The sequence below is a fragment of the Capricornis sumatraensis genome, chromosome 17 (assembly GCF_032405125.1).
Source record: "Capricornis sumatraensis isolate serow.1 chromosome 17, serow.2, whole genome shotgun sequence".
Taxonomy (NCBI): Eukaryota; Metazoa; Chordata; class Mammalia; order Artiodactyla; family Bovidae; genus Capricornis; species Capricornis sumatraensis.
This window is the reverse complement of record NC_091085.1, coordinates 13,359,438-13,635,000: the sequence shown is the minus strand read 5'-3', so window position 1 is coordinate 13,635,000 and position 275,563 is coordinate 13,359,438. Positions and strand designations below refer to the sequence as shown.

General features: G+C 45.9%; 2 protein-coding genes across 3 annotated transcripts; one reads left to right on the top strand and one right to left on the bottom strand.

Moving 5' to 3' along the window:
- Nucleotides 1-52,716: 52,716 nt before the first annotated feature.
- FHIP1A (FHF complex subunit HOOK interacting protein 1A) lies at nt 52,717-166,237 on the top strand. The gene is made up of 11 exons (XM_068990141.1): nt 52,717-52,821; nt 72,777-73,403; nt 89,012-89,170; nt 91,268-91,354; nt 128,428-128,595; nt 132,002-132,081; nt 146,510-146,700; nt 148,443-149,573; nt 159,023-159,201; nt 159,945-160,083; nt 165,244-166,237. The coding sequence occupies exons 1-11, from the start codon at nt 52,717-52,719 to the stop codon at nt 165,495-165,497; spliced, it is 3,120 nt and encodes a 1,039-aa protein (XP_068846242.1). The 3' UTR covers nt 165,498-166,237.
- Nucleotides 166,238-173,159: 6,922 nt separating this feature from the next.
- On the bottom strand, nt 173,160-269,472 carry GATB (glutamyl-tRNA amidotransferase subunit B). 2 transcript variants are annotated; one of them, XM_068990054.1, is made up of 13 exons: nt 269,297-269,472; nt 266,986-267,136; nt 233,843-233,956; nt 231,028-231,226; nt 230,174-230,296; nt 217,739-217,852; nt 214,284-214,368; nt 213,387-213,431; nt 210,932-211,121; nt 192,899-193,032; nt 186,551-186,629; nt 175,006-175,140; nt 173,160-173,742 (listed from the first exon to the last, which is right to left on the bottom strand). In XM_068990054.1, exons 1-13 carry the CDS (start codon nt 269,470-269,472, stop codon nt 173,614-173,616), a joined length of 1,674 nt encoding a protein of 557 aa, XP_068846155.1. In that variant the 3' UTR covers nt 173,160-173,613. The 2 variants fall into 2 exon arrangements, with proteins under 2 accessions (XP_068846155.1, XP_068846156.1); XM_068990055.1 differs by lacking the exon at nt 175,006-175,140.
- Between the last annotated feature and the right edge of the window lie 6,091 nt (nt 269,473-275,563).

Genomic DNA, 275,563 nt, shown 5'->3' with positions numbered 1-275,563 from the left:
GGAAAAAGAAAGCTGTTTGTAGTTGCCAGCTCCTTCTCTTTCCTGCCCCTGTCCTTTCCTTCAACATTACTCTTTAGTGGCAGTGTAGTGATGAATGGTATGAATTTTGGAGCCAGGAAGACTGGGGTTTGGTCCCATACTCTGACACATCCTGTCTGGGTGACTTTTGGCAAGTTATGCATTCTCTCTGAGCTCGGGTCATGTAAAAAAGCACTTAGTACAGAAATGGCAACCCACTCCAGTACTCTTGCCTGGAAAATTTCATGGACAGAGGAGCCTGGTAGTCCATGGGGTCTCGAAGAGTCGGACACGACTGAGCGACTTCACTTCACTTCACAGGCATGGCACATAGTAATGACTCAAAAAAAATTAGGTGTCCCTGCAGATGGTGACTGCAGCCATGAAATTAAAAGATGCTTACTGCTTGGAAGGAAAGTTATGACCAACCTAGATAGCATATTGAAAAGCAGAGTCATTACTTTGCCGACTAAGGTCCGTCTAGTCAAGGCTATGGTTTTTCCTGTGGTCATGTATGGATGTGAGAGTTGGACTGTGAAGAAGGCTAAGTGCCGAAGAATTGATGCTTTTGAACTGTGGTGTTGGAGAAGACTCTTGAGAGTCCCTTGGACTGCAAGGAGATCCAACCAGTCCATTCTAAAGGAGATCAGCCCTGAGTGTTCTTTGGAAGGAATGATGCTAAAGCTGAAACTCCAGTACTTTGGCCACCTGATGCGAAGAGTTGACTCATTGGAAAAGACTCTGATGCTGGGAGGGATTGGGGGCAGGAGGAGAAGGGGACGACCCAGGATGAGATGGCTGGATGGCATCACGGACTCGATGGACGTGAGTCTGAGTGAACTCCGGGAGTTGGTGATGGACAGGGAGGCCTGGCGTGCTGCGATTCATGGGGTCACAAAGAGTCGGACACGACTGAGCGACTGAACTGACTGAACTGAATATTATTGTAATGATAACCATGGGTTTTCTTCTGGGGACTGTTAATGCTCCCTGTTCCCAAAGGGGGGAGCTCTTAACTCTGAGCTGCATCAGCAGAGCCACGGACAGAGAAGCCTTATTATTAATCTCTGGTCTTTTTGTTTATATTCTGTTGTCATCCTAGGATTTGAAGCATTTCAAGTGTTATGAAGCACATTTCGCATGGGGGTAATTACCCTGTTTCTAATGTGGGTGGGAGCTGAGGTGTTTTAATTAGTGGTGTGCCAGGAACCCTTTCAGTGAGGTGAAGTGTGATTTTTTTTTAAGGCCTTCATCTGCTTGGTCATAATTAGGGACATTTGTAATGCTCAGGCATAATATCTGCTGATGTGTACACTTTCATTAAGCAATCAGGATCGAATGACCAGACTTTCAGGGGTCGGGTTCCGTCTGTGAGGGGCAGGAACTTCTCACTGCGTCTCTGCTGTTTGTCCCCGCCCCCCAGCCCGCCTGTAACCTCTACTCAGATCCTGGGTTCATCTAAGACAGAGCTAGAGGCGCTACCATCTTTTTGAGGCCCTGATTTTTATAGAATCCCTCCGCTGCATTTTCCTCCTCCTTGCCTTGTGAGCCCATCTGGCTAAATCTCTCTGTCAGAAAATGAATTTTTCATGTGGCAATGACTGTTGTGGGGGCCATTAAAGGTCATGAATAATGGAAATGAAAAAGTGGGAGTTAGTGCCTTGGGAATCAGAAGAAAGAGTCAAAAGTGTGTGAGAACTTAAAGGGATCGTTGGTTTCATGTCTAAGCCTCATCTTTAAAGACTCCACACAGCTTAGGAACAGGGCCCATGCTTGACTTGTTCAGTGTTGTGTGCCTTGTACTTAGCATTGAACCTGGTGCAGAGTAGAACTTGTTGAGTATGTTGAATTGATGCTTTCAAACTGTGGTGCTGGAGAAGACTCTTGAGAGTCACTTGGACTGTAAGGAGATCAAACCAATCAGTCCTAAAGGAATCAATCCTGAATATTCATTGGAAGGACTGATGCTGAAGCTGAAGCTCCAGTACTTTGGCCACCTGATGCGAAGAGCTGAGTCATTGGAAAAGACCCTGATGCTGGGAAAGATTCAAGGCAGGAGGAGAAGGGGACAACAGAGGATGAGATGGTTGGATGACATCACCGGCTCAATGGACATGAGTTTGGGCAAGCTTCGGGAGATGGTGAAGGACGGGGAAGCCTGGCATGCTGCAGTCCAGGGGGTCACAAAGAATCAGACATGACTTAGCGACTAAAAACAACAGTGGGAAGACAGAGGCCTGCTGATGCTTACATAAATTACACTGATATCTACAGGGACCGAGCTTGGGACTGATCTGGATCGCCAGGGACCAGTGAGAGATGTGTAAAGAAGCGAATGACGTAAAACAGGCAGGAATTAAAAAACAAAAAAAATCAACATAGGAATATATTTAGGGATGTGTGAGGAAGTTACAGAATAGAAAATGTGAGTCTCACTTGCTGGCGTTTCACGTGGAAGGAGCACAGAGTACATGGATGTGTGTGTGCCATTGGGTTCTTCAGTGCTGACTTCTGTTTGTTTTTCAAGAAGCAGAGGTTGAGCAGCTGCATAATAATCTTGGTACAGCTTGGTCTGTATCTCTTCTTGGTTTTGTTCTTTTATTGCTTAACCTAGGATGACTTTGCAAGCTCAGAGTCTCATTATTTATTCCCTTTTCCACCCTAGGTTTATGGTTGCTGTGTTGAATTACCATTAATTTCAAAAGTCTTTTCCTTGCTATTAATGCAGATTATATAATTTTAAACCCATTTTCCTTTTTCCGGTTCGTTGTACATCAAGCAGATCAAAAGCTACTCTGACAAATATCTTCATCCAACTGGATTTTGGATTTTAAGCCAGTTCTCCGCACATGCTCTCCTTTGTGCAGGTTCCATGGACCAGGTACCGTTTCTTCTTGTACTCCCCTGGCTGCCCCGACTGCAGACATGCAGAGGTGACCAGGGGCCTCTTGGAGGAAGATGGGTGAATGCTCCTTAAGTGCTTGGGTGTGTTTAGGTAGCATAATGGGTAGATTCTTGTACCCTCACATCCTGGCGCTTGCTAAGGATTCTAGCTCCTGAATCAGTTCAGAGAGGCAACTGGTGGTAGTGGCTTTCCTAGACAGAGTGGGGGGAGAGAGAGAGAGAGAGAGTGTGTGTGTGAGTGTGTGTGTGTGTCTGCGCTTGTGTGCAGTGGTGTAGGGGATGCTTGCTGAGCAGGCGGAGAGGGCAGGTTGGCCATCAACCTCCTCCCTTCCTTCCTTTTTCAGCTCAGGGGCGTGATTGGCACGTGTGATGTGTCATGAGTGGAGGTTTCCTTCTAGGACAGAACCACCCACCTTGCCTTGGTATTAGATGTTAGTGCTCCACCTCGGTGACGTTTCTCTGGGTGACTGCAACGCTGCCGACTGTCAGATGATAATTGTGGCCCTGACGGGCTGGGGAGAGACCAGTCCAAGCCCCTCACTGTAGGGCTGGAGAGCATATAAGAGGGGACCAGGGTCTGGAGTGCACAGAAAGGCTGTTTTTCGGGGCATATAGGATGCATTTCCTTTAGCTCACTGCAGCACACACTGTGACTTCCAATTATGTAGGTGTCTAGAAAAATTAGTTTTGAAAAATCCCTAAAGTATGCCCATAGACCTGTTTACCAATCTATCTGTAATTATTTATTGATCGTGTGCCTTGTGATTAGACCTGTCCAGCCCCTGCTTAGATAGAATAGTAAAATTTGGTCCAGGGATTTCAGACTCATTCTGTTTGTGATTTAGGTTTTCAGGGAAAGCCCATTTACCCTGAAATCGAGACAGATAGCCTCTGGGAGTTCTGAGTGGAAATTCATCTGTTTCTGCTGTCATCTTAGAGAAGGCAGCACGCTCGTACATCCAGCCGTGGATTATGAGTAATCAGCGGTGATGAATGCAGGAGCATTTTTAATTAGTCTTCATACCCTCTGTCTAATGCAATCAGAAACCCTCGATCAGACTAGAGATTTATAATCAATAATTCAGCATTTTCCGAGGTGGGTATAAACCTATTTGCTTTTAGCCTGTAACTTAAAATACCTGCTTTAGAGAATTATTATTTAACCGGGCAGATATCTATAAGCTGAGTATATTTTGAGCATGTAAACTTAAATCTCAAATTGCTGATTGCTCTGATTAAGGGTAACTGTGTGAATTAAGGTGTCTCTAACCTTCACTGGAGAAAACCTGCCAACAGACAAAATAGTTTCAGAGAAAAATATCAGATTGGCATCCAGGAGGCCTGAGTTCTAAGTCTAGCTTTGCGAGCCCCAGTTTCTTATTTATAAAAATAAGGATAAAAATAGTTGGAATCTAAATCTTCATTATGTTGAGTTGAGTTGAGTTCAGTAGCTCAGTCGTGTCCGACTCTTTGTGACCCCATGAATTGCAGCACACCAGGCCTTCCTGTCCATCACCAACTCCCGGAGTTCACTCAAACTCATGTCCATTGAGTTGATGATGCCATCCAGCCATCTCATCCTCTGTCGTCCCCTTCTCCTCCTGCCCCCAATCGCTCCCAGCATCAGAGTTGAGTTACTTATGATAGAATCCTAATAGTGAACATATTTGGACCATTTAATATGTCATGGGCACTGGGCTACAGCATTGTGCCTTAAGCAGGTGCATGAACTCCGCATGATCTCGTTTATTCCCACGTTATCCCTTGAGGTAGTTAGTAGGAAATGACCACCTCTGTCTTAGTCTGTGAATTCCTGGTAGGGAGGCTGATCTCTGTAGGGAATAGATTTGGGAATGTCAGATAAGAATTCACAATGGTAAATAAAGATCATTGAATTGAATACAGAGCCCTACAAAAATAATCTTACATTTGCCTTAGTGGGTCTAACAAAATTCTGCAATTAACGTGAAATTGACAAAGTAAAATTTCTAATTTAACTGACAGGTAATTCCTCTGTTTTGATCTTCTGTTAAAATGATATTCTTTCCCCAAAATGAAAGTCTAGAGGAGTCCAAAAACGAGTGGATCTTCCTTGTTGGGCCACAGCATTAGAGAGCACGTGCATGCGTGCTCTGTCACGGTGACTCCTCGTGTCTCCTTGGCTGTACTGCCCCGGACTCCCATGTCCATGCGATTTTTCAGGCAAGAATACTGGGACGGGTTGCCATTTCCTCCTCCAGGGGATCTTCCGGAACCAGGAATCGGATCTGTGTCTCTTCCGTCTCCTGCATTGGCCACTGCCCCACCTGGGAAGCCCCATTAGTGAACACGTGGACTAGCAAGTATGCATATAAATATATTAGTTTAAAGTAGTATATCTAGGGCTTAAAGTGGTTATTTTTGTCTGGTTGAGCGATACTACCTTTTTTACACATCTGTATTTAAAATATTTTTCTGAAGTTATCTGTATTATTTTATTATAAGAAAAATAAATGAGCAAAAGGAAACCGTACAAACTTCCTGAAATAGAAACAAAGGGCTCAAAACTGCTTACAAATGTGAATGTATGAGGAAATGTAATTGTTACAAAGAAACACAATTTTTATCCTGAGGTGATCAAGTTTGGTTAACTTGCCTTCATTCATACTGATAATTGAAGAGGTCTTTGAGTTCTTTGGATCAGGATTTAGAAAACTTTCACTCTGATTATACCTTATTAGAAATCAAAAGAAAACAAGCAGACAAAAAAAAAGCACTCTGGGAACCAGCCTTTTTCCTCCTAGTAGTTAAAATTAATACCAGTGAAACTTGTTAATTGTAGAATTTTAGAATACATAGAGGTTCAGTTCAGTCACTCACTCGTGTCTGACTCTTTGCGACCCCATGAACTGCAGCACGCCAGGCCTCCCTGTCCATCACCAACTCCCGGAGTTCACCCAAACTCACATTCGTCGAGTCGGTGACGCCATCCAGCCATCTCATCCTCTGTTGTCCCCTTGTCCTGCTGCCTTCAATCTTTCCCAGCATCAGGGTCTTTTCAAATGAGTCAGCTCTTTGCATCAGGTGGCCAAAATATTGGAGTTTCAGTTTCAGCATCAGTCCTTCCAATGAACACCCAGGACTGATCTCCTTTAGGATGGACTGGTTGGATCTCCTTACAGTCCAAGGGACTCTCAAGAGTCTTCTCCAATACCACAGTTCAAAAGCATCAATTCTTCAGCGCTCAGCTTTCTTTATAGTCCAACTCTCACATCCATATGTGACTACTGGAAAACCATAACCTTGACTAGACGGACCTTTGTTGGCAACAGTAATGTCTCTGCTTTTTAATATGCTGTCTAGGCTGGTCATAACTTTACTTCCAAGGAGTAGGTGTCTTAATTTCATGGCTGCAATCACCATCTGCAGCAATCTTGGAGCACAGAAAAATAAAGTCAGCCACTGTTTCCACTGTTTCCCCATCTATTTGCCATGAAGTGATGGGACCGGATGCCATGATCTTGGTTTTCTGAATGTTGAGCTTTAAGCCAACTTTTTCACTCTCCTCTTTCACTTTCATTACGAGGCTCTTTAGTTCTTCATTTTCTGCCATAAGCGTGGTGTCATCAGCATATCTGAGGTTACTGATATTTCTCCTGGCAATCTTGATTCCAGCTTGTGCTTCTTCCAGCCCAGCGTTTCTCATGATGTACTCTGCATAGAAGTTAAATAAGCAGGGTGACAATATACAGCCTTGACGTACTCCTTTTCCTATTTGAAACCAGTCTGTTGTTCCATGCCCAGTTCTAACTGTTGCTTCCTGACCTGAATACAGGTTTCTCAAGAGGCAGGTCAGGTGGTCTGGTATTCCCATCTCTTTCAGAATTTTCCACAGTTTATTGTGATCCACACAGTCAAAGGCTTTGGCATAGTCAATAAAGCAAAAGTAGATGTTTTTCATGAACTCTCTTGCTTTTTCCATGATCCAGCGGATGTTGGCAATTTGATCTCTGGTTCCTCTGCCTTTTCTAAAACCAGCTTGAACATCTGGAAGTTCACGGTTCACGTATTGCTGAAGCCTGGCTTGGAGAATTTTGAGCATTACTTTACTAGCGTGTGAGATGAGTGCAATTGTGTGGTAGTTTGAGCATTCTTTGGCATTGCCTTTCTTAAACGAATAAAATTAAATAAGACATACACAATCCCACTTGCCAGAAATAACCACTATTGACATTTTAGGTTGTATCCTGCAGAATTTATATTATAGATACACGTATGTGCATCCATATGTTCGTGTGTGTGTGTATTTGTAATCACCCAGAGAGATATATGTATCGGGCTTTGTCACCTGCTTCCTTGCAGTAGAGGGCAGGCCTTCAGACCGTACAGTTTAATGAATACAGGGACCGTGCCACTGGGCATGACTGCTTTCCCAGTACAACAGCAGTGCCTGACGCAGAGCAGGAGTTGAATAAATATTCACAGGGCATCAACATCTATCTTGCCTGTCTTTCCAGGTCAGCCGTTTTACTCCCAAGGATTATTTTGTTGACTTGATAGAATTTCATGGTGTGGACATACCACATTGACTTGTTCCTAGTCTTTAACTATTAAAAATGCACTGCTGAAATGAAGTGTTCTTGTAGCCAAATGTTGACATGTCATAAATTATTTATTACAGTTAATAACCTAAAAACTTAATTATTGGGTCAAAGGATATGTATGCGTTTCTCACTTTTGATAGCATTTCTCAATGTCCCCCAGAGAGGTGGTGCCATTTTGTATTCTTAGTGGAAGAAGTCAGTGCCTGATTTCACCTAACACTTGGGAGCATGGCATGGACCCTTTCTTTGTTTAATTGAAAATTTTATTGAGAGCATTGTAAATTCTTATGCTGTTGGAAGAAATAATAGTCCTTCCTTGTACACTTTATCCGCTTTCCCCTATTGGAAATATTCTTGCAAAAGTGTACTATAGCATCATAACCAGAGTGTTGACACTGACACAATCCTCAGATCCTCCCAGGTTTGCTTGTGCTCATTTGTGTGTCCCCGTATGACTGTATTGAGTTTTGTGCCACCAGTATGGGTTTGTGGGTCCACCACCACAGTCAAGACACTGAGCAGTTCCAACACCACAAGCGTTCCTCCTAGTGCCCTTTTATAACCATGCCACCTCCTGTTGCCCTCCCAGACCCCGTCTTCCCATACCTAACTGCTGGCAACTCATTAATCTTCCAGTCATAAATATTGTAATTTTATTGTCACCATCAAGGGCTTAATTTCAAAATACACAAACAGTTCATAAAACTCAATAACAGAAAAACAACCCAATCAAAAAATGGGCAGAAGACCTAAATAGATATTTCTCTGAAGAAGATATACAGATGCCCAGCAGGCACATGAAAAGATGTTCAGTGTCTCTAATTATTAGAGAAATGCAAATCAAAAGTACAGTGGGGTACCACCTCACTCTAGTCAAAATGGCCATCTTCAAAAAGTCTACAAATAACAAATGCTGAAGAGGGTGTGGAGAAAAGGGTGTGGCACACTGTTGTGGGAATGTAAGTTGGTGTGGTCACTATGGGAAACAGTATGGAGGTTTCTCAAAAAACTAAAACCAAAGTTGCCATATGATCCAGCAGTCCTACTGGGCGTATATCTGGAGTAAAATATAATTCAGAAAGTTACACGGGCCCCAGTGTTCACTGCAGTGCTGTTCACAATAGCCAAGACAGGGAAGCAGCCTCAGTGTCCATCAGCAGTTGAATGGATAAAGAAGATGTGGTTCGTATCTTAATGGAATGCTACTTGCCATAAAAAGAATGAAATAATGCCGTGTGCAGTGACATGGAAATGCAGTGAAAATTCTGAGAGATGGGAATACCAGACCACCTCACCTGCCTCCTGAGAAATTTGTATGTAGGTCAAGAAGCAACAGTTAGAACCAGACATGAAACAACGGACTGGTTCATATTTGGAAAAGGAGTACATCAAGGCTGAATATCATCACCCTGCTAATTTAACTTATATGCAGAGTACGTCTTGGCAAATGCTGGGCTGGATGAAGCACAAGCTGGAATCAAGATTGGTGGGAGAAATATCAATAACCTCAGATATGCAGATGACACCACCCTTATGGCAGAAAGTGAAGAGGAACTAAAGAGTCTCTTGATGAAAGTGAAAGAGGAGAGAGAAAAAGTTGGCCTAAAGCTCAAGATTCAGAAAACGAAGATCATGGCATCCGGTCCCATCACTTCATGGGAAATAGATGGGGAAACAGTGGAAACAGTGAGAGACTTTATTTTCTTTGGCTCCAAAATCAGTGCAGATGGTGACTGCAGCCATGAAATTAAAAGACGCTTGCTCTTTGAAAGAAAAACTATGACAAACCTTGACAGTGTATTAAAAAGCAGAGACATTACTTAGTCAACAAAGGTCCACCAAGCCAAAGCTATGGTTTTTCCAGTAGTCATTTATGGATGTGAGAGTTGGACTGTGAAGAAGGCTGAACACCAATGAATTGATGCTTTTGAACTGTGGTGTTGGAGAAGACTCATGAGAGTCCCTTGGACTGCAAGGAGATCCAACCAGTCCATTCTGAAGGAGATAAGCCCTGGGATTTTTTTTGGAGGGAATGATGCTAAAGCTGAAGCTCCAGTACTTTGGCCACCTCATGCGAAGAGTTGACTCATTGGAAAAGACTTTGATTCTGGGAGGGATTGGGGGCAGGAGGAGAAGGGGACGACCGAGGATGAGATGGCTGGATGGCATCACCAACTCGAAGGACATGAGTCTGAATGAACTCCAGGAGCTGGTAATGGACAGGGAGGCCTGGCATGCTGCGATTCATGGGGTTGCAAAGAGTCGGACGTGACTGAGCGACTGAACTGAACTGAATTCTCTGTGGTTTCAGAAAACTACGATCATGGCATCTGGTCCCATCACTTCATGGGAAATCGATGGGGAAACAGTGGAAACAGTGTCAGACTTTATTTTTTGGGGCTCCCAAATCACTGCAGATGGTGATTGCAGCCATGAAATTAAAAGACACTTACTCCTTGGAAGGAAAGTTATGACCAACATAGATAGCATATTCAAAAGCAGAGACATGACTTTGCCAACAAAGGTCCGTCTAGTCAAGGCTATGGTTTTTCCAGTAGTCATGTATGGATGTGAGAGTTGGACTGTGAAGAAAGCTGAGCACCAAAGAATTGATTCTGTTGAACTGTGTTGTTGGAGAAGACTCTTGAGAGTCCCTTGGACTGCAAGGAGATCCAACCAGTCCATTCTGACGGAGATCAGTCCTGGGTGTTCTTTGGAAGGACTGATGCTAAAGCTGAAACTCCAATACTTTGGCCACCTCATGTGAAGAGTTGACTCATTGGAAAAGACTCTGATGCTGGGAGGGATTGGGGGCAGGAGGAGAAGGGGACGACAGAGGATGAAATGGCTGGATGGCATCACCGACTCAATGGACATGAGTTTGGGTGAACTCTGGGAGTTGGTGATGGACAGGGAGGCCTGGTGTGCTACAATTCATGGGGTCGCAAAGATTCGGACACGACTGAGCGACTGAACTGAACTGAACTGAATACTCTATGGTGTGGATGGACCACAGCTTGTTTAACCATTTGCCTATTAAAGGAAATATGGGCTGATTCCAGTTTTTGGCTTTTACAGATAAAGCTGCTATGAGCATTTGTGTATGAGTTTTTGTGTGAGAGTAAGTTTCATTTGCCTGAGACCAGTCCCTAATAGGTCACTTGCTGGATTGTGTGGCAATTCAGTGTGTAGTCTTTAAAGAACCTGCCAAACTGTTCTCCATAGAGGCAGTACCATTTCACATTCTCACAGCAGTGGATGGATGAGCCAGTTTCTCTCTGCATTCCATCATCATTTAGCCTTGTTACTGTTTTAGTTTAGTTTCTTCTGATAGGTGTGTGGTAATGTGTCATTGTGGTTTTCATTTATATTTCCCTGATAACTAATGACGCTGAACATCTTTCCATGTGCTTGTTTGCCTTTTGTATTTCCTTTTTGGTGAAATCTCGGCTTGTGTCTTTTACCATTTTCTAATTGAATTATTTGATTTTGTTACTGTTGAGTTTCTGAGTGTTAGGGATTCCAATGTGGCTCAGCTGGTAAAGAATCTGCCTGCAACGTGGGAGACCTGGGTTCAATCCCTGGGTTGGGAAGATCCCCTGGAGAAGGCAGAGGCTACCCACTCCAGTATTCTTGGGCTTCCATTGTGGCTCAGCTGGTTAAGAATCTGCCTGCAACGTGGGAGACCTGGGTTCGATCCCTGGGTTGGGAAGATCCCCTGGAGAAGGCAAAGGCTGCCCACTCCAGTATTCTTGCGCTTCCATTGTGACTCAGCTGGTAAAGAATCTGCCTGCAACGTGGGAGACCTGGGTTCGATCCCTGAGTTGGGAGGATCCCCTGGAGAAGGGAAAGGCTACCCACTCCAGTATTCTGGCCTGGAGAATTCCATGGACTGTGTAGTCCATGCGATTGCAAAGAGTCAGACACGACTGAGCAACTTTCACTTTCACTTTAATAGCCTAGATCAGATACGTAGTTTGCAGGTACTATGGAAGCGGTCTTCAATTTGTCTTTTCATCTTCTCCATGTAGTCCTCTATAGAGCAAAAGGTTTTAAAATTTTGATGAGGTTCAGTTTGTCCGTTTTTCCTTGTATGGAGTGTTCCTTTGGCATGAAGTCTCCGGTCCCTTTTGCCTCGCTGCCAGGGACGTGTTCCTCAGAGACCCTCTCATCCTGATTCTTCCCCGTACTAGCTGAGTAAGCAGACACATGTTTCTTAATCCCTCTCTTCTTCAGTTTTCTCATTCATGAACTGGAGGTGAGAAGAGTGTGTACCTCACATGGCTGTTTCCAGGATTAAGCTGTCATATGTGAGGTGCTCGGAGTAGGCCTGGTTGGTGTGAACGTTTTTATTATCACACCCCTTGCAGCGAATCACCTTGGGTGCTTGCTGGGGTTAGAGGTCTCTGAGTCTGCAGGTCAGCACCAGTCCCACCTGGTTCTTAAGGACATTTCTGTTTCCTGTGGGAAGTGAACTCGCTGGTCTTGCTTTGGTAGTGTGGTTGGGTACTTCTGCCAATGCCTTTTCTCTAAGATGCCTTTTCTAAGAAAACGTCTTTCTCTAAGAGCACGCCGAGTGTTGCCAGATACTAACCAGTAGTTTCTGTAGAGTCGGGTTTTGGTGGAACTCTATAGCCAGCTTAACTCCGTGGCACCACCAGGGTGAGGCAGGTGTGAGACCACAGGGAGGGTGGGGGTCTGTGGTAAACTGGAAACCTAAAGGCCGCTGAATGAAGACAGTAGGAGTAATAAGGGTCAGTCTGTGGCCGGGATTCAGCATTCTGCAGCTTGGTCTCTTACAGGAACAATGTCTCCTGTGGTGGTGGGGGCGGTGTGAGAGGCTTTGTTTGCTAATATGTGTGTCTGTTTTCTTGTAAATGGGCTGCTCAAGGCCAGCAGTTTTTCTACCAGCTTGTCTATTACGGATTATCATCCAGTGTAAATACTGGAAATTAAACTTGGGAGATAACCTCAGGCTATAGAGACAGCTGTATGTACTTCTTACTCACAAAGGATGACTCTATAGGATTTTTCCCATAAGGGCTGTCACAGGAAGCACAGAAGTTCTTCCCGGGGAGACTTCACTGACATTTCCTCTAAACAAGACATAATGTTGCCTGGAGCTACTGTGTTAAGGTAGAAGCCAGCTCTTGACAACGCAACTGGCTTCTTACTGTAATTCAACGGGGATTCTCTCCAGCAGTCAGAGGGGTGCTGTGGATTGTCGGTTCTTTCCCCTCTCTCTGATTTCTGCCTGCACCCTGCTGAGTGCTCTGTCTGGCTGGCTAATTCCAGAATGTTTGGAGGGCCAGACTTCTCCACCCACTGCTTAGTGTGTGCACTGTTACAGTAATTACATACTTTCATCAAGTAACATATAGTCTGATGAAAATGTACCTGTGAAAAGAAAGCTGTTTGTTTCCACCAAGTTGAATTCTTTGCAAAGACTAAATAAAGGCAAGTTGTTATCAGACATTTCTGTCAAATTACACGTGGAAGAGGTAACTAGAAGATTGGGAAGATGTTTAAAATAGGGAATGATTCTACACGGAGATTGATTCACACTGAGATGCTTCTCAGCTTCAAGTAGACAAACTGGAAATTATATATTATACATCATAAGTAGTTTGAGCAGGAAAGGCAGCTCTGAGCTTCAGTCAGGAGACTTGTACTTGAAGAAGTAGCTTTGGCCTGTGTGAAAATGTTGGCAAATGAATTTGCTTTTTTATGGTTCATGATGAAATAAGGTATTTAAAATGTGTGTAGCTGTCGTTTTTAGTGATTCCCTGCCTTCAGTGACATTTTCTATTAATCTACCAACCACTGCCTCGTTGCAACCAGGATTTCTGCAGTCATTGGTCCCACAGGACTATATTCTGACTACTGAGTAGCTGAAAATGACTGGGACTAGTCTATAGTCAAGGGGTGGAGGAGGTTCTCTTTTCAGAGAAAACAGTGCTCCAAAAGCAACGTATTTATAAAATACTTAAAAAAAAATTCTTACTGAAATTTAAAGTTTGACTCTCTTTTATTTTATACTGTAGCTCTGTCTAGCTTTTGTTTTTAGAATACTAATCAGTAACTATACATTTGGTAAAAATCAACATTTTGTTTTCTTTTCCTGTGAAAAATTTCTCACATAAAGGATGCTCATGATTTAATACAAGGTGATACAAAGTGATTCATTTGTCAAGTTCAGGGGTGTTTGAGATACTTTATGGCAGTGAAACTGAGTATAATAAATTATCTTTACTTCAGGCATGAGCTGATTCATTGTTTTCTATAAGATCTTAGTGATAAAAATAAGAAGTCCACGAAGTAAAGGGTATCCCTCACCTGCCTATGCAGTGACTCAGCTCTGCTCCCCAGTCCCCTCTGGGTGTGTCCTCCTGTCCCATGCCAGGCCGGCCGCTCAGCTACTCGAGTCAGGTCGCCTGACCCACAGCTCTAGGAGCGTCCCCTGTGGTGGCTTTCTGGGTCAGGGATCCTTCTAAGCAGTGCTTTTGAGGGAAAAGAGGCAACACAAGTTGGATAAACAACTACTTAAATTTTTCCTCATGCAGACTGACTTTGGTCTGAGTCCATGAGAGAGAGAGAGACTATTGAACATCACCCTTCTTGAAGAAGAAGGTTTGCTCTTTGGATATCTACGTAGCCCCTGATGGGAACCAGTGAGGCAGCTGCCCTGGTGATCTGCAGACCATTCGACGAAGCGAGTGTTGTCATCTTTTTTTTCCCTAGGCTGTTCCTCTCCAACCTCTAAGGGTTTTTTAGGGCACCAAGACTCTTGAGAGTCCCTTGGACTGCAAGGAGATCCAACCAGTCCATTCTGAAGGAGATCAGCCCTGGGATTTCTTTGGAAGGAATGATGCTGAAGCTGAAACTCCAGTACTTTGGCCACCTTATGCGAAGAGTTGACTCATTGGAAAAGACTCTGATGCTGGGAGGGATTGGGGGCAGGAGGAGAAGGGGACGACAGAGGATGAGATGGCTGGATGGCATCACGGACTCAATGGACGTGAGTCTGAGTGAACTCCGGGAGTTGGTGATGGACAGGGAGGCCTGGCGTGCTGTGATTCATGGGGTCGCAAAGAGTTGGACACAACTGAGCAACTGAACTGAACTGAACTGAACTGAAAATGGTATTTAGACTCTTACTTGCCTTAGCAGCAAAAGACTGAACAGGGATAATCACATACTAACCTGCACATGGTGCGGGCTCAAGAATATTTGTTGAATGGATGGGTGACTATGCTGGTCTCAACAAACATGACTTGTACTTGCTAATCACCCCGAGTGAAGACGGGCATTGTCAGTCCAGCTGTTACAGCATTAAGCTGAGAGTGGGACTGTTAATGCAGGCATAATGTGGTCCAGTTGCCCAGCCTGAGCTGGTAATTGGACTTTCGCCACAGCGCATACATTTTCGCAGTCCTTTATGATCCTTCCTCTTTTCCACCACGAGAGCTCATTCTTTTGCGGCTCGTGTCTGTGTCATCACCATCTAATAACATTCATTAAGCTCCTCCACGCTGAGTACTGCTGGGTTCGTCCCTGTTAATGAGCATGAGTGTTTAAGTTGAAGGATAGGATTTTATGCGACATGGCTTTGTTCTGGGAGGGCTAATCTGCGAGTACATGATTTTGGCATGCCGTTTCCTCAGTTCAGCAAGCTAATTAGATTAATCACATATTTTTGTTGACACACTGTGGCTGCCACTTTAAAACAAGGGGGTAAATCAGCTTGTCTTCGTGCCGGGAGATGTTATCAGTCCTGGGCTCCTTGTCAGTATTAGGCGTTAGCGGGCTCTTTATCTTGAGTTTCTAAACAGCCACTTTCGTTACACAAAAGATGTTCACGCTCTGTGATTTCTTGCTAAGCACTTCTGTCATTTGCTGCAGTAGACCTTTCCAGTCAGCGTTGCTTGTAGAGAGTATAGTGTTGTCTGGTGCTTTATTTTGTGCTACTGTTCGTTAGCCTTTTTTAAAAAAATGCGTTATGAATATGAAATTGCCGTAAACATTTTGCAATCAAAATAAAAGGAAACCTTTCTGGTCTGGCCCTCAACAGGTTGTGAGATCATCATTTCTCCCTTTGTTTGCTCCCAGTATTCAGTGTTTCTGAGTCCTCTCTTGATTCTCACTTCAGACCATTCCTTCGGCTTCCAGCCCTCCTGTGTCTGCATGCTGTCCCCTGGCCCAGCCCTTCAGCACCGCCTGCTCTGTCTGTAGCTTCACTTTCTCCCTGTGTTTGTCACCAGCCTCCTTGTGCCCCATTCTCTGTTTAGCTGCTGCACAAAATTCCTCGCATCCCTCTTCTGTGCTCTAACCAGTTTGCTCTTTTCGCAGTTGCCCAGGGCACTGGAGCTTGACTCCTTGCCTGGCTTCATTATGGGGTTTCACACCCGCTTTCCAGGGCTGTTCTTGTGCTTCTGGGGGACTTCCCTGGTCGCTCAGCTGGTAAAGAATCCACCTGCAATGCAGGAGACCTCGGTTTGATTCCTGGGTAGGGAAGATCTGCTGGAGAAGGGAACGGCTACCCACTCCAGTATTCTGGCCTAGTCCATGGTGTTGCAAAGAGTCAGATGCAAAACTTTCCTGTGCCTTTTGGAAGTAGTCATCTGTCCATCCAGGGTAAGCTTGTTTTCCTGCAGGATGGTGCCATGGTGAAGAGCCTGAGCACTGGGGTCAGATTTAGTCTGGGGTTAGAGGCTGGTTCCACCACTTGCCTTGCGCTATCAACCTCTCTGCCCCAGATTCCTCATCTATAAACTGAGCGTGACGATGTTGCTTTCTTCATAGAGGTGTGAAGTGTGACTTGTGTGTGTGTGGTATGTAATAAGGATTCAGCAAAAGGGTGGACTATTGGGACTTCTGTGGTGGTTCAGTGGTTAGGACTTCGAGCTTCCGAAGGAGAGGGAGTCCCTGTATCGGATTCTTCGTCAAGGAACTGAGATCTCCCATGCCGCAAAGTATGGCCAGAATAAAAAAGGAAGAAAAGATAAAGCGTGAACTATTAACGGATTATGCTCAGGTAGTCTAAAGTGCCCTTCTAATAATTAGGCTAGTTCTTGTATAGTGCTTGCTATGTGTCAGCCACTGTCCTGAAGCGCTTGCTTACATGAATTTGTTTAATCCTCACTAGAAGTCTGTGAGGAAAGAGCTGGTACCAATCCCATCTTATAGATGAGAAAACTGAGGCTGACAGTTTTGAGTGACTTTCCTAAACTCACACAGTTGGCTAGGATTTGAACTCGAGACAACCAGCTCTAGAATCAGTGCTATTAAGCACTATTCTGTAAATTTAAATTCTCCTTGTCTGTCCCCTCCAGGGATCTCTTCAGCCTTGCAGCCTATAGTGATGCCTCTCTGCTGAATTCCTAATGCATGTATTCAGCAGAATAAGTTTGTAATTGCTTGAGTCCTCATTGTTTTATATTTTTCAGTCCTGTATATATTCTAGAAATTCCTTTGACTGCAAAGTTACTACATGTTAAAATGGGGAATCTCGAATATGGAAGCATCAGAGAAGAAAATAAATCTGGAGATAACTACTAGTCACATGTTATCTATCCTCCTAATGTTATTTATAAATATTATATACATGACAATGTAGGACATAAATACACATTATATATTATAATAGCCATGTCATATATATAATTTTATGTCCTGCTTTTCTTGCTTAACATTATAGTGTGACCATTTGCCTGTATCATTAAATATTCTAAGTCACCAGAGTGCAAACAGCTTAATTGTGTAGTTAGTTTTTGTCTGTGGTGGACAAATTGTTTACTCTCTGTTTTTCAATGACTAATAAACATTTCTACTATTAGATGGGTCAGAGCTCATGGCTTTAAAAAAGATTTCTGGTCTGTATGCAGAATTGCCTGTCAGAGATTGCCCCAGTTTATTACACCCACTGTAATAAAACAGTTTTATTAAAACTCCAGGTGTTTCACAGTCCTTGTTGACTACGTGTTCACGGTTCTTATTGACCAATAATGTTTTGACTCATCATTGCTGATGTGATAGCTGATTAGGGTGAGGGTTATGATTCAGGTTTCACTGAACACAAAGCACTTTTAGTAACAAGCACTCGGTGTTCCGTGAATACTGACTTGATTGACTTTTCAGGAGAGATGTGATAGGCTTTGTCGAATTCTAGGATTTAGGAACTGGAGGAGATGGTACAAACCATTTAATATAGCCCTGTGTTTTGAAGATAAAGAAAGTAAGACACAGGTTAAGTAACCTGTCCAAGTTCTTAAAACTGGTTAGAAACAGAATGAGTATTAGCTTTCTGGTTTTCAAGCTCACTGATTTTTCGCTGTTTCACGCTGGTTTCATTGACCTCACTTATTCATCTTACATCTCGCCATCTGGCTTCCCTGATGTGCTTGACCAGATGTGAGAGTGCTGTGTGTGACCGTAGAACAAGGGAATCAATGCTTGCCCCTCTGGGGTGAGGGAAAGGATTCCGATTAGCCTCCTCAGACTCTCCAGCTTTGCCACCATCTAATTCCTCCTTCCCCACTTAGAATGCGCTTCCCTGGTGGCTCAGATGATACGGAATCTGTCTGCAGCATAGGAGACCCAGGTTCGATCCCTGGTTGGGGAAGGTCCCCTGTAGAAGGAAATGGCAACCCACTCCAGTACTCTCGCCTGGAGAATTCCATGGACAGAGGAGCCTGGCGGGTTACAGTCCATGGGGTCGCAAAGAGTCGGGCACGACTGAGTGACTAACACTTTCACTTTTCTTTTCCCCACTTAGAGCTTCTCAGGTGCCAATGTTTAACTCAGATTAAAGTGAAAGGGTGTGAAGAAGATCGGGACTAGAACTGTGGCCTGACTGACAGACCGAGGCCTCAGAGTCTGTGAGGTCATTCAGACTGCTTGGTGCTTGGAAACAGCTTTCCTTAGGGCTTATGGACTCTGATGGCGGCTGCAGTGTTTGGCTGTGTGGCCCTTCTCACCTTTTCCCATGGTGTTGAGAAAAGCTGGGTGTGCAGCCGACCCACGGAAGCTGGCTCAGCCGGACTGGCCCTTGCCTTGGAAACTGGTCCTGGGAGCCTTCATCTTTATGCAGTTTGGAAGCGTGGCAGTCTCTCTTGCCCTCAATCTTTTTGCATTTCTCGTAAGAGCACTTGGTTCCCCAGGAGGATCTGGGTAGCATGGATTACTCTCTGTATATCGATGCTGTGGGATGAAAAATAAATGCAACAAATTTTTACAGTTCACATCTTTTTTCTTTTTTAAATTGTGATAATGACGCTGTAAAAAGGGTAGGAAATTCAAGGCTGGAAACACATGTTAAATTCTTATCTCACCTTTATTGCTGATCGTATTGACTAAAATTACCAAGGCAAAATGTTTTCTTACTTTCTTAGTCTCCGAACAACCTACCTTTATCACCTTGTTCTTAACAAAGAACAAAAGACGTTATCGACATAGTATAAGAATTTATCTTGATAGGTTAAAATTTTCATATAAAAACAATAAAAAAAGAACCCTGCTTTGAAAGCCTCCAGCCTTTGGCGGAAGGTGAATGTCTTAACTCTGTTTAATATGCTTGTGGATGAGAAGCACAGAAAAGGAACTTTGGAAAGATGATTCTGTCCCATTTATCTTTTGGGAATGTATTTTAATTTTTTAAACATCATTGAAATGGTAGTAAATGTGGGCTTAAATTTTTGACACAAGAACCCACTTTCCCTTTCTTTTGCTTGCTCATTCACTCATTCATTATTTCATCCGACAAATATTTCTCACAGGCCTGCTATGTGACAGGCAGTGTGCAAGGCGCTGGGGATAAAGCCGTGAACAAAATGCAGAGTTTGTTTTCACGGAGTTTATAAAGTCTAGTGGGCAAAAAGTCAGGTCTTTCTGGGAAGACTTCCTGGTAGTGGAGCCGTGTAAGTCGAGACCCGACGAGTGAGAAGAAGTCTAAAGACAGCGCCTACTATGAATAGATCTGGAGGTGCTAGCGGAAGGGGGGCTGCACAGACACTGTGTTGAAGAAGGCGGGCTGTGGACGTATTCAGGTTTAATTACAGTCTTCATCTCAGAAACAAAAACCGTTTGCTATTACTGGGTTAATCAAAAAGTTCATTCGGGTTTTTTTCGGTAGATGTTATGGAAAAACCCAAACAACCTTTTTTGCCAACCCAATATTTTAAAACTGAAGCATTGTTTAAAGCTTAAGTTGTGGCCAGACTTCACTGGCCTGGGGGAGTAGATTCCAAGGCTTGGCTTACGGTCACAAAAATATTCTTTTTGGTGCCCTCTTCATCAGCTCTGGCGGCTCCAGCCGCCCTGTGCCTTGCCAGTTGTTCCTATAGTTTGAAAACTGCACGGCGATTCTTTCTCTAGGTTGGCAGTTCTGACTAGAGTGGATTATTTCGACTCAAAAGCCAGGAGGAAATAACCGAGAGCTGCTTTGTGGCACAGTGCCGTAGACTGGCTGTGTCTTGTCCCCTGGAGCGCCGTCGTGAGCGACTGCAGGCCGCCGATTGCACCCTACGTGGTGTGAGAAGTGGCAGAACTGCCTGCAGATGTGCTGGGAAGAAGGGCTTCTGAAACAGGATGCTCTTCTTTGCTGTCCTGTGAAAGTAGCTCTCAGAGAAAAGCCGCCCGCTGGAGCACGGTGTGGACTCACAGAAAGAAAAGGTAAAGTTCAAGGTCATCCAGTCAGTGTTCTCTGAACTTTCTTAGACAGTTTTTTTTTTCCCCTCCCAACAAAATCTTCTTTGGAAATCTAGGCTGTAAATCTGATAAAAGCAATGAATTGACACCTTAGAGAGTTTTAATATTCATTATTTTCAAATGCCTGAAGCAGTGCTTTTCCCTAGAGCTCTTGGGTTCTGGACAAGCAGAGCCTGCAGAAGAACTGATAGTAACAGCTTGCTGTTATTAGTGTTTGCAGCAAGAGCCGCTGTGCAGTAGGTACCAGGTCTCATCTCCCTTGTATCCCTGTGAGGTAGGCATGGTGTTGGTCATCTCTGTCTTACAGATGAGGCATTAGGCTTAATCTCCTGCTCAAGATCACATAGCTAGTAAGTGACGGGAGCTGGACTTGAGCCCAGGTCTTCCTGATCTCCTTCAACCAGGTCTTCGTAAACCAGGCAGGTTTAAGCTGGCTTAAAACTCAACATTCAGAAAACTAAGATCATGGCATGAGATCTCATCACTTCAAAGTGACAAACTTTGTTTTCTTGGGCTGCAGAATCACTCAGATGGTGACAGCAGCTGTGAAACTAAAAGACGCTTGCTCCTTGGAAGAAAAGCTATGACAGTGTATGAAAAAGCAGAGACATCACTTTGCCAACAAAGTTTGATATAGTCAAGGCTATGGTGTTTCCAGTAGTCATGTATGGATGTGAGAGTTGGGCCATAAAGAAGGCTGAGTGCCGAAAAACTGATGCTTTTGAACTGTGGTGTTGGAGAAGACTCTTGCGAGTCCCTGAGACAGCAAGGAGATCCAATCAGTCAATCCTAAAAGAAATCAATCCTCAATATTCATTGGAAGGACTGGTTCTGAAGCTGAAGCTCCAATATTTTGGCCACCTGATGGACTCGTTGGAAAAGACCCTGATGCTGGGAAGGATTGAGGCAGGTGGAGAAGGGAGTGACAGATGGTTGGGTAGCATCATCGACTCAATGGAGATGAGTTTGAGCAAACTCTGGGAGATAGTAAAGGACAGGAAGCCCAGCGTACTGCAGTCCATGGAGTCACAAAGAGTTGGACATGACTGAGCGACTGAACAACAACTCCGTGACTAACCAGCCAAGGCCCTTAGTCACAAATCTAATGGGATTTCAGCACTCGCTGCTACGACATGTAGTCTTAACCTTACTGAGATCACATTTGTGGTCAGTGCCCGTACTGGGCTTGGGACCAGGAATTCTGACTCCTGGCCTGGCGTTCTTGGTGTGTACCGTCATGACAGCTGCTCTGGAAATACCAGAGTGATGGTTGATGGATGAGCTAGTTTCCTGGAAACACAGTTCCTTTAAACAAAAGGCAGTAGTTCTAGGACACTTGTCCTTCTTTTCACGTGGCTTAGTAACAGTGTTTTTGAAAGGGAGATGAGCCTGCATTAAAGCAGAGGGGGGAAGTCTCTATTTCTCCTTCCTTACTCTTTTGCTGTAATCAGACAACTCAAAAACTCTTTGAAGAGGGTTTATTTTTAAAGTGAAGAAGTTAGTAGCTAGGTTAATTTGTTTTATTCTGCAGGCTCTTGGTATGTGTGTATGTATATGTATATTTAAAATTACCCAAATTTATTTTTATGTAATATTTTTATATATTAATTTTATGTAATATTTTATATAATTTTAAATATATAATAATATATAATATTTTAGATAATTAATTACCTAAATTTATTAAGTAGTGTCAGGCTAAACACATTGATTCACTGGTGGCGCAGTGGTAAAAAAATCCACCTGCCAACACAGGAGACATAAGTTTGATCCCTGGGTTGGGAAGATCCCCCGGAGGAGGGCATGGCAACCCACTCCAGAATTCTTGCCGGAGAATCCCATGGACAGAACAGCCTGGTGGGCTACAGTACATGGGATTGCTGAAGGGTCAGATGCGACTTAGGGCCAAAACAACAACAATCTAAGCACATAAAGTAAAAGCCAGTTTTGTAATTCTTTTTTTAAAGATTTCTTTTTTTGACATGGACCATTTTTAAAGTCTTTACTGAGTCTGTTACAGTATTACTTCTGCTTTATGTTTTGCTTTTTTGGCAGTGAGGCATGAGGCATCTTAGCTTCCCCACCCAGGGATCGAAACTATGCCCCCTGCTGCATTAGAACATGAAGTCTTAACCACCAGATCACCAGGGATGTCCCTGACTTAATTACCAACATTCATTTGGGAGTCATTTAGAACTATAAGACTGAATATTGGAAAACGTTGCTTTAAATGATTGAATATTTTTTGTTAGTTTGCCTAGCTTACAAAAGTGATGTTCATTCTCTGTTCGAAGGCTTGTAAAATCTTAAAATTTTTTTATTTTATAAAAATCTTTTTTTCTAAGTGTCTTTAGTGGCTCAGAGGTTAAAAGCATCTGCCTGCAATACGGGTGACTTGGGTTCGATCCCTGGGTTGGGAAGATCCCCTGGAGAAGGAAATGGTAACCCACTCCAGCATTCTTGCCTTGAGAATCCCATGGACGGAGGAGCCTGGTGGGCTACAGTCCACAGGGTCGCAAAGGGTCGGGGACGACTGAGCGACTTCACTCACTAATTTAGTAACCTTAGATAGGTAGTTAGTAACCCTAGGTAGGTAGGTAGGAACCCTAGGTAGGTAGGTAGGAACCCTAGGTAGGTAGGTAGTAACGCTAGGTAGGTAGGTAGGTAGTAACGCTAGGTAGGTAGGTAGTAACCCTAGGTAGGTAGGTAGTAATGCTAGGTAGGTAGATAGTAATCCTAGGTAGGTAGGTAGGAACCCTAGGTAGGTAGGTAGTAACGCTAGGTAGGTAGGTAGGTAGTAACGCTAGGTAGGTAGGTAGGAACCCTAGGTAGGTAGGTAGTAATGCTAGGTAGGTAGATAGTAATCCTAGGTAGGTAGGTAGTAACGCTAGGTAGGTAGGTAGTAACCCTAGGTAGGTAGTTAGTAACCCTAGGTAGGTAGGTAGTAACGCTAGGTAGGTAGGTAGTAACCCTAGGTAGGTAGTTAGTAACCCTAGGTAGGTAGGTAGTAACCCTAGGTAGATAGTTAGTAACCCTAGGTAGGTAGGTAGTAACGCTACGTAGGTAGGTAGTAACCCTAGGTAGGTAGTTAGTAACCCTAGGTAGGTAGGAATCCTAGGTAGGTAGGTAGGAACCCTATGTAGGTAGGTAGGAACCCTAGGTAGGTAGGTAGTAACGCTAGGTAGGTAGGTAGGTAGGAACGCTAGGTAGGTAGGTAGGAACCCTAGGTAGGTAGGTAGTAATGCTAGGTAGGTAGATAGTAATCCTAGGTAGGTAGGTAGTAACGCTAGGTAGGTAGGTAGTAACCCTAGGTAGGTAGGTAGTAACCCTAGGTAGGTAGTAACCCTAGGTAGGTAGGTAGTAATGCTAGGTAGGTAGGTAGTAACCCTAGGTAGGTAGGTAGTAACCCTGGGTAGGTAGCTTGCTGTAGTTGACCGACAGCGGTGGTGTTTGCCGCAAGTCATCCTGGGGTGCATGCTCTGACATGGAGCAGTTTGTCGGGCCGTGCTCTGCACCCTGGGCGAGGGGAGGAGGCGGCGCCGGCAGAGGGAGATGGCAGGAGGAAGGCTGCCATGACATCTGCACAAAGGCCTGGGCTGACCCTGCAGAGGCCTCGAGCTGTCCTGATCTGGGGGCAAAGGGGTCACACCCTCTCTAAGTCCAGGCATGAATGTGGGCTGCCTTCAAGGGGAGGGCATAACCTTGGGCAACGTGGCTGTCTTCAGCAGAGAATGATTTCTGGAGAGGGCTGACAGCCAGCAGCACTCCTAGCAGATGAAAGAACGAATCTTTCAGGCCTGGAGAGACTGGGTGGGCTTCACGGCATCTAGCACCGTGCTGTTAACTGTTCAAATTCACTAAAAGGGTAGGGGAGGCAGAGCAAAGCTCATCACAAGCTCTGTGTGACGAATATGGATTTAAGGTGGATGGGGAGTTGTATGAGATGTAAACTGTTAGCAAATCCAGTTTTCCCCTCTGTGTTTGTGTGTGTGAAGAAAGTTTGATACTTAAGCCTGTAAAAATAGAACCGCTTTAAAAATACAATTTACCTAATTCATGGTGTGATTTATTCTAGTATTAAATTCTAAATCTGGCTAAGTCACAGATCCTTAAGCTGCTCACAGAGGAATGTGCTTTGTATTATAATTATCTGAGGAAAAGTCTGGGAGCACGCTGCATGGGGAAGATGAGCACGGTCTACAAAAATTTTATAAAACCAGGAGCCAAATTGCAGAGTCTAGTCCATAGGGGAATTTCATATAAAGATTAATGACCTGAGTTTTTCATTTAAAATATTGCATGGTTTTATATTTCATAAACAGTTACAGAAAAAAATATGGAGTTACATTTTAATTTGCTAATTTAAATTGTGTACAGAAAGTTACTGTAGACATCCAACTGAATTTATGACCTATTCCTTGCAATATTGATCGGTATACACTGTATGAGAAAGAAAATACAAAAAGTATTTGGAGTCAGCATTCTTGGTAATGCTTCTTTCATTAGATAACATAGCCCCTCTCTTAGAACTAGTGATGAATTGGGATATTTTGAATGGCTTGTGTTTAGTGGGGTTTTCTTTCTTTTTAAGGGATTCCCTAGTGGCTCAGATGGTAAAAGCATCTGCCCGCAATGCGATAGACCTGGGTTCGATCCCTGGATTGGGAAGATGCCCTGGAGAAGGAAATGGCAACCCACTCCAGTATTCTTGCCTAGGAAATTCCATGGATGGAGGAGCCTGGTGGGCTACAGTCCATGGGGTCGCAAAGAGACATGACTTCACTTTCACTTTTCTTTCTTTTTACAGGTAGGATAATCAGTATTGTTAATCTTTCTAGTATATGTTGGAATTACTAACCAGTTGAACTTCACTTGCATAAGCTAGACCTCGTGTCAGCAGGGACGTGACATAGCGTCTCCAGCGACTGAAACCCCAGGTTTTCTAGGCCCTTGGATGCACTGCAGTAGAGTTAGTGGTAAAGATTCTACCTGCCAGTGGAGGAGACGTAAGAGACCTGGGCTTGATCCCTGGGTCGGGAAGATCCCCTGGAGGAGGGCATGGCGACCCACTCCAGTATTCTTGCCTGGAGAATCCCCATGGACAGAGGAGCCTGGCGGGCTACAGTCCATAGGGTTGCATAGAGTTGGACATGACCGAAGCGACTTAGCATGCATGCACGCAGCCGTGACTTGTGGTTTCAGCTTCTTCAAGCCATCATTTTGCCTAGTCCCAAACTTTAACCACCCTTAAAGTGAGATTTGTGTTTGGTACAAGTTCCACGACACTGTTCTGTGGACCTTATGGTAAAACAAGCAAATGGAGATGTTTCATTAGGGGCTGGAATGCAGGGAATCACATCCTATTTTTAATCCACACACACTTCTCGTTTGCTCAGGTGACTTGTTTCCCCATGTGACCCTCAGATACATTCCTGTATAACTGTGATATTAGTGAAGGAGCCTGTCCTTGGTGCAGCCCTTCCTGACCATGGTTCCCTCTCTGGACCACAGCTGCAAGTTGACTCCTCCTCTCTTCCATCCAGTATTTCCAGTCCTGCCACAGTCCTCCACACTCTGCCTCTTGTTAATGCCACTATTGACTTTTCTTTAAGCATCAGTTTCTTCATCAGTAAACTGAGTGTGGCAGTCACTATCTCATTGGGTGGTTGTGAGAATTACACAGTCTAATGTGGTGCCAGCCCAGATAGGTGCCCAACAGATGACAGCCTTCTGTGGGATCACAGGGTCTGACACAGCTGAGCACGCTGCAGACCTACTGGTGGCTGGTACTGTTCGTTGCCAGCACACACATGGCCCTTCACAGTAAGCTGCTCATCCCCCAAGGCTTGGGGCTGGATCTTATCAGATGCTGTACCCTGCACATCTTGGGCAGTGGATAAATGCTTCTTGAATAACCATGAATAACATCAGATGCCATCCCTACCCTCAAGGAGACCAGAGTCTGGTTCTGAAATAACTACGCCACAAGGCAGAAACTGTATCATCACAGGGAGATATAATGAAACGAAGAGGTTCGGAACAGAAAGATACGAATCAGAGGGGTTGGAGGCAGGTGCTTAGTAGGCATTCAGCATAATGCTTTTGATCCTGGCAACCAAAGGTTTTGGGGATGCTGAAAGTTTTTGCTTGATTCTTCTGGGCATGTTATATTTCTACTGTGAATTCTACCCTTCGATTTTTAATGACAGCTTGTTCTTTGAACCGTGCGTGGAATTGGGATGGACAGAGTGCTCTTTTTTTAGCCCAAGCAGATGGAATTAGATCTGAGGGCATCTGTTTGAGCCATCCAAGTTCTTCTGACACTTTTGCAACCATTTACTACGTGTATCTGTAGTTTACATTGGGTGTGTGGTTATGCTGAGCATATGCTAATTTTGTGTGCTTGGTTGTGGTTAGTGGGTAGATAATTTGAACATTTTTGCTTTTTAAAATTTTTCATTATGTAGCTATTCTCCTTAGTGGCTTTGAAAAGATTCTTTCTCCTGGGAGAGAGCCAAATGAGAGTTACTTATTTTTAATCACATTTTGGGGGCTGGCATGTTCCGTGTGGCGGTCCCCCCTCGTCCGTCCTATCAGTGGGATTTGGGAGAGGAGTCAGAGGGGCTGTGCTCAGACCGTGGCTTGTTTGATTCCCCCAGAGGCACCGGTTCTTTGATCTTCTCCTGGTAGCTCCTCTGATCTCTTATCCTGTGAAGTGTTTGTGTCTCTGTATGATGGATGTTTCACTGACCCAGGTAAATGGAAGAAGATTTTCTCCAGCCTTTAATTGCTTTCCTTGTTCTTTCAAAACACACACACACACACACACACACACACACACACGCACGCATGCACATGGTAAGAACATTCCAGAGGCATTTGACCTTTAATGCAATCTGAAGCACTGGCAGGTGGTTTCCCTGGTGAGAATCCATCTTTGTTTCTCTTGACTCTACTCCTGTCTCACAAGAGGGGAGCAGTCGGCCTCCTCTTTGTTTTTTTTGAAACGAGTATCTGATTTCACTGAATTTTGCACTCTGGTTCTTATTGTCACTTTCCTTTCTTTCTGTTGAAGGAGAAGAAAAACTCTCAACTGTGTACAGAGTAAATTAAATTATGAGGAGAATAAGTCTGTGGAGTTAAACAAGGTGAACCGAGCCTTTGGCCCAGAATCTAAGCATTGCCCTGAGGTGGTCGGTAGTCTTAACTGCTGCTGCTGCTGCTAAGTCGCTTCAGTCGTGTCTCACTCTGTGCGACCCCAGAGACAGCAGCCCACCAGGCTCCCCCATCCCTGGGATTCTCCAGGCAAGAACACTGGAGTGGGTTGCCATTTCCTTCTCCAGTGCATGAAAGTGAAAAGTGAAAGGGAAGTCTCTCAGTCGTGTCCGACTCTTAGTGACCCCATGGACTGCAGCCCACCAGGGTCCATGGGATTTGCCAGGCGGGAGCACTGGAGTGGGTGCCGTTGCCTTCTCCGGGTGGTCTAACGGTGACTCACAAACACTAGTCACTTTGATACACTGTTACTTTGACTCGTTCGTTGCCCCAGGGCTGGCTGGTAGACTGAGTTGCTCAAGTCAGCTAGTCATTTTGACCAAATCAGTGAATAATTATAGTTTTGTGCAGGCAGCAAATACAGAATACTGATTCTGTTAGACCAAAGGAGAGGTTATTGTGACACAATCACGTAAAAGATTTAATGCTAGCATTAGAGCAGTCCTTTACTTTGATCTTACTTTAGGGCTTCAGTTCTCAGAAGGCATGATAGAAAAAGATGGTGGCAACATTTCTTGTTTTGTTTTTGTTGGTTTGTTTTGGCCTCATGGCGTGTGGAATCCTAGTTCCCTGACCAGGGATCGAACCTGCACCTCTTGCTTTGGAGGCTCGAAATCTTAACCAACTGGGCCACCGGGGAAGTCCTGTAGCAACTTTGTATTCTCTCGGTAATCAATATATGAACATGTGAAAGACTCTCTGGTGCTAAAGTAAATACATATATTTCAAATGCATTTTAATAATAATAATAAGGAGCATATCTTCATAAGCCCCCAGAACTAAATATGATCAGATTTAAAGCTTCAACTTTTCACAGAAAGATTTCTCACAGAAAGAACCTGGGCATGAACAGTTCCTATGGCAGAGCCAGAAGTTAGTGCTACTGATTCTTCTATCAGTTTATTAGAGACATACTTGTATTAGTAAGACCAGGTCTACCTGAAACGTAAATATTTACATTTGTTTGGTTCCTATTTGTTCATCCTCTTTTTCCTCACATTTAAGGCATCTTTTTCCAGAGTATGTTTATTACCAAATTGCTAATTGACAGTGTTTGCATGCTATATTTGTGGGTATAAATTTCAAATATTTTAGAAACAGAGCATGTCTCTGAACATGTTTACTTAATTGGGAAAAAAATCTGTTCTTAATTTTACTTGAGTTGTCTCCTGGATGCTTCACCTGCTAGGTTCTTTTTCTGTGAAAGCAGGAAGTATAATTTACTTGGAACTTAGGGCAGATTTGCTGTGTGGTTGATAATTGTGAAGCTCCTCCCGGGTCATTACTCTGAAGAAGGCTCCAGTATTGTGTGGTAACGTCAGCCACTGTATGTATCCTTGACCAAAAAAATGAAATAAAATCAGAAAGAGAAAGAGAGGACAGTAGTTCGGAAGGTATGGCTGCTTTCTGAGTTTATTGTTGGGGAGCCATAGAGTTGTATACGTGCACACCTGCTGGTTCCTTGCTGGGCCGTTTCCCCCTGCCTCTCATGGTATGAGGCTCACAGTGTACTGAAAGCAATTCTTCCAATTGAGGATACGTGTTACTGTTTATACAGCCTGAGCCCAAATGCCTACCGCTTGTTGGATACTCAGCTATGTCTCCAACTTAATGAGGAAAGTAGGTTGACTTCTAATGAGTGCCTTGCTAAAAGGGTGTTCAAGAGGAATTTTGAGTCTTTGTATGTCTTGCTTTATATACTGACATTAGAGCTTAATCAACAGATAAGTTCTATTCCTGTAGTACAGAATCAGTTTATCAATTTTTGATAACCCTGCAGGGCATAGAATGGGAATGAATTATTATGCATATATGTTAATAGTATATATAACATTATTCTTGCCAAAAAAAAAAAAATGCCCAAATTCTTCTTTTGCTTCCATACCCTCTTCTCAACGTCTTTGGTTTTAAGTGGTTAATTAGCTCGTAAGTGCAGGATGCTTCTCAGGGGAAAGTGGGAACTCTGTCCACTACTCTTCTTGCCCCTAGGTTTCTACTGGAAGCGCCAACTCTAGGGAGAAGTAGTGCCAAATGCAAAGCTGACTCAACGTAAAACACTGTCTTCAGTTTCTCTCCTCTTGCTTTTGCTTTCTCCTTCTTTCCCCTCTGTACACAAGTCATGGATATGCACATATTAATTGAGCAGAGAAACTTTTAATTAAAGAAGTATGGATATCCTGAAACCATTCAAATCTGTGCCAGTCACTCCAGAGGCAAGTGGAGATAAATTGAAGCAGAATATGGGAGAGTTGTGATCTACCCAGTGGAGGCTTATAGGTGAATCGGTGCCCTTCCTCCCCATGAAGACCGCCTCTCTGCAAGTCTGCTCGGGGGGCTGGCAGCCATCCAGTCACTATAAGCCACCCTCGTTGTGACAGAGGAACTGCTTAATATTAGTTGTTCCCATTTTTACTTTTATTTCTTGGAAGGGCGTTGCAATAAGATGAAATGCTGTACCCCAAGCAGAAATTAGAGCCTTCATTACCCTTTGTTAATTGCAAATGACTCATGGCTCTTCTATTGTGAAGTCTCTGAAAAAACAGTAACTAACGATTAGCGTTCACATCTTTGTGCAGAGCTAGACGTCTATGTGCGCGCGTGTGTAGACGTGTACCTCTCGGTCCATGAGCGGGAGAGAGAATAGATACCTATCACGGAGGTGGAGCGGTGCATCACTCAGGGGTAACCAGTCTCTTACCAGGTTCTGTTTCAGCACTCCACAGAATGATGCTTGTGGCAAAACGAGGCTTCAGAGCAGTGAGATCTGCTGTCAGTGAGTTGCTGTTATTGCTTAGTGGCGAAGTCATGTCCAGTTCTTTGCGATTCCCTGGACCATAGCCTGCCGGGTGCCTCTGTCCATGGGATTTCCCAGGTGAGACTGTTGAAGTGGATGGATTGCCATTTTCTTCTCCAGGGGATCTTCCAGATCCAGGAACTGAACTGGCATCTCCTGCATTGGCGGGTGGATTATTTACCAGTGAGACCCCGTGGAAGCCATGCTGTCAATGAGTATCATACTTTAAAAAGAGGAAGTTTAAGAAGCTTGCTTATAGGTGTATAATAATCTTTGGTTTTCAGGGAAAATGATAGTTTGAAAGGTTTCGTACAAGTAGAAAAAAATGCGATAAAAAGGCCAACTAATTTTAAAAAGTTGTTGGGAATGGTCGTGGCACTGGTTCAGTATAACTATAGCAAATTGCAGGCTGGAGGATTTTTTGAATAAGAGAAACCTTGATAGTGAGCTGTATTTACTTTGACTGATTTAGTTTTTTCTCAGAAAGAGGTTCTCAAAAATTACTGAAAACCTTATTTATGCTTCTCTAACATGTCATTTTCATCCATATTTGTCCCATTGGAGTTAACAACTTACGTGCTATGAATCAAGTTCGTTTTCCTTTGTATGCTTTCTAATACTTTGCAGACATTTTGTGGTCCCTGTAATTGATTCAAATGGCATTCGCATTAATGTACTCTTTTATCCCTACTCATACCCACCAGGCCGTATATAGCCATTGTGCAGGCTTTTCCCTTTCCCAGAGAGACGGAGGCTTCAAGGCCACGGTAATTGCTACACTCCAGCTGAGCTTACGTACTTCCCTCTTTGTTTTCCATGTTCTTTCGCTTTTGTTAATTAAAAATGTTTTCGCCAAAGTAGTCCACAATCATGGTACCAAATTCCAAAAGTAAAGAAGGGCGCACAGTGAAAGCAAGTCTCCCTGCCTCTCTGTCCCCAGCCACCCAGTGCCCCTCTGCTGAGGAAGCCACCTCAGGGTGTTTCTGTGTCTCCGCAGAGATGGGCTATGTCTTGGCGAGCATTTAGAGCAACACATGCCTTTACTTCTTACACAAATGGTGCCATAGCATACCTGCTGCTCTGTATATATCCTGGCAGCCTTTCCATATCAGTTCATTCAGAACTGCAATCTTTTTAAAAATTTTAAAACAATTTTTAACTGAATTATATATGTTATAGGTATACAGCATAGTGATTCACGGTTTTAAAGGTTACGTTCCATTTACAGTTGTTATAAAATACTGGCTGTATTCCCCGTGCTGTACACTATGTCCTTGTGGCTTATTTCAGATGTAATAGTTTGCACCTCTTAATCCTTTACCCCATATTGCCTCTCCCCCTTCCATCTCCTCACTGACGACCGCAGGTTTGTTCTCTGTATCTGTGAGTGTGCTTCTTTATTTGTCATATGCGTTAGTTTGACTCCACATACAAGTGATATGTTTAATACAGTGTTAGTATTTCATACAAGTGATATGTTTAATACAGTGTTAGTATTTCAGATTCCACACAAGTGACTCCACATACAAGTGATATGTTTAATACAGTGTTAGTATTTCAGATTCCACACAAGTGACTCCACATACAAGTGATATGTTTAATACAGTGTTAGTATTTCAGATTCCACACAAGTGACTCCACATACCAGTGATATGTTTAATACAGTGTTAGTATTTCAGATTCCACACACAAGTGACTCCACATACAAGTGATACGTTTAATACAGTATTAGTATTTCAGATTCTACATACAAGTGATTCCACATACAAGTGATACGTTTAATACAGTGTTAGTATTTCAGATTCCACATACAAGTGACTCCACATACAAGTGATATATTTAATACAGTGTTAGCATTTCAGATTCCACATACAAGTGACTCCACATACAAGTGACATGTTTAATACAGTGTTAGTATTTCAGATTCCACATACAAGTGACTCCACATACAAGTGATATGTTTAATACAGTATTAGTATTTCAGATTCCACATATAAGTGATTCCACATACAAGTGATATGTTTAATACAGTATTAGTATTTCAGATTCCACATACAAGTGACTCCACATACAAGTGATATGTTTAATACAGTATTAGTATTTCAGATTCCCCCTACAAGTGATTCCACATACACATTTAATACAGTATTAGTATTTCAGATTCCACATACAAGTGATACATTTAATACAGTATTAGCCTTTCTCTTTCTGACTTCACTGAGCATGATACCCTTCAAGTCCGTGCATGTTGCTGCAGATGGCAAAATTTCATTCTTTTTAATGGCTGAGTAGTATTCCATTGTGTATAGATACCCATCTTCTTTATCCATTCATCTGTTGATGGACTCTTAGGTTGCTTCCATTCTTGGGCTATTTTTTGATGTTGAGTTGTATGAGCTGCTTATATATTTTGAATATTAACCCCTTTTCATGTCATTTGCAAATGTTTTCTCCCATTCAGTAGGTGGTCTTTTCATTTTGTTGCTGGTTTTCTTTGCTCTGTGAAAGCTTTTAGCCTTTATTAGGTCCCATTTGTTTATTTTTGCTTCTGTTTCCTTTGCCTTAGGAGCCAGATCCAAAATAATATTGCTGTGATTTATGTCAAAGAGTGTTCTGCCTGTGTTTTCCTCTAGGAGTTTTGTGGTTTCTGGTCTTACATTTAGGTCTATAATCCATTTTTAGTTTATTTTTGTATATGGTGTTGTAGAATGTTCTAATTTTGTTCTTTTATGTGCAGCTGTCTAGTTTTCCCAGCACCACTTATTGACGAGACTGTCCTATCTCCACTATATATTCTTGGTCCTTAATCACAGATTAATTGACCATAGTGCCTAGGTTTATTTCTGAAGTTTCCATCTTGTTCCATTGAGCAGTGTTTCTGTTTTTGTGCTGTCACACATACTATTTTGATTACTATAGTTTTGTGGTATAGTCTAAAGTCAAGGAGTGACTTTTCCTCCAGCTCTATTCTTTGTAAAGATTGTTTTGGCTATTCAGGGCCTTTTGTTTCCACAAAAAAATTAAGCTTATTTGTTTTAGTTCTGTGAAAAATGCCACTGGTATTTTTGATAGATATTGCATTGAATCTGTAGATTGTCTTGAGTAATATGGTCATTTAAATTATTAATTTACTTAAATATATTAAATTAATCTAATATGTTAATTAATTGTAATTATATTAATTCTTCTAATCCAAGAAGAATGCCCACCTTTCCATCTATTAGTGTTGTCAGTTTCCTTCATCAGTGTCTTATAGTTTTCTGAGTATTGGTCTCATACCTCCTTAGGGAGATTCATTCTTAGATATTTTATTCTTTTTGACACAATGGTAAATGAGATTGTTCCCTTAACTTTTCTCTCTTTATATTTCATTGTTTTTGTGTATAACTGCAACAGATATCTGTATATTAATTTTGTATTCTGCAGCTTTACCAGATGAGCTCTAATGGTTTTCTGGTGGCATCTTTTGAATCTTCTGTGTGTAGTATCATGTCATATGAAAACAATGACACTTTTCCTTCTTCCTTTCCAATTTGAATTTCTTTTATTTCTTGTCTGATTGCTGTGGCTAAGATTGCTAAAACTATGTTAAATAAAACTGGTGAGGTTGGGCAATTCTGTCTTATTCCTGACTTAGAGAAAATGCTTTCAGTTTTTCACCTCTGAGTTTGGTATATTACCTGTGGGTTTGTCATATATGACCTTTCTTATGTTGAGGAATGTTCCCTCTATGCCCACTTTCTGGGGAGTTTTTTTTTTAAACATAGTTCAGTTCAGTTCAGTCGCTCAGTCGTGGCTGACTCTTTGCGACCCCATGAATCGCAGCACGCCAGGCCTCCCTGTCCATCACCATCTCCCGGAGTTCACTCAGACTCACGTCCATCGAGTCCGTGATGCCATCCAGCCATCTCATCCTGGGTCGTCCCCTTCTCCTCCTGCCCCCAATCCCTCCCAGCATCAGAGTCTTTTCCAATGAGTCAACTCTTCGCATCAGGTGGCCAAAGTACTGGAGCTTCAGCTTTAGCATCATTCCTTCCAAAGAAATCCCAGGGTTGATCTCCTTCAGAATGGACTGGTTGGATCTCCTTGCAGTCCAAGGGACTCTCATGAGTCTTCTCCAACACCACAGTTCAAAAGCATCAATTCTTTGGCGCTCAGCCTTCTTCACAGTCCAACTCTCACATCCATACATGACCACAGGAAAAACCATAGCCTTGACTAGACAGACCTTAGTTGGCAAAGTAACATCTCTGCTTTTGAATATACTATCTAGGTTGGTTATAACTTTTCTTCCAAGGAGTAAGCGTCTTTTAATTTCATGGCTGCAGTCACCATTTGCAGTGATTTTGGAGCCCCCCAAAATAAAGTCTGACACTGTTTCCACTGTTTCCCCATGTATTTCCCATGAAGTGATGGGACCAGATACCATGATCTTCGTTTTCTGAATGTTGAGCTTTAAGCCAACTTTTTCGCTCTCCTCTTTCACTTTCATCAAGAGGCTTTTTAGTTCCTCTTCACTTTCTGCAATAAGGGTGGTGTCATCTGTATATCTGAGGTTATTGAGATTTCTCCTGGCAGTCTTGATTCCAGCTTGTGTTTCTTCCAGTCCAGCATTTCTCATGATGTACTCTGCATAGAAGTTAAATAAGCAGGGTGACAATATACAGCCTTGATGTACTTCTTTTCCTATTTGGAACCAATCTGTTGTTCCATGTCCAGTTCTAACTGTTGCTTCCTGACCTGCATACAGATTTCTCGAGGCAGGTTAGGTGGTCTGGAATTCCTATCTCTTTCAGAATTTTCCACAGTTTATTGTGATCCACACAGTCAAAGGCTTTGGCATAGTCAATAATGCAGAAATAGATGTTTTTCTGGAACTCTCTTGCTTTTTCCATGATCCAGCGGATGGTGGCAATTTGATCTCTGGTTCCTCTGCCTTTTCTAATACCAGCTTGAACATCAGGGAGTTCATGGTTCACGTATTGCTGAAGCCTGGCTTGGAGAATTTTGAGCATTACTTTACTAGCATGTGAGATGAGTGCAATTGTGCGGTAATTTGAACATTCTTTGGCATTGCCTTTCTTTGGGATTGGAATGAAAACTGACCTTTTGCAGTCCTGTGGCCACTGCTGAGTTTTCCAAATTTGCTGGCATATTGAGTGCAGCACTTTCACAGCATCGTCTTTCAGGATTTGAAATAGCTCAACTAGAATTCCATCACCGCCACTAGCTTTGTTCGTAGTGATGCTTTCTAAGGCCCACTTGACTTCACATTCCAAGATGTCTGGCTCTAGATTAGTGATCACATCATCATGATTATGTGGGTTGTGAAGATCTTTTTTGTACAGTTCTTCAGTGTATTCTTGCCACCTCTTCTTAATATCTTCCGCTTCTGTTAGGTCCATACCATTTCTGTCCTTTATCGAGCCCATCTTTGCATGAAATGTTCCCTTGGTATCTCTAATTTTCTTGAAGAGATCTCTAGTCTTTCCCAATCTGTTGTTTTCCTCTGTTTCTTTGCACTGATTGCTGAAGAAGGCTTTCTTATCTCTTTTTGCTATTCTTTGGAACTCTGCATTCAGATGCTTATATCTTTCCTTTTCTCCTTTGCTTTTCACTTCTCTTCTTTTCACAGCTATTTGTTAGGCCTCCCCAGACAGCCATTTTGCTTTTTTGCATTTCTTTTCCGTGGGGATGGTCTTGATCCCTGTCTCCTGTACAATGTCACGAACCTCGTTCCATAGTTCTTCAGGCACTCTATCTATCAGATCTAGGCCCTTAAATCTCTTTCTCACTTCCACTGTATAATCATAAGGGATTTGATTGAGGTCATACCTGAATGGTCTAGCTGTTTTCCCTACTTTCTTCGATTTAAGTCTGAATTTGGCAATAAGGAGTTCATGATCTGAGGCACAGTCAGCTCCTGGTCTTGTTTTTGTTGACTGTATAGAGCTTCTCCATCTTTGGCTGCGAAGAATATAGTCAATCTGATTTCAGTGTTGACCATCTGGTGATGGCCATGTGTAGAGTCTTCTCTTGTGTTGTTGGAAGAGGGTGTTTGCTATAACCAGTGCATTTTCTTGGCAAAACTCTATTAGTCTTTGCCCTGCTTCATTCTGCATTCCAAGGCCAAATTTGCCTGTTACTCACAGGTGTTTCTTGACTTCCTACTTTTGCATTCCAGTCCCCTGTAATGAAAAGGACATCTTTTTTGGGTGTTAGTTCTAAAAGGTCTTGTAGGTCTTCATAAAACCGTTCAACTTCAGCTTCTTCAGCGTTACTGGTTGGGGCACAGACTTGGATTACCGTGATATTGATTTTAAACATAAACGGTTTTTAAATTTTGTTGAAGCCTTTTTCTGCATCTATTGATATGATCATATGGTTTTTATTCTTCACTTCATTAATATGGTGTATCCCATTGATTGTTTTGCAGGTACTGAAAAGTCACTGCCTCCTGATTGATTAAGTCACTGCCTCCTCAATGATTAAGATGAATCCCACTTAATCATTGCTATGATCCTCTTAATGAATTGTTGAACTCAGTTTGCTGATATTTTGCTGAGGGTTTTTGCACCTATGGTCATCAGTGATATTGACCTATAATTTGTATGTGTGTGTTATCTTTGTTTTCGGTATGAGGGTGTTATCTCATAGAAAAAGTGTGAAAATGTTCCTCTGCAATTTTTCAGAAGAGTTTCAAAAGAATATGTGTTATCTCTTCTCTGAATGTTTAGTAGAATTCCCCTGTGAAGCCATCTGGTCCTGGATTTTTTGTTTGTTGGGGGTTGTCCCTTATTCAGTTTCCTTACTGGAAATTGGTTTGTTCAAATTTTTCTTTCTTCCTTGTTCAGTCTCAGGAGATGGTACCTTTCTAATAATTTGTCCATGTCCTCTAAGTTATCTATTTCATTGGCTTACAGCTGTTTGTAGTATTCTGTTATGATCCTTTATATTTCTGTGGTGTTGGCTCTAACTTCGTCTTTTTTCATTTCTGATTTTATTCACTTGGGCCCTCTCCCGTTGTTTCTTCATGAGTCTGGCTAAAAGTGTATTAATTTTGTTTATCTTTTCAAAGAACCAGCTTTTCGTTTCATTGATCTTTTATATTTTGGTCTTTATCTCACTTATTTTGCCTCTGATCTTTATGCTTTCTTTCCCTTTACTAACTTTGGAATTCGTTTGTTCTTTTTTACCAAGTCCAGTTAGGTGTAAGGTGAGGTTGTTTGTTTGAGATTTTTCTTGTTTCCTGACGTAAAGTTGTATCACTGTAAACGTCCCTCTTAGAGCTGCTGTTGCTGCATCTCAAAGGTTTTGGATTGTAATGTTTTCATTTTATTGAAATGAAATGCCTCTAGATATTTTTTTATTTCTTCTTTGATTTTTTCATTGATTTATTGATTGTTTAGTAGCATACTGTTTAGCCAACATATGTTTGTGGTTTTTGCAGTATTTTTTTTTTTTTTTGTAGTTTATTTCTACCCTTGTGGTCGGAAGAGATGCTTAGTATGATTTCAGTTTTCTTAAATGTATTGAGACTGTTTTGTTCCTAATATGTGATGGATCCTGGAGAGTTTTTCATGTAGTTGAAAAGAATGTGTATTCTGCTGCTGTGGGGTGAAATGCCCTCTGTTTATCAGCTGATGTGCCGTTGAAGGCCAGAGTTTCCGACTGACTTTCTGTCTGGATGATCTGTCCATTGATGTAAGGGGGCTGTTAAAGCAGCAGCCCCCGTCTCCTATTACTGTGTTACCGTCAAGCTCCCCTTTTATGTCTGTTATTTCCCTTACATATTGAGGTTGGTTGTGTGTATATTTAGTTTCTATATCTTCCTCGTGGATTGACCCCTAAACATTATGCAGTGTCTTTCTCTGTCTCTTGTTACGGTCTTTATTTTAAAGTCTGTTTTACCTGCGCATTGCTGCTCTGGCTTTCTGTTGAGTTCCATTTGCGTGGAGGAGTTTTTCTACCCTCTCACTCTCAGTGTGTGTTTTTAGATCTAGTGAGTCTCTTGTAGGCGGCAGAGCTGTGGGTCTTGTTTTGTTTTATCCATTCAGCCACTCTCTCTGTTCTGATTGGAGCATGTAGTCCATTTACATTTATGGTAATGATTGATAATGTGTCTTCTTATTGCCATTTTGTTGATTGTTTTGGTGTTGTTTTGTATATCTCGCCCCTTTTGTTTTTGTTCTCTTATCTTGTGATTTGATGACTCTCTTTAGTGTTACGTTGGATTCCTTTTTCTTTTTTGAGTGTATATCTATTATAGGTCTCTGGTTTGTTGTTGCCATGTGTTGTTTTATATAGAAATCTCTCTATATACATGATAGCTTTAAATTGCAATTAAATTAAAATCAAAATTTCAATTGCATTAAAAAAACCCCTGCATTTGTATTCCCTTCCCCTTGTGGTTACTGTTTCTGACACCATGCTTTGCAGCTAACTGTTTTGAGTGTCTCTTAACTGCTGGTTGTGGTCATAGATTATTTTACCACTTTTGTCCCTTTACCTGCCTACTAGCTTTGTATGGGGATGATTACCTACCTCTACTGTATGTTAATTTTACTGTTTCTAGTTGTAGCTGCCCTTTTCTTTTTTTTGCCTAGAGAAGTTTCTTTAGCATTTGTTGTAAAGCTGTTTTGGTGGTCCTGAATTGTTAGCTTTTGCTTGTCTCTAAAGCTTGATTTTTCCATCAAATCTGAATGAGAGCCTTGCTGGGTACAGTATTCTTGGTTGTAGATTTTTTTCCTCAAATGTATCATGCCATCCCTTCTGGCCTGCAGAGTTTCTACTGAAAAATCAGCTATAGCTATAAAAGAGTTCCCGTATATGTTACTTTTTGCTTTTTGCTTTGCTGCTTTTACTGCTCTCTATCTTTTTCTCATTTTGATTGCTGTGTGTCTTGATGTGTTCCTCTTTGGCTAATCCTGTGTGGGACTCTGTGCTTCTTAGATTTAGGTGACTACTTCCTTTCCAGTGTTAGGTCTTCACGTATGTCCTCAACCCTGTTCTCTCTCTCTTCTCTTTATGGAACCCCTATAATGTGACTATTATTGCACTTGACCTTACCCCAGAGATCTTTTATACTGTGCTCATTTCTTTTAATTCTTTTCTCTTTTTTTTTTCTGTTCTGCAGCAGTGATTTCCACTACTGTCTTCCAACTCACTGATTCATTCCTTTGTATCATTTATTCTGCTGTTGAATCCTTCTAGTATATTTTTTCATTTCAGTTATTTTATTTTTAATCTGTTTGTTTTTTCTCTGTATTTTCTAACTCCGTTAAAAACTTCTAGTTTCTCATTCTGTGCATCCATTCTTCTCCTGAGTCGTTTGACCATCTTTGTGACCGTTCCCCTGAACTATTTCTAGGGCAGATTGCCTGTTTCAGGTTTACTTAGTTCTTCCTCTGGGGTTTTATTTAGCTTCTTCATTTGGAACATATTTCTCTGCCACTTTATTTTGGCTAAGTTACTATTTGTATCTTTATGCATGTAGTAGGTTGGGTACATTTTTCAGCCTTGGAGAAGTGGCCCTCTATGGGAGACATTCTATGCGTCCCAGCAGTGCATGCCCCAAACTCTACGCTCTAGGGGTTCCCCCCTCGCGAGGGCTGCATGGGATCTTTCTCTTGGGGCAGGTTGATTGTGTGGGCAGTCTGCTAGGCTTGCTTGACTCCTGGCCCAGTTGGTTGCCAAGCCCTGCCTTTTGTGGAGGCTGTTGACTATAGTTGGTAGGACCTGGTTAAGATGCAACTTTCTGCAGAATGCCAGGGTGCCCCAGGGCCAGTGCTGGCCCCACGGGGCTGGACTGAGGGCTCGGAAGACTTCGGGTTTGTTTCCTCCCCACTGTTGGGTGACACCAGGCCCTGGGGTTAGTGCTGGGTTTCTGGCAGGCAGAGCCAGGTCCTAGAGTCTGGTAGCAATGCCTGGGCATCCCAGAGCTGGTGTCAAGTTGCTGGTGATGAGGGAATGGTTCCTGACAACATTGGTGTAGGGCCCGGAGTGGCTCAAAGCTTTTGTTGGCTTGCTGGTAGGCAGAAGCAGGACTCAGATGGTCCCAGAGTGCACGGCCTGCGGTGGGCTGTTGGGGTCTGCAGGCTGCAGGTCTGTGGTTTCCTAATGTCTGCGGTCTGCCCCCTGGTATGTGGAATTGAGTGTTCGGCCTTTAGTGGCCAGGGCTGTTTCTAGAGGCATGTCTAGAGGGGGCTGTGGGCTCAGGAAGTCTTTAGGCAGTCTGGCTGCTGATGGCTGGGGCTGTGTCTGCCCAGTTAGTCACTTGGCCTGAGGCCTCTCTCCCAGCACTTGTACCTATAGGCTGAGTGGTGCCAGGTCTTGGCACTAATAAGCTAAAGGAAGGACCCCACACTGATGCCATCCATGCGGTAGAAGGGGCTCCCAGGAGTGACTGTCACCAATATCAGTGCCCATGGGTGAGCTGCAGTTGCCCCTTGGCACTCTTGGGAGACCTTTAACACATATATCTGGCTCTGCCTCTTAAGAAATTGCTGCTTTTACTCTGGGTCTCAGTGCCTGTGAGATTGTGTGTCCTCCCTTTACAAGTGAAATGTCTATTTCCACTAGTCCTTTGGGACTCCTGAAGTTAAGCCCTGCTGGCCTTCAAAGCTGAATGCTCGGGGGGCCGTGTTCCTGGTACCGGACTCCTGGGCGGGGGAGCCCAGCGTGTGTGGGCCTGTGACTCTCACGCACGTGGCGGAACTTCTGTAATGCAGTCATTCTCCAGTCTGTGTGTTGCCCACCCCGACTGACTGTGTCCTGAGTTTGCCTCTTCTGCCCGTCTCTCTGCGCTTCCCCCTTTGTGTCTTTAATGGTGAAAGATCTTCTCTGCTTGGTTTAGGTCTTTATCATCAATGGCTGTTCTGCACATAGTTGTGATTTTGGTGTGCTGGGAGAGCAGGTGAGCTCAGGGTCTTTCTAGTCCACTGTCTTGGCCGGTCTGCATCCTTTTTAAAATTGTGATGTAGTATTTCACTATATTTATTTATATAACCCAACTGTTGCTGATGGATACTTGGGGTCTTTCCAGTTGTCTACTATCTAACTCAGAGGGTATCTCTATAGTTTGAGAGGTACTAATGGTTAGACCCCAGGATATCTGTGTGATCTTGATTAGACCAGCACCTTTACTTCTCTGTGCCTGTGTCTGTATCTTGTAGAAGAGGGAAGTGTAGTTCACAGGATTGCTGAGAAGATTTAATGCGTTAATGGTATAATGTCTTCAGAATAGTGCCTGGCACAGTAAGTGTCAACTCTTTGCTGTTATTCAATATGTCATTTTGTAATGTGGAAATATATTTATAGGATGTAAATGTACTTCAAAAAAATTTTTTTAAGCCACTTTAAAGATGCATTCATGGTAAAACTATGAAGAGTCCCCAAACAGAGGCTAATAGCCAACTCAGATTCTAAAGTTATTACTGAAGAGACAATCATGGGACTCTTGTGACTTCAGTGATACGAGAAGTTCCATTTCAGCAGCTCAGGGGTTGTTCTAGCCTGTGAGTAACTGTGATCTTGTGTAATAATCAGGGCAAGACTCTGTGTTAAAAATTTCATGGCTGGTTAGATACTTACACTCTGACTCAAAACACTGCAAGGTGTGGCGTCTGAGGTACAAGGTGATTAGCGTTTATTCTAATGTTAGAATAGAACAGAAGTGATTTTGCTGTTCAAATTCAGTTTTAAAGGCTGTTGCCAAATTGCTCTTTGCAGGTAGAACAGCAGTATAATTTCTCACCTGAGGTATATGAGATGGACCCATTTTTATGTTTCCTAAGTCTCTTGAAATACGTAAATCTGGACATTTATAACATACGACTGAGGCCCATGCAGTTGTTACTGAGCAAGGAGAACTTTCAAGTTAAATTTTTTTGCCTCTGAAATTTTTCGGTGATCCTAAATCTTGCTTTTTATTTTTTATTAGTATGAAATCTTGATGATAAACTGATCATAGCAATAATATATATGTGAGTGGTTAACTACTTTACACCATAGATTTTTATTATGAACTTCTGGAATCTTTTGCCTACTCTTGGATGAAAAAATAGTCTTTTAAATTTTGGTTCAGCAGTGATACCATTTTTTAGTTTATTATATTTGCATGTAAGGAAGTCTTTCATTAATTTTATGATCATAAAAAGTCAAGAAATGGGGAATTTATTAGGTTACCATATAAGTGCTATGCGCAGATGCTCAGTCGTGTCTGACTGTTTGCAACCCCATAGACTATAGCCCGCCAGCCTCCTCTGTCCATGGGATTTTTGGGGCAAAAATACTGGAGTGGGTTGCCATTTCCTCCTCCAGGGTACACGTGCTCATTATCCCACCTATGTGAAGTCAGGATAGCTGTATTGGATGTTTTAAGTACTGGTGACTTACTCCACGTCTGTGATGTTTACATGTACAGAAGGCACCCACACTCTTCATGGCTCGTTTCGTAAACTGGTGAAGAAAGGTACTTTGTCCTAATTGACATAGGACCAAGCTCTTTGAGCCTGTTGCTAGTATTAGAAAGATGTTAATCACTTTGTGCCTCTGAAGCCACACCTTGCAGTGCTTTGGAGTTGGAGTGTAAGTATCTAACCAGCCACGAAATTTGTGAGGCTCTGGGGCTGGCCCTGATTGTTACTCAAGATCATAGTTACTCACAGGCTGAAACAACCCCTAAGCTGCTGAAATGGAACTTTTTGTGTTTCCAAAGTCACAAAAGTTCCATGACTCTCTTCAGTAATACCTTTAGAATTTGAACTGGCTGTTAGCCTCTGTTTTGGGACTCTATATGAATGCAATTGAAAGTGGCTTATAAACGTTTCTGAAGGCGGGCAATTCATGGACCCTTGTTAGAATTGGCTGAAAACTGTAGCCACCTCTCTCCAGGGAAATATGCCCGCAATTTGTGAGATTTGTGAATATATATAGAATTTTATTGTTAGTACACTCATTGCACTTAGTACATCTTAAACCACGCATGGATGAAGGACATTTTTGAAAAGGAGATTTTTTTTTCCTGTTGCTGTTCCAAAAGGTAATCAGCACATCAGCTTAATTATGCTGCAGGTTGCATATTTGAAATTTTTCGCATATAGGCATTTGAAAGACTGGTGGTACGGAACTAATTCTGATTGATAGAGCTGCAAAGACAGGTATTAAACTAAGCAACATAACTTCCCAAAGCTACCTCCTTTTCCAGGGAAAATGGCCAAGACATGTTGGTCAAAAACTTAAGGTTTTTTTTTTTTTCCCAGCAGATACTGTAACTGAGTTACCCCTTAATGGGTTTCAACAAAATAGTTATGTGACTGGATGGTGCACACTACCAAAATTATAGTGATTGATTGGGTTGTTGGGGAGACTTTGCCCAAGAATGGTCTGGTTTTCACATTCTGACAAATCATTCCACGTGTGGAAGAGACTTTCCTGTTCAGTCACCAATGAGCTGATGTCTCAACATTTGCTATACTTTTCAAAAGCTATACTTTTTACTGTCCAAATCTTTGCCACTAGGGGTTTAGTTTCTTAAGCAGCCTTAAAAATTAAGTCCCATAACAAATTTTTGGTATGTTTTAGATAATAACTTTCATTTTTCTTCCTCATTCAATCTGCTTATCAGTCACTTGCATGGTGCTTGGGTTTGACCTAGTTGGCTGGCAACTTGTTCTAGTGAAATTAAGATGTAAAACATGGTGGAATTATTTCCTGGCATTATTAACAGTTTTCTGAAATCTGGTTACTGTTTTGAGGCACACATTTATCAAAGCCTGAAACCATTTGGAATGCACGCATTGCAAGCATTTTCTCTGTTTTCACCCTATGTGTTAACAGGTTACCTACAACTTAGGGGAACAAAACAATGTGTGCTTTGCTGGAATGATGGATAGCAAACTGAACGAGCCAACAAGTTGAGGGAGTCTTAGGACAAGGTCCAGGAGTCAGGGGCTGTTGGATGCTGGCTTTATTTTCCACAGCCCAGCATGCCGATGTGATACAGTAGCAAGAGAGAAAAGGAAACTGGGCCAGAGATTAGAGTGCAGGGAGGATGTCCTCTTAATAGATTTTTATAAGGCTCTACGGAGAGGTTGTCTGAGGCAGTTTGACCCAAAATGAATCCTCCACCATCACTATTAGTTATAATTGAGGGCACACACTTCCCCTCTCTTCAGACTTCCCCAATATTTGAGGAGTCTTCACCCTTAGATGGAATTTTGTTTGATTAGTACATTTATATTAATAGACTATGTATTTAATAGCAGCCAATTCCGAGCCTTCTAAAGTACATTCTAAAACAATGAGTTTTTTTTTTTTTTCCTGCTGGCAGTTGCTCAGGAAAAAAATCCAACCAACCAACTACAGGTTATATTTTGAGATGGCTGATTTCTGTGCTCTGGATTCCTTAAGTGAAATATGCTTTACTCAAAAGAAATATTACAGATAGAACCCCATTTACAACTGGAACTCTTACAGAGATTTGTGCACCATGGCTGTCACCCTCTTTTAATAATTATCGCATTGTGTACTGCCCTCAGTCATGTCTGACTCTGTGCAGCCCCAAGGACTGTAGCCCACCAGGCTCCTCTGTCCATGGGATTTCCCAGGCAAGAATACTGGAGTGAGTTGCCATTTCCTTTTCCAGCTTATCTGATTACTCCTCCACAATTAGTATAATGGTTGCAATAAAAGATAGAAAATAATGACTTTTGAGCTGGGAGAGACCTGAGAAATAATCACTTAATCCTAATTACTCCCCCAAGCAAGGTTTCAAACTAAGAGCCTCCTCCTGTCTTAGACCCCATCTCCCAGTCAAAGCTTAAGTCTCTGAGTAGGACCTTATGTTTTCTGCCTTCCATGCTTGGAGAACTGAGCTCAAAACTCTCAGCACTGATACTCTGTTGCCTGCTTTGCTGCTGCTGAGTCGCTTCAGTCGTGTCCGACTCTGTGCGACCCCATAGACGGCAGCCCACCAGGCTCCCCCGTCCCTGGGATTCTCCAGGCAAGAACACTGGAGTGGGTTGCCATTTCCTTCTCCAATGCATGAAAGTGAAAAATCAAAGTGAAGTCGCTCAGTCGTGTCCGACTCTTAGCGACCCCATGGACTGCAGCCTACCGGGCTCCTCTGTCCAAGGGATTTTCCAGGCAAGAGTTGCCCGCTTTAAATCCACCTAAACTCTGAGCATCTCCAGAAACCAGCCAGAGTTATATCAGGAGGGAAGGAGAAGGGAAGATGGAGAGGGAACCTGCCATGTTTGTCCATCAAGTTCAAGATTTGGTGACTTGCTGTGAAAAGAGCCTGGCGTGCTGCAGTCCATGGGGTCGCAAAGAGTCGGACATGACTGAGCGACTGCACTGAACTGAACTGTGGAGAGTCAGCCTTGCTTCTCTTATCTCTAGGTCTCTCCTACCTGTGCTCTTGACCTCACCTTTCTCCTGATCCTCTTGCTCCATCAGAATCTTTTGGTGTGTGGGTGGTGGGAGTGGGGGGCGGTCGGGTGGCAGGTATCTTCAGATTCTCCCTGATAGTTGATTCCTTCTCGTTAGATCTGCAAACAGGATCAGTTTTCCCTTAACAAAAATGTTCCCTAGGCTATGTCTCTCCTTAAGGTCACCATCCATTTCTTTCTCTTTAGGATTTTTAAAAATACCGTTATTAGAAGATATTATATTTAAATACTGTATGATACCACATTTATACAATTTAAAAGCAATATGAATGAATGCACGTGCAAAATAGAAACAAACAGATTTAGGGGCTTCACTGGTGGCTCACTGATGAAGAGCCTGCCTGCCAGTGCAGGAGATGTAGGTTCAATCCTTGGGTCAGCATGGTCCCCTGGAGGAGGAACTGGCAACCCACTCCACTATTCTTGCCTGGAGAATTGCATGGATGGGGGAGCCTGGCAAGCTACAGTCCAAGGGGTCACGAAGAAGCAGACACAGCTTAGCAACTACACAGATATTTAAATATGGAAAAGGATATTTAAATATCTTAAATTGAAGGACAGTATGAGCTCAGTTCAGTTCAGTCGCTCAGTCGTGTCCCACTCTTTGTGACCCCATGGACTGCAGCACACCAGGGTTCCCTGTTCATCAAACTCTCAGAGCTTGCTCAAACTCATGTCCATTGAGTCGGTGATACCATTCAACCATCTCATCCTCTGTCGTCCCCTTCTCCTCCCCGCTTCGATCTTTCCCGGCACCAGGGTCTTTTCCAGTGAGTCAGTTCTTCACATCAAGTAGCCAAAGTATCAGAGCTTCAGCTTCAGTATCAGTCCTTCCAATAAATATTCAGAACTGATTTCCTTTAGGATTGACTCGTTGCATCTCTTTGCAGTCCAAGGGACTCTCAAAAGTCTTCAACACCACAGTTTGAAAGCATCAATTCTCCGGTGCTCAGTTTTCTTTATAGTCAAACTCTAACATCCATACATGACTACCGGAAAAACCATAGCTTTGACTAGGCAGACCTTTGTTGGCAAAGTAATGTCCCTGCTTTTTAACACGCTGCCTAGGTTGATCATAGCTTTTCTTCCAAGGAGCAAGTGTCTTTTAATTCCATGGCTGCAGTCACCATTTGCAGTGATTTTGGAGCCCCCCAAAATAAAGTCTGTCACTGTTTCCCACTATTTCCCCATCTATTTGCCATGAAGTAATGGGACTGGATGCCATGATCTTCGTTTTCTGAATGTTGAGTTTTAAGCCAGCCTTTTCACTCTCCTCTTTCACTTTCATCAAGGAGGTTCTTTAGTTCTTTGCTTTCTGCCATAAGGGTGGTGTCATCTGAGTGTCTGAGGTTATTGATATTTCTCCTGGCAATCTTGATTTCAGCCCAGCATTTTGCATGGTATACTCTGCATATAAGTTAAATAAGCAGGGTGACAATATATAGCCTTAATGTACCCCTTTCCCTTTGCAACCAGGCTGTTGTTCCATGTCCAGTTCTAACTGTTGCTTCCTGACCTGCATATAGATTTCTCAGAAGGCAGATCAGGTGGTCTGGTATTCCTGTTTCTTTTAGAATTTTCCACAGTTTGTTGTGATCCACAAAGTCAAAGGCTCTGGCACAGTCAATAAAACAAAAGTAGATGTTTTTTTGGAACTCTCTTGCTTTCTTGATGACAGTATGAGATAATGTTTTATTAAATACCAAAATGTGTACATTGTAAATTCAGCCTGATAGTGAAAAATATTAAAATATAGTCACTGTGAAAAAATGTGATTTTGACACATTTATAGCTCTCGTAAGTATTATAGTTTTTGAGAGAGACTGAAATTAGAGGTCTGTTTGGGAGTGACATTGAAGGAATTTTTACATTGGAAAGAAGTATGATCTACATGACTAGAATCTAGGCTTTTATGATTATGTGGTATATTTTATAATTCTGTGATATGGAAACATTTTTCTGCTTTTTTCAAAATCAAGTAAAAATACGTACTTTCAAAAAAGGGCAAATAAAGACACAGGTAATTCTTACGTCAGTTATTCTGTCTTCAACAACGTTTAATAGAATTTCCTCCTCATTATTGATGGAAAATATTTCTGTGTGTAATATTAATGATATCTATAAATGTGACTACTCAGTAGTGTCTTTGGAAATAATATAATCAGTTCCGTCTTTGCAGTATAGAACCTGTGTTGATATCTCAGCATACATACATACAGACAGACAGGCAGACATGTATTTTGACAGCTCATTTCTCCACTCCAAGACCAAAAGTCTCAACTACCACACCACAATACCACTTGCAACCGCTGTGGGAAAAAAAGAGTCATTTGGGTATTTTTTATTGGTGATGGTTTGTCTGAGGAATGGAAAAAAATCGGTCCTTTAAGAGCTGAATGATTTCTAGAGCTTTTTCTTGGGCATGAAATTCGAGTTGATGTGCACGTTTGCATTTATGGGGAGAACGGGTGGCGTGTGGGCCAGGAGCAGCGAGCTGGGCCCTGAGCTTGGCTCTGACCGGTCCCAGCTCCAGATGCCTGCGGCTGAAGAGAGCAGAGGGCCAGAGGGGGTGACATGCAGTGACGGCACGCGGCACGCAGGCATGATCTAACTCCTGCAGCCTCTCCTGTCTGCTCACAGCCTTTTGCTTAGTTTTGCTGTCCTCTGTCTTCACTTGGGATTTTTAGCTGTTATCTGAGAGTTAAAGAAAAAGCTTGGAATTGGAAAAAGGAAAGGCTGATAATGGGAAAATGCAGAAATAGGTTGAAAACCGTGATCCTTGAGGAAATGTGTCCTTACACATCACTCACAAATATGGAACCGTTGCTTTTGGTTCTGCACTGTCCTGGGGCCACACCAGCGCTTTGCCACTCTGGCCTGTGAATGAGAGAGTGTGGAAAGAACCACCTGGCCTCTGGGTGCTTGGGTGGTGTTTGCATTGGCAGGGTCTCCTGATACAGCCTTTCCTTCCCAAACATGGCTTTCTGGACTTGCCTCCCCTTCTCTTTTGTCCCAAGTTCTCTCGATGTTGTGGTTTCTATAATCATGGCATATTGATTGATTTCTATAATCATGGCATCTGCCTCAAGAGTATGATTGGATAAGCATCAACCAAGTGAAATGTGTTTTTGTCAGAGAAGATACAGTTTCCTTAAGGGACTAGGGTCAGGGATTACAAGCGTTACAAAGGAGAATATAGTTTCTAGAAAGCACACTGGACTGGGAGTCAAGAGACATGTCTATCTCTCTCAGAGCAAACCTGCAGGACTTCCCTGCTGGTCCAGGGGCTGAGACCCTGTGCAGGGGCCTCAGATTCAATCCAGGGCCAGGGAGCTAGGTCCCATATGCTGCATCTAGGACTTGGCACAAATTAATAAATACTTTAAAAAAAAAAAAAAAGAAGCAGTTGTAATAGTCTGATTAGAGATGAGGGATGTTTGGGCTAAGGTGGTAGCAGTGGAGATGAAGAAATATTTTTTTAAAAAGAATTAACTAGTAAGATTGTGGCCTTGGTTAAGATATTTGTCCTGTCTGTACTATGGCCTCCTATCTGAAGAAATGGCATGTGTCCCTTTGAGAACTAATGTAAAGCATCGTAGAAAGCACATTTCTATTTTTGGTTTAGAGGCAGTTGGCATGATTTATGTTCCCTTAATGCCTTCGAAGAAGAATCTGAGATCCTGGAGCTGGAAGGCATCTAAGAGAGTCTTGTACTTTTTCAGCCTCTGGAATAAACCCAGGCACTCTGATTTTCCCTGTTGTTATCATCTAAATAAGAGACCTGGACATTTCCAAAGAGATACAGTGTTTAGGACAACAAGGAAGTTGAATCGGAATTTCTTTTCCCTCTTATCACTTGAAACAAGGTTGCACAGTGAGATGTTGTCTAGAAGGGCTATCCTGCTAATCAGAGTGAGGCGGGAGGATCATAGGGAGTGCGCGAGCAAGCATGCATGTGTGTGTGTGAGTTTGCACATGTACCTGTGTGTGTGTGGACAGCCACTCCTGATTTTTAAACACCAGTTGGGCCCATTGAAGTATGCCTCTCAGTGGCAGAGAGCCATGGTTGTCATTGGACAGTGTCTCATTGAAAGCACGTTTGTGTTATTAAGAATTCGCCAATTTACAGAATAAAACATAGTCACGGAAGATAGAATTGAACTGTTCCTTTCAGGTTTATCAGGTATACAGTCCTCCTTCCAACAGGCCTCCCTCTTTCTGCATACCTGTTCCTCGGACATTCTCCTTAAAAAGCATTTCTTTCCTCAGATGACGAATTCTTAGAAGTTTTCTATTCTTATGTACTAAAGTTTATTTTAAAGCTCTTTTAATGTTGGCTGGTGCGTCTTCTACACCCCCCAGCAGAAACATTGTGTTAACCAAAACATGCATTTGGTTCCATAAGAGCTTATGGAAAAACCTGAATGAACATTTTGATCAACCCAATACTTGTTTGGCATATTCCTTTAACTGTCTTCCAGTGTTTTGCTCTATTTCCCACAAAGAACTTGACCCATAAGTCTATAATCTTAAGGCACACACCTTAAGTCCGCCTCTCACATTTCATTGTTTATAGGAGGAATGGTTGATCAGTTTGATCACTGTTCTTCTTGTAATACCTTTCATATTACTCAGGTGAAAATAGTGTCTTGGGACTTCACTGGCGGTCCAGTGGCAAATACTCTGAGCTCCCAGTGCAGGGGAACTGGGTTCCATCCCTGGTCAGGAGACTAGATCCCACATGCTGCAATTAAGAGTTTGCATGCCACAACTAAAAATCCCACATGCCGCAACTAAGGCGCAGTGCAGCCACAGAAATAAATGTTGAAAAAAGAAAGAACATAGTCTTTTTAAAAAACAAAAACTCTTTTGTCACTGTACCTCTGGAAGTTTTATCATGGACTTTGTTTTTCAGTGCTCTGATAATTATAGCTCCTTTCCCCTGTACTCTCTCTAGCCTGTACACTTAATAATAATAATAATAATAACATTTTCTACTGTTGTTGTTGTTCAGTTGCTCTGTCATGTCCAACTCTTTGCAACCCCATGGACTGCAGCACACCAGGCTTTCCTGTCCTTCACTATCTCCTGGAGTTGGCTCAAATTCATGTGCATTGAGTTGGTGATGCCATCCAACCATCTCATCCTCTGCTGCCCCCTTCTCCTTTTTCCTTCAGTCTTTCTCAGCATCAGAGGTTTTTCCAGAGAGTTGGCTCTTTGCATCAGGTGGCCAAAGTATTGGCGTTTCAGCTTCAGCATCAGTGAATATTCAGGGTTGATTTCCGTTAGGATTGACTGGTTTAATCTCCTTGCAGTCCAGAGGACTGTCAAGAGTCTTCTCCAGCACCACAGTTCAAAAGCATCAGTTCTTCGGTGCTCAGCCTTCTTTATAATCCAACTCTCACATCCATACATGACTACTGGAAAAACCCTAGCTTTGACTATTCAGACCTTTGTTGTCAAAATAATATGTCTACTTTTTTAGTACACTGTCTTGGTTTGTCATAGCTTTCCTTCCAAGGAATATCTTTTAATTTCATGACTGCAGTGATTTTGGAACCCAAGAAAATAAAATCTGTCACCGTTTCTACTTTTCTCCCTTACATGTGCCATGCAGTGATGGGACCAGATGCCATGATCATAATTTTTTGAGTGTTGAGTTTCAAGCCAGCTTTTTCACACACTCCTCTTTCACCCTCATCAAGAGACTTTTTAGTTCCTCTTCACTTCTACCTTTATAGTGGTCTCATCTGCATATCTGAAGTTATTGATATTTCTCCCAGCAATCTTGATTCCAGTTTGTGCTTCATCCAGCCTGGTATTTTGCATGGTGTATTCAGCATATAAGTCAAATAAGCAGGGTGACCATATATAGCCTTGATGTATACTCCTTTCCCAGTTTTGAACCAGTCAGTGGTTCCGTGTCCAGTTCCAACTGTTACTTCTTGACTCACAAGGTTTTCAGGAGACAGGTAAGGTGGTGGTCTGGCACTCCCATCTCTGTACTCAGTCCTCTTTTGGGCTGATGAAACTGAGGAGATAATACTAATATCTTACTGCTTTTCTCAGAGTTAGCTCCACACAACTGGATACTATTCTCTGTATGTTCTATGACCTCAGTATCTTTTTTCTCCTCACCGACTCTGTTGGAATCTGACTTTCTTTGTATTTTATCTACATAATTCATTTTTCACTGATAAATAATACTGCTACTTTTCATTGATAAGTGTGCTGTGCTTTACTTACACTAAGTAAATGCTGTCTTGTTTTTGATGGATCATTTCTATCTGATTTGTTAAGGTTACTTGGAATTCTATTTTTATATTTATTTTTCAGGGAAGTTAGAAACCTTAACTTAGTTTGTAGCCATGAAATGACTGAGAATGTTTTAAATTCCATTATGAGAGTCAGTGATTTAAAAAAGTTGTTATTATTGGACCCGGCAGTCGGGGTACTGTGCTATAACTCCTCTGAGTTATGTCAGGCTATTTATTTTAGTCACTGTTAACTAAAGATTTTTCTGTTTCTTGGTGTTTTTAAGCACCACCACCATTGATAATCGTAGTTGATTGCTTGAGACTAGATTTGGATGGTTTAGAAGAATAATCTAGGGGGTTGTGGTTGGTGGTAGTAGAATAAACTCAGTAATTTTTGAATTTATTCATGTAGCTTTGGTAGCATCGTTTTATATTTTTAGTAGCAAAATGAGAGAAAAATATAAGAATGGCTTTGGATTGAGCTTAAATGTCTATTTTGTAGATATTTTGCTCAGTGCTGGACTTTGAGAATGTCTATGCTTTGATTTTAATTTAATCATATCCTATTTAATATGTATTTTTTTGTTATTGTCATTACAGATTTCAGAAGGTGACAATGAAATGTGAAGAAGTTACATTTCTACTGTGATACTTGAAAATTAGTGGCTGCCTACCAAATTTTCATGAAAATTAAATATGACTTAGGAGCATTTGATTTATGAAGGCTTATGATGTCATCCGTTGCGACAGAGAGCAAAATCCAGAGGGCGGTGAGCCTGCAGGGAGTTGACCCAGAAACATGCATGATTGTATTTAAAAACCACTGGGCGCAGGTAATGTTGGCGTTTCACCCTCTCCCGTGGGTCCCTACCTGTGTGACAAGTAACTAGGCTTCCAGAAACATAGGGAGGAAACCTTTTTAGGTAGGAAGAAAAGCAAATTTCTCTTCTTGCTTTCCTAGAATAGGTAGCTATTTAAAAACCTTGCTTTTCATGAAAGCAATTACAGGACATGAATGTTCCCCAGATATTTTTAGAGGAGCAGCAGTTGGGCTTCAAGTGACTTGTGTATCACTTTGCAATACACTCGACCGTGAGTACATCCTCTTTCTTTCCCTTCAGTCCTTAAACTCTAACAATACTGAAAGACATATTTATTAAGTATTTGCCAAGTGCTGTCCTGAATACCGCAAATGCCTTGTATCATTTAATCTTCTCCACAAACTGGTAAGGCAGTTAGTTTTAGCTTCCTCATTTTACAGATGAGGGGATGGAAACTCGTTAGCTTGTTTGAGGTTATATGACTAGTGACTCTCCATTCAAGTACTTAGACCTTGGTCCCATGACTCCAAGACTAGTATATTTGACCTCTGTGCGCTACCATTTTTCAGGCTTGTGGTCCCTCTGTCATTTAAAGAAGGAAGGTAGCTAGAAGTATCTGAATTCATTACAAAGCTATTTATAAAAGATTTTTTAAAAATTATTATTATTCATTTGGACTTCTCTGTGACTCTTCTTGGATCTACTTGTATGAATAATTAAGGGTTGAATGGTCAGGAAATTTACCAGCTTGCCCCTTCCCTCAGAGAGTTTACAAGGAGAAAAATAAATAAAATTGGCATTCTTTACTACTTGTCCACCATTACACTCCCCAGGTGAGCTGGTAAGTGGCTATTTATGTGACAGTTTTTTAATGACTACCCAATTCCTTCCTGTGGCTGGAGATAGCACATAAGTTAAAGCACTGAGCCTATAGATTATAGCAGTTACAGGGACACAGTTAAGATCAAAAACAAAATCAGTTCTGCTTCTGGGTCATTAACACTTTGTAGCTTCTTGTCACTGTTCAGTGTAAAGCTTCTAAAATTCTTTTTATGCATTTCCCTTTCTCTGACTTTTAACTGTTAAAATCTTAATGGGTTTGCCCTGGATATTAAGGGCACATCTGCTTTAGCAATGGGAAGAAAGTAATCCAGGAGTTTTCCAGATAATTTGAGTAATTACCTTTGGCTTTGCACTTGAATGCTGACGCATAGCACCTTTTGTTTGGCGGTGCCAGTTCAGTCGCTAAGTTGTGTGCGACTCTTGGAACCCCTCTGTCCATGGGATTCTCCAGGTAAGAATACTGAAGTGGATTGCCGTTTCCTTCTCCAGGGGATCTTCCTGACCCAGCAATTGAACCCTGGTCTCCTGCATTGCAGGCAGATTGTTAACTGACTAAGCTACAGGGGAACTCCCTTTCATTTAGTGCAGAGAAGTACTGAGTTGAGGGTAAGGGCAAGTTTGTCAGAGGGACTGGAGTCTAGTTCTTAAACATTTTCTTTTGTAAAGTGAGTGCACTCTTGGTCCAACTGTGTTTCAGCCATTTTTTTAACTTTGGCCAAATTTCTTACCCATTAGTCTTGACTTTCCTTTTAAATAAATCTGGAAAATGCCCTCAGTCTCTCTCTATTTCCCAAGGCTCTTGAGGGCCCAACTGTTACCTTTATAAATAAAAATACTGGTTAAATCAATTAATGTAGACATCAATGTAATTACAGTCATTGCTTGGTATCTATGGGGTATTGGTTCCAAGATACCAGCAGATAACAAAATATGGGATGCTCAAGTCCCTTATACAAAATGATGTTTCCATATCACCTAGGCACATCTGCACGTCCTCCAGATCATCTCTAGATTACTTATGATAACTAATACAATATAAATACTATTTGAATAATTGTAAATGCAATGTAAATAGTTGCCGGTGTGCCGCAAATTCAAGTTATGCATTTTGGAACTTTCTGAAATTTTTTTCCAAATATGTTCCATCTGTGATTGGTTGAATTTGCAGAGGTGGAACCCACAGATACAGAGGACTGACTGTATTGTTAAATGGAGATTTAGTGAGCCCAAACTTCAGCTCCCTCACTGTGGGCATCACAGGTGGGACACAGAGAAGTATAAGCCTTGGTCTGGGCTTTTCTGTTAAATTTCTTTTTATCTGGAGGATAACCGCTTTATGATGCTGTATTGCTTTCGGCTGTACAACAGCGTGAATCAGCCATAAGTTTACGTATGTCCCCTTCCTCTTGCACCTCCCTGCCACCACTCACCCCGTCCCACCCATTTAGATCGTCGCAGAGCGCTGGGTCACGCTCCCTGTGTTACACAGGAGCTTCCTGCTAGCTACCTGTTTCACACATGGTGACAGATATGCTTCAGTGCTATCTCTCAGTTCATCCCACCCTTTCCTTCCCCTTTGCCGTGTCTACAAGTCTCTTCTCTATGACTGCATCTCTATTCCTGCCCTGCAAACAGGTCCATTACTACAATCTTTCTAGATTCCATATGTATGCGTTAATATATGCTATCTGTTTTTCTCTTTCTGACTTACTTCATTCTGTGCAACAGGCTTCAGGTTCATCCACCTCACTGGAACTGACTCAGATTAGTTCCTTTTTATGACTGAGTAATACTCCAGTGTGTGTGTGTGTGTGTGTGTGTGTGTGTGTGTGTGTGTGTGTATGTATAGCACTACTTCTTTATCCATTCATCTGCTGATGATCATCTTGGTTGCTTCGTGTGTGTGTGTGTGTGTATGAGTGTGTGTGTGTGTGTATAGCACTACTTCTTTATCCATTCATTTGCTGATGGACATCTTGGTTGCTTCGTGTGTGTGTGTATGAGTGTGTGTGTGTGTGTGTGTGTGTGTATGTGTGTGTGTAGCACTACTTCTTTATCCATTCATCTGCTGATGATCATCTTGGTTGCTTCGTGTGTGTGTGTGTGTATGAGTGTGTGTGTGTGTGTGTGTGTGTATAGCACTACTTCTTTATCCATTCATCTGTTGATGGACATCTTGGTTGCTTCGTGTGTGTGTGTGTATGAGTGTGTGTGTGTGTGTGTGTGTGTGTGTATAGCACTACTTTATCCATTCATCTGTTGATGGACATCTTGGTTGCTGTGTGTGTGTGTGTGTGTGTGTGTTTAGCACTACTTCTTTATCCATTCCTCTGTTGATGGACATCTAGGTTGCTTCCATGCCCTGGCTATTGTAAATAGAGCTGAAATGACTATTTGGGGTACATGTGTCTTTTTGAATTATGGTTTTCTCAGGGTATATGCCCAGTAGTGGGACCCTTGGATCATATACTGGTTGCATTGCTAGTTTTCTTTTTAAAGTGACTTCCCCACTATTCTCCATAGGGATCAGTCCGCACTCCGGTGCAGTAGGACCCCTCTCCCCACACCCTCTCCAGCATCTATGGTTTGTAGATTCTTTGGTGCTAGTCGTTCAGATTGGTGTGAGGTGATAGCTCATTGTGGTTTCGATTTGCATTTCTCTCATAATGAGCCGTGTCGAGCATTGTGTGTGTGTGTGTGTGCTGGCCGTCTGTATGTCTTCTTTGGATGTCTTTTTAGGCCTTCTGCCCATTTTTTGATTGGGTTCTTTGTTTTTCTGATATTAAGCTGCATGAGTTGCTTGCAGAGATTAATCCTTTGTCAGTTGCTTCGTTTACAATTATTTTCTCCCATTCTGAAGGTTGTCTTTTCATCTTGTTTATGGCTTTCTTTGCTATGCAAAAGCTTCCAAGTTTAATTAGGTCCCATTTGTTTATTTTTGTTTTTATTTCCATTACTCTAGGAGATGGGTCACAGAGAATCTTGCTGCAACTTCTGTCAACGAGTGTACTGCGCATTTTCCTCTGAGAGTTTTATACTTCCTGGTCTTACAGTTAGGTCTTTAATCCATTTTGAGTTTATTTTAGTGTATGGTGTTAGGAAGTGTTCTAATTTTGTTCTTGTACATGTAAGTCTCCAGTTTTCCCAGCACCACTTATTGAAGAGATTGTCTTTTCTCCATTATATTTTCTTGCCATCTTTGTCAAAGATAAGGCACCCGTAGGTGCCTGGGTTGATCCCTGGGCTTTCTGTCTTGTTCCGTTGGTCTGTATTTCTCTTTTGTGCCAGTACCATACTGTCTTGATGATTGTAGCTTTGTAGTATAGTGTGAAGTCAGAAAGGTTGATTCCTCCAGCTCTAGTTTTCTTTCTCAAGATTGCTTTTGCTTTTCAGGATCTTTTGTGTTTCCACAAACATTGTGAACTTTTTTGTTTTGGTTCTGTGAAAAATGCCATTGGTAACTTGATAGGGGTTGTATTGAACCTATAGATTGTTTGGGGTAGTTTAATCATTTTCACAATATTGATTCTTTCAATCCAGCGAACACGGTATCTTTCCCCATCTGTTTCTGACATCTTTGATTTCTTTCAAGAATGTCTTACAGCTTTCTGTATACAGGTCTTTTGTCTCCGTAATTAGGTTTATTCCTAGGTATTTTATTCTTTTTGTTGCAGTGGTGAATGGGATTGATTCCTTAATCTCTCTTTCTGATTTCTTGTTGTTAGTGTAGAGGAATACAAAGGTTTTCTGTGTATTGATTTTGTATCCTGTGACTTTACTAAATTCACTGATGGGCTCTAGTAATTTTCTGATAGTATCTTTAGGATTTTCTATGTCTATTGTTGGTTCATCTGCAAACAGTGAGAGTTTTACTTCTTTTCCAATCTGGATTCCTTTTATTTCTTTTTCTTCTCTGATCATGGCTGCTGCTGCTGCTGCTAAGTCGCTTCAGTTGTGTCTGACTCTGTGCGACCCCATAGACGGCCTCCCACCAGGCTCCCCCGTCCCTGCGATTCTCCAGGCAAGAACACTGGAGTGGGTTGCCATTTTCTTCTCCAGTGCATGAAAGTGAAAAGTGAAAGTGAAGTCGCTCAGTCGTGTCCAACTCTTAGCAGCCTACCAGGCTCCTCCATCCATGGGATTTTTCCAGGCAAGAGTACTGGAGTGGGGTGCCATTGCTTTCTCTATCAACATGGCTAGGACTTCAAAAGCTGTGTTGAATAATAGTTGGGAGAGTGGGCATCCTTGTTCTGTTCACAATCTTAGAGAAAATGCTTTCATTTTTTCACCCCAGGTGGCACTAGTGATAAAGAACCTGCTTTCCAATGCAGGAGATGTAAGAGAGAGATGCAGGTTTGATTTCTGGGTTGGGAAGATCCCCTAGAGGAGGGCATGGCAGCTGCTCGAGTATTCTTGCCTGGAGAATACCATGGGTAGAGGAGCCTGGTGAGCTACGGTTCATTGGGTTGCAAAGAGTCAGACATGACTGAAGCGACTTAGCATGCACATACAGGAAAAATGATTATTGTGGGTTGTCCTGTATAGCCTTTCTTATGTTGAGGAAGGTTTCTTCTGTGCCCATTTTCTGAAGAGGATTTTTTTTTTCAATCATAAATTGGTGTTGGATTTTGTCAGAAGTTTTTTTTGCATCTTTTGAGATTATCATATGATTTTTATGTTTCAGTTTCTTAATATGGTGTATCACATTGATTTGCATACATTGAGGAATACTTGCATCCCTGGGATAAACCGTGCTTGATCATGGTGTATGTGTTGCTGGCTTCTGTTTGCTAGTATTTTTTTTTGAGGCTTTTTTGCATTTGTGTTCATCAGTGATACTGGCTGATAATTTTCCTTTTCTGTGATATCCTTGTCTGGTTTTGGTATCAGGGTGCCAGTGACTTCATGGAATGAATTTGGAAGTGTTCCTCCCTCTACAATTTTTTGGAAGAGTTTGAGAAGGACAGGTGTTAGCTCTTTGGTAAACATTTGATAGAATTCACCTGTGAAGCCATTTGACCCTGGGATTTTTTTTAGGGGGGCAGATTTTTGATCACAGTTTTGAATTCAGTGCTTGTGATTGGTTTGCTCATGATTTTTGTTTTCCTTTTTCAACCTTGGAAGATGGTACTTTTCTAAGCATTTGTGCCTTTCTTCCGGGTTGTTCATTTTATTGGCATGTAGTTGCTTGCAGTAGTCTCTTGTAAGCCTTTATATTCCTGCATTGTCTGTTGTAACCTTTCTTTTTTTCATTTATAATTTTGTTGATTTGAGTCCCCTTATTTTTTTACTTGATGAGTTTGGCTAATGGTTTGTCAAGTTTTTTTTTTTTCTTCTCAAAGAACCAGTTTGTAATTTTATTGATTTTTTATATTGTTTCTTTCATTTCTTTCTACTCTGACATTTATAATTTCTTTCCTTCTGCTAACTTTGGGGTTTTTTGGTTGTTCTTCTTTTTCTAGTTGCTTCAGGTATAATGTTGGATTGTCTATTTGATTTTTTTCTTGTTTCTTGAGGTAGGACTGTGTTGCTATAGACTTCCCTCTTAGAACTGCTTCTGCTGCATTCTGTAGGTTTTGGGTCATTGTGTTTTCATTGTCATTTGTTTCCAGGTATTTTTTTTATTTCCTCTTTGATTTCTTCAGTGACCTCTTGGTTATCCAGAAGCATATTGTTACCCTCCATGTGTTTGTGTTTTTTACAGATTTTCCCCTGTAATTGATATCTAATCTCTTAGTGTTGTGGCCAGAAAAGATGACTGATGATTTCAGTTTTCTTAAATTTGCCAGGTCTTGATCTGTGACCCAAGTTGTGGTCTATCCTGGAGAATGTTCTATATGCATTTGAGAAAAAAGTATATTCTTTTTAATATTTGTTTATAAAAACTTTTATTAAAAAGTTTTATATTCTTTTATAAAAAACTTTTATAAAAGTTTATTCTTTTATGTATACAGAAGATCTGTATTTGGTGCAATGTGCTAGAGATATGTTAGGTCCATCTATCCTGATATGTCATTTTAGACTTGTGTTTCCTTATTAATTTTCTGTCCATTAGTGTAAGTGGGGTATTGAAATCCCCTAGTATTGTTGTGTAAAATCCCCTACTATTTTTGATTTCCTCTTTTATGTCTGTTAGTGTTTGTCTTATGTATTGAGGTGCTTCTATGTTGGATGCATAAATATTTGCAGTTGTTATGTCTTCTTGGATTGATTCTTTGATCATTAGGTAGTGTCCTTTATTGCCTCTTGTAATATTCTTTATTTTAAAGTCTGTTTTGTCTGATATGAGCATTGATACTCTGGCACTCTTTGGATTTCCAGTTGCTTGGAATATCCTTTCCCATCTCCTCACTCTTAGTCTGTGTGTATCTCTCCATCTGAAGTGGGTCTCTTGTAGAGAGCATATATGTGCGTCTTGTTTTTGTGTCCGTTCAACCATTCTGTCTTTTGGTTGGCACATTTAATCTGTTTAAATTTAAAGTAATTATTGATATATATGTTCCTGTTGACATTTTCTTAATGTTTGGGGTTTGTTTTTGGAAGTCTTCATTCTCTTGTGTTTCCTGCCTAGTGAAGTCCCTTTAGCATTTGCTGTAAAGCTGGTTTAGTGGTGCTGAATTCTCTTAACTTAGCTTTTCTGTAAAGTGTTTGATTTCTTCATCAATTTTGAATGAGATCCTTGCTGGACAGAGTAATCTTGGTTGAGTTTTTTCCCTTTCATTATTTCAGATATATCCTGTCACTCTCTACTGGCCTGCAGACTTTCTTCTGAAACATCAACTGTTAATTTTATGGGGTTTCCCTTGTATGTTACTTGTTGCTTTTCCCTGGCTGCTTTTAAAATTTTTTCTTTGTGTTTAATTTTGTTAGTTTGATTTATATGTGTCTTAGCATGTTTCTCCTTGGGTTTATTCTGTATGGGATTCTCTGTGCTTCTTGGGCTTATTTCCTTTTCCACGATAGGAAGTTTTTGACTATAATTTCTTGAAAAATTTTCTCAGACCCTTTACTTTTCTCTCTTTCTCTGGAACTCCTATAATTCAAATGTTGCTGCAGTTAATATTACCCCAGAGGTCTCTGCAATTATCCTCAAGTTTTTTTCATTCTTTTTTCTTTATTCTGCTCTTCAGCAGTTATTTCCACTATTCTCTCTTCCAGCTCACTTATCCATTCTTCAGCCTTAATTATTCTGCTATTGATTTATTCTAGAATGTTTGTAAATTCAGTAATTGTGTTGTTTGTCACTATTTGTTTAGTCTCTGTTTCTTTTAGGTCCTTTTTAAATGTATTATATGATTCTTACATTTTCTCCCGTGTAGTATTGAGATTTTGTATCTCTACTCTCATTGCTCTGAATTCTTTTTCAGGTAGTTTGCCTATTTTCTCTTTGTATATTTTGTCTTGTGAGTTTTTGTTCTTCATCTGCATAGTATTTCTCTGTCTTTTCATTTTGTCTAACTGACTGTTTGGGGTTTCCTTTCCCCAGGCCATGGGGTCATAGTTCTTGTTTTTGGTCTCTTTCCCTGGTGGATGAGGTTGGTGCAGGGGCTTTTGTAGGCTTCATGTTGGAAGGGACTTGTCCTTGTGCTCTAGTGGGAGGGGGTGAGTTTTTCCCTCAGATGGACAGGGTTGTTTGAGGTGGTGTGTTTTGGGATGTCTGTGGGCAGCCCCTCTGCTTATGTTCTTGTCTTGCTTGTTATTTGGGTGAGGCGTCCAGGACTGGGTGCTGCAGGCAGTTCGGCAGTGCTGGGTCTTGGATTCAGCTGGAGGCCATTTTGAGAGTGCTCACTGATTAATATTCCCTGGGGTCAAGAGTTCTCTGGTGGTCTAGCGTCCTGGACTCGGACATCCCCTCCAGAGACTCAGGCCCAACCTTTGGAACCGAGATCCCACAAACTGTTTTGGCAATAAAGGGTAGTAAAACAGACAAGCAAACAAGCAAACAAACAAAACCCTGAGAAGACCAAAAAAAAACCCCAAACCCCAAAAAGAACACCCCCAAACCAACTAAACACCAAAAACCCTTCCCCAAGAAACAGAAAAATGAAGCTGAAACAAACGATAAAAGCAAATTCAGACAAATAGAAACAAAAACAAATGAACGTGCTCAGACACACACACACACAGACAGACACACACACACGAAAGCACAACTGTCTAAAGAAAACAAAGTCCAAGAGGGTGATCAGGTGAGTGAAGGGAACCAAAAACGATATCAACCAATTGAAAATAAAATGGACAACAACAAAACAAAACGAACGAGAACACAGAACAGAAAACGAGGCCAAAGCAGAGTGCCAGCTGAGGCACAGAGCAAAGCAAGCAGGCGAGCAAACGTGGCGGGAAGAAAAGAAAGGAAAAAAGTAGGGAAGCAAAGGTGAATAGAGATGTGTAAGAGAAGGTCTACGTATGTTAAAGAAAAACTACATCAGAAAGCGCTTCCCCGGTGGCTCAGTGGTAGAGAATCCGTCTGCCAAGCAGGAGATGGAGGTTCAATCTCTGGGTCAGAAAGATCCCCTGAAGAAGGAAATGGCAACCCACTCGAGTATTCCTGCCTGGGAAATCCCATAGACAGAGGAGCCTGGCTGGGCTACAGTCCATGGGGTCACAAAGAATTGGATACAACTTAGCAATTGAACAACAAGCAACAATAAGAAAAGAACCCCCCCCCCCCCAAAAAAAAAAAAACCCCACACAAATCCATAGAAAGCCAAAGTAGAAATATACAAAAGAAATTTTAAAAAGTTTCCAACAGCCTAAATAGAGATAATAATAATAAAAAGAACAACTGCAGAGGAAAAAGAAAGTGAAGAACTTCTAGAATCAACTGGGGAGTGAATCAAAAGAAGAGTAATGTTTTTCTCGGATCTCAGCGGCCAGTGTTCTTTCCTCTGCTGTGAGTCACAGTCCACCTCCGCCTCCCTAGGAAGCCTTCCGGTACCGGGGAGGGCTAATCTCTGGACCTTCTGTGGGGTCAGCTCAGGCTCTAATCTGACCCTGCTCTGGCCCTGCTGCTGGATGTGCTTGCCTCCATTATCCACAGCTGCCAGAGCTAGAGTCTTTTCTTTTGTGGGAACCGTCACTGTCCTTCTGTATATTCCATCGACACAGAGTCTACCCAGTTGATCACGTGGACTTAATCTGTAACTTGCGCAGCTAGTGGAAAGATTTTGATCCTCTTCCTTAGGCAGTCCACCCCTGGAGCTCAGTTGTGGTTTTATCCCTTCCTTACATGTGGGTCATCCACAGAAGTCTGCTCCTGAGGCTGCCCTAGAGGGCTTGGGTCTGCCCAGTGAGGACCAGGCATAGAGGTGGTGTGGCAGCTTGGATCGCGGGGACCCTGGCTGTGCCAGGCCCACAGGGAAGCCAGTGGCCACAGATGCAGGAGGTATGGTTCTATTAGGATTCTTCCTAGCTCCTGGCAGCTGCTGCTCAAAGGACCTCCCTGGCTGGTCCTTCTATGTTGCTCAGCCCAGCAGGCACTCAAAGGGCAGCCTGGCTGGGGTCCTTCTCTGTCGCTGAGCCCAGCAGGCTCTCAAAGGACTGCCCTCTCTGGAGTCTTTCTCCATTGGTCAGCTGCGCGCTGACCACTGCCTGTCAGGCGTGTGGGGAGAGAGAGGCGTCCGTGATGGCTCCTCCCCCTGCGTGTGACTCAGCAGTAGCGCCTTATCTTCATGGCTGCCCGGCGTTCCTCCGAAGGCCCTCCCCGCCATGGATTTCTTTTCTCCCGTCCCTTCCGGCCGTCTCCCCGCAGTCAGCAGCAGCCCTCGCCCCCGGATTGCCCTCCAGCCCCCCCTCTCCAGCTCCCACCCGCTGCGCCTTCTGGTGGAGTCCCATCCCTGTCCGGGGTATGTAGGGCCGCGGCACGGATGAGCTGTGTGGTTCTCACTCCACTGAGACTATCACAGATTGGCTGCCTTACTCTCTGATAGCTTCAGATGCTTCCCTTCTGTTCCAGCCGAACGTCCTGGGTTCAGGGATCTCCCCCCTGCTTCAGCTGCCCCACCCCTGGCTGCAGATTGGTCCTGCTCTCTCTCATCCTCCTCCTTCCTTTGTCCTACCGAGTTTTCATGGATCAGTATATTACTTTAGGGTGGTCAGGGACTTCTGCTCGGTGAGAAATTCTGCATCTGAAGATGTATTCCCAGTACATCAATGGGGAGAGATGTATTCTACCATCTTGTCGACCTACTCCCCCACTGTGTTGTCGACCACCAGTCTAGGCTTTTAAAGAACAGTTAAGCTAGTTTGGATGACAACATGAGATACGTTATTATAAAATGAATCATATTGATCATAGGAATTAAGGGAAGGGACTATTATGGATGGAAATGGCCTGTGGAATCCAGGAAGCAAGATTTTGTTAGCTTGACTGTGGGAAAAGGAGGTTTTGATGACAGAAAGGATAAGGATATATATTTTTTACCTTTCTGAAGGGAGGGGTATTAGGAGCAAATGATCAGCTTTGGCTTTTTTCAGTGGTTTAAAAAAGTGGTGAGGAAATGAGGGCAAGGCAGAGCTGTGGTGCTAAGTTTGAGATAAGGAATGAGACCTTCAGTAGATAAAAATACATGCTGTCTATTTATTGTTTTTGGAGTTTCATGCTAACGCTTTGCTATGAGTTGTTCAGGCTGGAGACTAATTCAAATGAGCAGTTGCAGAGGACTGGGAAATGAGCTACTATCTGACATAAACTCCTGTGACTAGTGTGATGTAGCCCCCAGGTTCCCCTGAGGCAACCCAAGGAAACCTGTAAGGCTGGTAGGAAATGTGATATAGATAGAATGGTGTGACTACATTCTGTTTACTGGAGTGTTCCATTAGCCAGCAAGTACCATGCTTTTGCAGATGTTCGATTAGGGAAGATGAGGGCAACAAAAGTCAGTGGTGTCCAAAGTTCTGTCCTAACAAAGTATCATAAGAAAGGATACTTGAGTACAAATTCAGCATAACTAACATATATTTGACAGATTCTCTTCTCCTGTTTGCTAGGAGCTTCTGCTTCAGGGGTATCCACTTAGCCACCAACACTGTACAATCTGTCAGGGACTGCTAGTTACACAACCACCCGTCATCCAAGGCTGTCCGTGACCACAGGGGTCACCAAAGGAGGGACCTTGAGTGCCACTGATGCACTTGAGTTTCCTAACTGGTTCCAGGGTCCAGTGACCTCAGGGCATCCTCAGGATAGTTCTAGAGTGGACATCCCAGAGTAATGGACACTGGAGAATCCAGGCTATAGGAAGTAGCCTCTGGCCTGTACATCCTGTCATCTTCTGAAATGTCGTTTTCGGCCATGGTAGCCAGGGCAACGAATCTAAGACCCGGGTCTGCCCAGGGCATCCCTGTAATTGGACGCTTCATTGGGTTCTGGCCACCTACATGCCGGGCTGGGAGATAGGGTTCTTTATGTCATGGCCTCTTTCTCTGCTCATCTCTCATTTAATCTCCAAAAACGCAAAATTACTTGGAGCTCCTAGCCATCCCTTCTCCTGGCATCACACCTTTCCATGCCTCTCTGCCCCAGGCACTTCCTCTTCTTTCTGCCTGGAATATACCTCCCTCTGGTTAGTGCCTTCCACAAGCCCCGTTTAGAACATCATTTCAGGAAACCTTCTCTGCCCTCTTTTGTGTTCCCACTCTGTGCTCCGACAGCATCTTGAGTGTTCTTTCACAGGTAAACCCACCACCTTTTATGAAAAGTATTTACATAACATCTTCTTCCCAGTCTCATTACAAGCTCCTCATGATCGGAAACCATTTATTTGTAGTTGACAAAATCTCCAGTGCCAAGAATACTGTAGGCATATGTAGATGTTTAATAAATTATTGAACTGAAAGACAGGAAATATGAAATATAACTTTAGAAGAGTTAAGAGACTTGGAAAATGAGTACCAGTAAAACATTTGCTGTAATTTGCTACTGGTAAGATCTTTAGACTTGAGAGAGAAAGAGTCAGAATATGTTTAGTTTACAGTCATCTAGAAGAACAGGTTATAGGCTAGCAGAGTATTGTTTTTATCTCTTGCCTTTGCTTCTTCTGAATGGAAGAGAGAGCAGGACCTAAGAAGCATTGGTCCATCAGATAATGAACTATCCAACTGTATTGCCATATGAACTAAAGCCCTCCCCTCTCAGTTATTCTTAAGGGCACATTTTTATTTGTAAAGCTTTATGGCCTTTGCTCTATTCTTTCTCTGTCCTTTCCTTTCACGTGTTGAATCATTATTAGTTATATACTAAATGATGTCTGCTCTTAAAACCAAGAGACCAGAGGTTAAACAAACTCAATTAGAAATGAGAAATGCACATTTCTGTGTGCCTCTTAATAGTGCAGAGCTTCTCCTTACTACTCTCAGCCTCCAGAAGATAAGCTGTTATATAATTTTTTAAGCTAAGAGTGTATCAGAGCTCAGATCGTGTAATGGTAATGATAAAGAAACGCTAGTGGATTTAGTAGCCATTTTCTTCTTGGAGGGGATGCGGCTGAGAAGAAAACTGAATCTGGCTTGATTAAGTGAAATGTCTTCCTATAATAATGAAGGATAGATAATATGTTCTAAATAGGGTGACCTGTGCAGAGCCCCAAGTGGCCTGACTCCATTGAAGAAGCACAGAGATCACAGTGAAGATGGCTTTGAGATCAGCATTCCCTGATTTCACAGTCAGGGAATTTCAGTCTGTTCCCTGTGAAATTCATTCTCTTGCTCTGTTCATCTTTACTCTTGTGGTCTGGGCCTTGTCACAGACTAAATAACAGAGGGAAATGACATGAAGTCTTTAAGCGATGAAAGACTGGAAGATGTTAGAGAACTCTGTGATCAGTCTTCTCAGTACCTTTCCTAGTAAAGTGATGTTTGTTAGTATTTAAAAATTATATGTCTCTCTCCGCAGCTTTTGACAGTAGAAAGTAAAGCAGATCAAAAGCTGCGCTTCCGCAGAGGGCCAAGGCATTGAATTGAGCCTCTGTTAGACTCTAGCGTTGTTGGGCATGTTGAAATCTCAGAAGCTCGCCTACTGTATGCTTGGTGATAAGTCTGTTTTTGCTGTGCTTGGAATTACAGGGGTCTCTGGAGTATTATTACACAGATCATTACTCTTAAGTCTCTCCTCTAATAATGAAACTTTAGAAAAAAAAATTATGTATACCTAACTTAAGGGTTATTGGAGAAGGAAATGGCGACCCACTCCAGTGTTCTTGCCTGGAGAATCCCAGGGACAGGGGAGCCTGGTGGGCTGCTGTCTATAGGGTCGCACAGAGACGGACACGGCTGAAGCGACTTAGCAGCAGCAGCAACTTAAGGGTTAGTTTGAATATTATCTTATTGGTTGATGCTCCTACTGTGTTTCTGTGTTATAGTGATTACTTCTCTGGTCCCAAGGAGGTATGGCATGTAGATAGAGTTTCTGCTTTATCCTGTTTAATTCTAGATTTAGACACATCTCTATAGTTCGGAATTGAAGCCGACGTTAACCAAGTTCTGCAAATACACATATATTATTAGGCCGTTCCCTTAATATAAGAAGAAATGATTGTGTAAAGGTCTCCCATGGGAATAGGTGTGTACAAAATACCCTAAATTACAGGACACAGCTGCTAAGTAATAAACAAGGACTGAATGGAAATTTGCTTTTGTTGTAGTTGATTTGGTACATTAAATGGAATTTGGCGTTAAGATCACTAAATCCTGTCCTCCTTCTCTGTGATGGAAAATGTTGCTTAGTAACTTGTTTTTTTTCCACAATGCCACTTTAAATTAGCATTCCAAAGGGTTTGGAAGTATGGATTGTATTCATATGACTTTCTTGAAATAACTAGGCTCTAACCAAAGTAGCATAAATAGTCATCTATTGTTACCTGAGTGTATATAAGACATAGAATGATAGTAAGGTGGAGTCAAAGCTAATCTTCTGTCAGAGAAACGTTCATTTTTATCATGAAGAATTTGTTGTCATGTGGTGAGATTATGTGATTTATGTATATCTTTCATTCTGAAAGCATTTGAGCTTCCTATTTAGAATTTGTGCATGTTTGAAATTCAGACCCATTTTCGCTGAGTCGTAGGAGCCATCATTAAAGCTAAGGATAGGAGTAGCTGATATTCCTTAATGGAAGAAATATGCTATTTGTTTATCTTACTGAGCTCTAATGATCCTCATAGTTACAGGTCAGATAACTTTGAAGTTAGGTTAAAAATTTAGCTGTGTTGGTCAGATGATAATTTGTATACCATTGCTCACACTGTTGATTTTTTGTGTATTTGTTTCTTTTTAGAATCATGATACATGATTTGGGCTTTTGATCCTTTTGTATTTATATCCTTATGGATATAAATTTACACATATATTTTTATTATATTTACATTAGACATATAATGTAATATATATAACATATATTAATTTTATATGTGTAAATTTATAGATATGTAAATTTAATATATGTGAATTTGCACATAAATGTAAAATTTATGCAAATCTATAAATGACTCCATATTTATATGTATGCATGTGTATCTATATAGTGTATATACAAAAGCTTGTATATGTTACAGTTGGTAGATCAACAAATGCCTGGCTGTAATTGGAAGACCATTTACAGTCCCATATTTGATCTTAAGAAAAGAAAGAAAGTGAAGTCGCTCAGTCGTGTCTGACTTTTTGCAACCCTATAGACTGTGGCCTACCAGGCTCCTCCGTCCATGGGATTTTCCAGGCAAGAGAACTGGAGTGGGTTGCCATTTCCTTCTCCAGAGGATCTTCCTGACCCAGGGATTGAACCAGGGTCTTCTACATTGTAGGCAGATGCTTTACCATCTGAGCCACCAGGGAAGCCTTTGATCTTAGCTGGCTTATATAGTGAGCATGGGCTTTATCGGGGGTTGATTCGATTTGTTCAGTGGTATTTGGCCTAACAAAAGTGAAAGTGAAGTGAAAGTTGCTCAGTCGTGTCTAACTCTTTGCAACCCCATGGACTATACAGTCCATGGAATTCTCCAGGCCAGAATACTGGAGTGGGTAGCCATTCCCTTCTCCAGGGGATGTTCCCAACCCAGAGATCGAACCTAGGTCTCCCACATTGCAGGCAGATTCTTTACCAGCTGATTCTACAAGGGAAGCTGCCTAACAAAGTGAACTTGTTTAGTAAAGGAAATACTTGTAAAGTATATTTTCCTACTTGGATCTCTCCGCCCCCATAATTGTGTTTTCTTGCCGTAACTGAATCGTTGAGACGAAGCACATATGGCTGAGAAAGAGCCAGGGCTGGGGAGTTGGAGGCAAGGTTGAGAGTGTAGGAGGGTAAGCAGGGGAGTGGGTCAGGCCACTGTGAGCAGCAGGGATCCGCAGCAGGTGAGTGAAACTGGGCAGCAAGCAGAAACGGGGGCCCGGGAATGTTGGAGTTTGGTGGGAGTGATGTGAGAAGAGGGCACATAAGGAAAAGATTGAAAAGTCAAGGTCACATCAGGAATCAGCCGACAGAACCCGAAAGGGCTCAGAGCCCACCTGGACGGCTGACGTGGGACATCGGAACAGAGGCTCCTGGCTGTTTCCGTGCCAGTTGTACTCTGGCTGGGAAGCTTCCTGGGCATTCCCTGTCAGGGTGGGAACCAGGCGCAGGCGTGGCCCGCAGAGCCCACTTGTAAAAGCAGGTCAAGGGTGTGTCTGCCTGAAAGGGAGAGGGAGGTGGCCCGGGAGCGTCCTGACACCTCGAAGAGGGAGGCTAAGGACCAGTGGCAGCACAGGCAGGATCAGCACTTTGCGGAGCTTGTGACTCACGGCCCGGCCTGTAACACACCAGTCTTTCGGGCAGTAAAGCCTCCAGGCCAGACTGGGGAATGAGGCGAGGGCCCTGTTCCAGACGACCAGCAAACCTTTTCTTTCTTTGTGGGGCTGTCACAGCTCTGTTCTTATGTTCCTCTGCCCATGAACCCAGAAGGTGGTGTAGAAGAGCTTCTGTAAAGGGGATACAGAGAGAGCTTTCCATGTAGAAGCTGCTGTGTGGTTTACATTCTGTATAAAAATCTCAGTTCTCTTTTGTGGGTTTTTCGTGGCCCCCTCCCCACCAAAAGTAGGTCTGTTTGCAGAGGAGTGTCTTGAAATAAGTAATATAAATGAAGATTAACCCATGAGAAAAGTGTGGCTTGTGATCGTGTAAATAGTTTTGCTTTATATTTACATATATACATTTAGATACTTTATAAATATTTAAAGGCATGCATATAGAATAAACACATGCATGTATGAAAATTTATACTGGTTAGGAGTTTCTGTTCATTACTGCTTTAACTCAGCATTTGGTCCTTCTTTTAGACATAAGAACAAAATTACTTTGTTTTTATTTTTACTTATATTATGAAATTAGATCAATTTATAGAAAAGAAGAACTAATTAACCTTACAATCTCATTATATCTTCAAACTCACTTCTAACTATGGGTCTATTTGTCAATATATTTAGTTTTTAACAAGTTATTTTTCCTTATATATTGGATATAATGATATGAGTCACTTCGTATTTATTTTTAATAGCATTAGTATATGGTGATGTAACATTGTGATTATAACTCTCTTATTCTTGACCATTTGGGTCAATAATGTTTTTAGTTTTCTTTATTGAAAATAGAGCTTGGGTAAACATTTTAAAATAAATTATCTTTGTGTTGTTCCCTTGAGGCTTTTTCCCCAAAGTGAGATTAACAAGTGAAAGGGCAGGAACAACATTATAGCTTCTGTTACATGTTGCCAGATTGCTTTCTAGAAAGACGGCACTCATTTGCAGCGCCACTGTCAATGTATAATGCACAGTGCCAGTTTAAGATAGTTTAGACAGTCTAAGCACACATGAGAAGTATAATTACATTTATACCCCGAGGCCTTGCTGTATAGATAGCTCTCATAAGTAAACTCAATATGTGAACTTTGAAATTATCAAATTAATTTAAGTATGGAGCTAATTTGCTCTTTAGAATGTGGAGCGTTGGAGGGGGCTTTGGGGCTGGAGAGCGTCCTGTATCGAGGTGGTGCCCCCTTTTGGACGAGTGTGGTATTGCGATCCCACACTGTGAGACTGTCAAGGCCAGAACCAAAGGGGGACCACAGACCCCAGTGTTTCTCACAGTGAGGTCCTCAGGCTTGTGAGGAGTCCTGGAGGGCTTCGTGGAGGCTGGAGGAGAGGGGCACTCTGCAGTCCAGGCAGCCAAGAAGAGGGGATGGCCATTGGGAAGGCCTAGGCCACAAGTCCCTGAGCTGTGCATGTCCCAGGTAACTGCTAACCACAGCCTTCTTCATTGAAACTGTCAACTCAAGGGTGTTGGGGGCGATGTTTTTGGCATCACCCTGGCAGTATTTTTAATTTTATAAGGGAAGCCGATGGAGATTACAGATTCTGTAGAAATTTATTCATCCACAAGGATAACTAGCCTAGTCTATAAATGTTCTTTTACTCTGCTTCAGAAAGGGGAAAATCTTAGACTTTTCCCTGAGAAATAAATTTCCCTCATTGCTCACGCCTGCTGACATAGCCTTGTGCTTCTGCCAGTTTCCGCAGTGACTTGCAGAAATTCTATAACCTAAATACCAGAACACGTAACGGCATGTCCTAGAACTGGGCCGGGAGGGTGAGACCAAAGTGAAACATATTCCACAGAGTGTGTGGTTCAGAAAGGCAAAAAGGAACAACTTAAAGTCATTGATAAAATGCTTGAGAATTAACATGTGTATACATTTTAAAGGAAGTGAATTGAATGGATATTTATCTTAGAAATTCCAAGTCATAAAATTGTTTTAATTTTCAGGTACCAAAATAGAAGTTAAGTATTGATGGGTGGAGAGAGGTGGTAAGCGTTAAAAGGCCACATACCTAGACTGTCACATGAGATGGTTTATTTTTTAATTTTCAATAATTTTTTTCGGTACATGTAAATATATAAAACAAACTCTGCCATCTTTTTCTTTTTTAGTTGGTAGCATTAACTACATTCACAATGTTGTGTACCCATTACCATTATTTTCAAACCTTTTTCACTACCCCAAACAGAAGCCCTGTGCTTTAGGGATTTATTTTGTAATTGATTATCTCAAAAATTGTTTTCTGGCTTAAAAAAAATACACAATTCAAACTCTTCACGCTTAAAATTTCAACATATGCCATATGTTAGGGGATTCTTCTAGGTATGTGTCTCAGGGTCATCAGTTTCCTCTCCTCCTTCCTGCTGACGCCTGCTTTGCTGAAGACGGTGCCAATCAAGGAGGGCAGGGAGGGCTGCTGTTCTGTTGGGGACATGTGAGGAGCTGCATTCTGCTGCTGAAAGCTTCAAATCAATGCTATTTGTAGGAGAACAACGGTAGTTCTGCTTATTTAATGTATTTTAAAATTTAAAGGCCCTATTATGTTCTTGACAGCTTAAAAAAAAGAACTTGTCATTACTTTGAACACAACAGCTATTACTATTTTTATGTATTATTTTTAGTCTTTTTTAAATTTCATGTTTTTGACGTAGTTGATCATGATGAGTCTCATTGTATACAATTAACTTATTTTTTCATTTAACATATCACTTAACAGTTTTTTTTAAAATGTTGCTCAATAGTCTTCATAATAATAGGCCTAGGAATGTATGTAGCTTAATTTACACAACCATATTACTTTCTTTGACATTTCGGTTGCCAACATGTGTAACTATGATAAACGAACAACTTCAAACATCTTCCTTCTGTAGTTTTTAACCCCTTCATTTCATTCTCATGAGACGGAGATGCAGAAGGCTCACATATCTTTTCTCCCCAAACTTTAAACTTTTTATTTTGTATTGGGATGCAGCCGATTAACAATGTTGTTGTAGTTTCAGGTGAACAGTGAAGGGACTCAGTGGTACATATACATGTATCCATTCTCCCCTAAACCTCCCTCCCCTCCAGGCTGCCACATGACACTGAGCAGAGTTCCACGTGCTATACAGTAGGTCCTTGTTGGTTATCCCTTTTGAATATAGCAGTTGCTCACATATATCTTGTTAGGGGTCATGGCTCTTGCATTTTCCGTGAAGATTTGGTACAGTCAGCAGTGGTACGTTTTTGTAAGCTAAGATAAACATCAGATGGATGACACGTACTTGATTTGGTTACAGGTTGTGAAAATCTTAGAGAAGCATGACCCCTTGAAGAACACCCAGGCAAAGTACGGGTCCATCCCTCCAGATGAGGCCAGCGCCGTCCAGAACTATGTAGAGCACATGCTCTTTTTGCTGATTGAGGAGCAAGCCAGGGATGCTGCCATGGGGCCAATCCTGGAATTTGTGGTCTCTGAGAACATCATGGAGAAACTCTTCCTTTGGAGCTTGAGGCGGGAGTTCACCGATGAGACGAAAATGGAGCAGCTCAAGATGTATGAGATGCTGATCACACAGTCCCACCAGCCTCTGCTGCACCACAAGCCCATCCTCAAGCCCCTGATGATGTTGCTGAGCTCTTGTTCGGGAACAACCACCCCCACCGTGGAGGGGAAGCTGGTGGTCCTGCTCAATCAGCTCTGTTCCATTCTTGCCAAAGATCCATCCATCCTGGAACTCTTCTTCCACACCAGTGAGGACCAGGGGGCCGCGAACTTCCTCATCTTCTCCCTTCTGATCCCCTTCATTCACCGGGAGGGGACCGTGGGCCAGCAGGCCCGGGACGCCTTGCTCTTCATCATGTCTCTCTCTGCCGAGAACACCGTGGTGGCTCATCACATCGTGGAGAACACCTACTTTTGTCCCGTAAGTCCTTCCTGTTGGCCCACCTTCCTCCTGCTCTTCTCCTCTCGTGGGCTGATGATAAATACTTTTTTTTTTAAGCTTCTTTAGATTGTTATTTGCGTCTCTTTTGTGCTGAAAGTCTTGTTTCTTTTTTTTTGTTGCTGTTATTGTCATTTGTTCATTTTTGGCTGTGCTGTGTGGCATGTGGGATCACAGTACTCCAACCAGGGATCAAACCCTTGCATTGGAAGTGCAGAGGCTTAATGGATATTTTCCCTTTTTTTTCCAGCAAACTGTTCTTGGGACCTTCTATGGAAGGATGTTTAGAGGAAATATTTTGGAGGGAGGAGAGGAATTTAAGTTGAGATGCTCTATGGCTGAGCAATGTCAGCTTGAAATAAGCCGATAGAGGAAATTATATGTGTTACTGTTTCTTGGTTCATTTCCGTTGGGTTAGGAGCTGTTTTGTTTTTTCTAAGAGCATCTCCTGAGCAGTTGGTAAAACCTGCTCATCTTATATTCTTAGCTTTTCAGGTTGGTTTTGAGCCAATGAATCATGGCATATGGTCAGACCCCTCACAGCGGGCTTCACAAATTAATTTGTTTCCCAGCAAGATAATGACCAAAATTATAAATCCAAAGCACTGATTCTATTTTAAAAGGAGAAATACATATTTACAGTTTGAAGTAGCAAGAAATCCTCTACTGTGTATTGTTTCTTAAGCGTAGGTTGCTGAGCAATAGAGAGTAAGGCCTCATGTGGATGCCTGAGGAGTCAGGCCCAGTCATAGGCCGGAAAATAATAGGGACTGTCTCAGGCTCTCGCAAAGCTGTGCGCCTCTGATTGCTTTCTGCTGTTAGGGACACCTTGGGAGGGGGTATTTAAACAGATATATAGGTTTGCAGAGTTCCATAGACTAGCAAGGAGAAATACAAAAGCCTTCTTAAGTAAACAATGCAAAGAAATAGAGGAAAACAATAGAATGGGAAAGACTAGAGACCTCTTCAAGAAAATTAGAGGTATCAAGGGAACATTTCTTGCAAGGATGGGCTCAGTAAAGGACAGAAATTGTAGGGACCTAACAGAAGCAGAAGATATTAAGAAGAGGTGGCAGGAATACACAGAAGAACTGTACAAAAAAGATCTTCATGACCCGGATAACCACGATGATGTGGTCACTTACCTAGAGCTGGACATCCTGGAATGTGAAGTCAAGTGGGCCTTCAGAAGCATCACTATGAACAAAGCTAGTGGAGGCGGTGAAATTCCAGCTGAGCTATTTCATATCCTACAAGATGATGCTGTGAAAGTGCTGCACTCAATATGCCAGCAAATTTGGAAAACTCGACAATGGTCACAGGCCTGGAAAAGTTCAGTTTTCATTCCAGTTCCAAAGAAGGGCAATTCCAAAGAATGTTCAAACTACCATACAGTTGCACTTATTTCACATGTTAGTAAGGTTACACTCAAAATCCTTCAAGCTAGGCTTCAGCAGAATGCAAACTGAGAACTTCCAGATGTACAAGCTGGATTTAGAAAAGGCAGTGGAACCAGAGATTAAGTGGCCCAAATCCACTGGAATATTGAAAAAGCAAAGGAATTCCAAAAAAACATCTACTTCTGCTTCATTGACTGTGCTAAAGCCTTTGACCTTGTGGATCACAACAAACTATGGAAAATTCTTAAAGAGATGGAAATAGCAGACCACCTTACTTGCCTCCTACAAAACCTGTGTGCAGGTCAAGAAGCAACAGTTAGAACCAGACATGGAACAACGGACTGGTTCAAAATTGAGAAAGGAGTACGTCAAGGCTGTATATTGTCACACTGCTTATTTAACTTATATGCAGGGTACATTATGTGAAATACCAGGCTGGATGAATCGCAGGCTGGAATCAAGATTTCCGGGAGATATTTCAACAGCCTCAGGTATACAGATGACACTACCCTTATGGCAGAAAGAGAAAACGAACTAAAGAGCCTCTTGATGAAGGTGAAAGAGGAGAGTGAAAAAGCTGGCTTAAAACTCAACATTCAAAAAAAACTAAGATCACGGCATCTGGTTCCATTATTTCCTGGCAAATAGATGGGGAAACAATGGATACAGTGGCAGATTTTCTCTTCTTGGGCTCCAAAATCCCTGCAGATGATGACCACAGCCACGAAATTAAAAGACACTTGTTCCTCGGAAGAAAAGCTATGATCAACCTAGACAGCATATTAAAAAGCAGAAACGTCACTTTGTAGACAAAGGTCCATATTGTCAAAGCTATGGTTTTTCCAGTAGTCACGTACAGATGTGAGAGTTGGACCATAAAGAAGGCTGAGTGCCAAAGAATTGATGCTTTTGAACTGTGGTGTTGGAGAAGACTCTTGAGAGTCCCTAGGATAGCAAGGAGATCCAACCAGTCAACCCTAAAGGAAATCAGTCCTGAATATTCATTGGAAGGACTGATGCTGAAGCTGAAGCTCCAGTACTTTGGCCACCTGATGTGAAGAGCCGACTCATTGGAAAAGACCCTGATGTTGGGAAAGATTGAGGACAAGAGGAGAAGGGGGCTACTGAGGATGAGAAGGTTGGATGGCATCACCGATTCAACGGACATGAGTTTGGGTAAACTCTGGGAGATGGTGAAGGATAGGTAAGCCTGGTGTGCTGCAGTCCATGGGGGTCACAAAGAGTAGAATACGACTTAGAGACTGAACAGCAGATCTCCTGTTTTGTAAAATGTTGAGCAATGGCTATTTTTATTTTCCTAACCCAGTGAACATCTCCAGTTTATTTCCATTATGTGTTCTTTTTACTGGTCATCTCATTGTGCTTCTTTATAAACTGTATTGCCTTGAACATGCCTGATTTTGCCAGAATAGTGTGTAAGACCATTAGTGAGTTTTATAGGAACAGGCTAGCTAGGCAAATTGCCTTAAGTAGATTAGATTCATTGTTAATGAACACGATGTGGGTGGTTCTTGACCCAAAGCGAGGATATTTAGAAATGTATGTGGGGCGTGTTTGGTTGTCGGGCAACATGTGGGGCCTGGAAGGGAGGTCATCTGGCATTTAGTGTGCAGGGGCCAGGGACACTTAATGTCCAGTAGTTTGTGGAATGGTCACATACAGGAAAGAATTGCCTTGCCCCAGGTGCTGATAGCCATGCTAGTGATTGACATGCTGTATTTGGCTTTGAGGTTCAAGAGTAGTAATCTTCTTTATAATAGTAAATTCCTGTCTTTATTAATAAACCAAACAAACTGAGGTCACCGAAGTGTCTGGTGAATATTTATTTTAGGAGGATCAAATGAGTAAAAATTTTGAGAAATAGAGTTAAGTTCAGACACCATATGTCTCTTCTCTTTTGGCTTCTGACCAACAGAATCAGAAATTGCAGAAAGCGTGTGTGTGTGCTCAGTCACTCAGTCATATCCAACTCTTTGTGGCCCCGTGGACTGTAGCCCGCCAGGCTCCTCTGTCCATGAGATTTTCTAGGCAAGAATAGTGGAGTGGGTTGCCATTTCCCCCAAAGACTGAGAGTCAGATGGGAAATAAAGAACTGATTCCATTCATCGGTGCCAGCATATTAAATCTCCCTTCCTTATTTTCTTCAACAGAATTATAAGCTAGATTATAAATTCTTTTAAAAGAACATATCTTTAGGCAAAAGTTTTAACTTCTCACCCTGAATCTGAGTGTCTGTATTAGTTTTCTTTAAAAAACAACAACAACAAAGCTAACTGATTAGAGTATAATTGCTTCACAACGTTGTGTTAGTTTCTGCTGTTCAAGGAGGTGAGTCAGCTATATGTGTACACGTATCCCCTCCCTCTTGAGCCTCCCTTGCACCTCCACCCTCATCCCACCCCTCTAGGTCATCACAGAGCACTGAGCTGAGCTTCTTGTGCTATATACAGCAGCTTCCTAGTAGCTGTATTAGCTTTCTATTGCTGCTGTAACAAACTACCAAAACCATGGCTTTAAATAACACTGATGATTATCTTACAGTAGTATCGTCTTACTGTAGGTTAGAAGTCCAACAGGTCTTACTGGGCTAAACTTAGGATGTTGACAGGGCTTGCCCCTTTTAGGAGACTCTCACGGTGAGTCCTCTTCCTCGCCTTCTCCAGCTTCCAGAGGCCCCCCACATCCCTCACCCCATGGCTCGCTCCTTCCTTTCCACAGTCAGCAGTATTAATCACTCTCCATCCTTTTGAAGCCGTGGCTCCCTCTGACTCTGCTCCTCTGCCTCCCTCTTCCTCTTCCACAGGAACCCGTGTAATTATGTTGTGTTTACCTGGATCATCCAGAATTTAAAGATTTGTAAGATCATCCCTGCTTAAAGATTAGCTACTTAGCACCCCTAATTCCATCTGTATCCTTAATTTTCCTTTGCCATGGAACCTAATTTGTTCATGGACTCCAGAATTAGGATGTAGACAGCTTTGTGGGGGTTAGTCTGCTTCCCACAATTACCATATTCGTTCAGTTTGGAGAGATCTTGGAGAAGTTCGATGAAGAACGCAGCATAATCAGGATTCTTGTAGTTTAATCTGACCATGTAAGTTTGGGAGTTGTTGAGGAAGCAGGGACACACATTAGGGTCTAGAAACAAGAGTGATCGGAATGAGAATATGAGAGAGGCGCTGGGCCTGAGCAGGGGTGTGAAGGCAGGGGCTCACTGAACGATGGATTTTTTCACGAGGGGGCTGTGCGGAGGTTTGGAGTTCGGCTCACTTGAATTGTTTTGGGTAGTTCTGCTGTCCAAGAAGGAGTGCAGGTATTGAAACAAATCGCAGTATTCGGGCAGTTCACTCGGTCAGTATCTACAGGGCAGTTTCAAAAAGGTACTGTTTTCAAAAGCATCACAATTCTAGTGTGTCTTGAAGAAATCTAACAAATATGTAAAAGGATTTTATAAGGAAAATTAAGGACTTTATTAAAGGGCATAAAACAAGACAGAAATAGATGGAAAGCCCTGCGGTTTGTAGATATAGTGTAGATAATGCTTTTCTGCAAATCAGTCTGTGAAGTTAACATAACTTACGTTTTACAACTTTTTATTGTGGAAAAAAAGCAAACTACAGAAATGGAACAAATACAGAAATTTGAAAGAATACTAAAAGGAGCACCATATATATAGTGCTTAAATTCAAAGTTGTTAACATGTGTCATACTTTGGTATACTTTATTTGTATACCAAGTATATTTGTATATTTGTTTTGTATCTTTGTTTTTGCTGTTCCATTTGAAATTATAGATATCAATTATTTTAATATGTATCTCCTACAAATAAGGACATGCTCCTATGCAATCACAATACTGTTATTATACCTAAGAAAATTGTACAGTAGTTTTATAATGTGATCTAATAACCAGTTTCCCAGTTATGCTGCAGATGACTTTTACAGATTCCCCACCCCCACCCCAAACCAGAGTCCAGTACAAGGTGCATTTCTGACTGTCGTGTAGCTCTAGTCTCTGTTAATTCTCAACATGTTGCCGCTTTTATCCTCATGGTGGTGACTTTGTAAGAGTTCAGCCATTATCTTTAGAACACCCCACGTTCCAGGTTTGTTTCTTTGTGTAGTTTGACTGGCCCCTGTCACTGGTATTTCCTGAAAATCGGGAGTTGGGTCTAAACGCCCGGTTAAATGCAGGTTAAATACATTTCGTAAGAATGCTTTATAGGTGATGCCGTACACGACAAGAAGCACATGTTAGGTTGCACCACTGTTCGTGAGACCAGAGGTGGTCACTCGGTCGTTTAAGGCGGTGATCCTTCGATCCCTGTGTTGTAAAGATAAAACTTCCCCTTTGTAAATTGTAGGTACGATCGGTGAGGTGTTAACATGACTTGAAACCCCAGTAGAGTTTTCAAAGGAACATGGCAAATTGATGCTAAATGTCATGTGCACGCATGCTAAGTTGCTTCGGTCATGTCCGACTCTTTGCGACCCAGTGGATAGTAGCCCACCGGGCTCCTCTGTCCTTGGTTTTCTCCAGGCAAGAATAGTGGAGTGGGTGTCCATTCCCTCCTCCAGGGGGTCTTCCTGACCCAGGGATTGAACCCAAGTCCCATGTCTCCTGCACTGGCAGGCGGGTTCTTTACCACTTGTGCTACCTGGGAATAGCTGAAATAATTATTCGAATAATGATAACAGTAATATATTTGTTGAGAGCTAACTATATGCCAGCCGCTATTCTTAGTGCTTTATATGTATTAATTGATTGAATTCTCACAACTATTGGAACTAGTGTTATTCTCCTTTTATAGATGAAGAAATTCAGGTACAGTGACCTGAGGTAAATTCATACAAGACCACGTGGCTAGTAAGAGAGCGGGTTAGCATTTGAACTGGCGCAGTCTGACTCAGTGACCCGTATGCTTAACCCCTATCTTGTACATAAATGATAAAATATTAAGACTTTCTATAAAGCAGTAATCATAAAGAAAAGACTGAAGAACAGAAACAGCACCTGAAGATCAAACCTGCGTCTCTTGCGTCTCCCGCATTGGCAGGTGGGTCCTTTCCCACTGGTGCCACCTGGGAAGCCCACTTGTTACACACGCATTTGCAAGTATAAAAATATTTGTAATACTACACATTAGTAAGAAAGCAATGAAACGTGTGAAAGATATGAACCAACAGTTCCCAAAAGACCCCCAACATGATACATATGAAAATATGCTCATCTTCCTTCGCATCGGGCAAATACAAATGAACTTTAAGTGAGACAGTAGGTAACGGCATCAGAGTGGCTAACCGTTAGACATCCAATAACACCACGTTGGTACAGTAACTCAAGAAAGCAGTATGGCAGTGTTGCGCTGAGAACTCAGCTGGTAAAGAATCCGCCTTCAGCGCAGGAGACCTGGGTTCGATTCCTGGGTTGGGAAGATCCTCTGGAGAGGGGAAAGGCTACCCACTCCAGTATTCTGACCTAGAGAATTCCATGGACTGTATAGTCCGTGGGGTCACAAAGAGTCAGACACGACTGAGCAACTTTCACTTTCAGTGAAATTGAGTGTTTGTGTGCCATGTAGCCCTGCATCTTCACTTCTAGAAATCTCCCCTAGGGAAGCCTGGCATATGTTTACAAGGGTACATGCACAGAGGTATTCTGTGGAATAGTGATTTGAAGAAGAGAGAAAGAGAAATAAGAAAAACATAAATAAAATGGTACACACGATGTCGATGGAACACTCCTCAGCATTCAGAATGAATGAATCACTGAGCATTATTCCCCTGCATCTGTATTTATCTATCTACTGCATCTGTTTCACCTGTTCACCTCTTGAAGGACACTTAGGCTGCTTCCATAGCTTGGCTATTATAAATAGTGCTGCAGTGAACATTCGGTGTATGTATCTTTTTGAATTAGTGTTTTGTTTTCCTTGTATAAAAATGGAGTGAAATTTTGCCATTTGAAATAGCACGGAGGGACCTGGGTGGTATTAGGGTTAGGAAATAAATAAGAGACAGACACCTACTGTATGTAGTCACTTGTGTGTGGAACCTAAATATGACGAACGAGAAACAGACTCACAGATGTGGAGAACAAGCTAGTGTTCATCAGAAGGGAGAGGGGCTAGGACCAGGGCAAAGCAGGGCGAAAGGCGCAGACTACTCGGTGTAAAATAAGTTACACGGGTGTTATGCAAAGCATAGGAAATACAGTCAGTATTTTATAATAATTTTGAATGGAGTCTAATGTATAAAAATATCAAGTTACTATGTTGAGTTATGTTGAAACTAATAATAAGTCAAGTGTGCACGTGTGCTAAGTCACTTCGGTCGTGTCCGACTCTTTGCAACCCTGTGGACTGTAGCCTGCCAGGCTCCCCTGTCCTTGGAGTTCTCCAGGCAGGAATACTGGAGTGAGTTGCCATGCCCTCCTTGAGGGCATCTTCCCGACCAGAGACTGTGCCTGCGCCTCCCGTGGCTCCTGCCTTGCAGGCAGATTCTTTTACCCCTGAGCCCCTGCAGAAGGCAAGTCAGCTGTATTTCAATAAAAAGTAAATGAATTACACTTCACAGTTATTAGCACGTAGCTGCACCTACATGTGTGAGCACCAAGGAACCTAAAGACAAACAGCATAAACTCTAAAAACATGAAAAAGTAAGTAGCAAACAGTTCCATATAGTATGTTAACATTTACGTACAGTTTATGTACACTTTTAAGACAGCGTCTTAGTGTGTGCTCTTTTTTTGATACACGTGAATCCAGTAGAAGTGCAGAAGCACAGAAATAATACATATTAAGCTCAGGACTGTGGTTACTTTTGGGTGCAAAGGAAAGAGGAGAGATGATAATGAGATTGGAATAGCGTTCAGCTCTACTTGTAATGTTTTGTCTTTTGAAAAATAAAGAGCACTCTGAAGAAATCTTGGCAAAACAAAATCTGTTAAATCTTGGGGATGATTTTCTGTTTTGTTTTATGTGTTTGTAATATGTAATATTTAAAAAATTTAAGCATGTTAGGACTAGAATGGAGCATATTTTTAGTGTTTAAGTTTCCACTTACTAAGTTATAGGTAGATTTCACTGAGTAGTTGTTGCTTTTATAAAAACATGTTTTAAAACACTGTATACAGTTCATTAAAATTGGAGGAAAAGCATCTCCAGCTGACCTTGTTTGCTAGAATGGAACACAGAGCTTTGTTGTGTTAAGTTGCCCCTTAGGAGAGATCCCATAATCTCATTTGTTCCCAGTTTTCTATAATTACATCTGACAACATAATTTAAAAAAAAAAGACCTCTTTATGTTGAAGATAAAAGCATACTCTATTAACCATCTGGCTAAGGACCACAATTGACAAAAAGCTTTTTCTAATTAGTATGATTGTCAAAGTGTGTTAGCATCAGGCTTTGGGAAGAGTAATGGCTCTTTAAGGAAACTGGACCACTTTTGCAAACTTTTGTTCTGTGGTTTATAGGAAGAGCTTCTGGTTCTGCCTTTTGTCTTAGGATGTGTTTTCCCAAGAAAAGAAAAATAATAAGGATACTCTAGGGAAGAATTTAGTGCCCACAAATGGTTGGGGACCCTATGACCCTTGCTTCTTGTGATTTTTAAAAACCAAGTATTGATGATTAAGCCCTTGGCACTTGTTACATGTTGGCAGAAATGAGAAACAGCCTATACATACATTTGGAAATGCACATTGAAATAAGCAACCTTTAGGTACGCAGCCGCAGGTAGAAAGTTATTTGTCCCATATCTAAAATTTATGAGGCTTTTTATTTTGGCATGTTGTCGCAAATGGTCCCCACCAGGCGTCTTGCTGCTAGCTTCAGACTAAAGCCATCTGCCGACAGTCTTCTCTGCTTTTGCTGAAATTAGCTGGGTACTATTAGATGTTTAAAGTTAAAGGGGAACCTTTCCTGATGGCTCACGGCTCTGTGCTCGTCTTTTTTTTCCCCTCCATTGGAAACATTGCTGTGTGTAAACCATGATGTCCACTTCTTTATATGCATGATTTCTTCTAATTGTTGCAACAACTCAGTGGAGAAACTGAACTTGGGAGGGCTTTGATAACTGCCTGTAAGTGGCAAGGTCAGAGCCACGGTAGTCTGATACCGAAACCCAGGGTCTCGGCAGTTACCATGCTACACTGTACTGCTGTCAGGGAGGTAGTTTGCTTTTCTAATTGTTGGTCATCTTTAGGGTTTTACGTGGTCGTTCGTTTTTTTTTAAGACTTGAGAAAAGATAAATTAAAACTATTGGGTTATAGGACTTCCCTGGTGATCTAGTGCAGGGGATCGGGTTTGATCCCTGGGCAGGGAGCTAAGATCGTGCATACCACACGGCATAGCCAAAAAAAATGGGGGGCGGGGAGGGGTGGTGATGTTCATATGTTGGGGATAAGTATCATGTTTGACAGTTACTTTTTGGTGGTCAGGATTAATAAAAGGCTGAAAGAATGGGTGAGCATTTAAAAATATTAACTGTTGAATGTCAATATATATTTTGAATTTTGAAGTTAAAATTTTCTTAGATTGTACCATCAAACTCTTGGAAAAATTATCTGCAAACCTGTTGTTGCCTCTCCTTTCTCTTCTTCCTGTTCCCATAATATTCCCTGCATTGTTTTTTGAATAAGGGAGTGAATAAAGGTCAGCAGGAAGTAGTCACCAGTGGTAACAGTCTTTCTTGCATTTATGGTTGATCAGCTGTCTCCTCCATCGCACCCGGTCAGACTTGTTCAGTGCTTGTTCCCCAGTCCTGACACGGCGCCTGCCCTGTTGTTGGTGTTCTAGAAATGCGTGTGGGCTGCATGAAGGAATCTGAAATCTGAGCAGAGTCTTGGAAAGGATAAGGGTTTAGCAGAAAGGATTTGCAGTCTTGCTCTTAAGGCCGTAGTCCTCTTCATCCTGCACGCTCTTCCTCCTGTTTCTTTGCCGTGCTGGAGACAGTTGCAGGTTGGTTCACTGCAGGTGTCTGTGTCCAGGGGACACACCACACTGTCCTCCTGGGCAGGCGGGCTGAGTTCCCGTCTCGGCCATGCCCTTTGCAGGACAGTCTTTAAACAAAGTGAATATTAGGTATGTGTTATTTTTAATTACTGTCACTGATGTATGTAATTTGAAAATTAATGTTGCTGTAATTATATTGATATACTGAATAGTTATTCCCAGCTTCTTAGTCAGACAAATTAAGCCTGTCTTTATGAATTCATCTTCAAAGGCTCAAAGTGGTTAAGGAATCGGGAATATGCAGAATTAAAGCCTTTGTTCTGCGGTTAATTTAGCATGAGTTAGCAAATGTAATTGATTTTAAAAATGTGGCATCAAGATTAGATTTCCCTTCAAGGAGAACTTTTGGTCTCTGTTCTCTGTTTCCAGAGGTTTCTGATTTATAACAAGGAGCTCACTGGGGTCACATTCAAAACAGGAATTAAAGTGATTTGTTTGGGTTTGCTGACAAGGAGTTAAATGCTTTAAATAGGGGACATTCTTTCTTGGGACTGCAGATGCCGTGATTTTGAAAAAGAGATAACACTCTGTCTTGTTGACTGCTGTATATCCTATACTTAACATCGTGCCTGTCCTGAGGGTGCTCAGCGACTTTTTTTTTTAAATGAGAGACTGAATGAATGAGTGAATAAAGGTCACTAGGAAACAGCAGAGAAATGTATATGATCTTTTGATTTTTCCAGTGTTGAAACGGTTCATCTCTTTCCCTTGCTGCCCTCACGCACCCAGCCGAGGCTACTATTCCCCGCCCCGCCCCCTCCCAGCCCTGCACCGACTCCCTCCCATAGCGTCGGTCATCCGGTTTCTCTGCACCACGACCTCCAGGTGCCCTTACTGGCGGATGTATTTACTCAGGGAAAGTACTGCTAGGGTCTGACCAGACAGATCACCCCAGTCTGCAGTGTGGACGGGAGTGAACTAACTGGTGAGGCGGGGTGAGACAGAGAAGACAGACCTTAAACTAGCAAACGCAAGGAAGGCAGTTGCTGTACAGAGGGCTGCAGGGGGCGCTGTGGGAGCAAGCCAGGGGAAAGGGGGAGGCGACAGTTGGTAGATTCTTCTTCAAAGTATGGCATGCCTGGAGCCACACCTCCTGGCTTTCCATGGCTGATGGCAGGCACTATGGATTGTCACAGCTCATCATCTGAACCTCCCTTCCCTTCTCTCTCTGGTCTGTATAAAGCCTGAGGTCTCATCTTTTTGCCTTTTCATACTGTTCATGGGCTTCTCAAAGCAAGAGCACTGAAGTGGTTTGCCGTTCCCTTCTCCAGAGGACCACGTTTTGTCAGAACTCTCCACCGTGCCCTAAGTGCATGGTCATAATTTCACTGAGTTAGACAACGCTGTGGTCCATGTGATCAGTTTGATCAGTTTTTTGTGGCTGTGTTTTTCATTCTGTCTACTCTTTTACGATTATACAGTGGAAGTGACAAATAGATTCAAGGGATTAGATCTGATAGAGTGCCTGAAGAACTATGGACAGGGGTTCATGACATTGTACATGAGGCAGTGATCAAGACCATCCCCAAGAAAAAGAAATGCAAAAAGGCGAAATGGTTATCTGATGAGGCCTTACAAATGTCTGAGAAAAGAAGAGAAGCAAAAGGCAAAGGAGAAAAGGAAAGATATACCCGTTTGAATGCAAATTTCCAAAGAACAGCAAGGAGAGATAAGAAAGCCTTCCTTAATGATCAATGCAAAGAAATAGAGGAAAACAATAGAATGGGAAAGACTAGAGATCTCTTCAAGAAAATTAGAGATACCAAGGGAACATTTCATGCAAAGATGGGCTCGATAAAGGACAGAAATGGTATGCACCTTACAGAAGCGGAAGATATTAAGAAGAGGTGGCAAGAATACACGGAAGAACTATACAAAAAAGATCTTCACGACCCAGATAATCACGATGGTGTGATCACTAACCTAGAGCCAGACATCCTGGAATGTGAAGTCAACTGGTCCTTGGAAAGCATTGCTACGAACAAAGCTAGTGGAGGTGATGGAATTCCAGTGGAGCTGTTTGAAATCCTGAAAGATGATGCTGTGAAAGTGCTGCACTCAATATGCCAGCAAATTTGGAAAACTCAGCAGTGGTCACAGAACTGGAAAAGGTCAGTTTTCATTCCAATCCCAAAGAAAGGCAGTGCCAAAGAATGCTCAAGCTACCGGACAATTGCACTCATCTCACATGCTAGCAGAGTAATGTTCAAAATTCTCCAAGCCAGCCTTCAACAGTACGTGAACCGAGAACTTCCAGGTGTTCAAACTGGATTTAGAAAAGGCAGAGGAACCAGAGATCACATTGCCAACATCCGTTGGATCATCAAAAAAGCAAGAGAGTTCCAGAAAAACATCTGCTTTATTGACTATGCCAAAGCCTTTGACTGTGTGGATCACAACAAACTGTGGAAAATTCTTTAAGAGATAGGAATACCAGACCACCTGACCTGCCTCCTGAGAAATACCAGACCACCTGACCTGCCTCCTGAGAAATCTGTATGCAGTCAGAACCAGACATGAAACAACAGACTGGTTCCAAATGGGGCAAGGAGTATGTCAAGGCTGTGTGTATTGTATAAGTTAAATAAGTATTGCTTATTAACTTATATGCAGAGTAGATCATGCGAAATGCCATACTGGATGAAGTACAAGCTGGAATCAAGATTGCCAGGAGAAATATTAATAACCTCATATATGCAGATGACACCACCCCACCCTTATTGCAGAAAGCGAAGAAGAACTAAAGAGCCTCTTGATGAGGGTGAAAGAGGAGAGTGAGAAAGTTGGCTTAGAACTCAACATTCAAAAAACTAAGATCATGGCATCAGGTCCCATCACTTCATGGGAAATAGATGGGGAAAAAGTGGAATCATTGAAAGGTTTTCTTTTCTTGGGCTCCAAAATCACTGCAGATGGTGACTGCAGCCATGAAATTAAAAGATGCTTGCTCCTTGGAAGAAAAGCTATGACTAACCTAGACAGCATATTAAAAAGCAGAGACAGTACTTTTCTGACAAAGGTCCGTCTAGTCAAGGCTATGGTTTTTCCAGTGGTCATGTATGGATGTGAGAGTTGGACCATAAAGTTAAGTTCCGAAGAATTGATGCTTTTGAACTGTGGTGTTGGAGAAGACTCTTAAGAGTCACTTGGACTGCAAGGAGATCCAACCAGTCCATCCTAAAGGAGATCAGTCCACGGTGTTCATTGGAAGGTCTGATGTTGAAGCTGAAACTCCAGTACCTGATGCGAAGAACAGTCAGTTGGAAAAGACCCTGATGCTGGGAAAGATTGAAGGCAGGAGGAGAAGGGGATGACAGAGGAAGAGATGGTTGGATGACGTCATCACTTCAATAGACATGAATTTGAGCAAGCTCTGGGAGTTGGTGATGGACAGGGAGGCCTGGTGTGCTGCAGTCCAAGGGATTGCAAAGAGTCGGACACGACTGAGCGACTGAACTGTACTGAACTGAACTGAGGTCTCATCTCCATGCGATGGCTCCATAGGTCTGTCTACTGGACTCTCCATTGGTTTGTCCCTTCAGTTCTGCAGTCTGTCCTGCAGCACACTGCAGGGTCTGATTCAGGCATGCCTTGCCAGGCTCCTTCCACCTCTAACTCTACACTCCAGTAATATTGCACTTCTCTTTATTCCTGGAAGGTACCATCTTTTTTTGCTCCTTTATGCTTTTTACATCCTCTGCTCGAAATATTCTTGCTTCCAACAATATGAGAGCTTTTTTTTAAATAATGAAGCTCAGTAAGAACTTTTTCTGGCTCTTACTCATTCTTCAGCAGCTCTTGGATATCACTTCTTCTGAGAACATTTCATGCTCCTAACACTCCAAGTCTGGGTTTATCCATGGTGGCATATTTTCTATGATGCAGTCTGAGCATTTATGTACACTCCTATAATTGCCTGTTCATCTCTTATTAGTCTGTGGGATTGGTGAATACTTGCTATTTCTTCTCTGGGCCTAACTCAGAAGGGGCTGTTTTCTTCACTGCTTCTATCCCGTTTGAGCTCCTTATAACCTTAGGTTTACCTAGAGCAGCACCTTTCACAGGTCATGCCCTTGTTTCTGTTCTGGGCACTTCCTGTCCATCCTTTGCACATCTTCCAGGTCAGCATCCCTAAGGTGCTGGCTCGCATCACTTCCCTGTACCGTGAAATCCATTGTTTCCCTCGGTTCTGTTTCCCACAAGGTAAAACTAGCAGGCACTCATCATAAATGAGTGTCTGCTAGTTTTTTCTACATTTTCTACATTTCTGTCTTGGTTTAAGGCATCAGCATTTTCTTAACGACCAAGCTGGAAAACGCGACAGTGTGGAATTCTCCCTGATCCTCAGTGACTGAACCCGAGCGCAGTCAGTGTCACACAGGGGCAGAGCAGGGGGAGGAGGCGAACCTCGAGACTTTTGGTCAAGCCTGGGCTTGGGGGGTACTCCAGGCAGAGCACCCGCCCCTCCACCCGACCTGTGAGCCTGCCCTCCCTTCACCCTTTCTCCCTGCTGCCGATGCTTCAGTTTAGACCTCTTTAGCTCTGTTTGAAACGTCCTCATCTCATCTAGCTGACCCACGACCCCCCCAGTTGTTTCTCCTAGACTTTGTGGAGATGAGATGAAAGTGCCTTCTAAAGTGTCCACGTGAGCGTGTCAGCCATGACCTTGAACACGGCTGCCGGATCTTTCTCATCCAGCTGCTCACGGTTCTCCTGTGACGTCTTCTGGCCCGGCCGCCTGTCCCAGGCGCTCCCGGTGGACAGGGGTGTGGGCTGTGTTGGGTGTGCGCTCAGCGCTGTGTGACAGAACACGTTGTTGCTGAGTTCGCTCCTCTCCTGCACACACGTGAGGGCCGTAACCACGTTTCCTTCATCTTGCGTCTGTCTCCCTCCCTCCCCCCACCCCAGCCCAGCGTCGGCCCGACACGGAAGAGGTCAGCAACCCGTAGTATCCGCGGACCCGGTGCTTCTGTTCCCCCTCCCGCCTCCTTCCAGGAGCCTTCCGGGTTCCCTCCAGGCCGACAGCCTCTAATGCGGGAACCCCTCGCTACGTAAAGTGCAGTCTGGGCTCGCGGTCGAGGCGCCGCGTGGGAGCCACGGTTGCAGGTGAAGAGCTCAGGGAAGGTACTGATCGCACTTCTGTTTCTGAACCCAGGTGCTTGCGACGGGGCTCAGTGGCCTGTACTCCTCCCTGCCTACCAAGCTGGAGGAGAAAGGCGAGGGGTGGCACTGCCTGCTGAGGGACGACTGGCTCCTTCTCCCGCCGCTCGTCCAGTTCATGAACTCGCTGGAGTTCTGCAACGCCGTCATTCAGGTGAGAGCGGCCCATTCAGGATACGGGCGGTAGGCTGAGTCAGCTGATCACATCAGCAGTTCCTTCTCTTATTGCAGTCAATGTTTCTGGAACACTAATGCTTTACTTTAAGCCTATTGAATGTCCTGGAAGAGTAAAAATGTTGGTTTATAGGTTTGGGGGAAGTTTTAATTGAGAAAAAAAAATGAGTAGATTTTCTTTATCTTCCTTATAAAAAGTGTTAATTCTGTTTTGATTATCCATTTAACCATCAAAAATAAGTTCAGTGCCAGACTCATTAAATAGATATTTTTAGGCTTCTAAGTACTCCACATTATACCATTTTTACTTCAAGGTCTTCTTGGGAGTCTACAAAGCAAAGCACTTTATTTTGCTTAATTGTGCATAGTACATAAAGGACATTGTTATCTCAATTGAATTTAGAAGACGTTAAGCATCTTCTTAGCAACACAAATTAAATTTGCTTTGAAATTGGCCTGCTTCGGGGGAAAAACAGCCACTGAACTCAAGTATATTTGGCTTTTTGATTAGATTTTTGCCTTCAAATTTCTTGTTACTGTTTTCAATAAAAAATCAGATCATATATATACTTAAGGGTGTAGTAGGTTTTCATTGAAAAATGTTTTATTTCTATATAGGACAAATATTGCCTTAATACTAGATTTATTAAGAAATAAAATTTCTTTATGATGATTGTAAGGGGAAAAATGTTAGTTATAATTTGTTTATCTACCAAATGAAAAAATAGCTTCTGGGAGAAAATGCAAGTAAATTACTTCAGTCCCCGTCTCATTTTTATTGCTAAGTCAAAGGAGATTTTATTTATGTATAAGATAAATGGATTACATCTTAAGTTATTTTTTTCCTTTAATATTACAGTCTATCAACATTTTCTTGCAGAATTTTGTGAAAATAAAAAAGATGGAACTATTAGTTTCTCCCCAAATGTACACAGAGAGTGAGATTATCAGTAATTTAAAGATCCAGCCGCACTTCCCTAGAAGTTGCTTTTTACTTTATTATTTGACTCTTTTTATTTTTTTAAAGAAAGAGAAAGCTAACGGGCATGGTTGAGAACAGAGATATAGTTTATATCTTATTCTGAGACTGAAGCCGTATACTTTTAAGATTTTTTGTTTGGGGGTACTACTGACAAGATTACAGTTGCACCTACTTTGCACCTGCAGGTTTCACAGCTGTGATCTGAAACTATTTCCAGAAGAATCCAGAAAGTTCCAAAGGGCAAAACTTGAATTACTGAATGCCAGCAACTGTTTACATAGCATTTATATTGTAGTTACTATTTGTATTGTATTAGGCATTATAAAGTAATTTAGAGATGATTTATAGTATATGGGAAGACGTATGTAGATTATATGAAAACACTATGCCATTTTCATTTATAAGAGACTTAATCATCCACAGATTTTGGTATTGTGGCAGTGGGGGCTGGTCATCCCAGAACCAATTCCCCACAGATACCGGGGATGATTGTATTTATAAAAGACGTCAGTAAGGCTTATCCATACTAAATATATTTTGAAAGTTAAATATAGGAAACGTTGTACCTCTGATAATGTTTTCTGCTTTTTAGCATTATCTGTTTTTTATGAAAAGATTTTCTAAATGCCTTCCTCCCCAATATAAATGATTTTTATCAGAGAATGCATTTCAAAATGAGAATTTTTTTCTGCTGACAAAATGAATGGTTTTAATTGTCCGTTTTGACAGTTATTTTTTAAAAATTAGTCACAAGTTGAGATAGGACATAGATGAAGTTACGGAGCAAAAATTATCCATTCCAGTTTGTTGACTTTAATATATGAGCCCATGTACATATTCAGTCTATTTATTATATGTTTTTTATTTTTTTTTCCAAACAGAAATTTAAAATTACTGGTTTTAAACTTTGGAAGTCCAGGCTATTTATTTATACTGGGATAAACCATCTGGAAAAATTACCTGGTGGTTTGTAGTGTCAGTTATTCTTTAGCCATGAAATAAGTGGTGAACATTTGGACTTCCTTTCTGAATTCAGGTTTGATTTTAAGAAGATCTAAAGATTGTCTTTTTCATGACTGTTTGTTTCTCTCTTAGGTGGCTCACCCTTTGATTCGTAATCAGCTTGTCAATTATATTTACAACGGATTCTTGGTACCCGTCTTGGCTCCAGCTCTCCATAAGGTCAGTGACTGGCTGATGTCATCTTGTCTGTTTCTTGTACAACTGATAGAAGCCGAGGAAGGAAGACACAGGACCATTGACTTGGTGGTGACTTAGCTTTATTTTCTTCTCATTCTATCCATGTTCCTTACCAGTGTCAATTACAGATCTTAATGATGGTGACAGCTTAAGTCTGACAGGATCCATTTGATGTGTCGAGTAGAGCCCTGTGAATATCAAGCAAGCTGGTGTAAATGAACATTGGCACCTGGACTGACTCTTGTGTCTACTTGATTTCATAGGTAGTGGCGCTAAGAGTTGGACATGACTGAGTGACTTCCCTTTCACTTTTCACTTTCATGCACTGGAGAAGGAAATGGCACCCCACTCCAGTGTTCTTGCCTGGAGAATCCCAGGGACGGGGGAGCCTGGTGGGCTGCTGTCTGTGGGGTCACACAGAGTCGGACACGACTGAAGCGACTCAGGAGCAGCAGCAGCAGCCATGGCTCATAGTTTCAATGAGTTAGACAAGGCTGTGGTCCATGTGATCAGTTTGGTTAATTTTCTGTAATCGCGGTTTTCATTCTGTCTGCCCTCTGATGGATAAGGATAAGAGGCTTTTGGAAGCTTCCTGATGGGAGAGACTGACAGAGGGGGAAACTGGGTCTTGTTCTGATGGGTGGGGCCATGTTCAGTTTGGTTCAGTTGTTCAGTTCTGTCCGACTCTTTGCAACCCTGTGGACTGCAGCATGCCAGGCCTCCCTGTCCATCACCAACTCCCGGAGTTTACCCAAACTCACGTCCATTGAGTCGGTGATGCCATCCAACCATCTCATCCTCTGTCGTCCCCTTCTCCTCCTGCCTTCAATCTTTCCCAGCATCAGGGTCTTTTACAATTAGTCTGTTCTTCGCATCAGGTGGCCGAAGTATTGGAGTCTCAGCTTTAACATCTGTCCTTCCAATGAATATTCAGGGTTGATTTCCTTTAGGATGGACTGGTTGGATCTTCTTGCAGTCCAAGGGACTTTCAAGAGTCTTCTCCAACACCACAGTTCAAAAGCATCAATTCTTCAGCACTTGAATTTCTTTATGGTCCAACTCTCACATGCATACATGACCACTGGAAAAACCATAGCTTTGACTAGACGGACTTTTGTTGGCAAAGTAATGTCTCTGCTTTTTAATATGCTGTCTAGGTTGGTCATAGCTTTTCTTCCAAGGAGTAAGTGTCTTCTAATTTCATGGCTGCAGTCACCATCTGCAGTGATTTTGGAGCCCAAGAAAAGAAAAGTCTCTCACTGTTTCCACTGTTTCTCCATCTATTTGCCATGAAGTGATGGGACCAGATGCCATGATCTTTGTTTCCTGAATGTTGAGCTTTAAGCCAACTTTCTCACTCTCCTCTTTCACCCTCATCAAGAGGCTCTTTAGTTCTTCTTCACTTTCTGCCACAAGGGTGGTATCATCTGCATACCTGAGGTTATTGATATTTCTCCCAGCAATCTTGATTCCAGTTTGTGCTTCCTCCAGCCCAGCATTTATCATGATGTACTCTGCATATAAGTTCAATAAGCAGGGTGACAGTATACTTGATGTACTCCTTTTCCTATTTGGAACCAGTCTGCTGTTCCATGTCCAGTTCTAGTTGCTTCCTGACCTGCATACATGTTTTTCAAGAGGCAGGTCAGGTGGGCTGGTATTCCCATCTCTTTCACAATTTTCCAATTTGTTGTGATCCACACAGTCAAAGGCTTTGGCATAGTCAATAAAGCAGAAGTAGATGTTTTTCTGGAACTCTCTTGCTTTTTCCATGATCCAACAGATGTTGGCAGTTTGATCTCTGGTTCCTCTGCCTTTTCTAAATCCAGCTTGAACATCTGGAAGTTCATGGTACATGTATTGTTGAAGCCTGGCTTGGAGAATTTTGAGCATTACTTTGCTAATGTGTGAGATGAGTGCAGTTGTATGGTAGATTGAGCATTCTTTGGCATTGCCTTTCTTTGGGATTGGAATGAAAACTGACCTTTTCCTGTCCTGTGGCCACTGCTGACTTTTTCAAATTTGCTGGCATATTGAATACAACACTTTCACAGCATCATCTTTCAGGATTTGAAATAGCTCCACTGGGATTCCATCACCTCCACTGGCTTTGTTTGTAGTGATGCTTCCTAAGGCCCACATTCCAGGATGTCTGGCTCTAGGTGAGTGATCACACCATTGTGATTTTCTGGGTCGTGAAGATCTCTTTTGTATAGTTGTCCTGTGTATTCTTGCCACCTCTTCTTAATATCTTCTGCTTCTGTTCGGTCCATACCATTTCTGTCCTTTATCGAGCCCATCTTTGCATGAAATCTTCCCTTGGTATCTCTAATTTTCTTGAAGAGATCTCTAGTCTTTCCCATTCTATTGTTTTCCTCTATTTCTTTGCACTGATCACTGAGGAAGGCTTTCTTATCTCTCCTTGCTATTCTTTGGAACTCTGCATTCAGATGGGTATACCTTCCCTTTCGTCCTTTGCCTTTTGCTTCTCTTCTTTTCACAGCTATTTGTAAGGCCTCCCCAGACAGCCATTTTGCCTTTTTGCATTTCTTTTTCTTGGGGATGGTCTTGATCCCTGTCTTCTGTACAGTGTCACCAACATCCGTCCATAGCTCATCAGGCACTCTGTCTATCAGGTCTAGGCCCTTCAATGTGTTTCTCACTTCCACTGTTTAATTGTTAGGATTTGGGCATACCTGAATGGTCTAGTGGTTTTCCCCACTTTCTTCAATTTAAGTCTGAATTTGGCAATAAGGAGTTCATGATAAGTTCATAATAAGGGGCCATGTTCAGTAAATCTTTAGTCCATTTTCTATTGGTGGGCAGGGCTGTGTTCCCTCCCTGTTGCTTGACCTGAGGCCGCACTGTGTGGAGGTAATGAAGATAATGGCGGCCTCCTTCAAAAGTTCCCCTGCAGGCACACTGCACTCAGTGCCCCCGACCCTGGAGCAGGCCACCTCTGACCCGCGTCTCTGCCGGAGACACTCGTAGCCTTGTCTGGCTTAGTCTCTTGTGGAGTCACTGCTCCTTTCTCCTGGGTCCTGGTGTGCACAAGGTTATTTTTTGTGCCCTCCAAGAGTCTGTTTCCCCAGTCCTGTGTAAGTTCTGGCAGCTCCAAGAGGGCTTATGCCATACTCAGGTCTGCTGTATCCAGACCACTGCTGACCGGCACCTCCACAGGAGACACTCAGACAGAGTTCTGGCTCAGCCTCTGAGGGTTGGGCCTGTGTTCCGTGCCTTTCCCAGGTCTGAGCAGCTCAGGTGACCAGGTGCTTGGCGAGCACTGTCCCAGGTGGACCCTGTGTCTTACTCACCACCCGAGTCCTGCCGCTGGGTTTCCCGGGGGTGCCGCCAGAGCGCCGTCTCAGGCATGCCTGTCTCCTCTGGGGAGCTCATCTCAGGCTGCGACCCTCCTGGTGGATGTCAGCCATCCAGGATCCCAGGAAGACGTGTTTAGCAGCTGGAAGCCTGCTCACAGTTTGTTGGAAGATGCCGTCTTGAGGCTGAGATTGCAGCAGCCCCATGCCTCGGGCTCTGGCTGTCCTGAGCCTGCCTCTCTGCCTCCGGGTGGGGAGGGGCCTGTACACAGCCTGCTCGCTCTCCTTTGGTATTCACTCAGTCCTTGGTTCTGTGAGCGGGCCAGGCTGCTCGCTAGGTTGTTAGGTTAGAGACTTTGGCAGGAAAGCTCTCTTTTCCGCAGTTGCAGTTCAGTTCAGTTCAGTCGCTCAGTCGAGTCCGACTCTTTGCAACCCCATGAATCGCAGCACGCCAGGCCTTCCTGTCCATCACCAACTCCCAGAGTTCACTCAGACTCACGTCCATCGAATCAGCCATCCAGTCATGCCATCCAGCCATCTCATCCTCTGTCGTCCCCTTCTCCTCCTGCCCCCAATCCCTCCCAGCATCAGAGTCTTTTCCAATGAGTCAACTCTTCGCATGAGATGGCCAAAGTACTGAGTTTCAGCTTCAGCATCATTCCTTCCAAAGAAATTCCAGGGCTGGTCTCCTTCAGAATGGACTGGATGGATCTCCTTGCAGTCCAAGGGACTCTCAAGAGTCTTCTCCAACACCACAGTCCAAAAGCTTCAATTCTTAGGCACTCAGCCTTCTTTAGCATCACTCTGAATTTCTTATGATTCTCTTCTTTTATGTAATGAATCAATGGATATATTTTCTATTGTGAGATGTCAAGAGACATCCATGGACCTAGAATTCTAATTTTAAAGAGTTTTGCCTTACTAAGTAAAGAGACATATACAGTATTTAATTTGGAGGATCTTTGTCAAGTTATTTAATTACCAGCCCTGGCAGGGAGAGAAGCAAGAAGCAACCTACCACGTGCATTTTGATGGCATGCTCACTCTTGTGGGTCTGATGGTCCTCTTTGAAGAACACCTGAGCATGGCGACTTTGCAACTTGGCTGTGATGCTGGTGGCCGTTCCTGTTCAGAGCTTTAGGTCTCGATGGAAGATGTTCCCCTTTCTCACCGTTTAGTGCCTTTGAGCACAGGGAGGTGTTTTCCAAAGCAAACAGCGTACCTAGTTTGGCTACAGTTTTTGTGTTACTTCTGTGTTCAGGAAGTATTGTTATTATAGAAATGAACCTTGTATCTGCTTCCGTGTTATCTTTCTGTTAAATACCGTGCTCTTCTCATGGAGGGCTGGGTGTCCTGTGTTGAAGGTCTATAAGCCTCTTCATGGAAGAATTTTCCTTTATGGGAGAATAGAATGGTGCCCTGGAAATTCCTTGGCAGTAATTATCCCCAGTCTACTGGCCTGGTAATTCCCACGGACAGAGGAGCCTTACGGCCTCCAATCCATGACACCGCAGATTCGGACACGACTTAGCAACTAAACAACAATGGTTATTCACATACTGTCTTGCACATTTAGACTTTCTTCCTCATTTATTCTCATCTTCTTTCTCATTGGCTGATCCTAAATAAATTCCCCAGTCATTATTATGATACAGTAAATCCCCTGTGTGTGAAGCTTCAGTTGCAATCTCTGAAAGATGAGCATGCGCCCCTGTGTGTTGGCCTGTACTGCTATACTCTACTGTAAGATAAAACATGCTTACTTTTTGTGTTTGCGTTTTCTGTACTGTTGGTGCAAAAATATTATAAGGCTGTTACAGTACAGCATTATATAACTGTCGTGTTTGTTGGGTACCTAGGCTGACTCTGTTGGATTGGCAAACAAATTGAACTTAACGAACGTGCTCTCGGAACAGAACTTGTTCGTAGATAGGGGACTTAACTGTAGTTATAATCGTAATTGTTATCTGTTCAGGATATTTTATGTTATTTTAATTAGCATACCTTAAGTTACAAATATTAATGATAGCTCTTTATCCACAATCGAGGTTGAGATCCACCTCAGAGAGCTGTTGGGAAGCTCTGACTGGTCTCTGAGTGCCTTCCCTTCATAGCACTTAGCACAAGTGGAATTAAATTATTCAAAGTGCGGACCTTGGGTAATGTTTCCACAGTGCTCTGCCTGCTTCTTGAGGCAGATCTTCTGGGGGATCTCCGGTGCTGAGCGCAGAACCTTGGACCTGGGAGCCTGAGTAAACAGCACACGTATGGAATGATGTTTGTTAAAATGTTGAACACTTGGTACATTTCCAGACAGTGGTTCGTAGAGGAAAATTACAGCACCCACATATAGGAACTAATATTGTTCTCAATTATGCCCATAGTTAAACTGTGGGACGTAAAAGTCATCAAGTTATTAATACATGCTTATTGTGGAAAGAAACAGTCAGTACTGAATGTGTAAAATACAAAGTGAACATGACTATTTTAGGCTGCATTTCTGTCCCTAACAAATTCCTTAACATTTATCCATTGCAGACCGTTTCTCCCAGGGCTGTTTAGTGAAAGGAGAGTGTTTCCTTCTTAACTTACTTTCCTCCCTTCTCTCCATTTTTCATTGGTTGTGTTGTTATCGTGTAGAATGAGAAGTTTCAGGAAGAAGCAGGGTGCAGGGGGGAAGGTGAAGGGCCCCTCCGCTGGCTCTCAGCTCCCCGTGTGGTGGCTGATGCCTCTCAGGAGCGCAGGACAGGGGCTCAGAGTGGGGCGGGGAGGCCAGAGCTCGGTGTTTCTGAGGGAGTCCCGGTGGGAGCACACGCACCGTGTCCTTGCCTTTGACACAGCAAGGGACAGCTGGAGGCCTCAGCTCTCCTGGGCGGGCTCTGTCTGTGTCTTTCATATTCTGTGTCCCTCACTTTGCACCTTCTTTAATATCCTAAATAAATTTCCCCCGTGGATGATCTCAGCTCCCGACTTATGTCTAACATTTTGGTTTCCTCCCTCAATGGTGGCAGTTTGCAGGGGTGAACTTACTCTCACTGTCTCATAAATAGTATAAATACGTTTAGGCTTAAAAATTTTCCTGCCTCACAGTCCGTACTCACAGTGTTTCCACAGCATTTCTTAGCCAGAGATGAAGTCATTACAAAGGGTGAAGTGAGTGAAGTCGCTCAGTCGTGTCTGACTCTTTGTGACCCCATGGCCTGTAACCCACCAGGCTCCTCCATCCATGGAATTTTCTAGGCAAGAGCACTGGAGTGGGTTGCCATTTCCTTCTCCATGGGATCTTCCCGACCCAGGGATCGAGCCCAGGTCTCCTGCATTGCGAGCAGATGCTTTGTAGAGGGCAGTAAAAGGTGGCGGGGAGGTGGGCGGTTTGCCGGGAATCCTGACAAGTGAAGAGCATCTCCTCCTGCCTTCTCCCCACTCTGCACACGTGTAAAATGCCTTTGCATATGCTGTCTCTATCTTGTGCTGTGGGGTGGCAGCTTATTCTTCTGTGTTGGCGCAAAGGAGTATCTGCGTAGTTTTCTGTAGTGTTTGTGTGTGTGTGTGTGTGTGTGTGTGTGCGTATGTGTGTATAGGCCCATAATCCCTTATTCACTCTCCAAACTTCAAGAAGTTCCGAAAGCTTCATATGGTGTTAAAATAGATAGCTTATGGTGAACAGTGTCAGATTCAGGCTCTTCGAAGAAGAGGGTTTTGCTTGCTTTGGGACCAGAGACACAGCTTCAGGCACTCAGAGCTTCGGGTGACAAAAGTTTTATTGCAGTGGAAAAGGCATAGAGAAAGCTTCTGACACAGACTTCAGAAGTGGGCAGAGAGTGCCTCACTCAGTAGTTCCGGTCGGGCTTTATATGCTTTTTCAATTGGTTATTAACAATAGAAAGACCAGACCTACTCCCACAACATACATCTGAAGATGACAAGATTAGTCCGAAGGTTCTTGTTAAGGAGAAACATGTCCTCAAGCAGGATGCATTGTTGTTCTATAATCATTAGCACAGAACTTAAGGCAAAGCATACCCTTGAGCAAGATGAGTTATTTCGTTGAGTAATCATTAGCTCCAGGTTTAAAGAAAGTAAGTCTTAAAGATTGTTGTAGTAACAACTCAGAGTTTGAGAAAAAAAGCATCTTATGTGACTAAGGGGAAGGAATGTAGGAAAAAGAAGCTTGTCCCTTTCTCCTTGAGAGCCTTGAGCTCCTTATTAACCTACCTAAGATTAACTGTCAGAATCTGACCTTTGCTGAACTCATTTGGTGGCCAACCCATACCTGAACTGTCTCGAGGTTATTAATTTTTATACCACTTGTGTTATATACAAACATTAGCTTGTATGTTTAATGGAAGACATATTAACATATGATTATAGAGTTTTGCCCTGGACCTGCTGGTTTGTTATGTCAGATATGACAGATGTATGTATATATTACTTTTTGAAAAGTTTTGAATTACAAAATACACATGATTTCCAGGGTTTTGGATAAGGGATTCGAGCCTATTTTGGACATTTGGGAAAGGACTCATTTCTGGAGATGGGTGAAAATCATACTTTGTAAAAATTGTGTTATAGAAAATGACACCATGTTAATACGGTTCATTTAGGAATTAGATCCAGCCACAGATACCGACATCACATTGTCTAAAGCTGGTTATTTATGACCTTTGATTAATGGGACCGCCCTTATTCAGCAAGAGCAAGTTGTGTTGTTTCTGTCTGTATGTTTAATATATCAAAGCTCAGTTTTCAAGCCTAAACATTTATTGGGATGGTCATATTAGTCTGGGTCCTCAGAGAAGAGGATGCCACAATGGGATTATATGTGCAAGGGTTTTATTCGGGGAAATGCTTGTGAGAGAGAAGGCAGGAAGAGAGACGGGGAGGGCCGGGGGGTTGTCAGGCTGCAGATCTGAGCCTGGGTGAAGGGAGGAGGCAGAGGTTGGCTGGAGTGTCCGAGGCTTCTGTGCAATATGAGCACAGCCATCAGAGGAGGCCTGCACCCCCGGGATGCCTTAGCGTCCCTCAGTAGGAGCGGCCAGTCTGGACCCTGTAGCAGTGTCACTTCTGCCTAATGTATTGTTCATGGTAGTCGCCAAGTCTGCCCACTTTCAATGGGAGATGATAAGCGTGTCGAAGAATTTGTGGCCGTATTCTGGGCATTTCCATGGTTACCGCCCTGGGACTGAAGGTTTGGAGGATCGGAGGGCTGAATGGAGAGGGCCCCTTGATGAAAACCAGGATCCTGGGACGTGGGTTATGACGTTTATGACGGAGTCGGGAGATAAATAGTCAAACTTCATTCTCCTTCCTCCCTCTTTTCTCCTGGACTCCACTGGGTGAACCCAAGTGGAATCCAGGTGGCAAGGGAATCCTGGAGAAAAAAGTGGCGCATACAGAGCAGGGTGAAAAAGACGGAGAGTAGGTCCAGACAGGAACGTGGAGGTGGTCAGCACGCATCTATACCCGCCTCAGCATCGCTGCTCCCCGGTGCAGCCGCTGTGTGCCCCTTGCCAGATAATTGTGCTTAGTCACTCAGTCGTGTCTGACTCTTTGCGACTCCTGGGACTGTAGCCCACCAGGCTGCTCTGGCCATGAAATTTTCCAGGCCAGACTATTAGAGTGGGTTGCCATTTCCTCCTCCAGGGGATCTTCCCGACCCAGGGATCGAACCCACCTCCCCTGTGCCTCCTGCATTGCAGATTCTTTACCTGCTAAGCCTTCAGGGAAGCCAAGTCATTAAATGCATTCTAGACATTTGTTTAAAATGTTGGAATTTTAAAGAATCACTTTATTTACAAACCCACGGCTTCTGACTCCTAGACCGGAGCTGTCTGCTTTCCCTCTGACCTCCACCCTTCAGAGCCTCCTGTTCTCCCTTAGTCTCCTTTTCTGCCCAGATGGGGGCATGCCCAGGGCCTGGGCTCTGCTGATCAACCAGGACCAACTACCAGCGGAATCTCTGCCTGAGTGACCTGCTGTGCCCTCAGACTGTCAAAGCCACGCTCACATGATCTGTTTCTCCCTGGCCACCTTAGGACAGTCTCTGTGTACCTCCTTGGTGGGAGTGACGTCATTTCCCCCCAGTTGCCAGCCTTGTCCCGTAAGGTTCTTTTTGTTGTTGTTTTTTTATTGGAGGATAACTGCTTTACAGTACTGCCATACATCAACATGAGTCAGCCAAAGGTATGCATGTGACCCCTCCCTCCTGACCCTCCCTCCCGCCTCCCTCCCCGCCCCACCCTTCTGGGTTGTCCCAGAGGCCTGGGTTGAGCTCCCTGAGTCACACAGCAGATTCCCAGCTGCTGTCTGTTTCCCGTTGGTGCTGTGTTTGTTTCTGTCTCTCTCTCTGTCCATCCCGCCCGCTCCTTCCCCCGCTGCGCCCACACGTCTGCCCTCCGTGTCTGTTTCCTCTGCTGCCCTGCAGATGGGTACATCAGTGCCATCTTCCTAGATCCCATATGCTTGTGTTACCCTGCTCACTTCTGCTTCTTCTCCCGACAGTGTCCCTGCGGGTCACCCTCCGCACACACCTCGACGTGGGTCTCATCGAAGCCACCTCTTTCTGCGGGTTGTCGCGCATATCACTGCTAGATTAAGTTTACTGAAACGCATCTTTTTTAGAAAAAAAATTGTGTATTCGTTTGGCTGTTTATTTATTGCGTCATGCAGGCTCTTTCACTGTGGTGGCGCACAGGCTCTCGTCGTGGTGCTTGGCCTTAGTAGTTCTGCAGCGTGTGGGATTCTTGCTCCCCCAGCGGGGATCAGACCCGAATCTCCTGCATTGCATGGCAGATTCTTAATCACTGGACCACCAGGGAAGTCCCTGAAGACCGTGTAAACGTCCACTTTCCTCTCAGCCTTGAGTGACCGATCCCCTAGGCCTCATCAGTCTGCACGCAGCTCCAGGTCCCCGCTTCACACCCTCCTTGTTCTGGCGTTGGGGCCTCTCCTGTACTCACTCTTCTCTCGAGTCTCACTCTCTGCAAGGGGCAGCTTAGACCCCACCCCTTCCTCAGCTGTCCCTGACTTGGGGGCTCTGGGCTCTCCTAGCATCTGTGGCTCAGTGTCTGTGTGGTCACTGGACACTCCTGTCTCTGCTGGAGGATCTCATGATCCTGCTTCCCTGCTGCTAAGTCGCTTCAGTCGTGTCCGACTCTGTGCGACCCCATAGATGGCAGCCCACCAGACTCCCCTGTCCCTGGGATTCTCCAGGCAAGAACACTGGAGTGGGTTGCCATTTCCTTCTCCAATGCATGAAAGTGAAAAGTGAAAGTGAAGTCGCTCAGTCGTGTCTGACTCTTAGCAACTCCATGGACTGCAGCCCACCAGGCTCCTCGTCCATGGGATTTTCCAGGCAAGAGTACTGGAGTGGGGTGCCATTGCTTTCTCCATTGCCTGTTTCCCTACCTCTATCTAAAACCCCAGGACAGTCTCTATCTGCAGTTCTCCAACCGTGTTTCGAGGAACCCTGGGCCTTGGTGGAGGGGGAGCCCAGTGTAACTTGCCTACATTTATGATGGAAACATAGTGACGCCTGTCAGACACCATGTGGATTAACTAACTTGAAATAAGTCAGCTCCGGCATTAAATATACATACCTTTCAATCAGAGCCTACTTTTTCCAAACCGAGTTTCTGTCAGGTGCTGTGATTAAAAGCAAGTATCGTGTGGAAATCTTGGTGGAATTTCTGAGGTTGACAGTGTTGAGTCTGATTCTGAGGTTTGAGTACCCAACAGGAGTTAAGCTGTTAGGATTTAACAACATATTAAGTTGTTTGGATGTAAGTACTTAATAGATGGGATGGTTGGGTATTTCTTTTGGCTTTGGGGTGCTGTGAAAAAATGATGGATGTACTGAAGGTGCCAGAGACTAAGAAAATTTCAGAACCTCTGGGCTGTGTTGTAGGTTTTGGTGTCTCTACAGCAGGGTTTGGCAACTATGACCTGTGGGCCAGATCTGGGCTGTGGCCTGTTTTTATTTATCCTGAGAGTTAAGTATGGCTTTTACATTCCTCTACTGGTGGTTAATTAGCCAAAAGCATGGTATATGCACACAATGGAATATTACTTAGCTTTAAAGAGGAAGGAAATTCTAGCTCGTTGTTATACAGCATGGATGAACCCAGAGGACATTATGCTAGGTGCAAGAAGTCAGTCATAAAAAGACAAATACTATATGATTCTAGAACAGTTACATTCATAGAGACAGCAGAATGGTGGTTGCCAGGGCAGGGGGAGGGGAGAGTGGGCAATTGTTTATTGGATATGGAGTTTCAGTTTTGTAAGATGGAGAGAGTTCTGGAGATGGATGGAGATGTTGGTTGCATAGCAGTATGAATATACTTAATACTATTGGACTGTACACTTGGTATGGTGGGTTTTATGTGTACTTTACTACAATTTTAAAAAAGAACTTTTTATGCTTTTCAAAAAAATTTTTTAAGGAGTATATGACAGAGACTGTATATGACTATGAAACCTAAAATACTTACTTTCAGGCCCTTTGCAGAAAGTTTGCTAACCCCGCCTCGAGGGGTTAGCATGGTTCCCTGTATATTGTAGGTGATTCATAAACGTTTAAGGAGGATAATAATAGTGAAAGAATATCCGCAGGTATAGAGAAATTCCCGCCCCCCCCCCCATTTTTTTTGGAATGTGGTGATCAGGCTGAGGAGCCCCAGATGAGACCACAAGTGGAGCAGGCTGCTTGGCTTTGCCGCCAGCTTAGAGGAGTCTTTGCCCAGGTGTGTGGTCTGGGGGCCCAGGGCTGGCGAGAGAGAGGCCAGTGGACTGTTGGCAGTTGCAGCCAAAGGTGGGTTTAGCGCCACCCGGCAGGGTTAGAGGAGGGGAAGGGCTGCGCAAAGAGCCTGCTGGGCTCCGCGTTGTCATTTTCAAGTGTCTCGTGAACTTGGGTATTCTGTTCGGAGGGTTATTTTGGCTCTTGTATTTGGAGACTGTGAGGGAGTTTGGGCAGGAGTTTGGGCTCACTGCGATGGTTGGAGGCTGAGACCTTGAGAGGAGTGTGCTGAAGTAAAGGATGGGTGGAAGGGAGCATAATGACACATCACCCTTTTCCACAGGCAGCTCGCAGGAGCTGGCTGCAATAACCGTGGCCTCAAAGAGCGTCTGCACCTTTAGATTTTACAGAGAACAGCAGCAGTGTTTTTGTTCAGCAAATTATTCCATGCAAGTCCACTTGGAAAAACAGAAGCGAAAAACCCACGAGAAACACTGATTTTCCCACCATCTCTTGTGTGCTGAAACCCTGTCTGAGCAGTATACATGCAGAGACTGACTTCAGCCATCCCCTTAAGGACGTGTGCCGGTTTCTTGTAAACCGCTGCGGAGCCTATTTGTTTGAGAATCTCATCTTCCAAACACATGCATACATATTCATGATGCGTATTCCGTGAGCTCAGTAATTCATGGCTTATTGACTTGGGCTGATGGATGGAAGTTTTTTGGGGATTGGAGAAGATGGAGATTTTGAGAGTCTGAGAGCAGCCACACGTGAGTCACCCGTTTGCTCTTAGTGTGTCTGTGGTGAGCTGGGCCAGTGGGGCTCTTGCCAGCCAGGTATGCTTTGGACTTTCATGCCCAGTGAAACTAGTGACTGAAGGTTTTAAGCGCCATTACATGGCATCTTCAAATTATCATCATTAATAACCGTGAATGAGCTGTGATGGGGTGCCCAGTGGAGAGGAGGTTTATACCGGCCTCCTCTGCCGGCGTTTTCTCCAGTGAGGAGTAGGCCGAGCAGGCTGTCACTTAACGTCACTTGTGTGTCTTCCCTCATGCATCTCTAGTCTTGGCGACAGGGGAGGGGCTGGGGTGGTGAGGGTAGAGACAGTCCCATACTTGCTCATCTGGAGACTTCCTGTCGCGTCTGGAAGCCTGGTGAGGCAGTGCCCCGTGCTCTCGTCTCTCATCTACCCGCGTCACCTCCCGAAGACAGACCCCTGGACATTCTATGTCTGGTTTCCAATAATGCTGTAAAACCTCATTGATCAGGTCATTCCTTTCCGTGGGAAACTGATGAAAGGAGGAAATTAGGATACCATCTTGGCCTGAAATTTGAGATTTCCTTTTCCAAATGTGGTGGTTCTTTGTTAAATCTTGCAGTTTTCCCTTGAGTCGTGGAGCTCCACACTATTCTCCAGCTCTGGCGGTGGGGGGGTGGGGGGAGTGGGGGGGGTGGGGGGGGTGGGGGGGTGGGGGGGGTGGGGGGCGTGAGGGTGGGGGGGAGGGGGTGGGGAGGGGCGCCCATACCCAGAACTTCAGTGGGATCATATTTTTGTCTTTCCCTTGGGTATTTCTATTTGTGCATTTCAGCAGTTCCCTGCCTTCTGGACCCAGCCTCTGCAGTCACAGGCGGCCTGTCCTGCTCCTCTCTGCTGGCTCCTTACTCCCTTCCTGGAGTGGCGGTGGGCTCTGTCCGTGCATGTGGGACTCGGGTTCTCACCGTGCCTGGAGTAGAGCAGTTACTTGGGGCGGTTCTGTCCTCCGTAGCGCTGCAAGCATCGCTGCGCGCCAGCCGGGGCCTGCGAACGGCTGGTCTGTGTGAGGTGAAGGGCTCTTCGGATGGACTGGATGGATGAGGTCGTCCCTCTCGGAAGCTGCTGCCGAGGCCTCACAGACTCCGAGCAGGCTCGGAGGGCCCAGGGCAGGGGATGGGGTCCCTCCAGGGCCGGCTGGCAGCGGGCATGGCCGAGGGCTGGGAGGGGTGAGCTCCATAGAAGGCTTGGGGCGCCGGCTGCCACCTCAGACTTCTGCACAGCCTCGTGGTCCTGTGCAGTGCTGGGAGTCCATGGGTGACTGAGGATCCGGGACGCAGGGGCAGAGCCCCAGCAGTCATTCTGTCCTCGTTCACCCTGGGCCTCGCAGAAGACTTCTGCGGCAGCAGAGAGGCCAGATGTGACTGTCCCTGGCGTCCATCAGAATGAGGTAATTAAAAGGCCGGTTCTGTCGTGGGCCTGCAGCTATGGGACGTGGATTGACAGCACACTGTGAAACTTGGATTGAAAAGTTCATATTAAGTGGACCAGCTCCAGACAGCCTAAATTAAGAATTGCTGTAGCCAGTGAGAGCCAGCTATTAAATAGACCTAGAAGATCCCAGTGACAGTTATAAGAGGCTTTGATTTGGAAATACTTTATTTATTAATTGAAAACTGAAAGCGGGTGCCATCTAATACATTCTATTAATGCATTTGTATTTGATTAGTACAATTTAGGAAGCAATCTAGTTTAATGTTGCAAAAAAAATGGCTTTTGAAGTGAACCTTATTTGGACTTCTGACCCTTTGCTATTTAACTAGCAGCGTGACTGTGGCAAGTACCTTCATCTGTGTGTATATATTATCTGTGGATAATGATACCTACCTTATTGGGCTCTTGTAAAGAGCAAGTGAGATGCTGCACTGAACGAGTTTTTTGTCTCTGACAGTACTAAATACCTATATTACCTGTTAACCAGCTGAATCTCTAAATGAGATGTCCTTCCCATGACACTGTATGTTACTGGACAGTGAAATTTTTTTTTTAACCCATTTTTGTGGCTCAAACAATAAAGAATCTGCCTGCAATGCAGGAGACCTGGGTTTGATCCCTGGGTCGGGAAGATCCTCTGGAAGAGGGAACAGCTACCCACTCCAGTATTCTTGCTTGGAGAATTCCATGGACAGAAGAGCCTGGCAGACTACAGTCCATGAAGTTGCAAAGAGTTGGACGCGACTGAGACAGACAGACAGACACACACACACACACTCTCTCTCTCTCACTATTGGATTGGCCATGAAGTTCCTTCGGTCCGCTGTTACAGAAAAACCTAAACAAACTTTTTGCATACACACACATACACCACACACACACCACACACACCACACACACTATTGGATTGGCCATAAAGTTCCTTCGGTAGGCTGTTACAGAAAAACCTAAACAAACTTTTTGGCCAACCCAGTACTATAGTGTTTTGATTTTAGATAATCTGATTATTGTTCCTTACCTGCTTTTTTACTTTATTTCAGACAGCATGACTTTGGGTTTACTTTTTACTCATTCCCTCAGAACGTGGTATCTATTCAGTTGTCCATAGAGGTATTTCCCTAATCGTTCTAATTCTCAGTGTCAGACTTGAGCGTGTAGACGAGTCCCTGGGAGCATCCTGCCCGCAGCCTCCCAGGGCTGGGGTTTGGCTCTCACAGGCTGGGCTGCAGCCCTGGCGTCTGCACGTCTGCCAGCTCCCAGGTGCTCCAGGGGCCGCTCTCGGGAGACCCTGCAGCTCTGCGGCCTTCTGTGGGCACGCGGCTTGCCGTGCTCTTTCACTGAAGTAGGATCCGGAGACATGGGCCCTAGTGTGATGCATGCTTGTGAGGACCTTAACTTTCTGAAGGATTCAGGGTTTCATGTGTACTGTTCAGCATTGTCAGTTTCCCAAGGCTGTGGGACGCATCAGACAAGAAGGCAGGTAACACCTGGGGAAGCCATGAACGTCTTCCAAATGAGCAAGGTATTAACAGGCACATGAGGTCTGCTTTGCCCCATGCTCAGGCCATTTTAGCCAGCAAAGCAGATGACATAGGTGAGAATGTTTTGCATAATGTAAAGCCTTAGTAGGCACAGTGTCTAAAGGTGAGTAGTGCAAGAGGACTGTTGGGGGGTGAGGGTGTGTTTCTGCCCCTGATGTGCGCATGGTGTTTGACTGAGGGACGTACCCCCTCATAGTTCAGGATGCTGTACAAGCGCCATTACTCATCACCCTGAAATCACCTCTGCTCCTCTCCTATGTGATGCTGTTCGGGTGCACAGACAGTAATGTCAATACCATAAAAGCTTTCCAGTGCAAGTGCTGTCACCTTGGCAGTGGGAAAACTGGCCCCTCGCTGCCATCATGTATGCCCCAGAGTATTACAAAGGCACTGCCACTCATCTCCACTGGTCCTGCCAGCACCGTGGGGCTATGGCGGAAGGGAGAAGGAGATTGTAGCTGGGGACTGCACAGTGAAGGGGGGATAGGCTGGTTTTGCAGGGTTGACTTCCACAGTGATTACTTTTGCACTTCCCACATTCTTCATATGAAATGGAAAGATGATGCGTACAGATATTTACACCCATATACAAATGCACGTTTCTCTTTATCAGTACGTAGACACGCCTACGAGAGTCCATTGTGCATCCCAGAACTGTTACTTGTGGGCCAGCTGTGGAGCAAAATGAAATGTCTAGCACTTACTGTGGAAAGCATCTGAGAATGTGGAGGTAGATTATGTTAGAAGCTATTGGAACATTCACCTGTTTGTTTTTTTTTCTGAAAGAAAATCTTGTAGCGAATATCTAAGGTCTTGCCCTGGGTTTCCAGCTGCTTAAGCACTGTGTCTTTGGATGTTTTGTAGATATGGGGTTCCAGGTAAGGCATGTGGGGGGTGTGTGTGCAGCTAAGGCCTGGCCATATTGTTATATGAATGACAATCTAAACCTTTCCCCTCGTTTTGCGTATTCACAGAAGAGATAGTGAGCTAACTGGCCGTAGGATTCATGGTGGCATCACCTTGGTGTTGATAGCTTCATGGTGTCTTGGGGTCGTTCTGTCTCTACAAGGTCGTATCTAATGCTGTGCCAAAACAAACAAAACTGAAAACCGTAAAACGTTGCCTAGGGAAATAGAATAGAGAGCAGAGAGCAAGGCAGGTTTATTCGCTCACTGACATAAACCCAGGTGTAGTGGTGTTCAGTGAATAAGGTCTCTGAAGAGGATTCAGTCTGATGTGGACTTGAGAGTCAGGTGGCCAGGGTCAGGATCCAAGCTCTGCCGCTTGTCACTGGGTGCCCTTGGGCAGAACCTTTAACCTCTCTGAGCCCGTTTTCTCCTTTCCATTTGGAAAACGCGGGCACTAATAATAGTGCCTGCCATATACATTCATGAGGACTGCATGACTTTAAAGTGATGTCTGGCACAGTGTAAGCGCTACGTGTATGTTAGCTCTATTGTAACTGTTCGTGTGTTTACTACATACCTGTTGGAAAATCATAGTTGTAGGTGGCCCAGCAGTGCTTTCGCTGACTTGTGACGCTGTACTATAATACCATTGTTATTAACTGTACGAGTATGGCGTTTGCCACGTAGCTGGAGGAATTGGGTGGAGAGCTGTAGGCATCAAGGTACTAGAGAAATAACCCAGACATATACCTGATAGAGCCCAACTCTGACTCTTTCCCAGGCCAATCCCAAATGTCCTCTTCCTGCCTTCTCCATAGACTCTTCTCCAGTTCTCCCAGGCCACTGCTGTACACTGAGTGTGAATTAGCCTTCTGGTTAAAAGCCTGTGCCTCCCGCTCCGTGAGCTGCCCTTTCTCCTGCAACTGGACTTTTCCAGATCCTTCTCATCCTCCAGTGTCCAGACCATATGTCACCTCTTTCCGAAAGTCTTCATGATCAAGCCAGAAGTAGGCAATCACTCCTCACTTCTTTATTTAGATTTTTTTTTTAAATGTGGACCATTTTTAAAGTCTTTGTTGAATTTGTTACAGTATTGCTTCTGTTTTAAGTTTTGGTTTTTTGGCCACGAGGCATGTGGGATCTTAGCTCTCCAACCAGGGATCAAACCCATGTCCCCCTGCACTGAAGGGTGAAATAGTCTTAACCACTGGACTGCCAGGGAAGTCCCCACTCCTCACTTCTTTAGAGTTTGGCCGGCATCACTCATATGGCACTTACACATCTCCTTGTGTGATCATTATGGGATTAACTTATCTTAGCTGCCCAACCAGGGGGCAAACGGCATGAGTGTAGAGACCGTACCTGTGCGTGCAGGTATCCCTTTATTGAACATACATTATGACAGCATGTCTAGCACCCTGCCCTGTGTTTAGTAGTTGCTGTGCCCTGTTATGGCTTCCTGGAGAAGGCGATGGCACGCCACTCCAGTACTCTTGCCTGGAAATCCCACGGACGGAGGAGCCTGGTAGGCTGCAGTCCATGGGGTCGTGAAGAGTCGGGCACGACTGAGTGACTTTCACTTTCCTGCACTGGAGAAGGAAATGGCAACCCACTCCAGTGTCCTTGCCTGGAGAATCCCAGGGCAGGGGAGCCTGGTGGGAGGCCGTCTCTGGGGTCGCACAGGGCTGGGCACGACTGAGCGACTCAGCAGCATTGTGGCTTCCCAGGTGGCCAAGAATCCGCCTGCCAAGCTGGAGGCCCGGGTTCAATCCCTGGGTCAGGAAGATCGCCTGGAGAAGGAAATGACAACCCACTTGAGTACTCTTGCCTGGAAGATCCCATGGCCAGGGGAGCCTGGTGGGCTGCAGTCCATGGGGTTGCAGAGAGTCGGACACGACTGGGAGACTGAGCACGCACCAGCGATCGTGCTGTCTTATGAGTAAATGAGCGAGTGTGGGACCAGAGGTGTGGTGAGCAGGTCAGGGGGTGTGTGTGGAGCAAAGGCGAGGGAGTGAGCAGGGAAAGCGGAGGAGAGATTGAGCAGTTCAGAGCTGTTGTGCTCCGTCTGGTTGGTGAGCTGTTGTTTCCCTGACAGCTGTTGGAAAAGTGAGGAGCTTGAGGAAAAGGGGTGTTTCAGATTGGCTAGAGGTGTCTTTTGCTGAAAGCGAGACGACGCTTATTTGTTGTGGGGGTCCAGAAGGAAAATGACCACCTTCAAGATGGATGTTGCTGAAAAAGTATGAAGGAAGATATATTTTATAGAAGGAAGTGGAAGGAACCTGAACAAAAAATATTAGTGAAGAATTGGTGATGGATTCATGTCTAAAATATGCCCTCCACATCCAGAAGTGGAATTATATGAAGTGGGCAAGCTCTTCCTTGTCATTTTTGGCTTCAGTTGCCTACGAGATTATCAACTTTAAAATATTGACAGTATATCGTTGCCATGGTTATTTATCAAGACATCAGACTATCTGGGTAAGATGTATGATATTGATATTTGTGTTACATGCTTTAATAGAACTAGTAGATTTGGCTGGGCCGTTTTTTCTTAGCATTCTGAAGTTGAGAACTTCAAAGTCCGTTAGATTTTGGTTTCGTGGAGGAGCCATGTGGGGGCAGAGGTGAGGGGCTCTCTCATTTGTCTCCATGTCTTTATTCCCTGACACAGTGTAGACCCAATGCTTGGCATCCAATAGCTGCCCTAGGAATGTTTTCCAGTAAATGAATGAATAACACCTCAGCTTTTCAGTGAGCAAGGTAATATCTAGTTTAAACAAATTTCAGACTGGATAGATTTCATGAAACTTATGCTTTGTGTTTAAAGTCCTCACCATATCTAAAATGCAGAGACTGAACTGGAGATAGGAAGAAACGTAATGTGTTAACATGTACTCATGAGTTCAGTGCTGGACCTAGAGATGGTTTAGCCTCAGCGCCCCATTTTTCAGATAACAACACTGAGGACTAGAGAGGTTAGGTGACTTCTCAGGCTCACACAGCTGCTTGTGGCCGAGTTTGGACCCAACTGAGATCTCCAGAATATGAGGCTTCAGTATCATTTCTCCCCTTTACTCTCCTCAGAGTAAATCTTACTTACATGAGTCCTTCTATGACGTAACTTAATTCCTGTGCTCCTAATGCAGACTTTAGAAAAATTCTCCTTCTGCTTTTGTTAATTGCAAAATGGACAGATTTTTCAGGGAGCAGATTCCTTCCCATCCGGGCTCCTTTGCAGTGCCAGGGACTGCTTGGGTGTGCCCATAGTCATTTTTTGATGTCCTGCTTGAGTTTCTCCTCCTGGTAAGTCTGTTCCAAAAGGAGAGCTTGCACCATCTAGTGGATCTAAGAAGAGGCTCTTGGGTTTAATTTTTTGGTGGCCTGGTTCTAAAAAGAAGAAGGAAACAATTTTTTTACTTAATTAATCTGCAGAGTCTCACATGGCACTCTCTGTTTATATCATGAGAGCAAAGGTGACAGCCCAGGATGAGGGTAAGGTCACTTTGGACCACTGTGCTCAGAACAAGGCACCTCCATGACCAGGCTGTTGCTGCAGCTCCTTTAATGGTGGAAGGAGGATTAGGAGGTAGGTAGTACATCAGCCTATATTTTCTAGCAGTGCTTGGATTGTTTTACTCATTAATTCAAAACATTAACTCTTCTGTAATGGGTCTTCACACAATAGTTGGGAATTAGTCGAATCCTGCTATTATTACTGGGAAATCCGCTAGTACTAATTTGGCCAATTAACTTTTTCAGTAAATGTGCAGTATTTTTCTACCCAGTTGGATAAATGAAGTTTTGGGATGCTTCCAAATTATTCTTTTGTTTCCTTCAATAGACCTTTAAATCTTTTCTCAAGCTCTGCAAAATACTTATCTCACGTGATCAGTGGGAGAAGATGGAGTCTTTCAAGCAGGGTAACTTGATGACTGAGTGAGCAGCACGGTGCGGAGGTCTCTTCACTGACTGCCCTGAGATCTGAAATGCTCACTACCTTGTGCGTCTGAGTTTTCTTTTTAAAAGATGAGGCGATCCTCTTTCAGCTGAAATGTGATGTCTTACGTGCCTCCTTAGCTCCTGTGCAGTGGGAGCATCTTGTCTGATGGCGGTTCTCACCTTGGTGCATGTTGGGATCAACAAGGGAATCCTGCCCCCACCCCTGGAGAGTCCGATTTACCTGGGATGTGAGCCCGGGAATGTTTAAAATGCTCCCCAAGTGATTCTAACATGGAGCTGGGGTTCAGAACCACTGCTGTATGTTGTCTTTGAAAGTGTGTTGTGAACCATTGGATTCCAAATCCAGTTTGAACATTGGAGATCCATATTTGAAAACCAGTATTCTCTTTGGGACCAGCAGTGGTTTTGCTGTACTGTGATTGGAGCAAGGATGTCATCACGATGTCTAGTGACTCCATGCTCACCCCTCTCCCTGGTGCTGGTGGAGATGGTTATGGTATATGATCTGGGTCGCCAGGGGTAGTGAGGCCAGAAGGGAATGCTTTCTCCTCCCAGTTTTATTGACGCATAAGCAGTTTATTCTTGTAATTGTCCTCATCTGAGGCCGTTGGCTCTGTATTGTTGGCGTTTGTCCTGGTGGCAGTGGGAACGTTGGTGTCCAGGAGTAGGGTGCTCAGAGAGCTCTTTGGAGAAAGTGTTTTCTGGAGTCAGTCCTGCTCTGTCTCTGGAAGCAGGTCGCTTCTGAGAAGCAGAGCTGAATCGGAGGAAGGGTGAGGTGGGCAAAGGGGAGGGAGGGCCTGGGTCCTCCAAGATGCCATTGCTTGAACTCTTGCGATGGGAAACAGAGTCTTTCACCGTGATCGGTCCACATAGTTGATGTAGCTGTTCAGTTTCAAAGTATTTCTGCTATGTCTTCAGAGGGCAAAGGGATGAGAATGTCAAGGAATTGTTAGAATTCTTGTCTTGGTTTTTGCAAGACAGACCTGTTGTGTGAAGAACATAAAATTTGGTATCAAGCAGATCTGGTCTCTCATGAATCTGGTCTCTGCCACTTGCCGTGTACTTTGGGGGGCAAGTTTGTGAGGCTCAGTTTTTTTTTTTTTTTTAATCTGTAAGATGAGAACCCTAATTCCTATACCCTCAGGGCCAAGGTGAGTTAACTCCTGTGTGAAGTACCTAACACAATGTTTGCCACAGAGCGGGAACTCTAAGCATGGCAGCTGTTTCTGGAATTATTGATACTGTTAATAATGGTGATAATCAGTGATAATGACAGTAATAAATGACTTTTTCCCTCTGCTTTGGAAATGGTCCCTGAGATGCCAGTAGCCTCATGGTCCTTGTGTCCAGCTGTCGTTGCCTGTGGGCTGAGAATGGGGATGGGAAAGCAGTGTTAACAGGGGTCCCACCTGGGAAACGAAGAATTTCCATCCTCACATAACCAACGTGTCATGATGTAGTCTCCTCACACATTAATGCCTTCAAGTGTAGTTGCTCCCTAGAAGAGTAACTTTGAGTTCCATTGGTGACTCATCTTGTGAATATTCTGATTGTTTACTTCAAAGGCGCTAGAAGAGAGATTTTTATTTGCACAGTGTAGAATGGGGGTTAGCAGGGAAGAAGGGGAAATGTGACTTGTGGGGATTACTTTAATATAAGCCGTGACTGGTGCCATGGTGCTGGAGGAAGGGCCTCCTTCCAGGGCCCAAAAGTCAGCTCTTGTCTGACGCTCGGAACTGAATTGTCCAAGGAGACAGACATGCTAACAAAGCAAGAGACTACTGGGAAGGGGTGCCCGGGCTAGAGCAGCAGGGTGAGGGAGCCCCGAGGACCGCTCTGCCATGTGGCTCGCGGTCTCGGGTTTTATGGTGATGGGCGTAGTTTCCAAGTTGTCTCGGCCAATCATCTTGCTTGGCCCATGTTTGGTCTGACTCACGGGTCTTCCCTGTGGCCTGTGTGTCTGTCTGCCAGGATGGATTCCAGTGCAAAGGCTTCTGGAAGGTTGACAGGACATATTATGGGGTGGTGTCTCCTCCCTCTTTTTTGAAGTGTGAAGTAAAAGTATTAGTCGATTAGTGGTGTCTGGCTGTTTGGCACCCCATGGACTGTAGCCCGCCAGGCTTCTCTGTCCGTGGGACTCTCCAGGCAGAAAAACTGGAGTGGTAGCTGTTCCCTGACCAAAGGATCTTCCCGACCCAGGGATTGAACCTGGGTCTCCGATGTTGCCGGTGGATTCATTACCGTCTGAGCCACCAGGGTGGCCTGAATTCTTCTAGCTAGCTTTACGAGGCATGTTTGGGCCAGCATCTGCTTCCTCCTTTTTGGTTCCTTCTGAATTCTCCCGGTTAGTTTTCAGCAGCAGTACCACATTCCTTATCAGGACCTCCTGTTGTGAGGCAACTCCTGCAAGTGGTCATCATCTGCCTGGCCAAGGGGTACGGTTTCAGTCAGTGGTTCCCTAACAATGAGGTAGTCTGGACCGGAGAAGAGACGATGCCAGGATCAGGGACTGGTGGGGGCCTGAACGAGGCAGCTGTTCCGAATGGCTGTCCCAAGGTTGATGTTAGCACTGCCTGTGTGTCCCCATAGAGCTGTCTTGGTGCTACCTCGGTCCTTTGCCGTAAGTTGCCAGTGTCTGGAGGACAGCGCTGTTGCACTGAAGCTCTGAGCCTGGAGTTGAAGGCATTCACGTGAATCAGGGTGAGCTGGGTCTGTGCAGCTGAGGGCCCTGTAATGCAGCTTCAGAATAGTCAGTATATTCTAATGGGGTATAAAGGGATTTCTTCTCCATCTGGGTTCTGACAAGTTGAGAAAAAAATGAGTGAGGCAGATGGAGGAGCAAAAGAGCAGCTTTATCATCAGTAACGTGGGTGCTGGAGAATAGGGTTTACACCTGTACGTGAGAATTTCTAATACTGAGCTCAGAATTAGGCAGACTCTTCCAGATGCGGAGAAGAATGTGTCCTTCCTGCTGGCAGCCTGGCTCCTGGAAGGAGAGAGAGAGGACAGGCTCATCAAAATGACAATTATTACCCTCTAGCCAGGGAAGAGTTATTGAGGAAGGCAGAGAAAGCCCAGAAGTGCTTTCCTGTGTCAGAAAAGATGTCTTAGAATTGGAGACATTGGTTTTTCTATCAGGTCTACAAAAATCCAGCATTTTAAAATTCTAGCAAATTGGAAGTAGTAAATCATATTTTAAAAAAAGAAAACAGTAGTAGTTTTCCAGTGCTCAAGTACCCAAAATGGGTCCCTGTTGCCTGCAGAAGATAATTGAGACACTTGATTTTGAAACACCCCTGCCCCCCCCCCACCCCCAGTCTGACCCTTCCTACCTATGGCCCTAACTTCTCCTGTGATTTTCTTTTCTTTGAAGTTGATTGTATTTATTTGGCTGCACTGGGTCTTAGTGCAGCATGCAGGATCTAGTTCCCTGACTGGGACCCAACCCCCGCCCCCTACATTGGGAGCACCGAGTATTGGTCACCAGGGAAAGTCCTACCCCACACTTTTCAAATGTGAGCCTGAAGTCAGAGCCGTGCCCGCATGGTCCTCTCTTATCCCCACGTTCCTACTGGAGTATTCTTTCTCTTTGCTGTCTGTTAAGTCCCAGGACAGCCCTGATATTGGGGTAGCGCCTTGCACTTAAGCGCACACTGCTTTTTCTCCTCCCTGAATTGCTGCTTCCCTCTCTACCCGGGACCACACAGCTTAGCGCTTGTCTCATTATGTGAGTTTCACCAGCCAGCTGCTGTGAGTACCACGGGGGACAGGTTGTTTCTTATGCTTCTTTTATGTTGCCTCAGCTGCTACTATATTGTGCACATGAAAAGCCCTCAGTGAATATCCAGTTCGTTAAATAAATATATCAAAAAACAGTGGCTAGCACCCTTATCACCACACTGGAATAAAGTTAGGTGTTGGTTATGCTGGAAGGTAAAATTACCAAGACAAAGAACCAGAATTGGCTCATGTTTCATGCCACTGATACAGACTCAAAGAATCTCAGGTTTTGGAAACTGAGAACATGGATCAGCTAGTTCAACACCATCATTTTACAGCCGAGAACATGAGGAAGATTGGAAAAGAAATATTCAGAGTCCACGAGCCTCATATTTGTGAGAGGAACGGAGGATACGGAATTGATGATGTTTCAGTTCTTCAGCATTAGTTTATCCGCAGAGGGTTGATGTAGCAGCTTTATATTTACATTTTGGCATCCTCTAAGTGTTCCAAAGTGCTTTTTTATTATCTTGTAGAGCCTCCCTCCTTTATGTTCTTACCAAAATCTGTGGAGGAAGGCACTTTTCACAGAAGCTGTCACTGCATCTCATGGTTGACTTTCGTTGATAAATGTTAACTTCCTGCCCGAGCTGATACGGCAGGTCAGAGGCTCTGGGCTTAGTGTGCAGCCCCAGCAGCTGACACGCCCAGAGGTTGCTTGACTTGCCCAAGGCCCCCAGCTCCCAGCTACTAAGGGTCAACATGCAAGTGTTTCACATTCCACTGCAGTCCGTTTTCAACTACCCTCTGATGCCTTAAAAAAAAAAATTCTTAAATTATTATCTCTAGATTCTGAGAATTCCAGCTTAGAAGGAAATACATTTTTAATTTGCTGCTCAGCAAAGAGAAAGAACAGCTAACACAAGTACTTACCCACCCTGGGTAGAAGTTTAGGAACCAAACTTGGGGCAAAGACAGCCTGCTTTGCTGAATGCAGAGAGACAGTGCTGCCCGTTGCCAGGGAGGAGTTGCCAGGGAGAATGCAGGAGTCGAGACTGGAGAAGGATGGGTCACCAGCCCGCTCTCTGTTCCTCCAAAGTCCCAGGCAGGTCTTCCCAGTGCAGATTCAATATTTGTCTTACGTTGTAGGGGCCCCAAGACATCAGTGCTTGTATTTAACTATATAAAAATGTCAAACAAAAGAAGGACAATGTTTTGGTTCTTTCTAACTTTCCATTTAATTTTACATCAAAAATTATACTGCAGTGCTTATTCATTTATTAGTGGACAGAAGATTTAACAGGGAAGTAAATACATACATTTTAAACAGAGTTTTGAACGAGCCACAAAATGAGCCACAAAATCAGTCTGATAGGTCACAAATAGCACTTTGAAACAGAATCAAATAGAAAATATTGGCGTGTACTGTGTTTAGTAATGGTAAGTATCATATTATTGTAAATTCTTATAATGTGCCATGGCTTTACAAAGCTTCAGAAAAGACTGTGGTCGTGCTTTGGAGGATTACTTGGAGAATGGGCTGTGGAATTAGTCTTGACGCCACATTTCTGCCCTGTCATGGGCTGCAGTAGCTGCAGTCGGTCTTCTGGTATGAAAAGTCACTTCTGTTCTGAGTGCCTGGTATAGAGGAGGCACTGTTCTCAATGCTGTGGGTGAGATCTCTCTAGCAGTTGACTTACCAAGCAAGTCATCTTATCTCCAGAGAAGACACTGGATCAGTTTGCATAGGGTCTAACTGTAACTAACAGAAAATGCCCTTCTATAATCTTGTCTCATCCCATCCACCACTTCTGTTTATACATCACTGGCCAAGGCATATACTGAGGTACTTACATGCAAAGGAAGAAGGAAGATGTGGTTTTTAGCTATAAAGTTAGGATTTGTTCCCAGGAAGAAATGGAGACTGAGTATTGGGGCACATTTAGAAGTACCCGCTCTAAACCTCAAGATTTCTTCCATGTTCACATTGATGGGCAGTGGGAGGTTCCAGCTACTGTCATTCTTGTGAAAGTGCTGGCTGGGCAGGGATAGGCTTGTGTGGGTTGTTGGCTGCACCAGGGTTGCCCTGCTGAGCGGGCAGAGAGGAGGATGAAGGGCATCTCCTGCTTGACTCACGAGCACCTTGATCTCGTGGGCAGAAGGCACTTTTTGCTTTGGTAGAGCTGTCTGCTTTCTAAGCTATGGCCCTGAGGGCTATTCTGCCGGGTGACGCTGGGGGGTTGGAGGGTGATTTACTGCTTCACAGACTTGCACTGTACAGGCTGTTTTTTTGGTTTGTTTTTTAATTTTTAATTTTATATTGGATTGCAGCCTATTATCAGTGTTGTGATAGTTTCAGGTGGACAACAGAAGGACTCAGCCATAAGTATGCATGTATCCATTCTCCCCCAACCCTGCTCCATCCAGGCTGTCACGTAACACTCAGCAGAGTTCCCTGTGCTAGACAGTAGGCCCTTGGTTATCCATCTTATTTTTTGAAATAATTTTATTTATCTGTGGCTGTGCTGAGTCTTTGTAGCCATGTGGGTTTCTCCTCCTGCTGTGGCGAGCGGGCCTCCTCTTGGTTGCGGCATACAGGCTTCTCGTGGGGCGGCTGCTCTGGGTGTGGAGCGCAGGCTCTGGAATGCTCGGGCTTCAGTGTCTGTGGTGCATGGGCGCAGCAGTTGCCCCTCCTGGCTCTAGAGCACGGGCTCAGTGGTTGCAGTACGTGGGCTTGATTGCTCCACGGCATGTGGGATCCTGCCCCACCAGGGGCTGCACCCATGTCTCCTGCATTGGCAGGCGTATCTTTTGCCACCGAGACACCAAGGAAGCCCTGGGTATTCATTTTAAACATAGCAGTGTGCACGTGTTGGAGAAGGTGTGGCACCCCACTCCAGCACTCTTGCCTGGCAAATCCCATGGATGGAGGAGCCTGGTGGGCTGCAGTCCACCGGGTCGCTAAGAGTCGGACATGACTGAGCGACTTCACTTTCAGTTTTCACTTTCATGCATTGGAGAAGGAAGTGGCAACCCACTCCAGTGCTCTTGCCTGGAGAATCCCAAGGACGGGGGAGCCTGGTGGGCTGCCATCTATGGGGTCGCACAGAGTCAGACACGACTGGAGCCACTTAGCAGCAGCAGCAGCAGCAGCAGCGGCAGTGTACATGTTGATCCCAAACTCCCTGGTTCTGCCCCTTTTCCTGGGACAGCTCTTCTCCCCTGGATTTGCTGCTTTAAAAATTATAGACGTTAGTAAGCAGCAGGGGTATACTGCAGAGCACAGGGAATTATCCCCGTTATTTTGTAATAATCTGTATTGGACGATAATCTGCAAAAAAGTGAATCAGTATACTAAAATGAACACAATATTGTAAATCATCTATACTTCAAAAAAAAAACACACACACACACACAAAACTATAGAGGTTGGGAGACCAGCCTGTCTGTATTCACTGCCTTATACACACCCACCCACCCGATTTTGGAGTTTGAGCTGGTCCCAGGTACTGTGAAGCCTCCTCATCTCCGACCTCCCATAGTTCTTCATGTCACTTCTCTCCTATTGCAGGGGAAGAAAATTAGGGCTATAAATGAAGCTTTCGTTTAGTTTTTGATTTGAAAAGAAAAACTAGATTTCTTTCTTTTTCAACAAGTGCAGAAGGGAGATAATGCAGAATCACAGGATTCTGCTCTTAAGCGTCAGGATCACGGAAAGATAGGAAGGGTCCCACCCACTCTACACGGAGAAACACAAGAAACAGCTCACACAAACCCCACCTTATCTAAGGCAGCCAGGTGGTATTCATCTTGGAAACAAAAGTGGAGAAGGCAGGGAGAGTCTGGTCGGAAAGTTGGTGTTAATCTTTTATTCTTTCCCTGCATGCTCCTAAGAGATCATTAAACATTTATCAGCAACAAATGCCCTGCAAGCTTCTCTTCAGGTAGTCATAGGAAAACCAAAAAACAAAGAGAACGCGAAGGAAGCTTATAGCCTGCTTATTTCACGTTCTTGCTATACTTTTCTTTTGCCCCACACTAACTTTTTAAAGCATTATGTATTTTATTCAATTCCCTATTCTAAAAGTGATTTAGTTAACTGCTTGAGATATTTAGGGATGTTGACTCAATGAACTTTTCCAGTAAACGAGAAGATTATGTAATAGCATAGAAAATGGTAGGGGGCTTTCCCGGCGTCTCAGACGGTAAAGCATCCACCTGCAATGCAGGAGATTCGAGTTTGATCCCTGGGTCAGGAAGAACCCCTGGAGCAGGGCATGGCAACCTGCTCTGGTTTGTTGCCTGGAGAATTCCATGGACAGAAGAACCTGGCAGGCTACAGCCCATAGAGTCGCAAAGAGTCGGACACGACTGATCGACTAACACTTTCTAACATTTACATACTTAGAAGAAGTGAGCTTCTTTTAAGAGTCCCCCTCTCCGGTCACTTTTATGACTGACTTGCATTGTAGGTGAGACAGAAGGAATAACTGACAGGCTGCCCCTCTGTGCCTCACCCTGTGGTGAGTGAGTACCTGATGATGAACAAGTTTGGGATAACAAAGAAAACCACCAGGAAGACGAGAATTACTGAATTTGTTGGAGGAAACACCTGTGTATTTTCTCGGTCTTCCATTGTATTGAGGTCTTCTCCAGTGGATAAGAAGCCAGGAGTGAAACCTGCCCTTTATCATCAGAACTTGTCTTTGTTACAGTTTTGGTGTCTAGGAAAACTGTCCATGTATAAAATTCCACGCCCAAACAACACATGGAACCCAGCAAGCAGACTGAATGGGGATTGGGGTGACAGGCATTAGATGCCGCCACATTACAGTTGTTCTCACATAAAACTTCATTCTAAAGAAGCTGCCTGAAATGACCCTCTGAACCATTTCGCCTCCACCACTGGGTTTAATGTTTGCTCATCAGAATTCAGTAGTATTGTCTTGTTAATCAAGAAGAGAAATTAGAAGGAAGCCCAAGGAAGCATTTCCTTTTTCCCAACGGATCACTTTTCTCAGTTGCCATAATCAAGAGCATGGCATGAGTCAGGCTCTTTATTTCCTATGAAATGTTCACAAAGAGTCGGACATGACTGAGTGACTCAGCACACACAGAAAAGGAAGATTTCCTCTGCTGTTCACGTATTGTCAAATGAATCTACCTTGCTCATGAAGGCATCCCCAACATAGACTTTGAAAACCATATTTGTTTGTTTGTTTTATTAGTAAGAGGGCAGCTGATTTCCATCCTGACATGTTTATTGATTATTCTTTGAGTACCTGCTGGTGTACAAAATGTTTTGAGAATTCACACTGTAGGTCAGACATAGTCATTTCTGCAGTAACTTTGCAATCTTAAAAAATGGAAAAATGCATTAAGAAGATTGAAAAAGGGCATGGACTTAGTCTAGCAAAGAGGAGGCTGAGGGCTTCCATAAGAATTCCAGAACAGGAAGGGAAGTGGAGTTTTGGGGGACAGCATTTCCCCACCACCGCTTCTTAACGTGAGGGCAGTGAGTGTAAGGCGCACTTTACATTAAGCAGGTGGAATTTTACTTCACATTGAGGCATTGCTTTCTTGATTGCAGAGACCTCCTGAGCTGTGTTGCCAAAAGAAGCTGTGCAATCCCTGTTTGATTGCCTCTGGCTTCCTACCCTCAGACCTCCCTTCTCTAAGCTTGCTCTTCGGGCTTCTGGTGATCCTGTTAGCTGACCCCAGGCTTCTTCCAATAAGTATCTTTTCTGCGTAGGTCCACTCAGTTCTCCTGAGATGGTGTGGACTCAGAGAGCTGAAACAATATGCTGAGAATGGTCTTCAATTATGCACAGGTGCCCCAAAGCAGATTGGTGATGTTGTTTTTATAGTTCTTCATATTGCAACTAAGAAGAATCTTTCTGGAAGAATTAGTAAACAGAAAGGGATGGGTGAAATGATCTTCGGAATACTCTTCAGATCTTTGCTACTGAGATAAAACTTATTTTGCTCCAGAATTTCCTTGTTGTTTCTGACCACAGAGCCATACTGTGAAATAACTTTCTTAGTGATATTTGGAGTATTTCAGTAATGAAATTCTATACTGGATATAGTTCAAATATAGTGGATCATATATTGAATTATACTCTGATAAGTTATATTATAATAAAGTAGTATTGTAGACATTATATACACATAGTATAGGAAGAAAGGCTTTATAAATAATTTGCTGACTTCTCCAGGGAGAGGTTTATCATAGGCAAGGAGAGGTATCTTCTGTTTAGTCAGTCAATTAATATTTAATTGGTTTAATTAATTAATATGTTTAATGTATTATAGATACATCAAGAAAATACTGCGGGAAGAGGCAGAGACTGGTTTTACTTTTAACTTCTTTTCCTTAAAATATGTTGCAGAAATCATTGTAGCTGTCACTGTAATCTCTTTCCTCAGTTATTTTAGGAATGAATAGCCACACCTATTGACTTATGGCAGAGAGCAAAGAGGAACTAAAGAGCCTTTTGATGAAAGTGAAAGAGAAGAGTGAAAAGTTGGGGACTTCAGGATGGGGAATGCATGTATCCCCATGGCTGAGTCATGTCAATGTATGGCAAAACCCACTACAATATTGTAATTAGCCTCCAATTAAAATAAGTAAATTAATTTTTTTTAAAGTTGGCTTAAAACTCAACATTCAAAAAAATAAGATCATGGCATTCGGTCCCATCACTTCATGGCAAATAGATGGGGAAACAATGGAAACAGTGGAAGAATTTATTTTCTTTGGCTCCAAAATCACTGCAGATGGTGACTGCAGCCATGAAATTAAAAGACACTTGCTCCTTGGAAGAAGAGCTATGACCAGCCTAGACAGCTTATTAGAAAGCAGAGACATTACTTTACCAGCAAAGATCCGTCTAGTCAAAGCTATGGTTTTTCCAATTGTCATGTATGGATGTGAGAGTTGGACTATAAAGAAAGCTGAGTGCCAAAGAATTGATGTTTTTGAACTGTGGTGTTGGAGAAGACTCTTGAGTCCCTTGGACTGCAAGGAGATCCAACCAGTCCATCCTAAAGGAAATCAATCCTGAATATTCATTGGAGCTGAAGCTCCAATACTTTGGCCACCTGATGTGAAGAATTGACTAATTGGAAAAGACCCTGGTGCTGGGAAAGATTGAAGGCAGGAGGAGAAGCGGACGACAGAGGATGAGATGGCTGGATGGCATCACGAATGCGATGGACATGAGTTTGAGTAGGCTGCAGGAGTTGGTGAAGGACAGGGAAGGCTGGCGTGCTGCAGTCCATGGGGTCGCAAAGAGTGGGACACGACTGAGCAACTGAACTGAACTGAATTGACTTTGGATGTCACCTCCTCTCACGTCCCCGCCTGCCGGGTGGTGGGGTAGAGGCAGTGAGTGCCTGCAGGCCAAGGAGCAGGAGGGGCCAGGAGGGAAGGAGTGAATCGTCAGTGCAGCCTTTTTGCAGACTGGGAGTAATCGAATGTTTTCAGTCCTGAATTTTTGGCTGAAACAGTGGTGCCGCTCCCTGAGAACCGGGGTGTCTGTCTTTCCGCTTCTGTTCTTGAGTGTTGCTCGTGCTCCGTGTCCTGGCAGGGAAGGAGAAGGCTGGGAAGAGTCCAGCTGCAGCGGTGGCTGCCCTGGGGTGGACACGCCCCGCCTGTCCCTCAGCGGCTCTCCCTCTGGCAGCAGCAGGCGGGGTCTTAGCCTGTGTTCCCTGGGAAAACCCCTTCATGTCTGTTTCCCGAGATACAGCCTCATCTTTCCTTCCTCGTACTGATTTCAGTGGTCCAGGGGCCCCTGGTCTCCTTGTTTCCTGCCCTCTGGGTGGAGCCAGTGGGGCTGAGGCCTCACAGAGGACCCAGAAGAGCCCTTGCTGGGCTAGTTGTCTCCTCTACACCAAAGGGACACCAAAGAAGGGTGGCTTCTGACTTGGAGAGGGTGCAGCAGTCACCTGATCCTGCCGCCCGCCACCTGCCTGGGCGACAGAAGATAGTAACCATCTGTTTCTCCCAGTGTGACCAGATCTCACACAAAACACAGTTAGCAGGTGGGGATGTACCGTTCAGGACACACGTAAACCTGCCATTACGGGGAGGATGCTGGTGCTAATTTAGATGCAAATGGAATTGCCCCGCTAGAGCTGGTCACAGAAAGGTCGGGGTGTCTATATCTACATGCTCAGTGTCCTTCCTACGCTGTGTGTGAAGCGGCTGCTTTGCTGCAATGGTGGGCATGTTGCTGGGCTGGGTTCTCGTTTCACTTTGGGGAGAGCTTTGACTTTGCCCAAGTGGAATGGGACACAGTGTCAATTCCTCCCTCCCCTCTCATCCCCTTTTTCAAAGAAAACAAAATCTTTATTTTGTCCATTTCTGAGAAACTTAAAATTTTAATTAAAAGGCAAGTGCATTGTTGGAGCTCTTAGGCTAAGGTGAAAAGGAGTGGGCTGACAGTAAATTCAGCTGCCCTCCTGTCCACAGAACCGACCTCAGCTCTCCATGCAGTTCACCCAGATCCGGGCCTTGCTGGGAGATGGCCTGGAGTGGAGGGCCCTGGTGGGGAAAGGCTGTGAATTGGTTGGGTTTTCGCACTGCTACTTTAGTATTTTTTTCAAATGTTTTAACTATTAATATAAGGCACAGCCAGAAACTTATTTTCTACATTTCTGTGTATGCGTTTTCTTAGTTGAATGTGACAAGACATATACATGCAAAATATATTGTATTACATATAGTTGGAACAAAGTATTTTATATAAAAGTTTGGCAAAACAGGACTTATTTTTACTACATGCAGTCTGTTCCAATACTTTCTGTTTGAACCTGGTCTAACCATGAGTGGACCAAGACACTGATTCTGTTACCTACTTTGGGTCTCAAACTATGGTTTGAAAAACATGTTTAAGCGGTTGGTGCAGGGCACTTGGCATGAAGGGCAACTCAGGTAAGGGCCAGTGGAGGTGGAAAGGGTGGTGAGGACGTTCAAAAAATAGACTAAACTGGACTGCATAGCAGGAAAAATAAGTACCTGTGTCGGGGTCTCATTCTAGAACTTGGGCTGAGAAGTAGGCATGTGAAAGTGCCTAGGCAAATATCCTGTTTGGGTTCCTGGTTGTACCTTCTTGTAAAGGTTCATTATTTGTCTGTAGGGCCTGAGTTTTCCTTAAGTCATTGCAGCCATTGTGGTCTGCTTTTAGTAAGAAAGAACATTCCCGAGCTTTATTATTGTGTATTATATGGCAGAACCTAATTTACCCTTTCTGCTGGAATTTCTATGTAAATTTGTAGCTGCAGTTCTTTATAGAACAAGGTCAATAAATATTGACACACAACCGTGAGGCGGAAGGGTCCTCCTTACATCGGCAGCCGACTGTCCTTCACGACTGGCCCACGAGGAGGCGGCTGCTCTCCCGTTTTGCTGGTCCTTGCTCTTTGGGACATTGGCAGAACCTGAATTTTACATTCGGCACAGCCCAGCCGCCCTCCCCTGGTGGCTCATCATTAGCTTTCAAGTGATCACACTTAGGCTCTGGTCTCATCCTCCTTTAAGGAGGTTTCCTATTTGGAGGATTAGAGAAAGTTTCTGAGAAGTCAAGATAATGGGGCAGGAGAAGATTTTCTAGGATAAAAGGCTTCTAAGGGCTCTGAGAATATGGAGGAGGAGGGAAGAGGGGGAAAGAGAAGGGAGCCAGATTTTCTTGGTTTGGGTATTCATTTAAGGTGAGGATGACCTCGATTCATAAAGACTTTGCAACCTGATGCTTAATAGAATTGGGTTTTAATATTTATAGCATGTTATGTAAATGCTGCCCCTCCAAGTGCTTCCTTAAATCCTCTTAGCTTATAAATGACAGCTTTGATTTCTAAAAAAAAAAAAAAACAAAGAAATCTTTTCATTTATCCCTGCTTAAGAGTAGTAAACAATAGATGCTTAGTGCCCACCTTTCATGCCAGGCCCCAAAGCCTGAGACTTGGATTCTCAAGAGTTTATCTCTGTGCTTTTGAGCTGATTACGGCCATGCATAACTAAAGGGGGGATAGCTGATGCTAGACTGTTGGTGCAAAGGCAGCTCTTGGAACTGTGTGTAGCGTGTCAGCTCAGCAGTGCTCCACAGGTAAGTTGAAAACACAGAAGCTACACACGTGGTCCCTTTGGAATGATTGTTGTTGTTGTTTAGTCGCTTGGTCGTGTCCAACTTTTTTGTGATCCTGCCAGGCTCCTCTGTCCCTGGGGTTTCCCAGGCAAGAATCCTCAAGTTGCCATTTCCTTCTCCAGAGGATCTTCCCTACCCAGGAATCGATTAGTGCTACTTTTTTTTTCTTCTAGTAATCAGTATTGTTAGGGAATTCAAATATTGTGTAAATGATTTTAGGTTAAATTTCTACTCTAGGACCCTGAGATTGCAGTCATGTGAGCTAATGGAACTGTGTGTTTGGTGGTGGTGTCAGTCCTTTCCCCTTAATTGTCCTGGGTGACATCAGCTATTCTGTAATTTTTGTTTTAAAAAAAGTCCCCACTCACTGGAGCCTTCAGATCTCATGCAGAGAAGAGGGAGGCATTAAAAAACTTAAGCTCAACTTTGGCAAATGTAAATTGCCAGGTCCTTGGAGGCTGTCATTTGCTCAGGAAATGTTTATTAAGTACCGTCTGTGGCAGCAGCAGTACACCGGGCTCTTTCCATTGCCCTGCAGTAATAAAGAAAAAGTCGCAGCTTGCGTCCCAGGACAGTATTGTAAGTGCCGTGAGCCTGGGGCTAGAGAACGCAGGAGAACACAAGGATAGAAGCCGTTTGTTCAGAAGCAGGGCAGCCCACAAGGAGGACTCTTCTCAAAATAATTTGTCTGCCAAGTGGTTGGTGCTTACCTGTTTCCTTTGCTTTATTTGGGCACAGAGAGCGTTTACAGCTGGTCAGATGACACGGGTGTGTTGGTTGAGGAGTCATAAGGTTGGCACTGAGTTGGGAATGGAAGGGCCAGACGCAGTGCTCAGGCCGCTCCGGGTACTATCAGTGGGTTCTGAGAGTGCACTGAGATGTACTGTAGGGGCCTTGCTTAGAATGAAGGAAACAGAACGGATCTGGTAACATCTGTGTGGACTCATCTGTCTAGCACATCCCTAAGAACCAAGAAATTCATAAAAGTAATTCAGGCCTTTCTGTGCAGATGTATCCTTACGCGGTCTGTCCACACTTACATAGCAGGTCTGGAGATCTGGCTTCTAAACTGAGTTGTGGATTTTGAAGGCAGAAAAGGAGAAGAGGAAAGCATTTTTAAAGGAACGGCCCAGTAACAGTGTGATAAAATGACAGCTAACGCTTTTAAAGTGAGGAGAAAAGAAGATTGACTACTGGAAAAGAAAAGATGCGATCACTCAGAATTTATCACCATCTGTTTCGTTTAGCATCAAGTGTGTTTGACTCATGGCAGGGGGGATATCTAAGCTTCCTAGGGTATAAGACTGAAACCTGAAATTTTGCACTGTTTCCCTGGTAATTCTCATGCAGCATTGTGTGAGTCTTTCTGTGTTACAGAGAGTATGGCAGTTGATGACCCCTGCTCTGCCTTCAGGGCTTCCCAGGTCGCTCAGTGGGAAAGAATCCTCCTGCCAGTGCCTGTAATTGCAGGAGACATGGGTTTAATCCCCTGGAGAAGGAAATGACAGCCCACTGCAGTACTCTTGCCTGGAAAATCCCACGGACAGAGGAGCCTGGCGAGCTACAGTCTATAAGGTCGCAAAGAGTCGGACATGACTTAGCACAAGCATAATTCTGCCTTTAGGAAGACAAAGCAGTGTATACTCACTCTTAAAATATTCCCTGTCAGAATGTTTAAACTAAAAACTCGTTGCTTTAAGCATCAAATCCTCAGTTCTTTGAAAAACTTGACTCTTTAGAGGAGTCTGTTTCCTGAAAGATTGATGTTTTACTGCATGGGAAAATCACAGCACATAGAAAACAGTAACCCGTATTATTTAAAAAGTCACAGTTACTTTATAAGCAGTAAACTCTTTCAGCAGTTTATAAATAATACTTTATGAATATTATTCAGTTATAAAATTTTGACTTGCAACTTGCCTGAAATGTATCTGAACTTCTGCAGCATTTTGTTTCTGTACCTGTCATTTGCTATTTATTATATTATTTTGCTAGATCATAAATAGAACCCATCTTCCTGGACAGAAAATGTTGTTTCTAGCTTCTTGTTCATAAGAAATCCCAATAAAGGTTTACTGAATGACTAGTAATGAAACAAGTTATACTGAGCTTTGTAATTAATCCTTTTTACGGACCATGAACATACTTTCTGTTATCTTTTCCCTCTTTGTGATTACACACTAAAATCTTGATGGTATTTGAACTGCAGCTGGTGATCAGGGTTGTCGGAACACTTGAATTGCTTCTTTCTGCCTTTGCTTTTCCCTTCCTGAATTAAAAGGCGGAATCAGCATGAGATTTTGAGGAATGTGAATAGGTTAGGGGCTTCAAATGAAGCTCTGAAGTGTGTTCTCGTGGCAGGCGTGTTCTTGCCTTGATGGGGTCACTACAGTGAGGCCGGGGGCCATTGGAGAGGCATGTATTGCAGCATCGAGGGGAGGCTCACCTGTGTTCACTCTGTCGTTGGGCCCAGGTGACTGTGGAGGAGGTCATGACCACAACCGCCTACCTGGACCTTTTTCTGCGCAGCATCTCTGAGCCAGCACTGCTCGAGATCTTCCTCCGCTTTATCCTGTTGCACCAGCACGAGAATGTCCACATCTTGGATACGCTCACGAGCCGAATCAACACCCCATTCCGGGTAAGGAGAGCCCCAGTGGAAGGGAAATTATGACTCAGGACAGATTTCAGGAGAGTTTGTTTTTGGAATAAAACTATGAATATTCTCTTCTTTTTATTTCCCCTCCTTTTATTTTCCTTTCAGCCTTTACTTTTCTGTTTTGGAAGAGATGAGCTAGATTGTTTTGCTGTCTGGAGCCCTTCTGTCTGGGAGGCGGAAGTTACTGCCTTTTCTAGACAGTTTTCTCAGTTTGTCTGGGTTGCCACTTTCTTCTGTAGAACCAGCAGAATGTGCTTCTGAGGAGACAAGGAACAGGGGATGGGGCTGAAGCTCAAGTAAAGCCAAAGGGCTGAAGTATGTCAAGTCTGAGTACTAGAGATCATATTTCTGTCCGTAAGTGTTTTGAAATGCAAGTCTGGGCACGTGTGAATTTAGGTAGTCATTCTTTAGTTTGGTGCTCTGATTAACTTTGAAAATCCTCTCATACCTTTAGTGTAATCCTTTGCAGCCCTCTCCCCATAGGCTGTCTCTGTTTAATTGCAATTATTATTTTAAAAGCAAAGGTATGTTGGAAGAAAACGAAAACACTAGTTTGCAAAGATCCATATACCCTAATGGTTATAGATAAGCAGCATTATTTGCAGTTTGCAAACTGTCCACGTTATGGAAGCAACCAAACTGTCCATCAACAAATGAATGGATAAAGAATATGTGGTAGGACTTCCCTGGTGGTCCAGGGGCTAAGAATCCGCCTTCCAGTGCAGGGGACACAGGTTTGATCCCTGGTTCAGGAAGATTCTACATGCACAGGACAACTAATTCTGTGCCTCACAACTGATGAACCCTAGACACTCGAGAGCCCATGCTCTGCAACAAGAGAAACCTGTGCACTGGAGAGCAACCCCAACTAGAGAAAGCCCTTGCGTGACAGTGATACCTAGTGCAGCCAAAAAAAAGGAAAAAAATAGAAAAAAAAAAGGGGGAATGAAATGTTGCCATTTGCAAGAACTTGGATGGAGTTGGAGGGCTTTATGCTAAATGAAGTAAGTCAGACAGAGCAACACATGCTGTATAATACCACTTATATGTAGAATTTAGAAAATACAACCAACTAGTAAGTAAAACAGACAAGAAGCTGACTCACAACTATGGATAACGAATGTGGTTACCAGTGGTGAGCTGGAACGCGTAGGGGGAAAAAGGGATATCATGAAATCATGTGTGAAACTTTTGAAAACTGTAAAGCACTATAGAATTTAAAGAACTTTTCATTCAATAAAAACAAATCAAAAGCCTCAAAAAAAGTTGGATTTTTTAAAAGATTGACAAAATTGACAAACTTTTAGCTAGACTACTAAGGAAGAAAGTAAGAAGAGTCAAATTAATAAAATCCAGGATGAAAGAAGGGATATCACTGTTGACCTCACAGAACTAAAAAGGATTATGAGGGATATTGTGAACAACTATATGCCAAAATATTGGATAATTTAGATGAAACAGGCAAGTTCTAGAAAGACCCAGGCTTCTGAGACTGATTCAAGAAGAAATCAAAAATGTGTAAGCAAGTAAGAACTCTTGTGTTTCAAAGAACACCACTAAGAAACTGAAAAGGCAGCTGACACAATAGGAAGGAATCTTTGCAAGTCATGTCTCTGATAAGATACTTACACGTAGAATAACAAACTCCTGGGACTCAGTAATAAAAAGACAGACACAGGGTGCTGAGCACCTTGACAGTGATTTGCCCACGTTACTATGGTGACACATAGAAAGGACTCAGAATGGGGAAAGCAGATGCTGAGGGGTAATCCTGGGAGAAAGAGAAGATTTCCTAGGAAAGGTGATGCCTAGGGTTAGTCTTGGAGAATAAGGAGGCTTTATCCTGCGGAAGAGACAGAGGAAGGCATTCCAGGCAGAGGAACGGAATGTGCAGAGGCGTGGAGTGAGTGGAATGAAGTGTTGCTTCTGCCTGACTGTAAGGGGTGACCTGTCCTGAGTACAAGAGATGTTTTGGGGCACACCAAATACAGTTCTTTCCCTGCAGCACTGTTAGGAATTTCATTGACCAGGTTGTAAACTGGTCCTGCCTAGAAGACAGACTAGCGCTTATTCTCCTGTACAAACAGTAAGAGCCTCAATTACTTAAGCGGCTGGATAGAACAATAAATGCTTACTCCCCAAAGGGCACAGTGATTTTAGAATGCACCTGTGGGAACCTTCTCTGTTGGGCTCTTTATCCTTCCTTTTTAGAAATTAGAGATGGCAAGAATTCTTTTTTTTTTTTAATGAAAAAAGTACTTAATGAAATACTTCAGGAAAGTATATCATCACCCCCTCAGCACTATGGGAAATGGAACTCAGGAAAATCTTTGCCCCAAAGCCAAGAAACAAATCAAAAGGAGTTGAGGTTTGGGGCTGGGGACTCTAGGTAGAGAGTTGGCCGGGGTATATGCAATTTTCTTTTAGCCCTATCTTGTAAAAAATCAATGTCATACTTGAAAATAACTAGAAGGGTCTTCTCTGGCACTCCAGTGATTAAGACTGGGCTCCCAATGGTGAGGATCCAGGATTTGATCCCTGGGGGTCAGGAGACTAGATCCCACATGTTGCAACTAAGACTCTGCATGCCACAACTATTAATACAAGCTCCTGGATGCCATAACAAAGACTCCTCACAGCCAAATAAATAAATAAAATCTTAAAAAAAGAAAATAGGAAAACAAAACGACATTCATTGATTGTGTGTATATGTGTGTGTGTATCTGTGTGTGTGTGTCTGTGTGCGTGTCTGTGTGTGTATGTGTCTGTGTGTGTCTTGTCTGTGTCTGTGTGTCTGTGTGTCTGTGTGTGTGTATCTCTGATTGTGTGTGTCTGTGTGTGTCTGTGTGTGTGTATCTGTGTGTGTGTGTGTCTGTGTGTGTGTGCGTATCTGTGTGTGTCTGTGTGTGTCTGTGTGTCTGTGTGTGTGTGTCTGTGTGTGTCTGTGTCTGTGTGTGTGTGTGTGTCTGTTTCTCTGTGTGTGTGTGTCTGTGTGTGTGTCTGTGTGTGTGTGTGTCTGTGTGTGTGCGTATCTGTGTGTGTGTGTGTGTCTGTGTGTGTCTGTGTGTGTGTGTCTGTGTGTGTCTGTGTGTGTGCTGGGAGTTGCAGGGGCATATTTATCTGGATCTTATATGAGTATAGGCATTTTGCAGGAGGGTAATTCTGCGTAGTGGCATAATCCCAGGGATAGATTGTCGAATCAAATCCTACAGGAGAACTGTAGTCTGAATACACATTCTCTCTGGCAGCAGCATCTTAAAAAAAAAAAAAATTAAAACTACTTACAAAATAGAAGCCATTTTTTGTCATTCTGATGTATTGGCCATCTTTGGGGGTTCCAGAGGGCCTTTCAGTGTCTGAAATAGCATGTGTGTTTGTTGCTTCCCAGCTTTGTGTGGTGTCCCTGGCATTATTTAGAACGCTCATCGGTTTACACTGTGAAGATGTGATGTTACAACTAATTCTAAGGTGAGTTGCCACCTTTTGTCTCCTTCAAAGAACAACCCTACACTATTGCTACTTATTTTCCTTTGGTAATATGAGCTAAGTAAGGGCCGTGCTTCTAAGAAAGAAAATAATCAAGAAAATCAGCTTAATTTCTGCATTATTGCCCAAGGTTAAAAGTATTTAGGGGGGGCAAAGGCATTATATTATACATGTGCTCCTGGAAAAAATAAATAGAACATTTGGAAACTTTCAGAAGTATTATGAAAGCTCTTCTGGTCTGTAACTGAATGTCTTTCTCCCAAAGTACATTTTTAAGAGGCTCATGTTATTGAGAACAACTTTTCTCAATATGAAATGCTGTTGGTATATAGAAATTATTCTGTGACTTTTGCTTTAGTAATGGTATGGCTACAGTGCTCACTGCCTGACTTGCAAGCATTTTTCAATTAAATTTGGTAGATATTTAATGAGTGCTTCCTGTGTACAGTTCAGAAGGACATGGGTGGAGGGACGAACTGAAAAGGACATCCACGTACGCAGGGCAGAGAAAGTCTGTCCTTCACATGTCCAGGTGGGAACGGTGTCATGAAGGGGCTGGGATCTGAAAATGGGCGTGCGGAGTCTAAGTGGACTGCCAGCAAGACAACATCAGTTTGGTCATTGGGCAGGAGCCTCAGGGACACCGAATCCTGCCTCAGCCCAGCCTGTCTTCTCAGGGTCCCTGAGAGGAGCACCTGCCTTTGTGAAGGAAGAGAGTTGATGAGGGCCCGTGCTCCCGCACTCCCCTCCGTGGTCTGGACGCAGTAAGGAAAGAGCCGACCAGCTCACTGGTGCCTGCTCCACCTCCATCTTCCATAGACCCTGCTGCTGACCCCTCCTGGGACAGAGGGTGCTGAGAGCAAGAGGGGAGGGAGGAGACCCGGGCTGCCCCTGGTTCCCACCGTGGTTTAGACGTGGTGTGAGCAGGATTACTGAGGAGCTGGCTTTCCAAGAGGAGTCTGGCCCTGGAGAAGTTTCAGGGTGTGGCCAAGCGTGCTCCTGGGAACAGCGGCAGAGACGTCATCCAGGAGCTCAAGAAAACACACATCCTTGGCTGTCTTCTCCCAGACAAGCTGAGTCAGGAACTGGTGGTGGGTGGGGCCTGGCAAGCTGTGTTTTGTTTAGCTCCAGGGGATTCTGGTGCCAGGCTAAGTCTGAGAACTACTGGTTTGAGGAAGGCGCAGTATAGACGTGTCACCCTGCAGAAGGGAGCGATAGAAGCACCGCAGGGGGGGTCGGCGGGCGGCCTGGTGATGGAGGCCTTGCAGAGTCACTGTTTTATAGGAGAACATCGCCTATTAATTTTGGGCTTTTGGAGGGTTTGGATCAGGCCATCAGTAACTAATCTTAGGGCCTTAGCAAAGAACAGATCTGCTCATAAGTACATACCCTGGGTCGTTCAGGAGAGCATTCGTTTTCTGTCCTAAAAGGGTTACCTCCGCTTCGCATCAGGTCTCTCCTGATGTGACCAGGCATTAGCGGTGCCTGGATGAAATCCGTCAGAGCAGCTTGTTAAAGCCTTTTTGTTTGGTGTCAAAGCCAAAGTTCACTTCCAGCAAGGGTAAATCCTGGTTATATTTAAACGTTAGATTCTTGAATGCCGCTTCTTTGACAGCAGGGAAAGCAGCTGTCCTCTGCAGTGGGCCTGGAAGCCTGGCCCCACGTCCCAGCCCTGGTCACCGGGGGAGGCTGAGTCCAGGGGGCGGACGCTTCTGCCCAATGGCGTTGTCTACTCATAGGGCGGTGCTTGTGGTAAAAACTGTCCCCAGAGGTCGTATTCGTCAGAGCTTCTTGTGAGAGCCAGATCTGTGCCTTATGAAGGTGAAGGAATCAGCTCGTGATTGAAATGCGCATCCAAGTCAGTGCTTGGCATTTCCATGGTGAGTAAGGGCCTGTTGTTGCCCAGGAAAGTGCATGGTTGCAGGTGCTGAATGGAGTCATAGGGAAAGCGCTGGGTGTAGCCTCTGATCCCAGCGCTCCCAGCCCGAGTTTCTTTGTTTCCTTATTGAGGAGGATGATGAGAATATAATAGTAGTTGCCCTTTATTTACTACTTTCTGTATTTCTGATTCTGCCACGTTGCCTGGGGAATCTGAGAAGAACGAGTTGGGGACAGATGTAGAGGTCAGCACGTGGTAGACATGCAGGAAACCTCTGCTTCCTGTCTTGTCACCTGAGCGGCTGATCCACCTCCCCCCACCAATCCCCATTTAACAAGTACTTGTTCTGTTTTTTTTTTAAACTTTTTTTTTGTGTTAGGGTATAGCTGATTAACAATGTTCTGATCATTTCAGGCAGAACAAGTATTTTCAATTGTAGTCAAATACACTCAACATTCAAAAAACTAAGATCATGGCATCTGGTCCCATCACTTCTTGGCAGATAGATGGGGAAACAATGGAAACAGTGAGAGACTTTATTTTCTGGGGCTCCAAAATCACTGCAGATGGTGACTGTAGTCATGAAATTAAAAGACTCTTGCTCCTTGGAAGAAAAGCTATGAAAGCAAAGACGTTACTTTGCCAACAAAGGTCCGTCTAGTCAAAGCTATGGTTTTTCCAATTGTCATGTATGCATGTGAGAGTTGGACAATAAAGAAGGCTGAGTGCTGAAGAATTGATGCTTTTGAACTGTGGTGTTGGAGAAGACTCTTGAGAGTCCCTTGGACTGCAAGGAGATCCAACCAGTCCATCCTAAAGGAGATCAGTCCTGGGTGTTCATTGGAAGGTCTGATGTTGAAGCTGAAATTCCAGTACTTTGGCCACCTGATGTGAAGAACTGACTTATTAGAAAAGACCCTGATGCTGGGAAAGATTGAAGGCGGGAGGAGAAGGGGACGACAGAGGATGAGATGGTTGGATGGCATCACTGACTCAATGGGCATGAGTTTGAGTGAACTCCGGGAGTTGGTGATGGACAGGGAGGCCTGGCGTGCTGCAGTCCATGGGGTCGCAAAGAGTCGGACACGACTGAGCAGCTGAACTGAGTCAAATGCACAGACCCTAACCACACAGTTCAGTGGTGGGCATTCACACTATTGTGCAGCCGTTGCCACCATCCATCTCCAGAAATGTTCTCACCTCACAAAGAAAGCCCCTTCTGTGCCCCTTAAACCCACATCCCCCTGCCCCCACCCGCGCCCCAGCCCAGGGCAGCCCCTGGCCCGCATTCTGTGGCTCTGCGTTTGCCTCTTCTGGGAACCTCACGCAAGTGGACTCGCGTAGTATTTGTCTGTTTGTGCCTGATTCACGTCACTTAGCACGGTGTCTTCAAGAGTCTTTCATGTTGTAGCAGGTGTCAGAATTTCCTTCCTTTTGAAGACCAACTAATATACCATCGTTTATGCCACATTTTGTTTACTCATTTATCTGTCACTGGACATTTTGGATTGCTTCCCATTTTAGCTGTAATGAATAACACTGCTGTGGCCATAGATATACAGCTATGTCTCTTCAAAACCCTGCTTTTGCTTTTTTTTGTGTAGATATCCAGAAGTGAAGCTGCTGGACCATTTTGTTAAATTTTTTTTTTCTACAATAGCTGCACATTTTATAAGTCCACTGACAAGGCACAGGGTTCTGGCTGCTCCACATCCTTGCCAATACTTATTATTTTCTGTTAAACTAAAAACATTTTTTTTAAGAAATTTATCTTTATTTATTTGGCTGCATTGAGTCTCAGCTGTGGCACACAGGCTCAGCTGCCCTGCAGCACGTGGGATCTTAGTTCCTTTCAGTTCAGTTCAGTCGCTCAGTCGTGTCCGACTCTTTGCGACCCCATGAATCGCAGCACGCCAGGCCTCCCTGTCCATCACCAACTCCCGGAGTTCACTCAGACTCACGTCCATCGAGTCCGTGATGCCATCCAGCCATCTCACCCTCGGTCGTCCCCTTCTCCTCCTGCCCCCAATCCCTCCCAGCATCAGAGTCTTTTCCAATGAGTCAACTCTTCACATGAGGTGGCCAAAGTACTGGAGTTTCAGCTTTAGCATCATTCCTTCCAAAGAAATCCCAGGGCTGATCTCCTTCAGAATGGACTGGTTGGATCTCCTTGCAGTCCAAGGGACTCTCAAGGGTCTTCTCCAACACCGCAGTTCAAACGCATCAATTCTTCGGTGCTCACCTTCCTTCACAGTCCAACTCTCACATCCATACATGACCACAGGAAAAACCATAGCCTTGACTAGACGGACCTTAGTCGGCAAAGTAACGTCTCTGCTTTTCAATATGCTATCTAGGATTGGTCATAACTTTTCTTCCAAGGAGTAAGTGTCTTTTAATTTCATGGCTGCGGTCACCATCTGCAGTGATTTTGGAGCCCCCAAAAATAAAGTCTGACACTGTTTCCACTGTTTCCCCATCTATATCCCATGAAGTGATGGGACCAGATGCCATTATCTTCGTTTTCTGAATGTCGAGCTTTAAGCCAACTTTTACACTCTCCTCTTTCACTTTCATCAAGAGGCTTTTTAGCTCCTCTTCACTTTCTGCCATAAGGGTGGTGTCATCTGCGTATCTGAGGCTATTGATTGATATTTCTCCTGGCAATCTTGATTCCAGCTTGTGCTTCTTCCAGTCCAGCGTTTCTCATGATGTACTCTGCATAGAAGTTAAAGAAGCAGGGTGACAATATACAGCCTTGACGTACTCCTTTTCCTATTTGGAACCAGTCTGTTGTTCCATGTCCAGTTCTAACTGTTGCTTCCTGACTTGCATACAGATTTCTCAAAAGGTGGGTCAGGTGGTCTGGTATTCCCAACTCTTTCAGAATTTTCCACAGTTTATTGTGATCCACACAGTTAAAGGCTTTGGCATAGTCAATAAAACAGAAATAGATGTTTTTCTGGAACTCTCTTGCTTTTTCGATGGTCCAGTGGATGTTGGCAGTTTGATCTCTGGTTTCTCTGCCTTTTCTAAAACCAGCTTGAACATCAGGAAGTTCACAGTTCACGTATTGCTGAAGCCTGGCTTGGAGAATTTTGAACATTACTTTACTAGCTTGTGAGATGAGTACGATTGTGCGGTAGTCTGAGCATTCTTTGGCATTGCCTTTCTTTGGAATTGGAATGAAAACTGACCTTTTCCAGTCCTGTGGCCACTGCTGAGTTTTCCAAATTTGCTGGCATATTGAGTACAGGACTTTCACAGCATCATCTTTCAGGATTTGAAACAGCTCCACTGGAATTCCATCACCTCCACTAGCTTTGTTCGTAGTGATGCTTTCCAAGGCCCACTTGACTTCACATTCCAGGATGTCTGGCTCTAGGTGAGTGATCACACCATTGTGATTATCTGGGTCATGAAGATCTTTTTTGTACAATTCTTCTGTGTATTCTTGCCACTTCCTCTTAATATCTTCTGCTTCTGTTAGGTCCAGACCATTTCTCTCCTTTATCGAGCCCATCTTTGCATGAAATTTTCCCTTGGTATCTCTAATTTTCTTAAAGAGATCTCTAGTCTGTCCCATTCTGTTCTTTCCCTCTATTTCTTTGCATTGATCGCTGAGGAAGGCTTTCTTATCTCTCCTTGTGCTTCTCTGGAACTCTGCATTCAGATGCTTATATCTTTCCTTTTCTCCTGTCTTCTTCTCACAGCTATTTGTAAGGCCTCCCCAGACAGCCATTTTGCTTTTTTGCATTTCTTTTCCATGGGGATGGTCTTCATCTCTGTCTCCTGTACAGTGTCACCAACCTCATTCCATAGTTCCTGAGGTACTCTATCAGATCTAGGCCCTTAAATCTATTTCTCACTTCCACTGTATAATCATAAGGGATTTGATTTAGGTCATACCTGAATGGTCTAGCGGTTTTTCCTCTTCAATTTAAATCTGAATTTGGTAATAAGGAGTTCATGATCTGAGCCACAGTCAGCTCCTGGTCTTCTTTTTGCTAACTGTATAGAGATTCTCCATCTTTGGCTGCAAGGAATATAGTCAGTCTGGTTTCGGTGTTGACCATCTGGTGATGTCCATGTGTAGTCTTCTCTTGTGTTGTTGGAAGAGGGTGTTTGCTATGACCAGTGCATTTTCTTGGCAAAACTCTATTAGTCTTTGCCCTGCTTCATTCCGCATTCCAAGGCCAAATTTGCCTGTTACTCCAGGTGTTTCTTGACTTCCTACTTTTGCATTCCAGTCCCCTAGAATGAAAAGGACATCTTTTTTGGGTGTTAGTTCTAAAAGGTCTTGTAGGTCTTCATAGAACCGTTCAGCTTCAGCTTCTTCAGCATTACTGGTTGGGGCATAGACTTGGATTACTGTGATATTGAATGGTTTGCCTTGGAAACGAACAGAGATCATTCTGTCGTTTTTAAGATTGCATCCAAGTACTGCATTTCGGACTCTTCTGTTGACCGTGATGGCTACTCCATTTCTTCTGAGGGATTCCTGCCTGCAATAGTAGATACAATGGTCATCTGAGTTAAATTCACCTATTCCAGTCCCTTTTAGTTCACTGATTCCTAGAATGTCGATGTTCAGTCTTGCCATCTCCTGTTTGACCACTTCCAATTTGTCTTGATTCATGGACCTGACATTCCAGGTTCCTCTTCACTTTCATGCATTGGAGAAGGAAAATGGCAACCCACTCCAGTGTTCTTGCCTGGAAAATCCCAGGGATTGGGGAGCCTGGTGGGCTGCCATCTATGGGGTCGCACAGAGTCGGACACTACCGAAGTGACTTAGCAGCGGCAGCATGCAATATTGCTCTTTACAGCATCAGACCTTGCTTCTATCACCAGTCACGTCCAAAGCTGGGTATTGTTTTTGCTTTGGCTCTGTCCCTTCATTCTTTCTGGAGTTATTTCTCCACTGATCTCCAGTAGCATATTGGGCATCTACTGACCTGGGGAGTTCCTCTTTCAGTGTCCTATCATTTTGCCTTTTCATATGGTTCATGGGGTTCACAAGGCAAGAATAGTGAAGTGGTTTGCCATTCCCTTCTCCAGTGGACCACATTCTGTCAGACCTCTCCACCATGACCCGCCCGTCTTGGGTTGCCCCACGGGCATGGCTTAGTTTCACTGAGTTAGACAAGGCTGTGTTCCTAGTGTGATTAGATTGACTATTTTCTGTGAGTATGGTTTCAGTGTGTCTGCCCTCTGATGCCCTCTTGCAACACCTACCATCTTACTTGGGTTTCTCTTCCCCTGGGCGCGGGGTATCTCTCCTCGGCTGCTCCAGCAAAGCACAGCCGCTGCTCACACCCAAGTCCCCAGCACTGGAAGCAGATTCTCAGTGACTGGACCAGCAGGGAAGTTCCCTGGGAATGGCATGTTGGCAATTAAGTAGAAATAACAGGCAAATAAAAGCTGGGGCTTTTAGAAATGGAAACTGTAATTATTAAAATGAAAAACTGAGTGTTTAGTGTAGATAACATTTAAGATACAGATTAAGAGAGAATTAATGCGATTGAAGAAGTTACTACTAAGTTTGCAGCAGAAAGAGATAAGGAGATTTACAATTGTGAGAACAAGGCTGTGAACAGTGGTGGCTGGAATGATAAGGTGCAGTGATAAGGTGTGTATCCAGTTAGGTCCATCTAGTCAAAGCTAAGTCATGTATGGATGTGAGAGTTGGACCATAAAGAAAGCTGAGTGCCGAAGAATTGATGCTTTTGAACTGTGGTATTGGAGAAGGCTCTTTGAGAGTCTTGAACTGCAAGAAGATCAAACCAGTTAATCTTAAAGGAAATCAGTCCTGAATTGGAAGAACTGATGCTGAAGCTGAAACTCCAATACTTTGGCCACCTGATGTGAAGAGCTGACTCATTGGAAAAGACCCTCATGCTGGGAAAGATTGAAGGCAGGAGAAGGGGACGACAGAGGATGAGGCGGTTGGATGGCATCACTGTCTCAAAGGACATGAGTTTGAGCAAGCTTAGGGAGTTGGTGATGGACAGGGAGGCCTGGCGGGCTGCAGTCCATGGGGTTGCCAAGAGTTGGACACGACTGAGCGACTGAACTGAACTGAGTCCCTCTCATCTTTGGTTCTGTTTTCCAAGGTTGCAGTTACCTATGGTCAACTGTGGTTCAGAAATATTAAGTGGAAATAAGCGGCTCATAGGTTTTAAATTGTGTGCTGTTCTGAGTAGGTGTGATGGAATCTCAGGCCTCCCCTCCCAGGATCCCCAGTTACCGACAGAGTCTGCCCCTGATACCCAGCCGTCAGCGTCTTCATGGCTCAGCGATCCAGGATCACCTTAAGTACACGTTCATCGTTTGCATTATGTCGGAAGGTCAGTGACAGCCTGAGCCTGCGTCACGAGGCTGACATTATTCAGCTCACTTCATGCCATCGTGGAGGCGTTTCATCGTCTCAGATCATCGCAGGAAGGGGGAGCACAGCACAGGAAGATGCTTGGAGAGACACTGCATTCACATAACTTTCATTGCAGTACATGGTTATAGTTGCTATGTTTTACTACTGGATACTCCAAAAATGGATCCGTGAGCTAATGCGCTGTGTATTCTAGGGTGAAACTGAGTAGGCTAGACAATATTACCCCTAGATAAATGAGCTGGATATGATTTTTTGTCATTCTGCAGTACCATTTTGTAAATTAAAATATTGATGTTATCATGTCTGTCCATTTTCCAACACTAAAACTTTTCTGAAGTTGGGGGAAATAGCTATTACTAGCTGGTGTTGTTATTCTCTTCCTGAGCCTTATCTAGAAACTAAACTTTATCATAGGTTTGTATGTATAGAAAGAAGCACAGTATTTATAGGGTTCAGTACTATCTTCTGTTTCAGGTATCACTGGGGGTCCTGGACTGTATCTCCTGCAGATAAGAGGGGCTTACTGTAATGAGAACAGTGTCTTTTCTGACTTAGAATCTGTACCAAAAGCAAAGGCAGTTAAAAGATCCTTATTTTTCTAGCCACTTAAACGTTAAGGGACCTAAAAGATATATTTATAAACTGTCCGGTTTTTGTTGTTGCTGCTGTAGTCATTTGAACGTGCACGACAAACTTGTAGATCTGAGAGGCAACAGAGAGCAGTGATGATTATGTGACTCCTTTTAGTGAGTTATTTGTTACATGATAAAGCTACATCAATTTTTGTTGCAACCCAAACACTCTTAATTATTGACATTTCAAAGTGATAATCCGTTTGTAACTGATTCTGTTTTTTTTTTCTTTAGCAAGAAATCAGAGTAGTAAGTTGGAATAAGGTACCCCTAGAGAGGCTATTTAGGGCCACAGAAAATGTAAGAGAAATTGTCCACCTCGCAGGATGTGACCTGTGATGGGCCAAAGGCAGGCAGGGGCTGCTGACCGGCAGTCACCTGACAGATTACACGCCCCACCCCACCCCCGCCCCTCCACCTCGCGTGCGCCCCCCCCGCCTCCCCCCACCCCCCCCCCCCCATGTTCTTGACACTTCCCAGCTTAGGCACCACTGGATGGCTTAATACCCTGAATGGCATTCCTGAATATTCTGGTTGGGGTTTTTCTTTCACAAGTGCTGGTCCTTTGTGAGGTTTATGAACTACATCACCTATTGTGTTCAGGTAGAAACTGCTTTGCTCAAAGAGAAGCTGTCTGTTCACTTCAGGAACATTCCCATCTTATGTGAGCATTAGGTTTCTGGAGGAGCGGGGAAAAGCAGCCAACCTAGGGTACGGTGAACCGGAGAAATCCGGCCAAAACGTCTTTGAAAACCAAAGGAGCTTTTTGAAATTCACTCACGTTGCTGTTGAGATTCTTGCCCGCTGGTGCATACTGAGGTGGTCATCATCTCCTAGGAAGCGTCTTGCTTCCTTCATCATACCCGACTGCTTGGTTTGTTTCTATTGGCAGTGTAGCAGCAGGCAGTGTGTATGCTCTGTTATTGATCGGTTGTCACTGAATTGTTTCAGAAGTGATGATGATTTATTTTAACGAGTGATACCCAGTAACGCAGAACATGGACCCAGGGTTGCGGAGGGCTAGGGAGATAATGAAAAAAGGGAGGACAGTGTAGGAAATAGTTTTTTTCCTGCTGTATTGGGATGGCTTTGAGTAACCTGAGCCTCTAAAGCCATGTGTTGGTTTCCGATTCTGTAATATTTACTGCTTCCTGAACTTAAATAAAATCCCACCTCAGGCAAATAGAGTTGAAATGAAAAGATAGTTTGATGCCAGACATCTGTACGAAGTTTCCTAAGTGATCTTCCTGCAGTCATCAGCCACTTAATCCTGACGGGCGACGTTTGGGGAACATCTGACCCCACTCTGTTTCTAGTCTCTCTCTGTAGCTGAGGGCAGGCGGGGGTTAGTGTGTGCTCCCCCCACGCTTCTCTCTGGGGTGGTCCTTCATTATAGAAGCACAGTAGTAGAAGGCCTGCTTTAAATGCGGGGGTGTTACTCATTTGGGTTGACTCTCCAGTTTCTAACTGTATAGAACCCTCTCCTTCAACCACTCGGGCATCCCTTTATTTGATTTACTCAGAAGAAAGTTCTTAGTTGCTACTGAAAGTGTGTATTTGCAAAGTTGCAAATTCCCAGTCACTATTTATCCTAATATAATTCCAAGCTACCCACCAGTGATATTTGATAAATAGCTCTATTAGGTTTGATCCACTGGTCTATTTTTTTTTCTTTTACTTCTTCAAATAAAGAGTAGAAATCTGTGTATATCAACTTAAATCATGAAATATGCTTGGTTTGAGCTGTAAGCAGTCATCAAGTTCCTGCAGTATATAAAAGCATCGAAGCAGGTTGTTTTTTAAATAATTAATGATGAGAATAAGGATACAATATAAATTCTGTATAATGTGAATTTCCCCGGGCCTCTCTCGCCTGTGTCGGCAGGCAGAAGAGTTCGCATCAGCAACCACAGGACAGGTTTTCCTGGCTCTTGCCCACCCCCCTGCCCCTTGTCTAAGACCATGGCCCCCTGTGAAGCATCAGCTATCAGTTCTGTGGGAGCCCAAGGGTGGGGTCTCCCATGGGCTCCCGCACAAGCCTGTGCCCCAGTGCAGTTGCCCCAGGAGCGTCTCCGCTGAGCCCTTGATCGGTGCTGCCTCCCTCGGTCCCTGCCGTGTCCCCGCTCCCGAGAGGGCTTGGGGGCGATGGAGGGCACGAGGGTTGGACCAGCACGGCCTCCCTGTGTGTCCCTGGGGCCAGAAGAAGGCTTCTCTTCTTTGCATCACTCTTGGTCCACAGAGCGTCTCCTCTCACCGAGATCCTCATGAAAAGAGCTCTTCAATTTTCTGCCCGTAGGATCTGTTTCCTCTCCAGCAGGACTCAGGCACACATCCCCAAGGCTGGGCTAAGGAGGAGGACAGATGGGCCCGTTTCCCGCACTGCCTCTCCTGTTTCCTGTTTGTTCTTGGGCCTCTGAGTTCCACGCTCCTGCACTTGCAGGTAGATACTGCTGCGTCAGGCACGCGGGGTGCGTCTGGATCTTAGCAATGCGGGTTTAGGCTCAGGTGTCTGTGTGTGTTGCGTGCCTGTGAGTGTGGGGAGGGGAGACTGCGTCTCCCTTACTTGGCAGTCTAGCTAAGGTTTGGGTTGAGTGAGGCATAATTTGGTTTACTGATTAAAGGTGGCAGCACTAGAGGTGAAGAACCCACCTGCCAGTGTAGGGAACAGAAGAGACCCGGGTTCAATCTCTGGGCTGGGAAGGTCCCCTGGAGGAGGGCAGGGTAACCCACTCCAGTATTCTTGCCTGGGGAATCCCACGGACAGGCTTGGCTACAGTCCATAGGGTCACAAGGAGTCAGACATGGCTGAAGTGACTTAGCACAAGTTAAGGATTTATGTATATATCTTTATTTGTATTTATGTTACTTGCTTGATTGCCTGTGGCATGTGGGATTTAGTTTCCTGACCAGAGGACGAATCCAGGCCCCCTGCATTGGGAACCACTGGAGCACCAGGGAAGTCCTTGATTTATTTTCTGAGAACTGAAGGTTCAGCGGCAAGCTTGTCGTTCCACACCGTGAGTGTTGTAAAGACCGAAGTGTCTTCATAGCGTGTGCTATGAAGAGAATGAAATCTCTTTTCCTCCTTGACTCAGGCACTGGCAGCAGGTCAGTCATTAATGCAAACGTACGTTTTCCTCTTGTGGATCCACAGGAGCTGTGGGAGACAGCTCAGTGTTTACTGGCCTCGGGACATACCCTGGAAGTTGTACTTTTATCTTTTCCTCTGAATCCTTAATCATCCTTGTTTTCCTCTGTACTGCCTCTCTCTTGAAAGCTAAATACAGAAACAAAACCATGCAGGTTTATTGAAGATTGCAGTTGTCTGCCTCAGGGCTCGGGGTCTCTGGAATTGGCTCCCGCACAAACGTGGGGCACTTGGCTCTGGCCGTGAGGCTTCCATCCGGTTTGTTCCATCTTTGTTTCTACAAACAGCGTGATCTTTCTCCCTGTTAGGAAAGGAAGCCACCGAAACGCACTTGATTCCAGCCTCGCAGCCTGCCAGCGTGCGCCGAGTGTGTCAGAAACGACTGCCCACATTTCCTTGTCTCCGGCCGTTTGATGGTCCTGGGATGCTTTGTCGCCCTCTCCCCAGAAGTGGTGGAAATGGGGCCCAGAGCTCCATGCTGAGCCCTGGGCCACTGTGATGTTGTGGTTTATAAGAAGAAATACATGTTTGGTCTTTGTCCTTTTCCTTCTGAGCCCCTGATATCCGGGGAGAGGAGAAGGTTGAATTAAGTGCGAATGGTCAGTGATTCAATTAGCCATGACGGTAGTGAAACCTCCATAAAGCCCCACAACCGCTGAGTTTGGAGAGCCTCCCGTTGGTGGAGGTGCTGGGAGAGAGGGGCCGGGAGATGACACGGAACCTCCACAGCCTCCCCCACTGCTGCCCCCTTGCATCTCTCCATCCGACTGTTCCTGAGTTACATCCTTTCCTAACAAACCAGTGACCTAGTAAGTAATGTGTCTCTGAGTTCTTTATTTACAAAACAGAAACAGACTCACAGATTTAGAGAAGAAACTTAGGTGGTGAGGGGAATAGTTAGGGAGTTTGGGATGGACAGGTACACACTGCTCTATTTTAAGTGGGTCCATCCTAAAGGAGATCAGTCCTGGGGGTTCATTGGAAGACTGATGTTGAGGCTGAAACTCCAATACTTTGGCCACCTCATGCGAAGAGCTGACTCATTTGAAAAGACCCTGATGCTGGGAGGGATTGGGGGCAGGAGGAGAAGGGGACGACAGAGGATGAGATGGTTGGATGGCATCACCGACTCAATGGACATGAGTTTGGGTGGACTCTGGGAGTTGGTGATGGACAGGGAGGCCTGGCGTGCTGCAGTTCATGGGGTTGCGAAGAGTTGGACACGACTGAGCGACTGAACTGAACTGAACTGAACCAGCCAGGACCTACTGTATAGCGCAGGGCACTGTGCTCAGTGTTACGCAGCAGCCTGGATGGGAGGGGAACTGGGGGAGAATGGACACGTTCATATATCTGGCTGAGTCCCTTTGCTCTCCACTGGAAACTGTCACAAGATTGTTAACTGGCTGTGCTCCAATATAAAATTAATAAGTTACAAAAAAAAAAAGCCTCTGAGTTCTGTGCACTTCTCTAGCAAATTGATCAAACCAAGAGGTGGTTGTTGGAGCCACAGGAGCACAGGTGACAGCCTGGGCTTGTGACTGGCATCTGAAGTGTGTATGTGTGTTGGGAAGTCTTGTAGGACCAAACCCTCAGCCCGTGGGCTCCACTGCCACCTCCGAGTAGACAGTGCCAGACTTGAGTTGAACCAAAGGACACCTTCAGCCTGGAGCACTGCTTGCTTGGTGGTGTGGGGACACCCCCCACCTTTACATACAGCCCCTTTGGAACTGCTGCCAGAACACTGTGGCACAAGATATTCTCATGGCCCTACGGGAGAACAGGAGAGGAGGCTGGCACTCTGATAGGTCTTTGCCTTTCCATGCAGCTGCTGTCTTCCGGCGCCCACTCTGAGCACTGCCCACGGGCTCATGAGGCAGAGCTCCTGAAGGAGGTGGTGCTCTAGTAGTGCATCGTGTTGAGAAGGCAGACACCGAAACAGTTGTGGTTCTGACAGCAGCGCCTTAGCAGAGGGCCTTGAGCGCAGTGGAGGGAGAGGGTGTCTCCAACTTGGAATGGGAAGCCCGGATGCCCTCCTGGAGAAAGTGACACTGAAGTTGGAGTTTGCAGGACGTCTGGTGTCTGGCAGGGGCGGGGGAAGCATGCTGCAGAGAGAGGTTACAGCCGAGGCAAAGGCCCGGGGCGCAGAGGGCCAGCACAGCCATTAAGAGAGGGGAAGTTTGGGGATGTTAAACCGCGAAGGCCCTTAGATCTGCTGTCAGAAAAAAGCAGCCCTTGACAAGCTTGAAGCTCAGGAGTGAGCCCCGGGGGCGGGAGTGAAGGTGCAGAAAGGATGAGCCCCCCTGATTACGGGAATGGACCTGCAGACACTGAACGCAGCCCTTTTTGTCTTCCAGGTATCTGATCCCCTGCAATCACATGATGCTGAGTCAGAGGTGGGCTGTGAAGGAGAGAGACTGTTACTCTGTGTCTGCGGCCAAGCTGCTTGCCCTGACCCCCGTCTGTTGCTCCAGTGGGATCACCCTGACACTTGGAAACCAGGAGAGGGATTATATTCTCTGGTCAAAGTGCACGCATGATAGCCCAGGTAGGGGTGTTGCCGACCTGCATCCCTGACCCTTTAAGCGATAGAAATTGACAAGAGGCCAGGGGAGGAATTCAGGCAGGGCTTTCCCGGGCCTCTTGCTGCAGCCCAAGAACAAGAAACAGATGCCCTTGCTTGCTCCCAAGCCGGGGGCCAAGCTGGTTCCTTAAACGGGGTGAGGGTGGGGGTGGACCGATAGATGGGGTCAGAGGGGTGGCTTAGGTGGGCTGCCGACCCCGTTGGTGGTGCTGTGCGCTGGGATCAGGCTCAGTGCCCTGCTTTTGCTTCTGGCACCGCGGGAGTGGCGGTTCAGTTCTGGCCTTTTTGTGTGCTGCTTTCCGTAATTCGCCCCATCTGTGCATGCAGGTAGTTATTTTTAGTTCCTTATAGCTTCTTTGTATTCTGTCGCTGGAGGGGAGGAGGAGATGCATGTCCAGGTGTGAGCACTGGAGCACGGGGGCCTGGGCGTGAGCACTGGAGCACGGGGGTCCCGGGTCCCAGCCTGCCAGGCAGCCCTCTCTAGTGATAATCTTTATAAATGCAAGGATACCAGAGTCCATCTCTCCGTGTAGACAGGGAATGCTGCAGTGAGTCCTGTTTCTTTTATGACTGACTAGCTAGGGGTCCTTTTCTGCTTCTTACAGTTGTAGTAAGTATTCACTGATGTGCCCAGCTCTCACCCAGTCAGTGTCCCCAGACCTCAGTTTTCACTAGGCTTTCTAGCAGCATCCTCAGTGTACAAGTATGAGATGTACTGTATTCACACGTCTTTTTAAAACAACATGGGGCTGGGGGTTGGAGTCGGCTATAGCTAAGGTAGTTAGCCCTTATTTTAGATAATGAAGAGGCTGAACGAAGTAAGGAGAGAGGCTGGCGTGAGATGCCTTGGCTTGGGGCGGTAGGGACTGGACTTGTGGCTTGACTGTGGCTCTGCCGCTGGCTCTCGGGCGATCTTTGTCTCTGAGCCTCAATTTCTTCATCTGTAAATGGAGAAAACAGCGTCTTCACTTAGGCTTGTGAGGATTAAATTTGACAGCACTGATAAAGCGCCTGCCGGCTGGTAGACGTTTTAAGAAACGGTAGAATTTGTGTTTGCCCTTGTCTGAGTCCATTTTTTCCCTAAAGGAAATATAAACTTCAATGCAGATGTTTGCATAGCTATTTCAGTTACATGGTTGAGAGCTTTTAACATTAAAGGTAGTCAGTGTATCATTCTTAGGTTAAAGAGGCTGTTTTGATAGTGAATATGAAAATTTATCGCAAGACACTACTTGGAACATAAAACTCCCAGTAATTCTCAGGATGGCAGAATGAATTAACAGCCTTCTCAAAAAACCCAGGGTTTTCTAGAGGAAATCTGTTTTCCAAGTTCACGGATTCTATAGGCTTTCTACTTTAGAGTCAAAGCAAAATCTTCTTCATTATTGCCTGCTCTATGGCAGGTGCCATGTTGGCAATACTGCTTCACGTAATCCTCCCAACAGCTTGAGAGGCTGCCATCACCGGCTCACATCTCTAAGGCTGACGCCCAGTAACAGACTTCCGCTGGTGATGGCCAGATCGGTTTTGTATGTCCTATGAGGGTAGAGTTTCTGGTTTTATTTTTTCTGCCTAAAACTGTAACCGTTTTTCGTTCTTTGAGAATCATGGTCAGAAATCTTTAGAACCACAGTGGCTGGGGGGACAGGGTCTCGGCGGGCCCCGCAGGGCCACACCCGCTCTGACTCGTGTGTCTCTTGGGGCAGGGCCCACAGAGCAGCCGCTCCCCGAGGCCTTCCCGCCGTCGGCCTGCATCGTGGAGTACGGCAAAGCCCTGGACATCAGCTACCTGCAGTACCTCTGGGAGGCCCACTCCAACATCCTCCGCTGCATGCGGGACTGCCGCGTGTGGTCCGCCCTGTACGACGGAGACTCCCCTGACCCCGAGGCATTCTGCCTGGGCCCGCCGGAGGAGAGGGCCCCTGGCGCCACCTCCCCTGTGCTCCGGCTTCCGCAGCAGGTCCCCGGGACGACCGGGCCCCCACTGGCTCCCGGGAAGGAGAAGAGCCACACGGAGCTGGAGTGGGATGACAGCTACGACACCGGGATCTCCTCGGGGACCGGCGGGGGCTCCCCCGGGCCGTATGAGGATGCTGAGAACGCCAGTCCCCCGGCCCCCATGGACCCTCCCAAACACATCCAGGAGATGAAGAAGAATGCCATCCTGCTCTTCAAAGGGGCCTACATCGAGGAGTCTGACTTCCAGGATGATGTGATGGTGTACAGGCTGTGTGCTGAGAAGGATGCTGAAGACGCGTGTGGTTCACAGGAGGACTCCGTGAGGCCCCCAGCCCAGATCCAGGTCCAGGGTGCCCCCGTGAACAATGGCCCCCTGCCTGGCCCTGAGCCAGAGACGGATTTGGAGGAGGAACATAGCAGGGATGATTCGGCCGTGCTTCACAGTGCATCCAGGGACCCAGCACCAGCCAACGAACCTGAGGCCTCCCCAGAATCAGCCCCCGAGTCAGCAGCCCCCAGCCCTGAGGTGGAGCCCAGTGCCCAGCCGACAGCGGCGGTCCCCGAGGGTGAAGACTTCATGGCCCAGTACGACCAGATCATTAAAGAGCTGGGTTCCAGCACCGAGGGCCTGATGGAGCGGGATCTCTCCTCACCAGATGCCTTGCTGGTCACAAAGGAGCCAGAGGGGGAGAGAGACGAGAGCCAAGGGGGAGAGGAGGACGAGGGGAAGAAGGACCCGGAGGAGGAGGACGACGACTTTGACTCTTTCGTAGCTGAGGCTCCCCACCCAGAGACCCCGCCATCCCCGTTCGGAGCGCGAGATGACGCCGCCTTTGCCAGTCACCGTCCTGCAAGGACGCAGAGCACCCCGTTCACAGGTGACGCCCTCAGATTGCTTTATGGTTTCTGCTTTTGAAAGTACTTATACGTATTGCATCAGAGGAGGGAGGTAGGTGCAGGTAAGGAGCATTATCAGTTTACCTTCCAGAGGGGTGGAAGTATTTTTGTAAGGAGCAGGGAGGGGTGGTTTCATATTTATCTTATTTTATCATCTTGCAATTATTGTCTCCCCCCCCCCAAGCAAATTAGAGGTTATATTTTGCCATTGAGTAACTTCTCTTGAGAAGCCAATTCAGTTCAGTTCAATAGCTCAGTCGTGTCCGACTCTTTGTGACCCCATGAATTGCAGCATGCCAGGCCTCCCTGTCCATCACCAACTCCCGGAGTTCACTCACACTCACATCCTTCGAGTCTGTGATGCCATCCAGACATCTCATCCTCTGTCGTCCCCTTCTCCTCCTGCCCCCAATCCCTCCCAGCATCAGTCTTTTCCAATGAGTCAACTCTTTGCATGAGGTGGCCAAAGTATTGGAGTTTCAGCTTTAGCATCATTCCTTCCTAAGAACACCCAAGACTGGTCTCCTTTAGGATGGACTGGTTGGATCTCCTTGCAGTCCAAGGGACTCTCAAGAGTCTTCTCCATACCACAGTTCAAAAGCATCAGTTCTTCCCCCAAAAGACTCACTAAACCACACAAGAAGTCAAGTCTCATTATTTAATAAGCTCATTTCTTCTTTGGTGTTCAGTCACTAAGTTGTGCCTGCCTCTTTGCTACCCCATGGCCTGCTGCACGCCAGGCTTCCCTGTCCTTCACCGTCTCTTGGAGCTTGCTCAAACTCATGTCCATTGAGTCAGTGATGCCATCCTGCCATATCCTCCTCTGTTATCCCCTTCTCCTCCTCTAGTCTTAACTTATTTTTCTCCTTAGCGTTTGTTTTTATATGTTTTATATGTTAATTGTTTTAAAAACCAGTTCCGATTTCCTTCATGAGGGCGCAGTTGTTGGCTTGGTCTCTGCATTATGTCTAGTCCTGAGCAGTGGACAGGGCGTACAGTAGGTGCTCAGAATACCCCTTGAATCAGTGTGGCTGTATACAGACAGCACAGGCCATTGGAGTTAGTCATGCCTGGGAACTCATTTCAGTTAATCACAAAACCTTCATCCAAACATGAGTAGAATAGATCCACATAAACGCATCACTCTGATGAGAGAACGGGCGTGTTCCAGTGATACACCCCTAACGGGGCAGAAATCATGGAAGAGGCAAAGGGCCAGGCTAGAGTATCAGGTACGTGGCTTGAGGCGAGGAGTTATGGCAGAATTATTATTAGTAAATGATAAGCCAAGCAAAATTATTACCAAAGTCAGATTTGGCTGCTCACTGGTTGAAAGCTAATTCTTGAGAGACACGTGTTGGTAGGAAAAGAAAGACTACTTTATTCATGAGGCTGGCAGCTGGGGAGAAGGTGAACTCATGTCCAAAAGCCAACTCCGCACTGCTGATCGGGGGGCAGGAGCTTTTAAAGGGCAGCTTCGGGTGTGCACAGGTGGAGGGGGCACTGCGTGCAGAACGGGCGCTGTCAGCTCTGACAGTCATCTTGAACTTAGTCTCTCAGCAGTCTGACCAGCATCGTCCTGGGTGTTTTCAGTACAGTTAATTTTCAGTTCCAGGGGTGGTTTGTTCCTGTTACTCTGAGGCCAGTTCTCAGAACTGTGGCAGCTTAGGTCATGGCCAGAGTCCGGTCATCATGTGGTTACCTTCTCCTGTCTGGGGGGGGGGTTTGAAAAACAGCTGCAAAACATCTGCAGAACAGCTCACAGGACATCGCTTAGAATATTGTCTGTAGCCTTTGAAGAGGAACTAAAGGTCCTTGATTTTGTTTAACAGATAAAGTATTTTTATTTTGTCTTGCGTGACTATTTTCCTTTGCTTTTGCAGTTTTCTGACTATTTTTTTCTCTGGCTAAAGTTTCTCTGCAGACAAGAGGCAGGCAGGAGACATGGGGGAGGTCTGTCCTGGGAAGGCCCCACAGGGTCCTGCTCCTACAGTCTGAATCTGGAAATCTTGGCACAGAGGGAACCAGCACAGCGGGAGGTTCCTCAGGCCTTGGGGGCAGCTGAGGTGGGACCCCTGAAAGGTGTTCAGTTAGAGGAGAGGGTCCTGAAGGAGCCAGCATCCCAGAGGGACAGACTGGCCTTGGAGTCAGGCCTCTGGGGACTCCTGACTCTGGCACTTTAGCCAGGTGGCCTTGGTGTCCTAACCCTGGGACAACTGAATGTGATCCTGGGGGTGGAGGGGGGGCTGTGTCATCACTGTAGCCACAGGCAGCCCCTAGCAGCCTTGAGGCTTGTCCTTCCCTGGCCACGAGGGGACAGCTTGGTGGGGAAGGACCACGCTCCCTTCCCACCTGGTTGGATCACCCAAATTACATGAAGTCATAGCATCTTTGGGTCCAACCAGGTTGGCTGACATGAGCTCAGCATGCTCTTCCACCTCCTCCAACATTTCTTCATCTATTTACTGATGGCTGAAAATTTATTGAAACAGGGAGAGGGCTTTTAATTGCACAATTAAAAGGTTTGCATTTCTAGCTGAGATAACATTTCAGTGTAAATGGGTTTTAATTAAAATTCAATCAGTCAATCATAAGTAAAAAGGATTAGATAATCTGGCTTTTCCCAGTTGATGAGGGGAGCAGGGGACATGAGGGCCCTGACCCACTGAGGGTGAGGCGGAGTTTGGTGGGAGGAAGGACAGAGCTAACACCCGCTCTGCCCTCCGGGTACCCCGTCTGCTCTCGTTCAGCAGCACTTCCAATTTGCCTGCTGTGTTCTCCAGGACAGCAGGACTCCCCACTGCTAGTGAAGACTGCTCTTTAGAATACTAGCCTTCTGACAAAGGAGCTTCATCTCTGGGCACTAAGTAAATTGACGAAACAAAGTATTGTTGTTCTGCCGCTCAGTCGTGTCCAACTCTTTGCAGCCCTATGGATTGTAACACACCAGGCTTCCCTGTCCTTCACCATCTCCTGGAGCTTGCTCAAACTCATGTTCATTAAGTCAGTGATGCCAGCCAACCATCTCGTCCTCTGTCATCCCCTTCTCCTGCCTTCAATCTTTCCCAGCATCAGGGTCTTTTCCAGTGAGTGGGCTGTTTGAGTCAGGTGGCCAAAGTATTGGAGTTTCAGCTTCAACATCAGTCCTTCCAATGAATACTGAGTACTGATTTCCTTTAGGATTGACTGGTTTGATCTCCTTGCAGTCCAAGGGACTCTCAAGAGTCTTTGCCAGCACCATAGTTAGAAAGCATCAATTCTTCAGTGCTCAGCCTTCTTTATGGTCCAACTTTTACATCCATACATGACTACTGGAAAAACCATAGCTTTGACTAGATGAACCTTTGTCAGTAAAGTAGTGTGTCTGCTTTTTAACATATTATCTAGGGTGTCATAGCTTTTCTTCCAAGGAGCAAGCGTCTTTTGATTTCATGGCTGTAGTCATTGACTGCAGTGATTTTGGAGCCCAAGAAAATAAAGTCTGTCATTGTTGCCATTGTTTCTCCATCTCTCTGCCATGAAGTGATGGGACCGGATGCCATGATGTTAGTTTTTTAAATGTTGAGTTTTAAGCCAGCTTTTTCACTCTCCTCTTTCACTTTCATCACGAGGCTGTTTAATTCCTCTTTGCTTTCTGCCATAAGGGTGGTGCCATCTGCGTATCTGATTATTGATATTTCTCCCGATAATCTTGATTCCAACTTGTGCTTCATCTAGCCTGACATTTCTCATGATGTACTCTGCATAGAAGTTAAATAAGCAGGGTGACACTATACAGCCTTGACATACTCCTTTCTCAATTTTGAACCAGTCCATTGTTCCACGTCTGGTTCTAACTTGCTTCTTGAGCTGCATATAGGTTTCTCAGGAGGCAGGTGAGGTGGTCTGGTAGTCTCATCTCTTGAAGAATTTCCCACAGTTTGTTGTGATCCACACCGTTAGCTTAGGACAAAAAACAAAAAAACGAATACATCACATATTAAATAACATCAATATTTTGAATAGGGTACACCTGAAACCAACAAACCATAATCTGAGATTTGGATACATATAGGTAGTACTCTTGCCTGGGGAATCCCATGGGTGGAGGATCTTGGAAGGCTGCAGTCCATGGGGTCGCTGAGGGTCGGACACGACTGAGCAACTTCACTTTCGCTTTTCACTTTCATGCATTGGACAAGGAAATGGCACCCCACTCCAGTGTTCTTGCCTGGAGAATCCCAGGGACGGCGGAGCCTGGTGGGCTGCCGTCTATGGGGTTGCACAGAGTCGGACACGACTGAAGTGACTTAGCAGGTAATTTTAACTAAAACCTCGCCTGTCCCCTCCTTTGAACCTTGCTCAGCTGCTTTTCTCTCTCCCGTGCATGTGAACGTTGTCACGTCCAAACTTCTGAGTCTTCTCTGCAGCGTTTGGTTTAACTCTCCTCTCTCCATGGAGGGCTTGCTTCCCTGGTGGCTCAGTGGTAAAGAATCTGCCTGCAGTATGGAGCTGCAGGTGATACAGGTTCAACCCCCGGGTTGGGAAGATCTGGAGGAGGAAATGGCAACTCACGCCAGTATTCTTGCCTGGAGAATCCCATGGGCAGAAGGGACTGGAGAGCTACAGTCCATGGGGTCATAAAAAGTCGGACATGACTGCAGTGACTTACCATGCATTCTCCATGGAATCCTGATTTCTGTAGAAATGAATTTACTACTCAGCTAAATCAAAGCATTCCATTTCATTTATCTTAATTTATTTCATTTATTCATGCATTCAGCAATCTTTTATCAATCCCCTGATACTCTGTGCTAAGGACCCAGAAATGAAGGGATTTGTAGACTTTCAGAGGAGACATCAACAAAGAAGTGTACGCTGTTCGTGAGAAATGGATTATTAGTCATAGTATCCGAATCCTATGGGGGTCCAGTGCGGGGAGTGGGAAAGGCTTCACAGAGGGGGGCCATAGAGAAGAGAAGCTTCTGGGTACAAGCAGCTGAGAACGACAGTCAGGCAGGGGAAACGGCAGGTGAAGAGAAGGAGCCTGCCACCACACGGGGGGTGACAAGGCCTGGATCTCGGGAGTAGAGAGGGAGCCGCAAGCCTGGGGTACGCTGACTCAGCCCTCAGGCCACGCTGAGGAGTGGGGGCTTGTGCTCCAGGCCCTGAAGACTCCCCGTCAGAGTGGGTGAGTGATGTGACCAGATTCCTGTTTGGAAAGGCCAGTCTTGAAGACTGTGGGGAGAGCACTGGAGTGAGGAGAGGCTGGTGCCAGGAAGATCCAGCTAAGAGACCTGTTGTTGTGTCTGGATTCAGAATGCAGGAGTGATAGTGTTTCCAGCAGCGTCTGCACGGCTGTGGTCACACGATGGGCCGAGCGGCGTGCACAGAGATGCTCTCTGCAGCGTCACTTACAGTAGCAGTCGCCCAAGCGTCCACCATAGGGGCTGTTTTGCTCACGTCGCACCCATGGCAACCGGATGTCTTGCGGGTGGACAGGATGGCTCTGCGCGTGGTGATACGGCGCGCGTGGTGATACGGCATAGCCTCTGGGGGAGACGCTGCGGCGCAAAGACGAGAGGCTGAACAGCGTGTAGACAGTATTGTCATTTATCGTTTATTTTAAAAAAGCACCAAGAGGTAGACACACACAAACACACACACATGCTCTCACCCTGGGAAGCAGGACAGTGTGTTGGTTCTGAGTATCGACGCTGGAAACAGATGGCCTGAATGAAAATCGAGACTCCGTTTACTCACTGTGCATGTGACATTCTGCATCATCTTTGGTGGCGGTGGTTCAGCTGCTAAGTTGTGTCCAAGTCTTGTGACCGCATGGACTCCAGCCTGGGGATAACTGTTGGGTTGGCCAAAAAGTTCGATTGGGTCACATCTTATGGAAAAACCCAGGTGAACTTTTTTGGCCAACTCAACAGTACACACACTTTGTAGGGTTGTTGTGAATATTTAAGTAAGTCAATACATGAAGAGTGCTTACAACACTGCCTGGGACATACTAAGTGGTTCATGTTTTTAATGATAACTCAGTTATTATAGTTTATTATATACATGAAGCATTGCTGGAAGAATGCGCTTGGATCTGTTAACAGGAGTTGCCTCTGGCAGGAGGCCTGTTCTTTATTTTATACCCCTGTACTCTTGGAAGAGGAAAAATTTTAAATCATTTTAATCTTTATTAAAATAGAAAAATTGTTGCTGAACACCAGACAAGTGAGGAGACTGACCTCAGGCAGTGCTGGCAGGGGAGGTGGAGGTGACGGTCTGCGTTTGGGAGGTGGTTCCCAGGGGAGTCGGCGGAGCTGAGGCTCAGAATGAGGGTGGCGGCTCTTGGAGTCAGGAAGCACCGGTCAGGGGAAGAGGGCCTGAGGGGAGAAAAGGGAATGACGTATCATTTGTTGTTCTGAACTTTCAGTATTTTATGGGTGTGAAGTTAATCCGTCTCCTAGAAGGGGAAAAGATACACCCTCATGCCCACAGTGGCCCATTCCCACATTCCCAGTGGCTTTCTGAACTGTAAGCGAGTTTTCTCATTTTCAGCTGCTTGCCCATTTCCCCTTCCTCCTCCATTTCACTCGGGTTTTTTTAAAGTGCTAGAATCAAACAGGAACTTGAAAGGGTTTAATATATGCTTCTTATTGCACGTGCCTAAGAAGCTGTAGTTAATGGGGTTAGTGGAGTATAATGACAGTCTGCTGCCCTGGCCTGATGCTCTGTTGTCCAAGTGAGACAGTGATGACGTGGACTCTCCCGGGCGTGGTGGCAGGCTGGGGTCCTCCGTGACAGTAGCCCTGGACCGTGCGGCTTTTATGTGTGTAGGATGGCCGGGAGGCTGAGGGCCCTCGTTAAGGAGATGTTTGTTAACTCCTTTATTTCTGGCCGCACTGGGTCTTCGTTGCTGTGCAGGCTTTCTCTCGTTGCGGTGAGCAGGGGCTCCTCTTCGTTGTGGGGTGGCGTCCTCTCCCATTTCGCAGCCTGTGCTCTAGGCACGCGGGCTCCAGCAGTTGCTGCCTGTCCGGTGGCTCCGCAGCTCTAGAGCACAGGCTGCTGCCCTGTAGCGAGTAGGATCTTCCCGGACCAAGGCTCGAACACGCGAGCCCTGGGTTTACCCTCCTCCACTACCAAGGCTCCTGAAGGAAGCATCTTGTGGTGGAGTATGTCTTGTTAAACTCGTATTAATGTTGGTGAAACTTTTATAAGGCACGTTTATTCGTGGCGTGTGGATTCCTATTGACTGCACCACCAGGGGAGTCCAAGGAGATATGTTTTATAGGAGACTCTTCCCACCCAAGTGTCACCCGAGTCACCTGTCTCTGTTCCTCTGGAAGGAAAGAGATGCTGAGTCCCAGGGACTGCAGGGGAGCGGGGTTGGGGTCGGTGTGAGCCCAGGTAGGGGTTGGGGAGTGAGGACAGCAGCCTTCCCCTGGCAGATGTGCCTGGAGGACTAGAATTAAGTAGAGCTGCTGGTGACATTCTGGGGGTTCTTGGTGGAACCCCATCAAGATGCTGTCATAGTGGTGTTGCAATCCAGAATTTCTGAATGTGTTTGGCAATCTCTCCCAGCTTTGTTTTGTAAGCAGGGGCTCTCAATTCGAAGAACTCATTGACCTCCCTGTGTCATGAAAAGTGACTCAGGAGCTCTGCCCCCTCCCAGGGAAGGGGAAGTTGGGGCCAGTCTTGACACCCAGATGCAAGGTGTCTCTCCTGGGCTCTGGGTGCCTTAGAGACAGCATCTGTGTTTGCAGTGGCAGAAACGACAATTGCCAGTACTCTGTTAATTGCCCGCGTGGGGAAGAGGCTTAGGTTTGCTTTTCGTTTTTCACAGACAGCGTCTGCCTTCTTACAAAGGTTTACCCTCTCCCACTACCAAGGCTTCTGAATGAAGCACCTTGTGATGGAGTATGTTTTTGTTCAGTTCAGTTCAGTTACTCAGTCGTGTCCGACTCTTTGCGACCCCATGAATCGCAGCACGCCAGGCCTCCCTGTCCATCACCAACTCCCGGAGTTCACCCAAACCCACGTCCATCGAGTCAGTGATGCCATCCAGCCATCTCATCCTCTGCCATCCCCTTTTCCTCCTGACCCCAATCCCTCCCAGCATTAAACCCATATTAATGTTAGTGAAATGCTTACAAGGCATGTTTATTCATCGGGGGTTATGTGCTTTTGTCAAAAACATGCCGTGGTTTAGAGGCATCATCAATAGCTCCACTGGGGGAAATAGAAGATTCTCCTTGGTTTTCCTTAATGGACCACTTTTATGGTGAAAATGGAAAACATCTTTAAGTAATTTTATTAATGCCAGATTTGTTTTCTGGATTTTCCTTGTCTCCAATCAACTCAAATGGAAAGCATCTTATTTTTCTAGTGACCCAAGTTAGTTGAAGCTTCTTTTTGTCTTTTTTTTTTTTTTAAACTGCTTTTACAGTCTCAGGGAATTTTTTGTTTAAGGAAACTTGGACACACCAGACTCCAGTTCCCCAAACTGAGCCCTAAGTCCCTCCCTTCCACAACTTTAAGGTGTGCCTCTAAAATTATAGCCAAGGCCTCCTTCACCTCTCATTTTCTCTTTTTTTTAAAAAAAAATATTTACTTATTTGGCTGCGCTGGGTCTTAATTATGGTAGGAGGGATCTAGTTCCCTGACCAGGGATAGAACCTGGGCCCTCTGCCTTGGGAGTGCAGAGTCTGGTCCATCGGTCCTTCCATATAGTGATATTGGCAAGTCTTTCTCTGGTGCTTGTGGGGGATGGACAGCCCCCCCTTCTCAATGCTGCTGTTGGTAAGCATAGTTTGTAACAACAGGATGACTTTGTTACTTAAACTTTTGGTGGCCGCCGATTGGGTGACACCCTATAGCATGGGGGCTTCTCTGGTGGCCCAGAGGGTGGAGAATCTGCCTGTAATGCAGGAGACACAGGAGAAATGGGTTGGATCCCTGGGTGGGGAAGATCCATTGCAGAGGGAATGGCAACCCGCCCCAGTATTCTTGCCTGGAGAATTTCATGGACAGAGGAGCCTGGAGGGCTACAGTCTTGGCATTGTTGGCTATAGCATGCACCATCAGGGAGTGAAGAGTGCCATGTTGTTAAGCATTGGCAGCCCCAAGAGATACAGAAATAGTATGAAAAGTACATTTTGGTTTTAAAAATTAAATCACTGGTCATTTTTTCTAAGGTCCACGATAATTTTCCAAGCGTTAAAACTGCTCACAGAGTCAAAATCCTAGCTCCCAAAGCACGGGTTTCTGCTTTGTTCTCGTGGCGGTGGTATGCCTCGTGGTTTGGCACCAGGCGACCTGGTGACCTCAGCCGCACTTGTCTGAACTTGATTTGCCTCCAGTGGCCCCGTGGTGGTCCCCCTGACTCCTTGGTCTGCAGGAGAGACGGCCCCTGCGCTCAGCCGGCCCTGAGCCTCATGTCCTTCCGCAGGCCCGTTCATCAGCGTCGTCTTGTCCAAGCTGGAAAACATGCTGGAGAACTCGCTGCACGTGAACTTGCTGCTCATTGGCATCATCACACAGCTGGCCAGCTACCCGCAGCCCCTCCTGCGCTCCTTCCTGCTCAACACCAACATGGTCTTCCAGCCCAGTGTGCGCTCCTTGTACCAGGTACCGCCCGGCCCCTGCCCTGCGCACACCTGCTGGGGAGGCGCGGCTGATGCACAGGCCCTGCCCCGCCCCGTCCCGCCCCGTGTGCCTGTGCACACCTGCTGCCAGAGGCGTGGCTGATGCACAGGCCCCGCCCCGCCCCGCCCCACCTCGCCTCCTGTGCCTGTGCACACCTGCTGCCAGAGGCGTGGCTGATGCACAGGCCCCGCCCCTACCCCGTCCCGCCCCGTGTGCCTGTGCACACCTGCTGGGGAGGCGCGGCTGATGCACAGGCCCCGCCCCTACCCCGTCCCGCCCCGTGTGTCTGTGCACACCTGCTGCCAGAGGCGCGACTGATGCACAGGCCCCGCCCCCACCCCGTGTGCCTGTGCACACTTGCTGCCAGAGGCGTGGCTGATGCACAGGCCCCGCCCCCGCCCCGCGTGCCTGTGCACACTTGCTGCGGAGGCAGAGGGGCGGCTGAGGCAAGGCCCCGGCCCTGCCCCTAGTCCTGCCCCTCTTCCCTGTTGTCATTTGCTCTCCATCCCAGTCCTTTCACACTGGTTGTGTGGATTATCCCAGACAAACTGAAGATTCGAAGCTTGTTTGATTTGGTGTTTGGAGAGCACCATTCCCCCCAGAACACCCAGGCAGTTAAAACCCCGTCGTTCCTGCAGTGGGGGGCTGTGCCTGACAGATGTCCCGATAACGCAGAGCAGAACTCCGTGCTGAAGTATTAGCGTCATTAGTGCTGGTTTTGACAGGTCCTCGCGTCAGTGAAGAATAAGATTGAACAGTTTGCCTCCGTGGAGAGAGACTTCCCTGGCCTCCTCATACAAGCCCAGCAATACCTGCTCTTCCGCGTGGACCTCTGCGATCCGAGCCCCGAGACACCCACCAAAGGTCAGCGGGGTCCTCCCCTGCCCCTCCCTGTCAGCGGCTCCTGTTCCCCCAGCTTTCTGACTTGGGGTCCTGGGTGCTGCACCAGCTCCTGGATGCTAAAAGCATCTCAAAAAAAAAAAAAAATCTCAGAAAAGATTTCCGTTTTTACCCTGAGTGTCCTTAAACCAAAGGGAAGGTCTGTTCCACCCATATGCAGCCTGGTCCCACTTTGGAGGGTCTAGCAAGGCATTTGTGCTCCTAACCTAGGGTAGTTCTGGGCAGGACTGATGTGGGAGCTGTTTCTAGAATAAATGACGTGGCACATGTGGGCCAGAAAGAAGCCTTACGTGCCCATTGTCTGGACAGTCCTACCCCAAGGAGGGCATCTGTTTCATTATGTTTTCAGAGACTTGAGCCCCAAATAAATGTGCTTCAGGGCTCCAGAAGGTGAAAACCGTTCATTTGGAGCAAGAGAAGTAAAGTTTATGTGCACCTTAAACCTTCCAAGATGCCTTTCCACGGGCTCTGGAGGGCTGGCCAATCAGGTGGCCCAGGAACCCGAGGACCCCTGCTGGCCACTGGGCCTGGGAAAAGGGCTGCCCAGCCTTGATTAAGCTCTGGTCACACAGATTTGACAACAGCTGTCTCTCTTACTGAGCCGGCTTCTGTTCATCTCCCTTGAGAAAAGTCAGGCTTCTCTGTGGCTGGTGGACCAAGAGAGAGAGCAGGGCTGTTGGTCTAGGCTAAAGCACGTGATGGGAAACGAGATGTGGAGTGAGAAGCCGGAATGTAATTCAGAGCAGTGTTACACCACCGAGGGAAGCTGGGAAGGCCCCACCCTCTGACGGCGTGCGCTGGCCACTGGGTAGCTGTTTGTTCTTGGTTACTTGGCTTCACGGGACTTAGGCCTCGACTCTCAAGTGAAGGTTTGTCTTCTGTCTCTCGAGTTCTTTCTGACTGCAGAATTCAGGGTGTGAAAGGTGATTAGAACACTGCAAGACAGACTCTGAAAGAAAGGGGGCCCTGTGCCACTGGTGAACTGAGGGGGAAGCTTCAAGCATGGGACGTGGAGAAGAGCAGGTGGCCAGTCTTGGATGGAGGGGAGCCCCCAGTCTGTGGGAAGGTGGGCTGCAGGTTCCCTGTGGCCTCTGCTAGCCTCATGCCAGTCAGCCTGTTGGCTTGTCCCTCCTGAGCAAGGGGCACACTGCCGTGACTCACCCTGCGGGAGCGGTGTGCCGGTTAGCTTTTGTGCATAATAAACCACCACAAAAGACTCTAAATACAGTGATCCCACATGCTCTTGAGTCTGTGTGGTTGCCAGGTTGATCTGCTGCCCTGGGTGGGCATAGCTGATGCCGGCAGCACTTGCTCAGCGTGGCTGGGCATCTGGGATGGCCTGGCTCACAGCGGTGGCTGCTGGCCGGGGTGATGGGGTGATGAGGGGCTGTGTTACTCATCATCCAGTGGTCTGCCCTGGCTTGGCAGCTTCTTGGCTGTCGGGTAGTGGGAGCAGAAGACACAGTCTCTTGAGGCCCCAGCTGGGGACCCCCCAAAGCTGACAGCTTGACTCTGCTGCATTCTGTCGGCCAAGCCCCTGGGTCAGCCCAGCTGTGGGAGTGAAGAAGATCCCCCCAACCCCCCGGGTGGGAAGAGCTACGCGGGATCATGGCCTCGTGCAGCCTCCAGACAGAAGGCGACTGAGGCTTGTGCTGCGCTCCGGGCTTGGTCTTTGTTTGTACTTTGCAGTTTGCAAGGTGCCTTCACAGACAGTTTCCCTTTTCAGACAGCAGTGCACAGTGGACACGCAGGGTACTGTTAGCTGGTGTTCATAGAAGGAGGCTGAAGGTACAGGCCCAGAGAGGTCGGCCAGGCGCCTGGTTCAGAGAGTCTGAGGGCTCATGCCCTGACCGGCTGGACCCTCACAATCCTGGTGACGGTGGTGGGGTTGGGGTGGAGGGGGCCCTGAAACCCTGTGCTCCGTCCTGGCTTCAGACTGTGTGACGGCGGTGGCTGCTGGATACGTGCCCAGGGGCTCTTGTTCCCGCCTCATAAGGTGGTCAGTTAGGCAGCTGTGGCGGATGATTTCTAAGGCCTGTGACTCTCAGGGGACGTTGACTTGTAGGCAGCGTCTCTTGGGATAGAAGACTCCCCTTTGATGGAGTTTTTCAGATTAACCTCCTAATTAACCTCTTTCAGGTTAGCTAAGTGACAGCTCCCCTCAACTTAAAAAATCTCTCAACTCACAGGATGACCAAGGTCTCTGTCCCTTGCACAAACCTGACTCGTGTGTGATATGATTGCTTATAGATGAGATGGGCCTGGGAGCCTGCTTCTCACAGGGGCGCAGGACAGCGAGGGATCAGAATCCCATGAGAAGCGCTTACTGGGGAGTCTAGCATCTGTGCTCCTTGTCTGACGCCATTGTGGAGGTGCAGGGTAACTCACTTCTCTAACTTCTCCAGTCTTCCCAGCAGTATCCTGACAACCCTTTGCAGTAGCTTTTCAGACCCAAGGCAACAGTTTAGGAAGCCACTCCCGGTTCTGGCATTTATACTTCCTTTCCTTCCTACTTCTCCTTTGGGTGCTGTGCCTGCACACTGGGTCCTTTTTCAAGGGGTGTCTGGTTCATGGACGCGTAGCCTGAGCTGCCCCATCGCGCAGGCCCTGGTGAAACCAGCCTCCTCACTAACGCTTCGATCAGAAGTCTGGGTGGACTTCTCTGCTGAAACAGTCACTCTTGAGACTCTTGGTCTGTGAGGCCCAGCCACTTGCCAGGCATTTCATGTTTCCCTCAAATCCAAATTCCAAACCACAAAGGTGATATTTTCTGTTATTTATGTATAGAGTCTTTGCACTGACTGCTAGTTCTGGAAGGCGTCAGGTAGGCATTATTTCCATTTTATGGAAAAGGAAACCGAGCCATTCCATGACTAGCTGGTTGCCAGGTAGGGACCATAACTCAAGTCTCCTTGTTTTTGAGTTGAGTTTGACTCAAGGAAAGAACCGTGAGTTCTCTATGCTGCTGGGACAGAACCACCGCCAGGACTTCTGCTGGGCTTCTGCCTCCCTCACTGGGCACGCCCCCGCCTTCATCGGTGAAGACAGTGTTAATTCTTGGATTGAAGCTGGGTAAATGAGGCTTAGCGATGACACTTAAAATTCATGGATCAAGCTGGATAAATGATCCACAAAAGCCCTTTGCGGGGAAAGAGTAAATTTGAAAGAGAAAGATGGAGATGAGGGTGAACCAGCTCCAGGGAGCTGAGGTGCAGGGAGCAGCTGATGATGGCGGGTTCCTTCCATCATTCATTCAGCAAATGTCTGTTAGCTGCTTCTGTGGATGAGCATGTGTGTAGGGGGCCACGAAGGACAACTGTTCAGGGGCTCAGCTCTTAGGAACCTCAAAGTCTTAACAGAGGAGAAAACAGAAACAGCACCGCCAGGCTGAAGGGCCCTGCAGACCCCAACTGGTAAATAAAATGAGTGGGAGGCTCCAACGGGGTCACTTCCAAGGACAGGAAGCGGAAGTGGTTTATAGAGACAGGGCTACTGAATTGATGGCAGTGTGATGGCCTACACTTACCAATAGCTCCTTGTGCACGCTATGCCCATTGACTCCATCTTTCTGTGAGTTTGTGAGAAATGAGGCCAGTAAACCTGGTGAGGCTTAGGTGTGCAGACAGGGGAGGGATTGCCAGGTGGGGGCCAGCACGCTCAGTGTGGGCCTCAGTCTGCTGCCTGGGTCCCATCTCCCTGGGAACCCCGGCTGGCCTCCTGGGTGGGCCCCGCCGTGTCCCTGAGAGCTGGGTGCTGGGCACTGGGGGTTGGGGGCGGGTGTCGCTCTGGCGTGGTTCCCCAGGGCTGTGGGCTGGCTGTGTCCCCAGGGACATCAGCGCTCTGTCCTCACTCTCGTCAAGGCACAGTGTGAGTTTCTGCTGAAAGGCAGCAGCAGATTCTCAACAACCTCCCCAGTTCTTTATGGCATGAGCTGTGATAAGCTTTAATCTAAAAGGATATTTAAAGCAGTAGAGTGGAGGATTTTTTTTTTAACACTAAAGACGATAGTAGTGAGATGTGGAAAGTGCTATAAATGTCAAGAATTTTTAGTACCATAGTTAAGCAACACTCTGAGAAGAATGTTGAGAAATGGGACTGAATTCTAAAAAGCAGCCAGAATAATGAAGAGCTTGAATATAATGATTTATAAGGAGTAATGAGTCTGTTGGAGAGGGGGGCAGAGGAAGACATAAATAATTCCTATCGATAGGAAGGCTGGAGATCTTCAGGAATTAAAGTTAGGTAAGTTAAACCATTTTAATTGGTAAACTGATGTGATATGAAAATGCAAATCACTTGGATATACAAAATTCGGTTCATATCATCTTAGATGAACATTATTGAAACTGAGATTGAAACTCCTGGAAACCTTGCTTGAATGGAAGGTCCAAGCCACCTGCTGCTGCGAGATGCCCATAGTGGTGGAGAGCTCCCAGTCTGGTCTTATGAGCATTCAGCTTCCTCTGCATTGTTCCAACCTTGAAAAGGCTTCATCCATTCTATTCCTCCCAAAGGCTGGAGATCCCACCCAGAAGGGGCTGGGATCGGGGCAGGAAGCCCTGATGACCGGAGCCCTGTGCCCAGGCCGTGGGCAGCGCGGTGTGTGACTCAGGCCACCTTGCACAGCCCTGCGAGGTGGTCAGGGCTCAGCTGGCAAAGGGAGGGTGGTCACCCCGACCCCGGGAGGCATGGAGGGTAGGTGTCTCTGTTGTCCTAGACAACCATCATGCTCACCTGCGTCTTCACTTGGCTGACTCAGCGGGAGGAGATGCCTTTTCCCTCTCTTCCCTTCGTCTCGCCCCAGGCGCAGAAGGCTCCTGATAAACCTATATTCTTGCCACAATTTCTGCTTGTACAGCCTCATATGGGAATTGGGATAAAACTCTCATTACATGCCTGATGCTGGAGGTGATCTGCTGGGTGGATCTGAGTGTCTCAGAGGGAAGTTGAAGGGGGCTGGGGCTGTGTCTTCAGACTGCAGTCAGAGTGGGAACTGAACGTGCATGCTGCGCACCGCCCCCCCGCCCCCTGCCCCCCGCCCCCCGCACCCCCCCCCAGCACTTAAGGGCGGACAGAAGGGCTCCTGGAGGCGCCTCACCACAGCTGCCTGCCTTCTGGTTTCAGATCCCGTTCAGGATGCCTCCAGGACAGGAAGCGGCAAGAACTTTTTGGATGGCCCCCCAAGAGTGCTTCAGCCCTTCCTGACAAACAGAGCCAAGGCGGTGGGGGCGCCCCCCAGCCTGCCCCCACCGGTGCGGGACACCATGCTGGCAGCCGCCCTCTTCCCCGAGTTCCTGAAGGAGCTGGCTGCCCTGGCCCAGGAACACTCCGTCCTCTGCTGCAGGATGCTGGGCGACCCGGACGATGCCTGCTGGTAGTCTGGAAGTCTGCTTCTGGTTTTCTGCGGTGTTGGTGTCTTGACTGGATGTTGAATGCAAAGCTGCTTATAGACATCTCCACTTGGAGACTTCCTGACGATACTTGATTTTGGGGGAGTGGGGTCTTCTGTGCACCTCCTCTCTCTCCAGCCAGGCTTCCCCACCTTGTCTCCCCACTACCGTGGTTGCTCCTTTGGCAGGCTTTCTGGGCTCTGTTTTTTTCCTCCTCAGGAGGTCTTGGTCCTTATCCTCCCATTCCTTTGAGTGGGAGCAAAGGTCCCACCTTGCAGCAATAGGGCACACCCAGCGATCACCAGGGGTCAGTGACTTCTGGAGGTGCCCGTGCCAGAGGGCTGACCCTCCAGCGGCACACAAACACATACCTGCCCCTGCGGCCTTCCGCATCGTGGCCCCCTCTTACAAAGAGAGGAGGAAAGACGGAGCCCCTCTTGCCTCCAACACAAGCCTGGATCAACCGTCCTTTTGCGTTTTGCTTCCAACACTTGTATTCCATCCAACACATGTTGCCTTATGGTGCAGGCAAATCCACTGGTCTCAGCTTTCTGCCCAGGAAGTCAGGTATAGCTGGAGAGAATGTGGAATGCAGGGAAATGTCTTGTTGCTTGAGAGCTTTCTTAACTCATTGTATTGCCACCTAAACACTGAAAATAGCCTTACTTTAGTAAGATTTGCACACAATGAACTCTGCCTATGCAAACTGTTACTTTGGTTTTTAGGACTCTGATCAACCCAATGAACAAAGCATGGTATCTGATGCTTATGTAAGACAAGCATTGTTATTTTTTTAAGTGTTTTATGAAAATCTGATTCATTTGTGAAACTATCTCATGGTGGGTATTTTTGGGGAGTATGGAGTGGGGGAAAGGATAAAGGTAAACTAAATACAATCTGTACAAACCTTAGTAATTATTTAAAAATGTTTGCTTTTTCCGTGTTGCACTTTGTAGAGAAACAGGAACTGTATAGCCTCTTTGGGAACTGGGATGTAAGGGCCAACAGGTCATAGGGAGCCCTGCCAAGCCAAGTGCCTGCTGGGGCCTCGCTCTGCACAGAAACGCTGCCTTCTGAGTAATGGGGCTCATTAGACGGCCCCATCGTGATGTATTAGCGCATCTCTGCTCCGCAGCCCGCTCCACCAGGCGTAATTATACTCAGAGCCTCGGTCTACTCCCACGGAGAGGGAGAAGCACACAAAATAATTGTGGGCTAAAAAAAACAAGACCGTAAACAACCGATATTCATGGATATTATTAGGTTCCACTGCCCTGTTGTGTGTGCAGGTGAGAAGGTTGGAACTAGGATGAACTCTTGTTTGGAAGGAAATTGGAAGCCCCGGGTTTCTCTCCTCTCTTTGTGGGTGTCTTGCTGAGACCCTGGCGGCAGTGCCTCAGGAGCGCTGTTGTGGTTTTAAATCAGGCCCTAGTACAGCGGGGGCATGAAGGAGAAAAGCGCATGAGATGCTGCGGAGCGGAGGCTGCCATTGTGTTCGGGGACCTTGAAGCAGCTCTGTATCCAAAGCGGGCAAGTCCCCCCGGGATGAGGCCCCTGGAGCGCAGGCTGGGGCCAGGTGGCGCCTCAGAGCCAGCCTCACCGTCTTCCGGGTCCAGGCAAGGAACCGGATACTGATTCGCTGTGCATTCTGACTTCCGGTTTGCCTGTCTAGAAAGATGGCTTGCCCGGCTGAGGGGCACACTGGCCTGCCCTTGGCTTCCCAGCGCCCACTCGTATTTACACAAGTTTCCACTGGAAAAGAACGTGTCTCGGAGGCAGAGAGAGAGGAGCGGAAAGATGGAGTTTCGGCTGTAATTTATTACCTTCCAGCTTTGCTTTGCATAAGTTATTTATCTTCCAGTTTGGACTCACTGGGTATATAAGATGCTCACGTTGCCTGCGGAAGCCATATCCTTTAGCTTTCTGGTGTGATTTACACTTCTCTCCATCATCTGGTGATGGTGTGGAGTCTTTTTCTTGCTTTATTACAGAAAACTACAGTCCTCTATGTGGAAGGCGCCCCCTGGGGAAGAGTATGTTTTTAAAATAGGTACTGAAGTAGACTTCGAGGAGGATGGAGGTGACCCGAGTCTGAGTGAGAGGCAGGAGGATTAACTCCCATGGTGGGTGCTGGTAGCGAGCCCACAGGAAGCCCTGCCTGTCTGGAGGCAGACACCGGTTCGGGTTTCTGGATCCACTGCAGCCCTCCAGCCGGAGTGTTATGTCCAGGATTTCTCGAAACGAAGTCAGAAAATGAACCTGGAAATACATTCGTGGGAACGGGTGAACCTGTGCAGTCGAGGGGCAACAGTCAGGTGGGCTGGCAAGGATGTTTGGAGGTGGGGTGGCCGTGCGTGAGGGCACATGACAGAGGCCGGAAGCTGAAACAGAATAGCAGCCCTGAGGAGTCTGGAGACATGGCATCCAGGCAGACGGCGATACTGAATGGCAGCCGGGGGGTGGGGGGGGGAGGCGATGGGAATCCTTGCTGGAAAATCTTGGTACTGAAGTAGATGGACCTCCCCGGGTGGCGTTAGTGGTAAAGAACCTGCCTGCCAGTGCAGGAGATGTTAAGAGATGTGGGTTTGATCCCTGGGTCAGGAAGATCCCCTGGAGGAGGGCATGGCAACCCACTGAAGTACTCCTGCCTGGAGAATCCCATGGACAGAGGAGCCTGGTGGGCTACAGTCCAAGGGGTTGCAAAGAGTCAGACATGACTGAGCGACCGATCACACACACGAAGTAGAATATTCTAGTCATAAAGTAGCAGGTGGGATGCTTAGAAATCTCCTTTGCAATGAGATTGGGGAAGAATTTTGAATGATACTTGGCATGCTTTAAAATGTTCCGCCGGGTGGACGCTTTACCACGTGGTGGGTCCCCACGTCAGCTGCTGTGCTGAGGGCTGGAAGGCTCAGTGGGCACGGGCTTCGGTGCTGCCCAGGTTGAGGTCGCTGTGTCAGGCCTGGTGGTCCTGGGCCGCGGAGGTGGGTCAGAAGTTCCTAACATAGCACGTCCTTCACTGAGATTCATAATTCAGAGTCTGATCTGAAGTTCTAGATGAACTGGGTTTTGTGGTTCAAAGTATATGAGAACACTGGGATATTTGAAATTAATTTTTGGAAATAGCCAAGTAAATGTTTTTAAAATTTTAAAGCAATTCCAGGTTGAGTTTAGCCTAAAATACAATTTTACAGACTAAAGTACAGAGTCCCAGACATGAAATGGCAATGCTGGAGTAACCAGTCAGAGATGTTTTTTTAGTAGGTACTTCCTTTTCCTGATATTTAGAGGAAATGGTCCCCATTTTACTTAGTAAAATACTTTGAGGTGCTAGGATTGGAATCAGTGTCTCCGTAGCATGTAGGAAGGGGCTGTTTATTCCCCCGTGGGTCCTCAGGGGCACCTTTTCCTCAGCAAGTGGCTTTTATTTCGGTCTGCTACAGTGGTTGATTTCAAGCCATTAAGACATCCTGGGCCCAGGGTAATGTGGGGAGCGCGTCCTCCTACGTACAGAATCTAGAAACAGGACACAGGGTACTCGGGGCTGAGAGGTGTTCTTGATGTCTCTGGCTCAGCCCAGTCTCGTGGTCCACGTGGCTGGGCTTCCAGCTGGGTTCAGAGGTCTCAGACTGCAGGTGGGCTGCCTGATCCAAACGTGGGTCAGTGTGTCTCGGCTGCTCTCCTACAGGAAGTGCGGCTGGGGCGGGGGTGCGACGTGGCACAGGCACAAGGGTGAACGTCTGCAGTGCACGCCCAGCTTCACGTGGGGGCAGGCGGGTCAGTGTGGTCACTAATCATCAGCCATGCGTTCACTGAATGGCCGGCACACTCAGCCATTTAAATGAAGGACATTATTGCAGGTCAGCTATTACTGTGCCTGAAGCGAAGAGCCCACTCATTGGAAAAGACTCTGATGCTGCAAAGACTGATGGCAGGTGAAGGGGGCGGCAGAGGATGAGACGATTAGCTAGCATCACCGACTCAATGGACGTGAACTTGAGTTCAGTGGACACCAAACTCTGGGAGATGATGGACAGGGAAGCCTGGTGTGCTGCAGTCCATGGGGTCGCAAAGAGACCTGACTCAGCGACCAAACAAAACAACACTACTGTGCGTGCTGCTTGAAGTCACTGGCCAGCTGGGTGTAATTTTTGGCTCGCCCTGCACCCCAGCCAGCTTAGTGGTATTAGCTCTTCTTGAATAGCAGGCCTCTGTAGCCCAGGCTTCTGGTCGTTGAAGATATTCTCGACCCCTTCTTGCTTCAGCCGTCAGTCTGTAAATCACACAACCCTAATTCTCCATCTAATAACAGCCTAAGATAGAACACTGTCAAACAAGTTTATTCTCTACTCTTAAATCACATCATGGAGGAAACATTTTAAGAAAATGGAGCTGACTTTTTTCCCCCCACTTTTGAATGACCATCATAAACCTAAATGCTTTAGAAAGAGCTCTCAAAAGACTAAGAATTGTTTCAAGATAACTTTGCCTCAGTAAATCCTCTCTATATTCAGGCTTTTATTAGGCCATTCCTTGTTCTGGAGAACAGATCATCCTGGCAGCTCATTAACAGGATAAACAGGGCTTCGGTAAAAAGTTTTCCTCGAGGCTTTGTGAGGACAAAGTTCTTTGGCTTTTGTGCTTGCAGTCCTGAGATGGGGACTGATTTTAGCTGAGACTGCCCCTCCCTGCCCCCATGACTGTGTATTTTCTCCCCTACTGTCTCTCACACAAGGAACAAGGCTGCCAGCAGCGTCCCTCGCACACCTCAGGCATCTGTGTGGGACCTGAGGTTTATCGTGTCCTTTCACAACCTGACGAGGGCGACGGCAGCTGACTTTTACGGGGACACGTCTAGAAAAGGCCCACCTGTAACAAGGCCCCATTCTGCCCTGCACACATTTTAAAAGAGGGAATTTGGGGTTGATGATGATATTTAAATGATCTTGGCTAAGACGCTTGACTAAGGGAGGCAGAGAGAAGATGTCAGTCAGATGCTTTCCATCTGACCACCAGGGATCAGCTCTGCTCACAGTCTGTGGAGCATTTGTCTAAAATCTGCTGAAGAGACATGGCTGCGATCTACATGCTACTTTTGGGAATGGAAAATGATGGCCTTTCCGTCAGATTTAGTGTTCTTTTTTCCCCCAAGAGCCACCACGTAGGATCCGTGAAATGATGCTGGTGAACTCAACAGACGTGAAAAAGACAATACAGGTTGTAGCCCTGGTCATATGCTATGTACTGAATGAGCCAACTGAAAGCCTTAGGAGGGTGTTTCCCTGAAAAAGATTCACAGTCTTCTTTCAGGGTCTCACTAATTATAAAAAAGGAGGTGGGAGCTCAGCTAAAACATCCTTACCTTGGTGTAAATAATAACAACCCCCCCCACCCCGCCCCCCACCGCCCCAGCGTTGCCTACATCTTAAAAGATGGGAACAGAAGTTTACCTGGATGCAGAACCCCGGACAGAGTTAAGACGCTCCTTCCTTGTCCTAGAATTTAAAAGCCCAGAGGTTGGAGGTACCCACCTCTCATACGAAAGGGCCCCCGCAAAAGGCAATCTTTTTCCTTTTTTCTGGCTGTGAGACTTGAGGGATCTCAGTTCCCTGACCAGGGATCAAACCCACACCCCCTGCAGTGAAAGCACGGAGTCTTAACCCCTGGACTGCCAGGGAAGTCCCTGTCCATTAATTCAGTTTTATAAATCTAGTGAACTTTTACTGAAAACGGACTCTGTGCCTGGTAGCATGCTAAGCCCCGAGGCTGCCAGTCCTCCCCTCCCGCCTGAACCAGCCAGCCAACCTGCCCCTCAGCCAGAGCGCACACCTGGCACCTGAGCAGGTCCGCCGGGAAGCCAGTCTCCCAGCACGCCCCTCTCCCAGCCTACAGGTGTGTGCATTCCAGTGACAGATGGCGATCGCTTCACCTGTGGCGCCAACGCATCCATTTTAATGAGATTTCCCACCGAAAAGCGGACCACCAGACTAAATTCACACTCATGCGAAAATGCATTTAAAACTGTATTTCACTGAAGCCCTTTTTACAAGTAGAGCCATACGTTGTGAATTTCTTAAGGTGTTACATAAACATGTATTTCAAATCTCTAGTCAGGTTCCAAGTAAGATATCAGCTGTGTTTTCTTTTTTTTCTTATTAGCAGTTATAACAACATAATCTGATTTTTTGGATTTTGAAAGTGGGCATTCAAGATAATGGGCAGTTGTCAGAGCTGGATTCAGCATTGTAGAGATTCAGTGCTCTGTGTTAAACTGAGGAACTGGTTTATAATACTGTATGTTTCATGTGGATAACATATTTCTGCTTCACTATACATTACAGTGTGTTCACCACCAAGGGCTATTTCTGCCTGCCACCATGCAGCTGACCCCCTTTTACCCATTTCCTTCTCTCTCTGCCCCCCACCCTCACCCCAGCAATGGCATTTTTCTCCAAAATGATCAGTCCATAATACAGTTTACATATGACACGATATTATTGGTAAATGGTCTTCATTCAACTGTCCCCGCCCCTCCCCAGTCCCATTCAAGTCAGCCCTTGATTTAAAATGGTCTGCAAAGGTTGGCTAGTGCTTTCTGTAAAGTCTGATGACCAAGAAGCCAGGTCTTTGGTGAAAATGGAATTTGGAAAACAAAACTGAACTCTTACCATTTCTTACAAAATCATGCTGCTGCCAGATTCCAGACTCAGGAGCAAAGGGGTGGGGGTCAGGGGTTGGGGACTGGCTCTTACTTTCTGTCTCGAAAAGCGGTTTGATGAACACAGTTTACTGGCAGGCCCAGTGGTTTTCAGCACCGTTAACAGGACGTGCAAGGGGCACACGGCTTCCCGGGTGATATCACATATTCTCAACACTTCTGCGTCACTCATTTTTTACAAAGTAAAACCTTACCTCTTCATGCCTGTCTGAAATAAACCAGATGGCTGGTCTCCTTCCTGTCCCTGCTCTTCTGGCTGGGAAGAAGGACAGTTCTCCCGTTACTCCCAGTTAGGGAAGTCCTGAGCCAGCATCCACAACCAGAACCACGAACAGCTGAGGTGCTGGCGGGGACGGTCCGCTCTTCTCCGGGTCCCCGCTGCCTCCGGAGCACCAGTCATGATGGAGACATCTGTCCTCTTCTCAGCACAGACAGAACTCAGGGTAAAGTCGGGGCTGCCAAAGATTTTTTCCTCTTATGTCAGTTTGACATGTGCTTTTAAAAATCATCACTTGTAAACATGGTCTTTCGTGCTGAGTCAGAGGTAACAAAGGCACGCAGGGAACACAGGCCACCCCCTGCCCCCTGACCCCGCCACCCTGGCAGCAAAGAAACACTATTACTGTCCCAGGAATTGGGTGGGGGGGCAACCCTGCCTGCAGGGAGGTGCTCCTAACTGGACCACAGAGACCGCGAAAGGTCGTGATTTCCATTTACTAGTTTGTCCTCTTATTCTTCCCAGGCAAAACAAAGCAGTTTAATGTTACAGCTTTTTATCTCCTTATCAAACTTCCTGGCCTGAGGGTGGGGAAGGGGAGTTATCAATCAGCTGCACAATCTTTGACAAATAAGTTAATTTTTTATGTGATATTTCAGTATATTTTATTCATTAAATCTATTTGAAAGCTGATGTTGTATTTTTTATGGAGGAAAAAAAAACCCGTTATGCTCAGATCTCTGCTTTCTGGGATGCCAGAGCCCTGAGTGAGCGACAGCAGTCTTACTCAGCGGCTGGGAGAATACCGCTACTTCACGGTTTTAACGAAGGCTCGTAGCCTCCTCCCCACCACGAGAGCTCCCCAAACAAGACACTGCGCCCAGGTCACCGTCTCTTGCCATCACTGCCCGTCCCCAGCACCCAGAATGATGCTGGGCCCACAAATGGATGAGGGCCCTGCAGAGTGAGATGTCCTAGGGTGTACAGCATCTGAGAGTGCGCGCTCAGCGTCACTGCGTTCCTCACCGTCGCCGCACCTCTCCTGGAACCCTGGGATGTCCATGAAGCCTTCTGTGGAGGCGGCCTCTCCAGGCACAGGTGGACAGGGCCCCGGACATCAGCTTGCACAGGCTCCGGCCGGGCCTCTGCAGGGGGACGCGAACCTGTCAGGACGACAGCTGCCTCTCCAGCACCTCCTTGATCGCTGTCGGATCTGCTCGGCCCAGAGTCGCTTTTCGGACCAACCCGATCAGTTTGTTTATAGCTCTGGGGTTTCCCCTCTTTAGATCCATTACCTTTAAAAACAGAAATTATTTTAGAGGGGAAAACAGACTCTTGCCTAAAAAAATCCTGAACCGAGTTTGGGCTTACTGAAACAAATTTAGCTTCTTTTTTTCCGTATTAGATATAAAATGGGAAGAGGACAAAGGGGAGAGGGTGACCTTCGGAGGAAGTTTCCGGGCTCCTGGCAGAGGACGTACCTGCTCCCCAGCCTCCTGATTAAAAGACACCGAGGAGGGCTGCGGCGCCGCACCCAGTGCTGGATGTGAGTGCCCCCCTCCCCAAACCCTTCAGGTTCAGTGGGCCCTCCTCCCCCAGCTTCCTGCCAAGAAGCTTGTTTGCTAGAAGGCAAATCCAGGAGATGGCAACGCTCCCCAAGCATCCGGGTGGGGGGTGCCGGGCGGGCAGGCAGGGGCGCTGAGTGCCTGTCAAAACAGCCACCGCGTCAGGGTCGCCCGCCCAACCTCCTGCCTCGGATCAGCACCGGCGCCTGCGCGGAGCTGCGCACAGTGCCGCAGACCAAACGAGAAGTGTCTTTATCAGCCACTCCAGATGAGGCCGGGAGATGGAGACTGCCGAGACCCCGTGCAAGCTCATTTTCCTTATCGAGAGCTCTTCACAGAGCTGTTAGTGTCCCTGCAAGCTGATGAGTGGGTGGCATCGTTCTGAAAGGGATGGTAGCAGTTTTTCCCCCACTGAAAAGAATCTCTGCACAATGATTAGATTTGGGGGGGTGTGCGCCTCATTTTAGTTTTTTTCGATTTTGTTCTCTGCTCTCAACACAAAATGACTTGATTTCCAGCTCTGTTCCCGGGGAGGACTTTCTCCATAATTTACAAATGATTTTCAAACCTTCTGTCTTTCCTCCCACCTCTCCAAGGCAGAGAACTTAAGTGTCTGACCCTGTGCAGGCAGCCCCACCTGCTGCTTTCTGATACAGAGGTCTTCTTACAGAGCAGAGCTCGGGGACCCTGTGAAAGCGCCCCCCATCTCAGGAGGTCAGCAGTGGCTGATTCCCCCTTCCACGGGGATGCCATGAGACTCAACTGCAGGGGTGGATCTCCCTCCTAGGAAAAGCTGTGTTTTTTCCAGTGTTCACCTAATTGCATCTCTTGACTTTAGCTGAAAACTGACAAAATCAATTGGGGATTACAGATGAAATTGGGCCAACCATTGTTAGGAAGCTCCTCTGGACTGCTGGGGGTGAGCAGGAGAGGCGCCCCTCTGCCCGAAGCCACTGAGCCTGCGTGACGACCCCTCCCCGCGGGGCCGCGTACCACGTGGGGATGCGCCTCCAGCGTGGAGCGGCAGAGCTGCTCCAGGGCCTCCGGGTCCTGCAGCAGTTCAAGCTTCTTTTCGGCAACGATCTGTGCTGGGGTCTTGCCTTCATTCCTCCACAGTTCCTCAAACACCTGTTGGGGGAAGGAGGGTGGAGAGAGGAGGGGTCAGTGAGTTCCAGCCACGAGCAGACACACTGGGGCCTCCCTACACTGAGCCCGAGACCATGCTGGTGGAAATGGAGATGGGTTATCTGCGCTGGTGGACTCCAAGGGCACAATAGGGAGGGCAGGGAGGTGATTCCTTACAGGTCCCCGCTGACGCGAGTTCCACTGGATGAATGAGCTGAGGTGACGTGTTGGCTCATAACAGAAATCACCTGCAAGGCCTTCTTTTAAGCATCTCTGCAGCAACCCTTTCCCGGGAAGCAGGCATGGAGACTGCCTGCAGCCAGGGCCTGGAAGCTGAATGCCTGGCGGTCGTGGACCACTGCAGCCACTGTGGCTCAAAGTGCAAAGCCGGCCTGAGTTGACTGCCCAGACTCAGCCTTTGCCTGGCACCTAATACAGCAGGGACCCAACAGGCCCCAACACTGGCTGGATCTGCCTGGGCCAAAATAACCAGGATAGAGGCAGTTCAGGGATCACGGCCAAAATACAGAATTCAGAAGGAAACGCAGGACAAGGCTGGGACGATGCTTTTAAATGCAGAGAGGCTGGCTGCTCCCTGAGCATGTGTGGTGGGCTGGAGGTGGGGTGAGGACCAAGTGACCCAGGGAAGCGCACCCCTCGCAGGCCTCCAGGAGCAAATGCCGGGGGGCCGCAGTGTTCTCCACTCCAGAGTTAAGAATGCATCAGATTATTACCTTTCCAAACCAGTCAAACGCAGCCCAGCCCCAGCCCCCTGGGCTGACAGTGGGTTCCAGAATCCAGTCCTCTGCTCCTTCCTGTTTAAGACACAGACCGCCCTCCTGGCTGGAGTCAGCAGGGAGGGAGCCTCTGAAGGCAGCCCAGGCCAGACTCCGCGGGCTCCCTGGCCCCCTTGCTGCAGTCATCCTGGCTCTGGGGTTGCCAGCCTCATGCTGCGGCATAAATCCTCAGCTTTTGTCCCTGTCTGATCTTCACCCTGGGAAGCACTATGGAAGCGCAATTGTTTCTGGCCCGGTGTGCAGCTCCCAGGCCTGCTGCTGCCCGCCCAAGACAAACCCGTGTCACGAGGGGTTCCTACCAGCAGAGTGGGTAATGCAAGCTGGGGACCCTGAGCACACCCTGCCCACCAGAGCTGGCTCTGACACATGGGGCACAAACTCAGCCTTCAGTTCCTGCGGGTCAAGCACACAGCCTTCTAACTACCACCCGACTGTATCTTTAAAGGATCTGCAGGGGAAGGACAGGAGAGCACACAGCCCCCTGGCCTGCCCCGCCTGTTTGGGGCTTCCAGGGTCAGAGTGTGGGGGCTGGGGGGGGGGGAGACCTGTTCCGGGGGGCACGGAGACAGACAAGACAGAGAGAGTGCCCCTCTAGGCAGAGGTAAGCATCACCAAAGGTCTTTCTTCCAGACATCAATCCAGGCCTCTAAGAGAAACAGGCCCATGAAAACATCCAAAGAACTGACCCACCAAAAAGGGAGAAAGAGACATCAAATCATTTGAAAGTTTTACTGCACGACGTAACATTTTCTGCATTAAAAGGTTTCTGGTGATTTGTTTAAAAGCAGACCTCTGAGAAGACAAGTGGAAACTGCTTACACGGTGTGCTAAGGAGACAATCGCTGGGGGACAGCGGGCCACATGCACCTCCTTCAGGCTCGCATGGTGGAGACAGCGGGCATCTGGGGTGCTCGCTCTCGGGGCCTGGCTGGTCGGCAGCCTATACGACACAGAGGGCCGCTGAGTCCCCGGAGGCTCGGGACCTTGGTCTGCCAGCCGCAGCGGGCTTGTGGCTCTGCAGGTGGGGGTTTGGTGGGCCCTGTCCTTGGCAGGGAGAGGAGACAGGGGCTCCGTCAGTAGACGGAAATGGATCCTGTGAGAGGAGAGCCCAGGCGCTTTTGTCTGCAGCTACCAGGAAGTTGCTCAGGGCGATAAATAACCTTTGAGTTTCTGTTGCCCTCCTAACTCTTCTGTGCCCAGGGAACTAAGCAGATGAGGTCTGTTAAGTCTCAGAAGCACTGTTGGGGCACCTGGGGGGAAGGGGCAGTAGAATGTGTCAGGGACGAAAATAATGGGTGATGATGGAAGGGAGAGCCAGGTGGCAAGATGGATTAATAATAAATTCGACATAAAGTGGGAGTCTTTGGAGTTCAGAATATTTTCAAGGCAGGATGATTCCTTCTGCTTATCTGTCATTCTGAGGAGTCATCCTGAGTCAACTTTTTTCCCCTGTCTCCTAGTTATCCAATCCAACTCTGTTATCCAATAACCCGTGGGACCAGAGTCTTTCTGTCTCACAGGCTTTCTAAAACCTAAGGCCTCCTTGGATTCCTCTGTTAAATTCAGTAAAAATTAATTGTTACACATTTTTCCACTGTAAAATGTAACACATTTTATAGTACTCTATAAAAATAAGACACAAAAAGACGCTTGATGTAATTAGTCAAAAGGGAAATGCAAATCAAACCCACCCTGAGCTACTGCTTTACACCTACTGGGAAGGATAACTAGTCAGAGGACAGTTACAACTGCTGCTGGGGGCGTGGAGGGACTGCAATCATCCCACGCTGCTGACCGGACTGTGAAAAGGGGCGGCCCGTCGGAAAACGGTCTGGCAGGTCCTCAAGGTGTGAAACATACAATTACCACGTGACCCAGAGATTCCAATCCTGTAGGTATAGCCCCAAGAAATTTGAAGACGTGTACCAATCAAATCCTGTACACGTGTGTTCACAGCAGCATTATTCAAAAGAGCCCCAATGGGAAACAACACAAGCGTCTGCGAGCTGAGGCAGACAAATGTGGCTCTGTCCACGCAATGGAATACTCTTTAGTCATAAAAAGGCACGGAGGGACCTTCCTGGTGGCCCAGTGGCCAAGACTGTGTGCCCAAGGGAGGAGGCTTGGGTAAGGTCCCTGGTCAGGGAATTCGATCCCTCCTGCCACAACTAAATTTCCCTAAGACTTGGCGCAGCCAGATAGTAAATAAAAGTAAACATTTGTTAAAAACCTAAGAAAGGCATGAAGTACAGACGCGACGTAGATGGTTTGGAAAACATCATACTGGGTGAAAGCCAGACACCAGAGGTCATACATATACTGTAAGAGTCCATTCACCTCACAGCTCCAGAACAGGAAAATCCAGAGAGCAGATCCGTACTTGCCTAGAGTGAGGGGTTAATGGGGAGAGACTGCAGACTGAGCACAGGGTTTGTTTTGGGGGTGATGAAAATCTTCTGAAATTAGGCAGTGGGGATGGTTATCCATCCTTGTGACTAGACTAAAAACCAATGAACCGCACACCTCTTCAAAAATAAAGTTGGACTTCCCTAGCGGTCCAGTGTTGGGAATCTGCTTGCCGACGCAGGGGCTGTGGGTTCCATCCCTGGGAAGGAAAGCTCCCACACGCCGCAGGGCAGCTGACCCTGTGCCCCACAATGAGAGAGAGCCACGCGCAGCAAGGAAGACCCAACACAACGAAGAACAAACAAACAGGACTGAGGAACAGTACAAGAAACCTCTTTTTCAAAAGTCTTATTTTTTTTAACCCACCATCTGCACATCCCATCATCCATCCTTCCAATGGTCTCTCTGCACGGAAATCTGCCTGGGACGACGACGTTCACCCAATACTAACGGTAGTTAATTTAAGGTGGTAGAATTGGAAAATCTTTATATTTTTCTGCATTACTTAAGTTCTTTATAATGAAAAAGAACACTATTTTTCCCACCAGAAAAATTGGTTATTTTTTTAAAACCGTGAAGTACAGCAATGAAAAGGCAAACCCCCCAAGGCAAGTGCATAAGGGAGAGCCCCTCACGCAACACACACTAACTGCCTTGCCAATCAGACTTTTATTTTGATTCTGTGGTTGCCTCACAGAAGCCAGGATCCACCCCTACCTCCTTTAAACACACCAGAAGCCAACAGAATCCAAAAATGTCTCTATCAGTATCTCACCCTAGCTGTCAGCAGCCCCTGCAGTCCCCAGCTCTGTCCTCCGAAACTCACAGTCACTGCACCCGGCTTTCCTCACTGGCGCAGGCGGAGTGGGAAGGGGCAGGTCTTTTTCTCTTCGGTTTCAAACGCTACAATTCATCTGCTCTTACATGTATATATTCTTTCTGCCCTCAGGCCATCTACTCTTTCTGCTACTGCCGAGCACTGTCATAAACACTTGTATTCCTCTGACATCCAGGCAACCAAAAGCCTGCCCTAAATGTGTCACGGTTCCTGTACTTGACAGCCTCTCTGGGTGGTGGGTAAACAGAGTCTTTATTAGTTCCTGTCCCTGGTTTCACAGTACAGAGCGGGGTGTATGCTCCATGGTGCCTTGTAATTAGCCCAAAGCAGGAGCTTTTCCAAAGCCTCACTTTGTAACCTGCCACTACTGAGGATGTGTATAAATATTAGATGCAAAAGGTACCATTAAAATAACACTAAGTTTCTGGCTGAAGCGCTTGACAGCTGTGAGATCTGAAGTTGAGATCAGGCAGCCACCTTGGTGCTTTATCCTTCTGGGTGCTTATCTGTAAGCGTTTTCTGAGTTCCAGGAATGGTGGGCCTACCTGAGACTGTCCGGCGGGTGTGGAGATGAGGCAGAAGGCCTCCTCTGACAGTGAGGCTATTTTTTTCTGGGTCTTCACACATTAGGGATGTATATAAACTTTGATCTATGTAGTGGGAAGTGGTCTGTCTGACCTCACCCTTCTTGAAGGAAGACTGACTTTCAGGGGTAACCATGTGAGCCCTGGTCCTGGGTAGGAGGCTGTGGAGGATGGGAGAGGGGGGACGAGGACCGGGGAACGGTGCTGGCCACCCCAGGCACAGGGGACACGCACCATCCAAGCCCCCAGGAGCTGCAAGGCCCCACCTCTCATATGAACACATGTTTGGGAAACATTCCAGGCAAAGCCAAACAGCTATTCTCTCTGGTTAACAAAGATGAGAAGCAAGTTACCTGTGTCGTACATGGGATAGGCTTATTTCATTTGCTACATAAAGTGTTTCTACCTCTCAGTATAAAAACAGCACTTAGCAACTTCTCTAAAAATAGCACTTAGACACTTCCCTGGTGGTCCAGCGGTTAAAAGTCCTCCTGCCCAAAGGAATCCATACACAACATGAAAAGACAACCTTCAGAATGGGAGAAAATAACTGCAAATGAAGCAATGGACAAAAGAGTAATCTCCAAAATATAACGCAGCTCACGTAGCTCAATATCAGAAAACAAACAACCCAATCCAAAAATGGGCAGAAGACCTAAACAGACATTTCTCCAAAGAAGACATACAGGTGGCTAATAAACACATGAAAAAATGCTCAACATCATTTATTACTAGAGAATGTAAATCAAAACTAAAATGAGGTATCACCTCACACCAGTGAGAACGGCCACCATCAAAAAATCTACAGACAGTAGATGCTGGAGAGGGTGTGGAGAAAAGGGAACCCTTCTGCCAACTGTTGGTAGGAATGCAAACTGATACAGTCACTATGGAGAAGAGTATGGAGGGTCCTTCAAAAATTAGGAAACAAACTACCATATGACCCAGCAATCCCACTACTAGTATCAGTTCAGGTCAGTTCAGTCGCCCAGTCATGTCCAACTCTTTGCAACCCAATGAACTGCAGCACGCCAGGCCTCCCTGTCCATCACCAACTCCCGGAGTTTACCCAAACTCATGTCCATTGAGATGGTGAGCAATCCAAGCATCTCATCGTCTGTGGTCCCCTTCTCCTCCTGCCCTCAATCTTTCCCAGCATCAGGGTCTTTTCTAATGAGTCAGCTCTTCGCATCAGGTGGCCAAAGTATTGGAGTTTCAGCTTTAGCATCAGTCCTTCCAATGAACTCCTTTAGCAGGGACTGGTTGGATCTCCTTGCAGTCCAAGGAACTCTTAGGAGTCTTCTCCAACACCACAGTTCAAAAGCATCAATTCTTTGGTACTCGGCTTTCTTCACAGTCCAACTCTCACATCCATACATGACCACTGGAAAAACCATAGCCTTGACTAGATGGACCTTTGTTGGAGAAGTAATGTCTCTGCTTTTGAATATACTGTCTAGGTTGGTCATAACTTTTCTTCCAAGGAATAAGTGTCTTTTAATTTCATGGTTGCAGTCACCATCTGCAGTGATTTGGGGACCCAAAAAATAAAGTCAGCCACTGTTTCTACTGTTTCCCCATCTATTTGCCAAGAAGTGATGGGACGGGATGCCAGAATCTTTGTTTTCTGAATGTTGAGCTTTAAACCAACTTTTTCCACTCTCCTCTTTCACCTTCATCAAGAGGCTGTTTAGTCCTTCTTCACTTCCTGCCATAAAGGTGGTGTCATCTGAGGTTATTGAGATTTCTCCCGGCAATCTTGATTCCAGTTTGTGCTTCTTCCAGCCCAGCGTTTCTCATGATGTACTCTGCATAGAAGTTAAATAAGCAGGGTGACAATATACAGCCTTGACGTACTCCTTTTCCTATTTGGAACCAGTCTGTTGTTCCATGTCCAGTTCTAACTGTTGCTTCCTGACCTGCATACAGATTTCTCAAGAGGCAGGTCAGGTGGTATTCCCATCTCTTTCAGAATTTTCCACAGTTTATTGTGATCCACACAGTCAAAGGCTTCAGCATAGTCAATAAAGCAGAAATAGATGTTTTTCTGGAACTCTCTTGATTTTTTGATGATCCAGCGGATGATGGCAATCTGACCTCGGGTTCCTCTGCCTTTTCTGAAACCAGCTTGAACATCTGGAATTTCACAGTTCATGTACTGTGGAAGGCTGGCTTGGAGAATTTTGAGCATTACTTTACTAGCTTGTGAGATGAGTGCAATTGTGTGGTAGGAACTAAAAAGCCTCTTGATAAAAGTGAAAGAGGAGAATGAAAAAGTTGGCTTAAAGCTCAACATTCAGAAAACGAAGATCATGGCACCTGGTCCCATCACTTCATGGGAAATAGATGGGGAAACAGTGGAAACACTGTCAGACTTTATTTTTTGGGCTCCAAAATCACTGCAGATGGTGACTGCAGCCATGAAATGAAAAGATGCTTACTCCTTGGAAGGAAAGTTATGACCAACCTAGACAGCATATTCAAAAGCAGAGACATTACTTTGGCGACTAAGGTCTGTCTAGTCAAGGCTATGGTTTTTCCAGTAGTCATGTATGGATGTGAGAGTTGGACTGTGAAGAACACTGAGCGCCAAAGAATTGATGCTTTTGAACTGTGGTGTTGGAGAAGACTCTTGAGAGTCCCTTGGACTTCAAGGAGATCCAACCAGTCCATTCTGAAGGAGATCAGCCCTGGGATTTCTTTGGAAGGAATGATGCTAAAGCTGAAACTCCAGTACTTTGGCCACCTCATGCAAAGAGCTGACTCATTGGAAAAGACTCTGATGCTGGGAGGGATTGGGGGCAGGAGGAGAAGGGGACGACAGAGGATGAGATGGCTGGATGGCATCACGGACTCGATGGACATGAGTCTGAGTGAACTCTGGGAGTTGGTGATGGACAGGGAGGCCCGGCGTGCTGCAATTCATGGGGTCACAAAGAGTCGTACACAACTGAGTGACTGAACTGAACTGAACTTGAACATTCTTTGGCATTGCTTTTCTTTGGGATTTCCCTGGTGGCTCAGGTGGTAAAGCGTCTGCCTACAATGTCGGAGACCCAGGTTCCATCCCTGGGTTGGGAAGATGCTCTGGAGAAGGCAATGGCAACCCACTCCAGTACCCTTGCCTGGAAAATCCCATGGATGGAGGAGCATGGTAGGTTACAGTCCATGGGGTTGCAGAGAGTCGGACACAACTGAGTGACTTCACTTTCACTTTCTTTGGGATTGACATGAAAACCGACCTTTTCCAGTCCTGTGGCCACTGCTGAGTTTTCCAAATTTGCTGGCATATCGAGTGCAGCACTTTCACAGCATCATCTTTGAGGATCTGAAATAGCTCAACTGGAATTCCATCACCTCCACTAAGCTTTGCTTGTAGTGATGCTTCCTAAGGCCCACTTGACTTTACATTCTAAGATGTCTGGCTCTAGGTGAGTGATCACACCATCGTGATTATCTGGGTCGTGAAGATCTTTTTTGTATAGTTGTTCTGTGTATTCTTGTCACCTCTTCTTAATATCTTCTGCTTCTGTTAGGGCCATATGATTTCTGTCCTTTATTGAGCCCATCTATGTATGAAATGTTCCCTTGGTATCTCTAATTTTCTTGAAGATATCTCTAGTCTTTCCCATTCTATCGTTTTCCTCTATTTCTTTGCACTGATTGCTGAGGAAGGCTTTCTTATCTCTCCTTGCTATTCTTTGAACTCTGCATTCAAATGGGTATATCTTTCCTTTTCTCCTTTGCTTTTGGCTTCTCTTCTTTTCTCAGCTATTTGTAAGGCCTCCTCAGAGAGCCATTTTGCTTTTTTGCATTTCCTTTTCTTGGGAATGGTCTGGATCCCTGTCTCCTGCCACAATGCCACGAACCTCCGTCCATAGTTCATCAGGCACTCTGTCTATCAGATCTAGGCCCTTAAATCTAGTTCTCACTTCTACTGTATAATCACTGCTGCTGCTGCTGCTAAGTCGCTTCAGTCGTGTCCGACTCTGTGCGAACCCATAGACGGCAGCCCACCAGGCTCCCCCGTCCCTGGGATTCTCCAGGCAAGAACACTGGAGTTGCCATTTCCTTCTCCAGTGCATGAAAGTGAAAAGTGAAAGTGAAGTCACTCAGTCGTGTCCGACTCTTAGCGACCCCATGGACTGTAGCCTACCAGGCTCCTCCGTCCATGGGATTTTCTAGGCAAGAGTACTGGAGTGGGGTGCCATTGCCTTCTCCGTATAATCGCTAGGGGTTTGATTTAGGTCATACCTGAATGGTCTAGTGGTTTTCCTGACTTTCTTCAATTTAAGTTTGAATTTGGCAATAAGGAGTTCATGATCTGAGCCACAGTCAGCTCCCGGTCTTGTTTTTGTTGACTGTATAGAGCTTCTCCATCTTTGGCTGCAAAGAATATAATCAGATTTTGGTGTTGGCCATCTGGTGATGTCCATGTGTAGAGTCTTCTCTTGTGTTGTTGGAAGAGGGTGTTTGTTATGACCAGTGTGTTCTCCCGGCATAACTCTATTAGCCTTTGCCCTGCTTCATTCTGTACTCCAAGGCCAAATTTGCCAAAATTGCCTGTTACTCCAGGTGTTTCTTGATTTCCTATTTTTGCATTCTAGTCCCCAACAATGAAAAGGACATTTTTGGGGGGTGTTAGTTCTAAAAGGTCTTGTAGGTCTTCATAGAACCATTCAACTTCAGCTTCTTCAGCGTTACTGGTCGGGGCATAGACTTGGATTACCGTGATACTGAATGGTTTGCCTTGGAAACGAACAGAGATCATTCTGTCATTTTTGAGATTGCATCCAACTACTGCATTTCAGACTCTTTTGTTGACCACAATGGCTACTCCATTTCTTTTAAGGGATTCCTGCCCGCAGTAGTAGATATAATGGTCATCTGAATTGAATTCACCCATTCCAGTCCATTTTAGTTCGCTGATTCCTAGAATGTCGACGTTCAGTCTTGCCATCTCCTGTTTGACCACTTCCAATTTGCCTTGATTCATGGCCCTGACATTCCAGGTCCCTATGCAGTATTGCTCTTTACAGCATCGGATCTTGCTTCTATCACCAGTCACATCCACAGCTGGGTATTGTTTTTGCTTTGGCTTCATCCCTTCATTCTTTCTGGAGTTATTTCTCCACTGATCTCCAGTAGCATACTGGGCACCTACCGAGCTGGGGAGTTCATCTTTCAGTGTCCTGTCTTTTTGCCTTTTCATACTGTACAACTAGTATATACTCTGAGAAAACCACAATTCTATAAACACATGCACCCCAATATTCCCTGCAGCACCATTTCCAACAGACGGGACACGGAAACATCGCAGGTGCTAGATGTGCACTGATTGACAGATGAACCGATTAAAGAAGGTGTGGTGCATATACACAACGGGGTCTCACTCAGCTATAAAAAGGGACGACTGCCAGTTAGTTCTGATAAGGCAGACAACTGTGGGGCCCATTACATACAGTGAAGCAAGTCAGAAAGAGGACAAACAAGTATTGTGCATTAAGGCATGTATGTGAGATCTAGAAAGATGGTACTCATGAGCCTATCTGAAGGGCGGCAAAGGAGACCCAGACGCAGGGAACAGACCTGTGGGCACAGTGCGGGAAGCAGAGGGCGGGATGGTCTGAAGACAGACCTGCGGGCACAGTGCGGGAAGCAGAGGGCGGGATGGTCTGAAGACAGACCTGTGGACATGATGAGGGAAGGAGAGGGCGGGATGATCAGGCGGAACAGACCTGTGGACATGATGAGGGAAGGAGAGGGCGGGATGACCGGATGGAACAGACCTGTGGACACAGTGAGGGAAGCAGAGGGCGGGATGATCAGGCGGAACAGACCTGTGGACATGATGAGGGAAGGAGAGGGCGGGATGACCGGACGGAACAGACCTGTGGACACAGTGAGGGAAGGAGAGGGCGGGATGATCGGACAGAACAGACCTGTGGACACAGTGAGGGAAGGAGAGGGTGGGATGATCAGGCGGAACAGACCTGTGGACACGATGAGGGAAGGAGAGGGCGGGATGGTCTGAAGACAGACCTGTGGACACAGTGAGGGAAGCAGAGGGCGGGATGGTCTGGCAGAACAGACCTGTGGACATGATGAGGGAAGGAGAGGGCGGGATGGTCTGGCAGAACAGACCTGAAAGACATTCATCACCACATGGAGAACAAGCAGCTGGTGGGAATTTGCTGTATGATGCAAGGAGACCAAATCCGGTGCTCTAGAGGTGCTTCAGACAACCTAGAGGGGTGGGATGGGGTCGGGAGGGGGGAGGTTCAAGAGGGAGGAGACATACGTATACCTATGGCTGATTCATGCTGATGTATGGCAGAAACCAACATGACATTGTAAAGCAATTATCCCTCAATTAAAAAGAAACAGATTGAAAGAAAGAGAGCCCGCCTACTAACGCAGGGGACACAGATTCGATCCCTGGTGTGGAAAGACCCCACGTGCCGTGGGGCACCGAAGCCTGTGGGCCAGGACTACTGAAACTGTGTGCCCAGAGCCTGTGCTCCCATGAAGAGAGGCCGCCGCTCACGGCAGCTAGAGACCCAGTACAGCCAAAAACGATAAACAAATAATCAACAAAAAGTGCTGAGGACATCACCTCTAAAAACAAAGCAACAAACGAAGAAACGAAAACCACCACCTCCCCCAAACAGCACCTAGAAGTGTTTATTACAATATTTCCATGATGAAATTCACTTAGTGCGGAGTCTCCCATAAAACCCGTACTGGGCCTGCAGGGTGGCAGGACTCCTCAAGAGGTGTGGACTTACCTGTTTGGCTGCGGACGAAGAGATGGCCTTCCTGTCCAGCAGGTCCAGCAGCTCAGCCAGGGCGGAGGGTGTGACAGGACTGGCACCCCCAAAGGAGAGAAAAAAACATGTCACTTCCCTTTGTCAGCATACGCACTGACGGTTATTCAAGATCAAAGCACGTGACTCTGCAGGTTTGAATGAGTACATCCCCACTCAGGAGTGACAGGAACAGGCCAACTGGGCCCCATGTCATTCATTGTTTTGTATTTCAGGCTAGAACACGTTTTTGTGACTAGCGTTGTTTTTCTTTATTTTACTACCCAACAGTAACCGCTGTTTGGCAGAAGTTGTAGCAACAGACAACTGCTCAGTTTAATTAGTCAAGAAAAGGAGGTGGTTGCAAAATTCACGAACCGTGGTGAGAAGAGAAAAAAGAAAGAAAAAAAACCCAGTAATTAAATATTTTCGACTGAAAGATCAGCCTAAAAATTACTTCAAACAAAACAGCTAACCAAGCTGGTTTTTGGAGTGTTTTTGTGCACGTATAAATTCTTTTTTCACTGTAAGAGTTTTCCTTTCGGGGTGCAGTGACTGCCAGTGACACCCTCCGGTGTCCGCACGGCACCCACACACTCTGCTGTCTCCTGCAGGCTCTCAAGAGCTTTCTGGACACACCAGGGTCCAGAAGCCATTATACCTACACTTCCAGGAAGTGACTTATTTCCAAGGAGCCCATGATGTAAAAGGCCAAGAGGCAACCGGACATGTGAAGTGTCATCAATTCAGTTAGTGGTGGGGGGAGGTGAGCGCCTCGGTTAGTGGAAATACTGAATTACAGACTATTTATTTTAAAATACATGGTCTTGCTACTTTTAAACACACACAGCAACCAGGCTAATGAAACACTGTCTCTCTGAGGTCACAAGGGCACCAGTTTTAAATAGACTGAAATGCCTTATAAATAGCACATTACTGTGACTGCGCAAATGAAAGCTTCTGGAGTGCTTAGCGAGACTTGATAACATCTTCTGTTTAAGTCTCAGCTCCCATCACTTGACGCTAATTTCTTTGTTATGCTCTTGGATACTTCCTGGGACTCCAGGCCAACCGAGCACAAGTTCACCAGGTCCAACTCAGGTAACATGAGACCCCACAGTATCATTCACACTAGACACAGAGACCCCCGCTATTCTGCTGGTGTCTGCTTATTCCAAAGAAAGGAGAAAAAAAAAAGAAAGGAGAAGAGGAAACTCCTAGAGGATGTGCGGCTTGGAGAGAGTCTGGTATCAGGAGCAGCTGTAAACCCCCTAATCAGATCTCAGCAGGACGAGGCGGAGAGGGCTGGGAGAGCAACAGATACCTCTTCTCTAACCTCCCACCCTTACTGACAAGGAAGAATCCAGGTTGCTTTAAAAATTCAGGTTTCTTGGATGTTCTACCATCCTAGTCGACATAAAGGCCAATTATTGTGTAGACCATAATAAGCACTGAGGTTGAACTACATTTCTCGAGCCTTCAACAGAAAGGGTGCCCATTCCCACGTGAGCTGGTGATAAAGGATGTGGGGATGGCGGAACACAGAAATAGAACAAGCATAACTTAAAATACTTCGCCTTTCATCCAATGACCTTAATTCACTATAAAATATCTCCACTGACTTGGGCTTTCTCAGTCACCCTTTTATACCCATAGTCGGTCAACAGTGTCTGTTTCTTGGACTCCTTCCCCAACAAGGAGGGGAAGGCAGAGGGTGCCGCTGACTGTGTCAACTCTTTCCAGCTGTGCCAGGGCTGACCTCCAGAAAGACGATGGCGGAGATTGGGACCTGTCACCCTAATCCTCAAAGGCCCCCTCCTCAGTTACATAAATAAACCATCTGACTTGGAACATAACGGCAGAAGCACATGCTACTGAGTGGCTGCTATCAGATCATGCTGGTTTCTGGGCCACGAGTGTGTCTCCGCTAATGAAAACTCTAACGCGAAAGACAGAAGACGTGTGTGCTAGTTTCCCATCCCCAGCCCAGCCCACCTGTGAGGTGGAGGGGAGAGGCATTTTGAGCCTTCCAACTTCACCTGGTCTCTTAGATCTCTTCCAGGATCACAACTCCGTCTGCAGCCTGGATCCTGGAAGCAGACACCCAACACAGCCACAGCCCCGCGGCTCCTGTGGAATGTGCTGCCCATCACAATCTGCAGGCTCACTTCAGGCCCAAGCCTGTGAGACTCAGAGGCTCGTGGAGGGAGACAGGGAGGCCTGGACCCCCAGGCGCTGCTCAGCAGTCCTTCTGCTCATCTCGCTGACTTCCAGCACCCCGCCTGGTGTGCCCCAACCCGAGCGGCTGTTCTAGAGTCTCCTTTCTATGCTTCTTCTCAGCAAGGACCCCCACCTCCCACATCATCAGACCCCCAGCCGATGGAAGGCCCCAAATCTTCTAGGGTGCCCTCTGCCTCCTCTTCCACCTAACAGCCCCTCAAGCCCACGCTCCTGATCCTGTCACTTGGGGCTCCGACAAATCCTCCTCGGATGCCAGGCTCCTGTCTCCTGCGGCTCTGATCCCACGCCTTCACGAGCGCTCAGATCGTCCTGATCTTAAACGCCTCCGAGTCATCTTGCCGTCACTCGCTTCTGCCTGGCTTCCTACCTTATTTCTTACCAGGACAGAGCATCAGTGGTTACGGTCTGCCCTTCTGAGCACACGCCATCTGGATGCCAACTCTATCCTTCTTAATAATTCGCCTCCCCTCACTTGTTACCAAACACAAGAGCTTCTCCACACTGCTGCACCCCGCCTCTGGCCCACCTTCACCCCCTGGGAAAGCCCCTTCTCCTGGGGCCTCCGCATTCTCGAGCGAGGAGTGGCCAGGGCGCGTTTCTGCGTCCTCTGCCTTCACCTCCGTCTGGCAAAGGAGGAGCATGTCTGTCCCCAGGATGGCCACTGCTTTCAGGGCAACGTCCTCCTGCCAACATGGTCAGCCACCTCGCAGGGGTCCCGTCTCCCCACACAACACATCTAACCAGGGCTCAGGAAACTTCTTCCAGAAAGAGCCGGGGACCAAATATTTAAGGCTCTGTGGGACATACCGGGTCTCCGTCACGTACGCTTCTGGTTTGGTTTCTGTGAGAGATGGCAAGCACCCTCAGCTCACAGGCTGTACACAGACAGGCTCCCGCCCCCTGCATCCCTTTCTTGGACGTGGGCCCGCACATCACACTGGGACTAACCCTCCCGCTGGCATCAGTCCCTCCTGGGCTCCAAAGCCCTCACTAGTTTCCCAGGGCCTCGGGGGCCGCTGCCTGCAGCTGACCTGCAGGTCCAGGGTCTCAGCTGGAATGAGCCGGAGAGCCACACTGGCCTGATTCTACCAGGGAATGCTGCATCAGGGGACCAGTAATTTCCACCTTCGTAACTAAATCAAACCTGATATTAACGGAGTTATCGTCCAAAAGAGCTATATACTCAAAATAGCATAAGGGCCAAGTTCAACAAGCACTTTTGTGGTTGCTCAGACAGTAAAGAATCTGCCTGCAATGCAGGAGGCCATGGTTCTATTCTTGGGTTAGGACGATGCCTTGGAGAAGGGCATGGCAACCCCCTCCAGTCTTCCTGCCTGGAGAATTCCACGGACAAAGGAGCCTGGTGGGCTACAGTCCATGGGGTCGCAAAGTGTCAGACATGATGGAGCAACTTTCACTTTCTTTTTGGGCTTCCCTGGTGGCTCAGATGGTAAACAACCTGCCTGTAACGCGGGAGACCCGGTTTCCATCCCTGGGTTGAGAAGATCCCCTGGAGAAGGGAATGGCTATCCACTCCATATTCCTGCCTGAAAAATCCCATGGACAGAGAAGCCTGGTGGGTTACAGTCCATGGGCTCACAAACAGTCAGACACGACTAAGCGACTAATACTTTTCTGGTCGGACCCTTTAAACCCCAGTCTTCTGAGAGGTCTTTAAAAATGAATGCTCATTTGCAGAATGAGTTCCAGCCAGCACGATCTCTGGTGTCCCTTGCCTGGCGTCATCATGAGGCTGTTGCCAGCTTTGCAGCTACTGCCCTTCCAGGCTTTGGAAACGCTAGCCCAGCTGCTGAGGTTGCTCAATGGTTAACGTCTGCTCCAAGCTCCTGTTCCACCTACACCACAAGACAGAACTTGCTTAGCTTCATCCTTCCTTGACTTTGGAACAACCAAATACACTTTTATTTAGAGTTAGGTGCCCTTGGGGTTCTTAAGTCAGTAATGCTTCCAAATTGTCTGGATAAATACCAGGGCTCCAGGTTCCCTCAAGAGGTTTTTATCAACCTCAGCTCCTGCAGTGGTTGTTAGCAAACCCCTCATTTCCCATATCAGCATATAAAGAAACTGATCTCAAAGTCAGGGGACGGGCTTCCGGTCTGAGCATCGGTGCACGTTACTTCTTGGAGCCTGGGTTTCCTTCTCCACTAAACGTGAAGGAGCCGAACCAGACCGTAGCTAAGGGCTCTGCCAAGACAAATTCAGGGACACTAGTAGTCAGCCAACAACACAGAATGCCTTATTTAAGGCTAAGAGTTAGATCTCCTCCAACAGCTCAAAGCACACCTTCCTGGAGCCTCTTGGGTGAACGTGGTCTCACCCTCTCTGCTCCCACCCCATTGCTTGTGCTTCTAGGCAGGAAGCGTCCCGTCCGCCCTGAACCACAGCGCTGCTGTGCAAGGCCATCCTCCCCAGGACACAGAGCTCCCCGAGGGCTGGGCCGGGGCCCTGCTCCTCTCCCCACAGCTGGCACTTCACCGCTCAGCTCCCGTGACCTTGCACCCACTCCGTGCGCTGGCTGAGCCCCAATCACACAGTCAACTCGAATTTCCTGCCGTTTTCCACCCCCCGTTCCTCTTGGCTATGCTCCCCGTAGTCCCCAAAGCTGCTGGCTCTCATGCCCGGTTGCCCACAGACTTCATCGGGCTCTCCCTTACCAAGCCCGTCCCACTCTGTCAGGCTCAGGGGCAGCTACGCCTTCTCCCTCAAATCAGCCAGGAGGCTCCAGCCTGGCTTGCCGGGCCCAGGGTTTCCATGTAGAAACTGGAGTAGCAAGGTCAGACTGAGAAGACAGGGAGGGAAGACAAGCGGGCAACAGACGCCACAGGGGCTTGGGGACCTGAGGGGGTTTGGTACTTGACACGCCAGCACGAAAAGCGAAGGAAGCCAAAGCTGAGGGCTCGCGGGCTCCGCGACTTCTCCTGGGAGGCAGGCGCCACGTTTACAGCTAGACACCGAGGGTGGCTCACCGAGGTCACGGCTGGTACTGGCCGCGTGGCCTTGCTGGTGCTGCGCACACACACGCGAGCCAGAGGCTGAATGCGCACGGGCAGCTTCTCTGAACGCACAACTGTTCGGACTCGTGTTTCAACACACGCCTGTCTCCCCCGCTCCGCTCCCGCAGCCCACGGCGTGGTGCTCCCGCAGTAAGGACACCCACCCAGATGGGTTCTGCTTCCCTCCGGGGTCCTGCTGGCCCTGCCACCCACCTGTGTGTCCCCGATGAGCCCCGCACTGCTCCTTCTCTCCCTCTCGACCCTCTCCTTTCCTTCTCTGCCACCCACGCTCCCGGTTCTCCCCTTCTTGCCTGCCCACGCTCCACGGGTAAAGTCCAGGGCGGCTCAGGCTCCTTCCGCGGCCATGGTCAGCCGTGTCCTCCCTGACAGCTCTCCTTCGCTCCAGCGGCTTCCGGTTCCATCTACACGCTCCAAGCCTACGATCCACTTATCCCAGACTCTGCACGGCCTTCCCCAAGGTGCTGCACCGAGGACCCCCTTGGGTTGTCTACACACGCTGGCCCCCACGCTCGGGCACCCTGACTGCTGGGCGTCTGGTCTGGCCCAAGTCACCCCCACTCAGGCCAGCTCAGCTATCCCTCCCCCTTCTCAGGAGGTGTCCTGCCCCTTCCTCTTGGCCACTCCCACTGGTTCCCCAGGGCCTGGCCTCTGAGGGAGCCTCGTTCCCCCTCCTGAGGGTGATGCCCCGGGCTTGGTCCCTTTTTGTGTATTCATGGGTGGCTGGGCACAGCTGTGGTGCAGCAGGATCACACTGAGCCGACTGTCTGCTTTCTTACAGTCGAGACCAACTCTTCATTGTTTTCATCTCAGGCCCCCAGCCCAGCACAGCACACAGGCCAGGCTGGGTGGTCAGAGACCCAAACACACCACCAAGCTTTCAGATGTGCCGGGGAAGGCGGACAGCCCTGACATTCACAGGCAAGGTCTGTGTCTCGTCAGGAGATCGGGGCACGGCGGGGTGGGGAAGGACAGAACCCCGGCCCTGAACTATTTCAGCTGCTTCTGGACACAGAGATCATGACAAAAGAAAATGCCCTCCCCAGACCCTACTCACCTCTCACTGACGGCAAGGTTCTGTTGCTTTAAAAAGCCCAGGAAAGTGTTGAGGACCCAACCAGTCACTTTTTTGGGCTCCGCCCTAGTTTCTTTGATCACATTTTGGAAGAACTCCAGTAGGCCAACTTCATTCTGTAAAGAAAGAAAAAAATAAAATTATATAAAACCTCCCCAAAATGGAAGATCATATTCTGAAACTGCCACCCTCTGCCTCCTCTGAGACATCTCCTGGTACTTCCCAAACACAGAGGTGTCACCAGAGAATTCTGACAAAGTGCTTTAAGTAGACAGCAAGGTTGCTACCCCTACTGCTGCCACCCTGCCTTTACACAGCACCGTGAGGACGAACGCACTGCAGACGCCTGGGCTCTGTGGTCCACGACAGCGAAATCCACCACCCCAAACCCTGCCGCCCTCGCCGTGTCGGCCGTGCGCGGCCACAGCCTTCATCCTGGAGCAGTATGTCCTCTTTCCAGGCCCATCTCTTCTCGGAAGTCCTAGCAGCTGCTAGAATAAGAAAGTAAGACAAGAAGCAGACAAAAAGGAACAGAAAGAATACTCTACTTCTGAAAACTCAAAAGTGGATCGTAACTGCGTTCCTCTGCGTATCGCCTCCAGAAGTGACGGAAGTGATTTTCACATGGTCTCAAAATGAGAAAGGACATGGGCATGGGACCCACTTGGGCCACACGACTGGCTGGGCCAGGCCCGGCTGACCCCAGCGCTCACCATGCTCCAGGAAAATGACCGCGGCCTGGCTCCTCGTGGACACGTGTTGGCAGAGGCCCCTCCCACTCTGGACACCAGTTCTGTGAGCCAAGGGCCACGCCGCCCTTTCTCTCTGTGACCAGAGCTACGTCAGCGCTAGATCACGGCGGCTGCCTAGTCAGCATCAGTGGATGAATCAATGTCTCCCACTGCCTTGTATTAAAAAAAAAAATCACACACGAACGTTCATCCTGTATCATGCCACGCTCACCTTTAAATATTGGGATTGCTACAGTTTATTTACTTGGCTGCACTAGGTCTCAGCTGCATCACGAGGGCTCTCTGCTGCAGCCTGTGGGGTGCAGTTCCCCAAGCAGTGAGCGAACCCAGGCCCCCTGCACTGGGAGCTCGGAGTCTCAGCCACTGGACCACCAGGGGAAGCGCCATGGAATTGCTACAGTGAAGCCTAAGATGAACCCCCAAGTCACTCATCAAGGCGTACGCTGCGGCTAACTGCCGATGGGTCTGGCAGAACAGGGAAACCTGGCTAAGCCTACCTCTTATTTTTCAATAAGGAAAATAAAAACACCTTCTACATACATCTGGGAGAGTGAAGTTTCCAAATGCAGAGGAAACACAATCTAAGTAGCAAGTTTCCCCTACCTGCTGAAATTCAAATCAAACCACCCTTTTGAAATATCCTTTTTTAACTTTATATGGCAGGTAAGGCTCTCACCCTCGTCCCTTTCAGAGAGCCTTCATTAATCAAAAGAACATCCTAGAAAAATACAATACTGGGAAGAAGCAAGACACACTAACAAAAGTGCTCTCAATGTTTTGCTATTGTAGCTGCTATGATATACACACAGGCCTGCAGTGGCTAAAATAGAAATTCCATAAAAAAAACAACACACCCCACTACGTGCTCTTCATAACAGATGCATTCTCTGGTGACAAGCCTACTGAAGAATCCCATAATCATCTCCTGAATCTCTTTTCAAGCTGATGCTATTATTCTGCTCATGCTAAACCAGGGCAAAGGCCACCCTGGCAGCCAAAGGTTGACTACAGATGAAGGCAAATCCAGACAGCACGAAGAGAAAAGTTCTGTTTAACTTACGGAAGAGTATTCAAACTTCCACAACGGCACACAGACCACTGCGGAGGGAGGAAACCGTTATCTGGCCCCAATCAGACAAGCAGGATTCCCTTTGTTCTAACTCCGACAGGCTGGCCCGCTGGTGAAAAGAGCTGTCAGGAGGAGGACTCTGCTTTGCCAAGGAAACGTTTTTTCTAAACCCACCCAGAATTACTGCACTTGAACTCACAGGCCTGGCTGAGTTGCTGGGACGTGATGAGTATCTATTCCTCTACCCTTGGGTGGTTTTTCATTGGATGGATAACACGGCAAGTCAGATTTCTGTTTGTCTTTTCCTGTCACTGCCGTGAAGCAGTGTCTCGGAGCTGGAGCAGGGCTTCACTGGGGATACATGGGTTCAGCTCACGATCTGCAGGCAACGGGGAAGGCTGCGACCGCGGCGGGGTGAGCTGTGGGCGGCAGGGCTATGGGAGGCTCAGCTGCTGCTGCCAGAGTGACGGGTGCATGCAAAGTCACACGTGGGCTGCCCACTTGTGCTCTTCACAGCAGAAGCCCTCTATTCGGAGGAAAAAAAAAAAGCCACATAGCACTCCAGGTAAGGCCTTGTTTTTCTGTGAGATCGGCAGATGCTAATAAGCTTGGCACGGATCTCAGGACGCCCTGTGAATGCAGCCATGAAGCCATCTGGTTTTTGCAGGGAAACAGCAGACCAATAATTCCTTGACATGGGAATCGTATTAAGAGCAAAGCAGAAAGGCCAGTGCATTAGGGGCCCCTTAACATCCTTCGCAGAGGCAACAAGCCAGCACGAATCACCTACCCCACATCGGATGGAGCTGGAACTCAGCTGCACAGGGCATCAGGCCTGCCGGCTGACTGCAGCTGGAACTTCCTGCAGAGAAAGCCCAGGTGGCAGAGACGACTGGTCCTGGCTTTTGTGTCATGCCAGGCACTGTCTACCGCTTTGTGAATGAGAAGCATCTTTTCCACATTTTAATCAAATTTCCCAAAGCATTCCATTCTATCCAGAGCCAGTGCCAAGCCAGCCTCTCTGTCACAGACGGGAACCCTCCACTGCCAGGGAATCTGCCTGCTGGTCACTGCTGGGACACGGCAAGGCAGGAGGGGCACCTTGCATCCTCTGCTGCTTTGGGAAGGAACCCCATCCACCCTTGCAAGGTGCCCGAAAGCCAACTTTTCAGTCTACCTTCAGAGATGACAAGATGCCAGGAGTCTATCCTGCTGGAACAGGATGAAGGCTGATTTTGCAACTGCCCTTCCTGTCCTAAGTCACACACCCTGGGCGCCTGAAGACAGGGCAGGATGAGGCTGGACTATACTTAGGAGAATGCAACCCGAGAGAGACAGCTGGCTGACGGCAGAGGCGGGGAAGAGGACACAGAGCACACGCCACGGAACAGCTGGTTACCTGGCAGGGAGTGAGCCCCAAGCTGGCCCCACTGCGGTGGCAGGGAGTGAGCCCCAAGCTGGCCCCACTGCGGTGGCAGGGACTGAGCCCCAAGCTGGCCCCACTGCGGTGGCAGGGACTGAGCCCAAGCTGGCCCCAGTGCGGTGGCAGGGACTGAGCCCAAGCTGGCCCCACTGCGGTGGCAGGGAGTGAGCCCCAAGCTGGCCTCACTGTGGTAGCAGGAGTAAGCCCCAAGCTGGCCCCACTGTGATGGCAGGGACTGAGCCCCAAGCTGGCCCCACTGCAGTGGCAGGGAGTGACCCCAAGCTGGCCCCACTGCGGTGGCAGGGACTGAGCCCCAAGCTGGCCCCATTGCGGTGGCAGGGAGTGACCCCAAGCTGGCCCCACTGCGATGGCAGGGACTGAGCCCCAAGCTGGCCCCACTGCGGTGGCAGGGAGTGACCCCAAGCTGGCCCCACTGCGGTGGCAGGGAGTGACCCCAAGCTGGCCCCACTGCGGTGGCAAGGACTGAGCCCCAAGCTGGCCCCACTGCCTGAATACCTGCTCCATCGCCAGCCATGTGAGGGGGCTGCCTCTGCTGCCAGTGATGCTCATGGTAGTTCCAACTGCAACAATTAGAGGAGCTTTCTCTACACTAACGCATCCAACCCCAACACGGACACAAGAAACCAGCAGGGCTGGGACTCTGTACCCGTCCCCCAGGTTCCGATGCTGCTACTGGAGGACAGTCACACCCCGTCTTCTTGGGGACTGAAGCTGAGCACCCACTAGGGTGGGTACGACACACAGCAAATTGCCCATCCAAAGAACATGTTTCCCTATCATTTTCATTGTTTTATTTGAGAATTGCCAGCTGTTCAAAGGTTCTTAGCATAGTAAAAATGTCGCAAAGGCCCTTAGCAAACAGCTTAGAAACCAGGAGGAGAAAATGGCAGGTTCGAGTGCTGCTGTTGCCAAGGTCGTCTAAACCCCGTGGCGCTCTCCACTGGGTCTGACACACACTGGTTCCCAGATTGGGGGACAACAGCGGCACCCCCTTCCTATTCAGGGCTTCCGCGGCTGGGAGGATGACTGGTGTGCCTCCACCCCCTCCCCAGAGAAGTTAGGGAGCATGCTCTCGTGGACGCTGCCTGCTTCAGCAGCATCCCTGAGGCTACAAAACAAACCTCGTGGTCACTCAGAGTTTTGGTGTCAAGCTCCTCCTGTTTCCCTGCATTCTAACTACTTCGATGTGGGTGACCAAGGCACACGTTTATACCTAACTGGGCAGGCAGGGCATTTCAGACTCCTTCGTTGATGATGGCTACTCCATTTCTTCTAAGGGATTCTTGCCCACAGTAGGAGACACAACGGTCATCTGAGTTAAATTCACCCACTCCTGTCCATTTTAGTTCTCTGATTCCTAAAATGTCAACATTCACTCTTGCCATCTCCTGTTTGACCGCTTCCAATTTGCCTTGATTCGTGGACCTACCATTCCAGGTTCCTATGCAATATTGCTCTTTACAGCATCAGACCTTGCTTCCATCACCAGTCCCACCCACAACTGGGTGTTTGTGCTTTGGCTCCATCTCTTCATTCTTTCTGAGGTTACTTCTCCACTGATCTCCTGCAGCATACTGGGCACCTACGGACCTGGGGAGTCCATCTTTCAGTGTCATATATTTTTGCCTTTTCATACTGTTCATGGGGTTCTCAAGGCGGGAATACGGAAGTGGTTTGCCGTTCCCCTCTCCAGTGGACCACGTTCTGTCAGGCCTCTCCACCATGACCCGTCTGTCTTGGGTGGTCCCACATGGCGTGGCTCATAGTTTCATTGAGTTAGACAAGGCTGTGGTCCATGTGATCAGTCTGATTAGTTTTCTGTGACTGTGGTTTTCACTCTGTTGGCCCTCTGAAGGATAGGAATAAGAGACTTATGGAAGCTTCCTGATGGGAGAGACTGACTGTGGGGGAAACTGGGTCTTGTTCTGATGGGTGGGGCCATACTCAGTAAATCTTTAATCCAATTTTCTGTTGATGGGCGGGGCTGTGTTTCCTCCCTGTTGTTTGACCTGAGACCCAACTATGATGCTGTTAAAGTGCTGCACACAATATGCCAGCAAATTTGGAAAACTCAGCAGTGGCCACAGAACTGAAAATGGTCAGTTTTCATCACAATCCCAAAGAAGGGCAATGCCAAAGAAAGTTTAAACCACCACACAATTGCATTCATCTCACACGCTAGTAAAGTAATGCTCAAAATTCTCCAAGCCAGGCTTCAGCAATACGTGAACCGTGAACTTCCAGATGTTCAGGCTGGTTTTAGAAAAGGCAGAGGAACCAGAGATCAAACTGCCAACATCCACTGGATCATCAAAAAAAGAATTCCAGAAAAACATCTACTTCTGCTTTATTGAATATACCAAAGCCTTTGAGTGTATAGATCAAAACAAACTATGGAAAATTCTTCAAGAGATGGGAATACCAGACCACCTGACCTGCCTCCTGAGAAATCTGTATGCAGATCAAGAAGCAACAGTTAGTTAGAACCAGACATGGAATAACAGGTTCCAAACTGGGAAAGGAGTACGTCAAGGTGTATATTGTCACCCTGCTTATAAGTTATATGCAGGATACATAATGCAAAATGCCAGGCTGGATGAAGCACAAGCTAGAATCAAGATTGCTGGGAGTAATATCAATAACTTTGGATACGCAGATGACACCACCCTTATGGCAGAAAGTGAAGAACTAAAGATCCTCTTGATGAAAGTGAAAGAGGAGAGTGAAAAAGCTGGCTTAAAACTCAACATTCAAAAAGTAAAGGTCATAGCATCTGGTCGCCTCACTTCATGGCAAATAGATGGGGAAACAGTGCGAACAGTGAGAGACTTTATTTTCTTGGGCTCCAAAATCACTGCAGATGGTGACTGCAGCCATGAAATTAAAAGACGCTTGGAAGTAAAGCTATGACCAATCTAGACAGCATATTAAAAAGCAGAGACATTCCTTTGTCAACAAAGGTCCGTCTAGTCAAGGATGTGGTTTTTCCAGTGGTCATGTGTGGATGTGACAGTTGGACTGTGAAGAAGGCTGAGTGCCGAAGAATTGATGCTTCTGAACTGTGGTGTTGGAGAAGACTCTTGAGAGTCCCTTGGACTGCAAGGAGATCCAACCAGTCCATCCTAAAGGAGTTCATTGGAAGGACTGATGCTGAAGCTGAAGCTCGAATACTTTGGCCGCCTGATGTGAAGAACTGACTCATTGGGAAAGACCCTGATGCTGGCAAAGACTGAAGGCAGGAGGAGAAGGGGACCACAGAGGGTGAGATGGCTGGATGGCATCACTGACTCAATGGACATGAGTTTGAGCAAGCTCTGGGAGTTAGTGCTGGACAGGGAGGGTCGCAAAGAGCTGGGCATGACTGAGTGAGTGCACTGAACTGGGCGGGTCATGAAGCTGTGGTGGGAGCGGCTGACAGCCTGGGGACCCACAGCTGCGACTAAGCGGCAGCAGCGCCCACCGGGCGGGGCTCTCGTGTGTCACCATGCAGAGGGGTGTTCCTATGGAGAAGATGGTCCCGAATCTGCACATAAACTCTGTGCTTCCCCATCATTCCTGCGAGTCCACTCGCTCTTCCAAAGTGAGAAAAACAGAACACAGACCCAACAACTTAATGAAAAATGGCCCTGAAAAGCACATCAATGCTAGTTCTGGGACAAGATGGACATCAGGCAAGCGTGCCCCAAGAGAGCAGTGGTTCCCGGGCAAAAAGCACAAGGCACAGCCCCAGGGAGGACAGGAATGTGCAGTGGGGAAGGGCCCGAGTCCAGATGTGAACGGGGCCTCCCACTGCTTCTAATGGAAACAAGCAGTGGCTGTGGAAATCCTTCAAGGGGTGAGGAAAAAAAAAAAAAACAGACTCATTCAGAGGAGTCGTCATTGGTGGAAATCCAAAGGTGGCTAATGGGTGGTGTGAAGCTGGCATAGGAGCATCGCTCTCCACTGAGAGTCAGGAGGGAGCTGGAATCCTGAACCACCACTCCACCTTTAAGAACATGGGCGTCTGCAGCTCTGAAAGTGACCCCAAACACCGACGGTGTGCCCTCTGGTATGACTCGGAGAGTACATGCTTTCGGGGGCAGGGGGAGTTTATAGTCCTATTGTGTCCAATTTCCACCTCTGGATCATATTCCCAGAGGGCTTGGGAACCCTTAAAATCTGAATAAAACCCTGGTCCCAACAATTTCTGTTCGTAGCAAAGCCAGAAAGTGCACACATCTGAGTTGGACTCCCCTTACCCACAGACAGTTGGCTGTGAGGTTCCATCGTCTGTGATGCACTCACTCTGGGAGGGACGTGAAGGGAAACCACCTGGGGAGCCGGACTTTCCCTTGGACAATCAAAATCAAATAACTCAGGTAATAAAAGCTGACAGCAGACAAGCATAATCAAATACTGGGAGAATGGGGCGCAGAAAGGATGTTGTCAAGAAATCAATTCTGATGATAATCAACCTTCAGTGAGCCTAAAGCCAGTGCTGCCTAAATGCTCGTGACACGGAGGAATCCTGTGCAACTCAACCGCGGTCTTCTGTTAACTGTCCCAGAAAGGAAACCAGCCCACAGACAGGCTGTGAGGCTGCAGGATAGGCTTGGGGACAGAGCCCCTGACAGTCCCCAAGCCTGGCGCTCAGACGGCTCTGCGCCTGGCGGATTCCACGTCTGAAAGCCCCTTGGCGCCTGCACTTGAAATGAATGAACTAACTGTGGGTTTTGCAGGAGTCAAGTTAGAAGACGTGTCTTTTGATTCGACTTGAGCAGAACAAAATAGCGGCTACTTTTTCTGTGCACAGACTGTGAAAGCACCCTTAAGTTGGCAAGCACTGGATGTGATTTCATAAACTGAAGAATAAAATCAATTCTGAAAATTGCATGGAGCTCAAAAACGGTGAGCGACAATGTTGACCAAATGGATTTTCCTTCAGCTGTGGTCTGACAGCGAGTCTTCTAAGTCTGGGCAGTCTAAAACTAGTCAATAAGGTTGCAGATGCTTTTTTAGTTATTAGCTTTAAAGCAGTATTACTTATGGGATATACAGATATTTGTCATGGGAAATTATTTTATAGGCAATTCATCCAGACAGAAAACCAGGCCATTTCAAGCTAACAAGAGACCCCGAGCAAAACTCTCAGAGAACAGTCCATCTGACAACCAGCCATCGTCATGATATCTCCTGTCTCTCTTTTCCTTGGAGACACCGTACCCTTTCCCATGATGTCAGAAACAAAAGACTATGGCTTTAAATGGGGACTAACTGGCTGGGCAAGGAAGTTGTTCAAAGGAAACCACGTGTCTTGAGACTGCACACAGACAGACAGACTCAAGGCAGCCGAAGTCTCTGACTTGGAGAGTCACAGTCGTATCTCCCTACAGTCTCGCCGGGCCCCGGGTAGGCTGTCCCCAAAACTCTGCCCTGCGCTGGATGTGGCAGCAGCTATCTGCTGCCCTTTCCCTGGGAGCAGCATGTCCCTGGCTGTCTGCGTGGCTGCAGGCAGGTATCGTAGCCTCAGTGAAGGCACTACTGTGCCTGCCATCTTTGGGGCCGAGTGTCCCGCTCCCCTCCTCTTTCCTTTGGGGAAGGAACAGCTTCAGGAAGCTTCTCAGTGCCCCCTGCCCCGCAACCATCAGAGGTGAGATCTGGAGTCAAGAGTGTCTGTCTTGACACGTGGTTGCCGAAGGGGAGGAGGGAGTTGGGGAGGGATGGACTGGGCGTCCGAAGTTAGCAGACGACAACTGTTACACGCAGAACGGATGGACGGCAAGGTCCTGCTGAAGGAATAGCGCAGGTACTACAGTCACTGTCCTGGGATAGATCTTACTGGGAAAGAGAAGGTATACATGTGTATAACTTTGTCAAAGTGACAGTCACTTTGCTGTACAGCAGAAGCGAGCAGAAGATTGTAAATCAACTATATTAAAAAAAAAAAAAAGGCGTCTGTCTCAGTGTGTTAATCTTTCCTGCAGGGCTACTCAAGAGAGTTAAACATAACACAGAATAGATGAAGCTCTTACATCTGAAAACAGCATAGGGTACTGGAGGAGGAAATGGCAACCCACTCCAGTATTCTTGCTGGGAAAATCCCATGGACAGAGGAGTCTGGCAGGCTACAGTCTATGGGGTCGCAGAGTTGGGACACGGCTGAGTGAAGAAACACAGGGCACTGTGGTGAGTACAGCAGGCTCTCAGGAGACGCTGAATTGGGGCTGCTATGCCCATTCTGCCAATGAAATCTTTCACAACAGATGACACGGAAACCTGTCCACGAATTCATACACAGCCAGCCAACCAGAGAGCTCAGATGCGTTCTCACCAACTGCATCAGGCAAAACTGTCCCACCAACGCCATACACTATGTGGAGGCCCTTCTCAAATAGTCCGTCAGGTTGGGACAAGTACCCAAGGCACAAAGTCTAAGAAACAAAATAAACAGAACTGTGGGAGAGCTTACACTGCTTTTCTACTTGGAAAATGAACAAAATTTCTGCTTTCCACTGGAGTTGACTGATTTTCACTAAATTTAGCAGGCAGCACTTATGTTTATTTATAGGGCAGGCTGGCATCTTAAAAACCAAGAGGGGTGGGAAAAAGGTTTAAATGGAATGACATTCTATGACTTTCTTTCAGGAAGCCTCAGCGGGGCAAGATAAAGTATTAATACCCACACAAGGAAACAACTGTTTTCTCTATTCGGTGACTCAAAACAGCAATGAACTTGAAACAGGACTCCCACTGGGCCCTGGGGCCCACCTCTGTCCAAGCAGGCAGGAGCTCAGAAGCGGGCGCCTGGGCCCTGGAGTCCGCTCCCCTCAGGCCTGGCGGAGTCACTTGGTGGCTCACACTCAACCTCAGAGGTGGCACTTCCTCACCAGAAAAATGGGGAGATGGATGGCAGCACCGCAGGGGGTGCTGGGAGGATGGACTCCATTAGAAAGTGGTCCACTTTTGGACCCGGAACCGCGGAATCTGCTGTTAGCTAACGGCCTCGACTGACCCCGAGCTGCCTATCAGGCCAATGACAACAACTCATCTGGATTCCCTGTTCAGCAAAGCAGGGTCTAGGAAGAGACATCCCCACAGAAATCACCTTTTATTATCTGCTAAAAAAAACGCACCTGCATATATGACCGCTCTCACAATTACTCCTGGACACACTGACTCAGAGAAGGACTCGCTATGCTACTGGGACCTCTCATTTCTCTAGAATCCTAATGACTTGACCTCACCCTCCATACGTCCATTCCTTACTCCCGATAGGTGAGGTCAGAAATCTGGGAGTCTGACACAGAGAGGGAAAAAAGGGGAGCTCACTAGGCTGAAGCTCCAGATGGGACATGATACGCTTCATGAGGAAGAAACACTCACGCCGGGTACGGTGGGAGGCATTATCAGGCGGGCTTAAGAGGTGACATGAGAATGCACGCTTGATTCCAAAGTCCTGAAGAAACAAGTTCTTTAGGAGCCAGGGGAACAGTCACCGCATGCGGCCTGATTGAGGCGGAAACCCCAGGCTTCTCCCCACCAAGCTCAGCAACACAGGTACCACCCTGATTTGTTGGGCTGTCAAAAGGGTGCTTTATGTACCTGACTTTGGGAAACAGGGACGCTTTATCAGAAACGCTGCTTTCCCCAGGGCTTCATGAGTACTGTGAGAATCCCATTCTTCCACTCATCTGTCCATCTGTTCACTGATGCCTACTGTGCGCCAGACTTTGCGGTGGATGCTAAGACAGACTATATTAGAGATTTGTAAATGCCAAGGAGAAATTATTACCACACAATTCAGTGCTCACCACACAGCACAGTGACAAGGGCAGAGTTGTATAACATAGGGAAGACAGCCACTATTACAATAAACGGAATACACCCTTGAAAAACCGTGAATCACTATATTGTACATATGTAACAAATAACATTGTATATCAACTACACTTCAATTAAAAAAAATTAACAGTTAAGCTCTGAAGTTGTTTTTTTTTTTTAAACCGTTAATGGGTAAGGATTGCGTTACCAGTAAGGACTGTATGCTTAATGCTTAATTTAATCAGTGACCCAAAGGCAGGAGCGTGGAGTCAGAGCTCTGCAGAGCACACCTCCACCACGCTACTGATTTAATGAATACTCCCAGGCACTCTTTAAATTGAAAGATGGTTCATTAGATTGGTGCATCTGCCCTTCTCAGCAATCTGTTGTGTTTCTGAGGAAGTCAGGAAAAAAACATGAACATACCACTTTCGGGCATGTTATGAGTAACTCAGCTTCCAATGATTACTAAGTCATCAACAGCTCAGGGTGCCTAATTTCAGGAAAAGAAATCGTGTGAATCATCCTCCTTCCATATTACTAGTTCTCTTCTCATTTGTCTTGAAAATTTCAAGTACTAGCCATTAAAAAAAAAATACTGCAAAATGAATCACCTAATACATTATCTGCAAGCAGTCTTAATACATCAAAAAAAAAAAAAAAAAAACCACAAAGCTCTTATAAAACTGGCTTAAAAGCCAGCACCTCCTTGAGAGTTTTCCCCACTTGTCCCATCAAGGTCATCACTACCTCCGCTGGGCTCCTGGCCCACATCATGCATCATACATTTACTATCTACTGCAATCTTCCCTGGGGGCTGGTTAGCTGAGGTGTCATGTATACATGTTCTTGGAAAGCAAAGAAAAAAATCAAAAACACGTCTCTGTCCCCATCTCAGGACCTGCTGCATAGAAGATGCTAATAAAAGTGCTGAAGTGAATAGACAAAAATACGTTTCTATAATCAGGGCTTACACATCTGGTTCAGTTCAGTTCAGTCGCTCAGTCGCGTCTGACTCTTTGCAACCCATGAATCGCAGCACGCCAGGCCTCCCTGTCCATCACCATCTCTCAGAGTTCACTCAAACTCACGTCCATCGAGTCGGTGATGCCATCCAGCCATCTCATCCTCTGTGGTCCCCTTCTCCTCCTGCCCCCAATCCCTCCCAGCATCAGGGTCTTTTCCAATGAGTCAACTCTTCGCATGAGGTGGCCAAAGTACTGGAGCTTCAGCTTTAGCATCATTCCTTCCAAAGAAATCCCAGGGCTGATCTCCTTCAGAATGGACTGGTTGGATCTTGCTGTCCAAGGGACCCTCAAGAGTCTTCTCCAACACCACAGTTCAAAAGCATCCATTCTTCGGCACTCAGCCTTCTTCACAGTCCAACTCTCACATCCATACATGACCACAGGAAAAACCACAGCCTTGACTAGACGGACCTTAGTCGGCAAAGCAATGTCTCTGCTTTTGAATATACTATCTAGGTTGGTCATAACTTTTCTTCCAAGGAGTAAGCGTCTTTTAATTTCATGGCTGTAGTTACCATCTGCAGTGATTTTGGAGCCCAAAAAATTAAAGTCTGACAATGTTTCTACTGTTTCCCCATCTATTTCCCATGAAGTGATGGGACCGGATGCCATGATCTTCGTTTTCTGAATCTTGAGCTTAAAGCCAACTTTTTTGCTCTCCTCTTTCACTTTCATCAAGAGGCTTTTTAGCTCCTCTTCACTTTCTGCCATAAGGGTGGTGTCATCTGCATATCTGAGGTTATTGATATTTCACCCGGCAATCTTGATTCCAGCTTGTGTTTCTTCCAGCCCAGCGTTTCTCATGATGTACTCTGCATAGAAGTTAAATAAGCAGGGTGACAATATACAGCCTTGATGTACTCCTTTTCCTAATTGGAACCAGTCTGTTGTTCCATGTCCAGTTCTAACTGTTGCTTCCTGATCTGCATACAGATTTCTCAAGAGGCAGGTTAGGTGGTCTGGTATTCCCATCTCTTGAAAAATTTTCCACAGTTTATTGTGATCCACACAGTCAAAGGCTTTGGCATAGTCAATAAAGCAGAAATAGATGTTTTTCTGGAACTCTCTTGCTTTTTCCATGATCCATCAGATGTTGGCAATTTGATCTCTGGTTCCTCTGCCTTTTCTAAAACCAGCTTGAACATCAGGGAGTTCACGGTTCATGTATTGTTGAAGCCTGGCTTGGAGAATTTTGAGCATTACTTTACTAGCATGTGAGATGAGTGCAATTGTGTAGTAGTTTCAGCATTCTTTGGCATTGCCTTTCTTTGGAACGGGAATGAAAACTGACCTTTTCCAGTCCTGTGGCCACTGCTGCGTTTTCCAAATTTGCTGGCATATTGAGTGCAGCACTTTCACAGCATCATCTTTCAGGATTTGAAACAGCTTAACTGGAATTCCATCACCTCCACTAGCTTTGTTCATAGTGATGCTTTCTAAGGCCCACTTGACTTCACATTCCAGGATGTCTGGCTCTAGGTTAGTGATCACATCATCATGATTATCTGGGTCGTGAAGGTCTTTTTTGTACAGTTCTTCCATGTATTCTTGCCACCTCTTCTTAATATCTTCTGCTTCTGTTAGGTCCATACCATTTCTGTCCTTCATCGAGCCCATCTTTGCATGAAATCTTCCCTTGGTGTCTCTAATTTTCTTAAAGAGATCTTAAGTCTTTCCCATTTTGTTCTTTTCCTCTATTTCTTTGCATTGACCACTGAAGAAGGCTTTCTTATCTCTTCTTGCTATTCTTTGGATCTCTGCATTCAGATGCTTATATCTTTCCTTTTCTCCTTTGCTTTTCACGTCTCTTCTTTTCACAGCTATTTGTAAGGCTTCCCCAGACAGCCATTTTGCTTTTTTTTTGCATTTCTTTTCCATGAGGATGGTCTTGATCCCTGTCTCCTGTACAATGTCACAAACCTCATTCCATAGTTCATCAGGCACTCTATCTATCAGATCTAGGCCCTGAAATCTATTTCTCACTTCCACTGTGTAATCATAAGGGATTTGATTTAGGTCATACCTGAATGGTCTAGCGGTTTTCCCTATTTTCTTCAATTTGAGTCTGAATTTGGTAATAAGGAGTTCATGATCTGAGCCACAGTCAGCTCCTGGTCTTGTTTTTGTTGACTGTAGAGAGCTTCTCCATCTTTGGCTGCGAAGAATATAATCAATCTGATTTCGGTGTTGACCATCTGGTGATGTCCATGTGTAGATTCTTCTGAAGGCCAGGAACGGTGGCGGTAAGGAGATACCCCTTGTCCAAGGGAAGGAGCAGTGGCTGTGCTTTGCTGGAGCAGCCGTGAAGAGATACCCCACGCTCAAGGTAAGAGAAACCCAAGTAAGATGGTAGGTGTTGCAAGAGGGCATCAGAGGGCAGACACACTGAAACCATATTCACAGAAAACTAGTCAATCTAATCACACTAGGACCACAACCTTGTCTAACTCAATGAAAGCAAGCCATGCCTGCGGGGCAACTCAAGACAGGTGGGTCATGGTGGAGAGGTCTGACAGAATGTAGTCCACTGGAGAAGGGAATGGAAAGCCACTTCAGTATTCTTGCCTTGAGAACCCCATGAACAGCATGAAAAGGCAAAATGATAGGATACCAAAAGAGGAACTCCCCAGGTCATTAGGTGCCCAATATGCTACTGGAGATCAGTGGAGAAATAACTCCAGAAAGAATGAAGGGATGGAGCCAAAGCAAAAACAATACCCAGCTGTGGATGTGACTGCTGATAGAAGCAAGATCCGATGCTGTAAAGAGCAATACTGCATAGGAACCTGGAATGTCAGGTCCATGAATCAAGGCAAATTGGAAGTGGTCAAACAGGAGATGGCAAGACTGAACGTCGACATTCTAGGAATCAGCAAACTAAAATGGACTGGAATGGGTGAATTTAACTCAGATGACCGTTATATCTACTACTGCGGGCAGGAATCCCTCAGAAGAAATGGAGTAGCCATCACGGTCAACAAAAGAGTCCGAAATGCAGTACTTGGATGCAATCTCAAAAACGACAGAATGATCTCTGTTCATCTCCAAGGCAAACCATTCAATATCACAGTAATCCAAGTCTATGCCCCAACCAGTAACGCTGAAGAAACTGAAGCGGAATGGTTTTATGAAGACCTACAAGACCTTTTAGAACTAACACCCAAAAAAGATGTCCTTTTCATTATAGGGGACTGGAATGCCAAAGTAGGAAGTTAAGAAACACCTGGAGTAACAGGCAGATTTGGCCTTGGAATGCGGAATGAAGCAGGGCAAAGACTAATAGAGTTTTGCCAAGAAAACGCGCTGGTCATAGCAAACACCCTCTTATACATCTGGTAGTTCACTCTAATGGCAGAAAATGAAGAGGAACTAAAGAGCCTCTTGATGAGGGTGAAAGAGGAGAGTGAAAAAGCTGATATGAAACTCAACATTCAAAAAACTAAGATCACAGCATCTGGTCCCATCACTTCATGGCAAATAGAAGGGGAAAACATAGAAGCAGGGACAGATTTTATTTTCCTGAGCTCCAAAAATCATTGTGGACAGTGACTGCAGCCATGAAATTAAAAGACACTTGCTCCTTGGAAGGAAAGGTATGATAAACCAAAACAGGGTATTAAAGAGCAGAGACATCACTTTGCTGACAAAGGTCCATATAGTCAAAGCTATGGTTTTTCCAGTAGTCATGTGTGGATGTGAGATAAAGAAGGCTGAGCACCAAAAAACTGATGCTTTTGAACTGTGGTGCTGGAGAAGACTCTTGAAAGTCCCTTGGACTGCAAGGAGATAAAACCAGTCTATCCTAAAGGAAACCAGTCCTGAATATTCATTGGAAGGACTGATGCTGAAGCTGAAACTCCAATAATTTGACCACCTGATGTGAAGAACTGACTCATTAGAAAAGACCCTGATGCTGGAAAAGTTGAAGGTGGGAGGAGAAGGGGACAACAGAGGATGAGATGGTTGGATGGCATCACTGACTCAATGGACATGAGATTGAGTAAGCTCCGAGAGTTGGTGATGGACAGGGAGGCCTGGCGTGCTGCACTCCATGGGGTGGCAAAGAGTCAGACATGCCTGAAGCGAGGAGCCGACTCAGTGGAAAAGCCCCTGAAGCTGGGAAAGACTGAGACAAAAGGTGAAGAGGGTGGCAGAGGATGAAATGGTTAGCTAGGATCACCAACTCAATGGCCATGAATCTGAGCAAACTCTGGGAGATAGCGGAGGACAAAGGAGCCTGGCGTGCTGCCCACGTGGTCAAAGAGTTGGACACGACTTACCGACTTAGTAACAACAAACGACAACAAAACAAGGCCTTAAACTATTAAAAAACCAGAAACTCACTCACTTGCCACCATCCGCAAACATTTCTCCAAGGCGTCTGCGGCTGAGGCGCTTGAAACACACAGAAGTGGAGCCTGGGACCCAGACATGAACATGTATCTGCTTCAGAGAACTTGCTGGAGGTGAACACTATCTCTGGGGCTGAGAAGCCTCGGTTTGTGTTCTCTTTCATCCTTACAGAATTTGGCAAATACATTACAAAATGCAGGACTAGAACTTAGCATTCAGTGTTCATTCTGAAGTTGATTTCAAGTGGGCTGGAAATTCAAGATGGTGGGGAAGGTGTGTGAGACTAAAATTCGGGGTTTGTTAAATCAACTTGGGAACAGTGTGTGAATTCTAAGAGGTTTCAGGTTAAAAGGTGTTCTGAACAACCTGCTTGCTGGTTCACACACAGGCTTGACGTTCCGCAGTGCTGACACGGCGAGCGGATGAGACAGTCCTTGCCGGAACAAAACACACCAATTAATAAAGAATTAGAACAATCACCACAGAGGTGTGGGCAAGACACAACAGCAGTGCACGGGAGGCAGCGAGCCACTCGGCCTGCAGTGTGAGAAAAGAACCTACCATGGTAACCTACATGGTGAACAAGGCTGCCTGTGAGTCTCACACAGATGCCTACTACCCTGAAGACTCTTGGGACGCGGGTGTCTTCTCCAGGTCGATCTGACAAAACCGAGTTTTCTATACTGTCTGATTCTTTTCAAATGAGCTGATTTATAGACGATAAACAGACTCATTCATTCAACAAGCACTCGCTCGCCTACCATGTACCAGAAACGGCAGGGTTTTGTCACTGAAGTGTGTAAATATATGCACAAACATGAATATCCTAACATCCCTGCTCAGTTACCCCTCAATCACAGTGCAACAGCCCAGACTTCCCAGAGATTCTGTGCTCCAGGCGATGAGTGCGGCAGACAGCCTGTCCCTGAGAGATGCCGCGGAGAACCTCCGCACAGCCTCCCTGACAGACAGGCAGAAGACACCGGTGACGCCACACCACTCTCACGGATGCCGGGCCACTTTAACGTGGCGTGACCAACGGAACCACTGAGCCCCGCAGCCCTAGACAGGATGGAAAATCCCTGAGCACATCTCCACGGTGTCAGGTTCGTAACGGCCCCTTCAGAGCTCCCCTCCAAGGACCGAGGCGTTTAGTCAGTTTGCAGCATTTTGTGCGGAATAAACGTTTCTTCTACAGTCGGTAAAACAACTGTCTGCTTTGTGAGAACCCAACTTCCTGCCAGACCCTGGCATGGTTCAATACCGCCAGACATCCAGAAGGCCTACATATTGACTTCCTTTGGTCCTGCAGAGAGACAAGTGAAGAGCCATCCGGAACATCCGGACTGTCTTCAAGAAGCCTCCACGGCTGCTGCGAGCAGCTCTGCAAGTCTACACGCAAGAAGTGACTGACCGAGGAGCCCGCCTCGGGGGTCTTCAGAGGCGGATCCACCCTAGAGGCTGGTGAGGAAGGCCAGCGCCCTGGTTCCCGGTACAGCGCAGCCGCCGCACTCCACCCGGGGCCCCCCGCCCGCCCGGCGGCCGACCGCAGCCTCTGGCAGGACCCACCAGCAGGGCGCAGCTGTGCTCCGGCAGCATCCCGTACTGTCGCACGAGCCTCTCGCGGGTCACGCGGGGCAGCTCGGGGAGCCGCTCGCGAAGCCTGTCGATGTTGATCACCTGCTGCGGGTCTGCGCCGGAGGGGAGGGACCCTGAGTCGTAGAGCAGCAGCGGGGGCAGGTTGGGCTCCGGCATGAACCTGGGTGCAGAGAGGAGACGGCCTGACTCTCCGTACTGGGCTGAGTTGGAAGAGATAAACTACAGTCGATGTGAAGCTCTGTCTACAGATGCTGCTACAAATAGTTTTTGGAGTCCCACATCAAGTCTCCTGCTTTTCCAGGAACTAGTACTTGTACAAATGTAACATCAGAACCACCACATCCAGCACTCTCCATGCTTATAGATGAGCACTGTGTGAAAAGGGCGCGGCACAGGGTTGATGCCGCCCTGCTGTTTATAGTTATGGATCAACTGCATATTCACAACAAGACACGGATTGGAAAAAACAGAACCAAATAAGAGCAACTTACTTTTTAGGAAGAAAGGTGATTTCACCCACTTTAAAATTTTCAGTATTTTTAGCAGTTTTTATGAAAGGGAAACCTTCTTTCTTGGGAATTGGAATCAATAAATGGACTTCGCTAAATATTGGGTTGGCCAAAAAGTTTGTTCAAGTTTTTCCATAACATCTGATGGAAAAACCCCAAAGAACTTCTGGCCCAACCCAATAAAATGCAGAAGGCAGGCGAGAGGGAGGGATGACTAGGGGAACACAGCGGGGTTTCAGGGCAGTGAAGCCACTCTGTGTGACTGTAACGGTGCACACATGCCATCACGCGCCTGTTAAACCCACAGAACAGACGACATGAGGGTGAACCCTAAGGTAAACTATGGACTTCAGTTACTACCAAGGTATCAATACTGGTTCATCAATTTTAACAAATTTACCACATTACACACTAATGCAAGATGTTATAAGAGGAAACCTCTGTGTATGTCTGTGTGTGTGTGTGTGTGTGTGTGTTGGGGCAGGGAGGTATACAGCATACACCAAGAAGTATATGCGAACTCTAATTTCCACTCAATTCTGCTGGCAAACTAAAACTGCAATAAAAAAGCCAATTAAAAAAAATGCGGACGCTGCATCGCTGCATCAGCTCTTGTCAAACTAAGGTGTCCTTCCCCTTTTGTCTATTCTAGCATCTAACGTTTTTCCCTCTGCCCATACTTGTCAGAGGGCTTATGCAGAAGCAGGGTTACGCTGAATAAATGGTGGCTCCCAGGTAATAGATCAGAAATGCAAGCAACTCATCACCTCAGTGCCAAATCTGTGCTATCAATCAGCCTGACTTCTGAAGGCAAGAGGAAAGCAAAGGGAGGCTTCCCAAACCTCATCTATTAACCCAGGGGAGCAACCTGAAGCGACTGACTCTGCTAAAAGCCAACACCATGCTCAGCGAGAGAGCAGCACCAACACAGCGGGGGCCACACGGGAAAACAGAAGTTTCTTGGGAAGAACAGACTGAACCTAGAGAGAGCGCTGTAATGAGAGCAAGGGTGACTCTGGCAGACACATGAGAGGCGTCCTCGAGGTGACGTCCACTCTTGGGGTTTATGAGCTGCTTCCCTCCTAAATCACGATGCTATATTCGTTCCTCATCGACAGCAATGGCTATTCTCATATCTTCCTGCACTTCACAAAGTAAAGTGCCAACCTCTACCACTTTGTTGCTTAAACTTTTAACTTTTGCAGTCTGATAAACAGGGGAAGAAACAAGAGGCTCAATTTACCCTAAGCTATTCCTCTTTTAAAATGTGGAACATTTTTAAAATCTTTATTGAAATTGTTAAAATATTGCTTCTGCTTTATGTTTTTTTGGCTGTCGAGGCACATGGTATCTTAGTTCCCCAATCAGGGGATCATTGTTTCAATGTTTCCTCCTCCCTGCCCAGGAAGGTGAGATCTTAGCCACTGGGCACCACCAGGGAAGTCCCCAAAGCTATTCTTCTCATTTGCTTTGTTTCTGGATCTCATATTAAGTCTAACTTGTTAAACAGTATTACCTGAGATGTGACAGGAATTGCCATTAACATATACAGCTCTTTTTTCTACCTTCTTACAGTCCTTGCATTACTGACTTTGTCACTAAAAGTAAGCACGAGATCAGCCTGGGTCCCCCCTCAAAGGCCATCCTCTTGGCTCAGCTGGAACAGCTCTGACGAGGTGAGTGCCTAAGTGTTTTCCAGCCGTTGAATCCTGTCAAATAAGGTACTCCACGGCTCCCAAATCAAAATGCTCTTCCTCTCAGGACACACATAAACCAGGACCCCTGGATCTTCCACCGTGCAAAGACAACAACAGAAGTGGTTCCTAAAAGCCACCCAGGATCTCTGTGTCGGTCTGTAAGTGGGCCTGGAATACGAGCCAAACAGAGAACGGTATTTTGACAAGAGGAGTAACCACCTGTAGTCTTGTTTTCCTTCTTTGTCTCTCATCGGCATGGTGCACCTGTGACAGTTAAATGAGAAAACATTTAAAAAAGCACTGCAGCCAAGGCTGGTATGTATGCAGACAAGGGTTCGCTACCAACAGGGGAACCAGGGGGCTCAAGCTCCTCTGCCTTCTATGGGAGACACTTTCCTGAATACGCTGCAGAAATGATAGTAAAGAAAGACATATGTGTAGCATGATAAGTCAAAAAAAGAAAAAGTAATTGCTTCAATGTTTCCAACATTTAACCAGCTCAAACTCCAGGCTTTTGAAATCTTTCCCCTAGTCTTCTGTTAAGTGTATGAAGAAGTGAAAGTGTTACTCAGTCGTGTCCGACTCTTTGCAACCCCATGAACTGTAGCCTGCCAGGCTCCTCTGTCCATGGAATTCTCCAGGCAAGAATACTGGAGTGGGTTGCCATTTCCTACTCCAGAGGATGTTTCTGACCCAGGGACTGAACCCAGGTCTCCTGCATTGCAGGCAGACTTTTTACTGTCTGAGCCACCGGGGAACAAAGAATCAGAAAGTTAAGACTCAGAGATACTGAACAGATAAACACACCAGCTCCAAGCTTTCTTCCACTTCTAAGCTGAAACTAGCAGGTCTGACAAAATTTAAGGAAGTAAAAATTCTTGGCACAAAGGAGGTAAGCTGGAATCCAGGGAGGGGCCAGGATCTAAGACTCCAAGTCTGTTCAGTCAAGTGAAATCTGTCACCAGCCCTGGAGGGTGTATCACATCCCTGTGGGGTATGGCATTTTCCTAATAAGGAAACCAGACCGCAGAGAAGCTAGGTACCTTCTTCATGGTGATATGGCTGGTCTGCGGAGCCTCACCGACCTGTATTCAAGATGCTGTCATGCAAACTCACCCAAGCTTGTAATCAAACGAGCGAGTTTCATTCAGAATTTCACCTCCATTCTCAAGTTCATTGATTTGCCTCTGAATTTCATAGTCTAAAAAAAAAAAATAGTTTAGTATCATATTTGATTCCTTTATCCAGTTTAGCAATAATTGGAACTCTTTCAATCTTTAGGTCAAAAAATAATCAAGGGAGTTGTTTATAATAATTCTTTCCACAGATGCTGTATTTTTTTCTTCTTGCTGCCATCATAGAATAATACTGCTGGGAAGGGTCTTTTAGGAAGCTCTGCTCTCTCACTTTTTGAGCAAACCCAGGTTTAGAGCAATTAACGTGACCCAGTCCAGAACACAAGTACACAGCTTGGCAGAAGGGCTAGGGCCAACGCTGAGGACAGGCGACTCCGGACCTAGGACCCTTGCTTATCAAAGAGTGTTTATCCCAGGATCCATGGACAGGCTTCAGGGGGTTCTGGTATCTCCTGGGATTATATACAAATGTGGGTGTGTGCCTAGGCACAGATTTTGGAGAAATGACCCAGAATGTCCACTGTATTTTCAAAGGGATCTATGGCCCCGAATGCTGAAGAGCCGCTGCTCTATGCCATGCCCCTCACCACCGAACAAGGCAGCAGTGGTAAGCGGAGCACAGCCTCAGCTGCCGAGCTTCTCTATGAAAAGAGCTCCAGCCTTCCCTCCCTCCTTAAAGTGAAAGTGAAGTCGCTCAGTCGTATCCGACTCTTTGCGACCCGTGGACTGTAGCCCACCAAGCTCCTCCGTCCATGCGATTCTCCAGGCAAGAATACTGGAGTGGGTTGCCATTAACTCCCCACTAAAACATACTCCTCTTGCCCTCGCCCAAATCCTGACTCTTACTGAACTGACAAAAAACAACAAACACCAAGAGGATGGCTAAAAGGCCTGATGTAAGGAGAAAATTGGGGTGGAAAAACTACAGGCTTGGGGACTTAAGCCCGTAACAGGAAAGCTGGGGTTCTTCCAGCCCCAGCCCGACCACAGGTAGAGTTCTGTCTCAGACCGCTGCTCCACAGGGTACTTCATAGGACAACAGAAGGCTAGGGGCAGCCAAAGCCTTCAAACTCATCTGCGGTTAATCTACCTAAAATCTTGTTGCTTGCTTAAGTTCCAATCACCACCTCTTACAATAATGAGCTTCAGGACACTCACCTACAAGGCAAAATGGAACTTTTTTCTGTTCGTTCCAAGCTTCACCTTCACCAACCTGAGCTGGAAGGGTTTCTCCTGGCCCAGACCTTTTGCAGCCTCAGACACATGGACAGTGTCTCCTCTCACAAGCAGAAGAGTCCACCCTTGTTAGCCTGTCCTTATGAGGGACGTTTCCCCTACACATCCTGTATGTCATCCCCTTGACCATCAGTTCAGTTCAGTCCCTCAGTCGTGTCTGACTTTTTGCGACCCCATGGACTGCAGCACACTGGGCTTCCCTATCCATCACCCGCTCCTAGAGCTTGCTCAAATTCATGTCCATCGAATCGGTGATGCCATCCAATCATCTCATCCTCTGTCGTCCCCTTCTCCTCCTGCCTTCAATCTTTCCCAGCGTCAGGGTCTTTCTCAATGAGTCAGTTCTTCACATAGGTGGTCAAAGTATTGGGGTTTCAGCTTCAGCATCAGTCCTTCCAATGAATATTCAGGCTTGATTTCCTTTAGGATGGACTGGTTTGATCTCCTTGCTGTCCAAGGGACTCTCAAGAGTCTTCTCCAACACCACAGTTCAAAAGCATCAATTCTTCAGTGCTCAGCTTTCTTTATAGTCCAATTCTCACATCCATACATGACTACTGGAGAAGCCATAGCTTTGACTAGATGGCCTTTGTCGGCAAAATAATGTCTCTGCTTTTTAATATGCTGTCTAGGTTGGTCATAGCTTTACTTCCAAGGAGCAAGCATCTTTTAATTTCATGGCTGCAGTCACCATCTGCAGTGATTTTGGAGCCCAAAAAACAGTCTTTCACTGTTTCCATTTTTTCCCCATCTCTTTGCCATGAAGTGATGGGACCGGATGCCATGAGCTTCACTTTTCGAATGCTGAGTTTTAAGCCTGCTTCTTCACTTTCCTCTTTCACTTTCATTAAGAGGCTCTTTAGTTCCTCTTCACTTGCTGCCATAAGAGTGGTGTCATCTTCATATCTGAGGTCACTGATACAGCTGCGTATCTGAGGCCCTTGACCACGTTAATGCCTTCTTCTTGAAACTGTATAGACTCACAGTGTCTTCATTTAGGCTGGTTGTTTATTTCAGGTTCAGGATAATAAAGTTTTATACAAGACCAGAAAATCTATCTTCCTTCTAATACTCAGCTTTGGCTGGGATGCCACTTTCATCCATCCTCTGCTCTGCGCACCTTGAAGGATGTGCCTCCACCTCCACCTCCACCTCCTCCCTTCTTTCTCTCTTCCTCTAAGATACCTTTGGTTTTAAAGAGTACTTTCATTCTTCTGAGATGTCACCCCCTCACATTCACAGTCATCAACTTCTATGGACCGCTCCAGCCGCTGAGCTTGCTCAGTGCTTCTATTTTAATTACTAGCATACATCTGTCCACACTGAAAGATCCACAGCATGCGCTCCAGTAAGATCACTACTTGGTTACACAGGCCCAGGCAATCTATTCTCTGGTGGGTCACACAGTAAAGAGTCCACGTGCAATGCAGGAGACCCAGGTTCAGTCCCTGGGTTGGGAAGATCCCCTGGAGAAGGGAATGGCAACCCACTCCAGTGTTCTCGCCTAGAAAATTCTATGGACACAGGAGCCTGGTGGGCCACAGCCCACAGGGTAGCAAAGAGTCAGACACGACTGAGCGACTAACACTTTCACTTTCAAGCAATCTGTTAGTTAAAACAGTTAAAAGCAGAAAAACATACGGACCAGTTAGGTCAGACTGTGGCTAATCTATAACAAATATGACGTCACACAGTTCAGACCGGTTGTGGCACATGGAAAAACAGAGTTACAGAATTTTGCAAATCCTCCCGTAGAGGTGAAGTCTATTTCCTCCCCCTTCCCTTGAACCTGTTTTGAATGGAATGTGCTGGAAGAAATGTTGTGCAAGTTCTAGAGCTAAGGACTGAAGAGGACTTGAGGGATCTGCCTTCATCCTCCTAGGATGCCACCTCTGCCAAATAAGAAAGCCTGGGCTAAGCAAGTGAATGCAGAAAGCCCACATGGGTAAAGAAGCCCAGCAGACGTCTGGCACCAAGGCCCCAGCATGTAAGGTCCTCCTGGACTCTATCTCAGCAGAGTGCTGGCTCCCCAGAGTAAAATGAAAGAGCTGAGGCAGGACCAGCAGAAAACCACCCAACCCACAAAACCGTGAAGCTGAGATGTTATCATATAAGTCATTAAGTTGGGTTGGGGGGAAGCCTGTTACACAGAAACAGCTGCTACAAAGAAGTATATGAGGAGCAACAGCTGACATTCACCTATAGCTTTGGCCAAAAATCGGGCACTGTTGAGATTCTTCACTTCGGTTCGAACGCCCAAAGGCTCCCCAGGGCGATGCACAGATATATTGGCATCCACTCTTAACTGGCCCTCTGGAAGGAAAGAAAAAAGACAACTCTTTAGAAATTCTCTGAGGGAACGTAGTCTTTTTAAGGCAAGAGAGTGCAAGCAATATCTAATTCTAGCTGATGTCCATGGTGCCAGTGGTAAAGAATCTGCCTGCCAATGCAGGAGATGAGATATCGGTTCGATCCTTGGGTCAGAAAGATCCCCTGGAATAGGAAATGGCAACTCACTCCAGTATTCCTGCCTGGAGAATCCTATGGACAGAGGAGCCTGGTGAGCTACAGTCCATGGGGTCGCAAAGAGTCGGACACAACTGAGCATGCGCACACACACACACACACACGCACACACACACACATACACACTCTCTCAAAGAAGGTAAGGTTGGTCCTGAAGTTCACGGCTGGTACTTCTGCCCACTGACAAGACTGACAGTCCTAAGGCATCTGCAGGATGTGTGCATACGTGTGTAGGGATATTTCTGTGCACTTGTACACAGAAAACAGAAGAAATTCTGGATATACCATCTGGGGAATTCTAATTTCTTTCGTGCCAAATAAGAAAAACAACATTGTTAAAATGGAGGTTTACTCTGAAGTTTCATTCAAAGCGTCAGAGCTGGGTTGGGGGGAAGGCCTCAGAAATTGTTATGTGATAGCCCTACACTGCTCTCTGAGGGAATGTGGATTTCCAGCAGCGATTCCAGGAGATTTACAAGAGAGTCCTTGAGAATTTACAGCTCAAGGGCACAAGCCAGAAACGTGGGCTTTTTCCCCTCCTCCTTCCTCCAGGTACTGTAATAATTTCTTTCTTCTGCAAACAGGACTCGAGTCCTTCTTGACGGCTGTAGGGGTTTGCCACAGCAGACAGTGCTGGGGGTTGGGGGGAACCAGAGACAGCAGCCCTCATTCTAGGAGAACTTTCTTTGACCCTGAACCCCGCCCCCATCCCCGCCCACTTTGGAAGCAGTCACCCCTAAGGAAACAGGTAGTTTGCGACCCCTTCTGGTCCAGCCCCCCTCCCTCCCCGGTTCTGGCTGTGTCCTTCCACAGGACGGCTGCATCCGTTAGCGCTGGACCACGAGCACAGCCAGCTCCCAGCGCTGGGAGCCCTGCCTCCGCCCAGCACTCACCAGCCCTCCTCTGGTCTTAGCCGCCGTGCCCCTGCGCTTTCCGCTGCTCACTCCCTGCCTGCGGCTGGCCTCCATGTGCCCTGGTCATCACTGGTACTGTCCCTCCTTCAACCTCGGCTCAGCCTTCAAGGTCCCACACGAGTGGGACTTTCCCCTCCCAACCCCCACTGGTGCTCCTCCGAGTTACTGGAATACACGCTCAGGACCGCAGCCTATTCGGAATTCACCTTATCTTTAAGACCAGACGGAAGGCCTTTAAGAATGGGGCCTTTCCTTCCAAGGACACCATCCCTTCAGTTCTCTCCTCTATCCACACCAGGGGTTAATTCTCTTCCTCATGGCCCCTGTATGTATATGTATGCAACAGTATTTTTCACTAAAAACAGAACCTGAAGACCTGCTCCCTTGAACTCAATTCTCTCTCCATCATCCGGCTAGTCTCTCTCTGCTTTCCTTTTCAGCAAATCCTCTCAAACAAATACTGTTTGCTTGCTGACACACTGTCTCCATGATCTCACCCTTCAGTCACTCCTGAACCTGGGGCAGCCTGGGGTCTGCCCCCACCTCCCCTAAAGCACCCTGCCAAAGTCGCCAACAGGCCCTGGCCGTCGAACGCCTTGGACACACGGACACAGGACACGCTGTGCCCTCTCCTCACTAGATACACAGGCACCACGTGACCTACCAGCCCCCTCAGCGGCCGGCGCCATCACTCTCCGGGTCTCCTCTGGGCTCCTGAACTCGTTCTCTGTCATCTGCTCCCATCCTTGGCGCTCTCTGTAAAGGAGTGTGGCTTTAAACACCACCTCTGCTCTGACGGTCCCTAGACTTCTCACTTCAGCCCAGACCCCCGCTCTGACCTCTGATGTCTCCTTCAGCTCCCCGCGGGAGCGGTCGGGCGCGTCAGTTTCCCCAGCTGAAGGATCTGCCCATCCGCAGAGCAATCTGTCTGTCCTCAGCCTCCCAGTGTCAGCAAATGGCGCCACCACCTCGTGCCTCAAGCGTGACCTCTTCCTGCCTCTTGCCTTCTACATCAGCCTGTTAACAAATCCTGTTGTTTCTAAAAACCCCCTCGAAGCCACCTATCTTGACCTCTCCATCCTCATGAACACCAGCTCTGCCCACACCAGCACCACCCTCCACTGAACTACTGGGAAGGCTTCTTACCCGGGCTCTGCTTCCACTCGTACCCCGCTGAAACCCACGGTCCACAGAGCAGCCAGTGGTTTCCTAAAACATTCATCTGACTCTGTCCTTCAGTGGCTTAAAACCCTTCTGTGACCTCCCACTGTAGCACTGTGGTTTAGCCCTCTGACCTTCTCAGTCTTACCTGAGGCACAGCCCCCTGCTCCTGGCACTCTCCCTGCCGTGGTCTTCTGCCTCGCTGGTGTTAATACCTGCAGGCATATTCTACACTTTCCCTCACCTCCAGGAAGTGGCCTGGGCTCCTGGCTGGATGCTTACCCTCTAGCTGATGCTGGCTGGAACCTTGGAGCATTCTCCTGAGGTCCTCGCATTCCAATGGTATCCTTTATCAGGGTACCTTCTGTGCTTCCTTAAAGCACTTCTCACTACGTGCTATGAGCTAAGTCGCTTCAGTGTGTCCAACTCTTTGCAACCCTCTGGACTGTAACAGTCCGCCAAGCTCCTCTGTCCGTGGGACTTTTCAGACAAGAAGACTTAAGTGGGTTGCCATGCCCTCCTCTTCCGGGGATCTTCTGGACCCAGGGATTGAACCCTCATCTCTTATGTCTCCTGTACCGGGAGGTGGATGCTTTAACACTGCACCACCCGGGAAGCCCCACTTATCACTGTAACTATACAACTATTTTGTTTTATTTGTCAATGTATGTGTCTGTCTCATGAATACATACTCTCTTCCTCACTGCTCTATTCAGAACCTACAGCTGGCTCTGGCACAAGGTAACTGTTCGATGAATTCATACCCTGGTACTTGCCTGAGGAATCAGTAAGCAGACTGGTCTCACAGTAGGTTCCTGACAAGTTCTAAAGTTCTGTCTGAACAGGACTCATCTACTGAATCATCTGAAAGGCCCATTCAGCTCAAAGGAAAACTTGCCAAGTATGCTGAGCTCTGCCCAACCCCATTTCAGTATTTGGGAGAGAACTTTTTTTGAGCTCTGAGAACCTTGAATAGGACCTCACTTGCTCTTAAAATAACACCATCTCTCACAATTTAGACTTTTAATTTGGAAGAGGAACAAAAGCACGAGTTTCAGTCTCTCCCAGGGACGATCACACCCTGCAGAGGTCTGAGGGGACTCATTTAGTGCCCTGCAGTGTTGAAAGCGTTCCCTTGCCTGGACTCAAACACAGTACCCAACATGCACAAAAGGCATTTTACCCAATGAAGATGAAATACCTTTTAAACAAATTAAGTTAAATTGCCTCAAGTCCACAAAAGCCTCACCAGCCAGGTTTGCTTCAGTGCATTCTGCAACACCAGGGGAGGGCCTTCATGAGGACAGTATCAAGCTCAATTTCCATCCTCTAGAAGCAGACATGTGTAACAGCAAGATGAAAAACCCTACCACTGAGCACAATGATATGGTGCACTTACGTGCTATTTTTTCACCCCAAACACATCCACACATGAGAAATGTAACACCAGGGCAGAAAACGGTTTCAGTCAACAGCAGCAGCCTGAGGATTTAGTGAAGGTCTGTTAAGCTGTCTCATTCTGGTCATTCATTTCTGGTTTACTCTCCAGAACGCAGATAACAGGGTTTGACAAAAAGTAAGATAAAATAGTGTGACCCAACTTTACTGAAAATATTTCATAAAGCTTATTTCTTTACAATGAGCAGTATTTCTGTAAATGTAATACTACTTATTCGTATTAATAAGCACATAATGTTTAATGAGTACAGGCTATTTGTCAAGACTTGTGATATGTTTTGTGTATATTATCACATTCATTCCCTACAATACAGCGTTAATGACAAAGCCACTTAGATGTCCTTGAGGCGATTCATACCCGACAGTCCCCAAACGGAGTTCCAGGCTTCCTCCCACAATGATGTTGCTGGCTCGCTCACCCCACTCTGCTGCCCAACTCTTATCTGATACGCGGATGACTTCCTCTCCTCTTGGGTTTCTTCCTTTCTCTTTCTGTATACAATTATTTAGCAACTGGTTTTACAAGTGCAGAAAGGGAGGCTCGGAGAAGTCAAACACCTCACCCAGTTTCTACAGCTAGAAGCACAGGACAGGATTCGACCCCAGGTCTAGGACCGTGGCGTCTGAAGCACCTACTCTGCTACCCCAGGTCTCCAGGCTGTTTTCCACAGCAGCGGCCACCCTGTCGTGGCTGGCACCAGAAAGCAGGGGCACGCAGTGCTTAAACAGGAGGGGCTCAGATCCCAGCTCAGTCACTTCCTCTGTGCCCTGGCCACACCACCCAACCTGTAAGCATCCACTACTCACGTACAACAGGCACAGTAGTAACAGTCTCCGGGGAAAGTAACAGGATTTAAATGTGAAGAAAAATTAATTTTAAAGAATGCTTTCGGAACAGATGAGCATGTTTAAAGCAGCAGGCAGTATGGCCTTGGAAACATTGTGTATCGACTTGGGTACATGCTCCCCTCAGCAGACTGCTCGGAGGATCTCAACAGTGGCAAACAGCCACTGAGAAGGAAATGACTTCTGGAACCCAGGCTGAGCCCAGTCCATGCTCATTAGCAAAACTATCGGGAACTCACTGAATCACAGCCCGGAGCAATTGAAGCTTCACTGCAAAAGCACGTGGGGGTCCACTGGCGCTCTCCGGGGTGGCCCTCGATTCCAAGGCCTCAGTCTCCACTGGTGACACACTGCCCTGCGGTGGGGGGACGTAAGGACGAGCAAGGGGGCTAGGCTGACAGAGCGCTGAGGGCAGGACCTCTGCAGACTCCAGGCGGACCTTCGCTCCCCACAGCATTCAGGACACCCTCACACACGCTGCCGCTGTGCCGGGGGCAACGCTGTTGGATTCATATTTGAAAGCAACAAAAAGCATCATGACGAATGAGATTTAATAAACCCTCTCTGCCTTCACTGCCTGATGAGTTCTTGCTGCTCTGGTTTATCTCATAGCAAGGACCTGATGGGACTCTTTCTCAGCTAACAGGTGGTCTGTTTATTATTCCATAGGTTTGGTGGGAACCACAGTTATTTTGAAAAAGAATGGAAAAATAAAAAAGTCTGTTTATTATTCCATAGGTTTGGTAGGAACCACAGTTATTTTGAAAAAGAAGGGAAAAATAAAAAGAATTTTTTAACAGCAACAGTGCAAAAATGGATAACCATTCAGCCTGCCCATATTTCATTTCTGTTCCACGTGTAAAAAGGCAGCAGGAGTCAAAACTCCAGCGTGGAGAGGTCTCTTATTCTAACACGGACCCTCTTTTCTATACACAGACTTGCAGGCAGCTAAGCTTTACGCCACTCACACTCCTGTGGCTCTGTTTGTCCAGCCTGTAGCTTAAAGAAGACAGCAAATCAGCAAGTTCTGTCTCCAGATTCAACCCAGACCATGGCTTTGATGTTACAATTTGTTGCCCATAAGATGTCCTGTGTGACAAAGATGACCTTACAGCTTCTGAAGTCCCTTTGTAACATGCAAATAAATGTGTGGCAAGATGGTCAATAAACGGTATTATAATCTAACAGGCAGATGGGTCATCTGCGTCAGTAGTACTTAGTGGAACCCCTTGTGACTACCTGAGATGGTTAATTGTATCAACAGCACTGAGCCAAGGGGAGCCCTGATATTTGGTTAAACGTTATTTTGGATGTGTCCTTAGGGTGCTTCTGAAGGAGATTAATATTTGAACTGATATTGAGTAAAGCACACTACCTGCCCACTATGGGTGGGTCTCATTCAATCCACTGAAATCAAGAACAAAGGGCCCAGTGGGGGTGAAACCAAGGAAGATGCTATGGGGCTCCTGGACAAGGAAGCCTTTCTGTGTCCCCCGTGTCTTGCTTGTAGGGAACAGACTCCCGCCTCCATGACCTTCCCTGAGTTCCAAAGGGCAGATTCAAACAGTTGCTAGTCAGGGAAGGAAGGAGATGCACAGACAAGGGAGGGGCAGGCAAGAAACACTAGCGCAGCCCTGGGGCGGGGTCCTGGTTCCACCCCAGGAGATTCACACCAGAGGCTCTTTATAAGAACTAAAATCCCCAACAAATGCAAGATGTTAACTATTTGAAGAAGTACTCTTCACTCCAGAGAAAAGATGACAGTTTGATAACCTTCAGTTCAGTCCTTCAGTCCTCTTTGAGACCCCATGGATTGCAGCACGCCAAGCCTCCCTGTCCATCACCAACTCCCGGAGTCCACCCAAACCCATGTCCATTGAGTTGGTGATACCATCCAACCATCTCATCCTTTGTCGTCCCCTTCTCCTGCCCCCGATCTTTCCCAGCATTAGGGTCTTTTCCAATGAGTCAGCTCTGTGCATCAGGTGGCCAAAATACTGGAGTTTCAGCTTCAGCATCAGTCCTTCCAATGTACATTCAGGACTGATTTCTTTTAGGATGGACTGGTTGGACCTCCTTGCAGTCCAAGGGACTCTCAAGAGTCTTCTCCAACACCACAGTTCAAAAGCATCAATTCTTCAGTGCTCAGCTTTCTTTATAGCCCAACTCTCACATCCATGTATGGGCCTTTGTTGGCAAAGTAATGTCTCTGCTTTTTAATATGCTGTCTAGGTTGGTCATAGCTTTTCTTGCATGGAGTATCTTTTCATTTCATGGCTGCAGTCACCATCTGCAGTGATTTTGGAGTCCTCAGAAATAAAGTTTGCCACTGTTTCCACTGTTTCCCCATCTATTTGCCATGAAGTGATGGGATCAGATGCCATGATCTGTTTTCTGAATGTTGAGCTTTAAGCCAACTTTTTCACTCTTCTCTTTCACCTTCATCAAGAGGCTCTTTAGTCCTTCTTCACTTTCTGCCATAAAGGTGGTGTCATCTGCATATCTGAGGTTATTGAGATTTCTCCTGGCAATCTTGATTCCAGCCTGTGCTTCCTCCAGCCCAGCGTTTCTCACGATGTACTCTGCATATGTTAAATAAGCAAGGTGACAATATACAGCCTTGACATACTCCTTTTCCTATTTGGAACCAGTCTGCTGTTCTGGTCCAGTTCAAACTGTTGCTTCCTGACCTGCATACATGTTTTTCAAGAGGCAGGTCAGGTGGTCTGGTATTCCCATCTCTTTCAGAATTTTCCACAGTTTGTTGTGATCCACACAATCAAAGGCTTTGGCATAGTCAATAAAGCAGAAATAGGTGTTTTTCTGGAACTCTCTTGCTTTTTCGATGATCCACCGGATGTTGGCAATTTGACCTCTGGTTCCTCTGCCTTTTCTAAAACCAGCTTGAACATCTGGAAGTTCATGGTTCACGTATTGTTGAAGCCTGGCTTGGAGAATTTTGAGCATTACTTTACTAGCATGTGAGATGAGTGCAATTTTACGCTAGTTTGAGCATTCTTTGGCATTGCCTTTCTTTGGGATTGGAATGAAAACTGACCTTTTCCAGCCTGAAGTTTGCCAAACTTGGTGGCATACTGAGTACAGCACTTTCACAGCATCATCTTTCAGGATTTGAAATAGCTCAACTGGAATTCCATCACCTCCACTATTTTGTTCATACTAATGCTTCCTAAGGCCCACTTGACTTCACATTCCAGGTCTGGCTCTAGGTGAGTGATCACACCATTGTGATTATCTGGGTTGTGAAGATCTTTTTTGTACAGTTCTGTGTATTGTTGCCACCTCTTCTTAATATCTTCTGCTTCTGTTAGGTCCATACCATTTCTGTCCTTTATTGAGCCCATCTTGGCGTGAAATGTTCCCTTGGCATCTCTAATTTTCTTGAAGAGATCTCTAGTCTTTCCCATTCTATTGTTTTCCTCTATTTCTCTGCACTGATCACTTAGGAAGGCTTTCTTATCTCTCCTTGCTATTCTTTGGAACTCTGCAGTCAAATGGGTGTATCTTTCCTTTTCTCCTTTGCTTTTGGCGTCCCTTCTTTTCTCAGCTATTTGTAAGGCCTCCTCAGACAGCCATTTTGCTTTTTTGCATTTCTTTTCCATGGGGATGGTCTTGACCCCTGTCTCCTGTGCAGTGTCAGGAACCTCCGTCCATAGTTCATCAGGCACTCTTTCTATCAGATCTAGGCCTTTTGTTAGGTAGGTAGAATAGGGAAAAGGAGTCCAAAATGGCGGTGGCTGAAAGACAAGGAAGGTGAAAGGAAAGTCCGAGGACCAGAGTGAAGACTCCAGGTAGAACAAACAGCACTCCTGGCCAAGCCCAATCTGCACAGGGCAGGCCCGGGGGGAGGAAAAATCATAGAAGAGCAGGAGCCAAAGCGCTTTCTCCCTCTCTCTCTCCCACGTGCATGCGCTCTTTCTCTCTCTCTCCGTCTCTCTCCCCCTCCTTCCCCCGCACGCTCCTCCACTCTCTTCTCTTCGCTCCTCCACTCTCTTCTCTTCGAGTCTTTGGGCTGGCATGCCCTCACGCTTCGAGGATGGATTCTCCTGCTATCTTCTAAATAAAACAGAGCTGTAACCCTGATTTGCCTAAGGGCTATAACACGGTTTGTCCAAGACCCGAGAGCTGTGACGCGCCGAGGGCTTTAATGTCTGTCGCTCCAAATCTTTGTTGTGACGAGACAGAGAACCGAGGAACATGCACTTGCATGGCACCTTAAATCTATTTCTCACTTCCACTGTATAATCATAAAGGATTTGATTTAGGTCATACCTGAATGGTCTAGTGGTTTTCCCTACTTTCTTCAATTCAAGTCTGAATCTGGCAATAAGGAGCTCATGATCTGAGTCACAGTCAGCTCCCGGTCTTGTTTTTGCTGACTGTATAGAGCTTCTCCATCTTTGGCTGCAAAGGATATAATCAGTCTGATTTTGGTGTTGACCATCTGGTGATGTCCATGTGTAGAGTCTTGTGTTGTTGGAAGAGGGTGTTTGTTATGACCAGTGCATTCTCTTGGCAGAACTCTATTAGCCTTTGCCCTGCTTCATTCTGTACTCCAAGGCCAAATTTGCCTGTTACTCCAGGTGTTTCCTGACTTCCTATTTTTGCATTCCAGTCCTCTATAATGAAAAGGACATCTTTTTTAGGTGTTAATTCTAGGTCTTGTAGGTCTTCACAGAACCGTTCAACTTCAGCTTCTTCAGCATTACTGGTTGGGGCATAGATTTGGATTACCATGATATTAAATGGTTTGCCTTGGAGATGAACAAAGATCATTCTGTCATTTTTGAGACTGCATCCAATTACTGCATTTTGGACTCTCTTGTTGACCATGATGGCTACTCCATTTCTTCTAAGGGATTCTTGCCCACAGTAGTAGATATAATGGTCATCTGAATTATATTCACCCATTCCAGTCCATCTTAGTTTGCTGATTCCTAGAATGTCAATGTTCACTCTTGCCATCTCCTGTTTGACCACTTCCAATTTGCCTTGAGTCACAGACTTAGCATTCCAGGTTTCTATGCAATATTGCTCTTTACAGCATCAGACCTTGCTTCTATCACCAGTCAATCCGCAAGTGGGTGTTGTTTTTGCTTTGGCTCCATCTCTTCATTCTTTCTGGAGTTACTTCTCTACTGATCTCCAGTAGCATATTGGGCACCTACCGACCTGGGGAGTTCATCTTTCAGTGTCCTATCTTTTGCTTTTCATACTGTTCATGGGGTTCTCAAGGCAGGAATACAGAAGTGGTTTACCATTTCCTTCTCCAGTGGACCACATTTTGTCAAAACTCTCCACCATGACCCATCCATCTTGGGCAACCCTACAGTGCATGGCTCATAGTTTCATTGTGTCAGACAAGGCTGTGGTCCACGTGATGAGACTGATAACCTTGAGAACCACAGAAGCTCATCAGCAGATCACCTGAGGCTAGATTAAAGGAGCAAGGCCCTGCACACACCCAGCTCCTTGTCAGCAACCCCACCCTTCAATTACTGCTGTAAAACTCTTCACCAAATCCTCCCAGGTTAGGACACACAGTATTGAGGGGCATGAATCCACCTGAAACAGGGGGGTACAACCCTTGAAAGAATGACATAGCCTGAGAAGTCAACATAAACTGATTAGAACCAAACAGGTTCAAGATGGTGGACAATGTGACTTCCACTAGACCCTGAGCCTCAGTGTATGCTCACTGTAACTCATGAGCAAGCTAAATTATACAACCACAGGTGCCAGGTCAGTTCCCAGGCTGATCATCAAAGACCAAAAAGTAAGCAGTGCCCCAATTCCTGGAAATCTCCATCCCTTCCCCAAAATAGTTGGAATAATCCTCCTAAGCATTAGCCTATGAAATTACCCAGCTCATAAATGCTAACTATACCATATTTCAATGTCCCTCTCACCTCATGAGATGGTCCACAGCTGGTCTATGGAATGTGTTTCTCTCTAAATTAATCCACTTCTTATCTATCACTTTCTCTCTCACGGAATTCTTTCTGCAATGAGACATCAAGAACCTAAACCTTAATCTTCATTGGGCTTTCCTGGTGGCTCAGATAGTAAAGAATCCGTATGCAATGTAGGAAACCTGGGTTCAAACCCTAGGCTGGGAAGATCCCCTTGAGGAGGGCATGGCAACCCGCTCCAGTATTCTTCCCTGGAGAATCCCCATTGACAGAGGAGCCTGGCAGGCTACAGTCCATGGGGTCACAAAGAGTCAGATTGAGCAACTAAGAACAGGTAACCTTCATTAAGTCCTAAAACAAGGTGTATGATCTTAGTTGGAACACTGTGGGTTTTCGTCAGATTTTGAGTCCCTGGTTGCGTGGGTTCAAGTCCCAGTCAGGGTTATAGCCAGGTTGTGGGCACAAGTCCCAGTCTGAATTACACGGTTTCACCTGTTAGCCTGGCAAAAAAGAAATCAAGCTATTCTTTTCTATTTCCCCCAAAACTCTCTCTCTGAGATTTGATTTAGCACTAGTGCAGAGGCTGAGTTTTCAGCATCAGGGGAAATCTGCTGTCTCTGCTTGACTGCCTTGGAGCTGGGATTGCAGTCTTGCCTTGGACTCTGGCTCGGATTGGAACGTACACCCTTGGTTGTCCTGATACTCAGGCCTTCAGTCTCAGGCTGGAACTATAATACTATTGGCTCTCCCGCTGCATGCTGACTGCAAATCTTATGACATCTCAGCCTCCACAATCACATGAGCTAATTCCTTATAATCAATCTCTTTATATCTCTCTCTCTCACACACACATACACATATTTATTGTTTCTCTGAAAAATCTAGACTAACACACCAACGTACAGAGCAATGGATTAACCCACTGCAGACGAAGAACTTGCTCCCTTTCTCTACACTGTCAGGGAGTGCTCTGTGAGCGGCAGGTTTTTAAAAGACCCTGGGAACAGAAAATAGGGGGAAGCCACAGAAGGGACGAGCATGGGGATATAAGGATGGGCAGAGCAGTGATAGGAGGGGCAGTAAAGAAACTGACCGAAACTTGTGATCTTTATATCCAATCGGCAAACACTTGAAATGTATAGTTTCCTTGATCCCAAATTTGCATACCGTTTCTTCTGTTTAACTCCCTATTACATTTCTATTGCGTATATCTAAGAAATATAATTTAAATTATAAATGCATTTAACTTTATCTCAAAGTTAAAGTTTTGTGAAATCATAGCCTTGGTTTGCAGTTGATACAATTTGGCTTCAGTTTTTTCTAGATGAAAACTTTGTATAAAAGGCAGAAAAGAAAAAGACCCAAAGGAAAGGCATTACCTAGCAATTAAGCACTGTCCACACAGAACTCACAAGCTAAGAGCTACTCTGGATAAATGCGCTGTCTTCTCTCTGAGGCTGATGAAGCTGTTCAAACACATGATTTTACTAATTCGCACAGCGTCCTGATGCAAGAAGCAGGAGGATAACCCTGGCCCCTCAGTTTCTAATCTCACACTCTGGGGCTCAGTTGCCTCAGTAGGGCTGCTGTCTGTGTGTTTATTTTTGGTCAGGGGCTCAGAAAATAATCCATGGGAAATTCTAAGGGGGAGAACACACCCTGAGGTAGAAAAGGCTGAGAAAGGATACAAACAATCCCACTACAGCTGATGCAGAGGACTACACTCCAGTGAGAAGAGAGCGCAGGAGCAGAGAGGCATAAGGGGGAGAGGAGCGGGCTTCTTCTACGGCTTTTACCTGCCATGTTCGCCTGGCTGGTCCCCAAGGCTTGAAGAATCAGCTGCAGCTCCCTGACAGCTGTGGCTGCCTCTTCTCCACAGGACATGTCAGGCTCCAGGACCACTTCCAGAAGGCCGATCCCTACCAGAGAGACAGGGTCAGCCTGACCAGACTCTCTAGTTTCGGTCCCCAGGCACATCAGGCTAGAGTTTTAGGGAAACCCTGCGCCACTGACGGACTTCCCGAGTGGCTCGGTGGCACAGAACCTGCCTGCAATGCAGGAGACTTAAGGTTTGCTCCTTGGGTCAGGAAAATCCCCTGGAGGAGGGCGTGGCTACCCACTCCAGGATTCTTGCCTGGAGAACTCCATGGACAGAGGAGCCTGGCAGGCTACAGTCCGTGGGGCTGTAGAGTTGGACCCTGAGCGACGGAGCGTGCACACATCGTTGATGGGCTCCGGCTCACTTCTCTTTACCCTCACTTCTGAATTTTTAACTTCGGTTCTTTTACTGTCTGCTTCCGACACCAAGCTGCTTGGTTCATGACTAGGTGGTGACGTTGATCTTATTTTAGGTGCGGGTTAGAAGGCAGTATTCTTGCCTGGAGAATCCCAGGGACAGAGGAGCCTGTTGGGCTGTCTATGGGGTCGCAGAGAGTCGGACACAACTGATGCGACTTAGCAGCAGCAGCAGCAGAAGGCAGTCCATAGAAACCACAGTCCCCACCTGGCTGGCTAATCAGCTCTGCCAACACCAATGCTGATATTCTGACCCATCTGTCAACCTCCGGGCCCTGTTTCCTCTCCTGATTTGGGAAAACCCTGGAGGGGAAGGGCAGTGGCAGGAAGGAAGACAGAGCGTCCCCAGGCCTACCTGCCCTGTTCAGGTCAATGAGCGTCTGGGACCGCAGGTCATCGTGCAGGCTTTTGCCGCTGTCCTGCTCCAGCTGGATCTGCTTCACCCTCACGGTCCTGGTGACCATCTGACTTGGCTTCCTCCCCACAGAGACACTGTATGCCAAGCTCCCGTTCACAGCGATCGGTAGCCTCTGCTGGGTAATCTGGTAGCCCGCCTGCATGCAAATGGGGGCCAGAGTCACTGGTCTGTAAGTCAAAGCTGGGAACCAGTTGATCACTCCTTTAAATGCCCGAAAACTACAAGCTTACGTAAAAACACAACACGACAACAACAACAAAAGGAACACGAGACGAAAAATTAGCCTCTGCGCTGCTGCCACCATCCAGCCTGGCCTCTTCTGGCTCCTCTGAGCCCCCATCCCCACGCCCCCAGTAATGAAGCAGTAAAGCACACGGATCCTCGCTCTACCCTGCAGAGTACCATTCTGGGGACTAACAATCATCTCTCTGTCTGCAGCCTCTGAGAAAAGAAGGTGCTGTTTCCACTTAGCTCATTAGCTCAGCCCTGCATCTGCTTACAGGGCTCCTGACAGACCCTCTTACTGGGAGTGCTGGCTAAGCACCCTGCCATCGCGTCTCAGCGCAGCCGACAGCAGCTGCCAGCGCCGTGAGGCTGGTTTTGTTCCTGCTCTCTGTGCTAACCGATCATGTCAGAAGCGCTCCCTGACCCAACTTCCCTTGTTCCTCGAGCCAGAAAATGCAGTGACACCCACGCTCCACGAATGGCAAGCGTGGAGTACTAAAACACTGACGGATGTTGCCAGCGCTCCCTCGCCACCTTCTGAGTGGGCAGGAAGGACTCCTTTCAGATGCATGTACACTAAAGAGAGGGCAGGTTAGACACGGCAAAGAACAGAGGAAGACACTGGTGCAGTGTCCCCAGACGCCGTTCTCGGCGCTTCACGCCACTGAGTCCTCAGGACAGCCCCAGGAACAAAGCACAGGGCACGGAGAGACTAAGGACCCGTGACCAAAGCCACAGAGCCGCTAAGCATCAACATTAGGATTTGAACTCGGGTGACCTGGCTCCAGAGTCTATGTTCCTGGCTTCCTGGCCAACCCCGTTCAAGCTTAAGCTGTATCGGAATCCCCTGGCAGGATGGTCAAAACACAGATCTTCTGGCCCCACCTGAAGTGTTTCTGACTCTGCAGGTCTGGGGTGGTGCCTGAGAATCTGTATTTCTGACACGTTCCTAGGAGACGCTGAGGCTAGTGGCCTGGGGAACACACTTTGAGAACCACTGCATTAGGCCACCTTGTTTTCTGTGCTAAGACAGCAAGTCTTAATCCGTAAAAATTAAAGTCTGGGTATGGTTGCCAACTAAAATACAGACGCTCAGTGAAACTGTGACACTATGAATAAACTAGATAAAAACGAACACTTTTTTAGTATAAGCATGTCCCATGTAATATCTGGCAACACTAACTCCAGATTATGTGGGCCACCTGGGCCAGAAAGATCAGAAAGGCAGAAAAAAATAAAGCATCTCATTTTTCAGTTGCTTACTGCTACATCCCCCACCTTAACCAAACTCGTTATCGCTCTTAAAAGATGAATAAATGCAGTTTAATTCTTTCTTGCCTACCAAGCAGTGGAACTTGCTAAAAAGCTGGCAGTCAGAGGGGAAAAATGAGCGGCAACTAGAGAATTCAGGTGGAGAAGGCAATGGCACCCCACTCCAGTACTCTTGCCTAGAAAATCCCATGGATGGAGAAGCCTGGTAGGCTGCAGTCCATGGGGTCGCTAAGAGTCAGACACGACTGAGTGACTTCACGTTCACTTTTCACTTTCACGCACTGGAGAAGGCAATGGCAACGAACTCCAGTGTTCTTGCCTGGAGAATCCCAGGGACGGGGGAGCCTGGGGGCTGCCGTCTATGGGGTCGCACAGAGTTGGACACGACTGAAGCAACTTAGCATCAGCATTAGCATTAGCATTAGAGAATTCAGGTTTCCGTCGTACTTTTTATTTAATCCCACTCCTGCCTGCATCTGCTGAAAGCAGCTCACCCCCACTTTCAGTTCCGGGAGAATAATATGAAACAGTATCAACACTGCTGACTGCCTAAATAAACCTCAAGCAGGGCCACACTCGCCATCAGAGGCTCAGAGCAAATCAAACGTTATTTGGGAAACCCAGTCAATGTTACAGTTTTGGTTCAGTTCAATACTATGAAAAATTGGCTCCAGTTCATACTGGCTTTTCTCATACAGAAAAAAACTTCCTAATTTTAAGGAGAAGGCAGGTTAATATCAGGTTTACTGCTTTGCCAACTACTGTCATCAGTCCAAGCTTCTGGTTCACGTTTCCGCTTACTACCGTCCACTTACGCGGTCCTTGGGGATGGCAGGCATGTCTGCAGAGGAGATGGTCCTATTATCGGGAAACCCAACTTGACAGAGGGATGCGCTCCCTGTCCTCCGAGCCACAGGATGCATTGACCGCTACACAGAGGTGGCTTCTGTCCTAACTGGCAATTAGCACCAAACCCCATAGCTGGGCTGAGCCTGAGAACACAGGCTGCCTCCCCTCTGTGGTCAATTACGAATGAGCCCCTAGAGGCACAAGGCTCCTGGTTGGAGCTGGCAGTCAGGACCTGGCGTCCGATCTGGTCCACGGTGGGGGGCACTGGCTTCATCAGCCGGGCAGGGCCCTCCGCAGGGCTGGACTGAGCTCTGGCTGAGAACGCATGCAACACCCCCTCTGCCCCCACCACAGCCAAGTCCTGGCTCTGGGTAGGGGGGTGGACAGACAGACAGAGCGTACTCACAGGGAGGTCTGCATAGAAGTAGTGCTTCCGGTCAAACAAGGACTTCCTGTTGATATGACAGTCCAGGGCTAGGCCGGTCATCACGGCCGCTTCCACGCACCGCCTGTTGAGGACCTGCAGGGACAGGACACCCACCGTCTGAACAAATATGACTTTCTGTGGACATCCTCCCTGGACCTACGATCTCACCCTTCAACAGGTATGAGCTCTGGTTCTTCCTGTGGGCAGCTCAGCTCACAAGCCAACTCAGTGTGTCTGGAATTGGGGAAGTGAGTGAAAGTAGCTCAGTCGGGTCGGACTCTCTGCGACCCTATGGACTGTAGCCCGCCAGGCTCCGCTGTCCATGTGATTCTCTAGGCAAGAATACTGCAGTGGGTAGCTGTTTCCTTTTCCAGGGGATATTCCCAACCCAGAGACTGAACCCAGGTCTCCCTCACTGCAGGTGGATTCTTTACTGTCTGAGCTACCAGGGAAGCCCAAATTGGGGAAAGTTGATTAGAAAAAAATAAAAGAAGTTGTGGTGGTGGTGGGCACTTAATAACTGCCTCTTCTGGGGTCCTTTTGGAGACGGCACTGGCGACCCACTCCAGTACTCCTGCCTGGAAACTCCCATAGACGGAGGAGCCTGGTAGGCTGCAGTCCATGGGATCGCTAAGAGTCGGACACGACTGAGCAACTTCACTTTCACTTTTCACTTTCAGAAGGAAATGGCAACCCACTCCAGTGTTCTTGCCTGGAGAATCCCAGGGACGGGGGAGCCTGGTGGGCTGCCGTCTATGGGGTGGCACAGAGTTGGACACGACTGAAGCGACTTAGCAGCAGCAGCAGCTGGGGTCCTTTCCCCTAACACCTGACACGACATCAAAGTTAACAGGGAGGGTCCCGGCAAAACTCAGGAGAGAGGTTACTACACGGAATAACATCAGTCTCACCCCACTGCTAGCAGAACAAGAAGCCACGCAGAACACACAGAGGCGGTGACTCCTGAAGGAGGATCTGAGAAGCAGCTCTCCAAACAACCTTGGTGAGGCTTGGAAACACCGTGACAGAGAGAGAATGCACTTCTGGAACCGTCAGGGCTGCAGCCATCTCCCCCAGGGCTGGGAAGTGCCGCGCGCCTGCCTCCTGCTTTGGGTCCAGGCCCGGCTGAACCCCCAGAAGCGGGGGCTGGGCACGCTTCCCCTTCACCTGCTGCCCCCGGGGCTTCCGAGTACCTTTTGGATCCCACCCTGTCCAGCTTTCAGGAGCAAAAGACCAAGGAAGGGCTGCAAATTTTCCAGCCCCAAAGGAAGGAAACAGCTTTCGGAACTCTGGGTGGGTAAGTGGCTGGAAGAAGGTGGACAACTAGAGATAAGGAAAAAATGTATTGAGATGTGGAGTCAGACAGGCCCTCACCCCTCTTGCGCTGTGTGTCTGTACAGCTGCAGGCTTGGAAGCCACAGTTCCCCATCTCAGGGAGAGAGAGAGAGTTAACGTCTACCACGCAGAGTGGGCAGTCACAGCTGGCTACAATCACAGCCACTCTAGGGCAGGAATTCAATAAACAGTTCCTTTTCCCCACTCTGCTTCAGGGAAAGTTTTGAGGACTGCGCTTGCTCTTGCGATATGTTTCTATTTGTCATTAGAATATTTATGAGGTTCTTTAGCGCATTTAGTATGTTTCTCTCTATGTAGAGCTTTCTGGTTAAGGTTTTTCACAATCACCATTTTATTTCAACCTCACAGCAACCCTGTTAAGAAGGAATTTGGACTATTCCAACATATCAGAGAAAGAATAAAGACCCAGAAAGACCAAGAGACTTGCCCAGACCTCAGAGCAGGCAAATGATAAAGCCAGCTCAAGTCCACACGTGCCCGAGCCCAGAGGGTGACAGACAGAATCCCCGTGGTGCGGGCACCAAGCACCCGGACACAGGTGGGACTTGTTGATCATACAGGCAGAGTCTAAATGCAGACCTGTATGAGAAAATGTGAGAGGTATCTCTACTTGCTCCAACATACAACCCTCCTCAGCGACCCCCACCCCAAAGAAAAAGCCAACAGCAAACCTCCCTCCTAAAATCATCCTCCCAGGCCTGGTTTGGGAAGCCAGGTTACAAAATGGAGCTGTCTCACAGCTTCTATTCAGAGCTCTTCATTTTGAGCCAAGTAATATTGTCAGCTCTGCAGTAATAATGGTTTTCATGAAAAGATGTGTGTGCTGGGGGCGCGGGGGTAGGGAGACACAGGATGCTCTAATTATTGATGTTTTCACTTGCTAATGTTTGGCGTTTTACTGAACAGTTGTTACCACAATACAAATAGAGCTGGTGCCAAATTCAAGCCTGCAGATCTGATCTGGGCCAAGGCACAGGAGAACCTGAAGCTGGTGTCCTGCCCCGAGGCTCGCCTCTCTGCAGCTGGGCAGCAGCGTGGCGTGCCTGGAGACTGCGGGACTGGCTGCCTGTCAGTTCTTGCTTTTCCACCCCACTCTTCTCTAACCACCGCTTCCTCTCTTGTCTCTGCCCAGTCTGCCCCTTTGGGACCAACCTGCTCCCTCTGTCTAGGCCTGGAGAGCACCCAGGTCTGTTTTGCTTGCTTCTTTCTGAGTGTGTGTTGCTAATCAACACCCCGTGCCTGGTGCTGTGGGGGATTGGAGAGCCATGGGTGACCACAGACTCTCACTCTCCCCATGTGCGTACGAATACCTGGGCACTTGATAAACCATCATCAATTTCCAAAGGATAAGAATGTGGAAAGACACACAAACATTACAGCAATATTGAATATACTTTAATCTTTTTTCGATGATTTAGGAGGCTTGGAGCGCGTCAGGGTCAGGATTATAAGCATCCATCATCACCACACTACAGTTGCACAGAGGGGCTAGTAAACAGAGAGAGCCAGTTAAAAGAATGCCAAGAATAAAGAATTTATTACAATCCTAGTCAAGCTGCTTGTGACAGATGGAGGTCCAGGTCAGCATGTTCTGAGGAGAGGATGCAGAATTGGAAAATTCAGCTGGGGCTGTCTTTATTTCAGACAGTGTCTTCAATGTCTATACAGACGGTACTAGGCTTGAGGGGTGCCGAGCGACACAGGACTCTGCCGCTGGCCTCAAGGAATGTGCACTGGGGACGTGAGCCTGCTGGCGTGGCCTCCACCCTCTGCAAGTTCATCTTCCCCATGAGCACGGTCCTGATAAAGGCTCAAATCCTACAGCGTCCTGTGGGCTAAAATCACCTGGCGACCGCCATGTCTACACGGGGAAGGCCAGCCTCTGCCATGGTCTAGCACTGGCCTCCATCTTCAGTTCCACCTCCTAACACACACACACACAGGAAAGGCCAGGCTTTGCCATGGTCTAGCTCTGGCCTCCCTCTTCAATTCCATCTCCTAACACACACACACACACACACACACACACACGGGAAAGCTCTGGCCTCCCTCTTCAATTCCATCTCCTAACACACACACACACACACACACACACACACACACACACATGGGAAAGCTCTGGCCTCCCTCTTCAATTCCATCTCCTAACACACACAGACACACACACACACACAGACACATACACACACACACACGGGAAAGCTCTGGCCTCCATCTTCAATTCCATCTCCTAACACACACACACACACACACACAGACACACACACAGACACACATGGGAAAGCTCTGGCCTCCCTCTTCAATTCCATCTCCTAACACACACAGACACACACACACACACAGACACATACACACACACACACGGGAAAGCTCTGGCCTCCATCTTCAATTCCATCTCCTAACACACACACACACACACACACAGACACACACACAGACACACATGGGAAAGCTCTGGCCTCCCTCTTCAATTCCATCTCCTAACACACACACACACACCCCCCCACACAGACACACAGACACATACACACACACGGGAAAGCTCTGGCCTCCCTCTTCAATTCCATCTCCTAACACACACACACACACGGGAAAGGCCAGGCTCTGCCATGGTCTAGCTCTGGCCTCCATCTTCAATCTCTCTCACACACACACCCTGCCCACGGCTCCCCGGTCCAGCTCTCCTGCACAAACAATGCTGACTGCTGGCCGCCCTGTTCTTATTCCCAATCTACGGAGACGTCACCAAGTCGGGGCGACTTTCCTTACTCTTCTCCCCGTGTGCCTTGCTGGCCTTCCACACGCTCCCCTTTGTGCCTGCATCACGGTGGGTCAGATGTGTGTGCGTGCACTGCCCCTGGACCAGGTTCCACGAGAGTGGGCACTGCCTGTGCCCCCTTGGACCCGGAGCCCCACAGAGAATGAAAGGCGGTGGTGCTCGGGAGCGTGCGCTGAGCTCCAGTGAAGAGGGAGGGAACAGGCATCCAGGGTGGGTGTAGAGAGGCCTTGGCGCCTCTGCCCCCTCTAGGCTGTTACTTCCACCCGCTGGCCTTCAGACCTATTTCTGGAAGTGCCCTGAAGCGACAACCAATCGCACATGACAAGAAAAGAGGAAAGAAAACACTCCGAAGACCAACGTGTCCTGAAGATGCAAGTTCCAGAATTTTCTTTGCAATTCATGTAAAGTGACTACAGAAGGGCTCACGGGTAACCACAGCAGCTTCCCTGTGGAAGGAAACCAGAGCTCCTTGGCACTCACAAAGCACAGCTCTCTCCACGGAGCCTGAGCACAGCTCACTCTGGCTTCGGGAACCATCGACGGCAAGTGCTGACTGCACGCTATTTATGTTGGGAGGTGGGCTGGGCACCCCACACGCAGGTGCCAGGCAATCCCCTCGGCAGTCCTAGGGCAGGCACCACTGCGATCGTCATCTTACAGATAATGAAGGAAAGCACAGGGGTTAAGTAACTCGCCCCAGGTGACCGAGAAGCAGGACATCAGACCCCAGAGCCCAGACTCTCAACTACACTCTCACCATAAATCTTTAAAGGAGGTGCATGAGTGTTGGCGCTCAAGCCCGCTAACACCGAGCCATAATTCTCTAGCAGCAGCTCAAACCAAACCCTTCCAGACAGGCAGATACTGTTTCTAGCAACTTTTTTCCTGCCGGTTTCTACGTGCACAGGCTTGTTTTCAGATGTCTAACTCTAAAAAGGTGAGCACTGTATTCTCTGAATTTTGTAAAACACTCCGTACACATGTGTTTTACACAGTGGCTTTGGCATGTGGCGGCTGGAGAGGGAGTGGACCTAGAGTTTTTCTCAAGCAGAAGGGGATGCGTTATCACTGGACTTTCAACACCTTTAGACACAAGTACCCATGAGACAATTTATCACGTAAGTAAAAAGCTGATCCTTCAACTGGAAGTTAAGAAACCTATGAGAGGTGGACGGAGGAGATGAGACAGTCAATATGTGTCATGTCCAGGAGAGAGAGACTGGGTATATCACAGCCAGGGAAAGGATACAGACTGAGGAGACAGTGAACGGCTTTTAAAAGGATTAGCACTTGTTCCACTTGCTTGCAAAATAAGTAGAGCTGCAACCATAGCTTGGGTGCAATCTAAAACACATCCAGCGCAGAAGGCAGCAGAAACATCATGAGACTTCCAAGGACAGGCTGCAACCCCAATATGAGAAACAGGCTTCCGGTTTTAAGACTCACTTGGCCTAACCAGACATTTCCTGACCTGTGAGTATAACAATCATTCTTTTAACCACAACTCCCAATACACCTAAAATAAACGATCAAGCAATTCACATCCTACTTTTTTAGTATGTCTTGATTATTTCCCTCCTCCTAAATCCTCTGATTTAATTCAGGCTTCCATTCAAACATGCTCTCCTCCAAGCAAGACTTCTGCACTAATCGCCTGGCCACGTTTCTCCACCTCCACACTTAGCTCTGGACTCTTGCCTCTGTACCAACTGATTCTTCTAAAGGATAAATCCGTGCATGTAACTCCCTTGTTAAAACCCTTCTCCCGCCTCCCCACCACCAAACGGATAAACACCCAGTGCTTGATGGAGTCTTCAAGGCTCTTCGAGGTTCGGCCCTGATCACCTTTCTGGCTTAGCCCTAACCCAAGAGATGCTCATACAGCCAGACACATGACATGCTTTTGCACAAACTGCTGCTTCTGCTGGGAACACCCTTCCTCCTTATCCACTTGAGCAAGATCCTGGCACCTGGCAAGACCCCCCTGTACAGGCATCCCTCCTTTCCAGGTCCCCGCCCTCTGGAAAAGCACTGGCTCCCCAGCCAGACTGAGCTCCCTGAGGGCAGTCAAGTCACTTTATCTTCTTTGCCCTATTATCTAAACGCCATGCCAGCTGATTAAACATTAACTGAGGTAGTGAATAATTTAGCATCCCTTTTATCAACATCCCAAACTCCGTAAGCTAGGAAGTAAAAGCAAAACTGTTTTCTAAAATATGTGTTAGGAAAAAAGAAACCACTCAGTACGTAGAAGAGACGAGATTTAATGCAGAGACTTTATTACACAGACGACAGACGGGCTAGGGTGTCAAGGAGGCAACTGAGAAGATTCTCAGCGGCAAGAAGCCACTCATGCCCCAGGGAGGGAGGGGCAGGATGGTGGGGAGCAGCGTTACTGGCAGCAGGCGGAGGGCACCAAAGGACGCTGGAAACCCAGTGGACCCGTCCCGGCGGCAGGAGCCACGGGCTTGACCGCTCCACTACCAGAGATGCTGCCGGAGGGAAAAGGGAACGAGAGGCTCTCTGTTGCTGCTTTCCTCCCAGCGCCAGTCTCTCATCCAAGCCTCCTGCCTAATCAGTCAAAAGCCAGCAGCAGGGGTGGCGTGAGGGGACACCAGGAAGACCAGCCCGTGGGGGCAGCGTGCCCCCAACCCCACGACGCCCTGAAGAGCCGGGGAATGGTGAGCGGAGGCTCTCGAGAACGCGGGCCGGGACCACACAGCGAGCCACATGCAAGTCTACCCACTTCTGCGTCTTCTTTTGATAAATATCTAACTGATCAAATGATGTCACTCTCAAGTCTGCCCAATTAACAGCGAAAAAGGTCTTGTTGACTCCTGTTTCACACACTGGGAGCCAGGAATTATGAAATGTCACTAATGCATAAGGAGCATCTGTGATAACTCAACGTGGGTTGGACAGAACTCTAAGGTGACATCAACCGTTAGGAAAAGATTTGCTAAGAAGATAATGGAACAAAAAAGTCAATAAAAATATCCCTAGGATTTTAGCACATTTATGTGAAATTCCACTGATTACAAAGAAATCTACTCACTGAAGTCAGTCTTGGGGACCTACGCCAGGAAATATTTGTGATGTACTTCAAAGGAGTAAAACTACAGAGTCTTCAGAAGAGCCTGCAGTTCACGCCATCTCTCTCCTTCCTCCTTAGGCCTCAACTGGTGAGCCCACGGCGCTATGATACGCAAAGTCAGTCCAATGGCTACCAGGACCTCCTTAAAAAATTGCGGCAGCATGACAAAACTAGCGTAACTCACTGAAAATCCAGTTGGCGACTCCTCTGGCGCATTCAAACAAAGACTGTGAGGTGATGTTTTATGAAAAGCCCAAGTGGCAATTATTCTATGAAATTAATGTTACATGTGACAAACCTGATGGATGATTAAGATATAGCACCGTAAATGCTTTAATTTATAGAGAGAAAGTAATTAAGATTTACTAAGTAAAAATAAGCCACTAAAACGGTCTTTATTTTACTGCTAACCATAAATTTGTCTCAAAGCACGAACTCTCTCTGATTCATATTCAAAGCGAAAGTTCCCACACAGATAAATTTTCATTACAGTAGAGAAAGCTGCTCCTCACTGCCTCACCCCCACATTCTTTCTCACCACTGAGCTCTTCTGTCATCACCCAAAACAAATACAAACACTTCAAGGTCTGATGACTAAGCGTGCTGAAACTGCTAAGAAATTTTTTTTTTTTTTAAAGTGGACTTTTACCATCAAAAGATACCAGCTTTGGGAGTTCCTTTGTAGTCTAGTGGTTAGGACTCATCGCTCTCAGTGCCAAGGGCCTGGGTTCAACATCTGGTTGGGAAACTAAAACCCCACAAGCCACACAAGATGGCCAAAAATAAAAGAATGTGTTACTAGCTTTATGCAGATACTAAATATTTATCTAAATATACCCACATAAACATATATGTTCTTTACACCTACTGGTGCTGCCTCAGGAAAAGGAGAAAGGGAATGCTACAATTTCTCTTTTATTTCAATCCCTCTTTCACAAAAGGGGGGAAAAAACAATCAAACACCCATCCCAGGAAACAATTCTTGTTCAGAGAGGAGGGGTGTGGTCTGACAGGTCGGGCCCCTCAGCTCCAAGGCGCCTCTCTATTCTCTTGCCCTCGAAGCAGTTCCGCTCCCCAGGACTGGTCAGGATCGAGGGCAAGGACACCTCCTGGGTCCAAAGTGCCAGAGGGCCCACTCTCCTCACTCGGGATCCCATTCTCCAGCAGCTTCTACCCCCTGGCACGGTCAGGTGGCCTCGGGCTGGTGCCCACCCTACCACCAGCGAGCGGGGCTGGGGAGGGCAGCCTTGACCAGCCCAGCCTCTGACACCGGAGGACTCTCTCCCCGCTGTGCCTCAGACCACTGGGTACTAGGACCCGACACTCACCTCGGCGCTGGTAGGAAAGAGGAAAACTCCAGGGCTGCTGCCAGCCTAGGGGAAAAAGACCTCTCACGGGACACAGCCTGGGGTCCTTGGGCCTCACTCTGGGGTGAAGACTTGAAGACTTGGTTAGAGAGGAAGGTTTGAGAATGCTTGGCAGCCAGTGAAAAACAAGACTGGGTGTGCAGGTTAACCAGGCTCCATTCCTTGCTCCCACAACACTCCCAACAGTTACTAGTTTGGCAATTAACCTCATCTTGAGAAGGCGTCTACTGATGGACAAGTTGGGCAAAACTGAGTCAGGAAGACCTGCGCTGAAATCTTCACTACTCAGCCGAAGTCTACCCAGCAGCTGTGTCGCCTTGCACCAGTCTAACCTCTCTTAGCCTCAGCTTCCTCATCTGTGAGGGGAAAAAACAGTATTTTGCAGGACTGCTTGGTGAATTAAATAAAATTACTCGACATATGGGAGATTTTAGTAAATCCTAGTTTCAGAATGGAAGCGTTATTAAATGCAAAATGCCCAAATCAACTAAATCTTTCATATTCAAGCTTTTCTAAGAGACAATGGAATCTAATAAGGAAAGGTCTAAACAGTTCCACAGACCATTAGTCTAGATTTACAATTCAAAGTAAGGTACAACAGATGCTGAAATTATGTATTATGTCAACATGATATTTCCCCCTTAAATGATAACCAACACCTTTTGTGATAATTAGTGTGTTATCTGCAGAGGAATAGAGACCATATTTCTTAACGTCTCAGGAAGCTTATATGACTTCATTTTCTCTATTTTATTGTGAGGCAAAATTTCCTTGGATAAATCATATGCTTGCCTGTGGCTGGAAAAAGCTCCCATTCTTAAGTGAAAGACACTGCCTTCTGACAAGTTGGAGCGTTACACACCAGATAACTGAGTCCACTTTCACTGCCGTCTCCTTGCTGCCCACCGCATGTCTGTGACTTCCTGTCTCCTAAGGTGGCAGCTACTTTTGAAATTTAAAGACAGTCTGTGGAGAAGAGATGTATGCAGGCATGAAGTGGCATGGCAGTCACGGTTTAAAACAATCACTGTCCTTCAGCAGCACGGATGGATCTGGGGATTCATCATGTAAGCCAGAAAGAGGACACACACCACATGATATCACTCACATGTGGAAGCTAAAATATGGCAGTGAACTTAAACGAACATGAAGAACAGCCCTGTGGCTGCTGAAGGGCAGAGGACTGGGAGTCTGGGATCGGCAGATGCAAACTACTGTATGTAAATGTATAAATGGCACTCAATACCCTGTAATAAACCACAGTGGAAAAGACCATGAAAACAGAAATCTATATATACGTGTAACTATATATGTGTGTGTGTGTGTAACTGATTCACACTGCTACACAGCAGAAATGAACACAGCATTGTAAATCAACTCTGCTTTAATTTAAACAAAAGGAGTTCAGGGGAAAAACAAACAACTGTCCTTGAATAAAACTTTGGGATCCGGCGAGGATCTTGACGGGAGAAAGATTTTCCCCTAATTTTAACTCTGAATATTTGTCTTTTTCTTGTTTATAGCTTTTAAGAAAACTATGTTAATATTGCTAAAGCTCCAAAACTTTGGCCACCTGACACGAAGAGCCAATTCATTGAAAAAGACTCTGATGATGGAAAAGATTGAAGGCAGGAGGAGAAGGGGACAACAGAGGATGAGATGGCTGCATGGCATCACTGATTCAATGGATATGAGTTTGAGCAAACTCCAGAAGACAGTGAAGGTCAGGAAAGCCTGGTGTGCTGCAGTCCATGGGATTGCAAACAGTTAGACAAGACTCGGGTGACTGAACAACAACAAATATTAATGTTAAAAGGCTAAAGCATATAAATCCATTCATTTTTGATCACTGTCCCCATATTGAAACTCTGTCTTTTCTTACCTATCCTAAAATTTACTCCCAAAACAAGAGAGATTACATGGAATGCCAAACTTTTTCATATTACTGAAACCTTAAGAGTAATCAGTGATAGTGATAAGAAACATTAATTTCATGAGTGAACAGATCCTATGACCCCAAAAGAGATCTACTTACTTCTTTATGTAAAAGATTAGTTCTTACTTGAAAGCTCTGACTATTGCTAAGAAACAAAGCAACTGGCCTGAACCAACAAAACTCTAGGAAATGCTAGCTAGGCATTCATTACTGGTATGGACAGGGCATTTGGTGGAACAAGGCCTGTGAATATCAAAAGCAGTTCCTAGAGACACATGTCATTCTATTTAAAGTGCATGCATGCTAAGTCACTTTAGCCATGTCCAACTCTGCAAACCTATGGACGTTAGCCTGCCAGGCTCCTCTGTCTATGGAATTCTTCAGGCAGTAATACTGGAGTGGGTTGCCATGCCCTCCTCCAGGGGATCTTCCCTGCCCAGGGACTGAACCCATGTCTCACAGCTCCTGCACTGGCAGGTGGGTTCTTTACCACTAGCCCCTCCTCTAGCTCCACTCATCAGTCCCAGGAATGTCCCGAGGAGTAAGCCTTTGGGAGAATCTATCAGGACAAAGATTTTCAGGAAAAAAAAAAAAATCCTGAATTTTATGCATCATAGCCATATACAGCATCTTGTTATAGGCTTCCTGGCAAACTATGAAATCATGGAGGCTAAAAGGAAAAAAAAAAAGAAAAGCCAAGCCTTCACAGGCAAACCCCCTACTCCATTAGCTGTGTTTGCTGTCAGAGTAAATAACAGAAGAACTAGCCAGGATCTAAAAGTATGTCAATGTCATGAAAAGGGAAAAAAGGGAAAGAGAGAGTGGAGAGACAGAAAAGGAAAGGAAAAGGAAACAAAAAAATGAGAGTACAGCGTCACGCCAACTAAATGCAGTGTGTGATCTCTGACTGGATCAGGAGCCGGGGAGAAGTAAACAAAGGATGATACTAAGTTGGCCATGAACTGTGTCCTGGATAACCAGGTCGTAACCAGGCTGGCTTTCCTGAGTGTGATAATTACACAGCCATCAGTAAGAGAATGTTTTAGCTCCTGGGAGAAAAGACGCTGAAATATTTGCGAACGAAGGGTCATGATGTCTGCAACTCACCCTCCAATGCCTAATTCAAAAGGAAAAAACAAGCCAGATGTCGGCGGGATGCTCAGTGTACGCTTCTCTATGTCTGAATTATTTCAAAATAAAAGCTCTGGGTGATGAAGGAAAGAGTAGACAATTCTCCTACCTAAGAGGCTGGGGAGATGCTCCAAGCCTTGAGTGGGAAGAGAGCCTAGAGGAGGCAGGAGCTGCTTGCACCGATGCTAACTGATGAACCACACACATGCGTCAGAAGCCTCGTTCAAAGCTGCTGAAAATTAGTCGTAGAAAATATTCTATATACTATAATCTGTCTAAACTTCCCTATGCCATAGTTCAGTGATGTGATACTAAGTGACACTAAGCTCCTTGTGCAGATGAAGCATGGTGTTAACACTCAAAGGACTGTTAAGTATTTCATTTTACAGGTGAAAAATCTGTTCAAGGGAATTCTGTTCCATCTGTATATAAGTGTATAAATCCTGCATATAGACAACTTTTATATAAACAAGAATATGAAGGAAACATGTGTGTGCTCTTTTACCTGGCAGGAAGATAATTTTCCCCAATTGTATCTTTTCTAGTTGAAAATACTTTTAGCTTCCCCCAAAATTGAACAGGTATCCAGTTTTCTGTTAATGTTTCTATTCTGTTGTCTCACTATGTAAACACACATGTAACTTCTCAATTTTTGCTTCTCTGAAAAAAATCTATAATGGAGAACTTTGTATTGTCATTCACGTGTGCTGGGCCATTTTAAGTGTGGCCACTGAAAAGTGGAAGGAAGCACTGTCTCTATTAATATTCTAATGCTGTGATGTTAAGAATATGAGTATCATAATAATATCAGGTAACATTTACATGCCACTTGCAAGTTACGAGGTGCTTTCATATACAGTAGCTTCTCTGCATAGAAGTAAAAATGTAAGAGAACAAGAAATACGTAAATAGGAGGGCTAGCTAGCTGTTATAAGTAAAAACAGATTATGAGTGATGACAGGCAACTTAAATGTTTACAACCAGCTATAAAGGAAAAATTCCCTGTTGTGTTTCATCGGAAATGAACAATTAGCGAATTCTGCAGAAGGGAATGCAGTCTGGTGGTTTATGCTAAGAATGGGAGCCAGGCAATTCTCTCTTCTATTTTTAACTGGGCTTCTGACCTCCTGGTATCCTTGGGTAAGTCCAAAAGGCCCTCAATTTCTTCTCTTATCAATTGGGGTTGGAGCCTCTGACCTCACTCACTGGGGTGGCCTATGAGTTGGCAGACAACACTGAAAATTCGAGACGCAATTGACGATCACATATTACTGTTTGTCTGTACTGCCTAAGAAAGCTGCAGCGCATGACAAAGACTCTTGATTGATTATGCTTCCTGCTTCTCTACTTGTGAAAAGAGATCCACGCATCAGTATTTGGAAGAGAGTACTTTTAAGCCTCCTGGGAACACTAACATTTTCCTGATTCCTACTTTTTCTCCCTGCCCCAGCTTCAGGCCTTATTATAAGGACTCGGCGAGCGGCAGAAGGCTGGGAAACAGGAAGGCTCACTAGCAAGAACCCTCTGGCACGAATAAAGACCCTCTTCAGAGGAGCCCCGCCTGGCTACACCGACAACGCCAGCATCGCCAAGCCTACACCTGGCATACCGGGATGCCAGTGGCAAACGACTTCCTGACCTGGCCAAGGTCTTTCAAAGAGCAAAGGAAAAAAATTCCCCAAGATGCCGCAGTGCAGAGAGTCACCAACTCCTCCTCCCAAACTAAATATGATGCTGAAGATACACTGGAAAATGATTACAATTTACTCAAACAACAGGTGTATATTCCTGCAGTGTGGAGAAGGAATTCCAAAGGAGACCACCCCACAATAAAGAGTACCTCACATTTCCTCCCAGAAACTGGCTCAGGCTTTTGAGCGCAGAACGGAGCATCGTCCACCTCCTGCCCCCGTGTCTCCTCGCGGATTCTGCTCTCCAGTCCATATTCTTTTGTCCTCAAAAGAGGAGTGACTCTTGTAGTGAGCAACTCTGGGAAAAGGAATCGAGCATATGTGGCCGGCTCCTTATGGCCCAGCATTTTTATTACAGGCTCTAGTGTAAATCACTAGAACACAGCCTGTGTGAGCTCTTTCTGATCAGCACGCCCACCAAGATGGTATATTCTGGTCTGTGAAAGGTCTATGGTTTGGGGGATGCAAAAAGCACTAGAAGCCATTTGGATGCATCATGTTATATTCTTCCATCAAGCTATTATCGCTAATGAAGCCAGCAGGTTCATCTCCATTTGTCTGAACACTATGCTGATTTCTCAACTGGTTCTGACTCAAGAGGCTTCCCTCGTGATGGTAAAGGGTCTGCCTGCAATGCAGGCGACCCGGGTTCGATCCCTGACTCAAGAGGCTTCCCTCCGATGGTAAAGCGTCTGCCTGCAATGCGGGAGACCCAGGTTCAATCCCTGGGTCGGGAAGATCTCTTAGAGAAGGAAATGGCAACCCACTCCAGCATTCTTGTCTGGAGAATCCCATGGACGGAGGAGCCTGGGAGGTTACAGTCCACGAGGTCACAAAGAGTTGGACATGACTGAGCGACTTCACTTTCTTTCACTTTTCTGACTCAAGATGGGAAGACAGCATTATTTTTATTGACACCCTAAAACCACACATCTTCCTGGAAACACTTTCAAGTACTCATGAAGCCAACCCAGAAACCACCCCCCTCCACATCAGCATCACCAATGGCTCCAAGGAGCAGAAGGAGCAGAAGCAGCTGCAGGCAGCTGGCTGCGGCGGCCAGGGGTGCCTCCCTGGGAGGGCAGAGCCTTCACAGGTCTGCTGCAGTGTTTTAAAGCTCTGGACCTGTCTGGGGGAGAAAAATGAATGGTACCCAGTTGCATGATTTCAGGCTGCATTTTTATTACCGGCTTCAAGAATAAATCACCAGAACAAAGCCTATATGAACTGCCTGAATGGCAGAGAGAAAAGCTGTCACAGAACATAGTTAGGTAGTTTTTTTAAACTGCTGTATATTTATTTCCAGAAAAGATCTCTGAGCTTGCATACTCCTGGGCACCTTTGGTAATGTGTTCGTGGTTTATTTTTCACACATTCTCACCTTGTTTCCTCATATTACAGACTTGTGGGCGGAGTAGTGCACCAAATTCATTTTAAACAGTTAAGAGTTATAAACAAAGCACTAGCTCCTCTAACAAGGGCTTGCTGCTCTTGTACTCAATGTCTCATCCAAGGGCATATTTTAAAGGGAAAATAAACCTGCATGATGGGATGTGGAAATTGGGAAATAAGTGAAAAGCCCTTTGTAAGCTCAACAGTGAAAAAGTTTCTTGCTCAAGGATGAATCTCTGGGGAGACAAGGATGCTGCCTGGAGATGGTCCCTTCCCAGAAAGGAACATGAGGCTGTATCAGAAACAGTCACTTGGGGAGAAGGCCAGACAAAATCCCATGGGTTCCCAGAGACTGGGGTAGAGAGGAAAACAAACCCTCAGCTTCCTTGTGGGTTGCTTTGCCAAAACCCGCAGTTTTTAAATTGGGGGATCATTGCTTAAACATGGAGCTGTTTTCTGCTGTACTTGAGTCAGCTGAAAGGATATATAAATGTCCCCTCCCTCTTGAGCCTCCTCTCTGCGCCCCCCGCCCGGGTCATCACAGAGCCCCAGGCTGAGCTCCCTGTGCTACGCTGCTGCTTCCCCCTAGCTAGCTGTTTCACACATGGAGGGCATGCATGTCCACACTACCCCCTGCTCGTCCCGCTCTCTCCTCCCCCTGGTCCGCCCACAAGTCCCCGCTCCACACCTGCATCTCTCTATTCCTGCCCTGCAAACAGGTGCACCAGTACCATTTTCTAGGTTTTATACACACACACACACACACACACACACACACACACACACACGTACATGTATTAAAGCTTTCTTTCTGACTTACTTCACTTTCTATAACAGGCTCTAGGTCCACCCATATCAGTTCAACTGACTCAAATGCATTCCTTCTGATGTCTGAGTAATACTCCATTGTATACATGTACCACAACTTCTTTATCCATTTATCTGTTGCTGGACCTCTAGGTTGCTTCCATGTCCTGGCTACGATAAATAGTGCTGTGGTGGGAATGTAAATTGATACAGCCACTATGGAGAAGAGCATGGAGATTCCCTTAAAAACTAGGAATAAAACCACCACATGACCCAGCAATCCCCCGACTGGGCACACACCCTGAGGAGACCATCATTCAAAAAGACAGATGTACCCTGCTGTTCCTCTGAATTGTACTATCTTGCTTTTTTGTTGTTACTTGAGAGGAACGAGATGGCATCATCATTTCCACACACAAAAAACAATTCATTAAGGATGAACTGCTTTTGGAAAGTGGGAACTTTTAAAGGAAATGGGTGAGAGGGTACATCCTTGCACAACTAGGGGAATTTGGAAAGAGCTCAGTACCTTCCTCTGTGTCTGTGACAGCAGGGCAGAGAAGCTGAGCAGGAAAGTGTACACATCTCTGCTTCAGCTGCGATGAGAGGGGAGGGACAGCTTAGAGGCAGGAGGAAAGACAGAAAGACGTAAAGACATCTTTCCTGCCCCATTTGAAGTCTTGACTCACCCAGCTTCATACCCTGGGCTGTGGTCCCAGCTACATGGTCACGCTCGCTTTTCCCTCTGAAGTGTTTCCATCTTAGTAAAGTCTCAGCCCAGACTTAGGTTAAAACGAAGCATAAAAGTCTGCTCTAAGAATTGATTGCCACAACCTGCTCTCAGGCAAACCTGGTGTTCAAATTTATTAACTGTGTGGTCTAGGAACCCCAAGCTAAGAGATAAACATGAAAAAAAGGCTTAGACCTGGGGTATCTGGCAAAAGCCAAAGTACAAGCTCTTTGGAGAGTTGCTCTCAGCCCAGCCAGAAGACTCCCTCTAAGAAAGTCCTGTCAAACCTGACTCCGTAATCCAAAATTACAAAATACACAAGAACATCACCTACCGTTAGCCAGAATCAGGAGACATGTAAAAAGCAGAACAAGAAATCCCAAGAACCTCATGTAATAGAATTTCTGAACACAGAATAAGTAGATTTAAAATTACCAAAGAAATAAAGAACTGAATACATGATAAAAGAACAAGGTATTTTCAAAAAGATAGGAGAGATTTAAGAGAGCAGAATTTCTATAAACGAAAGATACTCAGTGAAATTAACAACAACAAAAAAACTCAATGGATACATTAAAGAACAGAGCATACATAACAGAAATAATTAGTGAACTGGAAGAAAATGTAGAGAAAATTTCCTAGAATGAAGCCCAGATAAAAGATTCTAAAAGAATATTTCATTAAGCCACTATCTGCCTAGTGAGATGTACAGCTGGGAGCTGCCCACAGTCAGAGCGGCTCTCTTAGTGGGAGGTCGAGAAAAATCCAGTGCCCAGGGCACTGAATTGGTAGCTTGTTAGGTTAGATCTCCTTTCACCCATTTCTTCTTCTGAAGCAGCACTCTTTTCCTCTTTTCTCTCTCCCCAGATTTAGATCTCTCACCTAGTGGACACTGTAATAAACGGCACATACAATCAGCTTCCCTGATAGCTCAGCTGGTAAAGAATCTGCCTGCAACGCAGGAGACCCCGGTTTGATTCCTGGGTTAGGAAGATCCTCTGGAGAAGGGATAGGCCACCCACTCCAGTATTCCTGGGCTTCCTTTGTGGCTCAGCTGGTAAAGAATCTGCATGCAATGCGGGAGACATGGGTTCAATCCCTGGGTTGGGAAGATCCCACGGAGAAGGGACAGGCTACCCACTCCAGTATTCTGGCCTGGAGAGTTCTATGGACGATATAGTCCATGGGGTCACAAAGAGTCAGACACGACTGAGTGACTTTCACTTTCACAGTGAGCATCACTGCTGAACAGTCAATGCCTGTGTGTGTATAGCACGTGGACAGGTATCTAGTAACATTATTACATATACACCTGTTAACGGCGTGCGTGTTCTGAAATATAAACATGCCTACAAAATAACAGTGCCTACATATATCAAATTCCAGAAATTACGGCGGAACAGAGATTGAAGGCTGAACATTAAACAGACCAGAAACCCTACTGGGACAAGAAGCAACTGAGCAACTGCCGGGCAGTTCTCTCATCTCAGTTCAAAGGACTGAACGGCATATTTCTGGGATCTTTTCCTATTCTAATTCTCATACTGCTTACAACATTGAGAAGCTAACTAGTTTCATATTATTCATGTACTTTATTTTGTAGGACAGGTCTCTACTCAGAGCCTCTTCTTATTTACATTAAGAAATACAGTCATCTAGCTTTCTGGACTGGAGCAGATCAGAATAACTGAGAAGTGAAAAATGGGCAAGAAGGGGTTCCTAGAATCAAATATATTGACAGTAGCTTAACAAAGGAGGTGAGAGGTAGATGACTGCAGTAACAAGGAAAAAGACTGTAACGCAAAGCCTAAAAAGGATGGCTATCTTCAGCCGTTTCCTGTAGGATCAGATAATTTTACACACCTCAGTAGACCTTGAAGGCACCATTATATTACAACAATATACTGCTGATAACCTTGAGCAATCAAGAAAAGGTTAGCTTATGTTCAGTACACTTCATTTAAAAGCAGAAAAGTAGAAAATGCATTTTAGAAAGATTCCCATAAAGAAGTTAAAACATATCAAAAGGGTTTTAGATATCTGGAAAATTCTCTCCTATGGACTCATGCATGTACTCATAAGTGTCTGCAATTATACAGAGAAATACTTATTAAATACATGTTCTGTGCAAGGTACAGTCAGGTGGCTTGAAAAAGATCCATGAACTGCTTTTTAGAACCTCAAATCAAACATAGAAATCCTCATAAACAAATACATAAAGGATGTTCAACCAACTGTGGAATATATATCGACAGAACACAGTAGCACTAGTATTCACAGTTAGATTTCCCGTGGGGAATTCTGCGTGCGAGAAGGGCAGGGGTGAGGGAAAGGAGAATGGTTGTGAAGAGGGAAGCTTTCAAGAACCCACCGGGGGGGACTTCCGTGAGGGTTGAGAATCCACCCTGCAGTGCAGAGGATATGATTCAATCCCTGGTCGGGGAACTAAAATCCCACAGGCCATAGAGCAACTAAGCCCACGTGCCACAACTACTGAGCCCACACGCCACAGGAAAAGGTCCTGCACGACGCAGCCAAGACCCTGCCTGCTGCAACCCAGATCTGATGCAGCCCAAGAGAAAAGTAGTAAGAAACCAATAAAATTAAAAACAAAAACACCGAATGCTGGCAAAATACCCCCAACAGTAAAGGAGTTAAATGCTTCCCTGCGGGAGGAGAGGCCATGCTGCCCACTGGACGTGCGTGAAAGTCTGTCGTCGTCCTGGGTCATCCAAGTCCACGGGGGGACATCCAGTTAATGAGAGAGGGGGCAAGTCAGGACCCTCAGAGGGTTCAAGAGCTGAAAGGGAGCCTCTCCACACTTGCATGCATGAGCTCACAGATACACCTCTTTTGCAAGGGGCAAAAGAGGTCACGGGGCACAACACTGCACCCCTGGAACACTCCCCTGCACAGAGGAAAGAGGGAAAAGTGTAACAGTGGCTCAGACAGTGGCAAGATTTGCGTCTGAAAACATGATGTAATTATAAATTCTACAGATTACATTAAAGCAAGTCATTGAAATGGAAAAACATTCTAAAAGAAAGCTGTCTCATCTTGTCTTCTCAGTCAAGTAACCAACCATCATTTAAGTGTGACTGGACAGAGAAGCAAATATAGATCTGATTAAAAATGTATGAATTTAAACACTTTTTTCTGAATGCTGTTTTCTTGCATTTCTGCTCCATTTAGAAGTTCTGAAGTAAAGAATGTTTATAATTACATTTTGAATTAAGAGTCAGAAAAGTGCTTAAGCCTAATGCTCACTAGAACTAGTTAGGTATTTCTAAGACTACTAGGTCCTTTAAAACAAAAGTTATTACCAATATCTGCTATGTTCAGAGAGCTAGGGTACTGCAGATTTACCCAGATAATACATATTCCATACGAAATTTAAAAAATAAACTAATGTTAAAAAGGCATTCATATTATCATTTCTTAAAGGGGCAGGATCCCTTTCAGAGTGATCTGCGTACACATTCGAGACGGAACCACCAGCATAAGGCATGATAACTGCATTGTCTGTTGGTCCCCAGAAGGTAGGCATCACATCAGATCTTCCCTCTTCATTCCCCTTCTGCTTGCTAAGAGTAAATAACATTCTTGTGAATAAAAGAAAGTTTTGTAAAATGGGGTAAATAATATCCCAGTTCCAGTTTTCATGCCATAGCTGCCACCCTCAGTGTTTTTTCAGAGAGCAAAATCCTGATCCTGAGAAAAGCGGAGCCTGTTCTTGTAGGCCTCCATAGCCCTTTCCCCCGTTCTAGAAGCAAGAGACAGAGTTACTAGGAGGTTCCATGCTATGCACACCTAAGCACTTTCAAACAAGCAAACCAAGATCAGAGTTACTAGTTAGAAAATTTTTTTTTTTTTTTAATGAAATTGACCAACACTGTTTATCAATGTGTTAGATGTCCTGGCCTCTCATCAGTGGAATTCAGCTCAGCCTGGTAAGCAGCAGCAGGTACCTCCTGGCCACAAACAATCACCCAGCAGCCAGTACTAGCAAAGCAACAACATTCTCTTTGCTTTGCCTTCTCCTGCTCGGGGATTGACACCATGAGGGGGGCAAGCACTTCAAATAACAAAGTGAGCATGTGAGCACACACGTGTGTGTGTGTGTGCGCTTGTGGTCTGCACAGGCATATATTTCAAGCACACTTGATAGTTTGCTGAAATCTCGCCATTACTGGGAACATTAGCAAATTATGAAAGAAACATAGAGTTTCTAGAGTTGTAAATCTCTAGACATTTTATCAAACAAATATATTTCCTTTCCTATTTTTCTTCCCATTTCACATCTCACATACAAAATATTACGAGAGTTGGAATGACATTGATAAATAGGAAATAACTGACTTGAAGAAATAATCTAAGATTCTGTCTATAATTCTGCTGCTGCTGCTGCTGAATCGCTTCAGTCGTGTCCGACTCTGTGCGACCCCATAGACGGCAGCCCACCAGGCTCCCCCGTCCCTGGGATTCTCCAGGCAAGAACACTGGAGTGGGTTGCCATTTCCTTCTCCAATGCATGAAAGTGAAAAGTGAAAACGAAGCCGCTCAGTCATGTCCGACTCCCAGCGACCCCAGGGACTGCAGCCTAAGGGGCTCCTCTGTCCATGGGATTTTCCAGGCAAGAGTACTGGAGTGGGCTGCCATTGCCTTCTCAGTCTATAGTTCTATAGACAAACAATGATTTAATAAATTAAGGAAAATTCTGTACCACAGTAAGCGGTTTTACTAGGTCAAGGTAATGAATGAAGCTGAATGCCGGCTAATAAAAACAAAGAATGCTGTTTTTAGCTTAGCTGTAATCCTGCCTACCAGCAGGAAAATAGGCTGAGTGACCTTTCCAGTCTGAAGATTTATGATGGGATTCCACATAATTCTAAAACTAAAGGTAAAATGAGAAGATAAAAATGCCTGGAGTCCTGAGAAACATTCAGAAGAAGGGTCACTAATCAGAATGGCAGGCGGGAGGGAGGCTGTAACCACTGTAAAGACAGCAGCCTAAGTCTGGCAGAGCCGGGGGATAGACACGCTGGGTGGGGCGGAGACTGGAGATGGGGGATGAGAACAAGTATTGTGTCTGCACACACAGACACGTACACAGAGAAATGTGTCAATACACACACCCAAGCTCAAAAGCAAGAAAGGAAACCCCCTGGGGCCCCCATCACCCAGGGGTAGCTGCACGAGGCAGAAGGGCAACGGGATGAATTTGGAAGCCGGACTATGGTGTTTCAATCTGACTTCTCCAGTCAGTCAGTCAGTGCAGTCGCCTCAGATGCATCCGACTCTTTGCAACCCCATGGACTGCAGCACGCCAGGCTTCTCTGTCCATCACCAACTCCCTGAGCTTACTCAAACTCATGTCCATCGAGTCGGTGATGCCATCCAACCATCTCATCCTCTGTCATCCCCTTCTCCTGCCTTCAATCTTTCCCAGCATCAGGGTCTTTTCCAATGAGTCAGTTCGCATCAGGTGGCCAAAGTATAGGAGATTCAGCTTCAACATCAGTCCATCCAATGAATATTCACGATTGATTTCCTTTAGGATGAACTGGTTGGATCTCCTTGCAGTCCAAGGGACTCTCAAGAGTCTTCTCCAATACCACAGTTCAAAAGCATCAATTCTTCGGCACTCAGCTTTCTTTATAGTCCAACTCTTACACCCATACATGACCACTGGAAAAACCATAGCTATGACTAGATGTACCTTTGCTGGTAAAGTAATGTCTCTGCTTTTTAATACGCTGTCTAGGTTGGTCATAACTTTTCTTCCAAGGAGCAAGCATCCTTTAATTTCAAGGCTGCTGTCACCATCTGCAGTGATTTTGGAGCCCAAAAAATAAAGTCAGCCACTGTTCTACTGTTTCCCCATCTATTTGCCATGATTTGATGGGACTGGATGCCACAATCTTAGCTTTTTGAATGTTGAGTTTTAAGCCAACTTTTTCTCTCTCCTCTTTCACTTTCATCAAGAGGCTCTTTAGTTCTTCTTTGCTTGGTGCCATAAGGGTGGTGTCATCTGCATATCTGAGGTTATTGATAGTTCTCCCGGCAATCTTGATTCCAGCGTGTGGTTCATCCAGTCCAGCATTTCTCATGATATACTCTGCATATAAGTTAAATAAGCAGGGTGACAATATACAGCCTTGACTTGCTCCTTTCCAAATAGACTCATGGGATTAGACCTGATAGACAGACTGCCTGAAGAACTATGGACGGAAGTTCATGACATTGTATAGGAGACAGGGATCAAGACCATCCTCAAGAAAAAGAAATGCAAAAAGGCAAAATGGTTGTCTGAGGAGGCCTTACAAATAGCTGTGAAAAGAAGAGAAGCAAAAGGCAAAGGAGAAAAGGAAAAGTATACCCATTTGAATGCAGAGTTCCAAAGAATAGCAAGGAGAGATAAGAAAGCCTTCCTCAGTGATCAGTGCAAAGAAATAGAGGAAAACAACAGAATGGGAAAGACTAGAGATCTTTTCAAGAAAATTAGAGATACCAAGGAAACATTTCATGCAAAGATGGGCTCAACAGAGGACAGAAATGGTACGGACCTAACAGAAGCAGAAGATATTAAGAGGAGGTGGCAAGAATACACAGAAGAACTGTATAAATAAGATCTTCACAACCCAGATAACCATAATGGTGTGATCACTAACCTAGAACCAGACATCCTGGAATGTGAAGTCAAGTGGGCCTTAGAAAGCATCACTACGAACAAAGCTAGTGGAGGTGATGGAAGCCTAGTTGAGCTATTTCAAATCCTCAAAAGCGATGCTGTGAAAGTGCTGCACTCAATATGACAGCAAATTTGGAAAACTCAGCAGTGACCACAGGATTGGAAAAGGTCAGTTTTCATTCCAATCCAAAAGAAAAGCAATGCCAAAGAATGCTCAAACTACTGCACAATTGCACTCATCTCACATGCTAGTAAAGTAATGCTCAGAATTCTCCAAGCCAGGCTTCAGCAATATGTGAACCATGAACTTCCAGATGTTCAAGCTGGATTTAGAAAAGGCAGAGGAACCAGAGATGAAATAGCCAACATCCGTTGGATCATGGAAAAAGCAAAAGAGTTCCAGAAAAACATCTATTTCTGCTTTGCCAAAGCCATTGACTATGTGGATCACAATAAAGTGTGGAAAATTCTGAAAGAGATGGGAATACCAGACCACCTGACCTGCCTCTTGAGAAATCTGTATGCAATTCAAGAAGTAACAGTTAGAACTGGACATGGAACAACAGACTGGCTTCTCCACTTACTACCTAACTGGGATATTGACAGAAACTGCTCCATAGGGTTGACAAGGTTAAAACAAGTACACACACATAAAGAAAGCACTCGGTAAATGTGAGTGGACCTTACTGTCACTAACCTTGTTCACCAGGCTGAAGAGACACCAGACGCTGGCGATCTCAGGCACCTAAGGCAAAGAAGTCAAGGCTGGGATTCCACTGGGGCGGGGAGCTGACAGGAACCACGGAATCCTGGTCCAGCCAGAAAATCTTGTGCCACTAAATGAGGAGTTTACATGGAAGAGGCAATCACCTCAGGCCTCGGGTGAAAAAAAGAGTCTTGAGCAATGAGAGCCCCTGGCCCTGTGCCAGCATAGACATGGGGCTTGAAGGGCTCATCACCCTGGCAGTGTGGCAGCTGGGGGCCCAAAAACGAAACCGTCCCTTAAGCCCAAAGGGGGCCAGCAGAGCCACTGTGAATCCTGCCAGTGACGCAGCCACCGTCCTGGGCTGAGTCTGTAAGCAGAGAAATCACACAGAGCACAGAGCAGGACAAATAAAACACTTCCATTCCTGGACGCATCCTGGCCAGAGCCACGAGAGAGGGAACACGGAAAGGAGCAGACTTCTCGCAGGAACGAATGCCTGAAGACAAGGAAATCGAGCCTTCCGTGTGCTGAGCAGACAGGCCTGTCAGCTTGGGATTCTCTACTGTCGCTCAAGAGCCAGGGAGAAACAGGAATGATGGGAGGCACAGACAAGCTGAGAGAGCGTCTCACCCACAAACCCCAAATCCAAACACACTAACAGAGGCAGGAAAGAGCACCAAGGAGGAGCATGAGATGCAAGAGACAGCGTTAGCTAGAGAAGGAAAAGTCAGAAGGGAGCTGGGAACGTCCCTCAGTCGTGTCCTCCTCTTTGTGATCCCGTGGACTGTAGCCCACCAGGCTCCTCTGTCCATGGGATTCTCCAGGCAAGAATACTGGAGTGGGCTGCCATTTCCTTCTCCAGGGGATCTTCCCAATCCGGCTCTCCTGCACTGCAGGCAGATTCTTTACTGTCTGAGCCACCAGGAAAGCCTCCCAAGCTTCTGCAACCCAGCCCCGAAAGTTGCCTCCAGTCATGAGTGGAGGGCTCCCCTTCCCTGAGGTTGCAGGGCAAGAGCTGTCTTCTTCGGCTCCAGGGACAGCCCCCGCTTTCTCAGGAACCCGATTCTATCAATGACTCTCTCCCCCATACGTCACTCCTTTAAATCTAAGTTTCAACTGTTTAACAAAATATTACATGTATGTATAAATTTCCTTATAATATATAAGGAAAATCAGAAGTTCCTGCCACCCACCTGCATCCCTCGACAGTCTTGAACCACCTTCAGACCTCTGAGCTGTTGTGTCTGGTATTTATCTTCCTATTTTTAAGTAATAAGCTGTGCCAGGGGACCTTGGGACAAGGCATCACTTTCTGGGCATGGCTCTTGGCCATTTGCCGTGCGACAATCCTGCCTTAATCTGGGAAGAAGACAGACTTGACGAACTGTCCCCATAACCCAACATGGTTGTTTTTGGAATATGAAGCCACCAGACTTTGGCCCATGCCATTCCCAAGAGATGATTTATGTAAATTACAAGGTGAGATGTTTTGCAACACTTTTATATCTTACTCTGTCCCATGGAATTTACCCATGCTTATTACTTATCCACTTAAGAACAAAATAAGCCACCCCTAAGTGCAAGCCCATGATGGCCTGAATGACATTCAAGTGGAAAGTCAGGTTGGTAATCAGCAGGCCACCCCACCCGTGGGGAAGCAGGGATACCTCCACGTGGTTGAGCCTGGGCGTGAAGGGTCTAGAACGTGAATGAGCCTTTCCCCATAACAGGGGGTAAGGGCAGGATTTACAGCTGAGGGAATGGGTGGGGTACGGTCACTGTTCCAACTCTGGGGAAAAAAAAGAGAAAATTTCACCATCAGAAGGCTGAGAAATAGCAGAGGTAATATCTGATTATTACTTAATATTATCTTGATACAAAAATCTTGTTGAAAAACTTTTTACCTCATAATCCATCTCTTGGGAGCTCTAAATCTTTCACTCATTGCCTATTTAAAAAAATAAAAAGCTAAAAGAAATAACAGCAGCCAATTAAACAAAAACAAAAACCAATCAATCAAGTTAGGGCCTGAAAAGGAGAAGAGACTGCTCCTAATTGTGGCTCCAAAATATTCCTAAAGCACAGCCTTAGGTTACTTTTTTCTTACTTTATCAATTTAGGACATGACTTCCGATTATGGTAGATAACAATTTAGTTCTTTGACTTGCCAATATCCCAATTACATCCCAGTTTTTGTTAAATGAATGGTTGGTGTTTGTTATTACCGTGTAAATATGTGTCTGCTGAGCTGCTCAGTACATTCCAATCACATTTCCTTTCTTGAACGTTTTGCTTCTTCTTGGAGTTTGTACGCTTTTCATTTTATCATTTGCTTAATTTTATTGCCTATTCTTATTATTTTCTAAGACTCCAGTTTCTTAGACTCACAGACATAGGAAACAGACTCGTAGTTGCCAAGGCGGTGCAAGGTGGAGGAGAAATAGGCTGGCAGTTTGGGATTAGCAGACACAAACTATTACATACAGAAGGGATGAACAAGGTCCTCCCAGGTGGCACTTAGCGCTAGAGAACCCACCTGCCAATGCAGGAGACATGAGAGACTCAGGTTCGATCCCTGGGTCGGGAAGATCCCCTGGAGGAGGGCATGGCACCCCACTCCAGTATTCCGGCCTGGAGAATGCCATGGACAGAGGGGCCTGGTGACCTACAGTCCACAGGGTTGCAAAGAGTCGGACACGACTGAAGTGACTTAGCACACGCACACGCAGACACTTCACAGCACAGGAGCTATATTCAAAACCCTACGATAAACTATAATGGAAAAGAATATGAAAAAGAACGTGTGTGCGTGTGTATGTATGTATACATACATAAAACTGAGTCACTTTGTTGTAGAGTAGAAATTAACACAACATTGTAAATCAACTACACTTCAATAAAATCAATGAAAGACTCCAGTTTCTTTGTAAAAATCTCTTCTCTACACAAGCACTAGATACTTGTTACTCCTTCCGCCCTCCCTTTCTTTCTGGAAACCTCTCTGTTCCAGAGCCATCCCCTCCTCTTCTGCGAGGCTCTCTAGGTCTCTAGCAGAGCCAGCAACCCAGAACCTCTCTATGCCTCCAGCAGGTTCCTTTTTATTGGAAAGATGATTTGTCGAGAACCTGCCTGTCTGAAAATATAATTATTCTACGGCTACACTTGATTTGTAGTGGTGGACACAGAATTCCAGGTTAGAATGATTTTTTCCCTAAGACTTTAAAAGGCACTATTCCATCATCTTCCAGCTCTAAGCGCTGCTTTGAGAAGTCCAACAGGACTGATTCGCAGGCCTTTGTTCTTAGTTCTAGTACCTTCTCTTTTTGGGTCGTTGTCAGATTTTTTAAAATTGGAGGATAACTGCTTTACGATGTTGTGTTGGTCTCTGCCTTACAACAGCTGAAATCAGTCATATACATGTAAATCTCCCCTCCCTCCCACCCCACCACTCCAGCTGGTCACAGGGCGCCAGGCTGGGCTCGCTGCGTTATACAGCAGCTTCCCGTCAGCTATCTATTCTCACTGGTGTTGTGTTCCCTTAGTTCATGGCGGCGGGCCTGCCCTGGGAGGCTATTTTTATTCCTTGTATTGGGGCACTGGCAGGCCCTTCTGATTTGGAGACTCGTGTCCCGCAGTTCTGAGAGACTCATCCGTGTCATTTGTTTAACAATTTTCCCTTGTCTACTTCCTCTCTTTTGGAACTCCTATTAATTAGAGGCTGGACAACCTGGATTGATCTTCTCAATTTCCTATTTTTTTCCCCCTACTGTCCAATTCATTGTATGTGTGTTATTCTTTCTGAAAGATTTGCTTTTATATTCTGACTCTTCTGGACTTTTTTTTTCCATCCTAATTTTAAAGCTTCTGTTCTGATTGTTTATTTTATAAACAAAGGTGGTATCATATTCCTGTTTCAAAGATACAACTACCTTATCTTTCTGAGGATATTTATAGAAGGTTTTAATTTTTAAAGTATTTTTACCCTATGTGTTATCTGTTGCCTCTGATTTCTTTCAGTTTTCCTTTTATTTTGGGCCCTGTCTGCTACATTGGAGAATTTCTTCAAATGTCTGGTGATCTGGGGCTGTCAATTTCTATTTTAAAGGAAGGCACCAAAATGCTGATTTAAAGCTCTGTGTAAATACCCAGGCCTTGTTGATTGGTGGCCTTCACACAAGGACAGTCAGTAAGGTGGCTGGTAGGTTTTTTTTCCACTGTTGTTCGGTCACTCAGTCGTGTCTGTCTCTTTGTGACCCCGTGGACTGCAGCACACCAGGCGTCCCTGTCCTTCACCATCTCCCGGAGCTTGCTCAAACTCATGTCCATTGAGTCAGTGATGGGCTTTTTTTTTTTACTAAGATCCCCCTAAATGTCAAGTTCTGTCAGGTTCCTGTGGATTGCTGCTGAAGGAGTGGGGGGTGAGAAAGAGGAGAGATGGTCATACCGGGAAAGGCGCGGGCAGGCCCCAGGGTTCAGAGTACAGACACTGTCTGACCCCAGTGCCTGGGATCTCTGGGGGAGTGTGTCAGCAGCTGAATTTCTCCCCAGACTGCACATCCCTGTGGGGCTAGAGCAGCTGTAAACGGGCAGGAAGAGGACCTCAGGTCTCCCTGCTCTGAATCTAGACGATGAATTAAGCCTTCTGTCTTCACCTGCCCCTGGCCCTCCACAGTACCTGCGGCTCTCACATCGGGGCCCTTCCTGGGGCTGCCCAGGGCACGCGGCTCCTTCCTGACCTGCGCTCTTTCTGCAGGCTTTCTGTCCCTCTGCTGGCTCACCCTTAACTCCTGCTGCTGAGTCAGGCCCTCCTGCATCTGCCTTCTCTCCTGCAGTCGGGTCTCCTCTCCCGGCTCTCACAGGTTCACATTTGAATTCTCTGGCCGTCACTTCAGTGGCGTTTCTTTGGGGCTGGGAGAGAGGCAGACGAACGTGCATATGCTCAACTCGCCACACTGGTCAGAGGCCTCTTTAAGCGCCCCTTTGTCACTGGGTCCTTCTCATCAGCACCAGACGTGTCTTTAATGTGCTTTATTGCAGTGAAAACAGTGAACATGAGATCTACCCTCTTCACATATTTTTAAGGGGATGGTACCTTACTGTTGACTATAATTCATCACCATTAAAACCATCTCAAGTTTCTCCAACATTAAGGAAACGGAGAAGTTTTTTTTAAATTAAACCTTTTATTTTATTTGGGAGCATAGCCAACTAGCAACGCTGTGACAGTTCCAGGTGGACAGTGAAGGGACTCAGCCATACATACGCACGCATCTATTCCTCCCCCAGCCCGCTCCCATCCAGGCTGCCACGCAACACTGAGCAGACTGCCCTGTGCCATACAGTAGATCGTTGCTGGCTGTCCATGTTAAACACAGTGTGTACACGTAAATTCCAAACTCCCTAACGATCCCTTTCCCTACCTTTTAAAAAAATCACCTCTCTGTATTTATCTATCTGGCCAACTAGATCAAACCCAGGCCCTTGGCAGTGAGAGCTCAACAGTCCTAACCACTGAACTACTGAGGAATCCCACTCCCTTTTTTAAAAACAATAGTATCATCAGTGCTACGTCATGTTTTTTGGTCTTCTTTCTCTTTGCCACACTGCACAGCTCGCGGGAACTTCGTTTCCTGGCCAGAGGTCAAACCCAGGGGCAGGCAGTGAGAGTGCTGAGTCCTAACCGCTGTGCCATCAGGGAACTCTCTCCTGCATTCTCCTTCCCTCCTGCGCCAAGCTTCTTGGAACAGTTGCTCAGCTCTCACCCCTGCCTCAACATCCCTGAGTTTATCTTCTGTCACCTCCCTCCTCCCCCCATCAATCTACTGGAGCCATTCTTGCAAAGGAGACCCTATTAAATTAATAGCCAATGGCCCCTGCCCAGGCCTCACCTCACTTGACTCTTAGTAAGTCTGACACTGTGTGTACTCACTCCCAACGCTCCATCCCTTGGAGCTTCTGACCCTGGACCTCTCTGCTGTGGGATGCACACTGCTTAGTGAGGCTTGTGTGGTACAGACTACGCTTTCCACGCCAGCTTCCCCTCTTGCTGTGCCATTCTTCAAGTTCTAGGCTACAATGCGTGCATGTGTGCGTGCGTGCTAAGTCACTTCAGTAGTGTGCAACTCTGTGTGACCCCATGGACTGCTGGGATTCTCTGGCCATTGATTCTCCAGGCAAGGATACTGGAGTCGGTGGCCATGTCCTTCTCCAGGGCTACAATGCATCAGCTTTCTTTCAGCTTCTAGATCAAGCCATGTCCTGTTTTCCTTCTGGTCTCTGTATTTACCATTCACTTTTATCTGGCCAAATTCTGCCAGTTCCTTATGCCTGTGTTAAATGTCTCTCCTTGTTCTCCCACTACCAGCAAGTTCACTGAACGGTACTGCAGCTGCCTGCTCACTTGTCAAGCTCACGAGGACAAAACTCTTATCTAACCTTTTTTCCTATCCAGTCAGCATATCTGACAAATGGTCACCATTTCTGGTACAAAAATTACCAAATGCAGAGTCAGAATATCAGAGCAGCAGTAAACCAGCTCCACAGGCTTAACAAAGGCCAACTGTCTCAATGCTTCAGTATATTTAAAACTTCTATATAGATACACCGCTGGGTTTTGAAGTGCTGAGAGTGACGTCTTATTCTGGCAGTTTTGGTGTAATCTGGGTCACATGCTAAAACAGGTCTTTTAAAAGACAGAAGCATTTCTGAAAAAGGCAGATGAGCTCTGCTGAGAGAATCATTAGGCTGTTCAAACCATGAGTATGGTAGACTCCAAAGAGGAAAAACAAATCCCAGCTCAAGCGAACTGGATTTCTAGCCTTCAATTGTCATTTAATGACTGTAAGTCAAGCTCTCAACACTTCAGTGTCCCAAACACCTTCACTATCACACTGATGATGCTTATCCCTGGGCAAGTATCTTCTTCTTTAGGGCATGATGAGACGTCTTTCAGGGCATGCTGACATTTAGGTACTTTGAATTGTCTCTAACATTTGACCACATTTAGCCTGGAGAATCCCATGGACTGAGGAGTCTGGTAGACTACAGTCAAAAGGTCACAAAGAGTCGGACACAACTGAAGAGACTTAGCACACACACACAGCCACATCTACAGAAAACCTGCTTAGCTGCAAAGAGATGTTAAAGTTATGACCAACCTAGACTGCATACTGAAAAGCAGAGACATTACTTTGTCAACAAAGGTCTATCTAGTCAAGGCTATGGTTTTTCCAGTGGTCATGTATGGATGTGAGAGTTGGACTATAAAGAAAGCCGAGCGCAGAAGAATTGATGCTTTTGAACTGTGGTACTGGAGAAGACTCGAGAGTCTCTTGGACTGCAAGGAGATCCAACCAGTCCATCCTAAAGGAGATGAGTCCTGAGTGTTCATGGAAGAACTGATTCTGAAGCTGAAATTCCAATACTTTGGCCACCTGATGCAAAGAGCTGACTCATTTGAAAAGACCCTGATGCTGGGAAAGATTGAGGGCAGGAGAAGGGGACGACAGAGGATGAGATGGCTGGATGTTATCACCGACACAATGGACATGGGTTTGGGTGAACTCCAGGAGTTATTGATGGACAGGGAGGCCTGGCGTGCTGTGGTTCATGGGGTCACAAAGAGCTGGACAAGACTGAGCGACTGAACTGAACTGATACTACATTCCCAGCTGGAAAAACCTAGAAAGAACTCTGCAGTTAAGTCTAGTCTCTTGATAATGAACCACCATGTGGGAAAAAAAAAATTCTGAGCTCAGGAGGAAGAAAGGAAAAGTGTGATGAATTGTTTGTCTAAATAGATATTTATTTCTACTATATTTGACTCTCTGCCCCCAAAGAGAATTCGTACATTTATAACTGAAAAATGTAAACTATAACTCTTCACAAACAAAGACAATCTCTCCATAAACAGATGCGCTAAGGCAGAGGAAGTGAGTGAGAAAGGAGGGCAAGACACTCCTGTGCTTGTCTTCTCCCAGAAAGACCCAACAGCAATTCAAAGACGACCCTAGACAGGGTTTCAGAAAAGGTGATGGCACCCCACTCCAGTGCTCTTGCCTGGAGAATCCCACGGACGTAGGAGCCTGGTGGGCTGCAGTCCGTGGGGTTGCTGAGTTGGACACGACTGAGCGACTTCACTTTCACTTTTCACTTTCATGCACTGGAGAAGGAAATGGCAACCCACTCCAGTGTTCTTGCCCGGAGAATCCCAGGGATGGCAGAGCCTGGTGGGGTGCTGTCTATGGGGTCGCACAAAGTCGGACACAACTGAAGCGACTTGGCAGCAGCAGCAGCAGCTAGATAGGGTTTACAGGAATAGGGGTCGTCCAGGACAAAAAGTGCAACTAAGGAACAATTCCAAGACACAGACGCTGCCCCAGTACAGCCAGAACCCTGAGTACAGCAGGTACACGGGAGCAGCTGCCCATGGCCTTCTCCTCTGGGCTGTGACTCTGGGAAAAGTAAACTTCTGCTCCTGCACTCCTGCCAGAGCTCGGTTTAACCAGTTTTCACTTGTATTTAAATGTTAGAGAGCATGGAATTCACCCAGGACAACCACTCCCTCCTCCCATCACCATCAGATATACTTTCCCTGAAAGGCTGGCAGGAAACCCCACATCCAGTTGATAATGCATGTCCTGGACAGACTATGAGCCAAGTATTAGCCCAAATAGTCACACTGTTCCTTGCATCCTTTTCTTCAAAAATTAAACCACCTATATGAAAATACATGCTAAAAATCTTGCTGATGGGTACACTGGACCCAGTCGTTCCTTGGGTTTTAGCGAAAAGGAGCAGACAAATGAGTGATTAATTCAAAGCATCGTATGGTTGACTTTCTCTGCATTACTGAGCCCTTCTTAACTTTCAAAACCACACTCATTATGAACCGTACACTGTAATATCATGTGACATATGCTGCTTCCACTGGCCAGACTTCTCCTCCTTCCCCAGGTACCTGCCTGACTCCGACCTGGCTTCTCAGCTAGCTCGGACACCTCCTCCCCCAAAGACCTTTCCTTAACGAACCACACCCTGATTTCTCACAACAATCCTCATACTGAATTAGGTTATCCCTCCTAGGGGATCCAAAACTAAACTGTGCTTATGCCCTTCACAGGAAAAATCACACAGTACTCACACAGGACACATCTCCCCAACTCGCCTTTGAACTTCTCAAAGACAAAGACAGTTGCTCATCCTTCTATTTCAGTTCATAGCACAGACATTCTAGTATTCAGCAGACATTCTAAACTGTGAGTGAGATGAACATATGAACAAATGGATGACATATACACTTAGAATTCAGAGATGAGTCTTTAGAAAACATTTAGTCTATCCCACTCCAATCAAAGTTTCCTAAACAAGTACTTCCTAAGAGTTATGTTCAGTGAAGGATGAACATTTTGCAAATGAAAACAGCATTAAATAAAAACCTTACCGGCAAAGTTCCAGGTAGAGATGCATCAAAAAAAGATACCAAAGAATTGGGAGGAGCTGCAAAGTGGACTTGAGATCCAGAAAAGAGTTTGGAGTTGGAGGCAATCTGGGCATGAATTTCCAATCCTACTACAGCTGCCCATTCACGTTCACTAAAGAGGAGAACATAATGGCCAAGAAGTCATTAGGTTAGATCTATTACCATGAGTGAATTTCTATGAGCTTAAACTGCAAATGTTACTAATACTTCCCACTTGCGCTTTTAACTTATTAAAATTGTATATTCTACTTTAAAAAATGTGTTACATTGTACTGGGTAACTAAATTAAAAGTAATGCAAAATGAACACCAAGAAGACTGGTAAAGCAATATTCATTTATAACATGGCATAAGAAGAGTTCCCTGTGCAAACAAGGTAACAGGAACAATATGGGATCTGAAAACAATTTAGAAATGGTTATCAGGTGGAGACTGCTTGGCTGACTTTAATGAGAAGCACCATTTTCTAAATTAACTGTCCTTTGCCAGTTAATCACTCAGGAAAGCTGATTTTGTGAACATTTTTAGAATTAACAGAAACAAGATTTCACTACTAGAGAAATAATGGTAAATAAATAGTTGTACATCTCATTATTTAAAAAGGAAGGGAAATTCTCAGTCATGTTTTGAATTCATTTTCTAACAACGGTTTGCAAGTAAAGTAACCATAGTGATACAGATAAAATGGATTACTACTAAATGATAATCTTTGGAATTCTGCACAAAGGAAAACATTAAATCATCACAAGTGGCTCCCCCCCCCCCCCCCGCCCCGGTTCCCCAAATGACTTTAAATTCCAGACACTTAGTGTCAGGTTCCTTCGCATGTTTTAAACTTAATTGCTACCACACCCAAGAAGCTGCAATAGTGCAGTTCAAATGCTACAATAATCTCTTGTCTGGTCACTCCTACTCTGCTGGGTCTGTATGAACATTCCATACACAGGTCTCCCTAGGTTCATCTAAGTGTGCTTATTCTATGGGTTATTATCAAACCCATGTATCCTGGGCAATCTGCAGATAGCCTGGTGTAGACATATGCTCTCCATATTCTGTCTGTTCCTATCCTGCTCTTCCCTCAAGCAATTTTCTGTATTATCAAAATTTTTATTTACATGCATTTGGTTTTGTTTCAATCATTTCAACACATGAAGTTCTGTATTTATAGTACTGATGAATTCCTTATTTTTAAAGTTTGCAATCACAAACTATAATTGAGAGGAATTAAACTAAGACGTCATCAGAAATCTGCATTCACTAAAACCCAATTCAATGTTTTTTTGCAGTTTCATTACATAAGAGAAAAAAACTTTTCATTCACTTTTCATAGTGAAACAACCTAATTTAATGAAAATAACAGAACCAGTACTTCTGGACATTTTCCCCTCTGTAAAAACAGAAAAGCAAAAATAACAGCAACCTAACTATCTCAAAGGAAAAAACGAATATTTGGCACATGCCTTATGTTTCTGCACTTGAAAAGATATCATTTAGGTCTTATACAGTGAAATATAAGCAGCTGTTCAGAGGATATTGAGCAAAATAAGCAACAGTCTCTACAGAACCAGAGGGAAGATCTCATACTGGCTGCGTCTTCCTAGGTCTATACACACACACCACACGTTCAACGTGAAAGGCCTCCACAGATAGGTGGTGTTTTCTAACTCTAGGCCACCCATACAGAACTTGTAGGTAAAGGCTCCTTTTTACCACTAAAACACTGCTGGCCCGTAGTTGTGCTAAATAAGATCCCACTTATATTGATGGGCTGACTACTAGTTAAGGCGACTGAACCACTCTTCTGTGAAACATTAAAAAAAAAAACACTTGCTATTTTACACTCTCAAATTACCCAAATAAGGCTATCTGAAGACAGTGGTTTATGTGTGGGGTAGGGACTGATAAGACAGCCAGTTTCCTGTCTTTATTTAGATGTCAGCAGCCCAACACGTTCCCGCCCACCAAAACGTCCAGACTTAAGGATGGGCTTTAAAGTGAAGTCGCTCAGTGGTGTCCGGCTCTTTGCGACCCCATGAACTGCAGCCCACCGAGCTCCTCTAGCCATGGGATTCTCCAGGCAAGAATACTGGAGTGAGTTGCCATTTCCTTCTCCAGGGAATCTTTCCGATCCAGGGATCGAACCCGTGTCTCCCGCATTGTAGGCAGAGGCTTTACCGTCTGAGCCACCAGGGAAGTCTGTAGTGGCCATCATCTCCCAAGTCCCACAGTTCTACCTCAACTTAAGTGGGCAATACTGGTATGAAATAGTATACCCTTTTCTCGACTTCTGGGCTGTGATGTGGGGCTGCTGAGCCACCGAGCTCTGCCCTCTTTTCCCGTTGGACGTGGACCCAGTCGGAGACCCTCTTCTGTGGTAAGAACCGCAGCCAACCCGAGCGAAAGCAAACCGCCTTCCAGGACAGCACCAGCGCAACATGGGCGCCGCCATTGTGTCTTCAGAGTCCTGGTCAGGTGACACAGCCTCCCTCTGCTGCAAGGCTCTCTGGGAAACGTAGTTCTAAGAAATTAGATAAACCGCTCTAGACTCGGACCGGAAGACTACTATTACCAGAGAGCACTGCGACCGGAAGGCTTCCGGAACCGGGCGGGGAGGGGGCGGGAAGCAGAAAGAGCCGGGAGAGTGGGAGGGTTTTTGGGTCGGAAGGTGTGACTCCTCCTAGCGGGGAGTTGGAGAGGTTTGTAGCCGTAAGCACGTGTGAGAGAGAGCAGGCGGTGCCAGAGATCGAAAGCTGAGAAACCTGGCTGGGATTTCATATACCAGTTAACCTGTCGGGCTGAAGTAAATGACCTTGACATCTCCGTAAAGACTTTCTGAACCGCCCAACTCAGTTCTTTTTTCTGCTTCCTTTTCCACTTCAGACCCAAATCTAAGCATAACTGCAAGAAATAATTATTTGCATGCCAATATGCTCGGCATGGTTCTTAGACACGGGGGATTCAGCAGTGATCAAGGCAGATATAGCCACCATGTTCACGAAACTTACATTCTTGGTAGACTAGACATACAGAGAAGTTAACAAAAATAGGATGCTTTCACATAGACCATAAGGACTATATTTCAGCACAGGTTCTTTGGGAGATAGACAGACCTAGACTGAAACATCAGGAACATTTTAAATTTTTCTTTTTGATCTTGGCCAGTGTTTGAAAACACTTTCCTTACATACAACGGAAGCCTTGATAGCAAATACCATCATCCCAATGGACTTCTTTTTTTTTCCCCCTGCTTCAAAATGCATCCCCTTCTTGAAACGCCCACTGATTTCTTGTATTTGAACATACAGTTTAGAATAGCTATTCCACCATTCTCTATTAGATCGCCCTATATTAATACTCCACATAGTGCTCGTGACTATCTGATGTTTATCTTCCATCTCCACAAGCTCCTTGAGGATGGGAAATCGGTCTGCCTTATTCAACACAGTATTACCAAAGTACAAAGTAGGTCTCTCAGAAATGCTTGTTGATTGAAGGAGTGCTGTGTGAAGAATGCATTTGACAAAAGAATGGAGTACATGCCCTTCAGAGTAGTTGTGTGGGAAGGCGATGATGGAATAGTGTGGTGGTGGAGGCGGAGAGAAATTGACCTCTGTGAGACAGAGTGGGAGGGTAAGATTGGAGGACTTGGTATTGGATTAAATATAATGGTGGAAGCCTAGGGGAGGGCCAAGGAACTTCTGAATTTCTGGCTTTATACAACTGGATGGCTGACGGAGTTACTCACTGAGATAAGGAAATCAGAAAAGAACAGATTTGTCAGAAAATATGACTGGTTGCCTTGGAGACGTATAAGAGGAGAAATCGAGTAAGCATCATTGATGCCTAACTGAATATTGAGCAGGGGGGAAAGCTGCATACTTCATATATGTCACATGGATAGATTTGCAGTTTTTGATCAATAACCTGTTGATTGTGTATGTGTGAGCTCAGTAGTGGCTGACTCTTTTCAACTCCATAGACTGCAACCCAGCAGACTCATCTGTCCATGGAATTTTCCAGGCAAGAATACTGGAGCGAGTTGCCATTTCCTACTCCAGGGGATCTTCCCCACCCAGGGATTAAACCTGAGTCTCTCACGTTGGCAGAATTCCTTACCACTGCGTCATCTGGGAGGCCCAATCTGTTGATTAGACATCTGTAACCTATGGTCTATTTCCATTAATACTATTGTACACTTATAATAGTATGCAATTTATTCCAACCAGGTAGGCAGCTTTAATTATTTTCATTAAAATTATTTAATTTTTCTATCCTTTTAATTTTTTCATCCGCTATCACTGATCCAAGTTGCTATACCAGAAGTATTTTCATATGGCTGAAAATTAGAGAAATGACAGAGGCTATAAAGTAGAAGTGGAGATTGGTTCCAGAATTTATCTCTAGCCAATTATGGCTCTATCAGGTTCAGATCACTCTTTAGAGCCTTTACTAGTAAACTCCTCTGAGTTTCCCACCTTTGCTCTGGGTGAGCTTGCCTTCTGTTTCCTACTCAGCCCTCAGGCTTACCTGGCCCAGCCTCAGGGTCAAGGGAGTTGTCTCTGGCCAAATCATGGCTCCACCTTTGATAGGACTGCAGAGGGGAGGAAGCATCCTGTATCTCAGAAGTGAGAATGGGCATCCTTTAGCCGGAAGGAGAGGGAGACCATTGCCACCTTCCCACTGGCAATTTGCCTGCTTAGGAGGCAATTCACTCCTTAGGGTGAAGGGTTTGAGGGTGTTTGGAAACCTCTGTAAGAGAGCAACACACCTAATGAAAATCCTAATGTCATGGGCAAAATGTGCTCTAATGGAAACTCATCTTTGTTTATGACGTAGTATCATGCAGTAATAACATATTCCGCCCCAGCATTCAGTCAGTTCAGTTGCTCAGTTGTGTCCGGCTGTTTGCAACCCCATGGACTGCAGCACACCAGGCCTCCCTGTCCATCACCAACTCCTGGAGCCTACTCAAACTCATGTCCATCGTGTTGGTGATGGCATCCAACCATCTCATCATCTGTCATCCCTTTCTCCTCCTGCCTTCAATCTTTCCCAGCATCAGAGTCTTTCCCAATGAGTCACTTCTTCATGTCAGGTGGCCATAGTATTGGAGTTTCAGCTTCAGCATCAGTCCTTCCAATGAATATTCAGGACTGATTTCCATTAGGGTAGACTGGTTCGATCTCTTTGCAGTCCAAGAGACTCTCAAGAGTCTTCTCCAACACCACAGCTCAAAAGCGTCAGTGCTTCGCTGCTCAGCTTTCTTTATGGTCCAACTCATGCATACATGACCCCTGGAAAAACCGTAACTTTGACTAGATGGACATTTTTGGCTAATGTCTCTGTTTTTTAATATGCTGTCTAGGTTGGTCATAGCTTTTCTTCCAAGGAGCAAGCCCTACCACTAGAGGGAGAGAAAATCCTGGGCACACATTTGATCCCTTCAACAACTGGAGACCTTCTAGCTTGATGCGTACGACGCAACCCTTTCAAAATCCCACAGGAGCTGATGGCTCCCTTCTCCCCGCAGATTATCATCACCAGCAGCGCCCCCTGGTGCCCTTGTGCTTGGTCTGGTGCCTAGGAGTGCATTGTTTTTCCTCCTGCCTAGTCAGAGGCTCCCACCAAACTTCCTACTATGGGACCATTTCTCTTGTGTCCCTCCTGCATGCCAACTCTGATATCTGTCAGAACTCTTACTGACAGCTCTCGAGCTGTGAGAGCTATTTTGGTTTCACCAAAAAGGTGGCTGTCATCTGGAAGACATGGAGGTTTTCATTTTCAAGAAGCTCAGCAGGTTCCTAGGACAGGGTTCCTAGCAAAAACCTTTTCTTTGGGAGAGCCTCTCAGCTCTTATTTTATTCACATAATTGACACAGTACAAATAAATTTAGAACAGGTTCTTGAAAAGATATGTAAGCCAGGACAGAATTTCAAGTTGTTACTTATAAATGGCAATGGTTAGGAAATATATCTAAAATAACATGTTTGGTTTTGTTTAGTATTCTCGAGAGAGTCTTTGAACACCAGAGTTGGAACAGACTGGCTTACCTCTGTGCTTGCCTCAAAATCCTCAGGTATCTGTAGAAAACACATTGATTTCCAAACACAAATAATTTCTCCCTCAAATCTAAGTGGTATTTAATTGCACTTTCCTTCTCCTCCTTTCGCTGGATTGAGATGGGGGAAATGATGCATAGAAACAACGTTCTAGGGTTTATAACTTCTTCAGCAACGTGGGTACAATGTGAGGGAATGACGCAAATGGCTCTGTTTCCATTTTTTTTTAAACGAAGTAAACGATTTTAATGGAAACGTTGAAATTTCAAGTAAAATTAAAAGGATTCATTTGAATAATGTATCATGGCAGTCTCTCTCAAAATTGACTTGAACGTAATTCTGAGTCTGAAAATTGAGTTAACTCCCCTTTTATTTGACTCATGGCTTTTGTGGAAACGAAGGCAGCACTTTAAAGATATCTAGCAGACTAGAAAACAAAGTGCCCCTTGCAGCCTAACAGACTGGGCGTGGATGGCTATCTGAGTATTTTTAAACACGGTTGGGCATTTAGCTCCTCTGGGCAACTGTTAGTTTCTATCTGTTCTACAGTTATAACACCCAGCCTACTGTCTTGAATGCTACATCATGTAGGGAGGGAGGAAGGTCAGGACAAATTCTCTAAGGAGTAAAACGTCTACTGCAGATGAGGTACAGATGACAAAAACGGACAGCATCATTTTCAGGTTGGAAATACATGGGCACAAGAGAAAGTCCAGTTTGTTTTTTTTTTAAGCATTTTGAAAACAAAATTTCTTTTTAGAAAAACCACCTTATAGGTCCCAGTTGAGTGTCATTAAGGGGATAAAAATGCTGAGAACACATGCATGCTGGGAAATCGGGAGAACAGGATTCATTTCCTTTTATTTTTACCCTTAAGTCTTGATTCTGGTAAAATACTGATGTGGAGGGAACAATTGCTTTTTCTGGAAGATTGCTCTGAGCAAAGAAATCTATAACTTTTTCTTCCTTCCAAAGCAGGGAAATAGAACATCCTGTCCAGTGTGTTAGTAGAAATGAAGTATTGTCTGGGGAAGAAGGGACCAGCGCATCACCACCAGGAGCCACGCCTGGTCCATGAACTGTCATCTCTCCACGCCCCTCCTTCTTCGAGATGGTCTCAAGGGATGGTGTGCTGTTTCTCAGGCTTTTGTTTTTCTAGAAATCTGACTAATCTTAGAAGCAGTCAGGAATTATATGTAAGAAAGAAACTTCCCCTGTCGACATGCCCCTGACACAGCTTGCTTGAAAGACGATACTCCCGAGTTGCTAGTAATGGGCAGGAGAACATGTGAAGCTCAGCACGCCTGGAAGCTATGTGCTCAGATTCCCGCTAGGCATTAAGAAGCTCTGTCTGTTGTGTTTTGAAATTGGGTATTTGGTCTTTAAAATTATAGAGTTTGTACACACACACTTCTAAGCAGTATCTTATTTTAGGATCATGCACATATAATGATCAAAAGCTTTTAGATTTCAAACAGATGATGTTTTTGGATGAGAGCTGGGTCTCTCAAGTTTAAGTCCAAAGATTTCAAGGAGTACAATTATGATGGAACAGAGCTATGCCACCAAGATGCACAAGCTCTGATGACACTTTCCCCTCGGTGGACGGACCCCTACTTGCTAGGAAGGGAGGATGTGTCAGAGTCCGCAGGGCGGCACAGAAGAGAACAGCTTTATCTTGCCCATCCTGCCAGGTAACCAGTGTCATTACCTGTGAGTATCTGGGCTGGAATCTCTGTATCTAGGCTGCCCTTGAACCAAGAGTGGGTGGGCTGCATGAAGCAGTAAAGGCTGAAACCTTCCTGGTGGCAGAGCCTTCAGGGATCCCTGCAGTTCAACGTATGGCCGTTGAAAGGAAATTTAGTACTCCGTGAAGAGGTGGCAGATTGAATTAAAATCAAGCAGCTCAATTCAAACACATTAGCAATCGAATGATACAATGACTGAGATAAATGCAAAGAGAGAGACAGCAAAAAATGCCCAGCAATTCATGAATACTAATTAGAGAGGGAAAGACCAGCACAGACATTATTCATGCCTCGTTGGAGTCCTACTCTAGATTCTAATTCACGAATAAGATTCGATAACTTGACTCAACAATGATTTCATGTTGATGTTGATCCTACACTTAGACCAGTTTTCCTGCTAAAAGTCACTTTCATCCCCTTTCGCACGTAGTAATAATGAAAAGAAATGATGTTAAGAAAAGGACTGGATACTGTGTTTTTCAAAAGACATGGACAAGTAAGATTATATAAAATGCCATGCTTGCAAATAACAAGGGCCCGTCTAGCCCAGTGTTCTCTAAGGCTTTCATCTTTATTTGGGTCGCCATAGTACATTGGCAAAGTGTCTCTGGGAAATATTTTGCCATGATTCAGAGCCCGTGACTTTTAAAATTTTATATAAATTTATTCACTAAATGCATTCCCTTCTACTTGCCACACTGAAACACACAATCTCATGAAGTGTTCTCACAA

Coding starts and splice junctions, on each gene's coding strand:
- GATB (XM_068990054.1), bottom strand. CDS start 269,472: ATGGCGGCGCCCATGTTGCGCTGGTGCTGTCCTGGAAGGCGGTTTGCT. Junction 231,227..233,842: donor ACTTCTATGCAGACCTCCCT/GTGAGTACGCTC, acceptor ATTTGCATGCAG/GCGGGCTACCAGATTACCCA. Junction 213,432..214,283: donor TCGTTTGATTACAAGCTTGG/GTGAGTTTGCAT, acceptor TAACTGTCACAG/GTGCACCATGCCGATGAGAG.
- FHIP1A (XM_068990141.1), top strand. CDS start 52,717: ATGATGTCATCCGTTGCGACAGAGAGCAAAATCCAGAGGGCGGTGAGC. Junction 52,822..72,776: donor TTAAAAACCACTGGGCGCAG/GTAATGTTGGCG, acceptor ATTTGGTTACAG/GTTGTGAAAATCTTAGAGAA. Junction 73,404..89,011: donor AGAACACCTACTTTTGTCCC/GTAAGTCCTTCC, acceptor TTCTGAACCCAG/GTGCTTGCGACGGGGCTCAG.